Here is a 230412-nt window from a genome sequence, read left to right as displayed (position 1 = left end):
TGACCAGGCTCGCTTGGAGCTGCGTGGGGCGATCCCGAGCGTAAGACTCCCCGGCTTCCTATCTCTTTTCTTGCTTCACTCCCACCTCTCTAAAGGTCCTCTAGCCTCTGTTTATTTCGCTTTCTGACTCTTTTCATGCTTTTTTGCAGCTTTTACCCCCCACTTTTCTCCTCCTCTCTCTTCCTCTCCCCCTCTGCTTCCGGTTTCTTTGTCTGTGAGACGCTTCTTGCAGCCTTCTCTTTTACTGTCTCTTTCCCTCTCTTTCTCTTTTTTCTGTCTGCTTGTTACGGGGAGTTACCTTTTCCATTAGCCTGCCTTCCAGAGGTGCTCTTAATTAACCCTCCATCCCCCCCTCACCCTTTAGTTTTCCTTTTCTTTTTTCTTTTTGCTGTTTTAACCCCCCCCCCCTCCTTCCCCTGCCGCTTTTTTCCCCCCCCACCCTCCTCCCCCTTTGTGGGGAGCTCTCTATTATCATTTGCCGCTTGACGGGGTGCTTTTTTCTTCTTCCCCCCCTCTTTTTTTGTTCTATCCACGCTTTTTTTTTTTCTTCACCCCCCAAATCCCTCCCTCCCTTTCAGTGGCTTATCTTCACTTTCTGTTTTGGCCGCATTCCCGGGAGCTTGGCCTTGAGCTCCTGTGTTTAAGTTTTCTTTTCATTCCCTTAGTTTTTTTTGCTTTGCAGTTTAACCCTGTCCTAGTGAGGATGGCTGCTCCTACACCTGGCAGTTGGCATGAGGATGTCTCTCGGACCTCCCGCTGACGCACGCCTGAGGGTTCATGCCCCTCTCCAGGTGGGGCTTGAGGTTTGCATGGAGGCTCTGGCTGCGCTCCTGGGATGGCGTACGATCCGCTATGCGGGTCGTGTGAACACGGTCCCGATGATTTATTTGAGCACGCCCTGCCTTGGTTGACAGGGTGTGTGCTGAGGGCCTAGACATTGCGGGCATCCACTACCTGTCACGCCCCTAGAGACTCAGGCAGAGAGGGTGGTGATCTCTAACATCCCCACCACATGTTTCTGATCGGGAGCTGGCCAGGGGACTCGAGGCCTATGGAGTTCTTACGAGTCCTTTTCGCCGGCTGCCGATGGGAAGCAAGGACCCTCAGCGGAAGCACGTCCTGTCTTTTCGGAGGCAGGTCTTTATGCTCCTCAAGGGAGGGCCCCCAGTCTCTACCTACTCGCTCCCTGAGCTTCACGCTCGAGGGTCGGAGGTATATTATCTATTTGTCTGTGGGAGAGACTACGTGTTTTAAGTGCGGCGGCTCCTCCCACCTGGCTGCTCAGTGCCCTCAGGGCAAGGCGGCCGGACCATCGCCACCTGCGGCAGAGCCGAGAGACGGCGTGTCGACTTCTGGGACACGCGGCAGGCCCAGGGAAGCAGGGAGCTCTTCCTCCCAGCCTCCTTCCACCCCTACTCCATCTCAGGGGACGGGGGGCTCTGATGTGAAACCATCGTCCAGTGGAGAGGCTGGTGCTACTACCCAGGCCCCGCCGCCGCCTCCCCCGTCTGTGGCGCCCCCCCTGCCCTCAGTGCGGGGGCCCCGCCGGCTGGGGGGGCAGGGCAGTCTGGCCCGTCCCCAGCACAGGGGCAGCTGCCCACCTACCACCAAGAAGAAGAAGAAGGAGGACAAAGAGAGGAAGATGAAGGGGGCCTCTCAGGATGCCCTGCCCTCCTCGGGCCAGTGCCGAGGGACCCCCCACTAGAGAGCCTGGCCCCGCTCTGGCTGCCATACCACCCCACCCCGTTGGATGTAGCTGTCGGCGGGGGCAGACTTAGCGGAGGGGGAGGGGGCTTCAGGGTCCCTCTCCCCTCGCCTGTCCCCCCAGCCTCTGGAGTCCGGGCCGGCGGTGGGGATGGTGGCGAATGCCTCTCTCTGGTGGCCTGGCCTCGGGGGTGGCGGGAGAGTCTGCTACCCCCTTGGTCATGCCCCAGCCTGGTGGATTTAGATGGAGAAGTTGACGAGATGGAGGTCCAGCTCACTGAGTCTCGCAAGAGGCGTCGTGAGCGGGATGGCCTCTCCCCCCCCAGGAAGACAGGGAATGCCCTCGTGGAGCCGGTCCTTGACTCGGATGATGAGAGGCGGCTGATGTGTCTAGACATCGAGGGTGTCGATGCTTGCGGTTGCGGACGAGCTCCCGCCGGGGGTGCGGACCTCGACGCTCTTCCTTAGGCAACATCCACCCCAAGCTGGCGGAGCCCCCCCTGGGTCCCTCCAGGACTATGGGGGACTCCTGTCCTTCTTGAAGTTAACTAAGGGGCAGAGGAACGTAGCAGGACCGCATCACTCAGTGGTGCACAGACCCCAAAGTGTTCGTAAAGGGTGCCAGGGCAGCTGCCAAGCTCATGCAGCGGGATCTGGGCACACCGCCAGATGGCTTACCGTTTGGAGAAGCTTGCCCAGAGGGTGAGAGCTGAGTGGACTTGGGCGGGTCCCCTCGACTAGAGTAGGGCACAGTAGGCCTTCCTTGACCTGTCTGTACTGCCTTGCTCTGCCTCTTGGGTGCTCGTTCTTCCACCCGTACCTTGCTTTGCTCTTCCTCTCCCACACCCACATCCATGGCAGCCACAATCATTGGCACCTTCAACATCAACGGCTGTCGAGACTCGGTGAAGCGCGAAGCCGTCCTGGGAGCTCCTGCGACAGAAGAGGCTGGCCGTCGCCTTCCTTCAAGAGACACACTCTGACAGATTCAACCAGGCGGCCTGGCGGGCTGCCTGGCGAGGACAGGTGTTCCTGAGCCATGGCACCAACCTTAGCGCTGGGGTCGCGGACTCTCTTATCACCACAGCTGCAGCTTGACGCGGCGGTGCCGCGGGAGGTCATCCCCGGCCGCCTGCTGACCGTCCGCGTCACCCCTCGCACAACACCGCCTGCTGCTCATCAACGTCTACGCGCCTTCCGATGGTCAGGAGAGGGTCGTTTTCTTCGAGACCTTTGGCTGCCCTCCTGCGCGACGCTAGCGAGGATGATGACCTGCTCCTCCCTCGGTGGGGATTTCAACTGCACCACTGCCCCGCGCCTCGACCGCACAGGGCCTGATCCCCACCTGCCCTCCGCTCGCAAGCTGCAATCTGCCTTGGAGGGGCAGACCTCGTGGACATCTGGCGAGCCCTGCATCCTGATGCGCGCCAGTACACCTGGGCCAGGATGGGTGCCGGTGGTGTCACCATGCTCGCCTCGACCGCCTTTATGTCACCAGGCACCACCTGCCACTCCTGCGCAGCAGCTGCATCGCTCCCTCGGGTCTGTCAGATCATGACCTAGCCTTCAGTGAACTGAGCCTGCCGGGGAGAGCCTGTGCACGGGCACCTTATTGGTGTCTCAACGTCAGCCTGCTTCACGACTCCTATTTCCAGGGACTGCTTTGCCCGCTTCTGGAGGAGGTGGGAGGCTGTGAGATCGAGCCACTCCTCCTGGAAGCTGTGGTGGGGACGTGGGCAAGGTACAGATCCGAGCCTTTTGCCAGCAGTACACCCAGCTGGCCGCGAATGAGACGCGCCGACGTATCCGGGAATTGGAGGAGGACGTGGCGGAGCTCGAGGCTGCTCTGCTGGCTGCTGGCAGCGACGCGGCACTGAGCGAGAGCCTCCGGTTCCGCAGGAGATGTCTGCGCAACCTGGCGGAGAGCGCGGCCCGCGGCGCGAGGATCCGCGCCCCGTTGCCAGGAACTGGCGGAAACTGACGCCCCGACCCGCTTCTTTTTCAACCTGGAGCGGCGGAGGGCAGCGAGCAAAGTCTTGGACCATCTCAAGACTCCTGAGGGCCGGGTAATTACAAGAGCCCGGCGAAATACGCGAACATGCCGTCGCCTTCTATCGTGACCTGTTTGCGGCCGAGCCGTCGTGTCCGAGGCCACGCGGGAACTCCACGAGGGCCTACCACGTCTCGATGCCCTGGAGGCCGGAGAGCTTGAGCGGGACTTGTCCCTGGAAGAGCTGGCGGCCGCCACGGCCGGCCTCGCCTCCGGCAAAGCCCCGGGCCTCGATGGGTTGCCTGCTGAGTTTTACAAGAACTTCTGGCCTCTCCTCGGCCCCAGCCTCCTGCGCGTTTTCCACGAGAGTCTCGCCGACAAGGTCTTGCCGATCAGCTGCCGCCGAGCGGTGCTGACCCTGCTGCCCAAGAAGGGAGACCTGGGCTACATGAAGAACTGGCGGCCGGTCTCCCTGCTGTGCGTGGACTATAAGATCCTGGCCAAAGCGTTGGCCACCCGCCTCCGCGCGGTCATGGCCTCTCTCACCGGGCCCGAGCAGAGCTACTGCGTGCCGGGCAGGACCATTCAAGACAACCTGTTCCTGCTGCGGGACCTACTCACGGCTAGCGAGCTCTTTGGCCTCGACATCGGCCTCATCTCTCTAGACCAGGAGAAGGCCTTTGACCGGGTGGGCCACGCCTATCTCTTCCAGACTCTGGAGGCCTTTGGTTTTGGGCCCCTCTTCAACCGGGGCCCTCCGGGTCTTGTACCGAGACATTTCCAGCCTGCTCAAGGTGAACGGTGTGCTGTGTGCTCCGTTCCCCGCACGCAGGGGCAATTCGTCAGGGGTGTCCGCTGTCGGGCATGCTCTACTCCCTGGCCATCGAGCCGCTGCTGCACACGCTGCGACGCCGCCTGAGTGGTGTGGCCCTGCCAGTGGCCACCGGCCCGTCCGCTAGGCCTCGTCTCCGGCTGTCGGCATATGCGGATGATGTCACCGTCTTCTCAACACTCAGGAAGACGTGCGGGCCCTGGCGGATTGCCAGCGTGCCTATGAGCGCGCCTCCTCCGCCCGCATCAACTGGGCCAAGAGCGATACTTTGTTGCTTGGCGCATGGACTGGCACGCTCCCCCCGGACTTGCCGGGGGGGGCTCACATGCGCCCGCGAGGGCCTCAAGAGCTTGGGCGTGTTCCTGGGGCCACCGGCCTTCATGGCGCGTAACTGGGACGACCTCGAGGAGGGGGTGGAGGCCCGCCTGCAGCGGTGGCGCTGGCGCCTGCCCAGCCTTTCCTACCGGGGGCGCGTCCCTTGTCATCAACAACCTGGCGGCAGCGACCTTGTGGCACCGGTGCGCCGTGCTCGACCCCCCCACCGGATCTCCTGGAGAGACTCCAGCGCAACCTGGTGGACTTCTTCTGGGATGGGCGCCACTGGCTCCCACGAGCCGTCCTTCACCTGCCTGTTGCCGAGGGGGGCCCTGGTCTGGTTGACCCTGGCCAGCAGGGTGGCGGCCTTCCGCCTGCAGGCCCTTCAGCGACTGCTTTACAGCGAGGAGCAGCTGCCATGGCAACAACTGGCGTGCCGATTCCTACAGAGGGTCGGCGCCCTTGGCTTTGACCGGGAGCTCTTTTTGTTGACACCCACGCTCCTGACTGGGCGGTGCTTCCGGCCTTTTATCGCAGCGTGGTACAAGCCTGGCAGGTCGCCTTCCGCCTCCAGCCTCGAGCCCGGACACTGTGTTTCCCGCAAGCTGCTGAGGGAGCCTTTGGTGCACAACTCAGCCCTGTGGGGCTCCGTGCCGAGCCTGGCCTCTGCCAGCCTCACGGCCCCACCCTCATCCAGGCGCGTGTCCTCCGCCCTGCACCATCTCCTGGACCCCGCTCGGTCCAGCCTGGCTCTCGCCCGAGGCGCTGGCCACACGGCTGGGCGTGCGCTCCATCCGCACCATGGGTCATCTCCTGCGTGACATCCGCGCCGCCCTCTCCGCCGGTGGCGGCGGCCGCCTTGGACGAACATCTCCGTGCGCGCCAGATCCCGCGGGCCGCGGATGCCGCGAGCTGAGGCTTTCCCCTTCGCTGCCGGTCACCCCGGCTGTGGCCGCGGAGTTGGCCGGTGGGCCGGGCACTCTGTTGCGGCTCCCCATGCCTCCCGATAGTGACACGGGTTGTCCCTTTGCTTCTCTATCGCGTAGAAGCTTGTATGCCTGGGTGGTCTGTGTCCGCCATGCTCAGGTGCTGGCGGGACGCCCCGATACATCGTGGCGACGGCGCCTGGGGCCACCGGCTTCCCCACCGGCCCACCCGGCGTGGCGCACATTGTATAAGCCGCCGACCGCCAAGAAGACTGGCGACCTGCAGTGGCGGTTGCTGCACGGCATCCTAGTCACTGGCACGTTTGCGTCCCACTTTGACCCAGCCGCTTCGACGGCCTGCCCCTTCTGCCCCTGGGGGCGTGGAGGAGGATCTCTTTCACGCCTTCCTGGACTGTCCCCGCCTGCGGCCGCTGTTTGCCACCCTCGAGCTGCCGCTGCGGGCGCTGGGCAGGAGCCTCTCAGAGACCACCTACATATGCTCCCTACCCGTACCGGGCGGCCGAGCGGGGCGCCATCTGCCTGGCCAACTTTTTGCTGGGCCAGGCCAAGATGGCCGTCCTCAAGAGCCGCCGTGAACCGGCTTGCCGGCACCGGCTCAGACGATGCCCCGCGGCTCTTTTGGCCTCCTAGTGCGGGCGCGCCTCTCGCTGGAGTTTGAGCACGCTGTGCTCCGGCGGGGGGTGCCCGCCTTCGAGGCACTCTGGGCCCTTGAGGGAGCGCTGTGCCACGTGGAGGACGGCCGTCTCAAATACGCGCTCTGATGTCGTGACCGGTCTGGGCGACCGGGCGGGCGCGGTGGCGGACTGTGGCTTCCGGCTTGTGCCGTGCCCTGGGCCCTCACCAGGCTGCTGTTGTTTATTTTCTCGGGGTGAGAAGAAGAAGGGTTTTGTACGTGTACTATGGGACAGGGAAGGGTGGAATTGTTCGTTTCTCGAGGGCTATATATATAAATAGCATGTTAGACACGATGTGTATTACTGCGAAGGTGTTTGTCACGGTGTGATGTTCTGAACGTCCGGGAATGGTTTCTCTTTGGTGTGGTTTGATGGTTTTTTTGCTTTCTGTACCCGATCTTTTGTGAAATAAAGTTGTCAAAAGTCAAAAGTCAAAGTCCTTCCTTCCTTCCGCTTTGGACGCTTCGGACCAGGCTCGCTTGGTGCTGCGTGGGGCGATCCCGAGCGTAAGACTCCCCGGCTTCCTATCTCTTTTCTTGCTTCACTCCCAACCTCTCTAAAGGTCTCTAGCCTCTGTTTATTTCGCTTTCTGACTCTTTTCTTGCTTTTTTGCAGCTTTTACCCCCACTTTTCTCTCCTCTCTCTTCCCTCCCCCTCTGCTTCCGGTTTCTTGTCTGTGAGACGCTTCTTGCAGCCTTCTCTTTTACTGTCTCTTTCCCTCTCTTTCTCTTTTTTCTGTCTGCTTGTTACGGGGAGTTACCTTTTCCATTAGCCTGCCTTCCAGAGGTGCTCTTAATTAACCCTCCATCCCCCCCTCACCCTTTAGTTTTCCTTTTCTTTTTTCTTTTTGCTGTTTTAACCCCCCCCCCCCTCCTTCCCCTGCCGCTTTTTTCCCCCCCCACCCTCCTCCCCTTTGTGGGAGCTCTCTATTATCATTTGCCGCTTGAGGGGTGCTTTTTTCTTCTTCCCCCCCTCTTTTTTTGTTCTATCCACGCTTTTTTTTTTTCTTCACCCCCCAAATCCCTCCCTCCCTTTCAGTGGCTTATCTTCACTTCTGTTTTGGCCGCATTCCCGGAGCTTGGCCTTGAGCTCCTGTGTTTAAGTTTTCTTTTCATTCCCTTAGTTTTTTTTGCTTTGCAGTTTAACCCTGTCCTAGTGAGGATGGCTGCTCCTACACCTGGCAGTTGGCATGAGGATGTCTCTCGGGACCTCCCGCTGACGCACGGCCTGAGGGTTCATGCCCCTCTCCATGTGGGGCTTGAGGTTTGCATGGAGGCTCTGGCTGCGCTCCTGGGATGGCGTACGATCCGCTATGCGGGTCGTGTGAACACGGTCCCCGATGATTTATTTGAGCACGCCTGCCTTGGTTGACAGGGTGTGTGCTGAGGGCCTAGACATTGCGGGCATCCACTACCCTGTCACGCCCCTAGAGACTCAGGCAGTGAGGGTGGTGATCTCTAACATCCCACCACATGTTTCTGATCGGGAGCTGGCCAGGGGACTCGAGGCCTATGGAGTTTCTTACGAGTCCTTTTCGCCGGCTGCCGATGGGAAGCAAGGACCCTCAGCGGAAGCACGTCCTGTCTTTTCGGAGGCAGGTCTTTATGCTCCTCAAGGAGGGCCCCCAGTCTCTACCTCGCTCCCTGAGCTTCACGCTCGAGGGTCGGAGGTATATTATCTATTTGTCTGTGGGAGAGACTAAACGTGTTTTAAGTGCGGCGGCCTCCTCCCACCTGGCTGCTCAGTGCCCTCAGGGCAAGGCGGCCGGACCATCGCCACCTGCGGCAGAGCCGAGAGACGGTCGTGTCGACTTCTGGGACACGCGGCAGGCCCAGGGAAGCAGGGAGCTCTTCCTCCCAGCCTCCTTCCACCCCTACTCCATCTCAGGGGACGGGGGGCTCTGATTGTGAAACCATCGTCCAGTGGAGAGGCTGGTGCTACTACCCAGGCCCCGCCGCACGCCTCCCCCCGTCTGTGGCGCCCCCTGCCCTCAGTGCGGGGGCCCCGCCGGCTGGGGGGGCAGGGCAGTCTGGCCCGTCCCAGCACAGGGGCAGCTGCCCACTACCACCAAGAAGAAGAAGAAGGAGGACAAAGAGAGGAAGATGAAGGGGGCCTCTCAGGATGCCCTGCCCTCCTCGGCCAGTGCCGAGGGACCCCCCACTAGAGAGCCTGGCCCCGCTCTGGCTGCCATACCACCCACCCCCGTTGGATGTAGCTGTCGGCGGGGCAGACTTAGCGGAGGGGGAGGGGGCTTCAGGGGTCCCTCTCCCCTCGCCTGTCCCCCAGCCTCTGGAGTCGGGCGGCGGTGGGGATGGGTGGCGAATGCCTCTCTTCTGGTGGCCCTGGCCTCGGGGGTGGCGGGAGAGTCTGCTACCCCCTTGGTCATGCCCCAGCCTGGTGGATTAGATGGAGAAGTTGACGAGATGGAGGTCCAGCTCACTGAGTCTCGCAAGAGGCGTCGTGAGCGGGATGGCCTCTCCCCCCCCAGGAAGACAGGGAATGCCCTCGTGGAGCCGGTCCTTGACTCGGATGATGAGAGGCGGCTGATGTGTCTAGACATCGAGGGTGTCGATGCTGCGGTTGCGGACGAGCTCCCGCCGGGGGTGCGGACTCGACGCTCTTCCTTAGGCAACATCCACCCCAAGCTGGCGGAGCCCCCCTGGGTCCCGTCCAGACTATGGGGGACTCCTGTCCTTCTTGAAGTTAACTAAGGGGCAGAGGAACGTAGCAGGACGCATCACTCAGTGGTGCACAGACCCCCAAAGTGTTCGTAAAGGGTGCCAGAGGCAGCTGCCAAGCTCATGCAGCGGGATCTGGGCACACGCCAGATGGCTTACCGTTTGGAGAAGCTTGCCCAGAGGGTGAGAGCTGAGTGGGACTTGGGCGGGGTCCCTCGACTAGAGTAGGGCACAGTAGGCCTTCCTTGACCTGTCTGTACTGCCTTGCTCTGCTCTTGGGTGCTCGTTCTTCCACCCGTACCTTGCTTTGCTCTTCCTCTCCCACACCCACATCCATGGCAGCCACAATCATTGGCACCTTCAACATCAACGGCTGTCGAGACTCGGTGAAGCGCGAAGCCGTCCTGGAGCTCCTGCGACAGAAGAGGCTGGCCGTCGCCTTCCTTCAAGAGACACACTCTGACAGATTCAACCCAGGCGGCCTGGCGGGCTGCCTGGCGAGGACAGGTGTTCCTGAGCCATGGCACCAACCTTAGCGCTGGGGTCGCGACTCTCTTATCACCACAGCTGCAGCTTGACGCGGCGGTGCCGCGGGAGGTCATCCCCGGCGCCTGCTGACCGTCCGCGTCACCCTCAGCACAACACCGCCTGCTGCTCATCAACGTCTACGCGCCTTCCGATGGTCAGGAGAGGGTCGTTTCTTCGAGACCTTGGCTGCCCTCCTGCGCGACGCTAGCGAGGATGATGACCTGCTCCTCCTCGGTGGGGATTTCAACTGCACCACTGCCCCCGCGCCTCGACCGCACAGGGCCTGATCCCCACCTGCCCTCCGCTCGCAAGCTGCAATCTGCCTTGGAGGGGGCAGACCTCGTGGACATCTGGCGAGCCCTGCATCCTGATGCGCGCCAGTACACCTGGGCCAGGATGGGTGCCGGTGGTGTCACCATGGCTCGCCTCGACCGCCTTTATGTCACCAGGCACCACCTGCCACTCCTGCGCAGCAGCTGCATCGCTCCCTCGGGGTCTGTCAGATCATGACCTAGCCTTCAGTGAACTGAGCCCTGCCGGGGAGAGCCTGTGCACGGGCACCTTATTGGTTGTCTCAACGTCAGCCTGCTTCACGACTCCTATTCCGGGACTGCTTTGCCCGCTTCTGGAGGAGGTGGGAGGCTGTGAGATCGAGCCACTCCTCCTGGAAGCTGTGGTGGACGTGGGCAAGGTACAGATCCGAGCCTTTTGCCAGCAGTACACCCAGCTGGCCGCGAATGAGACGCGCCGACGTATCCGGAATTGGAGGAGGACGTGGCGGAGCTCGAGGCTGCTCTGCTGGCTGGCTGGCAGCGACGCGGCACTGAGCGAGAGCCTCCGGTTCCGCAGGAGATGTCTGCGCAACCTGGCGGAGAGCGCGGCCCGCGGCGCGAGGATCCGCGCCCGTTGCCAGGAACTGGCGGAAACTGACGCCCCGACCCGCTTCTTTTTCAACCTGGAGCGGCGGAGGGCAGCGAGCAAAGTCTTGGACCATCTCAAGACTCCTGAGGGCCGGGTAATTACAGAGCCCGGCGAAATACGCGAACATGCCGTCGCCTTCTATCGTGACCTGTTTGCGGCCGAGCCGTCGTGTCCCGAGGCCACGCGGGAACTCCACGAGGGCCTACCACGTCTCGATGCCCTGGAGGCCGGAGAGCTTGAGCGGGACTTGTCCCTGGAAGAGCTGGCGGCCGCCACGGCCGGGCCTCGCCTCCGGCAAAGCCCCGGGCCTCGATGGGTTGCCTGCTGAGTTTTACAAGAACTTCTGGCCTCTCCTCGCCCCAGCCTCCTGCGCGTTTTCCACGAGAGTCTCGCCGACAAGGTCTTGCCGATCAGCTGCCGCCCGAGCGGTTGCTGACCCTGCTGCCCAAGAAGGGAGACCTGGGCTACATGAAGAACTGGCGGCCGGTCTCCCTGCTGTGCGCGGACTATAAGATCCTGGCCAAAGCGTTGGCCACCCGCCTCCGCGCGGTCATGGCCTCTCTCACCGGGCCCGAGCAGAGCTACTGCGTGCCGGGCAGGACCATTCAAGACAACCTGTTCCTGCTGCGGACCTACTCACGGCTAGCGAGCTCTTTGGCCTCGACATCGGCCTCATCTCTCTAGACCAGGAGAAGGCCTTTGACCGGGTGGGCCACGCCTATCTCTTCCAGACTCTGGAGGCCTTTGGTTTTGGGCCCCTCTTCAACCGGGGCCCCTCCGGGTCTTGTACCGAGACATTTCCAGCCTGCTCAAGGTGAACGGTGTGCTGTGTGCTCCGTTCCCCGCACGCAGGGGCATTCGTCAGGGGTGTCCGCTGTCGGGCATGCTCTACTCCCTGGCCATCGAGCCGCTGCTGCACACGCTGCGACGCCGCCTGAGTGGTGTGGCCCTGCCAGTGGCCACCGGCCCGTCCGCTAGGCCTCGTCTCCGGCTGTCGGCATATGCGGATGATGTCACCGTCTTCCTCAACACTCAGGAAGACGTGCGGGCCCTGGCGGATTGCCAGCGTGCCTATGAGCGCGCCTCCTCCGCCCGCATCAACTGGGCCAAGAGCGATACTTTGTTGCTTGGCGCATGGACTGGCACGCTCCCCCCGGACTTGCCGGGGGGGCTCACATGGCGCCGCGAGGGCCTCAAGAGCTTGGGCGTGTTCCTGGGGCCACCGGCCTTCATGGCGCGTAACTGGGACGACCTCGAGGAGGGGGGTGGAGGCCCGCCTGCAGCGGTGGCGCTGGCGCCTGCCCAGCCTTTCCTACCGGGGGCGCGTCCTTGTCATCAACAACCTGGCGGCAGCGACCTTGTGGCACCGGTGCGCCGTGCTCGACCCCCCCACCGGATCTCCTGGAGAGACTCCAGCGCAACCTGGTGGACTTCTTCTGGGATGGGCGCCACTGGCTCCCACGAGCCGTCCTTCACCTGCCTGTTGCCGAGGGGGCCAGGGTCTGGTTGACCTGGCCAGCAGGGTGGCGGCCTTCCGCCTGCAGGCCCTTCAGCGACTGCTTTACAGCGAGGAGCAGCTGCCATGGGCAACAACTGGCGTGCCGATTCCTACAGAGGGTCGGCGCCCTTGGCTTTGACCGGGAGCTCTTTTTGTTGACACCCACGCTCCTGAACTGGGCGGTGCTTCCGGCCTTTTATCGCAGCGTGGTACAAGCCTGGCAGGTCGCCTTCCGCCTCCAGCCTCGAGCCCGGACACTGTGTTTCCCGCAGCTGCTGAGGGAGCCTCTGGTGCACAACTCAGCCCTGTGGGGCTCCGTGCCGAGCCTGGCCCTCTGCCAGCCTCACGGCCCACCCTCATCCAGGCGCGTGTCCTCCGCCTGCACCATCTCCTGGACCCCCGCTCGGTCAGCCTGGCTCTCGCCCGAGGCGCTGGCCACACGGCTGGGCGTGCGCTCCATCCGCACCATGGGTCATCTCCTGCGTGACATCCGCGCCGCCCTCCCGCCGGTGGCGGCGGCCGCCTTGGACGAACATCTCCGTGCGCAGCCAGATCCCGCGGGCCGCGGATGCCGCGAGCGAGGCTTTCCCTTCGCTGCCGGTCACCCCGGCTGTGGCCGCGGAGTTGGCCGGTGGGCCGGGCACTCTGTTGCGGCTCCCCATGCCTCCCGATAGTGACACGGGTTGTCCCTTTGCTTCTCTATCGCGTAGAAGCTTGTATGCCTGGGTGGTCTGTGTCCGCCATGCTCAGGTGCTGGCGGGACGCCCCGATACACCGTGGCGACGGCGCCTGGGGCCACCGGCTTCCCCACCGGCCCACCCGGCGTGGCGCACGTTGTATAAGCCCGCGACCGCCAAGAAGACTGGCGACCTGCAGTGGCGGTTGCTGCACGGCATCCTAGCCACTGGCACGTTTGCGTCCCACTTTGACCCAGCCGCTTCGACGGCCTGCCCCTTCTGCCCTGGGGGCGTGGAGGAGGATCTCTTTCACGCCTTCCTGGACTGTCCCCGCCTGCGGCCGCTCTTTGCCACCCTCGAGCTGCCGCTGCGGGCGCTGGGCAGGAGCCTCTCAGAGACCACCTACATATGCTCCTGCCCGTACCGGGCGGCCGAGCGGGGCGCCATCTGCCTGGCCAACTTTTTGCTGGGCAGGCCAAGATGGCCGTCCTCAAGAGCCGCCGTAACCGGCTTGCCGGCACCGGCTCAGACGATGCCCCGCGGCTCTTTGGCCTCCTAGTGCGGGCGCGCCTCTCGCTGGAGTTTGAGCACGCTGTGCTCCGGCGGGGGGGTGCCCGCCTTCGAGGCACTCTGGGCCCTTGAGGGAGCGCTGTGCCACGTGGAGGACAGCCGTCTCAAATACGCGCTCTGATGTTGTGACCGGTCTGGGCGACCGGGCGGGTGCGGTGGCGGACTGTGGCTTCCGGCTTGTGCCGTGCCCTGGCCCTCACCAGGCTGCTGTTGTTCATTTTCTCGGGGTGAGAAGAAGAAGGGTTTTGTACGTGTACTATGGGACAGGGAAGGGTGGAATTGTTCGTTTCTCGAGGGCTATATATATAAATAGCATGTTAGACACGATGTGTATTACTGCGAAGGTGTTTGTCACGGTGTGATGTTCTGAACGTCCTGGAATGGTTTCTCTTTGGTGTGGTTTGATGGTTTTTTTGCTTTCTGTACCTGATCTTTTGTGAAATAAAGTTGTTAAAAGTCAAAGTCCTTCCTTCCTTCCTTCGCTTTGGACGCTTCGGACCAGGCTCGCTTGGAGCTGCGTGGGGCGATCCCGAGCGTAAGACTCCCCGGCTTCCTATCTCTTTTCTTGCTTCACTCCCACCTGTCTAAAGGTCTCTAGCCTCTGTTTATTTCGCTTTCTGACTCTTTTCTTGCTTTTTTGCAGCTTTTACCCCCACTTTTCTCTCCTCTCTCTTCCCTCCCCCTCTGCTTCCGGCTTCTTTGTCTGTGAGACGCTTCTTGCAGCCTTCTCTTTTACTGTCTCTTTCCCTTTCTTTCTCTTTTTTCTGTCTGCTTGTTACGGGGAGTTACCTTTTCCATTAGCCTGCCTTCCAGAGGTGCTCTTAATTAACACTCCATCCCCCCCTCAACCCCTTAGTTTTCCTTTTCTTTTTTCTTTTTTCAAATGTTTTAACCCCCCCCCCTCCTTCCCCTGCCGCTTTTTTCCCCCCCCACCCTCCTCCCCCTTTGTGGGGAGGTCTCTATTATCATTTGCCGCTTGAGGGGTGCTTTTTTTCTTTTTCCCCCCCTCTTTTTTTGTTCTATCCACGCTTTTTTTTTTTTCACCCCCCAAATCCCTCCTCCCTTTCAGTGGCTTATCTTCACTTTCTGTTTTGGCCGCATTCCCGGGAGCTTGGCCTTGAGCTCCTGTGTTTAAGTTTTCTTTTCATTCCCTTAGTTTTTTTTTTGCTTTGCAGTTTAACCCTGTCCTAGTGAGGATGGCTGCTCCTACACCTGGCAGTTGGCATGAGGATGTCTCTCGGGACCTCCCGCTGACGCATGGCCTGAGGGTTCATGCCCCTCTCCATGTGGGGCTTGAGGTTTGCATGGAGGCTCTGGCTGCGCTCCTGGGATGGCGTACGATCCGCTATGCAGGTCGTGTGAACACGGTCCCGATGATTTATTTGAGCACGCCTGCCTTGGTTGACAGGGTGTGTGCTGAGGGCCTAGACATTGCGGGCATCCACTACCCTGTCACGCCCCTAGAGACTCAGGCAGTGAGGGTGGTGATCTCTAACATCCCACCACATGTTTCTGATCGGGAGCTGGCCAGGGGACTCGAGGCCTATGGAGTTGTTACGAGTCCTTTTCGCCGGCTGCCGATGGGAAGCAAGGACCCTCAGCGGAAGCACGTCCTGTCTTTTCGGAGGCAGGTCTTTATGCTCCTCAAGGAGGGCCCCCAGTCTCTACCTCGCTCCCTGAGCTTCACGCTCGAGGGTCGGAGGTATATTATCTATTTGTCTGTGGGAGAGACTACGTGTTTTAAGTGCGGCGGCTCCTCCCACCTGGCTGCTCAGTGCCCTCAGGGCAAGGCGGCCGGACCATCGCCACCTGCGGCAGAGCCGAGAGACGGCGTGTCGACTTCTGGGACACGCGGAAGGCCCAGGGAGGCAGGGAGCTCTTCCTCCCAGCCTCCTTCCATCCCTACTCCATCTCAGGGGACAGGGGGCTCTGGTGTGAAACCATCGTCCAGTAGAGAGGCTGGTGCTACTACCCAGGCCCCGCCGCCGCCTCCCCCGTCTGTGGCGCCCCCTGCCCTCAGTGCGGGGGCCCCGCCGGCTGGGGGGGCGGGGCAGTCTGGCCCATCCCCAGCACAGGGGCAGCTGCCCACTACCACCAAGAAGAAGAAGAAGGAGGACAAAGAGAGGAAGATGAAGGGGGCCTCTCAGGATGCCCTGCCCTCCTCGGCCAGTGCCGAGGGACCCCCCCACTAGAGAGCCTGGCCCCGCTCTGGCTGCCATACCACCCACCCCGTTGGCCGTCGGCGGGGTAGACTTAGCGGAGGGGGAGGGGGCTTCAGGGGTCCCTCTCCCCTCGCCTGTCCCCCAGCCTCCGGAGTCGGGCGGCGGCGGGGATGGTGGCGAATGCCTCTCTTCTGGTGGCCTGGCCTCGGGGGTGGCGGGAGAGTCTGCTACCCCCTTGGTCATGCCCCAGCCTGGTGGATTAGATGGAGAAGTTGACGAGATGGAGGTCCAGCTCACTGAGTCTCGCAAGAGGCGTCGTGAGCGGGATGGCCTCTCCCCCCCCAGGAAGACAGGGAATGCCCTCGTGGAGCCGGTCCTTGACTCGGACGATGAGAGGCGGCTGATGTGTCTAGACATCGAGGGTGTCGATGCTGCGGTTGCGGACGAGCTCCCACCGGGGGTGCGGACTCGCCGCTCTTCCTTAGGCAACATCCACCCCAAGCTGGCGGAGCCCCCCTGGGTCCCTCCAGACTATGGGGGACTCCTGTCCTTCTTGAAGTTAACTAAGGGGCAGAGGAACATAGCAGGACGCATCACTCAGTGGTGCACAGACCCCAAAGTGTTTGTTAAGGGTGCCAGGGCAGCTGCCAAGCTCATGCAGCGGGATCTGGGCACACGCCAGATGGCTTACCGTTTGGAGAAGCTTGCCCAGAGGGTGAGAGTTGAGTGGGACTTGGGCGGGTCCCTCGACTAGAGTAGGGCACAGTAGGCCTTCCTTGACCTGTCTGTACTGCCTTGCTCTGTTCTTGGGTGCTCGTTCTGCCACCCGTACCTTGCTTTGCTCTTCCTCTCCCACACCCACATCCATGGCAGCCACAATCATTGGCACCTTCAACATCAACGGCTGTCGAGACTCGGTGAAGCGCGAAGCCGTCCTGGAGCTCCTGCGACAGAAGAGGCTGGCCGTCGCCTTCCTTCAAGAGACACACTCTGACAGATTCAACCAGGCGGCCTGGCGGGCTGCCTGGCGAGGACAGGTGTTCCTGAGCCATGGCACCAACCTTAGCGCTGGGGTCGCGACTCTCTTATCACCACAGCTGCAGCTTGACGCGGCGGTGCCACGGGAGGTCATCCCCGGCCGCCTGCTGACCGTCCGCGTCACCCTCGCACAACACCGCCTGCTGCTCATCAACGTCTACGCGCCTTCCGATGGTCAGGAGAGGGTCGTTTTCTTCGAGACCTTGGCTGCCCTCCTGCGCGACGCTAGCGAGGATGATGACCTGCTCCTCCTCGGTGGGGATTTCAACTGCACCACTGCCCCGCGCCTCGACCGCACAGGGCCTGAACCCCACCTGCCCTCCGCTCGCAAGCTGCAATCTGCCTTGGAGGGGGCAGACCTCGTGGACATCTGGCGAGCCCTGCATCCTGATGCGCACCAGTACACCTGGGCCAGGATGGGTGCCGGTGGTGTCACCATGGCTCGCCTCGACCGCCTTTATGTCACCAGGCACCACCTGCCACTCCTGCGCAGCAGCTGCATCGCTCCCTCGGGTCTGTCAGATCATGACCTAGCCTTCAGTGAACTGAGCCTGCCGGGGAGAGCCTGTGCGCGGGCACCTTATTGGTGTCTCAACGTCAGCCTGCTTCAGGACTCCTATTTCTGGGACTGCTTTGCCCGCTTCTGGAGGAGGTGGGAGGCTGCGAGATCGAGCCACTCCTCCTGGAAGCTGTGGTGGGACATGGGCAAGGAAGAGATCCGAGCCTTTTGCCAGCAGTACACCCAGCTGGCCGCGAACGAGACGCGCCGACGTATCTGGGAGTTGGAGGAGGACGTGGCGGAGCTCGAGGCTGCTCTGCTGGCCACTGGCAGCGACGCAGCACTGAGCGAGAGCCTCCGGTTCCGCAGGAAATGTCAGCGCGACTTGGCGGAGAGCGCGGCCCGCGGCGCGAGGATCCGCACCCGTTGCCAGGAACTGGCGGAAACTGACGCCCCGACCCGCTTCTTTTTCAACCTGGAGTGGCGGAGGGCAGCGAGCAAAGTCTTGGACCATCTCAAGACTCCTGAGGGCCGGGTAATTACAGAGCCCGGCGAAATACGTGAACATGCCATCGCTTTCTATCGTGACCTGTTTGCGGCCGAGCCATCGTGCCCCGAGGCCACGCGGGAACTCCACGAGGGCCTACCACGTCTCAACGCCCTGGAGGCCGGAGAGCTTGAGCGGGACTTGTCCCTGGAAGAGCTGGCGGCCGCCACGGCCAGCCTCGCCTCCGGCAAAGCCCCGGGCCTCGATGGGTTGCCTGCTGAGTTTTACAAGACCTTCTGGCCTCTCCTCGGCCCCAGCCTCCTGCACGTTTTCCAGGAGAGCCTCGCCGACAAGGTCTTGCCGATCAGCTGCCGCCGAGCGGTGCTGACCCTGCTGCCCAAGAAGGGAGACCTGGGCTACATGAAGAACTGGCGGCCGGTCTCCCTGCTGTGCGCGGACTATAAGATCCTGGCCAAAGCGTTGGCCACCCGCCTCCGCGCGGTCATGGCCTCTCTCACCGGGCCCGAGCAGAGCTACTGTGTGCCGGGCAGGACCATTCAAGACAACCTGTTCCTGCTGCGGGACCTACTCACGGCTAGCGAGCTCTTTGGCCTCGACATCGGCCTCATCTCTCTAGACCAGGAGAAGGCCTTTGACCGGGTGGGCCACGCCTATCTCTTCCGGACTCTGGAGGCCTTTGGTTTTGGACCCCTCTTCACCGGGGCCTTCCGGGTCTTGTACCGAGACATTTCCAGCCTGCTCAAGGTGAACGGTGTGCTGTGTGCTCCGTTCCCCGCATGCAGGGGCATTCGTCAGGGGTGTCCGCTGTCGGGCATGCTCTACTCCCTGGCCATCGAGCCGCTGCTGCACACGCTGCGACGCCGCCTGAGTGGTGTGGCCCTGCCAGTGGCCACCGGCCCGTCCGCTAGGCCTCCTCTCCGGCTGTCGGCATATGCGGATGATGTCACCGTCTTCCTCAACACTCAGGAAGACGTGCGGGCCCTGGTGGATTGCCAGCATGCCTATGAGCGCGCCTCCTCCGCCCGCATCAACTGGGCCAAGAGCGATACTTTGCTGCTTGGCGCATGGACTGGCACGCCCCCCCCGGACTTGCCGGGGGGGCTCACATGGCGCCGCGAGGGCCTCAAGATCTTGGGCGTGTTCCTGGGGCCACCGACCTTCATGGCGCGCAACTGGGACGACCTCGAGGAGGGGGTGGAGGCCCGCCTGCAGCGGTGGCGCTGGCACCTGCCCAGCCTTTCCTACAGGGGGCGCGTCCTTGTCATCAACAACCTGGCGGCAGCGACCTTGTGGCACCGGTGCGCCGTGCTCGACCTCCCACCGGATCTAATGGACAGACTCCAGCGCAACCTGGTGGACTTCTTCTGGGATGGGCGCCACTGGCTCCCACGAGCCGTCCTTCGCCTGCCTGTTGCCGAGGGAGGCCAGGGTCTGGTTGACCTGGCCAGCAGGGTGGCGGCCTTCCGCCTGCAGGCCCTTCAGCGACTGCTTTACAGTGAGGAGCAGCTGCCATGGCAACAACTGGCGTGCCGGTTCCTACAGAGGGTCGGCGCCCTTGGCTTTGACCGGGAGCTCTTTTTGTTGACACCCACGCTCCTGAACTGGGCGGTGCTTCCGGCCTTTTATTGCAGCGTGGTATGAGCCTGGCAGGCCGTCTTCCGCCTCCAGCCTCGAGCCCGGACACTGTGTTTCCCGCAGCTGCTGAGGGAGCCTCTGGTGCACAACTCAGCCCTGTGGGGCTCCATGCCGAGCCTGGCCTCTGCCAGCCTCACGGCCACCCTCATCCAGGCGCGTGTCCTCCGCCTGCACCATCTCCTGGACCCCGCTCGGTCAGCCTGGCTCTCGCCCTTGGCGCTGGCCGCACGGCTGGGCGTGCGCTCCATCTGCACCATGGGTCATCTCCTGCGTGACATCCGCGCCGCCCTCCCGCCGGTGGCGGCGGCCGCCTTGGACGAACATCTCCGTGCGCGCCAGATCCCGCGGGCCGCGGATGCCGCGAACGAGGCTTTCCTTTCGCTGCCGGTCACCCCGGCTGTGGCCGCGGAGTTGGCCGGTGGGCCGGGCACTCTGTTGCGGCTCCCCATGCCTCCCGATAGTGACACGGGTTGTCCCTTTGCTTCTCTATCGCGTAGAAGCTTGTATGCCTGGGTGGTCTGTGTCCGCCATGCTCAGGTGCTGGCGGGCCGTCCCGATACACCGTGGCAACGGCCCCTGGGGCCACCGGCTTCTCCACCGGCCCACCCGGCGTGGCGCACATTGTATAAGCCGCCGACCGCCAAGAAGACTGGCGACCTGCAGTGGCGGTTGCTGCACGGCATCCTAGCCACTGGCACGTTTGCGTCCCACTTTGACCCAGCCGCTTTGACGGCCTGCCCCTTCTGCCCTGGGCGCGTGGAGGAGGATCTCTTTCACGCCTTCCTGGACTGTCCCCGCCTGCAGCCGCTCTTTGCCACCCTCGAGCTGCCGCTGCGGGCGCTGGGCAGGAGCCTCTCAGAGACCACCTACATATGCTCCTACCCGTACCGGGCGGCCGAGCGGGGCGCCATCTGCCTGGCCAACTTTTTGCTGGGCCAGGCCAAGATGGCCGTCCTCAAGAGCCGCCGTAACCGGCTTGCCGGCACCGGCTCAGACGATGCCCCGCGGCTCTTTGGCCTCCTAGTGCAGGCGCGCCTCTCGCTGGAGTTTGAGCACGCTGTGCTCCGGCGGGGGGTGCCCGCCTTCGAGGCACTCTGGGCCCTTGAGGGAGCGCTGTGCCACGTGGAGGACGGCCGTCTCAAATACGCGCTCTGATGTCATGACCGGTCTGGGCGACCGGGCGGGCGCGGTGGCGGACTGTGGCTTCCGGCTTGTGCCGTGCCCTGGCCCCTCACCAGGCTGCTTTTGTTTATTTTCTCGGGGTGAGAAGTTGAAGGGTTTTGTACGTGTACTATGGGACAGGGAAGGGTGGAATTGTTCGTTTCTCGAGGGCTATATATATAAATAGCATGTTAGACACGATGTGTATTACTGCGAAGGTGTTTGTCACGGTGTGATGTTCTGAATGTCCTGGAATGGTTTCTCTTTGGTGTGGTTTGATGGTTTTTTTGCTTTCTGTACCTGATCTTTTGTGAAATAAAGTTGTTAAAAGTCAAAAAGTCAAAGTCCTTCCTTCCTTCCTTCCCCTGGAGGCTCCTTCCCCTTCAGCTACTGGTAAGGAACTAACTGCCTAGTCCCAGCCCTGGGGTTTATATGGGCCTAGGGCCCTGCCTCCTCCAGCCAGCTGACCAGGTGCAGGTGTGGCCAATTCCCTCATTAACCGGTTGTCCTGGCAGCCTGCACCTGGGTTCTTATCTCTGCTCTAAGAGGAGCAGGCACCTTAGTGCCCTGCTACATCTGGGTTACGATTCTACAAAAAAAAACTGGTATCATATGTCACCCTTTTAGAGCTTAAGCCAAACCTGTAGATGGTGCTGTCTTCCTGTGTTTTCTGCATGTCATTTAAAACCAGAAATAAAGCTAGCAGATTCTATTTTTATCACTCTGGATCCAGAGAACCACTGTCAGGATTCATTTACTGTAATTAAATTTGCTTCATGAGTTTCAGGCACTGAAGCATCTGTTACCATACTTGTGTTCTTACCTGGAGTACAAGTCAAAGGAATAGGGCATGTTCTTTTGTAATTCATGGAGCATTCTTTGTAAAGATGGTCTGCTTATGGATGAATAAAGGAAAATAGAAAGTGCTATTGTGTGCCAGTTATTAATACTTTAGCAAAAACTGGCTGTGGGAAAGTGCAAGCAAGGCAAAACTGCCCTGGGAGAACTAAAATCCCAGCTTGCTTATCTATGGTAGCTCCACATGCATGGCTCTATTCCTGTAATGCCTATGTACATCACAACCCTTGGTATATTTGTCTTCATAGCACTCCTCACTGGTAGGGATTGTCCCTTCTGTTCACATAGGAAACTAATACCTAAGTCTGAGGACAATCATTCCATTCTGAAACCAAGTTCATCAATGTCTGGTTGTGATATACAGGGTGTGAAGTACTGCTTTTCACTTCTGTCCAAGATTGCTGAATCTAGGTCCGTGATCCAACAGGTTTTAAAACAAGGGCCCAGTGCATTTACCATGACTGGAATATGCCACAGAGCACTGTTATAGATTCATAGATGCTAGGGTCGGAAGGGACCTCAACAGATCATTGAGTCCGACCCCCTGCCTAGGCAGGAAAGAGTGCTGGAGTCAGATGACCCCAGCTAGATGCCTATCCAGCATTCTCTTGAAGACCCCCAAGGTAGGGGAGGGCACCACCTCCCTTGGAAGCCCATTCCAAATTTTAGCCACCCTTACCATGAAGAACTTCTTCCTGATGTCTAGCATAAATCTCTCTGTCAGCTTGTGACCATTGTTCCTTGTTACCCCAAGTGGCGCCCTGCTGAACAGAGCATCTCTGGTTCCTTGCTGCACCCCGCTAATGAATTTGTAGGCAGCCACAAGATCACCTCTCAGCCTTCTCTTGCAGAGGCTGAAGAGGTCCAGGTCCCTCAGTCTCCCCACATAGGGCTTGGCCTGCAAACCCTTAACCATATGAGTGGCCCTTCTCTGGACCCTCTCAAGGTTATCCACATCCTTCTTAAAGTACGGCACCCAAAACTGGATGCAGTACTCCAACTGTGGTCTGACCAATGCTGCATAGAGGGGAAGTATCACCTCTTTGGTTCTATTGTCATGCATCTGCTGATAAAGTGCAGTTAGCTTTGCTGATGATTTCATCACACTGACAACTCTTGTTCATCTTGGAGTCCACTATGATTCCAACATCCCTTTCCTCTTCTGTGCTGCTGAGAGGGTCATTTCCCAGCCAGTATGTGTGCTGGATATTTTTGCACCCTAGGTGCAGCACTCTGCACTTGTCCTTGTTGTACTGCATCCTATTGTGTACTACCCACTTTTCCAACCTGTCCAGGTCTGCCTGCAATCGTTTCCTACCCTCCCGAGTGTGCACTTCGCCCCACAATTTAGTATCATCTGCAAACTTGGACAGAGTACACTTCACACCCACATCCGAGTCACTGATGAAGACATTAAAGAGTATCGGTCCAAGGACCGAGCCCTGCAGGATCCCACTGCCCACATCCTTCCAGGTTGATACTGACCTGTCCACTACCACTCTCTGGGTGCGACCCCCCCCAAGCCAATTTGCCACCCACCGGACTGTGTAATCATCTAAGTCACAGCCTTTTAATTTATTTATGAGAATGGGATGAGATACCATATCAAAAGCCTTCCTAAAAATTCCAGTAAATGACATCCACCTCTACTCCTGCGTCTAAGCATTTTGTGACCAGGTCATAAAAGGAAACCAGATTAGTCAGGCATAATCTACCTGCTATGAATCCATGCTGGTTGCCATGTTGCATTATTTTTCCCGCTGGACTCATACAAATATGATCCTTAATAATCTTTTCAAAGACTTTTCCAAGGATAGAGGTGAGACTGACTGTCCTATAATTACTCAGATCCTCTTTCCTCCCCTTCTTGCCAGTTAGCACAATTCCCATACCAGACTGGTATGAGATTGTGAAGAATTGACTGGAATTTCAGTCCCTCCCTTGGCATTGCGAAGTTGTCCCAGTTGGACTGGACTGATCCACAGGGATGATCAAATGATTTTTTAAAGAGCAGTGATTTTTAATTTTGAAATTCAGTTCATTGTAACAATCACTAGAATATTTCCTGGGGTGGAGGGAAAGGGGGAGAATTTAGGCTCCCCTGAAAAAAACTTAATTGCAAGCCACACAGGTTGTGGCAGGGGACACACCTTGAAAGTAACACTGGGGGCCTCTCCTGCCTCACGTCTGGGCTCAGTGGGTGCAGAGAGCAAGTGGGCAAGCCTGCTCTCAGCTGTGGGACAGACAGCTAAACCCAGTCCTCTCCCCGCATAGTAACCACATGCCCTTCAAGAACAAAGAAAGATCTGCAGCAGGCTCCTTTCTTGGTTATGAGTAAGAAAAAATATCTTTCTTTAAAATAGAAAAAAACCCTAGGCAAACACACTGCCCCATCCCCCACCCTTCTCTTAGTGAACATAATCACCCCTCAGTCACTGCAGTTATCGTATGCTACCATGTAGCTGTTTATTCTGGGAGTGCCTGTTATATTGGCAAACACATCAGCACCTAAATTAGCATGCCTCCTAGCAACTTTTTTTTTTACTAGCCCTAACTGGTCAGAAACATCACTCGCAACAAGGGAAAGCAGGCTAGCACTATGTGGCTTATATTTTCCCCTCTGTCATTGAATCCAAAAGCACTAACCAACTTTCCCCCTCCCACACAAATTGAAAAGCTCTCCAAAAGCTCAGACCTACCTGTTGTTATATATAGTTCAGAACACCTGGTAACCAATTATTAGTTGAAAACAATTAGCTGTCAATTATCAGCACACACAAGGTCACCTGTACCATTTACAAATCCCTGAGAGCTCCAGCTTGTCCTGCCCTATTGCCCAAAACAACATGGAATAGGAAAGCAGCTTTTCACCTGGAGAATTAACCATTTACCTGCCACATTAGCTGGCATCAAATGCCAATAGGAAAATGACAAGGTTGCCCCACTGTTGAGTAGTAGCAAATGTCTGGGTGCTGGGCAGTTTTTCTGGGAAAGACAAATTAGTGACAGAGAGTCTGGAGGCATTCTGAATGTAACTTTTATATATATATGGTAACATGTCTTCAAGGGCTAAACTTTTGCTTGCAGACTAGGGCCCCTGGCAGACCTCACACTTAAGTCATGATTGACCAGTTAATAGTAACCTGGATGCATGTTCATACAGTTAGTGGCACGATAAAACAGGAAATAAGCCACAAAGTTATCATACAAAAATGTGTGTAATAACTTAGAGGCTAGTTCCCGTTGCACTATAAACTGAACATGTGGAGAGCATCAATCATCTGACTGGTGCTCCCAGCTATGGGAGTACACCAGGCACCCAGCTTCCTACTTGCCAGTTCAGGGAAGCCTCGGATCAGGATCTCGGGCTCTCCCTGCACCAGGAATAGGGCTTGAATCCCCAATCCAATCATGCCTCCTGTCATGCAGGCGGCATGGCAGGAGGCGGGATTGTTGGGACCATGGATCAGATCCCATTGTGCCTTTAACTGACCATCTCTTCAGCAGCCTAAGGAACAAAATTTTGGAATGTGTATCTGCTTCAGCTGATGACACCTGCCAGAGGAAACCCTGTAAGCATGTTGTTGTGGGTTGAGTGAAACAGCATTGAAGCTAGTGGGATTACCTACTGTCCTCCATCTAAGATGGCTGCTAGAAACAGTGCCATTTCATTATTAAACATTTGCAGATGCAAAGCAAACAATCCAGCAAAGGCACAAGCGGTCAAGGGCATTTGCTAGGCATTGTTTGAGAAGAGGTGTGATTATGCGGGAGAGAAAGCAGCAGCAAAAACAGAACAAGAAGTGGAGACAGGAAAGGATCAGACACACGGCATGAGCAGCTGACCGCACAGTCTGGCATCATTTCCATCAGTTTTGGACACCAATGTAAATTACACCTGGGTATGTAATGGATTAACAAACAGCTTCTCCTGGGGTAGCTCAGATTGTGGGCTGCTATCATTGTGCCATGCTGCTGGGTGGCAGGGGAGCAGGTAGCATTCTGATTGCCTTCAGCAACACTCACCCTGGGATAAGCTACTCATTCAGAGACAAAAAAAAAGAAATCAGAGAGAACTTTGGGAGCAAAAATCCAAGCTTTAGGTCCAGTAAAGCAGGGTGTGGGATGCACAGCTCCTGAGCTGGATCTGGCCCACAGATGGCAGGCCAGGGAATTTTAAGATGGTGCCAGCAAAGGTGGGACCTGCTGTGAAATCCAGTGCTCCTGGACTCTGTAGGATATGACCATCCATGGAAGGGGGTGAGTGAGGGCTGTGCTGACACAACCCCACAGCTGCTTGGGGCTCCTGCCACTTGCCCCACCACAGCTGCCACTTGCTTCTGAGGGTCTGGCCCTTGAAGAGTTAACCCTCTCTGCAACTGCACACTTTGTCCCAGCAAGACTCTGTTTCTGCTGGCTGCTAATGCTGCACCAGGGTAATCAAAATGACCAGGGAGCTGGACTGCAGTTGCCATGCCAAGAGAGACTGGAAAGACTAGCATTCTTAGTTTGGAAAGAAGGCTGAGGAGATATGATAGAGGTCCAGAAAATCATGAAGGGTGTGAACCAAGAGAACAGGGAACTGTTGTTCACCAAGTCCCAGCATACTGAAATTAGTAGGAGGCAGATTTAAAATTAACAAAAGAAATTACTTCTTATACATAACATGTAGTTAACTTGTGGAATTGATTGCCACAGGAGGTGGTGGAGGCACATAGCACAGCCGGGTTTAAAAAGGGACTAGTTAAATACATGGACAATATAATTAATTCTATTAATTCTACTAATGGCTATTAAACAGAGTGGTTGGAGATGTTTCCTCTGGCATCTCTAAACCAATAATGGAGATGGCCAAGGAGGATACTGAATAGGGGATAGAACACTTTAGATATATCCAGTGTAGTGCTCTCCTTCTCTAGCCTCCATTTCTGCTCCATTGGTCTAAGTCAGTGTGGTCTTTCTGTTCTTATGCATCATATGCTGTTTCCACCCAGGCACTGCCAGCCCTGTCACTGCAGCTCTGCTCTCTTTACTGCCAGAGGTAGAGGTGCTGCGTGGAGGGTTCAGGACATGGTGGGGAGGGTGCTGATGGCCAGGAGGGTGAGGTGCTCCATTCTGATACCCACACCCCACTTGCTTAAGCAACACCTGGAGCTGCCTATGTCCCACTTACCTGCCTCTTACTACATTATTGTTATAGACACCTGGCCTCCAGAGTAGAATACAGATCCCAAAGCTGCCATGCTCCCTCTACAGTGTATAGGGAGGGTTCAGTGTTGCAGAGCAGGATTCAAAACACCTTCACACTGAGCAAGAAGCCACCTGGAGCTAGTCAGGAGAGAGCTCGGCAAGGGGGCAGGATGTTTCTGAAATCTCAACTTCCTCAGAGGTTCGGCACCTCTGTCCACTTGGGATTCACAGCCCAGAATCCTCTCTCAAGGGTAGGCATGTGCATCTATTCTTTCAAGGAACTGAAGTGGTCTAATTGCATAAAACCCAATCAGGGAAGAAAGTATTGTCATCTACACTGTATATAGTAACCTATCAGTTAGAGCACTTGCCCGGGAAGTGGCAGACTTTCATTTATTGTCTTCCTCAGGTTGAGGGGGGAGCTCCAATTTTTATTCCCCATATCCCAGGAGGGTGCCTAATCACCAAGCTATAGGCCAGGCTAGGTGGGAGCTTTTTATCCATGGAATTAAACCCAGGTCCCCCATTTCCTGTGGAAGTGCTCTAACTGTAGGGGAATCATATAACAAGTAATTGCCACCAGCAGTTCATAGATTTCATAGCTGTCATAGACATTAGGGCTGGAAGGGACCTCGGAAGATCATCGAGTCCAGCCTCCTGCCCCAAGGGCAGAAAGTCTGCTGGGGTCAAAGGATCCCAGCAAGGAGAGTGTCCAAATGCTTCTTAAAGGAGTCCAGAGCAGGTGCTTGCACCACCTCTTGGGGGAGCCTATTCCAGGCCTTGGGGGCTCGGACTGTAAAGAAGTTTTTCCTTATGTCCAGCCTAAAAGGGTCTTGGAGTTCAAAAGCAAATCTGCACAACTACATTTTGTGAGGGTCCTGTTCCTTCGGACCCTGTATGTGTTAGGCATGCTCTGAGGATCCCAGTTGGCTTGGCCCCTTAGGTGGGGAACACCTAGTTTCACAATTCTGATTAGGGTTAGCTGTAGAGGGACACCAAACAACTCAGACTGGGCATAAACAAAAACAAACTCCTTGGGGAATTTTGAAGTCAAGGAGGGAGCTGTCTAGTGAGATCAGCCACTTCCAGGGTGGGGCAGCAGCTGAGCCAAGATTTTTTTTAATTGCAGGTTTGGACTTAAGTGCCTCCATTCCACTTCAGTTCTCCTTTAGGCATCTCATTCCTTTATTGGCTCTAGGCCCAGAGGTGTCAAGATACTTAAGCATGCAACTCCTATTGAAATCAAAGCACGTAAAAAACTTCAGACCTCTGGGCCTAGGTGCTGACTGACAGAAAGGGGCCTGGGACTGAAGAAAGAGACTACTATCACTATTTCCTTATCCATGAAATGGGGATGGTACTACTGTACCTCCCAGAGGTCCTGTGAGCAAATAATTTGTGTGGTAAATGTAGGCCTTTTTCTGGGAGCATTTTATGGTTTTCTTTCTGAGTATTTGGTTTTAAAACAGCCACATAACATCAGTGAGTAAAAATCACTTTTTCACCTCTTCCTATTGCTATTAATATCACTGGGGCTGGCCCCAGACCCATAATGAGAGCCTGGTTCTCCTCTATCCATTGGCTAGAGCGTAGTCTAACTAATGTTAATATAAAGCAATCCTCTGAGCACTCAGTGTGCCTAAGATTGCAAAAGATGGTTTCATAAAATGCTATCTTACCAATATGCATGCTAAGTGGTTCCTGTTGCTGCATCCTGTAAGAGTAGTGGTTTTTGCGATTAAACACACAACAGTTTGTGCATGTGGAAAAGTTCATGCTGAAGAACACAGACTTCAGAGGAGAAGAAGAAGCACCCTGCAGTCCCTGACTACCTGAAGACAGATGGGCCACTCGACTAAAAGAGGTACTGGTCACTTATGGTAACCATTTAGGTCACTCTTATTCTGGGTCTTTAGATCCAATGCTTGCTCTGCTGGTAAATTCTTTGCTTTAAAAGATGGGTTATAGTCTGACCTCTCTTGAAACTGAAAGGATCTTAAGCCTCTAAGCCAGAAAAATATATTTTACGTCAAGAGTCACTTCCCTGAACAAAATGCAGTAATGTGTGCTCAGTTGGTGTATGTGAAATGACAATTAGGACTAGCGACCATAAGCAGGTTCCCTTTCTAGAAGAGTTTTAATCTTAGTGATTCTTCTTACTGACGTTTCACTGCACACTATTTCAGGGACTAGACTCCATTAAAACTTCTGGGGAAAGGTTTTTCAGACAGGGAATTCCCTGCTTCCTTTTTTTTCCCCTCTTCCTTTCAGGCCCTGATCAGAACCCATCTTAAGTCAATAGGAATTATTCCATGTTGGCCTCTGCTATTCTCATTGGAAGAATTGTCAGTGATATCCCCACCAGAATTAGTTTGCTCACACAAGCTAGTGGCTTGGGGATTGATTGTTTGGGGTGGATTGTCCTTTGCCTCGAGTGCCTGGCCAGAGGCATAAGGAATAGGAACATATCCCACATGATTGTATTGGTTTCCTGGACATTGGGTTTGGATGTGAAGGTGTTAACAAGTGTTGAGCACCCGCTTCTCTTTTCTTTCTTTGATGTTACTTTATACATTAATTAATAATACTGTCACTCCTTTTCAACCCAGGCACTTAGTCAAATTTGGGGTACAGTGGTACCAGTTGCTTCCATTTAGATAAATCAATGATGATATCAGGTGCTTTTGTGATGAAAGCCTGTTTATCTATAAAGAATGTCTAAAGCACTATTTCCCTGAGCACAACAGAAATCAAACAGCAGGAAGCAGATCCTTCTCTCAGTTATCGGTTCCTAGGTATGTCTACATGTGCCATTAGTGCTCAGCAGTAAACAGTTTATTGATCCTAGGAAGGTCCTAGGTGTGCAGTTTACACATACACCCAGACTGTAGCACATTGAACTGGGTTGCAGCAGCCGCAGCTGGTAGGGGGTCTGAGGGGTCAGCCTGCCAGCCTGGGGCTACACTGACCAGGCTAGGTGTGCTGTGGAAGGCCAGGCTGGGGTATGAAGGTGCTTCACCATGGGACTAGCTGGCAGGCAGTCCTGTGCTGAAGGGCTTGTGCCCCAGCCAGCTGGCTCAGCATCTATACATGCTGCACATGAAAAAAACTCTGCAGCAGGCTTGGACTGCTGCATATGAAAAAAACTCTGCAGCAGGCTTGGACTTTTATTTTCAAGTCTGACCCTGCTGCAGAGTTTATTAATTTCATGCACCCTAATAGGGGTGCATGTGTAGACACTGAGATGTTTATTAAGCAGTTAATTAGGCAACTCAAAAAATCCCTAACTCTGGGCTTTTCCCAAGAGTATGCTCTCCATGCCTGGTTAGGCTGTATCTGCTGTTTCCTTTCTAATACACACAACCATTTTCTGTCAGACAGCTTCCCCACTTGTTCTAAGCAGGGAGTCATAGAAAAAGTAGGATCCTAGATCCTCAAATGCAGAACCTGCCAACACATCTCCACCACTCCTACAATAACCACATCCCACAACAGAACCATCACCATTCCCAGATCTTACACCTGCACTTCCAAAAATGTAATACATCTCATCCAGTGCACTAAATGACCTGATGGAAAATATGTAAGAGAAACCAAACAGAAGTGCGCACTAGAATGAAGGCACACCGGAAATCTATCAAAGACAAGAATACTTAATTACCTGTGGGGGCACATTTCTCACAGGACAATCACTCCCTCTCCAACCTCACACTTCTAATCCTCAAAAGGAACTTTACCAAACACCTTTTGTAGATGAGTCTACAAACTTCCCTTCATAAATCTACTGGATACAAAAAATCATGGACTCAGTATAGACAAACATTGGATTTATGACACATTACAACCTACCTAACATCTGATTCACCAGGTACCTGCCATACTTGACCTGTTACTTCCCCCCGTACCTTCCTCCCCTCCTTTTCCGACCTTTGCCTTCCTAATTTCTAGCTATTTACTTTTTCACAGACAGCCTCTTTTCTACCTTGAAAGTCTACTGCTGTAGAATCTCCCTTATTCATCTTTGGCTTTTTCCCCACTCATTTTCCTCCTTCCTTCCCTGCTCTACCTTTTGTTTTCCCAATTTCCACCTATTTACATTCTCACTGACATCCTGTCACACTTTTAGCTTCTTTCATTCCTTGGAGTCTCAGAACAGCAGAGACTTCTTATGCCTTAAGAAGGGTGATTGCACCTGAAAGCTTGCAAAGAACTTTTTTCCAACTACTCAGCTGGTCTAATAAAAGATATCACATCTACTCAAAGAACCTTATCTGGCTAGTTCCTCCATAACGCACTCATCAGTGCAACTGGGCTCACCCAAGGGGAGAGGTAAGTTGTTATTAAGGTAGGTCAGGTGCCAGTTAGAACCTCCCTTTTCTCCTAGGGCTAAAGGAAAGTCAGGAGCGATAAATATCTTCAGAAGACATGATACATTTCACATGCTGCTGTTGGTGTGGTGAAACTTTCCACAGACCTATCTGTAGGGTCTGTGCAAAGCCAATATCTGTCCTATGCAAAAAAAATACTGATGAAAGTTTTTTTTCCTGTATTATAGTTTGCAAGCACAGGAATATTTAGAATCAACAGTGACCATTGTCTGTCCCAGCCTCTATAAACAACTGTGTTTAGAGGCATCCATGAGGAAATTACTTAACTTCCCTCCCCTCCCTTCCCCTGGTGAACTAGGATTTAATTTTGAATCAGTCAATGTTTGAGCTCACGGTATTCATTTTTAACAGACACAAGACCCTTTGAAAAAGGTCTCTTGGAGCCCACTCCCATAAGCACTTGTTAGTTTTATATAGGAGAGCAGTAACGCTGGCTTCATCACTGGCTAAGCACCAGTGCATGGCTTTACAAGATTAAGATCTTTATTCAGTGGAGTAACATTATTCCTTTTGGGCACTACCACAATGCAAATAATTATAATTTCTTTATTTAGCAAATGCGAATCCACAGAGGCAAGCAATAGCCTCCTCCTTAACTGAGTTCAAAGTTGAATACAAATAATGAAGGCACATGTCATTACAATAATTTGCAGTGATAAAAAAGGTTTTTTCTTTTAATGATCCTACTACAGTATAATTTATAAACTCCAATCAGATGCAATACATTTTTTAAAAAGGAAGCTGAATCTTTCAGCAGTTCTGAATGTTATGTGTTGACAAAGCATGGCTGGGATGATCTAATTGGGGATGGTCCTGCTTTGAGCAGAGGGTTGGACTAGATGACGTCCTAAGGTCCCTTCCAACACAAACTTTCTATGATTCTATGATATTGCAGTAACTGTTTGGGTTTGCTTTTACTCAGACAAGGAATTATCTCTATTTTCCACTTCAAATGAATGTGTGAGATAGAGAGAGGTGGAGTACATTCTTGTGTAACTGGAAAGCTGGCTTTACAAAATGTGGTCAGGCAGTGACTGAAAAGCTCACTTTGATCCAGCTTTTATGTATCTTTTTTAATCTGAAGGTCTACTGAGGAATCAAATAAAGAGAAATCTGTCTCTTGTTTGAAATCAACTTGTCTGAGGGATATATGAATATTAAGAAAGGAAAAAACAAAAACTGGTCTCTGATGTCTATTTAAACATGCCTTTCTTGGACTGTGGATGTCTCTATCATTTTAATTGTTTTAGCAGATCATGTGAGTTGAGCTGAGCAAGCATTTTTACTAATGCGTCATTCCATTCTTCCTCCCGTTTGTCAGAATTGTTTCTGGATCTCTGCAGTGTTGTGCTAACACGTATGTCTGTGCAGCTCCTCAGCCAGGTAGGGGGTTTTTTTTCTTCTTTTTTGACAGATAGCCTGGTTATTGCTGGCCGGAATATGTAGGTGAGACAAGATAGAGAATCAGACTGAAGTTTTTGATGGTGACTGATGTCAACCTCAGAAGCAGCAGATAGCAGAGTAGCTAAGAATAAACTGCCACTCTGAGACTTCATTTAATCAATCATAGTACACTAATAGCTTTTTTGAAGGACTGTTACGCTGTTGATTTATATTCATCTTTTGATTTACTATATTCCCCACGGCTTTTCTATAGTACTGCAGTCTAACCAGTATTTTCTCAAATGTAGCATTGGACACGTCTACAGGAGATGCTACATCACTGTAGAGATGAGTTATGGTGATGTCGCACTGGCGGGCACTAACTAGGTTGCCACCACTGCTACTTGTGCAGTAGCAATAAGCAACAAGTAGCAAGTAGCATATTGCTACTGTGCAGTGGGGTTGGAAATGACCCATGTGCCATCAGGACTGCGCAGTACTCGTAGTACTGCACAGTGGGGCACACGTGTAGATGCTCCTACTTTGTACTTGCCCTTATTGACTGTTATCCTATTTCAGATGATTTTTTCCAATGTATTAGGTAAGGGGTTTTCAACCTTTTTTAGTAAGTGTAGCCTCGGTGGCTGGATGTGGAGCAGGGGGAAGTGGGGAGGGAGGCTGGACACAAAGCAGTGGTGGATGGTGGCTGCAACTGCCACTGCATGCAAGTCCCCCCACCCCCAACCCACATCCAGCTGGCTGGGCAGTGCCTGTATGGCCCCTAGAGAGGCACCGCTGCCCTCACCACACCCCAGCCCTACTCCTGGGAGGCAGCAGCACAGGGTCATGAGTGGTGGGGCTCCGTCCCTGCCTGCCCGCGCGTACCCACTAGGGCCTTCCCAAGTACCCCTGGCATACCCCTGGTTGACAACCCCTGTATTAGCTCATTCTGAATCCTAAACTCATCCACTGATCTTATTTACATCCCCACCCGCTTTAGTGTCAACCACAAATTTACTAAGTGTGCACTCCATTCTACACTCAAAATCAAAACCGTTACTAAAGTTACTAAAGAGTACCAGACTCTTTTCAATTTTATAATTTTATTGGATAGGATATTACACTATATAATTTAATTTATATAGGAAGAGAGTTACATTTATATTTTATTTCTATACATTTATACCTTGAGACATAGAAGGCTACACACCTTAGAGAATTTATATAGGAACACAGATACATTTACATATTTGTATAAAAGCAAGACACTATGAAACACACCATGATGGAAGGGCAGGTGGCAAGCCTTCAGGAAGGGGCGGAAGAAGGAGTAAAGGGAGAGGTATAAGTTCCTCCCTCCCTCCCCACAAACTGAGATGCAGCCTTTTTCCTACAATAGCAGGGACAAGGCTTCCACAAGCAGCAAGGAGAGGAGAGCAGTGCCACTGCCTGTGCCTGAGACTGCATCCTCTCCAAGGGCACCAGCGATAAACCCCCCCCACACCACCACCATGACAATAAGCAGCAGCACTAGCACCAGCATGACAGTCTGCTTCATCCCCATTTCACTTTCCATGCTGAGTCTTCCAGTGCCAGAGGAAGAGCTGGAGCTGGATCTGAGTGCCCTAGCAAAGGAAATTATGGGGAAGGAGGGGGGATCATCTGAGTTTGTGATCCACACCCCTCAAGTTTCCCAGGTCTCCTTTCCTAGAAAGCACTTCAGAGGAGGCTGAGGTAGAGGTTGTGGAGGCAAGCTGCTCAGCTGAGTCCGCTCCTCCTGTTACTGTGCCTCTACTTGCTGAGGAAGGGGAAATTGCAGCATCCACACATGCACCTGCACCCCAGAAGCGAGCGGGTAGTGTGGTCTGGGATCATTTTGAGCTGGCAGATGGTCCCACATATGCTATCTGCCTGCAGTGCCAAGCCAAAACCAGTCAGGGCAAGGGAACAAAACACATGAGCACCATGGGGATGCTGATGCATCTCCGCAGGCACCACCCCCTTGCCTTGCTCCTCCTCAGCCTGGCACCAATGGGAGCATGCCCAAAGGGAAGCCCCCCCTCACTCCAAAGTCCCCATTCCCCCACAGCAGAGGTAGGCTATCCTGGAACAGTGGAGGAAAGGTGGACAGAAAGTGGGGTGCATTGCAAGGGCGAGCAAGATCACCCAGAGCATTGGGGAGATTCTTGCTGTTGATGACCAGCCCTTCTCCTTAGTTGAGCAGCCACAGTTCAGGTGGCTCATGGTGCTCATGGCCCCATCCTACCAAGTGCCGGCATGAACCACCTTCAGCAGGACAGTGGTGCCATCCCTGTATGAGGCATGCAGGGAGTACTTCAGGGAGGAGCTGTGCAAGGCAGGTCCACAGGTGGCCTTACACTTCACCTCGGACATCTGGAGTAACCAGGGTGGAGATCACGTCTATCATGTTCTTGGCTGGGGCAAGCCGGTGTCACCAGACAAGCAGGCACTGGTGAGGCAGTTGAAGGAGGGCATCAGGAAATGATCCTTTGTAGTCCAGTATGATCCACATGCTGGCCACCATGTGTGACCCAAGGGTGAAGGGCAGCGTGTGCAGCAGCCAAAGCCTGAAACAGTGGACGGAGGTGCTGGTGTACAGAGTCAGGGAGGCAGAATGGCAGAGGTGGGGGGACGTGGAAGACCCCACCATCAGGCAGGTAGCACTCAGGCCTTGGTGGCTGCCTATCTTGCAAGGACATGGAACCATTGCTGTGCGACCCCTTGGCCTACTGGGCAAGCCACAGCCAGATGTGGCCGGATCTGTCCATGGTTGCCCACGAACATCTGTCCTGTCTACCGACCAGTATTCCAAGCAAGGTGTTCAGCATTGCTGGGGACGTAGTGACACCCCACCACACCTGCTTGGATCCTGGCTTGGTGGAACAGCTGGTGTTCCTCAAGGTGAACCTCCTGTTGCTGGGCTTCCCCAAGCTCCAGGTACAGATGGAGTAAATGCCACTCTCTTCACTCCGTCCATACCTATTTCCTTTCTTCATTTTTAAAAAGCCAGTTAATGCCCCATTCTCAGAGCTGGTGGGAACTCACTGCATCACTATCCAGCAGGAGAAGAACGTGTCCCTGCTGAGCTTCTGTGCCAGGACGAACTTGGAGGTATGGGCTGGGGCTATGGAGGAGAAGGCCCCAGGTCCTGGGCACGACCACTAAAACTGCACTTTGCCAGGGTCGGGGGAGGCCTGGTGGGACTACTGGCAGCACAGCAACCCCAGGAAATGCCAGGACTGAGGATCCCCCTGGTGAAAGGTGGGTAGGTGCCATAACCTCCAGCTACCACATGCATGCAAACATCCTGGCTGGGGAAAGCCCAGACCCATCACATCTTTGACAGGCCTGAGGCTTGCTGGTTGCAGTGGAGTTGTGAAGCTCCAGGTGAGCTCAGCTTAGCTGCCTGGATGCCAGCTTTCAGATTGAAAACACTTTGTCAGGCTGAGGAAGCACCTGCAGTTGGGGTGTGTGTGTGTGTGTGTGTGTGTGTGTGTGTGCTGTTCCTGGATGGAAGGACTAGTAAAGAAAAAGCCAGAGGCTGGCGTGCAATGCAGGCAAGAAAGCCAGTCAGTGAAAATGGAAATGGAGGCATCAGGGGGTGAAGGACAGGCTGGGGGTGGGGGTGGGGAAGGCGGATATAGCAGGTAAAAGTGCAGGCGTACCTGGGGAGTCAAATATCCGGCAGGTTGTAGTGTGTCAGAATTCCAGTGTCTATATTGAGTCCATGAGTTTCTGTACCTACTACCTAGGAGGCTGATGAAGTGAAGTTTATGGGCCTGGCTGTGAAAAGTGGTTTGTAAATTCCCTTTCAGGATCAGGCCTGAGAGACTGGAGACAGAGTGTTTTTTTGTGAGAAATGGGCCCCCACAGGTAGTTGGGTTTTCTGGTCTTTGATAGATTCTGGTGTTCAGTTTGTGGGGGTACTGGAGACTGTTGGCAGGTTTTGTGTGTTGAGCTGTAGGAAGTTGGTTTCTGGTGATGATGTTAGGTTAGCAAGGTTCGGTGCTTGTTTGAATTTACAAACCACTTTTCACAGCTGGGTCTATGAACTTCACTTCATCAGCCGCCTAGGTACAGAAAGTCATGGACTCAATATAGACATTGGATTTAGCAGGACATCTGACTCCCCAGGTACCTCTCCACTTTTACCTGCACTGCTACAACCCTCTTTCCCCAACACTCCCCCTCTACCCCAGCCTGTGCCTCACCCCCATGATGCCTCCATTTCCATTTTCACTGACTGACTTTCTTGCCTGCATTGCATGCCAGCCTCTGGCTTCTTTACTATTCCTTCCATCCAGGACCAGCACACACATACCCCACAACTGCAGGTGCTTCCTCAGCCTGCCAAAGGGTTTTTTCAATCTGAAAGCTTGCTAAGATATATTTTTGTAACTAACTATTCAGTTGGTCTGCTAATACATACCAGATTAGATTGAGCCAAAGGAAAAGACCTTGTCTGCCAGTGTCATGTCCTTAGACCAACACCCCTAACACCTGACCGGAAGAAGGCAGGACGGGGCACATCTAAGCCCCAGGGCTGGAGCTGGCAGGGAGACTTCTCTGGCAGGTGCTGAAGAAGAAGCTCCTGCAGGAAAGGAAAGAAAGGCTCTGGTTTGACTGCCTGAGATGCTGCTGGTGCTACTGTGCTGCTTACTAAGTTATTACCTGTTGTCATTTAAAGTGGTGGACTGAACTGAGGATGTAGGGGAGGAGGAGACCTCACTGGGGCACACTGCCATGTCATGTAGAGGCCCCAGTGCCAGTGAGGGTGCACCTTAACACACACACAGTCACACAGTGAGGGCACACCTTAAGACACATGCTGGAGAAGAAGCTCCTACAAGAAAGGAAAGAAAGGCTGTCTGAGATACAGTTTGGCTGCCTGAGATACTGCTGGTGCTACTGTGCTTGTGCTCACTAAGTTATTTTATTATCTGTTGTCATTTAATATGGTGAACCAGACTGAGGCTGTAGGGGAGGAGGAGACCTCATTGGGGCACACTGCCGTGTTGTGTAGAGGCCCCACTGCCAGTAAGGGCGCGCCTTAACACACACATAGTGTCACCCATGTCACGAGTTTTGCTTGTCAGCAGCTTGAGGTGCAGTTTCCCAGAAACTCCTGCATGCATCTTCTTGAAAGCTGGCAGGCTTCATGGCCTCAGCAGGGGCTAGCATGCCTGCAGTTTTCACCCTGCTGTGCCTTAACATACACGTGACATGAGTTTTGCTTGTCAGCAGTTTGAGGTGCATTTTCCCAGAAACCCGTGTACCTATCTCCTTGAAACTTGGCAGGCTTTGTGGCCTCAGATGGGGCTACCATGCCTGCTGTTTTCACCCTGCTGTGCCTTCATACTTACAAGTGACATGAGTTTTACTTTCAAGACTTTGAGGTGCAGTTTTCCAGAAACCTCTCCACCTATCTTCTTGAAGCTTGGCAGACCTCATGGTGTCAGAAGGAGCTACCATCTCTGCAAATTTTATATAAATCAGGCAAGAAAGGAAAAAGTTATAGGTTGTTTCATGCTTCCCCATTATAGCCTATGGGCGAAATGTCAAAACAGCGCTGAAACAGCGAAACAGTTTCGACGAAACAAAACTGAACAGCAGTTTCAAAATAAAATGAAACTCAAAACAAAACACTGTTCCATCGAAACAGAAGTCGAAACAGAACGGTGCTGTTTTGCACAGCCCTACCATCTGCAGGAAGAGAGGGGGAATAGGGGAGGGGAAGTGAGCTGATGTCTGGGGTTTGCCCCACCTGAGCTGGAGGGGGCACAGATGGATTGGAGCCCCCCTGCCTTGCAGCTTTCCCCAAGCAGGGCAAACCCCAGCCGGCAGATTGCTCCCTTCCTGCAGACAGCCCCAGAGCTGGAGAGGGGTGGGGAGAGGCAGATCCTCAGCTACAGGTAGGATCCTCAGGCTCCTGCAAGCAGGCTCATTCTCCCCCGCCCCCCTTTCCACCATCTGTTGTAGGGGGGAAGTCTACTCATGGTGTTTTATCTAAGTTAGGGCTGGGGCCTGCATGTGTGTCAGCACCTAATAGCCAATGACTGTACAAAAACCTCAGCCAATTCCTTGATTACTGTGAGGATCAAAACAGTTTATCTCAGGATGGATGTCTTGGATTAGTCTGCAATTGTCCTGGGGAAAAAGTGTTATCTCAGATACTTCACAGGTAGTTAAAGTGGGACAATGGGTTTGTAGCCTATAGAATCCCAGAATAAAAAGCTTTGTTCAAGGAAAAATCCAAAATCTGTTTTTAGCCTAAAATTACTTTCTCATCAGGCCCTGCTAATCTGAAAACAGTCTGCTTATTTTATCATAATGTGTAAATAATGTCCTAGCCATGAGGGTCTAGGGGGGCAACCTTTTTGGCAGATGTGACACAAATTAGGCCCACACCCTCCCTGAGTGCCAGCTCCCATTGCCTTCCCCTGCCCAATCTGCTGCTCTGCTTTCTGTTCCCTGATCTGTGTTCTCTGCCTGATTTGTTGCTCTGTTTCCTAAGTACTAGTTAGAACAATTGCTTTAGTTTAACCTTGAGAGGCTGTGGAGTCTTCATCATTAGAAGATTTTAAAAGCAGTTTAAATGAGTACTTGGCTGAGATGGCTTAAACAGGGATGATCCTGACCTGAATAGGGGTTGGACTTGATGACCTCCTGAGGTCCCTTCCAGCCCCATCGTTTTGCAACTATGTTAATGAATTTGAACTTTTACTTAGCTTGTAGTGGGACTGTCTTGTCAGGTCTAAGTTTCAAGAATCCCTAGGTGCCACATCCAAATAGTTCTCATTGGTGCCTTAATTTGGGTGCTTACCCAAGGAGGATGAGACAAGTCACTAGGGTTACAGGCCTAGGATCCTCCCACAGGAAATGGAAGTTGTTAGCCACATCTAAAAGATGATCCAGAGCACCAAGGTATTGGACGGGGAGTGTCTAGAGCTAGGCAATAAGAAATGCATCTGAACTTACCTCCCACCAGACTTATACCCCTGTTTCAGGACTGCACATTAGATGTTTCATCATCTGAGCCCAGAGCATGAGGGCAAGCATCTAACTTAGACTGACAGAAGCATTGTGTTGAATGCAAAGCTCAGCACCATAAGACAATTTTCACTCCCAAGCATGACTGATAAAAGTGGCAGTGGCAGCAGCAGCCATCTTTTACACAATAAACTAGTGATTTGAGCACTCAAAGTGAGACCTGCGTTGTAAGCCATTCTCACAGAAATGGGATTTAAACTCACACTTCCCACTTCTCAGAAGAGTGCCCTAGCCAGCAGGGTATAAGCTAGTATAGGAATGAGGGCACCCTCCACCCCTTTGGTTGAAGTGGGACTATGGGCAGTGAAGAGTACAGGACTCTTGGAGGCAAAAGGAGAACAAAAAGAGGAAACTAAACTTTGTAGGCCATTAAGAATAATAAAAAGTCCCTTTTCAAATATATAGGGAGGATGAAAAAGGCACCAGGAAATGTGGGGTCCTAGCAAGATGCGCTGGGCAATCTGGTGGTTGCACCAGAGGTGGTTGCGCTCTTTAACAAATTCTTCACCTCCGTTTTCTTGTGCAGGGACCGGGACTCCCCCACCGTGTTTCAAGACAGACTCGAGGGGAATGCCTCAAGACCTAAGGTTGAGGAGGACCGGGTTAGAGTGCTTCTGGAGTGGCTGGACGTGTTCAAGCCAGCAGGTCCAGATGCTCTCCACCCCAGGGTGTTGAGGGAGCTAGCAGGGGTTATTGCAGGGCCCTTGGCACAGCTTTACGAGCAGGATGCAGGTGTTGCCGTGGATGTAGTCTTTCTGGACTTCAGCAAGGCATTTGACACTGTCGACCACCCCATCCTCATTAAAAAACTAGGCAACTGTGGCATCGATGTCTACACAGTCAGGTGGATTGCAAGTTGGCTGAAGGGTCGTACTCAGAGGGTGGTGGTGGATGGGTCATATTTGACCTGGGGGGAAGTGGGCAGCGGAGTCCCCCAGGGCTCGGTCCTTGGGCCCGCGCTGTTCAATTTCTTTATCAGCGATTTGGACGATGGGGTGAAAAGCAACCTGTTCAAATTTGCTGATGATACCAAAATTTGGGGTGAGGTGGGCATGCTAGTAGGGAGGGAAAGACTGCAGAAAGACCTGGATAGGTTGCAGGGGTGGGCTAACAAAAACAGGATGCATTTCAATATGGACAAGTGCAGGGTGCTGCACTTGGGCAGTAGTAACCAGCAGCACACTTGTAAGATGGGAAACTCCCTTCTTGAGAGCACGGAGGCAGAAAGGGATCTTGGAGTCATCATTGACTCCAAGATGAACATGGGCCAACAATGCGAGGTCACAGTCGGCAGGGCCAACCGGACCTTATCGTGCATCCACAGGTGCATCTCAAGTAGGGCCAAGGAGGTGATCCTCCCCCTCTATGCAACACTGGTCAGGCCACAGCTGGAGGACTGTGTCCAGTTCTGGGCACCCCACTTCAAGAGGGATGTGGACAACATTGAGAGGGTCCAGAGGAGGGCCACCCACATGATCAGGAGTCAGCAGGGCAGACCCTACAATGAGAGGCTACGGGACCTGAACCTGTTCAGCCTTCACAAGAGAAGGCTGAAGGGGGACCTGGTGACCATCTATAAACTCACTAGAGGGGACCAGAAGGGTTTGGGGGAGACCTTGTTCCCCCTAGTGCCCCCCAGCAAAACAAGGAATAACGGCCGCAAGTTGTTGGAGAGTAGGTTTAGATTAGACATCCGTAAGAACTACTTCAACGTCAGGGCGGCTAGGATCTGGAACCAACTTCCAAGGGAAGTGGTGCTGGCTCCTACCCTGGGGGTCTTTAAGAAGAGGCTTGATGCCTACCTGGCTGGGGTCATATGAGCCCAGTTTTCCTCCTGCCCAGACAGGGGGTCGGACTTAAAGATCTACAAGGTCCCTTCCGACCCTACTTCTATGATTCTATGAAGAAAGATATCTCCCTGCAGGGGAGTGGGTACGGGGGCAGAATGGGAGGGGGAGGCCCTAGATTCTGACCCGTTCTGTTTTTTAATAAATTAGTCTTAGTTACTTCTGTTTTTTAATAAATTGTAAAACACGCACACAGCCCTGGCCTTCCTTTTGTCCTCAGTCCTCTCCTATTTGCTTCAATGGGACTGCACAGGGAAGTAACAGGTAAAGGAGGAGGTGTTCACAGGAAGTCACTAGTATCTAAAATAGCTAAGAATACCAACTGGAAAGCAGGTGATATATTGTCCCTGCCTGCCTAGAAGCATAAAGCGTGCCCTGATTAAAACCATTAGCAAGTCCTTCAGCTCAGCGGTCACTGCACCTGTATTATTTTTATATTTTGGGCCAGGACAATAGGACTTTTTTTTCCAGCTTACATTTTTAAAACTCAAATCACAACCATGCTGTGACATGGCAGCAGTTCTGCATAACTGAGTTCACGCCTCTGTAGGGCAATAATCAACAGCAGCCTGCTTCCTGAAGAACAAGGTTACCCAATGGGTTAATCTGCGCAGAGCCACGCTACAATTTGCCATGGAGTCAGTTAGTTACCATATCCAGCATTGGTGCAGTTCTTATCAACAAGGGGCCCCAGCGCAGGAAAGCATACATAGTCAGGGCGGCTCATTAATGCTTAAATGCTGTTTTGAACGGAGACTATAATGAACCTACAGAGTGGCTCTTATTTTTTCTTTAATGGTCATTTGAAGTGAAATACTGAGGGCCCTGTAATATGAGACTGTCCTATAATACAGTCTCCATTTACCCGCAGAACACTTACAAAACAAGTGGCAGCAACAGAGACTTCTTCCACATTGAAATGAAGCTCCTCTGAACCAGCCCCAGAACAAACGAGCTACTTATGATTCCTTTATGACTCTCCCATTTTAACCCTGCTTGCTCAGTGAAAACTGTTGCAGCTCCAAATGTACTTGTACCAGAAAAAAATACCACTTCTTATTCTGACAGACAGATCTAGGTAGACATGTTAAAAGAGATGCCAGTGAAGGAAGGATTTGAAATGCTTTAATTTTTATTCCATCGATAGCATGCTGCCATATAGCCCCCCCGCCAAAACTGGCTTAGATTTTGCTGAATCTGATGCTATTGTACTGCCACACTGCTGCAGGTGGTCACAGGGATCCTATTGTCCATTTTGGACAGCAGTCCCTAGAGTCTTCTGCAGAGCTTCTGGGGGAAGCTAAGGACTATGGCAAGCCATTGGGCTGGCAAACTCCCTATTCAAGTTGGTAAACCTGCTGAAGCGCCTTCGTGACTCAGCCACTGAAGCACCCTCATGACCCAGCCTGCCCCGTCAGCATCTACATGTGCATTGCTGCAGAATAAGGATAGTACTTGTGTTTACTGAGGAGTTAATGAGTTTACTCCATTCTAGTAGGAATGCAGGTCTAGACACTGAGACATTTACTGCACAACTAATTAGGCTACTCAGCAGTAAATGTCTTGTGTAGACACACCCATTATGTTTGTCTACACTCTTCATTGACATTAGTTTTCAAGGAACCAGGCAAGAGATGATGCAAAGTGCCAGGAGAGCTTCAGGGAATTCTAATTGTCATTAGTGACCAAAACATTTGGCAAACCTTCTGAGATGCTTCTCTTTTTTCTGCCTCTCAGTTTCCAATCCTTCTCTCATCCAATTAGAACTCTTTCCCCTTAACTCGCCCATCTCATCCTCTAAAGCCTCCCTTCTTGGACAACACAAATGTTATGTCTTCATGGCAGAGTTTTCCTGAGTCTGGACACCCAAATATAGACACTTAGGTAAGCCTAGCCCACCTGTAAACGTGTAGAATGGAGCCATGCTCAACTCCCATACAACTAGCCACATCCACTTTTGCACTGCAATAGGCTGGGTTAGGCATTAGGATTTGAAGAGTGCAAGCTACCTTAGGGTTCTTTGCACCTGAATATACTGAGCCACTTGGGGAAGTTTGAAAAAGGCAGTGGAAGAACACCATGTGGAAGAGCTCTTAGCCTGATGATACATTTAACTGAGGCACATTCAGCTCCCGCCATGCTCCTTGCTTCTGTCTGCATCAGCTGCCAACCCATGGATTCAGACTATGGCTAGCAGCTGGATGACAATAGAAGAGTAGGGTAGAGGGCATTGCAGGAATGGTTTTTAGTCCTCAGGGTGTTGTGGTGGGTCACAGGGAGGAGATCAGGCAGGCCAGATGCTGACATAGCAGTGCAGAGACATCTAATAACTGATGTAGATTCTCCATGCACAAACTAGCAATTCTTGTGCAGGCTAACTAACCTAAAACAATGGAGTTATATTAGTACAGAGGGAGCTTGTCTTTACCATCCAGGACCACATAAGGCATGTAAACGTGTCAAATATAAAAGGCACTACTGTACTCAATTGTTATCATGGCTTTAGATCACAAAAGCAAATACATGAGAACACCACCATGGAAAACACTGGCAAAACACATGATACCAGGGTGTTAAGGATATCTCTAGTATTTACCTACTTGTACAAGGGACCGCATTGTCTCTAATAATACACTTATAAAATTAAGCATTATTTCTCACTGCTATTCAAATTACCTTAGCTAACCTTTACCATAACTCATGAAACCATGCCATGAAGTCACAATGTGTGTCAGAAAAAAGTTTTTATAACATAGAACCCTAGCAGAACAGTGGGAAGCGTGCATTTGGTTGGTTTATGATAATCTGGCACTACCCACAAAAGCTATTCAAATATGTGTGGCCAGTGCTGTGTTCTGCACATCTAGACTAATAAGAGTGAGTGTGTTCTTTCAGACTGAGTTAAAGACACTGCTGGTTGGCAGGCCTTATGCAAGCAGTTTGAAAGTGTACCTGTTATCACTGGGGCTGTGTCCAGACAAACCAGGGAGGAGGGGGAGGAAGCTTTGAATGCCTACATACTTGTCTTACAAAGTGACATGCCTGAGAAAAGGTCATCCTGGGTAGTATTGTAACATGCCTTTCAACATATGTGCTAATGCTTTTATGTAATTATAGAAGAGCTTTACATTCCTTTAAAAAACTTTAGTAAACTTCCAGGGTCTGATTAGTCACACATATTGCAAAACTAACCCATTTATTAACAAATAAAAAAGAATTAAAATTACAAATACTGTATGAAAACATTTTCAAGCATCCCTGCTGCTGCTAGTTAGTCAAAAAGCCCCACATGCAGTGTGAAAGGGCACCAGGGAACCACAAAATCTCATCTTGTAGATAGTGAAACTGGAGACTACAGCAGATACAGCTTCATATCAACAGAGACAGAGCAAGAACTAGACAAGCCAAGAGATATGGTGCCTCTGAGGAGGTGTAGAGCATTGAAAAAAACAGTGCTAAGACCAGCAGAATATTATGAAAGAGGAAAGGAGGCATACAAGGAAACAGAGCAAGTGCAAGGACAAAAAAATGGAAACATGCAGGAAGGCTAGATGTTGAAGTTGCTTCCAGGGTAGGAAACCACGCAGCTATTATTAAGCAACTGAACATTTACAGGGGAAATTCCAAAACAAGAGATGAGCCGTTTAAAGCAAGAGCAGGGAAGTGCTCACAGCTGGGGCTGAACAGAAAAGCATTTAAAAAAAAATCCTCAAGAGCCCAAACTTCTCTTCAATGCTACATTTCAGTGAAACATGAGCTGGTGTAACTTGAATTGAATACCAGCCCAACACAGATGTCAGAAGTACAGGCTGCAATCAAGAAACTGAAAAATGAGCAATGATGGAGGGATGGATGGACAAGTAGAGTCATTACTGTGCAGTCATTTAGTATTTGTATAAACAAGGACTAAATGACAGAGCGGTAATCGGAGTTCCTGTGCAGTAGCAGCCCCTAGGCTCATTACCATCATGCTTCCTGCCACGCGATGCTACTGCGCAGTAGTAACCAGCTTCTCATGTAGATGCAGCCAGTGTAAAGGAGACAGCAGATGCAAAGCTTAAAGAAAAACAGGATGAATTCATGCCCCAGAATTCCTTTGTAGACCAGATCCTGCTGATTCCAGAAAGTCATAGAAGAATGCATAGAATGGTAAGCTCCCTCAGATTTCATTTATTTTCAAAAGGCACTTGACAGCTTGAATGGACATACACTATGAAATATCTTTCTGTCCTAAGGAACTCCCACGAAAATTGTCCACTTCAGCAAGGCCATGCACAAAAATGCACAAAAATGCAAGACAAGGTTCTTTGGGTGAATCTGATATCTTTTATCAGACGAACTTAAATAGTTGGAAAACAATTATTAAGCAAGCTTTTGGGTTCAAAAACCCTTCATCAGGCTAAGGAAGTTTCAGCAGTTGGTGTGTGCTCTTCCTGGATGGAATGAAAAGTAAAGAAGCCAGCGGCTGGGCTAGTATGCATACAAGACAGGTAGTCAGTGAAAATGTAGATTGAGGAGTCAATGGGTGAGAGACAGGTGGGGGGGAAAGGGGGGGGATGAAAGTGGAGAGATACCTGGGGAGTCAGATGTCAGGCAGGTTATAACATGTCATAAATCCAATGTCTGTATTTAGTCCATGATTTTTAGTATCCAGGAGGTTGATGAAGTGGAGTTCATAGGCTCGTCTCTGAGAAGTGTTGTGTAAGTTTCCTTTGAGGATCAGGACTGAGAGGTTGGAGAGAGAGTGGTTTTCTTGTGAGAAATGTGCCCCCACCGGTAACCGGGTATTTCTGTCTTTGATAGATTTCCGGTGTGCATTCATTCTGGTGCGCAGTTGTTGTTTGGTCTCTCCCTCTCCTCCGTATTTTCCATCAAGGTATTTGGTGCATTGGATGAGATATGTTACATTTCTGGAGGTACAGCTGTAAGATCCTGGGATGCTGATGGCTCTGTTGTGGGGTGTAGTAATAGTGGGGGTGGTGGAGATGTGTTGGCAGGTTTTGCATTTCTTGTCATGGCACGGTCTGGATCCTTTTGGTGTGCTCTGGGCTTAAGGAAGTTTGCTTCTGGTGATGAGGTTAGTGAGGTTCGGTGCTTGTTTGAAGGCTAGGATGGGTGGCTCTGGGAAGATCTTTTTAAGAATAGGGTCTCTTTCTAGTATGGGTTGCAATTGTTTGAGGATTTTCCATACGGGTTCCAGGGAGGGGTGATACGTCATAACCAGCGGTGTGTGATTTGTGGGGGGTTTTCTTCTGTACCGCAGCAGTTCTTCACGTGGTATCCAGGTGGCTCTTTCAAACGTGCAATCTATCTCTCTGGAGGAGTGTCCTTGTTGGGTGAAAGCCTTTTTAAGACTTTCACTCACAAAGACACTCTCATGGACCCAGAGGGACAGACTTTCATCTTCAGCTCCCTCTGTGCAAAAATGAAGTTTATTTCTGACCTATGGGGGCTTTTTACCATCTTGTACCATCTACACTTTTCCCAAAGCCTGACGAAGAGACTTTGATTCCTGAACGCTTGCAGAAAAGGACAATTTTCTTGCCATTTTCCAGTTGGTCTAATAAAAGGTATAATTTTGGAACCAAGAGTTCTAGTTTTTTGTATGTCTTTTTAAGATTGGTGAGGTGGCAATCCCAGGTGCTCTCTTCAGTACAAATGTGGTGGTATCTGAGGGCTTGGCTGTATATCACGGCTTTTTTGGTGTGTTTAGGGTGATTGCTGGTTCTGTGCAGATATGTATGTTGGTCTGTGGGTTTCTTGTATAATGTGGTCTGTAATTTATCATTCTGGATACTGATCATCGTGTCTAAAAAGGACATGTTGGTGTTGGAGTATTCTAGAGAAAGCTGGATGGAGGGGTGATGATTGTTGAATTTCTGATGAAACTCAATCAGAGATTGTAGTTTTTCAGTCCAAATGATGAAGATGTCATTGATATATCTTAAGTATAACAAGGGTTTGATGGTGCAGTTCTTGAGGAAGTCTTCTTCCAGGTGGCTCATAAATAGGTTGGCATACTGTGGGGCCATTTTAGTGCCCATAGTGTTACCAGATTTGCCCATTACTTTGGGGTGTGCTCATTTATTAGGGATAGTTTCTAGGGTCTTAGTAATTCTGTCAATGTGCTGCTTGTGTTACTATACGGAGCTCTATCTCTCCCTTCTGCAAGCCCTCACCCCCAATGGAGCTATCTTGCAGGACTCAATCTCAGTGGGGCTGGGTTCCTCCAGTCCCCAAATCAGTCATACAAGCAAACACACACAAATTAACGTGACACGCCTGACCCGGCTGGGCTGATCAGCATGGACAGGCTGACACCCTCATATGCCAAGAATCAGTTCATCAGAGCAACAATACACTGCAGTCAGACACAAGCACACGGGTAAACAGAATCCCTCTGAATCTGGCTGGGTGTCCAGCTGATACCCTCATGGGCCAGCATTCAGTTCATAAGGGCACGTCTGAGTCAAACTGGGTCAATCAGCCTGTACAAGCTGATCCCCTTATGTGTTTCAAACTCAGCACATCCCAATCTTTGGCTTCTTGATGAGCAGACCCCACAGTATTTCTGGGCTTCACAGGGATCTTTAGCTTAGGTAAAAGAAGCGTTGCTGCAGAGCACAGAAGGAAAGAGAAGCAGAGAAGGAAAAATATACCCAGTTACTACCAGTTTGACTATAAAAGTTATTTATTGCTAAGCATATGAAAAATATAATGGTACTAGTAGTAATTGACATGCAAAAGAAAAACAAACACAAACAACTACAATACTACCCTGGTTTCACTAAGTATTTGGGGAAACTTAGCTCAAGCTTAACTAATACAGTTCAGGTTCAGAAATTTATGCCTAGAGTGAAAAGAGAGAGAGAGCGAGAGCTGGGATCTCACCAGTCCAGGGTACTCGGGCTGCAAAGCTGACAGGCACAGTCCTTGAAGGGAGATGATCTGTTCTTCCTGCGTCCCAAGAACAACAGGGGATGGTGTCAGCACAGGAGTTTTTCTTCTTTCTTTCTCTCCTTCCTTCTTCTTCTTCTAGAAGCACACACACTTTTTACAGATTTTTATACCCTCAGTTCAGCTGCTTCAAAGCATCCTTAATTGTGTAAATCATTGTCTTTTCTATTGACAAGGGGTTATCTGGTTTGGAACATCTCAAGAAACTGACTGATAATCAGGAAACACTTAAGATTAGGGAGTAACCAAATACTTGGGAGCCAGCTTGAGATTCCTATGGATGGCAGATATACTGATGGGATATCTCATGGTTTCTTCAGAAACAATAGATAGCTTGCAGCATCAGGATTTTGGATTTTTACTTGTTGTGCACAAGGCTCAGCTTAGCATGACTTTTCCAGATCTTACTATAGTCTTTTAACAGACTTAAAGCAATTATTGGGGTGTTCATAACCTTTTGTGGAGAGGACTCCCACCAGTCGTCTTGGGAAAAGTATGACAACACTTGTGATTAGGGTTCCAACGGGCTGGACGTTGTGATGAACCCTTAACCATTGTTCAAATGTTGCCCATACCCACTCTGACTCGGTCTCTTGCCTCAGCATTCCCTAACCCGGAAACTGAGTTTTAGTCAATCAAGTTTAAATAGGCCTCCCATAGTGGGACTGGGGAATGTATGGCCTGAGATGCCTATTAAACTTAGAGGTGCGTGTGTGTCTTGGGGGGGAAAAGTCCTTAGTAAATCCAGATTAAAACTGGTCTGATAAATGCTGAGCTGAGTGTGTGTGAACATGGGTTGATTAACATTTGGAGCACAGATTCCCCATCATGCAGTGCTCCCCTGCTTCTCTGGTCCCAGAATTCACTGCAGTCTCTGCTTCAGGCTTTCTGTTCTCCATCTCTCATGTAAATGAATGGTCATCTGGTTCCGTCTCGGATGCAAATGAGACCTAGAGCAGTTGGTTCACTCTTGTCACCCTTATCTTGAGGGTCTTAGGTGTGTCTCTCACTGCATCTTAATCAGTTTCATTTAGGTAGAGGAGGGGAGGGAGGGGAGGTGAGTCCTTTGTGAGTCAGACAGACTGCATCCTGTGCCAGGGTTGCCCAAGAACACACAGCTGAGACGTAACAATAGCTGTTCCCATCATCTAGAGGAAGTGTTGATTATTAAAAGTGAAATTGTTGTGTGTGAGGATGAGGTGTATAAGGTCAGTAATATCTTTGGGCCTGTATTCTGAGTGGTAATCTTGTTCCTGTAGATATGTAAGGCAGGCTTGGATGCCATCCTGGTGTGGGATGTTGGTATATAGGCTGGTAACGTCCATGGTGGCTAGGACTGTGTTGCTGGGAAGGTGGTCTATGTTTTTAAGTTTCCATAGCAAGTCTGTAGTGTCTTGTACAAAACTTGCTCTGTGGGTGACAAGCGGTTTTAGGATTGATTCAACGAAACCTGATATTTCCTCAGTTAGGGTCCCATGATTGGATATGATAAGTCTGCCAGGGTTCCCTTGTTCGTGGATTTTAGGGAGCATGTAAAAAGTCCCTGGGTTAGGTAGTAGGGAGATCAAGGTCTGTAGTTTTTCTTGTAGTCTTGAGGGAAATGATTTGATGGTATTGTTGAGTTTCTTGGTGAAAAGGGGAGTAGGATCTTCTTGTACTTCTTTGTAGTAGGTGGTGCCAGGGAGCTGTCTGTTGGCTTCTTTTATGTAGTCTTCACAGTTTAGGATGACTATGGCTCCTCCTTTGTCTGCTGGTTTTATTACTATTTGGTGGTTAGATCTTAGAGATTCTATGGCCTTCCTCTCTGGTAGAGAGAGGTTGTTATGGTGGCGTGTGTTGCTGATTATTTCATTGCTCATTCTTACCCTGAAGCAGTCAATGTACAGTCAAGGTTAGGGTTTCGTCCACTGTGAGGTGTCCAATCTGATTTTTGGGGGGTTTTTTGGTGTTGATCTTTTCCTGAATGTTGTCAGAGGATGAGTTGTTGGGAGTGGGTTCAGTTTGGTCATGGAAATATTCCTTGAGGTGGAGGCGTCAGAAGAATTCTTCTAGTTCTCCACATTGAAGTATTTTATTAGGGTATTTTTCTGGACAGAAATTTAAGCCTTTAGAAAGGACAGATTTTTCAGTTTTGGTAAGCGTGTGTGTGGAGAGATTGATAATATTTGTGGGTTGGTCGCTGCTTGCAGTTTTATCAAGTCTGAGGTTGGAATGTTGTAAGGTGTTGGTGTTGTTCCTCTGATGGTTGTTTTGTGTCTGGGGAGCTTGTTCTTGGAGTAATTGTTCCATTTCTTCTTTTTATGTAGGATGAATGTTGTAGAAAGTTTTTTGTAGTCTCTTTGTATCCATTGTATATTGTTAGGGAAGATGATTGGATTTCTGTCTTTTAAGTTGTTGTAGTATGTGGTGATTTCCTTCCTGAGTTGGTCTCTTTTGGAGTACAGTAGGTAAGTAGATGATTTCTAATTTTCTCTGAAGTTCTTCTGCATAGCTGTGAAGTATATTTGGAGTTGTGTGTAGTAGTCAGAGGATTGTAGATGTTTAGTCCTCGGGGAATGAAGCTGTGTTTCTTGCAAAGGCTTAGAAAATATATGTAGCTGTTGAGTTTGGCTTCTTTCTTTTTCATGTTGTTACAAAAATGCAAAATATTCTCTAATGGTGAAAAACAGACAATAGGTTTCAGTATAGATACTGGTGCAAAACAGGGCAGTGTTTTCACTCTGCTGCTGTTTGGGACTGCCATGAATTGACTGATGGAAAAAATATATAAGCAATGCAAGCAGTGGCAAAATACATGTGTATGGCAAATACCTAGAAGGCCTAGATGCTGCTGCTGACATAGTGCTAGTGAGGAACACCTCAGAAAAAGCTACAGAGACAGGCAACGTGGCAGAAGTTCCAGGCCAAGCAGGGCTCAAAGTCAGTTATGCCAGAGTAAAAATCCTTGAAAGGCAAATGCTGAGCAGTAACCACCCACCAAAAGAAAAAATTGTCAAGCGTGGAACAATTACCTTGCCTAGTTAAATCCATTCTAGCCAGTGGAGAACACAGAAAGTGACATCAAGGATGAGATAGGCATCTATAGTATTTTTAATGATGAGACATGTGATGCAGATAACTCAACATTATTTTGGACAGGAGCTTGAAATAAAACACTAGGCATTAATATAACTCTGTAGCAATTGCTCTGGAGCCCACTGATCAGCCCTTGTTCCCATTCAGTCACACCAGGAAATACAAATTGGCTCTGTTGGCTCTGGATTTAGGATCCAGATACCTTGTTGCGGGAGGATGGACCCACCCTCAGACTGACTATGACCTTTCCATTCGATAACAGGCAAATTTATTGATACACATGATAACAAAAAAGAAGCAATACAAACAATCAAGCAATTTTATATATTTACCAAATCCTAGGGCTGTTATCAAAGTCAAAGTACATCTGGCCAGGATGTAGTCTCTACTCTGAGGCTCTTTCTTAGGTGTCAGATGTCAGCACGTTAGCAGTCTGGAGGTGGGACGCTGAGGGCCACACCAGTAGGGTGGATGAGACGGGCTGGTAGTATGCCCTCCATCCATGGTGGCCTCGGGGGCCCTTCCCAGGAGACAGGGATGGGAACCCCTCTCACGGACCTTCTCAGAGAGGAGGATGGGGAGGAGGAGAAACCAGGGATGGGACCCAGGAGGAACCTGGGCAGAGGACGAGGAAAATGAGATGGACCCTTTGTTACTCTCAAGTTCTCTGCTTTTGTATTCTCCTTCCCTCCTGATGACTCCTGATGACTCTTGATCTGTGGCTACCTCTGGTTGGTTGTCTCTGTGTGGTTGTCACAGTCCATGTAGTTTATCACATGCACACATACTAATTTGGTCCTTCCAGGCCTTCTCCTAATTTGGTCTGTTCCCCCAAAACCGGGACTCCGGTACAAAGTCAGTGTACAAAGTCAGTAATATCTTTGGGTCTGTATTCTGAGTTGTAATCTTGTTCCTGTAGATACGTAAGGCAAGCTTGGATGCCATCCTGGTGTGGGATGTTGGCATATAGGCTGGTAACATCCATGGTGGCCAGGAGGGTGTTGCTGGGAAGGTGGTCTATGTTTTTAAGTTTCGGTAGAAAGTCTGTAGTGTCTTGTACAAAACTTGCTCTGTGGGTGACTAGAGGTTTTAGGATTGATTCAACAAAACCTGATATTTCCTCAGTTAGGGTCCCATGGTTGGATATGCTTAATACTTTTGAACAGGTAGTCAAGCATCAACACAATAAACACATCTGAGCATCAACTTAGATAACCCAGGTAAGTTGAGGTAGCAATACCATAGACATACACAGGCAACAATACAGATAAGTTCCGATAATAGGCAATAAACACATATAGTCAATAAAGACAGATAAACCCATATATACTCCCTTAAGGAGTACCCATAACTATATTAATTTGTACTGTACAAAACAGCAACAATCACAAAATATGGGGATGCGCTCAGCACCCCACAGGGTATTCCCTGGAGCCCCTCCCCTTTAGGGCCCCAGGATGTGGACATGCTCCCTCCCACAATGGAGGAGGGTGGAGGCTGCAGACCCTCCTCTCCCAAACCTGCCTCCCCTGTGAGACCCGCTTCCCTAGCAACTCCTGTTCCCGCTCTGAAGCAGCTAAGGCTCATCCCCTGGCGGCCAGTCCTGCAAGGGCCTCTCTCCGGTGGCACCTCTGGCTCCTCTCAATGGCCTGGTGCCCTGTACTGGGCACGCAGAACACTCCTATGGGAGCTAAGCCCTTACTGGCTCCGCCCTTCTCTTTCACGGGCCCTTCTCTGGGCTCTGGGCCTAGAGCTGGGGCTAACTTGAGCAGCCTTGAACTGCTCCCAGGGCCAGCTCTCCGTGCACCAACTTGCGCACTATGTGGGGCCTGCCTTGAGCTGCTCCCAGGGCCGGCTCTCTGTGTACCGGTCTGCACAGTGGGTGGGGACCAAGCAGCCTTGAGCTGCTCCCAAGCCCAGCTCTCCGTGTGCTGATCCATGCACCGCCTACCCAGCTGCTTGCTGGGTTTGCAGTCTCAAGCCACCTTGAGCAGCTCCTAGGGCCTGATCACAATGCGCCGATCCATGCACCACTGAGGTTTAGGCAGGGTGCCAAGGACGATCATCTCTGGAGCTCCTCTCTCCTCACTGTATCTCTCTCTCCCAGCGTGCTGAGCATGCTCTCCTTTTATATGCTTCAGGGGCTCTACCCCAAAGTTCTCTGGGCCGGGCAGGGCGCAGTCTCAAACCAGGTCCAGACTGCTCCTTGCTCCCTCCCTTTGGGAAAAGGACGTGGGCTTGCTTACCCTGGCTTACTTCTGATTGGTGGATGGGCTCCACCAATCAGAATTACAGAATCACGAGTCCAGGACTCATCCAGAGCTCAAAAGGTAAGTCTGCTACACTATATACTGGGCAATGCTTGTTTGTTGTTCCAACCAGATGCTTGGTGCTATTGTAGCACTACCAGTGCCCCTTCATACTGTAAAAAGCTGGAAATATGCCACGGGGTAGGGCTTACCCAGCTGGCCATGGAAACCAGACATGCTGTCTGCACAGGAAGGGCCTGGTCTTCCTGAGGATCCCATAATTTTACTCTGTGTTCCCAATCTCTGCACAAATTCTGGCAATTAATATAACTGCATTGCATTACTATTTCTACTATAAAAAACTAAAATACAAATCAAATACAAGCAAAGCAAGAAAGAAAGGAAGGAAGGGAAAAAACAAAAAGGATAACAAAATGAACAATCAGTCCAGCCTTCTCAATTTTTGGCATGGCTGAACTCTGTGAGACCTTGGAGGCGATGCTCTGCATGATGCACCATTTCTTGTAGCCACTCTGCATGTATTTCATAGCCTATCAAGAAGCTTTGCTTTACATTTCGTAGTCTAGCCCAGTTGATATCATAATTACTTATAGCAATAGCATTTTACAAACACAGAGCACAATCACTACACATAACACAGCCAAGCTCGATTCCTTTCTGTTCCAAGCTTAGGTCATGATACTTCAGTGGTGATTCACACATCCTGCAAAGCACAAAGACAAAAAGAGAGTGGCTCACCCCTCTTGGTTAATTCACTCTCAGCTTGTACAATGTGGCTGACTTTGCTTGACCTATAGTTAGGCTGCACTTAACCAAAAAAATCCCCCTTCTTGCTCCTTGTAGAGGCTGCTTTTACAGCACTGCTCTCTTTCCAAAGTGTCAGGTTTCAAGGTGTATCCTGCCACACATCTCTTTTCCTTGGCCTTCACAAAGGGTTTTTCTGTTGGGGTATGTTCCCCACAGCCTTTTCCCAATACAGGGTAACCCGCAAGGCAGTGGGAGCTAGGTTCCCTATCCTCGCCCCTGCCCTTTCCCCAGGGTGGTTATTATGCGGCATTTTGCAGAGACTACCCCCCTACAAGTAGTTCCACCACCCTAACCACATCCAGGAGGGTGGCAATTTCAGGTCATACCCAGAACCAATCTCTCCACTCTCCTCCTCTGGTCTTTTTCACTCCTCATAGGCACAATCTCTCACTTCGGGGCTTCTTGGCCCCTCCTTGGGCCAGCTGAAATCTCAGGCTCCTGGTTCTGGCAGCTTTAACAGTGGACTTCCCTCTGTGCCCCTTCTCTGAACTACCAGACCATTTGGTCTTCTAGGGCACTGCAGACCCTTCATCAGATCTCTCTCTCTCTCTCTCTCTCTCTCTCTCTCCCCCGGCTCCTCTCAGCCTCTGGACCCATCCCGCTCTATTCTCTCCTAACCTGACCACACCTGGGCTCCAAGTCACTAACTCCTGCTCACACACCTTCCATCCAGACTGTGAGTTTCTGGCTTTCCATGCTCTTACAAATTTTCCCTGAGCTCTGCTCCTTAGCACCCACTCTCAATTCCTCCCTGTGCTCTGTGAGTCTGTTCTCAAACCCCTCTCCATAGATCTTTCACGTTCCAGCAGGTCTCTCTGGAGTCTCTTAACTCTGATGGCAATACTTTCTCCTGCAGACCTTTCTTTCTAGCAGCTTTCTGGAATTCCCACACTTCCCTCTAGGTCTTACCTAACTTCCAGCTTTCCTTTCCTTGACAGATTAATCATATCCTTCCTGAGCTGCAGGCTTCACAATTCATTCTCATCAGTGGCCCCTTCTTGCCTTGCTCTTTGCAAACCAATCCATCCAGAAAATCTTGGTCTCTCTCTTTCTCTCTGTCTGACAGCTGTACAATCTGTGCTGGCCTTGCTTTCTACAAACCAAAAACAATCTCTGTCTATAATAACCCGCCTAATATCTGACTCCCCATGTAAACCCTCCACTTCTTACCAGCTATTCTCATTCCCTTCCTCCCCACTCCTATCTCTCATCCTTTGACTACAACTACTTTCATTCCCCCTTCCCCCTCCCCCCTGCCCCACCTGTCTCACCTATTGACCAACCCAATTTACATTTTAACTGACTGGCTTTCTTGCATACCTCCTGGCCTCTGACAGCACAGACCATCTGCAGATGCGTCCTCAGCCTCACGAAGGGTGTTTCTGCTCAAAAGCTTGCTAAGAAGAATTTTTCCAACTATTTGATTTGGTCTAATAAAAGATATTGGATTTACCCAAAGAACCTTGTCTTCCTATGTCCTTAGACCAACACGGCTACAACCTACACCTCTGAAAACTGTTGCTGCAGTGTCTTCAAGTGGCAGTACTTATGCAAAATTAGTATAGTAGTCCACTAGAATCCTTAGGTGATTGTGTCTTCCTAAATATATGTATGTAATTTCCAATTTTTTGCCCACAGAATTGCAGTTTATGGTGTTATTGGTTCTTATTGCTGGGCATCCTTATGCTTCTGCCATGTTTTACACCCCCTCACCATTTCTTCAATATCACTATTCATCTGTGGCCAGAAAAAAAAACCATCCCCAGGTCTACTTTTTTATTTGGTTATTCCTGAGTGCCTTTCTTGTATCTTTCCAATATTTTTCTTCTTATCACTGTGAGAACCATGATCTGTGTATTTTCATGAATACGTCCAAGAGCTGATGTTTATAATGAGAATATGCTGGTGAGAAATGCTGACTTTTTTCTTGTTTGTGAATAACTTGTATCACTGCTTTCAATATTTCATCTTTAGTTTTCTGTCCCTCCTTCAGCTCATATATCTGGAGATATAGTTCATCATGATTTTATCATTTTCACATGTATGTTTACTGTTTGTTTCAGATCATCAAGCTGTGTACTGTCTGGTAAGCTCTTGAGAGTGTGTCTGCTGTCACCAATTGGGGTCCAAATGGCTGGAACTCCAAAGTCATATTATACTTCTGTAATTTGAGAAGCAGGCACTGTGTTCTTGGGAATGCTTCTCATATTCCTTTTCTGTATATTTGCAGTGGTGGTTTGTGATCTTTTCCTGCTGTGAATCTACACCTATATAATAAGTTGTGAAATGTTGTACACATATAGGCCAAATCTAGTGCCTCATTTTCAATTTGTGCATATCTCTTCTCTGTGTCTGTCTCAGTTCTTGATGTATATGATACTGTCAGCCTATCAGTTCCATGATGCTATGGGCACTGACAGAAGTGACATTTGTCACGTGATTGGCTCCTTGAAAGCACTCTACAGCTGTGCCTGACAAGTTATGGCTGCAGAGCACTTTTAAAGTGTCCAATTGCATGACAGAGTAACCTCCATATAATGAGGGTTCAGATGAAAGTGCCTTCATTAACTTCTGTCTGTTCAAGTGTTCAAGGCTGGGCTGCATTAGCCCAGCCCCACCCCCAGTACTGTCTGTAGGATGGGAGTAGGGAGAAGGGAGGAGAGGGAACTGTAGGCCTGGGTTTACCCAGCCTGTACTAGAGGGGGTGTTAGATTAGAGCTCCCCAGTACCAGAGCTGAGAGCAGGTGGGGGGTGAGGCAGGGGAGAGAGGCTGTAGACACGCAACTCCTCCTGGATCAGCTCCAAGGTAGAGCTTGAGTCCCCACACCCTGACCCAACAGTAAATATCTGTGGGGTTGAGGAGGTCACTGTGACTCCTGGTGCTGTCTGTGAATCACTATGAGTTACAGCGGGGAGCTGCGTGTCTGTCAGTGCCCTGACAGATGACAAGTGAACTGAGTCTGTGACCCCGCAAGCAGGGTGGGGGATGAAAGAAAGGGGTTGTCTGGTCTGAGAGACCAGAGTTTGTTAGCAAGTGTATAGCGCATGAGGCAGATATTGTAAAGGGTCTGAGTGGCCAGTGGGCCTTTGTACAGGTGTACGGGCTGCATGGGTGTGGTTTTTGTAAAGGTTATAGTTTTCTTTGTAGAGTGATACTCAGAGTGTAGATGTATATAACCTTATATATAGATATAGATATAGATATATATTTTTCCAAAAAAATAAAAATGTCTGTCAGTGCCCTATAACAGTATTGCTCCCAGAAGTTCATTTGAGGTATCTAGTAGAGCTTTTAATGTCTTTTAAATGGGTCAAAAAATGTCAACCAGATTGATTTAAGTCAGTTTTAAGTCTTTAAACTCTTTGAATGCTCTCCCTGCCAAACCCATTTTATGCTCTTGTAAAAGACATGTCTTAGGTGTGTCTTGTAGTGTTATATATTATTCTGCTTGCATAATTCAACAGGCCTAGCAATCTTTGAATTCCAGTTTTATCTTCTGGTCTTGGCATATTCAGTATTGCCTGAATCTTTGATCCATCAGGCAAGATTCCCTTTGTAGTCAGTCTCTCCCCCAAACATGTTGTTTCATGTTTGAAGACAACATTTGTCCTCAGTTGATTTGAGGTTGTTAGCTCTTGCAATTTCCAGTGCTTTTCTCAGTCCCTCCTAATGTTCAGTGGTAATATTACCTCAAACAGTTATGTCTTCAATGTATATTCTTCACATCTGCTAAGCCTTCTCATATATGTCTTATTTAGGAGCTGAACATATTCTTAAAAGGAGTCTTTGAAAGCAGTATCTCCCAAATAGTGTGTTGAAGGTGAGGATCTTGGAGCTATCATGGTACAAGGAGATCTGCCAAAATCCTATGAAGCATTCTCATTTAATGTAAAATTTGGCTTCAGCCACTTCTGACAATCATCCCTTTCTTGTAAGTAAATGAAAGTGTTCTCTTTTTATTTCTCTGTTCAGCTCCCTTGAGCTTATTGCCAGCTGTAGTTCTCCCCCTTTTTTCTATAATTATTAAAAAGTAAACTCAATCCATTGGTTGTTCTGTTCTCCAAAGGATACTGTGTATGGTCACATTTTGCAGCTTCTCTTTTGGTCTCTCTCTTAAAGCATGTGGACCTGTTATCTTTGTCCAAGGCATTCATAAATTAATGACAGCAACCGTAAGTGTGGGAAAGAATGCTGCCAAGCTGGCAAGCACAGAATATATTGTAAACTTAAAATAAAAGTATACATTCATTGCTATTAGCAGATTCAACAGAAAGTAACTGTAGATTCACACATACAGATTCAACATATTTCCCATACCCTATAGGAGCATGTGTGTGTCATGTACCACTGGTTTTTCATTTCCTGTTAACTGTATCTTTCATGTTAATGGCAGAATCAAGTTTCCTGTGAATACCACATGTGAATACCAGATGATACTATTAATAGTTTTAAATGTGGTTCCATACTATTTTTCTGCTTCTCTTTGGCAAACATTCTCTCAAGTACACTGAATGCTTCACACGTGTACAGGCCCAAGGCAGACAGTGTACCTTTGCATACCATCACACACTTTTTTTTTGTCACTCTCCTTTTCTATTATAGGGTCGGTGCAGACTCTCCTACTGTTGGGACTGCCACTCCTTTATAATCCGACACAGACACTTTTGATAGTCTCACCTTTATGTGTTCCATACTCCTCTCTGAGTTTCTGTTACTGCATTTACTTATGCCCTATTGTCTATCCTGTAGGTCACATAAGTGCCATTTGCATGTGTTTTAATTAGTTAGTCTTTTAAATCTGGGAATCCAAACTTAAAAAACTTAAGATAGGAGCTTAAGAACAGCTCCTATTCTTCACTGGAGGAGCCAGTTTCTGCACTTACTGCGTGCACTTCCCTCCTTTCTCTGCACAATGTCAGGTTTATTACAGTTTCTGCAGAGCTGTGTGCCAATTATCACATAGTCTGCATTGTTTGCTGCAACCTCTAGTTCTGTCCCTGCCCAGTTTACTTCCTATTAACTTTTCCCATGAACTGTACTTAGCAGTCAAGTTTTGTGTGAAGTATTCTTCTAGGGTTTGTATTTGCTTGTGATTAATCCATCACTAGGCATATATACATTGCCCTTTCTAGTATCAGAACCTGCTCCCTCAGTAATTGCTCACGGATTTTTTTAATCCTTACATCCCAGGACAATATGGTAATCTGCTACGCTATAAGAGAGTTGCTTAGTGTTCCATAGTCACACGATCGATTTTCAGTTTCAGGTCAGTAATAAACTCCTCCGCTTTTTTCCTTTTCTTCTGTGTTCTCATCCTGAGCATTTACCTCTCCTAAATGATATTTTTTCTAGGAGCACAATGATCCTCAAGCATTTTCATTATTCCTGCAAGACTTTTCTCTCTCCCTTTTCACTTCTGCATAGATGGCATTATACACATCCAGTGTTTCATTGCCTCCTCCTCTTAAGAGAAGAGCAATCTTTTCCTTATCCTTTAATTGATCTGCCCCAGCAGCTTTCATAGACAGCTCAAACTGTTGTTTGAACTTTTTTCCAGGCATATGCCACAGTCTCCTTGATGGTCGGAGAGCATGGGAGATATGTCTGTGAGGGAGGGGGAGGGTGGAGAGGGGGAAGTGTCACTTATAGTGTCACAGATCCTGCTGCAACCATTCTGGAAAGAAGCAGACAGAAGTGACAATTTTCACCCAATCTGGCCCCTGAAAGTGCTCTACAGCCATAAGCAAACACAAGTGCATGGCTGAAGAGCACTTTAAAAGGGATCCCACAAAAATATGAACCCTCATTACAGGAGGGTTCAGATGAAGGCACTCACAAGTGGAACATCCTTAGTAACCTTTGTCTTGCTGGAAGCAGGGCTTATCTGGCACAGCCCAGTACTGCTCCCTGCGCTGTTTTCAGAATGGGAGGTAGGGAAGGAGCATCTCTGCATCCTCTTTTGTCGGCTCATATCAAGCATAGCCCTATGCTTGCCTGGCACGATAAATACCATGATCACCATGGTGGCTTCCTAGTCACACCCAGGGAAGACTGCTCTGCTGGCATGGGATAGTACCTGCATAGGTAATGCATAGTTAACCTTGGCTTTTTCTCCATTGTATGGGAATGGGAGACTCCTCCCTAGCTTGCTCCTGGGGCCTTATGGCTAAGGGCAAGCAAAACTCAGGGGCACACAAACCCGACGTCTCTGGGCTTGGGTCTGCAAGTAGGATGCCCACCAAAGGATTTGGGAACATCTAAAGCCCCAGATTGGGGTGGAGGATGTTTGCCGGTAGTAGGGCCACATATGGTTCTGGACTGACTCATGGTTTTGGAATTTGTTTTGGCTAATTTGGCTTGGAATATGGGAAAAAAAAAAATGTTTAAGTCTCTGCTGCCTCTTTCCCCTCTCTCCCAACTCCCATGCTGACTCAGGATGGGAGGGAGGTCTGTTCTAGAGTTTCCCCAGGAGTGCTGAAGTGGGGAGGGGGGTGGATTGGACCCCCCACCTTGGAGGGGCTCCAATCCACTTGCTCCACCCTCTAGCACCGGCTGGGCAACCCTAGAACAGACCGCCCTCCCATCCTGAGCAAGCATGGGAGCTGGGAGAGTGGGCTAGGGGAAGAGGCTGCAGAGATGCAGCCTCTCTTCCTGGATCAGCTACAAGTTGGAGCTCAGTCTCCCACTTTTCCAACCCAACAGCTAATGTCTGTTGGATTGGGAAGATCAATCTAGCTCACAGGTGAGCAATTATTTCACTTCACTTGCTGAGTTTTGGCGAGCTGTCAAAGGCCATACATATAAAATCTTTCAGAAGAAATAATTTTAACAAATTATAGATAGCAAACAAATCATATACTAAAAATCAAACATCTCCTATAATATTTTAATTTTATTTCAAAAAATATTTTTTTCTTGATTTGTGTATTTTTGAGTAGTATATATAGAGGCAATTGCATAAGAGCTCAAAATAAAGTTTTACTCTTGTATATTGTGTGTGGGAGCCATGTGGGGAGGTGGGCATGTGGGTGGTAGATATAAGGAGTGGGTAAAGGGGTACATGTAGGAGGGATGGGAGTGCATGTGTGTGTCGGGGCAGCATGTGTGTGTGGGGATATGTGTCGTGCAGCAGATGCCCAGCCAGGTGAGGGGGAAGCTACAGCCAGACAGCTCCTGCCCCAGCACATGGGGCTCCAGCTTCATCTCCCAGCCACTTTCTACCCACTCCACCCACCCAGTATGATGACCAGTCACCTGCAGGCAGTCAAGTGGATGGAAGATGGCTGGGAGCTGGCATCAGCTGGTCCTGGCTGGGCATCTGTTGCCCAGTGTGTGTCCCCATGGCTTCCCTGCACTACCTGCTGCCCAGAGCAGCACAGTAGGGGCAGGAAGAGAAGAAGGAGCCTCTGGAAGCGCAGGGAGCTGAGCAGTACCCAGACAGCTATGGCACCAGTCCTGCCAGGAAGCTGTGCACACTGTCAGGGGCTGAGGCGGTGCTGCCTAGTGGTCATGGGGAAGATGCAGGCAGGAGTGTGGCACAGGCTGTCAGGTAGAAGCAGGCTGGGGTTAGCCCCATGTGGAGATCCATGAGGCTGGATCCAATCTGTTGCCAGGCTGGAACTGGCCCATGGACTGTATTTTGCCCATCCCTGGTCTAACTCATGACACTTTCTGCAAAGTGCCATGAGTTGGACCCGGAAGCTGCACTTTTGTGTGCACTTTCAGCTCTTGCACTTGGTCACCAGTACATGGTCCCTGCCACTCTTGGTACCATGTGATATTTCTAAAGGTGAACCATGTGGTGCAGATAAGTTTTTATTATGGACAGGAACTTTATATACAGAACTATATACAGAGAGGAGGACACTCCACAGAGCACTCCACAGAGGACCCTGGTGATGAGCCTTTGTTTAACCATACCAGGCAATACAAGCTAGCCCAATCCTAAGACTCCTTCTAGAGATGTTACATTGCCTGGATCCTCTGTATATCCAGCAGGAATATCCAATTACTCAAAAGTACAGCATACATAGCATTCACTACACATAGCACTGTGTGGAAATCAAAGACATGTTCAAGTTAAATTAGTTTAGTTTACCCCAGTGAAGTAATATACAGCTGTGAACACTGGAGACTGACCAAAATGTTATGCACAAAATTATATGTTTTTGAAAATGCATTCCTACAAAAGATGCTGGGAACGGGATAGAAAGACTTCGTCACTAATGAAGTGACCTTACAAATTATCAACCAGCAGTTTGTCTCTGCCAAAACTGAGGGTAAATGCATTTAAAGTGTTCACTCTAGATGTTCATTCCTTTGAAAGAGCTTCCCATCAGTTTAGTCTGTGTTTGTACAGCACCTAGCATGAAGGTGTCCTGTCTCTGAGATATTACTATGGCCATGGCTCTGAGACTATGCAGAGAGATAGTTAGGCATGTAAGTCTGAAGTCAGTCAGAAGTCAGAGTAGATGTGCAGCTTTATAGACTAACTAAATAATTTTATATATAATAATAATATTTATAATATAATGATATATATGGGGAAGTGGGGAGAGAGAGAGAGCATGCACAAGCCTACAGATCTTAACCCCTGACTTAAGTTTTGCATTTTTCCCCTCAAGTATCACAAGCCAAGCATGGGGAAAAATCGGGGTAAACTTTAACTGGATGCTGAAGCAGGACACAATCTTGCCAATGAGAAAATACCTTTCCTTTCCTCACCACCGCCTGCCCTCTTGCCTGTGAACAGGGAACAACAGAGGCCAAAAATCTCCTTCGCCAGATACCCTTTCCCTTTGTATACATTATTAGCCTCTAGAACTAATAATATGAGATGTTTGGGAGAATGCTTAATGCTGGTTCCAGTATAACTGGGTAATAGTGTAGCTGACTAACCCGATTAGAATGAGAACAGTATATGAGGAAATAGGCATGCAAATTTGCTAATGTTGTAATTCCAATGTTAATGTGTTTCTGTTAGTAATCAATATAAAAACAACTAAAATTAAACAGTAGCTACATGTTTAAATCAATGCCTCCTTCCCCCTCCCCCCACAACCCCTTCCTGCTCTCCTGGAATCTTTCTTGGAACAAAAGGAGGCGGGAGAAGAGTGGAAATGAGTATTCTCTCAGTCTGTCTGGCTAAAATGCTTCCATTTGTGTAAAATACTTAAATATTTACTGGGACAGAGACAGAATGAGAATGATCAACTGCTTTGTGGTACAGGTACTCGCCTGTCAGACCAAAGTTCTAGTCTCTGCCTCAATCCTTGAGTATTTAAGTGCTGGCACACCTAACCTAACCTATTCCTGCTAGTGACTTTTGACTCAACGTCATTATATCATGAACAAATCCTTCATAGTTATAAAAGTTACTAATGAGGAACTGAAAAATCTGGATGGGTTAAAAGAAATATCTTCCTGGGATATCAAGTGAAATAACTGCATTGTTTATAGGACATTTTTACAGGCACGTGAGGCATTCTGAACTATCTAACCCTATATTTTCTTTTTCCAACCAGTCACTTGAATGATGTCTCGTTAACTGGAGAGCCCAGTACAACAGCTTTGACCTGTTCACTAGCCACCGTTGATGCCAATTTAGAAAAGATGATGTGCAGCATAAAGAGAACAACCACGTATCAGAATTAGCAGCACTTCTGCAGCAAGCATCAAGAAGCGATGACTCTAAAACAATAAGCCAGCAGAGCAAGTTGTCAGATGACTTTGGGTTTGCAGTAATTTAAGTAGGAAAAACATCTTTAAGGAACAATGCATTCAAAATTGCACTTGTTCTTTGCTGTTCTTGTTCTTACTGTTGCAGTTTCTGTCATTGTTTATATTGTTAATTTACATAAGCACAGATCCCTTAGGAGGTTAGACCTCTCAGAAAGTCCTGTTTTAGCCAGAGCCTGTGATGCCCTTATTGACGAGAAGGCATTTTTTGTACAAAAAAATACTTTAATTACATCATTTGGGAAATCTAACTGCAGTGAGTATTTGATCCAAAATCACTATATAACGCACCCTCTCTCTGCAGAGGAAGCTGTATTTCCTTTAGCTTATATCATGACTTTACATAAAGAATTTGAGACTTTTGAGAGGCTCTTCAGGGCTATTTATATGCCCCAAAATGTGTACTGTATCCATGTGGACAAGAAGGCACCAGCTCAGTTTAAGCAAGATGTGGAGAAGTTAGTGAGCTGTTTCCCTAATGCTTTTCTTGCCTCCCAAATGGAGCTAGTGGTTTATGCTGGCGTATCTCGACTTCAGGCTGATCTGAACTGCATGAAAGACCTCCTGGAATCAAGGGTGCAGTGGAAATATGTTCTCAATGTGTGCGGGCAAGATTTCCCCTTAAAGACCAACAGAGAAATAGTTCAGTATCTGAAAGGATGTAAAGGGAAAAACATCACCCCTGGAAGATTGCCTCCTCCTCACGTTATCAGAAGGACCAAATATGTCTACAGAGAACAAATATACAGTGTCTTTTCTTTTATGCTGTGGACCTTTGTACGGAAAGCACCACCTCCACACAGTCTGACCATTTACTTTGGCTCTGCTTATATCGCTGTCACAAGGGAATTTACTGAGTTTGTTCTGAAAGACCAACAAGCCATTGATTTACTCGCCTGGTCCAAGGACACATACAGCCCAGATGAGCATTTCTGGGTGACACTCAATAGGATACCAGGTATGTCTGCTGTCTCTGCCCTCCTAAGTAAGTGCTTTTTATTAACAGACCTGCCACACAGTGAACAAAATGGCTTATTTTCTTTTCAGTCACTTTAAATACAAATGGGGGATGGGGGATTGGGGATGGCGGGAGAAAGATTTCCTTATACTTTCTGGCAATCATAGAAATTATTCCTGCAAGTTGGGTGCTGAGTATTAAAAAAGAAGAGGTACAAATTGATCCAGTTTACATTACAGATTAAGCTAATATAAACATTTTTAGAAAGTGCATTTCCCAGTTCCTGCAGTTGGATAGGCAGAAGCAGACATTTGCAACTTCATAGCGTCACTTTGATTCAATGGGGCCTTTATGGAGATGTAAAAGTCAGGTCATGCATATACAGTAAGAGCAGATCCAGAAATGTAACATGAAAAGAGTATGCCAAGGGAAGTCCTCTCTCACCCTTCTCCCCCTGCCTCTGGATTTCACACAACACCATGCACAGCAGCAGAAGTAACCAGCAGATGTGGACACTGACAGTGTGTGTCATGGAGTACAAAGTGTTCTCGAAATTGTAGTTTTCTAGAGTGGGAGTGGAGTTCACTACTGCTGGGAGGACACTTTCACCCCATTTTTTGCTGTCAAGACCCATGTTGGGAGGGCAAAGAAATGCTGATTTCAGTGGCAAAATATAGGGTCCATTATTTTCCCACCAACAGCAAACTCTACTGCTGCTCTACAAAACTGAAGATTCTAGAATGCCTTGTGTTCCATGATGCATGCTACCTGTTCCAGCTGTTTCCTACAGCCAAAAAGTGTAGGTAGAGCACGGGACAGGAGGATGAGGCACCACCACCCTGTCCTAATTTAGGCCAGAGGTGGGCAAAATATGGCCTTTGGGCTGAATCCAACCCACAGAGGAACTTTGTCTGGCCCACAGTGGGTTCCTTGATCCCACCTGGGAAACTAAGCCCGCTGGGGGACGGGGGCACGACCGCCACTGCTGGCCCGCTGAGCAAATCTTGCAAAGCCAGCGGATCATGGCACTCAAGGGAGCCCGCCCCAGCCCCAGCCCTGGTAAAATCTGTGGGCAAGGAAGGAGCCCCCCAGGGAGCGCTTGCCTGCCTCTACACAAATGCCAGGAGCTTGGGGAATAAGCAGGAGGAGCTCATCCTCCTGCTCAGTGCAAACAATTACGATGTCATAGGGATCACGGAGACCTGGTGGGACTCCACCCATGACTGGACCACGGGGATAGATGGCTATACCCTGTACAGGAGGGATCGTGTAGAGAAAAGGGGCGGGGGTGTAGCTCTCTATGTTAAGGAAAGCTACGCGTCCCTGCAAGCCAATATTGGCGACCAGGGTGGATGGCTGGAGACCCTCTGGGTTAAAATCCGTGGGGAACACGGCACAGGGGACACAATGGTGGGAGTCTATTACAGACCTCCCACCCAAAGTCCTGAGCTAGACCAGGAGTTTGCCCAGGAACTGGCTGAGGCAGCTTGCTCCAGGACCATGGTTGTCATGGGTGACTTCAATTACCCAGACATCTCGTGGGAGGATCGCTCAGCAAAATCTGAGCGGTCGCAGAGCTTCCTCTCGTGCGTGGATGACCTCTACCTGACTCAAGAAGTCTATGGGCCAACGAGAGGCAAAGCGCTGCTCGACCTGGTGCTGGCTACTGGGGAGGACCTAGTTGGCGACCTAGTGATCGATGGGAAGCTGGGTGACAGCGACCACGAGCTGATCACCTTCACCATCTGCCGAAAAGCTGGCAAGTCAGTCAGCAACACGCAAGTCCTTGACTTCAGGAAAGCCGACTTTGACGAGCTCAGGAGGCTTGTCAGTGAGGCCCTAAGGGACTGTGACCGCAGGGAGAGGGGAGTTCAAGAAGAGTGGTTGCTCCTCAAGGGAGCGATCCTCAATGCACAAACTAAGTCTATTCCATCTCAGAGGAAAGGCAGCAAGAGGGCACAGCAGCCCCCCTGGCTCTCCAGGGACCTAGCAGACCTCCTGAGGCTAAAAAGAAAGGCCTACAAAGGATGGAGGATGGGAGTCACCTCCAAGGAGGATTATTCTGCACTGGTCCGGTCCTGTAGGGAGCAGACCAGGAAAGCCAAGGCTGCAACTGAACTCCAGCTAGCTTTGAGCATCAAGGACAATAAAAAGTCCTTTTTCAGATATGTGGGGAGCCGGAGGAAAAGCAGGGGCAACGTTGGACCCCTGCTGAACCAGATGGGGCAACTGACAACTGACGCCCAGGAAAAAGCCAACCTATTAAATAGGTACTTTGCGTCGGTCTTTCATCAGCCCCATGGGACGCCTGTGCCTGCTACAGGGCCGGGAAGTCCGGGTGAGGGTGATCCCCTGCCCTCCATTAATGCTGACTTTGTGAAGGAACATCTTGAGAAGCTGGACACCTTCAAGTCAGCCGGCCCTGACAATCTTCACCCCAGGGTACTCAAGGAGCTGGCGAGCATCATAGCCCAGCCTCTAGCGCGGATCTTTGAAAACTCTTGGCGCTCTGGTGTAGTGCCCGAAGACTGGAAGAAGGCCAACGTGGTGCCTATCTTCAAGAAAGGGAGGAAAGTGGATCCGGCTAACTATAGGCCCATCAGCCTGACTTCTATCCCGGGGAAGATCTTAGAAAAGTTTATTAAGGAGGCCATCCTTAATGGACTGGTCGACGCCAACATCTTAAGGGATAGCCAGCACGGGTTTGTTGCGGGTAGGTCTTGCTTGACCAATCTCATTTCCTTCTACGACCAGGTGACCTATCACCTGGACAAGGGAGATGAGATTGATGTCATATATCTTGACTTCAAAAAAGCCTTCGATCTGGTGTCCCATGATCGTCTCTTGGAGAAACTGGCCAATTGTCGCCTTGGGTCCCCCACGATCCACTGGCTGGAAAATTGGCTCCGGGGTCGGACCCAGAGGGTAGTAATTGATGGAAGTCACTCATCGTGGTGTCCTGTGACCAGTGGGGTCCCCCAGGGCTCTGTCCTTGGACCCATACTGTTCAACATCTTCATTAACGATGTGGACACTGGAGTCAGAAGCGGACTGGCCAAGTTCGCCGATGACACCAAACTTTGGGGCAAAGCATCCACGCCAGAAGACAGGCGGGTGATCCAGGCTGACCTGGACAGGCTCAGCAAGTGGGCGGATGAAAATCTGATGGTGTTCAATGCCGATAAATGCAAGGTTCTCCACCTTGGGAAGAAAAACCCGCAGCATCCTTATAGGCTCGGCAGTGCTATGTTGGTTAGCACTATGGAAGAAAGAGACTTGGGGGTCATCATTGACCACAAGATGAACATGAGCCTGCAATGCGATGCTGCGGCTAGTAAAGCGACCAAAACGCTGGCTTGCATCCATAGATGCTTCTCAAGCAAATCCCGGGACGTCATTCTCCCCCTGTACTCGGCCTTAGTGAGGCCGCAGCTGGAGTACTGCGTCCAGTTTTGGGCTCCACAATTCAAAAAGGATGTGGAGAAGCTTGAGAGAGTCCAGAGAAGAGCCACGCGCATGATCAGGGGTCAGGGAAGCAGACCCTACGATGACAGGCTGAGAGCCCTGGGGCTCTTTAGCCTGGAAAAGCACAGGCTCAGGGGTGATCTGATGGCCACCTACAAGTTTATCAGGGGTGATCACCAGTATCTGGGGGAACGTTTGTTCACCAGAGCGCCCCAAGGGATGACGAGGACGAATGGTCACAAACTACTACAAGATCGTTTCAGGCTGGACATAAGGAAGAATTTCTTTACTGTCCGAGCCCCCAAGGTCTGGAACGGCCTGCCGCCGGAGGTTGTTCAAGCGCCTTCATTGAACACCTTCAAGATGAAACTGGATGCTTATCTTGCTGGGATCCTATGACCCCAGCTGACGTCCTGCCCTTTGGGCGGGGGGCTGGACTCGATGATCTTCCGAGGTCCCTTCCAGCCCTAATGTCTATGAAATCTATGAAATCTATGAAACCTGGTCAAGCACCATCTGGCCCATGGCACATCCTACTGTCCCCAGGCATGCAGCAGGGCTGGGGCAGCTCTACGGCCAGACTCCATTTCCCAGCAGTGGTGGCTCTTTCCAGCTGCCACCACTGCCACCCCGGCCCAATGGACACCAGTGGGACCTGAGCAAGAAAGGCCCAAGCCCCAGGCTGAGCACACAGCCCTGGCCCTAGCCCCAGATTTGGCCCCAGCTTTGACCCCAGCCCATGTTGGGGGTCAGGGTACCTGCAGCACCTGCTCCAGACCCACCCATCACAGTCACAATGAGTGGCAGTGGCAACAGCTGGGATGAAGCTGCTGCTGGGCGCAAGAAAAAAGTGGGGCCTGGCATGGCCACTTCCCATTTGCTGCTGTTCGGGCCTTCTCACTGTGGCCACTTGCAGCCCATGTCAGGGCTGCCCTGCAGCAGCTACCCGCTGCTACCACTGCCACCCGTGTCACCTCCAGGCCCCCACACCTGGCAGGGTGGTGGTGGCAGCAGTGGCAGGGAGGAGCTGCAGGGCAGCCCCAGCATGGGTTGTGAGCAGCAGCAGCAAGAAGGCCCTGGCAGTGGCAAGGGTGAGGTGACCATGCCCACCACCAGATCCCACTCTTTCTCAGCGCCCAGTAGCAGGTTCTGCGCAGCCGCTGCTGCATCTGTGCCCAAAGCTGGGCAGCGGCTCCAGATCCTTCTCAGGGTAGGAGGGAGACCCAAAGGTGGTGCTGGTGGTGTCCCTGCTGACGTTGGCACCCAACCATGCCCATACCAGCTCCGCACCCACCCCATAAAGGGATGTTTAGTAAGCTGTTATGGGGAAGGGGGTGCTGACCTGGCCCACAACAGCTCCACAAAACTCCCTATGTGGCCCATGGACCCAAATAATTGCCTACCCCTGCCTTAGTCTGTGTCCAGGGCATGTACTCTGCCCACCTACCTTGTGTTACACTACTGAGTAGACCTAATGCTAGGTTATCAGTCTTGCTGAAGAAGTTAAATATATTTTTTTTTATCCATTATGGATTATCATTGCCTGTTACTGTCAGCAGAAACTATTTACCAACACTATTTGGTCATCACAAGCATTGATGAGCTTTATTTGTCTCAAGAAATCTATAGACCAACAAGGGGCAAGGTGCTGCTGGACCTGGTACTGGCCAAAGGGGATGATCTAGTTAGCAACCCAAGAATCAAAGGGAAGCTGGGAGACAGTGACCATGAGTTGATCACTTCCTCTATTAACCACAAAGCTGGCAAGTCAGTCAGCAATATGGAAGTCCTTAACTTTAGGAAGGCTGATTTTCACAAGCTTAGGAGGCTAGTTGTTCAGGCCCTGAGAAACCACAATCTGGCAGGGAGGAATGTCCATGATAAATGGTCGCTCTAAGCACAAGGGAAGTCCATTCCAACCCACAGAAGGGCTGGATAATACCCCTTGGCTCAACAGGGAACTCAAGGACCTCCTGCACCTAAAAAAAGAAGCTTATAAAGGATGGAAGACCACTAAGGAGAAGTACTCAGCACTAGCCTGCACCTGTAGGTAGCAAACTAGGAAAGCCAAGACTGAAATTGAGCTCAAACTGGCCACTCAAATCAAGGACAATAAAAAGTCCTTCTTCAAATATGTGGGAAGTCAGAAACAGAACAAGGGTAACATTGGACCCTTACTAAACCAAGTGGTACAGCTGGTAACTAACACCCAGAAAAAAGGCAATCTGAAGTACCTGAAGATTGGAAGAGGGCCAATATGGTGCCCATCTTCAAGAAAGGGAGGAAAGAAGACCTGGGAAACTACAGGCCAATCAGTTTGACCTCAATCCCTGGGAAGATTTTGGGAAAAAATATCAAAGAAACCATTCCTGAGAGGCTAACAGAAGGCAGCATTCTGAGGGATAGTCAGCACAGGTTTGTTGCGGGTAGGTCTTGCTTGACCAATCTCATTTCCTTCTATAACCAGGTGACGTGTCACCTGGACAAAAGGAAATAGGTTGATGTCATATATTTGGACTTTAAAAAAGCTTTTCACCTGGTGTCCCATGATGTCTTCACGGAAAAATTGGGCAACTGCGGCCTCGACTACTCCACAGTCCGATGGCTGGGGAACTGGCTCTGAGGTCAGACCCAGAGAGTAGCAGTTGATGTAACTGAACCAACATGGCACTTGGTGATTAGTGGTGTCCCCCAAGGCTCTGTTCTGAGACCTGTACTCTTTAATATCTTCATAAATGATCTGGACACTGGAGTCAAAAGCGGACTGGCCAAGTTCGCTGACGACACCAAACTTTGGGGAAGAGTCTCCACACTTGAGGATAGGCTGGTGATCCAGGCTGACCTTGATTGGCTTGCAAGGTGGGTGGATGAAAACTTGGTAGCATTCAATATGGAGAAATGCAAGCTGCCCCACCTTGGGAATAAAAACCCGCATCACACTTACAGGCTCAGCAATGCTACACTTGCTAGCACCATGACGGAAAGAGACTTGGGGGTCATGATTGACCACAAGATGAATATGAGCCACCAGTGCAATACCACAGCTGGCAAAATGAACAAAACTCTGGCTTGCATCTATCACTGCAGTTGAAGCAAGACCCAGGATGTCATCCTCCCATTGTACTCGGCTTTGGTGAGGCCACAGCTGGAGTACTGCATCCAATTCTGGGCTCCAAAATTTAGGAAGCTCATGGAGAAGCTTGAAAGAGTCCAAAAGAGATCCATGTGCATAAAAAGAGGGCAAGAGAATAGGTCTTATGAAGAGAGGCTGCGAGCTATGGGACTCTTCAGTCTGGAGAAGCACAGGCTCAGGGATGACTTGGTGGCAGCCTATAAGGGGTGTGCATCAGGATCTGGGGAAACATCTGCTCACCAGAGCACCCCACGGGATGACAAGGTCCAATGGTCACAAACTCCTGCAAGACTTTTTTAGGCTGGACATAAGGAAAAACTTCTTTACTGTCCAAGCCCCAAAGGCCTGGAACAAACTCCCCCCAGAGGTGGTGCAAGCACCTACTCTGGACACTTTCAAGAAACATTTGTCATTTACTTTGCTGGGATCCTTTGACCCTAGCTGACTTCCTGCCCCTTGGGCAGGGAGCTGGGCCTGATGATCTTATGAGGTCCCTTCCAGCCCTGATGTCTATGAAATCTATGAAATGTCCTTAATGACTACTTCATGTCGGTCTCCCATCAACCCAGTGGGATCACCTTGCCTGATCAGAGGCAGGATCACCAGGGGAAGGGCGAACCTGGACCCACCCTTACCACTGATCTTGTGAGGGAACACCATGAGAGAGCTGGACATCTACAAATGAGGCGGCTCAGATGGAATGTGCCCCAGAGTGCTAAAGGAACTAGCTGACATTATAGCACAACCTATGGTGAGGATATTAAAGAACATGTGGCACTTGGATGAGGTGCCTGATGACTGGAAAAGGGCTAATGTGGTGGCTATCTTCAAGAAAGGGAGAAGGGAAGATCCAGGGAACTACAGGGCAATTAGCTTGACCTCAATCCCTGCAAAGATCGTGGAGAAAATCATCAAGGAAAACATTACGAACAACCTAACAGAAGATAATATTCTGAGGGATAGCCAACACAATGTTGTGGCGGGTAGATCTTGTCTGACCAACCTGATTTCCTTCTATGACCAGGTGACCTATCACCATGACAAAGGAGAAGAGGTGGATATCATATTTTTGGACTTCAAGCAAGCCTTTGACCTGATGTCCCATGATGTCCTCATGAAAAAATTGAGGAATTGTGGCCTAGACAATTTCATCGTCCGATGACTGGGGAACTGGCTCCGTGAATGGACCCAGAGAGTGATAGTCGATGGAACCGAATCAACTTGGTGCACTGTAACCAGTGGCGTCCCCCAGAGCTCCGTTCTCAGACCCATATTCTTCAATGTGTTTATAAATGATCTGGACTCTGGTGTCAAAAGCAGACTAGCTAAATTTGCTTACAACACCAAACTATGGGGAAGTGTGGTCACCCTAGAGGACAGGCTGGCAATCCAGGCTGACCTAGACAGGCTTACAAGGTGGGTGAATCAAAACCTTATGGTATTCAATGCCAAGAAATGCAAAGTGCTCCACCCTGAGAGAAAGAACCCACACCACACTTATAGGTTTAGCGGTGCCATGCTTGCTAGCACCACGTCTGAAAGAGATTTGGGGGTCATGACTGACCACAAAACGAGCATGAGCCACCAGTGCGATGCCACAGCTGGCAAGGCAAACAAAACTCTGGCCTGCATCTTCTGATGCATCTCAAACAGGACCCAAGAAGTCATCCTCCCACTTTACTCAGCCTTGGTGAGACCACAGCTGGAATACTGTATCCAATTCTGGGCTCCACAATTCAGAAAGGATGTGGAGAAGCTTGAGAGAGTCCTGAGGAGAGCCACACAAATGATTAGAGGACAAGAGACCAGGCCTTATGAAGAGAGGCTGAGAGACATGGGACTCTTCAGCCTGGAAGAGTGTAGGCTCAGGGGTGAGTTGGTGGCTGCCTATAAGTACATAAGGGGTGTGCACCAGAAACTGGGAGAATGTCTGTTCACCAGGGCACCCCATGGGAAGACTAGGTTCAACGGTCACAAAGTCTTGCAAGACAACTTTAGGCTGGACATAAGGAAAAACTTCTTTACTGTCCGAGTCCCCAGGGCCTGGAATAGACTCCCCCCAGAGGTGGCGCAGGCACCTACTCTGGATCCCTTTAAGAAACACTTGGATGCCTATCTTGCTGGGGTCATTTTGCCCTTGCTGACTGCCTGCCCTTTGGAAATCTATTACTTTATTTGTAAAGTAATCTATTACTTTATTTGTAGTATGGATGGGACAATGTGATTATAGAACTTTGTGAAGGAATCATATTACAGGTGAGGTCTTGATCCCATGTGCTTCCCTAACAAGTTCCTAGCATAATGTTCTCATGCCCATACTCTAAATCAAAAACTGTGTTGGGATGGAAAAGTAGCAAGTATTTTTTGCTGTTGTATGTTTGCAAAGCATCTGTAAGCCAGTGAGGCCCCTTTCTTGGTTGGCTCTTACATTCTATTATAATAAATATAATAAATAATGCTGCTAAGCAGGCCAGGTACCATGGCATCACCATTAAACTTGTAGAGCAGGGATTTGACTACATCATGACAGCAGAGAGCTTAGTCATGCCATCAAAGCAATAAGTCCCACCCACCCATTCCCACTCCCTGAACTGAGCATCAAACTTCAAAGGATGAGGAGACTCAGGGGGGAACGGAGGATAGTGCCCTTGAGCATGCCAGAAACTCAGGTAATCAGATACCATGAATTAATCTTCCAGTATCCAAGCTATACTTTTTAATGAATCATTCATTAAATTTGTTTATTACATTTCTGATTTATCTTGCTCAGTACCAACACAACCAGACACAGAGAGATAAGCCTTTGATTATTTTAGACAATTCCCAGGCCAGCCTACTGCCAAGCCATCCTGATTTCATCAAGACCTTATCTCTGCTGCCGGGTTCAATAATGTGATGCAGCTATTGTCTAAGGTGTAAGTACTTTCAGAACTGTTAACTGTTTTTACCATCCTAAACTTCTAGTTTAGCCAACTCCTAGCTCCTCATTCAGACTACCCGCCCTCCAGACCAGTGCTTTCTACTATTTTATACTCTCTCAGGTCCAGTCTCATTGCCCTTTTTCGCTTGTTTTCTGGTCTCCTTGCCCAGCTAGTTCCAGACTAACTCAGCTCTTAGTCCTAGCCTCTTTGCCTTGCCAGACCCTGTCTCCATATTTGGCTTTCCATCATCTCACCAGGCAGTCTCCTCTGCCCATCTACTCTCAGCCCCGATTTCCCTCTACCCTGCCAAGTCTCCAGTTCCATTCTCTTAATGCCACTCCATCTCTTCTCCTCTGAACTGGGATCAGGCAATTCTTCCCTCCGTGTGGCCTGGAGCCAGCAGAAGGAGACATTAACGACACAGATGAGAGGTGGTCTCCTTCCTCTCAGTTCTGGCATCCAGACTTGCCTATAGCATTCACAGTGCACTTGCAGATTGTCCTGCTCAACCCAAGCCTGGAGCATGCCCAGCAGGGATGGAATCTTTGTAGATAGTATCATGAAGCTCCACCAAGTTTCTACTGAACATGCATGAACTCCAGTTTTTCAAAAGCTTTTAACTTAGCCAAATGAGAAAAAAAATGGAATCCCTCTGACAAAAAGACCACCCTGCCACCAAATTTGAATCTATGCTGTAAAATGTAGGGGCACTACAGTTTCTCCAAAGAAAAGATTGTCAGAATTGTTAAATGTGGGCAAAATAAAGTATTTTCATTTGAACCATTTCAGCAGAAACTTTCCAAACAGGTTCAGACTGAAGCAGAAATCCAGCAGAGAAAATGCCTGCCCAAATAGTTGAAGTCCGATAAAGTTATAAGCAATGAAAAATAGTTGTGAAGTATCAGACAATCTTTAAAAAAATAGGTGGAGCTACCAGTCCTGCCTATAATAAATCAATGCAGTATACTACTGTACTATGTACAGACTCATCTACCAGCTCTAAAATATGTTCCAGGGCTGGTCATGCACATATTAAAGTTAAATGGGACGATCTTTAGGGTATCTTTCAGGGAACTGACTTAATTTATAAATAGTAATGGCAATGACTCAAGCTTATCTCATCTGTGGTAGTATTATCATCAATGTTGCTTAACCTGGAAACATTCAGCTTGTGTCAACTGGTTTAACAGCTTGAAAAAAGCAAGAAAGGAAGAACTAGGATTTTTTTTTTTTTAATCTAGGTATTGGATAAGATATCCACAAGAAGTTAAAGTTTTAGCAAATTTAGTAGTAATGAAATGAAGTTATGTTTTTCATTCAGCATGGAATATCATGAGAATATTATTATTTATACAGTAGTTTGTTGTTGTTTTTTGTGGGGGGGGGGGGGTGTTGGAGTGGGGGGTTAATTTTCATTGCTTAAATACATGCCTGATCATTTCCTCAGGCAAAATTCTCATTGCAGTCAGCAGAGCATAAGGTCTGTATGATCCGCTGCTTAATTAAAACATACTAATTTGGTGTGATGGGCTGTGCTTGGGCTGTACAAATCTGTTTCTGGGGTGCTTGTCCTCCACTCTCTACAGACTTCTGACCTCAGTCTGTCAGTGTATAGAAGAAACAGTGACACTGACTGCTCACTGTATGGAAAGTACTGCAAAAGACATAAACAAAACGAAATGTTTTCCTGATAACCTCACCAGCCTTTCTAACCACAGTTCAAACTAAACAAAGTCATTTACAAGGCTATATCTACACCTTTGTTTGTTTATCATAATAACCTGCTCCATCTCTTTTTCTTCCTACCCTCCACCCCAGAATTGTCACGTGTTGTTCTTGGATTTGAGAAAGGTATAGCTCTACAGGGATTTCTTTCCTGCACAATGCTTACAAAAATGTGGTTTCTTAAGTAAGGATAGGCTGGGTCGGTCTGCACTGCTTGAATCTCACACACACACACACACACACACACACACACCCCTTATATAGTGCAGTGCAAGTCCTTCACAGGAAATGGTAAAGCAAGCTTTCTTATTCAAATGAACCCGGCTTCCCAGAAGTGTATGTCACAATATGATGACAAAAGTCTGAGTTCAAGAAAATGTAGGCAGAGAGGATGTACTGTAAGGAAATATCATTCTATTACATCAACAGAGAGAGCCTGTGAGTGAATTAACTTGCAACTGGAACTCGGGGAGAGGCAAAAAGGGAGAAATTGATGAAGAAGAGAACAAGGAGGACAGAAGGAATCAATAGACTGTGAACCAGACTATAAATACTGCTGACTTGTTTCTTGGCAGAAAAAAACCCATAGCTGAATATGATTAGGATTTAACCAAGAAGGAAATCCAGGCTGACAGATAGCATTATTCTGTCTTCGTTATATATCTTTGAAAGACAAGGATTTTTTTTAAAGAGCATGTATTTATACTTGCGCTTTCTTTATGTCATTCTGGTTCTTAGCATTGCAGGCTTTCTTATATTTTATCTTCTTAATTTAAAAGAGCAAAACAGCCTTCACAGGCTCAATGTGGCAAACAGTTCTACCTTAGCAAAGGTGTGCAATGGAATTGTAGAAGGAAAGGCATCTTCTCTATGGAAAATATCAGGCTCGTCATTATCATCATCCCTGTGGAGATTTGCTTGCGAAGAATATTTTATTCAGAATCACTATGTAACAAGCTCTCTCTCTGCAGAGGAAGCTGTATTTCCGTTAGCTTACGTCATGACTCTACATAAAGAATTTGAGACCTTTGAGAGACTCTTCAGGGCTATTTATATGCCCCAAAATGTGTACTGCATCCATGTGGATAAGAAGGCACCAGCTCAGTTTAAGCAAGATGTGGAGAAGTTAGTGAGCTGTTTCCCTAACGCTTTTCTTGCCTCCCAAATGGAGCTAGTGGTTTATGCTGGCGTATCTCGACTTCAGGCTGATCTGAACTGCATGAAAGACCTCCTGGAATCAAGGGTGCAGTGGAAGTACCTTCTCAATGTGTGCGGGCAAGATTTCCCCTTAAAGACCAACAGAGAAATAGTTCAGTACCTGAAAGGCTTTAAAGGGAAAAACATCACCCCTGGAGGATTGCCTCCCATTCATGTTATTGGAAGGACCAAATACATCCACAGGGAACACATAGGAAGTGACTCATCATATATGATAAACACCCAAAGCTTGAAAATGCTGCCACCCTACAATCTAACCATCTACTTTGGCTCTGCTTATATTGCTTTGACAAGGAAATTTATCACATTTGTTCTCAAAGATCAACGTGCTACTGACTTGCTTGCTTGGTCCAGAGATACCTACAGTCCAGATGAACATTTTTGGGTGACACTCAATAGGATACCAGGTAGGATGGACTTCACTTCTCTTCAAATATAGATTAGCCTGATTTTAACAGAATGTAGATTTAAAAAGGAACTGTAAATGCCCAATCCTCAGCCTGCACAGGATAAATTTGTTTCAGTGGTTTGAACACAGTTACATTGTCTTAAAACTGTGCCTGCAATGCAAGGCTCCTTGTGCCTGATTTTCAGATGTGCCAAGAGTCCTTAGTTCCTATTGAAATTGGTCAGCATTTTACCTGATCAAAAACTTTAGTCTGCAGAGTTTTGGATTAAGAAGTGCTTAAGAATTCCAATGAACTGTTTTTTACTACAGTGAAAAGCATGCCCTGCTGTTTATGTAGTCTTCATTTTTTTTTTTTTTTATGGGAAGTGATTTTTTTTTTCAGGAATAACAGCCTGTTTGAACTTACTGAGAGAAGTTCAGCTCTAATTATGGCATTAGTATGATCTCATCACCATAGTATTTGAAGCTCAAGTCCTTGAAAGGGATTTCAGGAACTAGGTGCTTAAATGTCTTGAAGGATGCAGGCATGAGAATCTCTAAATATTTTTAGTGTATTTATCTTTGCACTGTACTTGTAAAGTAGAAAGCTAAGGCATTAACATGCTAATACCCCAATTTTTTTAAATATTGAGGTATCCATGTCACATTCATATCAGTGGAAATTTGGCACCTAAATACTTAGAAAAAAGATCCTGGACTAAGGGACTTGTCCAGGGTCACGCTGGAAATCTCCAGCAGAGCAGGGAATTGAAACCTGGAGCATTTATACACATGCTTTTTTTCCAGCGACGTGCTGGAGATTCACCGCTTTTGAGCAGACTCGATTAATTGAGTCTGCCCCGCACATGAGCTGAGGCGAACCGCGCTGCACTGCATGCAGTTGTATAAGTGGTGAAATGCAGGTCAGAGCGCAGAAAATGGCGGCAACATGCTTGTAAACTAAAACACCTCTAAGGTGTTTTAGTTCAAAAGTGTGCCGCCGCCGTTTTCTCAGCACTGACATGCATTTCACCACTTATACAACTGCAAGTGGCGCAGTTTGAAAAGCACCTGGTGCTCTGACGCATGCATGTGTAAAAATGCCCCAGGAGGCTGAGTTCTACTGTAGTGTCACAAGTGCTAAAGCATCCTTCCTCTCCTGATCTGTGATACTAATGTAAAACCTGAATAATTCTATTGCCTTCTTTGGAATTACTAGAGATTTGTACTCACTGAGGGACAGATCCAGAGAGGGTGCAGTGGTGCAGTTGTACTCCACTTTGATTCCAGGTTCACCCAGAGTTGAAAACCAACTACGTAGCAGTGGCAGCAGTATTTCTAGTCAGACAGCAGGGATGGAGTCACTTGGCTTCATGGCTCAATATAAATCTACCTGATTCCTTCTAAACACTTCACTCCAAAGGTATTAATGGCCCTCTCCCCTTTTTAATGGTCTTGATGTTCCATTAATGAAACTATCCTTTCTCCTGCAGTTCTGCTGTCTGTTAGCTGCTCCTGATAACCTAGCTCCTATTTCACAACTCTGCAAACTGTTTTTAACTTTAGCTAAAAACATTATCTCAGGTGCGGAAATGTTAACTCAGGTGAACATTGACTCAGGAGTGGAAATAACTTTCAGTGAATCACTGAAGAGCGCTGTCAAGGTGCTCAAGAAGGCTAGACTTTGTTTTATGAATCTGAAAACGAGATATAATTTTATTCTAATTGTCATAGAGCACTAAGGTGTGCTTGCTCCTTCAAGAGCAGAGGCAGCTTAGCTAGGGAGCCCTGAGAGCTAGGCAGGGCTCCACAGCTTCAGGTTGCCTTGGCAGTAAGCTAATTAGGGTATTAGCTGGCACCTGCACCCGGTCAGCTGACCTGAAGGAAACAGGGACCTGGGCATATATAAGCCCCAGGGCTGGGAGGAGGTTAGTTCTCTATCAGCAGCCAGGAGGAAGGAGCTTTTGCAGAAATGCCACTTTGAGATGCTTGGTTGCCTATTCTGCTGCTGATAAATCTAATAAACTCTAGGAGCTCCTAAAGTATCTGGGGCTAGGAGGCAGATATTGTTGAAGGAGAAGCTTGCCTCCTTAAAGGGGCAGGATGTGACCTCCAACGTTATTGTTGTTGTTATGTTATAGCCCAGGGGCTTGTATTTACATTGTTATTTGAATCCGGTGGACTGGGCTGAGGTTATTCGGGAGGGGAAGGCTTCATTGGGGGCATACTACTGTGTGGAGAGCCCAGCACCAGTGAGGGTGTGCAGACAGGGCACGGAGAGCTCAGCACCAGTGAGGGCACACAGACAGGGCTGCGGAGAGCTCAGCACCAGTGAAGGCACATAGACAGGGGCCAAGGGCCCAGTGATGACAGGAGGCTGAGCTAGATCAAGGCCTCAGAGGGACAACGTTTGAATACCACCTGCAAGGCGTGGGACGTGGTTTGGAGCCACACATCTAGCCATAAGGCTTAGGGTGTCTTGAGAGGTACTGAGTGAGACCCAGCAAGGGATCCAAGATCAGCAGGATCTAGTGGGGTTCAGCAGGACCATGACCACACAAACTCGTGGGCAACCTCCCAACTTATTATTTCAACCAACAAGACATGGCAGAAGAGATTAGAAGGTGCCCACAGGGTGGAGCAGGCACGGTCATGAAGCCCTAGAGTCATCACGGTCATTCCTGGGGACCCCCTACCGTGACACTAATGGGTACAGAACTAATGAAACAACATCTTTGGATTATTTTTGCCTAGTTTCTTGTGGGGTTTTTTAATACCCTGTATATGATATAAAAAATTAATGCACATTCCACTACAGCTATATTTGTTTTTGCTTCAATTTAAAATAGAATAATATAGCCTTAGGTATATTAGTAAAGTCTCTAGTTTCTTTTCAACTGGAGAAAAATGTGTTGTGTTTGTGATGATGTATCACACCATCTCATCTGCACCCCCTGTTTCAGAATCCTAGTTCCCCCCTGCCATTTACTTGCCTCTTGAGTCAGTAAGTCTCAGAGAGTCAGTAAGTCCTCTGACTCTCTGAAACTCAGGCACAAAATGGGCAGCCAAATCCTGAGACATACAAAATTAGTGAAGACTGAAAATTATGGCCCCTTGTCAGAGCACAATACATACATATTTAAAATTATGGCTTCTTTGGGCTGTGTATTTTATGATGCATACCTGTGTAACTGAATGGTTTATTTAAAACTAAAACTAAGCAAGGGGAATTCAATAAATTGTTTTTTTTTTCTTTTTTTTTTTTTTTCATTCCATGGAGTCAAAGCCTAAGAACATTTATATAGGTAAGAGAAAATTAAGCACATCTGGGTTGTGATGCATGGTTTGTGTGGTGTTCTCAAAAGACCAAGGAGTTAAGTTTATAAACTGATAAAGCTTGTTTATTCAGAGAGCAGTACCCTGCCTACAGCTCTGCTGTTCCCTCCTGCAATCCAGGGACCAATGTAACAACTTATACATAACACTCTTAAAGGTATCCACACATCTCCCCCCTTTACATGTAACATATCCTCATATAGTGCTAACATTGAAGTTTAGTTCAACCCATAGTTAAAGTACATTTTAACAGGTCTCTATTAGTCTTTGTGTTAGCTTTTTAGCTCTAAGCGGTCTTCTCAGTTTCTCTTCATTCTCAGTCTTCGTTGGTTCAGCTCTAGTTTCGTTTCCTTGTTCAGATTTCTCTACTTCTGAGTCATTTTCAATCTCCTCTCACATTTCTTGTTGCTTTGATGTCATCTCTGTTTCCTTTGGTGAATCTCCTGATGCTGCTTCTCTCCCCTTTATGAGCTGCAAGTGTTGTCTGTTCCTTCTTAACACCTGTCCTTCCTGTGTAACTACTTTATAGGATCTGGGAGCTACTTGAGAAACGAATGCTTTTTGTTTCCACATTTATCCATCTGAAATTAGCACCGTATCTTTGTTGTGCACTTATGGTAACTCCCTGGAACACCTGTCATAGTACCATTTTTGTTTGAATTTTTTTTAATGTTTTCATTTCTTCCTTTTCGTTCTGATGAGCATCATACACAAGACTGGCTGCCTGGTTTTGAGTTTCCTGTTAAACAGCATTTCTGCTGAGGACAATCCATGTTTCATGGGTGTTGCCCCTGTTATTTAAGAGGGACAGGTAAACATCAGTGTGTGAATCTGTAGCTATTTTCAACAATTTCGTTACTATTTGTACTCCATTTTCCACCAGACCATTGGATTGTGGGTATTTAGGACTTGCAGTGTTGTGACAGAATCCATATTTGTTTGCAAACTCTTTAAAATCAAGACAGTTGAAATGAGGTCCGCTGTCTATTCTTACAATTTGTGGAATCCTTTGTATAGCAAAAATCAATTTGATGTGAGTTATGACATGGTTTGCTGTTGTGCTTCCAAGCAATGCAATTTCAGGATAGTGCGAATAATAATCCAGCACTAATACATATTTTTTCCTGCATGCATGAGTAAGTCAATGCCCACTTGATACCACCGAGTTACCAGCTTCTCCATGATGTGCGGGCCGGGAGCGATCCGGGGCCCTTTTGTGCGCGCGGGCTGTGGCCAGCAGCCCGGGCACGCGGGGTCGGAGAAAACAGGTGGCGAGCTAGAATTAGGCACAGACGCTTAGTGGTTAATTCAAGATTGTTTACTTACACTGAAGATGGTCGCGGTGTAGGCTGGACAGTTTTCCAGGCACAGCTCCACTTAAATCCTCGTTTGAGGACTACGACAAGCTCGATTCTCTCCCACGGAGTTGTTGAAGCTCCGTGGGTCCGTCTCTTTTGCGCGCAGGGAGGGATACGTCTAGGAATCAATCGGCGACGGGGAGAGGCTAGAGGCTGATCAGACCTCTGTTGCCTGCTTGCAATGTGCTGGGTCCGATAGGCTCCGCAGCGATTAGAGATCTTCACACAGCGTGAAGATCCCTCCTCCTGGTGTTCGTGGAGTCCTCCAACTTGGGCGGAAACCACTCAAGCTTTTTATACAGCTAGCAAGCCAATCACTAGCCGCCACGTGTGCATATTTTAGAACTAGCCCATAATGTGGCTCAAATTCTAATACAAATGGCGGGAACTCTTTGCAAAGAGCATTTCTCAGATGCAAAAAGAAATGCACACTGCAAAGAAAGCTACAAATTTGGCGGGAAAATAATTTAGCAGTGCCAAAGCACACACAAAACAAAAATCACAACTTTGGGTTGTGACACATGACTACCATGGGCTCTTTTTCTTTGCATTGATCTGTACTTTAGACACATTGTACAAGCCTTTACAGCATTTTCTATGTCATTATTTATGTTGGGCAATATAGAACACCCCTTGTTCTCCTTTTGCTTTTTTCAGTGCCTAGATGCCCCTCATGTATTCTGTTTAACATGTCTTGCCTTAGCACTGTTGGAACAGGTTGTGAGCCTTTGAACAAAATGCTAGCCAGTACTGACAGCTCTTCTTTGAACTGAGAGTAGGGGCTAGGTATATGTTTTCCAGGCCAACCAGCACAAATAACTCTTACCACGTTTTGCAATGCGGTGCCCTGGAGCAGTAGCTTCTGCAATTAGTGCCCACATTTTATCTGTGACAGGGATCACTCTTTTAATTAGATTTACATATACTATGTCTGCTCTGTTAAATTAGATAGATATTTGCCTACAAAACTGATCATTCCCAGTAATCATTGCACTCCTTTCTTATCTGTATGGAGTGGCATGTTTGTAATGGCTTTAACCCTTGCAGGATCAATTTGCACCATTTTCTCAGAGAGTTTTTCTCTCAGATATGTTATTTCTTTGACCCTGAATTTGCATTTTTGTTTGTTCAGTTTCAAACCTGCTCTGCAAGCCCTTTCTAGTGCCTTTCTTAGCCTCAGGTCATGTTCTTCCATAGTATTTCCCCAAACTAATAAATCATCAGTATAAACCATAATTCCATCAAAACCTTCAAAAATTTGTTGCGCCTTTCTGTGAAAGACGTCAAATGTAGAATGCAACCCAAAAGGAAGCCTATGAACACAATATCTTCTGAAGGCCATACTGAAGGTATTTAATCTAGTGCTATTCTTCTGTAGGGGAACTTGCCAAAACCCAGAAGAGGCATCCAAAGTGGAGAAATACTTAGCTTCTGCCACATTGCCAAAAACCTCTTCCCTGTTGGGATTGGGAAAATGCTCCCTTTTGATGTACCTGTTCATTTGCTTAGGATCCAGACACAATCTCAAGGATCCATCTTTTTTTTCTATTATGACCAGTGAATGAACCCAAGCAGTTGGTTGCTCTACTTTTTCTATTATGTCCGTGTTAATTAATCTATCTAATTTCTTTTTCAGGTTCCCCCTTAGTACAAGGGGAACATTTCTTGGAGCATGTATGGTGTGAGTTGAGTATTTGGTTCTCTTAATTCTATCTTGTACTCAATTTACAGTTTCCCTATGCCTTGAAGCACATCATAAAACTCTTCTTCAATGTTCTTGTTTTCTAGTCCCTCAATGACATCCAATCTCTTAATCAAACCTAGAGTTTTACACATTCTCAACCCAGTAATTGGCACTAGTTTTTCTGGGATTGTTACAAACTGAATGTTGACTTTATTACCCTTGTGTCTAACATGCAGTGCACAAACACCCTTGGGTGCAATCATGTTCCTATTATATGCTCTAAGTCTCACTTTCTTATTCTCATAGTACATACACAGCTTTAGTTTTCATTTTTCCTTTTACAACCAGGTCACAAAGTCCTTGGATACGGGCATTGTGGTAGATGTTATCTACCTGGACTTCAAGAAGGCCTTTGACACTGTTTCTCACCCCATTCTCATAAATAAACTAGGCGACTGCGGCACTGATGCCTACACAGTCAGAGGGGTGGCAAATTGGCTGGATGGTTGTGCCCAGAGAGCGGTGGTGAACGGGTTGTTTTCAACCTGGAGAGATGTGGGCAGTGGAGTTCCCCAGGGCTCAGTCCCCGGCCTGTGCTATTCAACATCTTTATCAGTGACTTGAAAGTGGGCATGGAAAGCACGCTGTCCAAATTCACTGATTACACAAAGATGTGGGGAGACGTGGGGACACTGGAGGGGAGGGACAGAATCCAACTAGATCTAGACAGGTTACAGAGGTGGGCAGATGAGAATAGAATGGAATTCAATACAGACAAGTGCAAGGTACTGCATCTAGGGAGAAGGAACCAGCAACATACCTACAGGCTGGGGAACACCCTTCTCAACAACACAATGGTTGAAAGAGATCTTGGAGTCGTTGTTGACTCCAGGATGGACATGAGCTGCTCAGTAAGGCTAACTGCACCTTGTTGTGCATCTACAGATGCATCACAAACAGATCCAGGGAGGTGATCCTTCCCCTCTATGCGGCGCTGGTCAGGCCACAGTTGGAGTACACAGTTGGAATACTGTGTCCACTGTTGGGCACCACACTTCAAGAGGGATGTGGCTAACCTTGAGAGGGTCCAGAAGAGGGTCACTCACAAGGGGCAGCAGGCCAGGCCCTATAAGGATAAACTAAAGAGCCTGAATCTATTTAGCCTCCACAAGAGAAGACTGAGAGGGGATCTGGTAGCTGTCTATAAACTCACCAGGGGGGACCAGTGGAAAATAGGTGAGGCTCTGTTCCCCCCGGGCACCACCTGGGATAACAAGGAATAACAGCCACAAATTGATTGAGAGCAGGTTCAGGCTAGATATCAGGAAGCATTACTTTACGATTAGGGCTGCCAGGCTCTGGAATGGACTCCCAAGGGAGGTGGTGCTCTCCCCTACCTTGGGTCTTCAAAAGAAGGTTAGATAAATATCTGGCTGGGGTATTATGATCCCAGCACTCGTTCCTGCCCAGGTATTTAAACAGTGGGCATGTCTACACTTGTATTAATGCACTTCTCCTAGTGAGCATTAAATTTAGTACCTCTAATATGAGGTACTAAATAAATGCACATTCGGCTGCACTAATGTGCAGTAGTAGTGCAAGCGCACACTTTTTAGGTGATGCTTAACATGCAATAACCTATTCTACTGCACATTAGTGTATTGGCACTTTTCTTTACACTTTGCTTTAATGTGCAGTGGAATAAGCTACTGCACGTTAAAATGCACATGTAAACATGCCCACTGTCTCCCATAGCCAAGCTATTCTGGTCTCTTATCTTCTTGTTTCTCTCCAGCAGAGCCTAGATACTTCATAGGATTAGATTTCTAACCCCGCACTGGAAGAAGAAGGGTTTGCAGTCTGTCTAGGGGTGTATTTATAGCTGAGCTGGGTTTCTGATGTGCTCCAGCTGTTTGCTTCCGCTTCTGTTTCAAAGGGCACAGCTTCTTGGATCACGTGTACAGGACTGCTGATGAGCTCTATCTGATTGGAGAAGGGTGTCCTACCAAGGAAAAACCACACAGACAGCTGAGAGGCTCATGCTTAGTCAAAAGTGTGCTGCACTAATTAAATGGGCTACAAACTCAAATACAAATTATTTCGGTTTTCCTGTCATTTGAAAGATCTCCATTTCGTTCTGCTACATGACAAAAACAAATTGTGATATGTCATCATTTTTTTCTGAAACAGAAATTTTTTACCTGCTGGTCCTCGAGATAGCAGTGTAGTTCACTTTCTCCATTGTCCCATTCATAAATGAGATGTATGGGTGAAAAGTTGGATTCTCCATTGTTTTGAACCATTTGGAGTCATCTGTGCTTGTGTGACATCAGCATAAAATGCTACAAAATTAAACAGGAAGCCTTTTATTCCCACATCTCATAGATACAAAAAGCTACATCAGGTCACAAATAATGCAGCACAAGGTCCTGTATTTATAGATGTGACTGGCTAAAATTAACATTAAACCAGGGATTAACATTTTGGCCAATAATGTTTATTTGGCTCCATCAGCTGTGAGGTTAAGTATTTACTATTGGTAAACAGTAAATATTTTAAGTGGAAACTAATGAGGGGAAATTTAGTAAAAGGGTGAAACATAGATAATGCATTTCCAGTTAGTTGAATTGCCAAAGCGAATAAATCTATAATATATTTGTATAAAATAAAGGTAGATTAGATTAGATTAGATTAGATTAGATTAGATTAGATTAGATTCACTGCATCATGTGGTTGCCTTAAAAGCATGAATGCAGACCATTTACAAAATACAGATGGGAAAGTGCAAAGCCGGGCCAGCACCTATGTGGAATTACTGCTCAAACATGTGGTGTTATAGCCAACAGAGGACAGTGTTTCTGTGTTTAAATTTGTGTACATACACCTGTATACATATGATTACAAACACATACCAACCCCACTTTATTAGAGTATTGCATGGAGGGTCAAATCCTTAAATGATGCAAACTGGAGTTAATGGAACTATTGTGGTTTCATACCATAATTTTCATACCAGTCACAAGCCCTTTTTGAGACATTACTTTCACCTATGGTATATTAACCCTGTGACTGAAGATACCATTTTATAAATAACTTGCACTTCTCTCTAGGGAGGGTTTTTTGCCACAATGAAACATAAAGGACAACTAAAAGGTGGAGCCAGGAAAGCCTAGCAAAGGGACCAAACAAATCCCACCCCTTACATTCAGAGAGCAAAATGATTATCAAGTTAAAGCCTGTAGGGCAGGGATTGGCAATATGTGGCCTGTGGGCTGGATCCAGCCCATGGAGCCACTGGGCCTGGCCCCTGGAGCTGGAAGTCTTTGCCTTTGCCTATGCTCATGCCTCTGCTGGGGTGGGTAGTGAGGAGCTGCACTGAGGCCAGAGCCAGTTGGGAGCTGTACGCACACTGCTGCTGCAGTTTCTCCCCATCTCCTGCTCCTCCGCTGCAGTGCAAATGCAACCTTCCAGCAGGTAGAGAACTGAGTGAAGACTTAGCAGCTTCCAGTTACACCTGTGCTGCAGCAGAGGGTGGTGCAGGTCACACCTAGTTAGACTCAAGGCATGCCTCTGAAAATGCCATTTCTTAACTTACATTCATTTCTTGACTACAGAAAAATACTAGAGCCGTTCTTCTGTTCCAAAGAACTCAGAAATGCCACAATGAATCAGAATATTTTGACACTTTGGATTCCTGTTGGAAATCTCTTGATTTGTCTTGTGAATTATGGGTAGATGTTCACATCTAACAGTGCTAGTACTGCACGGACCCTCATGGCATCCAAAGGTGCCACAGCAACCTGGCTGAGAGTCACTGCTGTAGGGACAGTACTAAGATAGAAAGTGTGGCAGCAGAATCCTGTTTCCTCTCTCTTCTCCTCCCCTCCCCATCCACTAACTAGCTAGTAGAGCTAACTTCAAACAAAGGCAAAGCTCTGCAGCCTTCTTAAGGAGTGTAGCAATGGCAGTGCTGCCATTGGTCTGCATTCTCAACTTCCTAGAGACCCTTGTGGAGTCTTTTGTGCCTGTGCAAAATGAGGTAAATGAACCCATTGGTTAAAGCAGGTAGTTAAATAGCTGGCCTGATTTTCAGAAACGCTGAGCACTTGTGATATCCACTGAGTTTGATAGGAAGGATGAGTGCTCAGCATCTCTGATAACCAGGTCACAGAACAAAAAAGTAATAGCAAAAAAGTGCTGGAAGCAGCCTCAATAGATCATCTTTCACAACCCCACTTTGTAGCCAGGATCCTTATATTTATGAGCTGATAAGCTTGATTTTGATACCTGAACTTTAATTATATAATTGTGCCACATGCATTTATATTAGCATTAAAAATATAATGATAATTTCCATATAGTTTTCATTTCAGTGCAGCAGAGTAAGTTTATTTGGAAAAATATAACACAGATAAGTTTATTACAACAATCATGGTGGGGTGCTAAAATAATTTTTAAGGCATGCTTTTAGTGTATGAGGAGATGGATGTTGAAATGCCAGTTTTAAAAGCATTACACAGGCAGGCAAGAGTGCCATTTGAATTGTCTCATTTTTGTAGAAGTTTTGATTATTCTAGGTTGTATGTATGGCTCTTAGTGATACTTTTTTTTTTCAAAAAGGAAGCATTCTTATGATATTAATCTTAAAGAGATTAAGTCACTTAAGTTTACACAAGTGATAAATCTTGAAAGACTATATCAAAGAAGTTGTCAAAATACTGAACAAGTTAGAAGGAAGTAAGCATAGAGAATATCCTCAAAGCCAAAAGAGACATGTTAATGGGACACATTTGTATTTGAATCAGTCATGCAAGAAAAAGTAATGCACAGGACAAACATCAGTTGTGGACGACGTGTGCTTTTCCTTTAAGACTGTATTGAAAAGGTGCATTTTTACTTTAGTAACTTTTCTGTCTTTGGTTGCAAACTGCAGGAAAGGGCCAGATTCAGTTCCTCAGAGGTTCCTTCTGGAAAGCTAGCACCAGCCTAAGCAACCACTCAGAAACTTGGGAAACTGAATTACCTCAACTGGGTGCCCTTGTTGATCAATACTTGTTGCAACGATTGAAGTCAAGGTCGTAAAACCAAGAGAGCTTTGTTGGGCACAAGGAAGAAAAGGAAAGGCGGAACAAACTTTGGAAAATCACAATTAATAAATCAATTATGCCTGTTGCACAAAGCTCCCATGACTCAGGGTGTCTTGGCAATAGTGCTAAACCTACTCCTCTCACCATTATGACTAGGGACAGAAGTTACACATAAACTGGTTTAAGTGATCGGAAACTGGTTTAAACCTGTAACAGAACAGAAGTTCAGTGCACATGTTAGCTACCACTCAGTTGCTATCCAGGGCTGCCAGAGTCCAAAAACGTGGGCATGTCTAGGACATGCTGCTGTAGGGGCTCCATCACCTATCTCTGTTGAAGTTTCATAAACTGGTTTGACCTGAATCAGTTAAATCTGATACTATATCCAGCCAGCTTTATCTTAACCCAGTTTTGGCCATTTTGAAAGCAGCTTATGTGTGCTGAACTTCTGTTCTGTTACAGGTTTAAACTAGTTTCCAATCACTTAAGCCAGTTTATGTGTAACTTCCGTCCCTAGTCATAATGGTGAGAGGAGTAGGTTTAGCACTATTGCCAAGACACCCCAGGTCATGGGAGCTTTGTGTAATAGGCATAGTTGATTTATTAATTGCTGATTTTCCAAAGTTTGTTCCGCCTTTCCTTTTCTTCCTTGTGCCCAACAAAGCTTTCTTGGTTTTAAGACCTTGAATTCAATCATTGCAATAAGTATTGATCCAGAAGGGCACACAGCTGAAGTAATTCAGTTTCCCAGGTTTGCTGGAAGCCAGCAAAGTGTTCATCTAGCAGGAAATGCTAGGCTATCTCTATCCCATTTTGATGGCTACAGCTTGGTGATAAATCTGAATGGTACCAAATAAAAATAGAAATGCTAAAGGAATGCAGAATATTTCATCTGATGTCAGACAAGAGAGAGGTTAGATTGTGGTTTAAACTAATACTTTGCCCACAATATAAGCATAAGATTGTTCTGTGAGTGTTCACTGCAACTTCCTCCACGTGACCTCCAAACCTTAGCCACACTGCTGCTACTGGCCATACAGTTATGTCTTGCTCAGGCACTCTCACAGGTGTAGTTACAAGATAGAGAGGAACACTGAAAAATTCTGAGGTGCATTATTATTGTACTACTGAGCCAACTGAATTACTCAGCCAGTTGCACTAGTCAGTCTTTCATTTTCCCCTGGGCATCAGCCCAAGTAGGGAGAGGACTACACCACTTATATAAGCTGTATTTAAGCACTTTCACTGGTCTCCTCTATGCAGCTCCCCTGTATCATTTCTCTGGATATATTTCCCTCCGTTCTTGCTATGAAAGGGAATACAAAAGCTTTGGTAATTGGGCCCAATAATTCAGGAAGGCATTTCAGCATAAGGATAACGTTCAGTGCATGAACAGTCCCCTTGATTTTAATGTATTTACTGATTACTCGTGTTTAAGTACATTGCTGGACTTGAGTGCACATCATTTATTTGTTCTATATCCTTTTCTATCTCATTTCACAGCCAAGTTTTTGTTATCAGCAGCAATCAGCCTACACAGTAACAGTTACCAAGTTTTGCTGCTTATAAAAAATGAATACTATAATTTGATCAGGTTATCCAAGTGATTATTGTATGCAGATGTTTAAGTCTAGGTACACTCAGTCCTAGTCCAGAGCAGCTGGGCTTGATTAGATGATCTCCTGAGGTTCCTGCCACCCCTACATTTCTATGACTGGCTTGAATTAATTTTGCATCAGGGTTGGCATTAAAGGGGTAATGGACCCAGATAGAAATGTTGTAGAAAATACTTGAGGAGTTATATAAGGAGTTCACTGCACTGCGTCAATTCTCCTATAAAACAAGCCCTGCTCACTCCTGCTTTGCATGCTCTAGCTCCTGAAAATGAGGCCTTATATATCTGCCTTACAGCAGCTTTGACCATGTGCCATGTAAAAGAGAGATGGTCAGAGTAGCTCTGAGCACATATTCAGGGCTGTTCTAAAGTGGCTCCATTGCCTTAAGTCTGCATTTGTCTTGGCATCCTTGTCCAGCCTGGCTGGGTCTGCCATACAAGATTTTTTCAGAAGGAACCTGGTTCATGTGTGTAGGGAGCAGAGAGAAATCAAACACCTGTTTTAAAATAGATCTTTACCTTTTAAAATGACAAAGAAGGAAATAAAAAAATAGAAAAATATAAAACCTTGTGTCTAAATCAATTTCTCAAAAGGTATTGGTCTGGATTAAGGCATCAGATGGTGTCACCTTGAGCAGACAGCCATACTGACAAGTTTAATTAGAAGAGATGTGTTGTATCTCATGTTTTAGGTTATTTGTTCACGATACTAAGGAGGTAGTAGACCTGCAGCTCCCTTTCTTAATGCATGAAGAGGGATTTCCTGATAAGGGTGCCTTAACTTTATACTGATTAAGTCAGTAAGTAATCTGTCCCCAAGAGCTTGCCCATGTCTTAAACAGGTAAAAGGTTGTGGTTCTACTGCAAATGTAATGGGGCTTGATTCTAGATTTGTGCAAGGTATACCCAGTGACAGGCAGAACATGGTCATTTCACTCAAGGAACCTCTGTGGAATGACATCAGAAATACACAACTGGCTTAGAGGGAAGAATCCTAGCATTTCCTCATACTCTTTCGTAACTAGTACAGCTACTGGGTGCTGGCTTGATGACTTATCTCTTAAAAGGTAGAGCATACATTGAGGGCAACCGAGCTAAACTGCTCCTATAGCAGTAAGGTAATGACCAATTCTGTGGGCCCAATTCTTTCCTCATTTATATGGAATTTTCTCCTAACGAAAGCAAGAGCTAAAAATAATTCAGCATCTCTTAAGCCCTGACACTACTCTTCACTTAGAAGTTATTCCAATTAATTTGAGGACAGAATCTGACCTAAAACTTTTAAAAATATCATACTGTCACACTGCTATAAATCAGGAGTTGCCTCTAAGTCAGAGTTACACCAGTGGAGAGCCAGAGTAAGTGTGAAGAGTGACAGGCCTGGAACCTAGGCAAAGCACTTCAGTGCAATTCTTCCCTGTGCTCCTTCAAAAAGTCATCCTTAACTCTGTACTGTAGCCACCAGGTCATGTTCACTGTCAGTGGCCACGTCTACATGAGTGGCAGACTGAGCAGTTGTTAAGCACTACGCATACATAAGTAATAAATGACTGCGCAGTATCCAGCATTACTGTGCAGTACTATCGCCACACTTTTTTTCCCAATGCACAGTATGCACAGTAGCAATGACCTACTAAATAATTATTTAAAATTAAAATAAATAAATAAAATAATTTGTTTCCAAATATCTATTTGGAATAATAAAAGATATCACCTCTTCCATGGGTTTTGATTCCTTTTACATTTTAGGGAAACACTTTTATGTCATTAGGACAATTCTAAACAGTCTTTAGATTATTGAACAAAACTGCTTGTACAATTCTAGATAAATTTTGGAAAACAAAAGCTTGGTAAAAGATGTAAAGGAGAAGTTTTAATATAATATAAAAATCATGCAATTATAACAATTTTAAATTCTTGAAAACACTCGTACAGAGTCTTAATGATAGGAGGATTAAAGGAGAGGTTGATATTTATTATTGTGATTTTTAGAGGAAAATATTTTACACAGTTAGCATATTCATAATAATGTCCATTAAAATTGCATAGTGTTATAACTGTAGAAAATACTGTTCTCTAAAATGGGGGAAAACACAACTATATAATAGCTGTAATGACTTCTTTATTTCTGTCATTACAACCTGGTACAACTGTTTAGTGCCTTTATTTAGAATTCACTAACTGCATAAAACACATAGATTTCTCTAAAAGTGCCTAAAATAGATTTAGCTAAGAATCTAAAAATAAGTCTCCTTATATGCATGTACAACATTTTTTTATTTTGGTCATCATGGATTCACTGAAACATATGCTAACTGCATGCAAAGCATATTTTTCTCCTAGAAATGCTTGTTTTCTCCAGGTATTTTGTTATTCTATCATCAAGGCTTTATTTGGAAGGAGATTAATTTCTCAAAGTCCCTTAACATGAAAGGAGGTATGAAATTATATTCATTTTATTTTTAATGCTTCATAATATGAATACATTATTTTAAAGGATTTTTTCCCAAAATAGTCAACTGTATCAAATATAAACATGTCCAAACATGATACCAAGAACTTGTCAGAAAGAGGAGAAAGTGACAGGAAAAAGGCAAAAATGGAATACTACAATGTATCCAAAAATTCATGGGGACCAAATGTTCTGTAGCTTCTCTCCACCTTCTTTACTTGGCTCAAGAGGGAAACACAGCTGAGGATTTGATCCTGAATGTCCAGATGCCCAAGTGGAGACAATGAGGCTGAGAGAACTGTGAGAGGAATGTATTAGAACTGGTTGGACCAGGTCACCTGCTGGTATCTCTAGAAGTAACTTTCCATACCAATTAGAGTTTCACCTCAATGCCCCAGTTGAGAGTGACCCCTCTCAACCTCCTTATGAATTCAAGCAAGAAAATAATGCAAAAAGAGGCGGAAACTAAATAGATTTTGGGAAATGGTAACATAAGAAGTCCAGAGAGGAAATCTATGACACAAATTCTGCACGGGAATTCATTTAGAGCAGTATCTTGCTTGATGACCATGTCATGGCTTGTTGCCTACCCATGGAGTAGGCAGACTCATTTCCAATTCCGGTAGGGTGGCAAAATCTGTTTCAGAGGTTCTTAATTGTTTTAGACACAAGGCACCCTTGGAAAATGCCAGTTCTTTGCTTTCACTTGTTTTTTGCTATGGAAAATGGAGCAATTCTTCTGCTGCAAAGAATTCAGAAAGAACAAAACAGGTCAGAATGCCTTTGACACTAAGGATTCCTTCTTGAAATCTCTGGGTTTCTCTTTGAATCTTTGCAGAGCAAATATTGCGTGGCACCCTTAAAAAGTATTTCCTGGCACCCCAGAGTGCTGCAACACCCTGAGTGTTGGCTCCAGTCTTATGAGTGTCAATTTGCAAACGGTTAAACATCTAATTTCTTATTTTGGTAAGCTTTCTTTTCTGACTGGGACGCGGCCCATGCCAGATGTCATTATATTTCTTTCTGAAGGTGCTCTGCCCTGTGTCAGGGAAAAACCACAGCAAAGATCTCAAATGGAAGAAAGGTCCTGCTGTACTGGATTGAGCCCCAAGGCCATCTGATCTGCCTTTCGGTCTCCCCACTGCTTAACTCACAGGAAACAGATTGGGGAAAAACCATCACTACCTGTGACAATCTGTACCCATGCTTTGCCATAACCTTTTGGACACCTCCTGTTTTGTTTTTACTCCTTTTCTGCCATGAATGTTGGACACTCCTGCCATCCCTATCCCTACTAAACCTGCTAAACTGGTTTAGCAGGGATAGGGATATCCCCCTGTCCTCCTGCCCCCCTTCTCAACCTTTTAAAACTTGGGATTCTCCTCATTAGACTTGGGAACCACCTCAGAAGATGCCATCGCTTAGTTTTCTCTCATTTTTTTGACTACAGAAAAATACTAGAGCCCTACTTTGGTTGCAAAAAGTTCATCAAGCCCACAGGAGGGTGGATGGGTTTTTTAACCCTCTGGGTTTCTATTGGAAATCTCTGGGTTTGTCTGGTGAACCTGCTTGCACACCTAGCCATGCTTACACTGCATGGGACCATGCAGCACCCTTGAAAGGAACTTGAGATGCCCCAGGGTGCCCCAAATACCCTGCCTGAGAACCGCTGCGCTAAAGCCAACGCTTTCAACCTGGCTGGAGTAGCTTACTCCTTGTGGCACCCTTCCCATGGATATATATGTGGGGAGGGGGGTATATGGGTGTGTGTGTGGGAGGGGGTGCGCATATTTGTGAGGGTGTAGGTGTATGTGTGTGTGAGCTGTGTATGTATGGGGGTGTCTGTATATGTGGGAGGGTATGGGTGGGTATATGTGGAGGGGTGTGAGTGTATGTGTGTGTGGGATTAGTGGTGAGGTGGGGGTATGTGTGAGGGGGTGTCAGGGTGTGTATATGTGGGGGGTGGGGGTGTACGTGGGTGGGTGGGTGAGGGTGTGAGTGTATATGTGTGCAGGGGGTGTGTAAGGGAGGGATGTATGTGTGAGGGTGCAAGTGTATCCATGCGGGGGGTGATATGTATGTGGAGGATGTATGTGTGTAGGTGGATGCATGGGGGTGTGAATGTATATCTGTGTGGGGGTGCGTATGTGGTGAGGTGGTGGATGTATGGTGTGGATGGGTGTGGGAGGGTGTGAGTGTATACGTGTGGGAGGCTGCATATGTGTGGGGCGTATGTTTGTGTGGCTGCTTATATGAAGGAGTGGGTATCTTGGAGGGTGTGGGTATCTGTGAGTGCAGGGAGTGCATGTGTGTGTGTGTGAGGGTGTGGGTGTCTGTGAGTTCGGGGCAGTGTGTGTGTGGGTGCATGCGTGTGTGTGAAGGTGTGGGTGTCTGTGAGTGTGGGGCAGTGTGGGTGTGGATGCGTGTGTGTGAGGGTGTGGGTGTCTGAGTGTGGTAGAGTGTGTGTGTGGGTGCATGTGTGTGTCTGAATGCAGAGCAGTGTGTGTGTGAGGGTGTGGGTGTCTGTGAGCTGGTGGGAGTGCGTGTGTGTGTGTGTGTGAGGGTGTGGGTGTCTGAGTGTGGTAGAGTGCATGTGTGAGGGTGTAGGTGTCTGTGAGCCGGTGGGAGTGCGTGTGTGTGAGGGTGTGGGTGTCTGAGTGTGGTAGAGTGTGTGTGGGTGCGTGTGTGAGTGTCTGAATGCAGGGCAGTGCATGTGTGAGGGTGTGGGTGTCTGTGAGCTGGTGGGAGTGTGTGTGTGTGTGAGGGTGTGGGTGTCTGAGTGTGGTAGAGTGCATGTGTGAGGGTGTAGGTGTCTGTGAGCCGGTGGGAGTGCGTGTGTGTGAGGGTGTGGGTGTCTGAGTGTGGTAGAGTGTGTGTGGGTGCGTGTGTGAGTGTCTGAATGCAGGGCAGTGCATGTGTGAGGGTGTGGGTGTCTGTGAGCTGGTGGGTGTGTGTGTGTGTGTGTGTGTGTGAGGGTGTGGGTGTCTGTGAGCTGGTGGGAGTGTGTGTGTGTGAGTGAGGGTGTGGGTGTCTGAGTGTGGTGGAGTGCGTGTGTGAGGGTGTGGGTGTCTGAGTGTGGTAGAGTGCTTGTGTGAGGGTGTAGGTGTCTGTGAGCCGGTGGGAGTGCGTGTGTGTGAGGGTGTGGGTGTCTGAGTGTGGTAGAGTGTGTGTGGGTGCGTGTGTGAGTGTCTGAATGCAGGGCAGTGCATGTGTGAGGGTGTGGGTGTCTGTGAGCTGGTGGGAGTGTGTGTGTGTGTGTGTGAGGGTGTGGGTGTCTGTGAGCTGGTGGGAGTGTGTGTGTGTGAGTGAGGGTGTGGGTGTCTGAGTGTGGTGGAGTGCGTGTGTGAGGGTGTGGGTGTCTGCGAGCCGGTGGGAGTTCGCGTGTGAGGCGGGGAGAGCGGCTGTGGCTGTGTGATAGGCGGGGTCCCGCACGCCCCCGGGCGGGCGCTGGGCGGGCGCAGACACCTGCTGGGGGCGGGGCGAGCGGGGGTCGCTCCCCGCCGCGCAGACACACACTCGCTCAGACACGCAGACGCGCGCCTCAGGCCCCGCCATGCAGGTGCGGCGCCGCCGCCTGCCGCTGCCGCCGGTGCTGGCGCTGTGCGCGCTGTGCGCGGGGCTGGTGCTGATGCTGCGGCCGTGGGGGCCGGGGCCGGGGCGGGCGGCGGGGCCGCGGCGGGAGGGCCGGCGCCTGGCGGCCACGTGCGCGGCGCTGGCGCGGGGCGACCCCGCCTTCGTGTGGGGCCCGGCGCTGCGGCCCGCCGCGCTGCCCGGGGCCGGGGCTGAGGCCGGGGGCAGCTGCGGGGACTACGTGTCCCACAGCCGCTATGTGACCCGGGCGCTGTCGGCTGAGGAGGCCACCTTTCCGCTGGCCTATGCGCTGGCGCTGCACAAGGACTTCGCCACCTTCGAGCGCCTCTTCCGCGCCATCTATGCGCCCCAGAACCTATACTGCCTGCACGTGGACCGCAAGGCGCCCACCGCCTTCCAGCGGGCCGTGGCCAGCCTGGCCGCCTGCTTCCCCAATGTCTTTGTGGCCTCGCGGCCGGAGCGCGTGGTCTACGCCGGTATCTCCCGCCTGCATGCCGACCTGCGCTGCCTGCGGGACCTGGAGGGCTCCTCCGTGCCCTGGCGCTACCTGCTCAACGCCTGCGGGCAGGACTTCCCGCTGCGCACCAACCTGGAGGTGGTGCGCTACCTGCGGAGCTGGCAGGGCCACAGCCTGACCCCCGGCGACCTCCCGCCCGCCCACGCCCAGGCCCGCACCCGCTACGTGTACCAGGAGCACCTGGGCAATGCCACTGACGCTGATGCTGCCTGGGTGGTGGTGCGCACCCCACGCCGCAAGGCCCCGCCACCCCGCAACCTCACCATCTACTTTGGTTCTGCCTACGTGGCCCTGGCACGGCCCTTTGTGGAGTTCGTACTGCGCGACCCGCAGGCCATTGAGCTGCTTTCCTGGTCTCAGGACACCTATAGCCCCGACGAGCATTTCTGGGTGACGCTCAATAGGATCCCAGGTAGGCAGCAGGAAGGAAGGTCAGGGGGAGCCTGAGGTCAAGCAAAGGGCCCCGGCGAGCGGCGCTCCACCTCGTGACTCCGCCAGCTGGATGGGGGCAGGAGTCTGAACCTCCTACACGGGGTCAGTCTGCTGGTCTGAGCCAGCATGGAGTCGGCCTGTGGGTGCAATGCTGGGTGCTGGTCCAGCAGGTCATGTCAGATACATCCACAGAGCAGTCCCACACCCTGATGTACTGCGTGTGAGCCACAGCATCCAGCCTATGGGGCTCCCCTGGGCCTTTGGCAGGAGGGGAGCTGCAGGTAACACTGCCGCTGCTTTCCCCGCTGCCAGATTTTCGGACCAGTGGAGAGAGCCATGAGTCCAATGACACAGCCTTGCAAGTCATATCTGGCCCAGAGGTCAAACACTGCTTTCATAGATTAAATCAGAGATGCTTTAACTTCTGTAAAGTTTTGTAAAGTTAAGTTTTGTAAAGTTCTGTATTGGATGCTGAGATGGTGAAGGGAAAACCAGACCAGAGCCACAAGCTAGGCTGTGTTTAGGCCTTTGTAGTGAGGTGCCTTCCAGGTAAGCTCTTGGCTTCTTTCCTAAGGAAGGAAAGAGCAAAACCAAAGCCAGGGCCACACATTTGCAGGCTGACACATTCTGTACATTGTCAGGTCATACGAAACCCTTACACAGAGGCACAGTGCAAAGGAGATGTCATCATCTCTGCTTTTACAGGCAAGGAAACTGAGTCACAGTTAAGTGATGGCCCGCTGGCCCCCCACCTGGCTGACCAGTGGCAAAGCTCAATAAGACTCAGGTCTCCTGGTTCCAAATCAAGAATTGTTTTACTCAGGAAGCCTCACATTTTACATTTTATTCCCCATGTAAAGTCCCAGAGGAAAAGAAAATGAAGACTCCATGGTAGTGTGGTTTATGCTTACATGGCCACTGTACACTGATGCTGGAAGCCACTGTGGGGATGCCATTGTGCATCTCCTTTTCTGCCCCTCCACCCCCTCAAATCTATCTTGAACAACAGCAAAACAGTTTTGTTGGCATGGATGCTCCAGAGCAAGGTCTGGATTTGTCCTACTGTACAAAGCTCCCCAGATGTGGCTTCACACATACAGAGGCCAGGTCCTGAAGCCAGGCAAAAAGATCTTACTAGGTCTCAGGACAGAAGAATAGATCCCATATTTTGAAATGACTTGAATGCTGTTTGACAATGACATTCTGTTCTCTGTACAGTAAATGAGACAGAGAAGGAAAAAAGCCTAGCTTAGTTGCATTGAGTACATACTCCTTAAGGAATATACACTATACAATATATACTTTTTCCTTATGTGAGGAAATGATCCTGTGAAACACACTAGGCTAATAAAGGGTGGTGCAGACAACTAGTCTGTGGGTAGCTTGCTCTTACACTATGGGAAGTTTTGAATGCAGAACCAAGATACTGATTTGAAACTGAAAAGACATCAGCTTTGCTTGTGCTGCAGCATCTTCACATGATGACATATACCTAGCGTGAGCCTATCCATCACAAGTGCAAACAGGTCAATTTTGGGCACTCAGTGTCTGGCTTGGAGTTGAATAAATGGGCATGAGTAGGAACCCTCTCAGGTCTTGGGAATGCGATCAGGGATCATTGAACTTTAGATGAAGAAAAAACAAGAAAAGAAAAAAAACGGAGTCTGACTAAGCAGAGGCAGGACAACACAGTGCCTTCTAGCATGACCCCAGTCTGTGTCAGAGTCCACTGCCTTCATTTTCAAGTCTCTTTTTTTAGCCAGTCTACCTCCAGGGCTGTGCAGACTAGAAGGAAATGCTTGTAGCCCAGGGGGCAGGGAGGCCTCATACTTCTCAAAGAATGCTCAGCAGCAGACACAGGAATGGAATTTGAGAACCACACTTGAATGGACAGACAGGTTGCTCATCCCCAAGAACTTCGTTTCTTCTCTCAGTTGGTTTCCAAGTTCCCATCCAGTGTCAAGTACTTTCCAAATAAGTCATATCACAAGTAGAAAGAAACCGCCTTAATTTTATAGAGTCAAAGACTATTATAGGATCCCTGTTGGAACAAACTAATCCATTTAAATCAGGGGTGTCAAAGACAAGGCATGCAGGCCAGACCTGGCCCCATCATCCATCACCTGAGTCTTGGAGCTGACTTGCATGCTACATCTGTGCATGCCTGATGAGAACTGAGCACAGGGCCTGAGACATGCACTGCATACAGAGCCCACTCCAGCCAGTCCAGGATTCATGTGCTCTGCTATAAACTGGCAGAGCTCTGCCCAAGTTGATCTGTGTAAATTGTTACTGCAGGGAATTTGGTACAACTTTCTCTTCATAAATAGACCTTTGCATCCTAGTCCAACATTTGTTCCTGTTAAAGTATTCTGTCCCACAGTCTCTGAAGCAGCCTTTGAGTCTACAAAAGCTCTTCATTTTCTCATCCATCCATCATCAGTTTTCTGCTTCCCCAGACATTTGTCATTTCCACTTCCATTCTTTCTCCTCATACCACGTTGGTCGTTTGTGGTTAACATTTTAATTGGGATTCATTGAAAAATGAAAATGCTTAAGCCAAGAAGTCTAAATCATCCACCTGTTTAGTATTAGCAAATCTAAAGATTATCCTTTTTTTCTAGTGCCCTTCCTCTAGGCTTCAGTGACCACAGTATCTCAGTAGATAAACCACAGTTTATGGTGCCCAGATTGCTTAGATTTTTGTTTTAACATGTAAATCATTGATTATTGGAGAAGGGTAGGATAGGAATGGGTGGGGTAGGAGATGTTCTTTAGCATCCTGAATACCTCAATCTGAAGTCCATCCAGGGCTCCTGGGTATGGTCATATGAGAATGGGAGATCAGATAGTTTTTTTATGGAGTGTAGTGCATTCTCTTCTCAGAGCAGACTAACTGCTGGTCAGTGGGACAGGACTGCAAAGCCTTGCCATGAGCCCTTTCCTCTCATATCACACCCTTTTTTCATCTCCCCTCCTTACTCTCCAAAGTAGTATAGGGTCATTAGCAGTGACAGAACAATGCATGTTTTCCTCCCCCAGTTACAGCTGATCTTCTCACAGAGCTACGGGCTTGTTCTGTTCTCTCTGAAGCCAGAGCCACGCTTTTCCATATTATTTGATGAAAGACCCAACACGAGTAGTATTTATGAAATATAACCCATTTTAAGCTCTAACTGCTGTCCTATATAGTTTTATACCGGAGCCCCAGTGAGATTTTGCTGCTGTACCATTCCATCTCTTTGTGCTGTTAAAAGGTCATTGACTACTACTTTTCTCCAAAAATATTCAAAAATCATGTTTTTCAGGAAAAACTTGAAGATTTCTCTCTGATATGCTGCTTTTTCAGTTTGAAAGTGTTAACAGTACAGTTGTTATAATCCGCTGCAAGGAAGGTATATTCCGCCTGTTTCTGCCTAAGGAAGGAAGTGAGACAATAGTACTTTTCTGTTTAGTCCATTTGCTAGTCCATTCATGTTCATGTTTGGCTTTGCGAAAGAAACTCATACTGAGGCTAGTCACAAACAAAACTTTCTTTTAAATGCCAGTTCACTAGTTTGCCACTCAACATCAAAGGCAGTTTAGAATAGCAAAACTCTCATATAATAGATAAAGATTTAAGGGTTGCTGTACAGTATCCAAATTGTCCGATTTATAAAGTTTGACTTAAAATGAAATATGGTCAGTCAGTCACTAGACTAACTTGTCACTATAGTTATACTAATGCGCTGAATTCCTGGCAGGATCTGTTGTTTTGTGTACAAAACACTTTAGCTAATCCATCATCTGTTAGAGTAATGCTTGTGCATACTAAATCACAATGGAATTTGCTTTTGGTAATTAGCTCACCAAACGTACTGACATGCCCTCAATAGCATTCCTCAAGTCCAGGAGGGCTGTGGGTCTGTGCCCGTCACCTAGGGGTTCAGGCCCCTGGATCTGTGCGTGGGATGACAGGAGGCTGCCACTTGGGACCAGTGCTGGGTGCAGCCCACACCCAGCGCTGGAAAAACTGCTGCTGCTGGCCCCAGGCAGCAGTGGCAACCTCCTGTCATCCCCCACGCAGAGCCTGGTGCCACCCCTGCTGCACCCCAGAAGCAGCGGATGCCACCTGCCTCCAGCCGCTGGGCTGCGCTAGGGGGTTCAGGACACAATGCAGCCCAGCAGCTGCAGGCAGGTGGCATCCACTGCTCCTGGGTCTGCAGCAGGGGTGGCACCAGGCTCTTCCTGGCGCTCGGTGGCAGTGCTGGGAGGGCAGGTTGAGCTCTGGGACTGGCAGAGCCGCTTGAAGTGCAGCCCTGGCTCTCCCCGCCTCCTGCAGCTAGGCTGCACTCTGAGCTGCTGGGCTGCACTCCAAGCAGCTCCTCCAGCCCCATAGAGCGGAGCCTGGTGGTGGAAGGTCAGGGAGAGCCACTGGTTAGGGCTGTGTTCAGAGCCAGTGCTGCGCTCCAAGTGGCTCTGCCACTGGCTGTCCCCTGCCTCCTGCCACTGTGCTGCACTTTGAGCAGCTCCGCCAGCCCCACGGAGCTGAGCCTGACAGCAGGAGGCTGGGGAGAGCCTTTAGCCAGGGCTGCACTCAGAGCCAGGGCTGCACTCTGAGGAGCTCTACCACTGGCTCTCCCACTGCCAGGCTCAGCTCCATAGGGAAGATCCCAGCACAGCCCCACAGCCCTCCTGTTGCAGCTGGTGCTGGTGGCTCCCTGGGAAGAGCTGGGGGGAAGCGATCAGAGAGCTGGGAAATCAAACGTGGAGCTAGATGTTAGTATCAGAGAGCAGTCCTTTCCCCCCTCCCTCTCCTTAGTTTCTGTTTAGCTCTAGGCCCAGCTTTGAAACTCGAAATGTTTTGTTTTGAAGCTGTTTCGAAGTCTTTTGTTTCATTTCGATTTCACTGTTTTGAGCTTGAAATGCATCGAAACAGCTTCAAAACGAAACACCTGTCAAAATTTTGCATAGCCCTATCAGCTTCCTGCCTGGCTGCAGCAGTAGAGTCCAGTGAATAACACAAAGCACCCTGGGATACCGGAGGGCTGTACTTTGGCATTTCTCAGAACCTAACGTATACAGGCATTCACTGTCGCAGGAGAAACTCTACCTGTAGTGATTTAACCCTTGTTCCCAAGTTATTTTATTCTCGGAGTAGCCATTTTCACTCTGGGGAAAAACTCCTGAACAGCTGTTCATGCTTTACCTGCTTTACCTGCTGCTACAGAAAAGCAGCCGTCTCTTAAAGCAGGATTTCCTCTGGAAATATTTTCCATGTCACATAATCAGATCACACTATTGATGACAGCAACAGCTTTTTCAGAGGAGCAAGATGGCACCAGGGCACAAGCATTTTGTTAATAGGCTGGAGGGAGGAAGGCTTTAAGAGGTGAAAAATAATCAGTACGGCCTGTGTTTGAAGTTCAGATTTAAATATATAGCATCCTTGTGGAAGAGAAAAAAAAAGGAAATGTTTGTTGTAACTGGTATATCTCAGAGATTAGTCACTGACCAAGCAGATCAGACTGGGAGCAAAGCATCCAAACTAATTATAGTTGTTGTTGCCCGACATTACTACAGTCTATCCTGGACTAATACAAATTTCTCTAAGGCTCAAGGAGATTCAATCGGTGGTGGTCTGCCACTTTCTAATATTAGCTATGCACTAGATCAAAAAATGTTTGTGCTGAGGACAGGGGGATGACCTATGCACAATTAAAAGGCAGAGTCACATAAAACCAAGCTGAAGTTTGTTGTTAGAGCCAAAACACTGGGAGTTCTGAGCCACTGGGCAAAACATTCAGCTAATATGAACTTTTTTGGGTAACTGCAAATCCAGCAACTTTGTTTTATTCTTGAACGTAACAGACACTTCCTCACCCTGACTGTTACTTCCACATCAGGAGGGCAATATAACCCATCTTTCTGGAATGCTTTAAGCACAAATACTGTTGGAATGATGAAAGGCAGTTTCATTCTTTGGGTTTGGACACACTGGTTCTTTCCTTGTTTACATTTTCACTCCAAGATGACAAGTCCTAGTCTGTATATTTTTTGTGACTTTCAGTTTACATATTGGCTCCACACACATTGTTGGTTCTGCCACAGAGTAACTTTGGCTTTAACGTAATAAGTTGCATACTTGGAAAAGACAAGGATTCCTTAGGGTGATATCTTTTATTGGACCAACTATTTAGTACTGTGTAGTAGTAGTCCATAAAAGGCATCACCCTAAGAAATTCTTGCTCCTCGGAGTTTCTGGACCATTATGGCTACAGCAGCACTCTTACACTACCATACTTGGGAAATGCACTGAACATTGCTATTGCCACAAGTTTACTAGTTAGACTAAGAATGTTGGAGGGTTTACAACCACCTCCTATATATGCAAAGAGGTGCTACGCAAGTGTTTTTATTGTATTTCTCATATTCTAAGTGATAATTTTAAATGAAGACAAGTTGATAATAAGCTATTTAGAATGCTGTTGAGCAGTAAATGAGTTAGCTAAAACCTGGCTAAAATTGGACTTCCTTATTAACAGGTGAATAGAAGCTCTTCCACCAACTAGTAGCCTGGACATATTTACCTGTTCATACCATGTAAGGATTTTCTCTGCTGTGCTGCAGTTCCCCATCTCTATGGCTTAAAGATTCTATTTTCTGCTACCTCACAAGGTGGTAGCATAGATCAAATAAGCTAGCATTTGAACAGCGTTTTTGACTATGGTAATTGTTACATAAGCACTAGCTAGTATCTGTTATTGTGATTATTGCAAAAGAAGGTTCTCATTTGTCTTGGGCTGTACACCCAAAAGGAACGATAAACTGGTTCATGCTTTAAACGCTACTTTCTGCTTGGAGATCCAGAGTTTAGTTTCTTGAAAATTAATGACATTTCTGGAATCCATTGATTTCATTCCAGTTCTGTTGGCTCTGCTGAGAAGTCTGCTCAGAGCTCCCAGAGGGAGAGGTGCTGTGCATCAACTTAATGTTGAACTCACAAACTTTAAGACTAACATTTTTTGTTCTCTTATTGAATTGCAGGTGTCCCTGGCTCCATGCCCAATGCATCATGGGAAGGTGACCTGAGAGCTATAAAGTGGAAAGATATGAAAAAGAAACATGGAGGTTGTCATGGTAGTATACATATTTATACTTTTTTCCTGTGCTACCATTGAAAGCTATTTAAAAATGGGTTGAAGGTCTCCACCTTCTAACCCCCAATTCCACCTGGGCTGTGGTCCATTTGTCTCCATTTTAAGAATCTCAAATTATGGCCAGTTGCTAGAGAGGGTTATAGCCCTGGAGCACTAAACAATTCTCTTTGTTAACAGTAGCCACCCCAGAACAGGTGGCTCCATCACAGACCTAAACATTGGGCAACTTGAGGCAACATGATTCTTAGAGCTCTGTACCCCCTCTAAAGTGTGAGTCCAGGTTACCACCCCACAGGCCATAGCTAAAAAGGCAGTCAAGGGATAGTTAGTTAAGCTACATGATTGAGATTCAGGGTATCTAGGCTAAACACCTGATTATACTGCAGATTTCATGGGTGATTTGGGCAAGTCACTCTTCATGTGTTTGTTGCTGACCTGTAAAACAAGGATTATGCTTAATTCCTGAGGGGAGTGAGAAACTAAATTCAAACTGATTTAAGCTGCATTGAGTTGTTCCACTCCACTGAGCTGCAGAGTTGCTATAGTAATTTAGCTTCACATCTCTTCTCCATAGAATGCCTATGTTCTGATGTCGCTATCATCATCTTCCTTTGCAGGCCATTATGTCAGAGACATTTGTATATACGGAACAGGTGACCTCAAGTGGCTATATAACTCGACATGTTTGTTTGCCAATAAGTTTGAGCTCAAAACCTATCCGCTCACTGTTGAATGCCTGGAATTGAGACTGCGAGAGAGAGCCCTCTCACAGAGTGAAATTCAGGTGGACCCAAACTGGTACTTTTAGATTAAAGCCCAGAAATGGAAATAAGTTCAGTTGCTGAAGTTGTGGAAGAAGAACCTCCCTCAAAAGACATCTGATGTTCATCACTGGCAGTTCAAAGAGAAGACTGGACTCCATATCTCACAACTCATCATCACAGGGCCAGAGACCAAAGGAGAAAGATTTGAAGTGAAGGCTGGGGTAAAGAGAGTCTTGGGCCTGCTGTATTTGCACTTTTGCCACTTTTGTGGCTAGCTTGTTTCACGGTGCTGACTTTTGCTTTACTGTGTTACTGTCTTGTTCTATACCCACATAGAATCATGCGTCTCTAGAGTTTTATAGACCTAAACAATATCCAGAACATGCTGCTTAATTCTTACCTTTCTTTGTAAGGTAGAAACAATCAACAAGATCTTAAAAATAATCCAGATACAGAAAGTAAAATATTTGGCCAAATCTCCCACAAGCAAATGGTTGACATGGTGGATAGATGGCACAGTATTGGAAGTTGGAAATAAGAGGACCACTTCCAGATTTCCTCAAACATTTCTAAAATATTCTTGAGAGTCTGGGGAGGAGGAGATGTTTTCTACTGGATGGGTGGTAGCTGAACTTAGGAGATACATCCACAACTACATCCTTTTTGAGATAATGCTGGTAGTCTCCCCAAGTTTTATTACTCTGGACTAATGTACTGCACAGAAAATCCTCTTTAGCTGTTGGTCACACTATCTTGCAGAAATGAGCCACTACAGCATAACACATTTTAGCTGGTCTAATATTCCAGTTATGTAATAAAAATCTTGTTCCAAAGCCCACTGAAGATAAGTCACAATTGATTAGGTCGGGGCATTACCGGGTATGTGACAAAAAAATGTATTTCTGAAAGTTCTGGGCATTAAAGTCTGTCACACATACAGTACATTGGACCCATAGTGTTTACCTTAGAATTCTTCCAAATGGGAATAGGATACTTTTCTTTCTGAAAAAAGAAAAGTGGAGTAAGAGAAGAACAGGTATATGCCATTTCCTTTAGTTCTCCCAGGTGGGATATGGCACAGGATTAGAAAAACTTCATCTGCCAAAGGAAGTCAGGGAAGACACTTGGATAAATTCTTGTTCAAGTTCTCCAGGGGAACATCTCAAGTTCTCTCTGGGCACCAGAGGTACTGCAGCTAGCAAGGTAAGGAGGCCACTAAAGAGAAAGGTATCAAAGGTGACAATTCAGAAAATCACTGGTGATTTCAGAGTCTATTTTATGGAGTATTTTTGAGATAACATGCTAAGGAGTGTAATAGTCAAAAGACGGATGCTTGGCTTTTTCTGAAAAAGAGGCCTCAACATGTCAAGCGAGCATCCAGAAAAGTGAACATGAAGTGAAACGAAGTCTAGACTAAGGCTGCCTAACTAGCAGTGCATGGGCTGCATGTAGTCCCCAAGGGTTCTGTGGTCCCCAGATTCCAGTCTGGGTGCCACCCCCTCCCATTACTCTCCTGCTGCTGCTGCCCCTGGCTTTCAGGTTCCCCCTCCCTTCTTCAGCTTCCACTTGATTCTGCACCTGGGAGTCAGGATGGCAGGGCCTACAAGGCTGAGAGAACCTGTGCCCAGGAGGCTCGGGGACTTGGAGACTGGTGTAGCACAGCAGTGGTTGTCCAAAGTACTGCGGGGGTGGGGGGGCACACAGCATAGTGTGCATCCCATACAACGAGCAGCCCAGGGAGTTTGTGGCACACAAGGCATGTGGCTGGGGAGTCTAGCCCCTGACCATTCAGAAGTTTGACAGCCCTGGTCTAGACCAAGAAATAAAGGAAAAGGAAGGCAGTCCCAGCAATGACCTCAATAGGGAGAACAAAGTGAAGAGACTAACTTTCAACTGTTCCAGGCTCTGAAAGCCAGAAGATACATTAGGGCAGAGGCAACAATTGAGTTATTTAAACAAAAGGATTATTTTGCACTGAAGCTTCCTTCAAGGAACTAGAACAAGTGGAGAACTCTCAGGATTGGATCATGTTTACCCATTTCAGTTAGTCAATACACTGCATAATCTTGAAAAACCTAAAGAAAGCGTTTTACTTATAAATACCACAATCCAAAAAGCTGGCATAGTCCAAACCACTGGGTTTTTTTTGTTTTTGTTTTACTTTGTTATTCAATAAATTGTCCTGGAAATAAATTGTTACATGATACAGATTTCTTTATTGCAACCAGGAGACAGTCATGTTATTCTTTTAAAGAGAAGGTTATTACAGTAAGCATCGCTGCTAAATGGCACAGACAAGGGTGGAAATTAGAGAAGAAATAACATTGGCTTCTAAATGCAAGATTTAGATCAGTAGTTCTCAGCTGTTTTGGTTTGAGGCACCCCTTGTTAGGCTTGAGGTATCCCTCGAAAAATGCTAGGTCCTAAGTTTTCAGTTTGTGACTGGAAAAATAATAGAGAGGCTTTTCTGTTACAGAGGACTCGGAAAGACAACAGGTCAGCATGCATTTAACACTATGGATTCCTATTTGAAGTCTCTGGATTTATCATGTGAATCATTGTTTGCACACCTAAGCGTGCTAACATTGCTCGAGTCCCGTGGCGCTCTTGAAAGGATCTAAAGGCATCCGAGGGTGCTGTGACACATTTGTTGAGAACCACCGATTTAGATTATCAACCCCTCTGGAATTTTGTCACCCTATTTAGTCTTGATTTGTGTTTCAATATCACTAGTAATATTAGGTCCCTTGTATTGCATCACCTCGCATATCCTGTATTTGCTTGCCAGAGAGCTTGTGGACTCTCCATCCTTGGAGGTTGTTAAGAGCTAGCTAGACAGAGCCTTGGTTGGAATGATTTAGCTGGGAATGGTCCTGCTTTGAGCAGGGGATTGGACTAGATGTGACTTCCTGAGGTCTCTTTCAACCCTAATATTCTATGATTCTATGAGCAGAGACAGCAATAGCACCTGCGACTCCCAGCCTCCTCCCTTTCTCCCCACCGGGATCAGCAGGGAGAAGCAGCAAGGGACTAAGTTCTAAAAAAGGTAAGCAATCATATCCCTTCTCCCTTCCCCTCTGTGCTCAGAAGTATGCCCTCTCCTCTCCCCTGGCAGCTGCTGCCAGGATCCCCGCTGTCTGAACTGTTCTGAGGGCAAGGGGAGCTCCTGTCTTGCTTCAGCCTGTTTTTGTTGCAGCTGGGCTCAACCCAGGTCGTCAGGAGGTGGGTGGGTTCCTGTGCCTGCTCCTGGGCTTATAGGGAGCACCCAAGGGGAGCAGGCAGAGAAAGGGAACCTATCTGCCTGATCTTGCCAGTGTCCTGGGCCGAGCCCAGCCCTTGAGAAAGTGAGGACACTGGCAGTGGCAGGAATGTGCCTCTAAGTATGGAGGGAAAGGGAAGGGGGGGGATTCTTACATTTTCAAGGACTTGAAGTCCACAACTGCTGCTTCTGCTACGTGGTCAAAGGGGTGTGTCATATTGCAGCCACACCACTGGATCCATCCCTGGACATAAAGTGTTTTCTAAGCTAGGGAATTTTCCCCTCTCCTTCTCCTGCTACAATCCCAGTGCTGTTTACGATCGACTTTCCTGGGTGTCATCTCTGGGCACAATTTTCAGAAGTACTTGGGTCATTTAGACTCTTGAGTTTCTTTGTCAGAAACACTTTTGTCTACATGTCAATTGTACAACTTTGCACTTCTGCCGAGAGAGATTGAGGTGCTAACAATATGGTTAGAACTCAAATGCCACTGGAGACCTAGACAGTTGTTTAGGCACCTAAATACCTGGGTTAATCTGGCCACAGGAGTATAAGTCCCATTAAAATTCTAGGAGACTTGGTATGTCAAGACTGCAATCCTGATCAGCCATGGCAACATATGAACAGGGCTAAACTAGCTTTAAACTAGACAGATCGTGTAACAAAGCATTCAGTCGCTGGCAGCAAGGGATTCCATGCAGGTTGCAAAATCCACTTGGCTCCTTGGATTACAGGTCCACAAACAGGTTGAGCTTCAGGCTACTGCACCTTATCCATTACCAGCACATGAACTACCTCAAGAATGTCTATACAAGCTATGATCTCATAGTGAGACACACTCACAGGCTTCTAAGTCATACGAGTGCTGAAAGTTATCTACTTCCAAGAATAGCAAGGTGTTATGTACTGTGGGCAACATGCATTCAATTATATGATCTTGGAAAATTGTGCTAGTTTGGATTGGTAAATATCCTCACTGCTTATCTCAGGAATTAAAATATAAAGCAAAATGGTATAATTCTACTCTCCGTAGCTTTTTCTATTCTCCCGTGTTCTAATGGTAGAGATGCAGACAGGTAGCAGTAGTACAGAAATACAAATAGGTCACTGAGGAAAGAGAGAAAGCTTTACATTTTACTATTTGAGGATCATGAGCAACAGTAACCCACTGCTGTTGCTAGATCAGCGGTGTACATTTCTGCATTTTCACCCAGAGCAGAGAAACTTCTTTTTAGAGCTAGGGAATTCCTGGATCTACTGTAATTGCCTGCAGCTAACAGGAAAGTTTTGCCACTCCCCATCTGACTATGAAAGCAGAAAAATGCTTGGGATAGTTCAGAATAAGCGTAGTGAGAGTTACCTAGACGAACACTACCTCTGAGAATTGCACTGTCAAAATGGCTTCTTATAGGTGGCCATTCTCTTACCCTCCTTATCTTGAACTCGCCTTGCTGTAGCCATAGTGTTGGCTGCACAGGTGACTTGACAAAAGCCCAGTGAGGATGCCAGGAACTTTTCCATTGTTTTTAGCTTTTGGGTAACGAACCTGGAGAGCATTAACTTGTCAGATGCTTAGAAAATGTACCTTAAAAAGGCTTACATCAGCTGTGTATGGCATATAGTTGAAGCATTTGAGTTGACAATAAAGAAATGATATGGAAAAGAGTTCCTAACTATGACTTGAACAGGCACTTGAAGCAAATCCCTGGGTGAAATGCCTGCTCCATTTTGAATACTCTTATTTTTAGCAAGAGTCAGAGCTACAAAATTAGGGGGTTACACTGTAAACATATATACCAGCTTATAACACTGAATGGCAGAGTACTGTACTGCTTGTATACTTACCTAGTCAGGGGAGAGGCATAGTAATAAAATCACAAGAACAAAATGACCCCCTTCCATATATATGAAGTCTCCCAGTGAATGCGGAATTGTCCTGGTGGCAAAGTGAGGGCAAAGCCGAGGCTGATGTCATCTTCCTGGAATTTAGGACTTCAACACAGTTTCGCACCCTACCCTCATTGGGAAACTAGCAGACTGTGGAGTGAACGCCTACACGGTCAGGTGGGTGGCCAACTGGCTTAGGGACCACACCCAGAGAGCGGTGGTGGATGGTTGCTTCTCGGCCTGGAGGGAGGTGGGCAGTGGGGTCCCGCAGGGTTCGGTCCTCGGACCAATATTATTCAATATCTTCATCAGCAATTTGGACGAGGGCGTGGAGAGCACCCTCTCCAAGCTCACTGATGATACCAAGTTATGGGGCAAAGTTAGTAAACCAGAGGGCAAGGAGCAGATTCAGGTTGACCTGGACAGGTTGGATCAATGGGCAGAGAGAAATAGGATGCAATTTAATAAAGAAAAATGTAAGGTACTCCACCTGGGAAGGAGGAACCCCCAGCACACCTATAGGTTGGGGAGTGTCCTTCTCAGCAGCTCGGAGGCAGAGAGGGATTTTGGAGTCATAACTGACTCCAAGATGAAAATGAGCCGGCCACTCGCATGATTAGTGGCTTTCGTGATAGACCCTACAGGGGGAGGTTGAGAGAAGGCTGAGACATCTTGTGGCCGCCTATACATTTGTTAGGGGAGGTCAATGGGGAATAGGGGAAGCACTGTTTACTAAGGCGCCCCAGGGAGTGACTAGGAATAACGGGTGTAAACTAGTTGAGAGTGGATTTAGGTTAGATATTAGGAAGAAGTTTTTCACAGAAAGGGTGGCCAGGATCTGGAATGGGCTTCCAAGAGAGGTGGTGCTATCACTTAGCTTGGAGGTCTTCAAGAGGAGGCTAGACAGTCACCTGGCTGGGGTCATCTGACTTTGGTTCTCTTTCCCGCCAAGGGCAGGGGGTCAGACATGATGATCCATTGTGGTCCCTTCCGACTCTGCAATCTATGAATCTATGAACCCTAGGATTCAAGGGAGAAGCCCTGCACGGTATGGTGAAGAACTAGTCAAATATTTCAAAGTAGGCTTTGCTACATTTCAACTGGCTCCCACCTGGCCTTGCTAAGCATTATAGTTAAAAAGCAGGCACAGTTCTCACTGGGTGTAAGCAGTTAAAGTTTGGGTTCCACAAATCACCCCAGAATTAAATGAGTACAAGAGAAGTCAGGCTTGTACAATCAAGGCTTTCCCAATGGGGCCTTTAGCAGAAGCACCCACTCACATCTTTGAGTATGGTTCCCAGTTGTGATATCGATTTAGTACAAGGCACGTTATTCCTGGCATTACATGATGGTTTGTGAAGTTTGAACAAGGCCAGACATTTTCACTAGCAAATCACCTGCAAAGCATGCAACACACTTAGCTTGGAAACATCCTTGTCAAGAAGTTGAGGCCGGAAAAATGTGTTTTACTCACATTTGTCCCCTCAGTGGAGTTATTTTTGTTGTGAAGATCTCTCCCAGGAGCACATTTACATTTTTGTCCAACACTCCAAAAGGTAAATTGTTTATTGTCTGCTCTCTACCAAAATATCCATGATAAAAGCTCTCTCCTCATATAATCAAGCCATGTTCACTAGTGAAGTACTAATTGTGCCATCATTTGTATATACAGTAGACTAATAATTCTCAGCCTTTTTAGACTCAAGGCACCCCTCCATAGCTTTACCAAATTTAGCAGCACTGCATTTCAAACACTAATTTCAATCATTTTGACTGTGGAAAAAATAATAGAAAAATTCTTCTGTTGCAAAGAACTCAGAAACACCACAGCAGGTCAGCATATTTTTGACATTAAGGATGCTGATTTGCAATCTCTGTGTTTATCTCATAAATCATGCATAGTTATTTGCATACCTAAGGGTGCCATACAATATTAGCACTGTTTAAAGGATCTTGTTGTACCCTGGTTGAAAAACAGGATGATAGGAAAGATGGGGCTGGAAAGGAACTTACAGCCATCTAATGTCCAGCCCCTTGCTCAAGGAAGGATCATTCCCACCTAAACCATCCCAGCCAAGTCTAACCTGCTTTTGAAAATTTCTTGAAAAATTCCACAATTTTTCTAAGAAGACTGTTCCAATGTTTAATCACCATCATAGAAAGTTGTTCTAACTCTCCAACCTAAATTTCTTCTGCAATAGACTATGGTCTATGACCAACAGAGAGAGTCAAAGACTCCCTCAAGCCCAAGTCTGCTCATTATCTACACAATAAATCCCAAAGTCAACCCCCTTATCAGCAGTCCAGCCTAGTCCTGGAAGCTCAACTTTATGGTTTCCCCTGCCACAGATTTGGAGCTCACCTAGATTTATAGGTCAAACACAGGAAGTTGCCATCAGCAATCCCAAATGCCCTATTTCTGACTTCTGTATCCAACTTCTAGTCACTAATTTCCCTTAATTGACTGCCAGGCACTCCACAAGCCAGCTCCTAGAAAGCCTCTGCTCTATTTCCGAGGCAATGTAGGCCAGTTTACTAATACCATTTCCAAGAGCAAAACTTAACACTTAAAGATAATTGGCTGGCATTAGGCTATTTTTTTAAAGTACCACCCTCCAAAAGGCTTTATTTCTGAAAAGGATGTTGGATCGCTGTCATGTATGGGAGCCAACAAGTGATAACTGAATTGCTTTATTAAATATAGGCTGAAATTCTAGCAGGGCAACAAGTTAATCCCCATTTTTAAAGAAGGGTTTTATATGAAATGAAGAGCTGATAAATATAGGCACTAACATGGTTAAATACTCTCTGTGCCTTTGCAGGTAGTATTACATGGCTAAGGGTCACAATTGCAGCTGCACTTCAGATGTGATGCAAGAATGTAGGTCAGTTGTTTCTGCAAGTTGTCAGATTCTTGAAAATGTAGTTTATGTTCTCAAAAGCTCAAAGCCACTAGCCACTAAGTGGACTGAAAAGAGATTGGGAAGGAGCCAGGAGGGATGAATGTTGGAGAAATATGGGGACTGAAAAAGAGTGGTGTAAACAGAAACCGAGAAAACAATGTGGGAAGGAGGGAAAAAATAAGAGAATATTAAGGGAAGCACACCAAGAGAAGCATGAGGATAAGGGGCCTGTTCAGGACTGGTCCAACCATTAGGCAAACTAGGCAGTCACCCAGGATGCCAAAATTTGGGGGAAGCTACAATTATGTGCAGAACAAAGTAACAGGAACATCATTCTAAATAACAGCCTTGGCCAGCTACGGCTCCACCTTGGTCTAAGATTTTTGGTTCAGTAAGGGGAGAAAGACGTCTGAAAAGATCTGAGGAAAGATCACTAGAATCGTGACTCCTACCTTTTCAACTCTCAAGCGGACTTATGACAAGAGCATACTGCTGGCAACGTCATCCTAAAAGATGAACCTCTAAGTCCTATATCATCTTACAGCTTATGACACTGATTTCTCACATCTTCCTTCTCCCTTTCAACCACGCCTTTTTTAAATCTAAAGCACCCTAGATTTCATCAGTTGCGTTTAAGATTTCATCAAGAGTAAGACGACCAAAATACGCCGACTCCAGGTACAGATATTTATTGTGCCCATAATTCAGGAAACAGGCTTCAAGGTAGGAATTTCTTGGTTCGATTTTGTAGATCACATTTAACTTAAATGATGTAGAACTGATGTACAAATGTAGTTATTACTGTAGGTACACCTGAGTGGTCATGTTTAATATTCTCAATTTTATAATGTCTAGAAATGGTCGGAGTAGGATTGCTGAATCATTACATTTAATTCTTGTAAGAACAAATTAGATTTTTTAAAGTAATTCGAATTAGGGGTAAGCTTGTGTGTACATATTATGGTTGGATACTCATGTGAGAGAGACGTAGGCATTTAGAATGTGTGTGTTAATGCGGAATGAGTACTAATTAATTGCTAGCAAGCTCAAGAGATATTCTTTAATTAGTTGGTTATATAACACCTGTATCATTGTCGTGTAAGGAAACAGTTGTATGACTGTGTGTACAAACCATGTTTACGCCCTTAGTCATACATCCTAACTAATACCTTCCTGATTGCAGAGGCAGTTTGCCCATTAAGGCACTTTAGGCAGTGCCTAGCCATATTTCTTCCATGATAATCAATTGTCCACATTAATAAGGTCACCACAGTCAGAATTTTCTTTGAAATTGTACTTAGATTGATTGTTCTCTATATTGATAATTCATTTCAAAACAGTTTAAAACTGTTTCAGGGGAATGGTACCATGGCAGACAGAAAAAAACTGTCTGGAGCTCAGTATCATAAATGAAAAGCTGAACAGGCAAAAGAACAAGCAAAGCAAGAGGTTCCTTCCTGAAATACCTTCAATTTCACCCACATCAGGATGGAAGCAGTTCACGACAACATCAAGATGAAGGCAGCTCATGGGAGAGTCAAACTGATGCCTTGAAGCCACTCTGCTATGAGCTTGGCTATATCTATGATGCATCAATCGAAATTTCTGATGATATTACCCTCACAGGACTACCTGGCAATATGACACGTGTTGATGTAGAAGCTCTTGCAAATGGCCTTTCCAAGTTCAAATCTGTGGTTTCATTCATTTTGTGATATAACATCCTTTTTGCGATCAACCTTACTAGTAAGCAACTTCAGGCAAAGGACTTTGACATACACTCTGCTATCCAACACCTGAAACAAACCGAAAAGTTTCTGGAGGAATGCAGGAATGATAAAGGGTTTGAAAAGACACTGGTAGATGCTTGTGAGCTTGCTGAAGAGTTAGAGCTCCCAACAAACTTTGAAGCAGAACCAGTATGCATTCGGAGAAAGAAGAGGCAGTTCGCGTATGAAGCAAAAGATGAGTCAGAATAGTGGCAGGCGGCTTAAGCCTCTGGTGATACAGACTGGTATGAGGGTAGGACACTGCCTTAAGATGAAGCTGCCTCTGCCAAATGCAACCTTATAAAACGGTGAGTTGCTTGGCCAGGGACAGGTTAACCTGGCTTCATGTTGACACCTGATGCCTCTTGCCGCAGCCTCTGTGCTGCCCCACCTCCCCTAAGCTCCATACTACCATCGGCTTCAGCCCCTCTACCTCCATTCCAGCAGTGTGTGGGCACCAAACACACAAGAGCTGCATATGCCACAAGTTAGCCACCCCTGATCTATGCCGTGAGCAAGTGTTCGCCCAGTAAAGCCTTTTGTATGTTGTGTGTGTACAGTAAGAGGTATGACAACACACACATGCATGTTTCATGGTTCTTTGTGTGGAGCTCTTACTGGTAACTGATGGGAGCAATTTTCTGTTCTTTAGGGAAAATGCGGACAGAACATGAGAGGGCTAGCAGCACCAGTGACTTTCCTCATAGCTTCACTGAAGAAGTACTGGGTTCCAGCCCAAACTCGAACCAAGGCAGCTACTTCCAGATCAGAACACCTTCAAACAGGGTTTGCTAAATAATGGGATTCAAGATCAAACGAATGCAAGACCCAGCATTAACCATGAAGTGAAGACATCTCATAGATTTCATGGATTTTTAGGGTCGGAAGGGACCTCAGTAGATCTGCCCTGGGCCTTTGAGCTCTGCAACTTACTGCCACTTATTTTGAGAAATGGGGTTTTTTCCCTCAAAGGAAGGCAGCCTGAGCACCTGTTCAGACAAGCATTTGCTTACTGCATGCTAATAGAAACCATTAATTTACACTATATATAGGTGAAGGATATATTGGTTATGGTTAAGGATTGACTTTTATTAGTAGATGGTAAGGATGGTAAATCCCCCCCCAAAAAGATGACAAAGCCGATAGGGAAATACAGAACGCCCGGGCTAGGGACTAACAATAGAAGGATGGGGGTGAGGTTGGGAATGCAACTAGGTTACATGCGATACAAAGTTAGCCAACTAAGCCTGGGGGGAAGGGGAGAGGGGAGTGGGGAAGGGAAGGGAGGGGGGGGTTTCGCGACGCTGAGAGAAAAAGAGGATAGAAACACAAATACCCGTGACAATGGTCCGCAATGGTGGAAGAAGTGGTCCGAAGATGAAGTGTCTCAGTCTAGATATAGTCTATCGCGGGGGTCCTCTTCGGGTGGCGCTGGGTCGTCGTCCGTTGTTGGTGAGTCCTCTTGAAGCAAAGGTCCGTCTGTTGCAGAGGGGGGCAGTTCAGGTGGTCCCCTCTGGGTCCGGTCCGGCGGCTGTTCTCCTGGTGGGGTCCGTGTACTGGCGGTGGCCCGTGATGTGCTCCACGTAAATGTCGTGGGACCACCGGATGGTGTCGGACACCATGAGGCAGTGCATCAGCTTGGCGTAGCAGTGGGAGACGTGGCAGGCACGCAGGACGCTCTCGTTACTGGGGTCCCAGGCTCCGATGAAATTAACTACATTTTAAACTATACCCGCCATCAGGCTCTGTTTACCTAACAACTTGTGCGAGACTGCCAGGAAATATGGTGGAGAAAGCCCCTTCATGCTTTCCTTCTGCTAATTTGGTAGGCAGGTACTACAATGGGAAAGGGCTCTTCCTCTCCTCACAGTCGTGTCCCAGCCCCCTCGACGTTTTTGTTGCCCTCTGCTGGACTCTCTCCAACTCGTCCACATCCTTTCAGCAGTGCGGGGCCCAAAGCTGGACACAGGACTCCGGATGTGGCCCACCCTGTTCCTGTCACATCACACTAGGGACTGCGTGACCCCTGGCACTAGGCTGGGCCCTCCCTCCGAGGAGATGAGGGGATGCAGGCACAAGCCCCCTGCTCTCTCCTTCCGAGCGGGCAGCAAGGAGGGGGCGGGGAAGCACGCTGCAGCGAGCCCCACGCCATCCCCGCCCCGGGGGCAGGGGAATGCTGGGAAACACGCTGTTCCGCCTGCCTCTGGCTTGGGGCCACTCCGCGCGGAGCCCTGATTGGCCACTTTCCCGGAGCGTTCGATTTCGGAACCCCGGTGGTCGCCACGTTCAGAGCGAGCAAGGTCAGTGCGGGCGCGGCGCGGCGCAGCGATCGCGCCTGGGCCGGGCGGGGCAGTGTGGGGGCTCGGCCTCGCTCGGTGCCTCCGCTTCGGCGGGTCGCTGCTGCCCCCCCCCCCGGTGGTGGCAGCCCCCCGCCGCCCCGGCCGGCCGCGATCTCTGCCCCGTGTGCGGGCTGCTTTCTGGCAGGGGGAGCCGCAGCGGCGTCGCGCCCGCGGAGAGGATGGAGCGTCTGAAGTCGGCCAGGCCTTGGGGAAGTTTGAGGCTGGATTTGCGGCCTGTGGCTGACTCCAGATCCGGGCCCGCTGGAAGTCGGGGAGAGTTGCGATCCAGCTGTGTTGGGACAGCTTGGAGGATCAGCTGTGCCGAGTCCTATTGCAGCATATCTGTTGGGTAGTTAGTCCTAATGGCCTGTCCTGAGTGAACAGCTTCAGAGCAGCCCCCTCAAACACCATTAGTCAAGGAGAGACTTTGAGGGCATGTGGAAGCTACTAAGCACTTGCCCTGGGGGTGGGGTATAGCCACAACCCTGCTTCAGTTCCCATCCTGCCAGTCTGCTTCTGTACAGTCCATTGCCAACGGCTCTACGTGCCCATGGTCTGCGCCCTCTGCCCTCCTATCCTCCCATCCCACCTGGACACCAAGTGTCAAGACACCCTCAATGAGGACAAGCCGCTAGGGACCTCAGCTGGTGGCTCCTCTATGAGCTGTCACCATGGGCATGTATCTGACGTACTTCACGACTCCCTTGACAACTGCCCCTGTGAAGCTGGTTGCTAATTAGTACATATGCACAGCTAATGAAATTCTTTCTCTTTAGGTCGTGTACATTTGTTAACAAGGTTTTATTAAGTATAGATTAGCTTTGAAAAAAGAACTGGGAATAAGCAACCAACTTCAGCCTTATCCTGCCCCTTCTGAGAGCAGAGGGAGATCCTGATGTGCCGACCTGGAGTGTACCAGGCTGCAGCCCCTTCAGTGCCTCCTCCAGAAACTCCTCCTGGGGTGCTGGCTGCATTTCTCCCCACATCTTTTTGTTTATGCACTCCCTATCCATGACCCCACCATGTCCTAGGACCTCCTGGTCAACCTCCTCCTGGCTGTAGCCAAACAAGTAATTTACCTGACCAGGAAGGAGCCTGTGGCCAGGGGGACTCCTAAGGACTGCAGGCCAGTTTTCCTGTCCCTGGTCTATTCATATGTCTAGGCTGAGTTTCACTGGGCAGTGTCCGCTGGCTCCTTGGATGTGTTTGAGAGCCAGTGGATGCTGTGTGGTGTGCTTTGCTCAGAGTCCCTTCATGGCACGCTTATTTTGAACCTGTGATCTTACTTCTGTCCGTTTTCTCTTTAGTTGTCCCCCAGAATCAGTTGCTGTGTCCCCAGTGGCCTCCCTGCTAAGGGAGACTTATAGCTGTTCCTTGAGGGCCCAAACCCATGATCCACAAGGCTCATCTCAGGGCAGAGTTTCACTGTTCGGTGGCCACGCACTCCCTCGACTCATTCAGGGAGCTGTGGGCACTGCCTGGTGTGCTCCACTCAGTGTCCCCTTCTGGATCCCTTGTTAACCTATGACCCTCACTCCCTTCCCTGTTTTATTTGTCCCAAGCCATTCATTGTTGTGTTCCCTCTGGTCTCCCTTTTTAAGAGAGGCTTATAGTTTTTCTTGCTGGACCTAGGCCCATAGTGCCCCTTAGTGCAACAAGTGGGCCTATCTTACTGCAAGTTAGTTCACAGCTAGTCCCTTTCCTTCCACCCATACATGCTGGTAATATGCTATATTCCTTCATGCAGTTGGGATTTCAAGCTTGGAGTGACTGTTCATCTGATTGCATAGTGGCATTGAAGCAACTGTGTCTTTATGGGAATCAAGACAGGGAATTAGATGTGTTAGTCTGAAATCAGACTGGGTAGAGTTGAACCTTGCAGATTAACCAAACCAGAGATGTATAGCATGAGCTTTCATGAAACTGAACTCACTTCATCAGATGCTGTGAAAGGAGGTGCACAGAGTGGTGTATCAAATGGAAAGAGTGGTTTGTATACAGAAGGGGAAGGTGGGGGGACAACGACACACAGGGAGAATAGGGCTGGAAAAGTCAAGCTTGTGGGAGTCAACATTGTTGCTTAACATTTGCATATCTTGGTGCCTCATTGAGAGTTTCCCTAGATCGGTGATTCTCAACCTCACCCTGGGGCACCATTGAGATCCTTTCAAGTGTCCCAGGGTGTTGCAAAGTGTTAGCACTGTTAAGTCTGCAAACAAGATTTACAGGATAAACCCAGAGTTTTCCCACAGGAATCCATAGCGTTAAAATCATTCCTGTTGGGATCTTTCTGAGTTCTTTGCAACAGAAGAATTGCTTTATTATTTTTTGTAGTCAAAAAATGATTAAAAGTGAAGAGCTGGCATTTTCCACAACATTTCCACAGCATGGAGTTGTGCTGTGGTCCCTGAGGTGTCTCTTGTAGCACTCTTCATAAATATTCAAGTAAGCAAATAGAAACATACAGTGGGAATGGAACTAAAACAATGAATTATGCCTAATTTCACTTTATGTTCCTAGGATGAGTTGGGACTGGATTGGCTTTAGCTATGCCGCCCTGATTGCTTCGGGTGGAGTAATTGGTTATACAAAAGCAGGTATAGTATTGGTAAATTCCTATCCTTTTTGTTTTATGACTGGATTAAAGGATGGGGCCTGGGATCATCCATTCTGATTATGAACATGGGCAAACATTGGAACAAGCCGCATCTCCATCCCTGGAAATTTTCAAAAGCAAGTTAGAAAGATGTTTGGCTGGGATGGTTTACTCAAGCATGAACCTGCCTTGAGCAAGGGTCTGAGTAGATGACCCCATTACGTCCTATTTCCAGTCCTATCCTCCTATGAAAATAGGCCAAAATATTACATTTTTTACTAATGAATTGGGTGCAGTGGAGATAGGGTATTTACATTTTCACATTGAGTCCTGAAGTGCATGCATGATTTGTTATGATAGGCAGGGGAGCCACAGACACTGAGTTGGTTGGTGTCACCCCAGGAGTGGGGAGCCTCGATTGTGGGGTAGCCTGCAAAGGAGGTGAGCCTACCTGGGACGCATGTTTAGGGTTGGAAAAATGTAAAACAGCATAAAACCTTGTGGGGCAGCCCAGACCCTTGTTTCCAAAATGAAATACTTTAGTCCCTTTGAGTTCTTAATCTCCAGTCTCAACTTGGAATGGAAAAAAATTGTAATTTCTATCCCATGAAAAAACCTTCAATTATCTATAGGTACATATGTTATATTCATTCTAGCTGTACCATTTGGATTATTAAGAGACAGTAGTCAATCTGTAGTTAAACTTGCAACCGAGTTTCCAGCATAAGCCCAGTCTCCATTATATATCTTCTTTGCCTATACTATAAATGTGAACTCAATATAAAGTCATACCTGTGTGCATTCACCGTTATGTGAATTTCCACTGTAGGAGGTTTAATTCTGAAGTGCTTTAGACATATTGACTCATAGTAGAGACAATATCTTTTAATAAACCAACAAGATTTTTGCAAAAAAATGCCTTTAATTGCAAGGTTTCGGGCACAAAAGCCCTTCATCAGGCGTTGGAGAAAGATTGTATAAGTTCTCCTGGGTAGAAATGAAAGTTCATATTTTATAGGATTTCACAGAGGAGTCAATAGATGGAAAAACTCCTCTGGGCAGTCAGTTCATAGCTGGTATGGAGCCTCTCACCTCCAGTGAGGATCTCTGATAATGCAAATTACCTTGAAACAGGCAGGGGCAGGATCTCGGGTTTCAGGTGGTCACAGTTGCTTCCTGCTTGGGAAAATATGAAAATTTCATTTTAAAAAATCAGCTAAAATTCAATATCTTCCATGTGTCAGGTATCCAGGTTGTAGCCATATTGGACTAGACCAAGACAGCTACAACCTGGATACCTTAGGCATACTGATACACGCCTAAACCTATAGGGGGTGTTAACTAAACTTTTATATGGGACTGTTTCTTATTGATCAATGTCTAATGTTTATATTGCCAGGTAAGTACAACAATATTGGACCGGCAGCTATTCCAAATCTATTTATTTGATAATGGTGCTTTTTTAGGATCTGCCTAATAGCCATGTGAGTGAAAACTGACTAAACCAATGTTTGTTGATGATCTTAAGCACTAATGTCTTCCTCTGTTGCTTAGTGAAAAATGTAATTTTGGGGTTGCTTTGTTTATGGACTGGGTTATCAGCTCTTCTATTCATGAGTGTGTGTCTTTGATTTATTCAAGGTAGTGTCCCATCTCTAGCTGCTGGCCTTCTCTTTGGGGGGTTAGCTGGGCTGGGTGCTTACCAGCAGTCCAAGGACCCAAAGAATGTGTGGCTTTCCCTGAGTAAGTACACTTAAAAATGTCTATTAAATGGACCTGACACATGCATATTCAATGTTTATCATAAACTTGATAATATTCATTACTGACTTGTTTCACACAGCTGGCCTACAGGGTTTTGCTTTATTTATGGATCTCAGCAAGGCTGCTTGCCAGTTCTGCTTCCAAAGGAAGTGTTCCCATAAAAACAGCACCTAATTCTAAAAACCATGTTCATGTGGATAACTCTTATTCACTCCTGGATTTCCAAAGGGGCTGTATTTGGTTAAAAAATCAGTGTCTTGTGCATTACACATATCTGCTCCAACATAGATCTCATGTCAGCTGGAGACAGGGACGCAGAAGAATATATGTGGCTGTGAAAAATGCATCACTATTACATGATGATGGAATAAATATTCACTCCCTCATGATAAGGATTAATATTATTTATGGGGCCTGATAGTGCAAGAGGCTGAGAGCCCTTGTCTGCCAGACTAGAAGTAACTGGCACCATTGAAAATCAGGACCACTTATCAGTATGAGCCCAAACTGGGCACAGTTCACATGCATCCAACTTTGTGAGCCCCTCCATGGCTTGATAGGCAGCAGGAATGTTGTCTCAGAGAGCGGATAGATCATGCAGGGGCTTTCAGACACCTTTGCCTAATGCTTTGTGGTAACACTTGTTATGAGGACCAAAAGGGTGGAGTGTTGAGGATAGTGCCTTGGAGGGTCAGAGTGTAATGTGCAGACACATTTTTCAGTGCAAATATACTGATACATGTGGCACTTTGGGTGCTTTAATTAAAGCGCGCCCCCCCGCGCCTGCCCCCCCCCTCCCCCCCCCGCATTCCTGGAGCATGTGTATAAAGGCCCTTTCAGATTAACTGGTTCAGAGAGGTATAAACTTTCAGAAGTGACAGCCCACTTCATTAGATGCTATGATGAAGATAACGTCTAAAGAACCAGGCTTTTGTCTATGAAACCTTATGCCTCTCTCAATCAGTTAGTCTCTAAGGGCATATGTAGACTAAATGGGGGCCCTAACTTGAAGCAGTGGGCTTTTAAAAACACCGCTTCAATTTAGGGCCAATAAAATTCCCGTGTCACGTACACACCTGGCTTACCTGCCTCTCCGGTGGCAGGGAGAGGGGGGTGAGCTGCCAGCAGGCGGAGCAGTCCCTGGACTGCGGGAGGCATTGGGTGCTTCCCTCTGCGGCAGCCCCCACCCCGCAGGCGGCACCCACCCACAGGCACCTGGCTCAGGCAGTCCTGGGGGGCAGCACAGGTGCAGAGGGAAGCACCGGGCCCCCGCGCAGCTCAGGCAGGCAGGCTGGCTCTGCGGGGTGGGGAAAGGAAGATTGGGCTTGCCACTTTTTTTTTCCCCTCTCTTAGGCGGAGCCTGCTTTCCTGAGCTGCTGCCAGGTTCCCTGTAGGGCTTCCTGTAGAGCCCCTGTGCTGCATGGAGCCCGGTGCTTCGCTCCACAGCTGGTAGGGCACCAAACTAAAACTCCTTAGAGTCATTGAGGATAGTGCCTTGGAGGGTCAGAGTGTAACATGCAGACGCATTTTTCAGTGCAAATATACTGATACATGTGGCACTTTGGGCCCCAAGTCATTGAAGGCGCATTATGCTGCTGAATTTGCTACAGTGGCTGTAATTAATGCACAGTACGCCACTGAAGCGTGCAAATACCGACATCATTAAAGCGGTGCAAAAGCATTTAGCCTGCTTTGAAGTGTCGCGCACACATACCCCTCGTTTCATCTACACACAGCCTAAGATGCCACCCTGCCCTACTTTCTGCTTGGATAATGGAAGGTTACAAAACATATTACTAATACGTAGCCCTTGTATGACATGCTTCAATTTCAAAGCACTTTACAAACTCCCTCACAACACTTCTGGGACGTAGCTAAGGAAATCCATGTTCTACTGATGGGGATAAAATGAGAAATACAGTTTTTATGATATGTCCAAGAACTTAGGGGGACTCAGACTCCAAGTTCTGGTTAGAATGACCTATTTCTGATCAACAGGAGAGAGTACTTGTGGCAGGGGGACTTGAGTTTAAAGAATGTCTGTGCTTTGTAAAATCGAAGGGTAAAATATTGATTTGGAGGCTAGTTTGTATACAGAAGTATATGCAGGTCTGCTGTAGGTTTTTCCCCTTCTGCCTATAGAAGCAGTCCTATCTCAGTTACTTATTGATTACTTTCTGCTAACTCAGTGCTCTCACCTCAGACTCCTTTACAATACTTGACTTGGTTTCTTGTCTTTCTCTTAGTTGCATCTGGAACCTTGACTGCAGTTATGGGGATGAGATTTTACAACTCCAGAAAATTCATGCCTGCAGGGTTAATAGCTGGTGCCAGGTACTACACACCGTGTTTCTGTTCATACCTATATTTTGAATAACCTTTATAATTATGTCTTTATAATAGTTTAATCTACATATATTTGGAGAATATGCTTCATGTATCAGAGTAAATTAAACCAAACCATTTCAATTATTTTCTAGCTCTTGGTTTTATTCTGAATTTGTTATTTGGTTTTATGTTTTACCTTCAGTGAGCTCACAGCATTTTCCTTTCAACAGCATCTTAATGGTTGGGCGCCTTGGACTGAAGATGATGGAGAAGCCTCTTGAGCCATAATTCTGTGACTGGAAGGTGTGTGGATGAGAAGTCTGAAAATGCAGCTGCCTGAATGTACTTTGCAAGAGAAGCAGAAGACACAGCCGTTTTGCTTAATTTTTTTCTTATCCTAACGTGTGTCTTTTTTACAGGAAAGGAAATCAACAGTCTTCATCTTCTAAAATGGCATTTTATCTTCACATTTCCCACATGGTGGAGCAAAAAATGGGGTATACCATTAATTTATGTTCTGATCCTGTAGCTAGTTGTACTTTGATATCTCAGACCCTACGTACAGGCAGTCACAGGATTGAGGTGTTCAGTGCGTCTGGACTTGTTATTCCCTGAAGCGTGTCCGCTTCCAAATTTGGACACACAAAATACTTTATTTTTGGTAACTGGTGTGGTTGCGGGGGAGAAACAGCCAACCTGCTACCAATACTAATTATACAAAATGTGCTCAGTCTGTTGTAACCTTGGGTCTTCACTTCCTGCCATCATTTTTGTCTGCTTCATCCTGTCACAAACCTACAGTATGAGCTAGCTTGAGCAGGGAATTTCTTAATACTTATTTGTATGAAGCCTGACATGGAGATCACAGATCAAGGGTCAGAGCCTCTAGGTGTATTGTATAAGGTAAGAGTATCTATAGCGAGTATCTGGCTACACACCATGAAATTCACTCAGATAATACTTGTTGAGCTTTCAAAAATATGCTTGATCTGAAAATGCTTGAAGCATTGGCATATGCTCTTTTGAAGTCCGAAGAATGTTTCTTTCACTTCTTAAAATTAAGCAAGAGGTCACTCCGATGAAACAAATAGATGACTGTTATGCTCGTGAAGATCAAATAGGGTACAAGTATCACTCTTCTGGATTGAGTCAGTTTCATGCCAGCCTTGTAGTATGCTTGGGTTAATTTGTGAAAATGAGTCAATTTTAAGATGTTAGTATGTATACATAGTCAATGAATTACAGCCTCTTACGTGGAAGGGGCAAAAAGAGTGAACAAATACCAATGACTTATTCTACTGTACTTGCACTGTGTGCCCGACTCCTCTCAAGAAGGTGCTCTCGGGCAACTCTTGCGCGGGCGGCTAACCGGATCTGCCCCGGTCTCACTGGAAGGTCCCTGGAGTGTGCCCCGGGAGCCGGTGGCAGATCCCCGGAACTCGCTGATCGAGGTCTCGGCTGGGTCCGCAGCAGGGGGGTCCCCTCCTATACGGCCTCCAGTGCCAAAGCGCCCCTGGGGGGGTTCTCACGGGGCTCCGACCTCCCCTACACCCCGGCCAACGCCACCTTTGCTCGCGGAATTTCTGTTCCGCGTCCCTGGCCTGAGGACTGCGCGTCGTGGGCCCTCTTGCCCTTGCGGGCTTCTTTCCCAACGCACTCGTAGGCGTCTCTGCCGGCGCTTCCCCGGTTCCCTCACCAGAATTCCTGCCTGCTCTTCCCCGGTTCCCTCACTGGTGGTTCCTGCCGGTCCTTCCCCGGTTCCCTCACCGGTGGTTCCTGCCGGTCCTTCCCCGGTTCCCTCACCGGTGGTTCCTGCCGGTCCTTCCCCGGTTCCCTCACCGGTGGTTCCTGCCGGTCCTTCCCCGGTTCCCTCACCGGTGGTTCCTGCCGGGCCTTCCCTGGTTCCCTCACCGGTGGTTCCTGCCGGTCCTTCCCCGGTTCCCTCACCGGTGGTTCCTGCCGGTCCTTCCCCGGTTCCCTCACCGGTGGTTCCTGCCGGTCCTTCCCCGGTTCCCTCACCGGTGGTTCCTGCCGGCTCTACCCTGGTTCCCTCACCGGTGGTTCCTGCCGGCTCTATCCTGGTTCCCGCACTGCTGGTTCCTGCCGGCTCTTCCCCGGTTCCCTCACCGGTGGTTCCTGCCGGTCCTTCCCCGGTTCCCTCACCGGTGGTTCCTGCCGGTCCTTCCCTGGTTCCCTCACCGGTGGTTCCTGCCGGTCCTTCCCCGGTTCCCTCACCGGTGGTTCCTGCCGGTCCTTCCCCGGTTCCCTCACCGGTGGTTCCTGCCGGTCCTTCCCCGGTTCCCTCACCGGTGGTTCCTGCCGGCTCTACCCTGGTTCCCTCACCGGTGGTTCCTGCCGGCTCTATCCTGGTTCCCGCACTGCTGGTTCCTGCCGGCTCTTCCCCGGTTACCTCACCGGTGGTTCCAGCTGGCCCTCTCTCCGGGTTGTTCCTCGGCGCATCTACCGGCTCCCTCGTCAATTTCGCCGCTCTTCCTCGGCACCGCGGCTCTCCCAGTCTCCGCCGCTCCTGGCGCTGCTGCAGCCTATTCGGCCCACGGCAAAGACCCCGTGAGGGTGTCCAGTTCCAGTCTCGGGCTTCCCTCCGGGCCTCCCGTCCTCCCGCAGTGCGCCCCCTCTGCTTTCGGGGCCGCATTTTATTTCCGCCGAGCAGCGCCTCTCTCTGATGTCACTCCGCTCCAGCTGTATGAAAGCGCGGCTAATGAGCCGCGCGGGTGGTTCCCCGGCCTGCATGCCGCTACCGCTCTCACCTCCTGCGGAGCATAAGCGAGCGTTTCCTCTGGCTCTGGGCCGGGGCTTCCCTCTAGCCCCGTTGCCCCTGGGACATAACCCCTGCCTTAAGATGCCTTGGGGCGCTGCTTTGTCTCCCCTCCAGGTCGTACCTGTGGGGTTGGTCCGTCCTTGCATTGGATCCTTTTGGTCCCCGGTCTGGTCTTCATTCCCACACCTAGATAAGAAGTCCGCCACGGTATTGGTTTTCCCGGGTCGGTATATGACGCGGAATTTATGCGGTTGGAGTGCTAATGCCCACCGGGTGATCTGAGCATTATCAGACTTGGCTGTACTTAGCCACTTCAGCGGGGCGTGGTCCGTCACTAGTGTAAACTCCCTGCCCATCAGGTAGTACCTGAAGTAGTCCACCACCCACCGAACTGCTAGGCACTCACGCTCGATAGCGGCATACCTTTTCTCCGCTGGTAGTAGCTTGCGGCTCGCGTATGCCACGGGTCTCCCCACTCCCCCCCCCCCCCTTTCCTGGGTGAGGACTGCACCCACCGCAGTCTCTGAGGCATCTGTCTGCAAAATAAAGGGTTTTCAGAAGTCAGGGGTATGAATTATGACGTCTTTGCATAATGCCCTCTTCAACTTTTCAAAACTTTGTATCATTTCCTTAGACCACCTGACTACCGTTTTCCGCCCTTTGAGGGCTCCCGACAGGGGTGCTGCCAACTCTGCGAAATGGGGTACAAATCGCCTATAATAGTTGGTTAGTCCTAGGAAGGACCGTAACTGGCGACAATCTTGCGGGGCCGTGAAGTTTCGGATGATTTCCACTTTGTCGGCCAAAGGTTTAATTGTGCCCCTGCCAACCAAGAATCCCAAATATTTGGTTTCTTTCTGCGCTAAGGCACACTTCTGAGGGTTTGCAGTTAGGCCGGCGTGCCTCAATTCTGTGAGGATGGCCCGAAGGGCACTCTTGTGTTGCTCCCAAGTTCGGGTGTATATGATGATATCATCTACATACGCCGCTGCATATTCGGCGTGGGGCGCCAGGATCCGGTCCATCAGACGTTGGAATGTTACAGCGGCGCCGTGCAATCCGAAGGGCATCCTAACAAATTCGTACAGCCCCCACGGGGTGCCGAATGCCGTCTTCAGCCAGTCTCTCTTGGTTACCGGAATCTGCCAATATCCCTTGGCCATGTCAAGGTTCGATATATATCGTGTGTCCCCTATCCTTTCTATCAGCTCTGCCACATGGGGCATGGGGAACGCATCGAAAACTGCCATGGCATTCAAGCACCGGTAGTCCGCACAAAGTCTTAACGATCCATCCGGCTTACGCACTGGTACCAGTGGGCTTCTCCAGGGACTTCTAGAAGGCCGAATAACTCCTAGTCGCAACATGGACTCAACTTCTTTACGGACGGTTTCTAGATGGTGGGGAATGGGTCACCACACAGTTCGCAGGGGGATTGCTTCCCGGTATCGGGTGGCATAGTCCACGATAACTAGGATATATTGGTGACCCGAGCTACTGAGGGGCACTGGGCCTACGACGTCTAAGGCGATCCTTGAGAACGGGGTGGTGATAACAGGCATGGATTGGAGGGGGGCCTGAGGAGGGCGTTCGGTTCTTGTCTTTTGGCAAATGGGGCAGGCCACACACCGGTGGGCTACTTCCTCCCCCATCCCGGGCCAAAAAAACCATCTGCTCACCTTTGCGAGAGTTTTGTCCCGGCCCAGATGCCCCCCTACGGGGCTCGCATGTGCCAACTGCGAAATCGCCTGGCGGAATTGGGCGGGCACCACTAGCTGTGTACCCTCGGCCTCCTCCCCCCTGCCCCCTTGTAGGCGGTACAGGAGTCGGTCCCTTACCTCGAAGTGGGCCCGTCCTTCTGGCAGTGACGTAGAAGCCTCTGGGTACCCTGGGCCTGCTCTCAAAGCGCCTCGATCTCCGGATCCTTCTCTTGGGCGTTGCGGAACAGGAGACTACTCATAAGGTTGTTGAGGTCCAACATATTCGCCTCATCGGCTGACCCTTCGCCTCCTTCTAGCTCGCCCAACCAGCCGTCTTGGCTCTGGATCCTTTTACGGGCCACTTCTGCATCCCTCACCCTGTTTAGGACATCGTATATCGGCGCCCAGTCGCACCCCAGGAGCATTTCCCATGCTAACCGGGGCACCACGCCCACCAGGAGTTCTCCCTCTTGCTCCATTACTCGTAGGCGGACCCATTGGCACTCGGTCTGCTTCACGTCCCCACGGAGGCAGGCTATTCTCACGGGGGGAGCCGTCCCACGATCATGCGGTGGTATCAAATCTTCCCTGACGAGGGATTGAACACACCCCGAATCCAGGGTAGCTCGCACGGGGCGGCCCTCCACCCACGCTGTAACAACTGGGCGCTTCCAAGCCACGTTCTCTCCGCCGACCACATAACTGCAGTCCATAGGCTCGCCGAGCCCTTGGCCTCGCCACCGCTCTGCTGGGGCTTTTGTTCTGTTATCCGGGACCCATCGTTCCGTGGACTGCCGCGGGCATTCCCTGGAAAAATGGCCCTTCTGCCTGCACCGGAAACATACCGTATCAGCCCCTCGGTCGGGCAGACGCCTGCGTTCCGGTTCTCGTGGGGTTGCCACCGAGGGTCCCTGGTTCTTCCTCTCCCTAGGGTAGTACGCCTCTGAGGCAGTGAAAGCCTCGGCCAACCTTAGGGCTTCCTCACAGTTCTGTGGGGTATGCTGTCGGACCCATCGTTACGTCCGCTCTTCTAAATCGTTCTGGAACTGCTCTAGGACGATCTGGTCGGCTAATTCCTCTTGGTCCTGCCCCGCTGGACTCACCCACTTATCCAGCAAGTCGCGCAACAGTTGTAACAGCACTCTCGGCTGTCTTGTCTCGTGGCCCTTCTTAGCTCGGAATCGGCACCGGTAGTGCTCGGGGTTGATCTCCAAACGGTATAAGATGGCTTCCTTTACTGGCTCGTAGTCCAGGGCATCCTCCCTCGATAGGGCCCGGTACGCGGCTTGGGCCTTGCCCACTACTAAGGCCCCCAACTGGCTGGCCCAGTATCTCTTATCCAGCCCCGTCACAAGGGCATGCCGTTCAAAGGCCTCAATGTACGCCTCCGGGTCATCCTCCTTAGTCATCTTAGGCATCTTAAATGATGCCAGGCTATGCTGGCACCAATCTTGTTGTCGGTCCATCATCTGTTGCTGGGAGCTCAGAATCTGGGTCAACAGTTGCAGGTTCTGCCCAAGGACATCAGCGGGGCCAATGGCCGGGGCTTGCATGTTGGCATAGGTCGCCAGATCGGGGTTCTCCATCATCCCACCTCTGCCACCACGTTGTGCCCGACTCCGCTCAAGGCACTCTTGGGCAACTCTTGTGCGGGCGGCTAACCGGATCTGCCCCAGTCTCGCTGGAAGGTCCCCGGAGTGTGCCCCAGGAGCTGGTGGCAGATCCCCGGAACTCGCTGATCGAGGTCTCGGCTGGGCCCACAGCAGGGGGGTCCCCTCCTATACGGCCTCCAGTGCCAAAGCGCCCCTGGGCGGGTTCTCACGGGGCTCCGACCTCCCCTACACCCTGGCCAACGCCACCTTTGGTCGTGGAATTCCTGTTCCGCGTCCCCGGCCTGAGGACTGCGCGTTGTGGGCCCTCTTGCCCTTGCAGGCTTCTTTCCCGACGCACTCGCCGGCATCTCTGCCAGCGCTTCCCCGGTTCCCTCACCGGAATTCCTGCCGGCTCTTCCCCAGTTCCCTCACTGGTGGTTCCTGCCGGCTCTTCCCCGGTTCCCTCACTGGTGGTTCCTGCCGGCTCTTCCCCGGTTCCCTCACTGGTGGTTCCTGCCAGTCCTTCCCCGGTTCCCTCACCAATGGTTCCTGCCGGCTCTATCCCCGGTTCCCTCACCGGTGGTTCCTGTCGGCTCTACCCCGTTTCCCTCACCGGTGGTTCCTGCCGGCTCTATCCCGGTTCCCTCACCGGAGTTCCAGCTGGCTCTTCCCAGTTCCCTCACCGGTGGTTCCTGCCGGCTCTTCCCCGCTTACCTCACCGGTGGTTCCAGCTGGCCCTCTCTCCGGGTTCCTCCCCGGTGGTTCCAGCTGGCCCTCTCTCCGGGTTCCTCCTCGGTGCCTCTACCAGCTCCCTCATCAATTTCGCCGCTCTTCCTCGGCGCCGCGGCTCTCCCAGCCTCCGGCGCTGCTGCAGCCTATTCGGCCCACGGCAAAGACCCTGTGCGGGTGCCCGGTTCCAGTCTTGGGCTTCCCTCTGAGCCTCGCGTCCTCCCGCAGCGTGCCCCCTCTGCCTTCGTGGCCGCGTTTTATTTACGCCGAGCGGCGCCTCTCTCTGACGTCACTCCGCTCCAGCTGTATGAAAGCGTGGCTAACGAGCCACGTGGGTGGTTCCCCGGCCTGCACGCCGCTACCGCTCTCACCTCCTGCGGAGCATAAGCGAGTGTTTCCTCTGGCTCTGGGCCGGGGCTTCCCTCTAGCCCCATTGTCCCTGGGACACACTGCATTAAAGCTTGACAATTTTCAAAGAAAAATGTGTGTTGGAGATTATTTGAACAAGCAACATGTTGGGGGGGGTAAGGCAAGTATAGTTTTTGTACATAGCTCTGCTTAAGGACTGGAGGTGAGATCTAAAAAAGGACTTGGATATTTTCAACAGGAGGTAGTAGATATGAGGGGTTTTAAGTCCATAATTGTAATTTAAAAGCAACAAGCCTATTTACTGTCTACCTAACCCTGAGGCACCTAAACTTGGCAGGCATCTCCCCATGACCTGAAAGTGCTGTAGTCCCTTATTTCACACATACCCAGCACTGCCCAGACGTAAGCAACTGGCAACTGACTTTGTAGTATGGGGTACAGCATCCATTCTTCTGAATACTAAGGATACATAGGAATTACTTAACCTGTTGGTTTGAGTACTTGACAAAGGGAGTGGAAATTGTGGGCTGTTGTCCCTGCTCCCAGGTCCATTTGTGCTTTTTACATTAAACAGTCACTGGATTAAAAAAAACAGAAACAGTCCAGGGAACATGGACCACAGCACAGGACACCCTAAGTGCTTCCCAGCTGAGTACCTTAACTAGACTGCTGTAGTGTCATGCTCCCTCTTGCTGTCTCTACTAGCCTATAAATCTTTGAAGGAGTAGGGATTTCAGAGACACAATTGTATTCAATGCTTCCTATTGGCTAGCTCTAGGTTTGTGGGGTTTTTTGGATTGCCTTTCTGAGATGCTGGACTCCCCAAGCACTGTACAGAGGTTCTAGATTCCACTTCAGGGGCCAGCAGGATGCTGGAGGCACCTAGGTTTTTCAGTGGATCTACCCCTAAAGGGTTAACAAAACTAAATATCCTAGGCAAATGCCCTGCCTCTTTACATTACTGCTGTGGAATTAAAATACAAAGACACATATGTGTCTACAAAAAAACAGACTGGTGAGGTAAGGCAGTTTTCAGATAGTAAAGCATCTATCTCTAACTCCTTAACAAGCCATTAACTACAGTTGTGTGTAATTAGAATCCAGGGAAAACAAGACCTCAGTCAGATGGGGCTTATTCTGACCTGCCTTCTGAAATTTGGTCCAAAGATTATTGTTAAATGTTACTTGTATTAAACATCCCAGTTGTCCCACAGAAGGGGAAAATATATATATATTTTATCTCTGTGAGTTTTACTAACTTCTGTAGTGACCTCTTGTGTCCTGGAGAAGCAGCAGCTACCCAAAGCAAGTGGAAGAAATGTTGCGCTTTTTCCAAATTCTTCAGATTGTTTTTAAACTACTGAGAGCTACTTTTAGAGTTTTTAAATTCAGTAAATGTTAAAAAAAAAAATCTAATGAACTAGATAACAGTATATTTTAACCTCTTCTGACTAAATACGCTGCATCAGGCCTGTAAGCACTGCAAAAACAGATGGTTATGTTTGGGTTATAAGTGATCAGAGGTCAGCTCTTGCTGGATACATGTCTTTACTCTAAATAGAGTAACAGATGGCATATATTCATGTTTACAACACAACAGCTATTTTAGTTTTCTGGAATTTCTTTCCCAAGTGACTTCCTAGTGAGTTATACAGTACACACGCTATTTACCATTAAATAGTTCTTTGACCAGACTGTTTTAAAGGAAAAGACCGTTAAATCAGCAGCATCTTATTGTCCTGAGAAGTGATCTTTTATTATGAAGTCAGTGCCTTTCAATTCACATTGCAGTCATGAATGAACCTCTTTTGTAAAGTCTGAGTCTCTGTCCTCTAATAAGTCACTACTGCTACCCTAAAAACCCCTGCTTTTAAATAATAGAAGGAAGGTACTGTGGAGAACAAAAAATAGAAAAGTTACTTAATAAATGGGGCTTAATTAAAATCTATATGACATTGTTACATGAAGAGTTGCATTCAATATAGACCTTATGACCTTGCCAAAATACTTGATTCTTGGTAAAATCAAGCTCCTTTATATTGCATAGCTACTGGATTGTGGTAGAATATGTCTGCAACACAAATTTAAATATCTTACACAAAAACAAATCGTACCAAATATTCCCACCCTGCCTTTTAAAACACATGGATCCATCTAAGAGCTTTATACCTCTAAATAAGATATAGTACATAGTCACCGTGTACTTTTAAATTGGCAAGTTTAATGTAGCTATCAAGTCTACGATGTCTGCTCTAACTGCAGGTTTTAACAGCAAGTTTCCCAGACTGGAATTCTGAGAAAATTCATTGGAAGGGGTGAAGTGCTTCAATTTATTAAAACATAAAGGAGGAACAAAGCATATTAAAGTACAGTTAATAGATGCTGGGATATTATGTAACCTGTATTGGCATTAATGGAGCCTGTGTTCATGTTAAAGACCAGAAGGTGGTTCCTTATCTACACTCCAAAAGTGTGTTTATATTGCTTTTCTTTTGCCGGTTTCCTGGGTTTTACAGGTTTTTGTTTTTTTAATGGATTTTTGTATGCAGTGGGGATTTCTGTAGTTCAACTTCACCTCTTCTTGGTAATCACAAAAACTGTAATCATACAGCTAATGGGAGATAGCTAAGCCTTTTGCCAATGTACCATGTTGCAGTGATGTTGACTCCCAGTAATGTCACTGTGAGTTCCCCAGGGCAGACTAGGTTCACTGTGGACATAGATTATAGGAGAACAGAATCTATCAAATATTACTTGGCCCTATGACTAATGATCAGTACTTGGTAAGCCATTTTGCAGAACTGCCATTACTACACTTCACTGTTTTAGTCTAGAATATGCAGCCTTTTCTTATGTTGGTAGAAGTGGTCCCAGCAATGGCTATATTTGTTGGAGTAAGTGTTCAAACAGGTTTGCACAGTCCAACCTTAAATAATCACTAAACACGCACAGCTTGATTCTAGGAACTGTTGTTGAACTAGCAGTATAGCATTGGCTTCTGCTCTGAATAGTGCCTGTTTGCCTTGAGCACTGAAACTGCGCAAGAAAGCAACATTGGTACCCTAGTGCTGCTACATCTCAGCTTATCACTTGCTGCTTACCTACATGAAAGCACAGATCACCCACGCAGGATTACTCCCAGAAGAAATTACTCTGTAGTTAAGTTATTTTAGGAATATGCAGGATAGCAATAGGTCTATAGAAAGGGTTCTCCTCCCTGCCCCACCCTAGTGCAACATACCTTTTATTAATTGTTTTAAATACTCAGCAGTTTTGGCAAGATGCTTTATACAATATTTTATAAAATCCTACCTTAATAGCCGATGTGTTAAACAATATTTCTATATAAAACGTATTACATTTTCTACAGCTCATAAAGAAGTCTTTTTTTGTTCTATTTTTGCATAGTCTTCAGAGAGTAAAGGGCAGAGGAGCATTCCTAGCATCCCAGGGTGGAAAGACAGAAAGCCACAAGCACAGCAAGGGCACTCTGAGATAATGCTTCTATCGATGTCCTCCGTACTTAGCTGTCCAGTCTGTTCTGCCATGCACTGGCTGAACTGGGGGAGGGCGGGTTAAGATGCTCATGTTTTTTGCTGCTGGAGTGTAAGTAGGTCCTGATAACTGAGCACGGGCAGCTTTTGTTTTCCAAGAATAATCTAAAAGAAATCAACAAGGAAGGCAGAATTAAAAAAGTGACTAGGTGTTAATCTTGCCAGTTCAGAAAGCAAGAAAATTGAAAGCTTATAACACTTTTGTGGAGATGAATTATGCTAATAGTTCTCTTATGTTCTCAACTGTGTGAGGCTTCACTGCTTCAACATGAAACACTGATTACAGGATCTGTACAGCAGCAGATTAACTGAACTGTGCAGTAGTTTCTGTATCTAAAAAAGTGGAAGTAGTTTATTGATAAGTTTCCCCTGCCAAGCACTTGTTTTGCCATGGTCCTTGCTACAATGCTTTCAGGTAGAAATTTGGTTCAAGGTTGGATTTGTACAGTATTTAACAACTGATTCTCTTAGTCGGTGTGAAAACATTAACTTTGTAGGGGGCTGGTTCTTCATATGCATATTCTGAGATCAGGGAGGCAGGCCCCATCCACCAAGAAGAGATTCAGTTCAGAACTTGAACCTTCACCCACCCTTGGGGATTTTTCACCTCTTTTGCTTTCAAGTAATCTGGATTTTTTGGAAGATGCACCCTTAAAATATTTCCCTGGGAAATATTTCATCTGAACATCTTTGTGGTGGTAGGCTAGTTTTTCTTTACCTTTTTTAGGATCACTGACAGTAGAAAGATCTGATAGGCAGGGAAAAAAACAAAAACAAATGAGTGCCCAACTTATTTCAGAAAACAAAAGGAAGCAAGAACCGAACTCCACATTGTAAGAAAGCAATGGACTACATGAAAGTATGTATTAGCACGCTATTAGAGAAGTGAGTGAGGAAAACTGTTGGGGCATCCTGTTCATTATTACCCTGCCAAGTAAGAACAGTCTCTTGCAATTGTTTTCAATTTTACTTGAAATAGCTGTAGCAGAGGGATTCTGCTACCTCTTCAAGGAAACTATTCCATATCCATATCTTATTCCATATCTTAACTGTTAACTGACATTTTTCTTCATATTTAAAACACATTTTTCGTTAATTAATTTCATTCTATTACTTCTAACAATGTCCCCTTGTATCACCATAAATGACTCCTTTCTATTCTTGATGCTCACAACAGACTCAGCATATTTGAAAGTTATGTGCTCCTGGTAGCAGACTTTTTGAATCCTGTCCATCTGCTGTAGCAAATCAAAACTTACTCTTGTTGTCTGGCTTTATTAATAAGAAATTAACAGTAAGATAATTAAGTTTAGCTCAACCCTGGTCACCAGAAGTCACTGTCTGTAAGACTTCTACCTCAGGACTGATCATCCTGCACCCTATGCCCTCTGTCTATCTAAAAAGCCATTCCCATGTCCCTTATATCTAGGTTCGGTAACAGGCCATCTGCAACAGTTATTTAGTAAAGCACACTTAATGCCAAGCAGCAACATAACTTGCCAGTTGATGGGGTTTTGCAGGCCAGTACTATCTGCCTATGGGGTACGGGGTCAAAGCAGTTCAGGCATCTCGTTACAGGTCCAGAGGCATGAGTTTCAGCCTGCTTTACACTTGTGCCAAAGGCTGTGCCCAGTTGACCCAGTTATGAATGGGTGCCCAGGCACTTGGGCTGGGGAATCAAATGCGCTCAGATGTGATGGTAGCTACCTTACTTCCCTGTGTCCCATTGGCTACAGAAACTCCTATAGGATGCTAGGCACAGGAAGACTTGACTATCAGCTTGTTACAGCTCCTTTAATGATTCATACTTAGTTCATAGATCCTGAGCCAGCTTCCACTGAGATAATTAAGGTCTTTCTGTTAATTTCATTAGGAGCTGGATTAGGGTCTAAATCATTCCTCACAAGCCTGTTACTTCCGCCTCCTGAACCTGAACATTCAGGTCGATTTTTGCTCAGCTCCTTCCAATTTGTCAGCATCTGGCTGGTAATAAGGTGCCCTGAATATGAGGTCTATTACACAGGACAAAAGGGAAGACTTGCATGCAACAGATGTTTTAAAAATACTGTATGATGAAATATAATGGTTCTTATCACATGCTTCAGCACAATCTTTAACTATACTGAGAGTTAGTCACTGGCTTTTATTTTCTGTAAGATAAAATAAGAAAGCCTAGCAGCTTTGACATTTTTTGCTTACAAAGCCACTATGCTTTATAATATTTCACTCATCCAAAAGTATGTTCTTCTTTCAAAGTCTAAGGATTTGCATAGCTAATTACCCACAGAGATGAAAATACAGTGACCAACCATCTTATATGGGGACTAGTTAAAACAGCTTGCCTAGCAAAGTAATTTTTAAATAAAATTAAGTGCAATAGTATTGGAAACCTTGTGATTTGATTACTTTAAAACAGAAGTTGAATATAAATTGGAATTTATTACTGTTAACTGTACTTCTGACCTTGTTGGGGGTTTTAACAGGTCCCTGGTAGAAGACCCATGCCATTATGCTGTGTCAGTTTATTTATCCTAAGCAAGGATCTGTCCCAGCATTTCAACATACAGGGAAAAATAACTCTTAAAATGCCATCTTTGAAAACTGAACATTATTCTCGGTTTATGGTGCTGTCCATTACAGAACTATCAAGACATTTCTTACCTGATGTTGATGCACCCAGAGGGGCTAGCTGTATCCTTTGTCCTGCTGATCCAACTTCTTTTTCCTGAAAGGAAGGGATATATCCTCCAGAGGGACTGCAAGTAGCACCTACAAAGCCAAGATTTTTTGTTGACATGCAGTTTCAGCTGTATTTTGCAGTTATTTCAAGACATAATTATGTTTGTACAACATGCCTGCTAAGTACCATTCGGCTTGATAAGATATTGATGTGTATTTGTTTAGGAAATGTGTGCATTTGCTTCTTTACTTTCTATACTAGCATTGCTTTTCCAAACATACATACAATACCCCTTATACCACAATTTAGTAGGAGCAAAGAAAGCAGGGCAGGGAGACCAAATCATCAGTATTTGGATTAAACTCAGACCTCAAGGAAGGAATTTAAGTCAACCTTAGCAAAGGAAAATCTTACCTTTGGACAGAAAGATTTTTAAAGGGCTTGATTTTTCATCTTTTAAAAGAGTTTGGGGACAGGGGTAGATTAATGCACCGGGCATGGGGCCCTGGCCAACCAGGGGCCCCCTGGGAAAAATCTCTAACACTAGGGGAGGTGAGTAGGGTGCTTGTCCCGGGAGCTGGTGCTAGATGGGGACAGTGAAGTGAGACCAGCATCTGCCAGGTGGGCAGCCCCACCGTGTTGCTCTGGGGGTCCTGCCAGGGGGTCTCTGCCAGCTGACCAGAGCACACAGAAGCTTCTAGGCCATGAGCAAGTGCTTTCCCTACTCAGTGCTGTCCTTTTCAGGGCCCTGCCAGGCTTGTTTGTTGCAGAGCCGGGCTCCCACAACCCCAGTGCAGGCCTCAGCTGAACCCTCTCTGTGGCTCTGCTCCCAGGACCCAGCTCTCTGGGGAAGAAAGAGCCTGGCCTCACCACAGCAAGTCCTTCCCCTAGGCCAAAGCTCCCCAAGCAGCTGCACAAATGGAGGGAGCTGCTGGCAGGTCCTGCCTGGCACCTCCCCTGGGACCCAAACCAGAACTGCCCACAGTCATGAGGCCAGGAGAGGCTGGAGACAGTCTCCAGAATCTGCACCCTCTCCCTGCAGGATTTGCAAGCACAATCATTTAAAAGGTAAGACACATTCTCATGAGATTTTATATGTTTGTATTTTTTCACATTTTGGTTATAATTTAATTACATTAAAACAGGTGTAATGGGTAATAAAAAAGACAGTTTTTAAGTATACGAAGTTTAGCACCTTTTAAACGTTTCAGGAATGATTAAAAAAACCCATTGAGATGTACTGTGCAGGCCTACTGCTTTATTTTAATTGCGAGAATTTCTATTGGTATTCTTAGACTCATACTCAAGGCTATCCGTATGGCCTGTATTTTTCTTGTAGTAGTTTACTGTAGTGTAGGTACAATGTAAAATGTGTATTTAAAAATACAGTCAAACAAGAGTCTACATGACCACTAAACTAAAATATCGTTCCTTTTGTATTATTATACATTTATGGCAATCCCACACATCTGAGTCATTTTCCAAAGGCAGTTTTATTCAATTTTGTGTGGCAGAATTGAGTAGTTAATTTCAATATTGCATGTTGTGCTTTATTTATTAATGCACTGTGTAAACATTTAATGGGTCTATTTTGTAATGCTTTTTGATATATTCATGTTTATAGTGGGGGGTGGGGGGCCTCCAATTTTCTGTTTGCCCAGGTCCCCAATAAATCTTAATCTGCCACTGTTTGGGAAACAGTGTTGTTTGAAGTTTAAGATGAATGAAGACACCGAACAACAGTTGTTGCATAATATTTGGCCTGTTTTTTCTTTTGATGGTTAGTGGTTCAGGGACTGTGGGGTACTGAGATGTAGCTGGGGACACTAAAGATCAGATCTTCAGAAGCACTTAGGTGCATAACTCACAACAACTAAGTTCTCAGACAAGCTCACCTCTCATTCAGGAATCAAAACAAGGCGCCAGTTTTGAAGGAGCTGAGCACTGCCTCAATGGCAACTGCTTGGTGCTGAACACTTTTTAAAACTGACTCTCATTTAGCTGCCTGAATGGGAACTACACTCTTCTAAAAATCTGGCCCCAGTTGTCTAGTCAGGATAAAACTGCTAATCTAGAGCTTTTTTGACATCTGCATACATCAGACTTAAGTGTAGGTGACATAAATTAAAACAGGATTGCATGGTAATGAACGGGGATGTGTGAAAGGGTTAGAATGACTGACTGGAGGAGGGAAAGAGAGAAAGTGAATTCTGGTTTTGCTGAAGTCTTTAATACTTCTGTAGTACTAGGATTCCACTCATGCTTTTAAACCATTCTCATCCCATAGTGCCATGCTGCCCTTTCAGTAGTTTAACTGTTGCCCACCAAGGCTTTTAACTCATGTTTATTCTAAAAGCTAGTTTGGAAATTATAAAATATTGAAAATGTATCCTTATAAATCAAAAGTGGAATTGATCTTAAGCCACAAATTACACGTAGACCCAAATGTCCTCAATGGTTGGAAGTTTGAGAGCTGAGGCTTCTGATTTTGCCCGGTGCAGAATTAACTGCTAGCTATAAGGTTCAGGCTATCATACTCTCTCAAGCTCTAGTCATTGTATCCAGGTTAAGTTCAGGCCTTTCTCTACAGCTCTGTCTATAGTTGAAAAATCCAATTAACCACCATTCAGAGTCCTCAACATATACACAAGACACCATGTATCAACACACCAAACAAGCACAGACATTTGGTACATCATTTGGACTGCTCCAGCTCTGAGCATGATTAACTACTGTGTGGCCTCCACCATGTCAGCCTCCTCTAGTGCTGCATTAGAACAGATAGCAAAGACAATGCCACACATGCTACAGTGAAACTGGTCCTCCCAATGCAATCCCAGAATGTTCCTTTTCCTCTCCTTCCCCCAATCATGTTACAGTTTGAAGTGTTGGATCTATTGGCTGTAAACCTGGCTGCATGCACCCCAGACCAGTCTTGACTGACTTCAGCTCTTCTGAGCCTGCCCACATCTTCCTGCATGGGAACCTCAATGAAGGTAGCACTGAGCCAACCTCAGGTATTCTAGCCTCAAACCTCCATCTGGAGCAGGACTGAAAGCAGATGAGACAGTACTTGGCTTCCCTGACTCTCCATCCTACATCAACAAAACAATAAAGAATGACTAAGAAGTCTAGATGAAAAAAACAGCTTTAATAGAACATTCAGAAAAATAACTCTTCTGGGGTTTTTTTTAATATTTGCTTCTTCCCTTTTAAGGATTTGCCTGAAAATCAAGAAGAACAAAATCAACTGTTGGTTAGTGCAAAAAAACCCACGCTGGATTGGAAGGGATGCACCTTCCATGCTGGATTGCACCTTGATGGGGTTGGTCACCATTTGCTAGCTGACAGCTTAGTAGCATTTCCCATAACTCTGAGTTCTGAAAGAGAGAATATGACAAGGTAATTCATTAACAGATCCACAGCACGACTGCCTTCATACTGCATCATCTATATCCCTTGAAAAAGTCACCTACCTCTTCAGAATGCTCAGTCACCCATTTGACTGCCTCCTGCCCCTAGTTTTCTGATAAGTCCTCTGGTGGTTCTCTGGCAGTAGACTAAGGGGAATGGATAAGAGAAACTGATTGGATCACATGGCGAGGTCTGGAGAAATGGTCTTTTGCTAAACACGAGCCATTTCTGCTGCTGGAAGCTAAAGGGAAACACAAAGAAGAAATAAAAGGTTAGTTCCGCTTCAAATCAAAATACAGAAAACTAAACCTAGAAATATATTGAAAAGATGAACAAACAGAAAGTTAATTCCCTTACCTCTTTGACCACTGCCATATACGGAGGGTTGTGCTCACTACAATACACATCAGGCCTCCAGGCTCACTGGTGGTCTAGTAGCTGGTGATCAGGAAGCTGTTGACTCTGTCACAGTAGCAACAAATGGAAGTGTGCAGCAGGGTATAGCCCATGCCACTCGCAATACATGCCTTGTTCCTCATGTAGGACATAGCCATTGAAGTATTTGAAGCAAGCAATGGATTAATCCCAGAACGTGAACTACTGCAAATTGCTTTTATTATAAATGGTAGGTTATATGCACTTGTTATGTCAGGTACTGTGGGATAGACGGAAGAATCGATACGGTCTGTGATACTGGCAGTGAGTACTAAATAACCGTGCAGTAACCGGAGTTACTGTGTAGCAGCACGGTTGAACGGCTTTTTCATGATGCTGACTGAGCAGCAGTGATGAACTACTGCGCAGAAGCACTGCATCACGCTTCCTACCATGTGACGTTACTGTGCAGTAGTAACAAGCTACTGTGCAGTCAGTGTCTTGTGTAGACACAATTTGTGTGAAGCAGGACGCCTAGGGAACCCCTTCTCCACACTTGAGTGACGGACTCTAGTCAGTTTCAGTTCTTGAGTTTAATGGTTCAGGATAGTAACCAAGCTTGCTTACTTTGGCTTGATAAGGATGCAAAGATATGGTTGAGTTTTTCCAGTCTGAAACACTACAGCAGTGATTTTCAACCAAGGTGCCAGGGTTCCACGAAATCACGAACTGAGTAGACCCCTAGTTATAGGTGAAATTCACTCCGCTCTCTGCCCAAATAAACAGTCATTGACTGACTAGTCCCACCTATATTCCTACTTCCACCTGCCACTAGAAAAGTTTGTGTGGCACCGTTCAGTGGCAAACAAACCCTGTGCCTTGTTTCTTTTCATCCTGGCCCTCAGCCCCTGGAAAGCAGAATCAAAATGATCTTATTGCAGTCAGGATCCCTTATGCTCATAAGGAAGGGAAGAACAGGATTGGGCCCTATGTAGAATAAGAGGAATTGCAACTCAAACAAAATTATATGATTAATTGGAATCCTCTGTACAGGAGCAATTGCAATAAGAAAGGTAAGATCACAAAACGTACAACAGCAAAACATGGAACCTGCAAAGAATAAACTAATCCAGGCTACAATTGCTAAGTTACCTTTTGGCTCCTCTAATTTTTCATTCAACCTTTCTTTGCATGATAGTTTTTCAATTGGTTTAATTATGTTTTCTTCTGTAGAGAAGGGAGATGAAAGAAAAGGGTGAAAAGACAGGCCTTTTAAAACAGTGAGATGAAGAACTGTTTAGGTGACTTAGAAGCAGGGAAAGTATCTGAAAGCAAAGCAAGTCAGAGTGAATGAACAGTATTCTTACTGATATAATAGGTTTGCTAAAGTAACAAATTCTGCTACTTAACTTACTATCAGGTTTCTAATTAGGGGAAGAAGAATATAATTTAGTATCAAAATGCTCATAGGAAATATAGTAAACTTCACTATGGCTAATGCTGTTTATAGCAAACCCCTACTTTTAGCAATCCCAACTACAAAACTGTTTTTCATTATTATGATTCAGTAAAGTAATTAACAGTATTACAGCAGACACCTCCTGTTAAACTTTTCCCCACCTCCTTGGAGATTTTGTTACAGCAAGACTGTGCTGTATAGTATCAGCTGCAGGGCTGACTGGACCTAAACCTGTCATTCTGTCTGAAGAGTGTTTCATAATTATTGAACAGTTAGTTCCTGTATTAGGGTCATACTGGGCACATTTACAAGACACTAACTGCACAATAGCCTAATAACACTGTGCAGTAGTGTGCTGGGCAAAACCCATGCTAATACACTACTGCGCAGTAGTGTCAGGTTACTGCACAGTAAGCATCACTAAAAACTCATGCTCCAGCATTACTGCACAGTAGCGTGAGTTACTATGCATTGATTTAGTACTTGGTTATCCAAGTACTAAACTTAATGTGCAATAACTATGGTGCATTAATGAACATGTAGATGTGCCCACTGAGGGAGAAAACAAATTCAAAGTGAGAAGCTTAACTGATAAAAGGACTAAACTAAAAGGAGAACAGCAGCTTTACACCAAGTCAGCTTGAAAACCCAAGTATAGTTGCTATTTCTGTTTGCCTTTCTGACCTTGTCCCCTTCTCCCTCACCCTTCTCTGCCCACTAGTGTAAGTGCTTAACAATCCTATTTTACTCCATCTTGCTTAAATGTTTTTCTTTCCATTGCTGTTGTGTGACAGACCAACACACAACTTGTAGGAAATGTACAAACTATAAAGAGGAAAGAGTGGAAATAACTATCAGGTGCTGTCAAACACAAACGGTGTATCTAGACATGCACTTTACTATAAAGTAGATTAGCTGCCCAGTAAAGTGTCACCATCCAAACATGCACCGGTATTAGGGTGCAGTAAACTAATTAACTCTGCTGTAAGATAGTAACATCAGGGAAATGCATGTATAGATACACGTGTAGATTAAATCGATTTGTAGATGGTGACAGTGGGTGTAAATTACTCACAGTCAGCCCAGCCAGCTGGGGGCCTGCTCTGCCCCAGCTCAAATTGCTGCTGTCCAGGGTACATGTGTAGACACTGCACCTAGGAGCAGTTAACTCCAGCTCAAACTGCTCCAGAGTTTATTGCTTCACACTAATTGAATGTGTAGATGCACCCAAAGTAAACACACTGAAAATAAATATAATTTTTTCCTTTATACATTTACAGATGCACTAAGCAGAAATAAACTGTTCCACTGAAGTGGGATTTTTAATTTCACTGTGGGCACATCTACATGAAATTTACCGTACAGTTGACTAATTAACTGTGCAGTAAACATCTCAGTGCCTACACATGCATCCCTATTCGGAGTCGCAAAACTAATAAATTGCAGCAGGGTAGGACTTGTAAATACAAGTAGTATTTACAGGCCCTACCCTCCTGCAGAGATTTTTCATGCACAGCAGCACATGTAGACACTGAGTTGGCTGGCTGGGGCAAGAGGGTACTTCAGTGCAGAGGCTGCCAGCCAGCTAGCTCCACACTGAAGCACCCTCGTGACCCAGCCAGCATCTCTGCAGCACACTGAACCTGGTCGACGTAGCCCTGGGCTGGCATGCTGACCCCCCTGGATCCCCTGTCAATCGGGATTGTTGCGACCCAGTTCAATGTGCTCCCAATGCCCCAGAGCTTATTGCTCCACAGTTTATTGCTGCATGTTAATGGCTTGTGTAAGATGCACCCTAGGCACTTATACATATGCTTCGGGGGGGGGGGCGGGCGGTGGCGCGGCTCTTTAATTAGAGCGGCTGTTGGAGCTGCTCTAATTAAAGTGCTGCCATAACTCCTGTGTTGGTGTCCCCGCACTTAACAATGGTGGTGTGGGTGCTTGAACTAAAGCTCGTCAAACGTTTAATGAGCTTTATTTAGTTCAAGCGCCCCAATGCCATTTTTAAGCATGGGGATGTTGATACAAGAGACACAAGAGGCTGCTGGAGTATGGCAACTGCCACTGTCCAGCACGCTCAATTAACTGTGTCTGCTCTGACACACTGTAATTCTATTTTATTTGTTAGCATTACATTTTATATACTGTAGTACATCTTTTTGTAGTTCATTCGAAACAAAATTACTTGATTTCATTTCATGTCATGTTGTCATAACCTAAAACTATGTCTTAGCTTATGATGTCAGACAAGCTCAATCAGGCTGGTCACTATTAGGACTAGCAAGTTCATGTGTGCAAGGAACTGCACTTAAAGAACAGTACAGACATTTTAGGACCTGAAGTTTAGCTGATAAAATCAGTATAGCTCTGTTAAGTCAATGGAGCTACACTGACTTACCCCAGCTGAGAAATCGGTCTTAGGTTGTCCTACTGTGATCTCCTTCCACAGCTGGATTACAAAGATGAGCAGTTAGGAGGTTCTGATCTTTGCCCCTGACTAACTTGCTATGAAATCTCAGGCAAATCAAAAGATACATTAATCCAATGAGCACCTTTACTGAAGAAAACTGGACAACTCAAATACTAGGCACTATTCATTCTGTGTAAAGGCAGGAGGCTCTTAATATTTGAGAAGTGTATTGGAGATTCTTATGCAGAAAGCACTGTTTAAGTATTATACATTATTTTTATTATAAGACCTTGTAGCCACAATCTCCCTCCACACATCCAAGGATAGCTGGTCTTTTACATAATATTCCAGGGTCAGGTTGAGCAAGTTGTAATGAGGTCAAAGTACTTGCGTGAATTAAAACAGTAAATGGGTCTGAGAGGATTAAAATCAAAGATTTTCCTGACAGAGATTTATAATTAGAGTTAGCTTGTATATTTCTTTACACCTTTCAAGGAGAATAGTTACCTCCTAAAGAAGTATATTTTAAGAGTATAGGTATTATAGAGTGAAACTGCTAAAGTAGAAGACCTTACCTAACTTAACTTATTGTAAGAAGAATTAGCATAACATAATATACTTATGATTAATGTTTAATTGCACTTTTCACGAATTACCTGCATTATTTCTGCTGAAAGACACACCCCCTCCAATAGATCCTAGTGGTTTGGAAAGTAATGGATTGTTCCAGGTTCCATGAGATCCTTCTTTATTGGTGGATACTAAGGAGATGTTCTTAGGGTTTACACCTTAGAAAATACATTATTTTACACAGAGTGAATATCAACTTCAAGGAATAGCTTATAAAGCAGTTCAAATCTAGAGACTGGAACACTCCTTTACAGAATGTTAAATGTGTTTAACCTTTAAAACGAATCACAAAGAACTGAAACTTGTTTTACTGTAAATTAAAGAGTAATGTCAACTGCTTTGATCAGGTTATATAAGCAAACCCTGAAGAAGTCCAGCATATAGAGAACTGTAAAGATCAAGTGTTCACCAGTGTTATGATATGTAATAACTACACAGACTACATAGATCTTATCCTTGTATACAATACAGTAATAATGTGCTAACATAATTAATATGGGCTACTACATAAACTAAATGAAAGTCAAAGCATCAGAAATGAGAGATGTTTTTATGGAAATCAAGTGATTATTAGTAATATATGTAGTTAAATTATATGCTGCCAAGTGCAGCAATACCGTGATGAAGTATAACACTGTTAAGTAAAGTTACACCCAGCAAAGTGGTACATCAAATATTAGTTTTCATCCCTAGGAAGGCTAAACAGGTATTTCTTCAAAGGAAAAATTTAAAACTAGAATGGGGAAGTCCCAGTTAGTTCAGCATGATGGGTACACTGAAAGAGTTAGATAAAATTAAACATCATGAAAGCAGCTTCTAATTTATTTGCACAAAGATAATATAGATAAATGCATGGATGTCCAAAGTGTAGGACTAGAAAAAATATTAAGAACATATGAAGTACCATACTAGGTCAGACCAGCATTTCATCTAGACCAGCATACTGTCTCTGACGGCAAAAGAAGTGGTCACTATACAGCGAGAGCATTGAACTGAATATCTCTGGAGTGATCTATTGCCTAATTCAATACCTTTTGTGGCACCCACGATTATTGGTTTAGAGATGCGAGAGGGAACATCTCTAACTATTCTGGTCAAATAGTATGAATAGTGCTAAATAGTATTTAAAAAATACCCCTGAGGTGGTGCTAATATTTTCTTACATGATGCAATCATTACTCTTTGAATGAAGAGAGAAATTCTTCATATCAACAATGTGGCTGTGAACAACAGAATCTTTAGAAAAGTGGTTGGAAAAGCTGAGAAATGAAGAGTGCTTCATATCTTAGTTATTTGTAAGTAAAGAATCGTTTTGTAAAAACTTGACTCTTAGAGTTGCTACCTGATATTAAGGAACTGATTCACCTTTGTGCCCCAAGAGAGGAATTCATTAGGGAGACAGACAGTATATGTTGTCCAAAGTGTATGACTGAATGAATTGTTTGGTAACCAAGAACTCCTTTTCAGGGCAACTCTGTGTGTGTGTGTGTGTGTGTGTGTGTGTGTGTGTGTGTGTGTGTGTGTGTGTGTGTGTGTGTGTGTGTGTGTGGGTGTGTGTTGTGCTAACAGTCTAAATACATTCACAGTTCCTGTTTTAACACACTGGAGTAGTGAGGAAGAGATAGTGTGACATCAAGGAGATGATGGTGATGATTATAATAGAGTAACTTCAGATAACTGCTTATATATAAATATTTTCCCTTTCTAGTCTTCCTCATGACAATTTAAAAAGCTGACGAATTTTCATGTTAATTGTCAGAAGAAAATTTCCAGCATTAAACTTAGCTTTTTCTAGACTTTAGTGGGAGCAAAACAGTGATTTCAGGGGACAAGTACTAAGTTGCCTTCATGTCTGAATTCCAGATAAAGCAAAAATCATTCTCTGAGATTAAGTTGGTACAAAGGTGATTTTGAGAGGCAGCCTACGAATTAGAGGGAGTGGTGCAGGTCAGTGAGGACATAGTGAGTCCACACTAACTGAGACTGTCAATGGCTCTCTACAGAGGAAAGATATTAGTGGTTATTTCAGAAGCCATTGTGAGATCAATGATCAAGAAACTGTCAGCATCCAGAGTCAATCTGACAAGATATCAACAGTTTCTAGAGACTCCAAATTTCTTTAAACTTGGTCACAATTTAGAGATGAGGGAATTTGATAGAAAATGGACTAGTTAACAGATTATCTTCTCTTGCCAATGTACAAAGATGAAATGTCTGTGCTTATTTGGGTCTTTCATCAGGTTTGGACACTAGTGATCACGAGCAGGTACATGGAGTGAACTGCCACAGTACACAAATGGTGCTAGGAGCTCCCCTCCTCCATTCAGCCTGGCTCATCTCTGGGGTTCCTCAGCACTGCATGCCCAAAGAACTGGAACGGTGTTAGAATCCAACTCTGAAAACTTAGTTTAGTTCAGACCTATCCAACTTCTGCATATCACTTTCCCTGGGACACTTGAGTGCTGCTGCGCTCTCTCTCCCCCTACTACAGTGGCAGGCAACCCCCCCTGTTTCCCTCAGCCCCGTGGGCTACAGCTACAGCTCCCTTACAACTGGAGGGTGGAAGGGGAGCCTGGAGACCCAAACAACAGTAGCAGGAGATTGAGGGAGGGAGCGGTGCTAGACTAGAAGCCCAGGGGCCATGGGCTAGCCTCTCAAGGATTAGATGCACCCTACAAGCTGCCAGTTGAACAGCCCTTCTTAGTTGATGAAAAGTAATATTATCCAAACTAAAGACATGCTATCACTTATAGACACTTTACAACTTATATGATATAAACATTCTTCCCCTTACCAGGAAAATACCTTGCTTGTCTCAGGTAGTATTGTTTTGCTGATGTATTAGATATTCCAGAATCATTTCTCATCAGAACCTTGTTTTCCCCTCCTGACTGGATACAACATGAGGCCTTTGGCTCTGGCACACTGAAAATCAAGATAGTCAGATAACTTTATGCTTGGAATGATAGAAATTTACACTAGCAATGACTGAGGGAACCTGATTCTACTCCAATGGAAATAAATGGCAAAATTATCTGACTTAAGTGGGAGCCGCATCAAAGCATGTGTGAGAAAAACATATCCCGCTTCACTTCAAGAGTTGCCAGCACAATGTACCTGGGGATCTGCAAATGCTTAAATCGTGTCTCTGAAGCCCAACAGATACAAACAGGTTGCTAGTGACACAACAAGTGTGACATGCAAATATCTACTGACAAGGTAAAATAAATTGGAAATGGGTATGTTTTTTACAAGAATGGAGGAATACTCTAGATGAAGCCTAACTAGCCCCAAGCACTGGTACTTTTACATTGTAAGAGCTCTCCCCATAGACTCACTGCATACTACATTTTGCCCAATAAAGCACATGAAATAATGAAGACATGATCCCAAAATATACTAATTTGGGGTGAAATCCTGTAGTGGTTCCATGGAGGAGCCATATTATTGCCTTGCATTGATGCAACTCTACAGAAATTAGTAAGACTGGTACCAGTGTAAAGAAGAGACTGTGATTCTACCAATATTTTCATTGTATTCAACCACAAGCTACATTTCAGGTGTCAAACACACACAGGGAGTGTCCAGAGAAGTGCGAACGTGCCTCATGCAGTGTCTCAAACTCCCCCGAGCTGCCAGACAGTGCCTGGCACCGCAGAGCACCCTGCCGAGCCACGCTGCACCCACACAATGCAGCAGCGGCAGCACGGGTTCCAAGTGGCTGGGGCCAAGGCCCGCTGCCCTGTGCGGTGGCCTGTGCTATGAGGCCCTGAGCTCCTCAGTCGCTGCTGCTGGTAAACTGCAGGTGGTGCAGGATGGAGCCAGGTGGGCGAGCAATACGGGGAGGGTGGGGGGAGGCGCAAGAGCTGAGCAGGGGACCAATCAGGAGGCTGGAGCTGAGCAGGGGAATCCCTGAATCCGCTTCAGCTTTCTGCTCATCTCCAGCCTCCTGCTCCTTCCCCAGCTCATCTCCAGCCTCCTGCTTGTTCCCCTACTCGTCTCCAGCCTCCCAAAGCTGGAGAAGAGCAGGGGAATGAGCAGGAGGCTGGAGACGAGTAGAAGAATGAGTGGGGGCCTGAAGACGAGTAGGGAAGCTAGTGGGGGGGAAGAGCTCTGGGACCTGGGGAGGGCTGGGACCCTGTAGGCAGGGCAATCCATATGCTGTGGGGGGGGCTGTACCCTTTGGGAGACAGGGGACCCACCCTTCCTATGCACTCCCCTCCCAAACAGTCCCCCCACACCTACCCACACACTGACCCACATCCCCCCACAAGACTCCACAACCACCCTCACTCCTCCCCCCTGCAAACCCCACATCCCCCCATCACAGACCTACCATGTGATAAGCAGGGATCCCCCCCATCCCTGCTGATGACCCCAGTCATGACCTGCAACCCCCCAGCCCTGCTAGAGGCGGCTTCCAGCCCCCTGCAAGCCCCATTTACTGCACAAGCTCCAGGAGCAAAGAGTGAGAGTGAGCCTGAACCTGAGCCAAACCATGGCTGACAGAGCCTCAGGCCCTACCATTCCTCCTCTCCCTCCCTCTCTGGGCAGGGCTGGGGGTTTCCTGCCCTTTTTGCAATCAGCTCTTGCAGGTTGCAACTCAGCCAGCGTGCAGAGCTCTTTGCAAAAGAGAAATCTGTGGGTTTCTCTGATAAAAATGGGAAATCCGTGCTTTTCTCTGTGTTTCCGTGGGAAATGGAAAATCTGGATCCCTGGTGATAAGGAAACCAAAAGCAAACATTAAAACATACAGATATTTAGGATTTATTTTGTTATGATAACAGAGACACTGGTAGGCTTCCAAATTGCTTTAACATTTTAAATATAGCAATAAAACATTCCCCATCTGATCGATCTCTCTTTCTCTTTTGTTTTAACTGTGGAAGAACATGGATTTGGGGGTATTTTAAAAAATGAATTTGGGATGCTGCTTCAGCAGTCCATTTGGCACAAGGGGTAGTGTCCCCAGATACCAATTGCCCAGGCCCCAGAAGCTCCTGTCTATTTGTATTTTCCAGTTAACATCCCCAGAAGCTCCTGAGGGCAAGTAGCCCTGTCATGGGAGATATGTAAGGGAGGATAGGGGAGCACGCGCCCCCTCTGACAGCGAGCACTTTGGCTGGTAGGGGGGCACGGAGAGCGCTCGTGCCCACCCTGAAATTGGCTCCGTGCCGCTGGGACTCCCCCCCCCTCCACTGATCGCTGGTTGGCCACTGAGCCCCCCGCTCCCCAGTCGTGCCCTGCTGGTGCCCCCCCAGACTCGGATGGCACCAGTAGCCCATACCTGAGCTGCTGGCCAGAGCAGGTTTTTATACAGCAACTGTGCTGGCCCCAGGCTCTAGCTCCCCCTGGCAACTGTTTCATTTCAGTGGTGTTTCGGCTCATTTCAGTGCCCAAAACACCAAATCCAAGGAAGGCTCCGAAACACCTCTGAAACGAAACCAAACCATCTGAATTGTTTCAGATGTTTTGAAGCTGGGCTTAAAGGGAAACAGAAACTAAGAAGAGGGAGGAAGAAAGGGGGGGAAGGAGTGCTCTGATATTGACATCTGTAGCTGGCCAGTGTCTGTGATCTGTCCCTGAGGTCCCTTCTAATCCCAGTGCTCTGGGTTGAGGGATGGCAGCCTGCTGTCATCCCATGCACAGATCCGGGGGCCCACACCCCCCAGGAGGAGTCTGGAACAGACCCACAGCCCTCCTGGGGGGTGTAGGCTTCCAGATCTGCATGTGAGATGACAGCAGGCTGCCACTGCTGGTTGAAGCCAGCGTCAGCACCCAAATCTGTTTGGCACAGCCTGTGCCAAGCACAGCCAGAGGAGCCATGGGAGAAGCCCCCTTGGCTGCCCTGCCCAGCCCTTTCCCCCACCTGGCCCCAGCATAGCAGGGATCGCCCCCCACCACCTAGCACCTGCACAGCAGCTGCCCCATGGCGCAGGTGCAACGTGGCTCGGCAGGGTGCTGCACACTCTCTGGTAGCTGGGGCCACTGTGGCTGAGCAGTGCTGGGCTCTAGCTGACAGGTGGAGCTGTCCCAGCTCCCAGACAGTGCACAGTGCCCTGCCAAGTCACACTGCACCCACACCATGTGACAGCTGCCACGCAGGTGCCAGGCAGGGTGAAGTGGGGGGAATACCTGTTGCCCCCACTTCCCACTGCCCCACACTGCATAGGGGGGCTCTGTCACGAAACCTCAGAGGCCCTGATCACCACTGCCGCAGCCAGTGAATTAAGGGGGTTTTTTTGGGGAGTTTTTTTTTAGGTGCCGGGACTAGGCTGGGGCCAGGCGGGGGTTGGGGCCGAGCAGGGCAGCCATGGGGGCTTCTCCCATGGTGCCCCCCAGTGGGACAGACACAGGCACAACCAGAGGAGTCCCGTCCCTCCCCCTCCCCCCAATTGTGCCCTGCTGGTGTCCCTCCCCCAGACTCGGGAGGCACCAGGTCACCCATGCCTGAGCTGCTGGCCAGGGCAGGTTTTTATACAGCTGGGGCCAGCGCAGTGCTGGCCCTGGGCTCTAGCTCCCCCTGGCTGCAGATACAGGAGGAGCTGGGCAGGGTTATTCTGCCCCAAGTGGCACGATTTGCCCCACACCAAAGTGCATGTCTGGGCACATGCACCGAGGCAAAAAGCCCCGAGTCAAATTTATGCTGCTTCTATTTAAGCTGCTGCAAGCACACATGCTTGTATGTGTGGACACGCCCACAAAAGTTAATTAATGAACTACTCAACCTTACTGAATTACTGAGAATTAAAGTTCATGAAGAATTAGGGGCTATTATAATAGGGAACTATTAAGGGGGTGAGGGGGGAGAAAATGGGAATAATTTTTTATGGGAATTAAAAGCATTCCTGGCAATGCTTATCATTTTGTAACATTTTGTATCATTTTGTTAAGTAGCACCAAAGGAGAAAAGCGTGGCTAGAAAAAGATTTATGAACTGTAAATTATGTCAGACAAATCTGAGTATTAATGGAAAAAATGGTAGAGCCCCATTCTGCCATTCTTCTGATTTCAACAGGATTCCTTTAAGAGTGAGGAAATATTATCATTGAGAAAATTTGTCCCTAATTTAGTGGATAAAGAAAATGCTGTTAAATTTAAATGCCTCTGGATTTTAGTCAAGGCCAGAGGGCCTTAGACAAAACCCTCTTGACACCTGGGCCTCAAACCTGATGCTGTTCTGCATGCTAACACCTGGATAGCCCCACTAACCTTTTTTTCCCCAAGCTTAGCAAGCATGTTCTACTGAACAGTTAAATCAGCTGAAGAAGGTAAACTAAGAAGTGTAGTAAACTACTTGTTTAATACAATGACAGGACTTACATAAAGAGAGAATCCTTTGTTTTCTTTTCCTTTAAGAGTGCAATGCTGGGCTTCTTGGAATATGAAATTTCAAATTCTGAATCATCCAAGTCCTCCCAACTGTCTGTAGTCTTTAACAAAGTTTGCCCCCATCTTCTCCTACAATTTTTAAGACCCACTGCACTGTTTTGAGGGCCACTGGCTCCTTGGTTCTATTTTGAACAGAAAAAAAAGCTTTAAAATCATTCTCTAATTTTATATTTAAACTTCTAGTTAATTTCCTCCCAGAATGTACCAAAAGTGCTTGGAGAGCATTTTTATTCCTTGTGTGAATATAATCTGTGATCTAATCTTGGAATGCTTCTACCAGGCAGTAATGTCAATGTAATTTCTGTATGTGGCTTAATTCTGGGATCAAGCCTTAATTGACCAAATGTGCTTAAAGCAGTCCCATTTAGGAATCATACTGGGACCTTCCTGCTGGGCCCAATTCACTTCTTGGTGCAAGTCTGCATAACCTTATGCCTTAAACCCCTGGGAGATTCAAGTCTGTCAGAAGTGGAGGCAACACTAGTGTAGGTCACTCACAACAATCATAACATGAGGGGTCAAATGCCAAGTGAACAACTCCCAAAAGTAGTGAGGCCCATCTTGGGAAAGATGGTCAGGTCAAAGAATTCTTTCCACAATTCCCTCTACCACTGGATATCCTATGAAGTTCCAACCAGGTTTTAAAGCTACCCTCATTCCCCTGTAGATGAATCATCCCTTTGCTGAATTATGGAAACAACCCTTATCCCCATCCTTTAAAAATAAACCAACAACCAAACAATTGTCTTGCAGTCTTCAAATCATTGAGATATTAAAAGTTCAGGAATTAAGTTATCATTTACAGGTTGAAGAGTCTGACCCTGGGAAGTACTGCATTCAGTGACATTCAAAAGTATTCAAATATTACTTGGACAGTCAGTATAAGGTCTAATAGAAGCTCACAGACCATAGCTGGAATACCATGCCATAAATAACAGGGCTACAATGACCTTCTTAAATCTCTAATCCAGCTTCCCACTTCAACCAAAAAATGCAGAAGTTTACCTTTTCATGTGGTTATTTAACCTTTTCTGAAAACTCTTTATATTCATAGCTCCTTTACAAATAATTTATCAAGGACCAATAAATGATTAATAGATGTTACTGCTCACGTCTGTCACAAGTGCAACAAAAGTTACAAGTTACAAGAGGAGTTATAATGATGATTTATAAGCAACTTACTGTTCTGTCAGATACTATAACAATTAACCATTTATTAAAGTATTAATTACTTGTTAACCCTTGATAATCTATTTATTGATGGACTTAGAAAGTGTCACCCTTTTTTATTTAAAGATGTCTAGTCGTTATAGTATAGCTAACTCATCAATTTCATATGCAATTGCTTACATAGCTTATTCTATCATGTGCTCTGTTGATTGAAAACAACTTACTGGTGATGAGCATTTGTTGATGGTTGGAAGAAATGGCTGTGGCTGTAGGGGCTGCAGCTGTTTGGAGAGCTGTTGGTTGGTTGTATTCTGTTGTAGCTGAATTTGCTGGAGAGGCTGCTGATTAATCTTTGACAGAGGCTGTGGCTGAACACTGTCAGATGCATCAGGTGAAAGCAGAGATTCTGGCTTGGATACAGAATCTAGTTTTGATACAGGTTCTAATTTGGGTGGAATTGGCTTTGGCTCAGTTGACTGAAGTGGTTTAGCAGGACACTGTTTCTGTTCCAAATATTGTGCAGAGGGTCCTAAAACTTGGCCAACTTGAAAATAAGGATACCTTAATGCCTGTAAAAGAATGAAATCTATTGAATACATTGTACAGTAACAGAAATGCGTGCCTTCTTCACTCACTAGAGGCTTCTAAATTTTTATATGCCAAATCTATAGCACAGGTGCGAGGTGGACATAAAAAGTCCATATATGTCTAAAATGGGGTAAATGGAAGGGTATAAATTTGAGATTTGATCCAATGGGGAAAAGGGGTAATACAGGATGGGTCTGATAGTGAATGCTGTGCAAGAAAGGGTGCTGAAATCTAGCTGACAGTTTCTGCAGGGCTGCTGCAGGGGAGTGCATGTGTAGACATGTTCCCAAAGGCTGTGCAGTAAGCCTAAAGTGTATTAATAGCACATGTAGATGTGCCCAGTGCAGTGCAATGCCATGTGGAGATATGCAATCTAGTTGCATCAGTGCAGTACCTGAGCTAATTACTAGTTCTCTGGAGAAGCAAGGTTGATTAGCCTGGGTGGAGTGGAACATAAGTGCAGCTATACTGCTTCTGGTAACTGTACTAACACAATTTAGCTTGGATAATGGTACAAGACATTGCACTGTCCTATGAAGATATAATTTTATGATGATATTATACTCAAAATACTTTGTTAATAGAGTTTAAACTTCTGTGGTGCTAGGAAATACATATACTTAGGGGTTGTATTAATTATACAGTTAATTATACCAAGAAGCTTGTCCCTGGTTGTTTAGTAAGGTTTATTTTGCACTTAATAATGTAAATAAGGCTTAGCTCTGATATACCACTTTGCATTCATAGACCTAAAAGTAGTTTACAAAAGAAGCCTTTATTATTAACCTTTTAAAAATATAATGGAGTGGGAGAAAGGGAGCAAACACAAGGTAACTGACTTGCTCAAAGTTACAGCAACTTGGTGGCTAAAATAACCCATGTTCCCTGAATATGTGAGAACTTGCAAATTCAGCTATAGTATGAGCCACTATATTTGAATATACTGTCCTTGACCCCTCTCTGACTTATGTTTCTCAGATCTACAACATGAGGGGATGATGTTTATGCATATACAGTATTGTGATTATCAACTAGCATCAATATGTAAAATAATTCAAGAATGTAAAGTGCCATAAAAATGATTAGCTCAGTACCTGACTTGCTGTTGGTCGTTTCTTTGGATCCCAGTTCAGCATATCACTCATAAGCTTCAATGCCTCATTGCTAGCGTTTGGAATGAGAGTTTTTAGATGTACAGGGACACACTGTGGGAAGCGGAAATTCATGGTAGATGCAAGCTGGTATCCTTCTGGCCAGTCACTCTGTTAAAGAGAGGGTGGGAGGAATCAATCACAATAAGAAAGGGAGTTAAAACAGTATATTAATTTTTTTTTATATATTTTTTTAAATAATTGGTCTGAATTAAACCTTATCCAATGTGATGCATGCCTTAGGAGAGGTGCATAGCCCAAGTGGCTGAAATTCATCTTGTAGAAGACATTCACAATACTTGAAAATGTCCTAGGGGGAATGCATTAGTGACTACTGTGACACACACAGGCTTGACAGAATTCAATTTTTATTTATTTTTTACTTCTGACATAATATCTATGTTCTTGTTTAAGCATTTATTTAAATTTTTATTGATTTAAATTTTCAGGATTGTGCAAAATTAGGGGCATGGGGCAGAAAATTTATTAACAACACTATACTATTTTTATAGTGCAGTTTAAATGCTTGCCATGACAAATGTTTAACTGTAGGACTGCTGCATATGGCTACACATCTTTGACACATTTAAGCTTTTGCTGGGACAGGCAGCATATAAATCAAATAAATGAATAAATAAATGATTCCAAAAGCTAACTCTGTACAGGAGTCCCACTGAAACGCAGCCTCTCAGCCTGTTCAGTCTGTGCAGGATGCTACAAGCCACTAATCGTAATACTGCAACTGCTTTTAAAAAAATTTAAAAAATGGGAGTTATGACTCACTAATAGGTTAAAGTAAAGAAAAGAAAGGCTAATTAGAAAGGCGACTACTGTTACATGAAAAAATAACGAGTAATAATGCAAAATGGAGTGCATTAAAAAATGTGCATTTTTAAAAATTAAGATTTGTGGCAAACCTTGGCCACATGAGAAAACTGTCTAATGTAACTTTTGTGCCTCTTCATGAAGTAGTACATTTCATTGGTATCAAATATATCATTTACTATGCTAATTATGATAAGATCTAACAATCTCTTCGTTCAGTGCTACCAGCAATCAGATTTCCCACAAGAATATCATAGCATTGTCATAAAGGGACAGCCTCCCAGTTCCACCCAGAGGAAGAGACAGCCACAAAGGAAGGAGCCAATTTACAGTTTCCTAATCCTGGGGCGGGCTTAATAGCAACCTCAGTCCCTGGAGCACTTCAGAACAGCCTAGAAACTGTTCTCAAGAGGCTGGCTAGTAACGGCCCCCAGAAGGGACCACTTTTTAGCTTAGGACTATTGGAGCATAACATATTTTAGATTTGTCCCTACTCAGTCACTTACACTGATGGCTGCATGGAAAGCATGGGACAACTGCATACTAGGGGAATCCCTAAAAAAGGGAGACCACTGTTTCCTCTGGCTTCTTTGTATTGCCAAAGCAGCAGAAAAAACTTGGGATCACAGCTTAGCATCTAATCCCTCACCTGCTTTCACTCAGTACTGAAAATATTGCAAAAGTTAACGTTTGGCTCCATTACTTCTTTCAGCAGGATCTCACTGCATCACATCAAGTCTACCTCAGACATGCCTGTTTGTGTCCATTCCCATTGCTATGTCTGTCATCTTTAGGCTTAGCTACTGGAGTTTCCTTCTCTTTGGCATCCAGGTACTGTACATCATACAGCTGCTCTTCAGTCTATCCAAAATTCTTCAGGTAAAATTGTTTTCCTCCACTTGTCCCTCCCACCATCTCAAAACAATGCCCCAGGAATCCCTTCACTGATTTTTATTACCTTCTATACCAAGTTTTAACTCCTCACTTTCACCCTCAAGATTCCAGACATTTCACGCTGCTCTCTTGTTTAAACCCAGTGTGTTCTCTCATGTCTTACAGTCCTATTCAATTTTTCTTTGTGCTGCTTTGCTTTTCTCATCTTTTCTATTCCAGACTCTCTGTTATACTACCCTCAGTTATTTGTTTCCTATGCACTAAAAATCGTTCACCTTCACCCATTTGTTCAAGCAGTTTCTGGATTTGTGAGTTCATGCATGGGCACATGTGCAAATACCATTACACGTATGCAGATTTTTACAAGCACAACTCTAAACTTTATTTTTCAAATGTTGGTCTTTAAATAGCATCTTTTGCCTGAAGAACAATTTAACTTTATTATGCTGTCAACATTTTTCCTTCTTTGCTAAGAATATTTTATATGAAATCAGAACTTTTATATTTTAAGAATTCATGTGCTCCAGCTGCATTTTCCCCCACTTTATGGCATAATTTCTATGAGATTGAAATAATTTGTATACCAATAATTTGGGTTAACACCATGAGAGAATTATGACCTAAGTGAGAAAAAGGCAGCTGTGATAGATGAAATCTTAGAAAAGAATTTCTGCATGTTAATATTCGTAAAGCCCAGACCAGTCTGAATTTTACAATGATGAAGAGCAGAGGCATGTAGAAGTACACCACAAAGAAGGATGCTAATACATAAAAAAGCAATATTTCATACCCCAACAGAAGCAAACAAAACACTCCAGAAAGAATGAACACTATGGAGAAGCAATCATAAGAACACTCACTTCTACACATTCCTTGAAAGTAAAACGGAATCCAATACAATCCATTTATTTCATTCTCCATAATTCTTACTACTATATAAGTCTGCACAGCAACTTACCTTCTTTGGGGGCCCTAACACTTGGCAAATTTTGAATATTTCATCTACTTCACTTGTGCCTGGGAAGAGAGGTCTTAGTGTGTACAGTTCAGCCATGATGCTGCCAACTGCCCATATATCAATAGGAGAACTATAAACAGAAGATCTCAGCAAGACTTCAGGTGCTCGATACCTATGGAGATGGAAAGAAATAACAGGCCAAACTCAGAAGTAGAGGTATAAGAAAAGGATAAATTAAGATTGTGTTTATGTCACTTACCACCTTGTAGAAACATAGTCTGTGTATGGTGGTTGAGACCTAAGTTCTCTAGCCAAACCAAAATCAGCAATTTTCACAAGGTCTGGCCCCATACACAGAAGGTTTTCAGGCTTCATATCCCGATGGAAAAAACCTGTCAAAATATGTATGGAGGGAGAGGGAAAGGAGGAGGAAAATTATGGCATTGCTTTATTCAGAAACTCTCTAAGGCATGACATTTGCTTTGGGATTCATTAGAACAAAGCTTTTGGTTTCTTTTGTTTGTTTTAATGAACCCTCCTTCAAAATTAATGTGATTATGGAAAAAAAATAAATTACTAAAACTCTTTAAGTACATTTTAGCATTGATATGCTATCATTAAACACTAAAAAAAATGTATAGCTGCTTTCAAAAAATGGCTTTTTAATGTTGAACTCCAGGACTGGCAAAGCTCATTGATGGTAATAAATAGCTTAATGGGTTTCTTGGGATTTAAAAAAAAATATTTTAAAGTGACTGAAACCAATTTAAAAAATGCATCAAAGAGCAATCATATTTCATCTCTAATACAGTAAATTGCAAACAGTTCAGTCTGTAACTCCAGCTGCATAGGGTTTTTTTACAGTTATTGTGCATTGTCTTCGTCCTCAAAGGATAACACAATTAAACTATCAAGAAACCTACCGTGCTTATGTATAAAAGCTAGCCCTTGTAATATCTGATACATAATGTTTCTGATGACTGGCTCAGGGAACAACTTGTTCCTGCAAAGAAACAAATTAATTTCAAGTAATTTTTTAATCAAAGTTTTTATATAAGATAGCACATGCATTTTTGACATTTGGCAAAATATATTATGAAGCAAAAGAACTTCAAGGGCAAAAGAACAAAAGCAAACATGTATATTAACAGTATGGGGCCTAACATGGATCCCATTTTCAAGAAACCTGGTAACGGAGATATGCTTGCACAAGGGCTATAAAATCACATTTTGTGTGTGCATGAGATTCATTTGTGTCGCCATTCTTAAACCAAAATAAAGAGCATATGCAGTATGTGAAATGGTTTAATTTTTTATACAAAAAAATAAGAATTAAGAAAAACTAGTTTGGGTTGCTTTAAAAAAAATCCATCACAACTTAGTACACATTGAATGCATGCAATTACCTCATACTGGCTTATCTGGTTGTGTTATTTCAAATATACCAAAAGATGAACAACACCAAATTGTTCTCTGGGGATGCACAGGTATAACTTACATCCACTTTGATGGAAGCTCAGGAAACCCTAATGACAGCATGCAGTCCCATATTTTTAGCAATCTGAATCCATTATTGATGGAATGATATTTATACATTTACATATGCTCAAGATACCACTACTAGTCATTATTAAAACAGAAAACACCATAGCCTACCGCTTTACCAGACATACCTGTCTTTCATTAACTGATACAGATTTTCCTTCATGTATTCAAACACAAAATAAAGATAGTCATTTTCTCGGATAACTTCTTTCAGTTTTATTACATTGGCATGATTCAGTTTCTTCAAAGACTGCAATACAACAAATATATCATCAAAATATGACAGTGGATTTGGTTCTTTAACAGAACTAAAATGGAGCTATTCCTAAAAGAGAATTTATAAACTTGTATGTATAGCTCAATTTGCTAAATGCAGTGCATATACTTTCTGTGTTTTTTCTCCATGCCTTATTGCACTCCTTTATTTCAGTGTCCTTTATAAGAAAACAAATATTTAGGATCAAAATCAGTGTTCACTGTGTCTAGGAAATTAAATATTACACAAACACTCTCACACACACACACACACACACACTATACATGCACGAATCCAGTGATTCACAGCTAGACCCTCAATTATTCAGTTTGCATATATAAAAGTCAACTCCAATCACCAGAAAACTCTATAGAAAAAGGAGTCAGAATGTAGGGTCATTTTGACCTGAGGGTGAAAATGCTGCACTGAAACACTATATTGAGGTCACTGTTAAATTCATAACCATAATTCAAATCCATTTGTCTGAAGGAGGTGCAAATTACTTGCTTGTAAATATGAAATGTATGAAAACAGTGACCCCCATCTTGTAAGCTGTGACATTTATATGGCATCGAAATTTTCAGTTCTACCACTAATCAGTTCACTATGCTTTTTCATAAAGTATTTAATTTTAAAACATCAGTGCTATACTACTAGATATGAACCCTGAGAAAACAAATTTATCAGGTAAGAGACTAGTATCCCTCTTGCTTGTTGATGGCCTATTATGCAATATGGTATTGCACTGAAGACTAACCAAATGGAACACTTAAGCTAGAAGGTAAAGGTACAATATTCAGTGGTAGTAAATTAAAATAAGACAGTAAACACTATATTTAGTTGCATACCGCAGGCATCTTCCCCCAAAAATTAGCCATCCAAAATTGGGGTGCACGTCTTAAGTGAAGAAGTAGATTTCCATGCCAGAATGAAGGCAGGGGATACTGAAATGGCTGCCAGGGACTGTGCTCAGGGCTGGCCCATCCATGCCTGTGAAACCTGCAGCTGCAAGGACCCGGCAGCCAAGGGGCCCCGTGCAGCAAGCATGCTCCTTGGGCAGTATGGGGCGGTGTGGCCACGCCAGAAGATAGGTTGCAGATACAAGCGGACCTGGACAGGCGAGAGAGTTGGGCAGGCCGGAACCAGATGAAGTTTAACACTTCCAAGTGTAAGGTGCTCCACCCAGGGGCAAATAACCCTCAACATACATACAGGCTCGGAGGTGACAGCCTGACCTGGGGTAATGACTGACCATCGCATGAATATGAGCCATCAGTGCCAGGCGGTGGCCAGTAAGGCAAACAACACACTGGCATGCATCAACTGATACAACTCATGTAAAACTAAGGAGGAAGTGATACTCGCTCTGTACTCAGCACTGGTGAGACTGCAGTTGGAGGAGTGTGTCCAGTTCTGGGTGCCACACTTCAATAAGGACGTGGAAAAACTTGAGAGGGTCCAGAAAAGAGCTACCCGTATGATCAGGGACTTTCAAGGCAAGCCATACGAGGAAAGGCTGAGGGACCTGGGCCTCTTTAGCCTAAAGAGGAGAAGGTTGAGTGGGGACTCGATAGCAGCTTACTGCTATATCAGAGGAGTGCATCAGGAGCTCGGTGAACAACTGTTCACTAGTGCACCCCTGGGGAAGACCAGGACCAACGGATACAAACTCCTGGAAGGCCGCTTCAGGCTTAATACCAGGAAAACCTCCTTCATGGTCAGGGTGTCTAGACTGTGGAATAAACTCCCTCCAGAGGTAGTGGAGTCACTTACCCTAAAGGTGTTCAAGAGGAGACTGGACAGTCACCTTGCTGGGGTCACCTAACCCTAGTTGTCTTCCTGCCTAAAGTAGGGGGGATGGACCCAATGATCCGTGAGGTCCCTTCCAGCCCCTAACGATCGATGAATCCTCCCCAGCAGGGAAGTGAAAGCCACAGTTTTAAACTCGGCACCCATTTTTGGCGCCAAGTTTAAAATTGCAGCTTTCACATTTGCTTCCCTGGCAGCTGGAAGCAGCGCCCCTCCTCCACTGATAGGGCTGGGGGAGAGGGGACAGAGCTGGGGTCTTGCCTGAAAAGCCCCACCGCACCTGCCGGCCTGGTGGTGCTGGGCTGGGAGAGCTCTGCCTTACCTGCTCCCCGCCAGGCCCAACCCAGCCCAGCCCTCCCCTCTGCATCTGCAGGACTGCTCGGGACATGGGGCAGCAGCTCCCTACACGCGAATGTAACGGGTGGGAGGGAGTGAGACTGAGCTGCAGGCAGCTGTGGGGGGCTGTTTGTGTGTGTGTGTGGGGGGGGGGGAGGTCCGCGTGTGTGTGTGATATCTTTTATTAGACCAACTAAATAGTTAGAAACATTTTTCTTAGCAAGCTTTTGGGCTTAAAAGCCCTTGGTCAGGCTGGGGAAGCACCTGCTGTTGGTGTGCACTTTTCCTGGATGGAACAAATAGTAAAGAGGCCAGAGGCTGGGCTGCAGCAAGAAGGGCAGTCAGTGAAGATGTGAATGGAGGAGCCAGTGCATGAGAGACAGGCTGGAGGAGCTGGGAAAGGGGGATGAGTGTAGCAAGGAAAAGTGGACAGGTACCTGGGGAGTCAGATGTCAGGCAGCTTAGAGTACGTCATAAATCCAATGTCTATGTTTAGTCCAGGGATATACTTAGTAGCTGTGTTTTTGAGAATTGTGCTGAGTTGCTCTTTGGTATGTAGATTACGTAAAATTCCTTCCCTGGAGGTGTCAGATGGCAGGCACAAAGGTAAAAAAAAAAAAAATCTTCCTTCTTGTTCTGAAATGAAGTTTAAAATTCAAAATCGGCTAAATTTCAGCATCTTCCATGTTTCAGGGATGTACTTGGTAGCTGAGTTGGTCTAAGACAAGAATAAATACAAAAATGTAGAACTCTTGGTTCCAAAATGATACCTTTTATTAGACCAACTGGGAAATCACAAGAAAAAGCTAGACCCAGAGGGACAGCTTTCCATCTCCAGCTCCCTTGGTGCCAAAATGAAGTTTATTTCCTACCCATGGGGACTTTTTACCACCTATACTTTTCTCAGAGCCTGATGAAGGGGGCCTTTGAACCCAAAAGCTTGCAGAAAAGGACAATTTTCTTGTGATTTCTTAGTTGGTCTAAGAAAAGGCATCATTTTGGAACCAAGAGTTCTACATTTTTGTATTTCTTCTATGTTTAATCCATGATTTTTTGTATCCAGGAGGTTGATGAATTTCATAGGCTTGTCTGTGAAATGTGTTTTGTGAATTCCCTTTGAGGATTAATACTGAGAGATTGGAGAGAAAGCAGTTTTCTTGTGAGAAATGTGCCCCCACCAGTGATTGGGTATTCTGGTCTTTAATAGATTTCTGGTGTATGTTCATTCTGGTGTGCACATGTTGTTTGGTCTCTCCTACATAATTTTCCATCAGGGCATTTGGTGCACAGAGTGAGATATATAACGTTTCTGGAGGTGCAGGTGTAAGAACCAGGAACGGTGATGGTTCTGTTGTGGGCTGTAGCAATTGTGGGGGTGGTGGAGATATGTTGGCAGGTTTTGCATTTCTTTTCATGGCCTGGCCTGGACCCATTCGGTGTGTTTTGGGCCGTAGGAAGTGTGATTCTAGTGATGAGGTTAGCGAGGTTCAGTGCTTGTTTGAAGGCTAGGATGGGTGGATCTGGGAAGATCTGTTTAAGAATTGGGTCTTCTTCTAGTATGGGTTGCAATTGTTTGAGGATTTTCCATATAGGTTCGAGTGAGGGGTGATATTGTCATAACCAGCGGTGTGCGATTCGTGGGGGTTTTCCTTCTGCACTGCAATTCTTCACATGGTATCGGGGTGACTCTTTCAAATGTGCATCTCTCTCTCTCTGGAGGAGCGTCCTTGTTGTGTGAAAGCCTTTTTAAGATTTGTGAGGTAGCACTCGGTATTCTCCTTAGTGCCGATTTGGTGGTATCTGAGGGCTTGGCTGTATATCATAAGTTTCTTGGTGTGTTTAGGGCGATTGCTGGTTCTGCGCAGATATGTATAGTGGTATGCGGGTTTCTCGTACAACATGGTCTGTATTTTACCATTCTGGATGCTGCTCATCATGTCTAAAAAGGAGATGTTGGTGCTGGAGTACTCAAGAGATAGTCGGATGGAGGGGTGATGATGGAGTTCTATCCAGAAACTCAGCAATCAGAGATTGCAGGTTTTCAGTCCAAATGATGAAGATGTCATTGATATATCTTAACTATAGCAAGGGTTTGATGATGCAGTCTTTGAGGAATTCTTCTTCCAGGTGGCTCATAAATAGGTTGGCATACTGTGGGGCCATTTTGGTGCCCATAGCTGAGCCCATGGTCTGGAGGAAGTGTTGGTTATTAAAAGTGAAATTGTTGCATGTGAGGATGAAGCATATCATTTCAGTAATATCTTTGGGTCTGTACTCAGAGTCGTCATCTTGCTCTTGTAGGTATGTAAGGCAGGCTTGGATGCCATCCTGGTGTGGGATGTTGGTATATAAACTGGTATCATCCATGGTGGCTAGGAGGGTATAGCTACGAAGGTGATCTATGTTTTTAAGTTTTCACAGAAAGTCTGTAGTGTCTTGGACAAAACTTGCTCTTTCAGTAACAAGCGGTTTAAGGATTGATTCCACGAAACCCACTGACTCTCACCCACTGACTCCTCAATTTACTTTTCACTGACTAGCTTGAAAGCAGAAAAGCCTCTGGCTTCTATACTACTCATTCCATTCAGAAAGAGCACACACCAACTGCAGATACTTCCTCAGCCTGACAAAGGACTTTTAAACCCAAAAGCTTGCTAGAAAAATGTTTCCAACTACTTAGATGGTCTAATAAGATATCAGATTTACCCAAAGAACCTTGTCTGCCATGTGTATGCGTACGCGGGGGCGGGGAGCAGGGAGAAGTGGCGGGCATGTGTCCCCCAGCCCAGCTGGGTCCACCCAGCCTTCCCTGCCAGCACTAGGAAGGGAAGGGAAGGGAAGGGAAGGGAAGGGAAGGGAAGGGAAGGGAAGGGAAGGGAAGGGAAGGGGCCCCTCCCCCCACCCCCTGAAACCTAGTTAACCATGTGGGGGGGAGGGGGAAAAGCCTCCAGTTTTGTGCTTGCCCAGGGCCCCAGTGCACCTTAATTCACCCCTGCGCTCACCACCCCCACCACCGCCGATGCCTTCTTCATGTCAGGTTATGCCTTGCAGGGGGCCCCAAAAAACTGTGGGCCAGTCCTGGCTGTGTTGGTGTCTATGTTGCAAATAGGCAGGACAGAGTCCACTCTGCAGTGTCACTGCTCTCCCCTGCTGCTCAGTCAAAACCTGATGCCAATGTGGCAGCAACTGCGACAGGGCAAAACTTCTAGCTCTTGGCTGAGCAGCCGGGGGAAGGCAATGACGCTGAAGTATGGACACTGTCCCTGATCCATGTAGGGTGGCCCCTGATCCTGTTTTATACCCAACTTCCCTGCTGTTAACCCTTTTGTCCCCTGTCCATTTCTGAATGAGGAACAGATTGCAAAGTCCTGTTTTTCAGTTCATTGGTGGAAATACATGCCAATCATTTGTCCTCGCGATTCTACTGGCTGTACCTAGAGAAGGGAAGGTACACAGCCTGGAGGAGCAGGGTTCCAGGCCAGCCAGGGAGGAAGGGAGGTGGCGTTTTTGTGGTGGTCCCACCCCTCACTGCTGACTGGCAAAGGAGACAGTGGCTTTACTCCGCACCACTGATTGGCTATGAGGCCGGTTGTCCCGCCCTCACCAAGGGGATGTCCTGTACTCCGGGGATGCCTCAATGACTACCCTAGATCCAGGTGGCCAGCATTCACCCATGACTCTGGAAAGTCTTTGTTTCTTCATTCTGTTTTCCCGAAATAAGGGGCGTCTTATCTAGGAGACTGGTATGCAAAAAAAAATATGGAACTATAAAGAAATATACTTCAGTAGTACAACACAAGCTGAAATAATCTGTTTATACTGTTCATCTAAAATGTTTGCAGTTTAATGAAGCATCTTGCAAATGTGTGGTAATAAAAACCATCTTCATCTCTTAAAAACTAGTTAAGTGGAGAACAGCAGAATAAACCACATATGAAACCTCTCAGTCTAAGCAGCTGATAATGTACTTCCACATTATTTTACATAAACAAAAACAGTAAAGTAATAATTAAACTTAATTTCAAATGAAAAGGAGCAAGGCAATTACAAACAATGATTGTAAAGTTTCTCCCTTAAGAAACACAGCAGGCCTGGAAGGAAGAAGGTGGAAAAAAAGATGCCCAAAGCAAAAAGCTACAAACAAATACTCTGTCCAAGGAAATGCAATGAATTTTCTCTGCTTTAACATATTGTTGCTTAAGCGTTTTCCTGAACACAGATGCTTTCTTAGAGGCTAACTTTTTTTTCCAGAGATGCTGGCAGAGCATGGTGACTGCAGTGCCCTGACATTTAGATTTCCACTATAGGTAGCCCCTGGGCTAGGGCAACTAGGTGGGTCCTTTAGGGCCTCTCCATTCCTTCCACCTCTTGAAAACAACCAGGCTCATAGTATTCTTATCAAAATGGTATTTTCTGAACTTTACCTTGACTTCTCTCAGATTCATACACTCATCCCAAGAATAGAATTTCCTTTTCATTCTATAATAAAAAGAAAATACAGTGTAAGATCTGAGATATGCCATTTTCCAGTTGTTTAGCAGTCAGGCTTCATCTTCAATTTAAGTGTTTAAAAAATGTGTTTGTGTGTATGTATGAACACTGGTCTTGAGTTGAAATGTATTACCCTTTTGAAAGTATAATAGATGATGATTAGCCTCTACAAATGGACTTTTAGAAGAGTCGTTACCCATGCAGATCAGAATGTTCCTGAACACATCAGGGAAGTTATGCAATCTGAACTGTGACCTTACTAATATGGGAAGCAGTATGATTTATTTAGAATCACAGATTACAAACAACCACACTACAGTGAACTGTGTGGCAAGGAACAGGCATGAATATATTATTTACAGTAATCTACTAGAGCATCTAATGAGGCATGAAGTGCATCTGTTCTACCATTTCTAAATTATAATTAATAACTGAGAAAAAAAAAAAAATCAATGGAGTCAGACTTCATTCATCTGCAACAAATTTAACACCTTAAGAGAAAAAGAGACCAATCCATTATTGGCCAGATTAAGGTAATTTCTTCTTACATAGCCATAGGGAAAGCAGCTGCAGCAGTCAGGCTAGGCACAAGCCCTTGAACCTGGTTTGGGGTTTCAAGCCATGGGGAGTTTATACTCCACAGGTCCTCTGTAGCTGAAATGATGAAGAGGCCATGCTGGGGTAGGGGTCCATGGGCATACTCATTGTTTTAGTACACTCCTTCACCAGTCACAAACCTTTCTGACTGAACAATTTGTTTTTGGCCCTGGGTTCCACAATGGATTAGCTATCAAAAAAGCTGTTACCAAACTCTTGCAGGTTGCATTCTTGAAGCTAACTCAAGTACCTATGAGAAGGTGGTTCTTTGAAAGGGAAGGGGCATTTAAAATTTAAATATTTAAAATCAATTTCTCAAGTTCTGAACCTAGCAAAGAAAAACATATCGTGCCAACCTTTAAACTGCTGATATTACTACTACAGCTAATTATAATTACTAAGAAATTCATAACATTATTATAACTAACATTATTGCACGCACTGTAACATAACTGCAAGTACTACACCGCAAATTTTTCCTTAATTATAAACTGCAAATTCACTTCTACTCTATGACTTCCATCAGGCCGATAATGTTACTGCATTCTCCTCATGTTGTTTCAGGAATATGCATAGAAATGACTGAACAAAATGAGTGTGTGATTTAAAAAAAAAAATAAAAAAAATCAAGGACTATAAACTTTGGCTAGTGTAAACCAACGCTGCTCAGCTATGACTGAGAAACAGAGAACCTGGCCCAAGATCATCCAATTAGCATCTAGCAAAACTGCAGTTTCTGTCTTTTAAGGAAGGCTATGAACAGATGTCACATTTGTCCCAGAAGATTCAATTTTCTCCCATAACGAATTATGATAGCTTAGATGTCCTTTGCCACCATCCCAGGACTGACCCCAAAAAGGTTTGTGGGATAAGATCTGCTAATATTTTGTCCTAGGACACTGCAAAGTTCCCACCCATTAATTGCTCTGCATGGCAGCCTGCCAAACATTTCTTGCCCACCACCCACCCAAAAGCAGTATTGAAGCCTGTATGTATCCATCCATCCATATAGCCAACTATGGAGATATCAAACCACTAGGAATGTTCATCTATCGGAGACACCCTCAAATCCACCATCACCTACAATGTCAGACAACCATATCTCCACTCCCATCCATCCTTTCTCTACAATTGCCCCTCATCTCACATCATGAGCAAGCACAGCACCAACAGGGCCAGGTAGGAAGTAGTCAATCTCATCACCATTTGGAAGAGGTCAAGAATTAGTGGAGGCTCCAATAAAGCCAGCAAAAACCAGGCAGTCTTTGAACAGACTGCTGTGGAAACACTGACCTGGGGACATGACTGTGACTAGGCTCAAGGCTGCTCCATATGCAAGGTACTGAAGCTGCAGTTTGCAAGGACATGGAACACCAACCATGTGCCAGCAGACACAGGATCACATGCATCTTCTCTGTGGAACTAACTCAGGTCTTCACAATATCACAAAAAGTGATATTACTCACATTACCAATGTATCAGAGGACTCTGATGCCACTGTGTTTGAGGACATGCTGCCTTAAAGATCAACACAGCCACAACCCATCAGAGGAACCAGATTGAGGACTCCCCGGCTGTCCTGCTAAAAGGCATAGACATGGAAATGGACTTTGACTCAGACAGAAAAAGTGTCCAGAGTTTTGTGGTCACCTGCAGTCAGTAACATTCCAGCTATCCCTGCTTGCCTTATGAGATCCCTCTTTGTTGGTCCCCTCCCAACAGGGATCCAGCATACAGGGATCCCTAATGAAAGGACCCAGGCCACTTCTGGGGATGGCAAGTGGTAGCTCAGTACAAGTGGGGAGTAGGGCAAAGGCAGGGAATGTGGTGGGGTGTGTGAGGAGCTGGGGCACCCCCTGTGAAACTTCAGTGCCTTGCTTGGGGACTGCCCCAGCACCTCCCTCCCCAAGGCCACTATGGTATTACTTTATGGATTTGTGCTGAAACCACATGGTGTCACCTGGGGAACTGCCCCACTCACGTTACCCTCTCCCTCCCTCCTCCCCCATGCGAGTACAGTGTGCTATCAGGTTCTACTTCAGTAAAATTGCATAATTAAAAAAGTCTCACTGCAGTATAACTGATCAAAACCCCACATTTGTGTTGTAGAGTGCAGGTCCTCAATTATCAGTGTGGGTCCTCCTCAGTTTGACAGTGACTGATGCTGGTTAAGATAATGGCTCACTTACAGACTCAACCAGTTCCTCACTTAGCAGTACAATAGAGACCCTCCCTGCTGTACCTGGCTGCACACCCAAAGCTTGAGAGAAAGCACTGCTCCTAGCTTCAAGCCCAGAACTGAACTGGAGACAGTTCAATAATTTCTAACGGCTAGCTAGCTTTTAAGAGCTTAGTCTCTGCTACTGCAGAAACCTAGAGTGCACCACTTGACCAGAGGCTTGTCTGGGGTTGGAAACTTCCAAGCTGCAATGGCAACATGCTTTCCTACCAATAAGGGCACCCTTGTCTCCACAGTCTGACACTGGAGGCAGGGGGCAAGCTTAGCACAGATTTCCATGAAGGTACCCCAAAACATGTGGAAGTTCATACACCACTGCTGGTCATCCCAGGTGCCTGTAATGATCCATTCCTACCAGTTGCTGCTCATCTCCTTGGTCTATAGATGCTGCTCCACTGTTTGAAGGTACTCCCACATCTGCCTGGATACATCATACTCACCTGTGGTCAACACATTTCTGGGTCAGCAGCTGCCACCTCGAAGTAAGAGCTGGATGTAACCACATATCTCCTGCTGGTTGGCAGTGAGCAAATGCATGAGCTTTCCCTTCCCAAGCTGTCTTTCTTTACTCTTTGTGCAAATGGCAGTAGCCAAGTCAGCCATCAGAGTACTCCAACAGTGCCTTTCCCATGCAGTCTCAAGGGCAAGCTCACAACACTGGGACGGCCTGGTCTGTAGGGTGAGGACCACATAAGGATCCATTCTGCAGACTGGTTGATAGTAGCATGGTGGTGGTGGTAGCTGTGGGTCACAATGAGCAGACAGTCCAGGGCATAATTTGCTCAATGAATGCCACCAAAGTCCCTCCCACAACAATTATACCACCCACTGCTACTGGGTAAACACCCAATGGGCACTCTGAGTGGGGCTCAGGAATTCCCAGGAAGCTACAAACACTTAATTAGCTCAAGGCATGTTGGCCTATGTGCTCTCATCAGCTACCTGCTGCCAGAAAAGCAACAGTACATTCAGCCCCTCACTGAACTCCAACTGAAAGGGTGCTGGTATGTATGTGCCAATCCTGTACCTTTTCTGTTCTGGGAGAAACACAAATAAAATTGGTCCTGGGACAAACGAGACATCTGTTCGTACCATAAGATATAGGAGTTTACTTGTAAAAAAGAAAAAAAAGAAAAAAAAGAAAAAAAAATTACTTTCTCCTTGTATCCATAAATCCATAAGACAACTCTTACTCTTTAAACATGTAAAACTGTGTTTACTCAATCACACATACCTTTTGATAGCCACAAGCTCGCCTGACTCATTGCTCTTCCCCATCAGTACATTGCCATAGGTACCATCACCAAGTTGTTTCAAAGTTGTGTACCGTTTCATTTTGTAAGACCAGGCTAGTTGGAAGCCTTGAAAACTTTTAATTTTACCTCTTTTTATAAAGAACTTCTATACTCCTTATGTGTTTTAAAACGATTGTATGTTTTTTTCCACAATGCTGTAGTTATTCAATGATGAGAAACCACCCACTGGCATAAGACACTCAGTTGTCTTCCTCGAGTTTATAGCCAGCTTAGGATTCAGCAGCAAGGTACGGAATAGTGCAGCCATTCTTACAAGCATCCTTAAAAAATAAAATAAACATGGACACATTAAAAGTATTCTGTAGCTCTAATCCAGTATATGAATTGACTAATAGGAATAATAAATTGCCTTTATAGTGATGTGTTCTCTGTATAATAGAACATGCCAAAATGGATAGTTTCTTTATAATGCTGTCATGAGGTACAAGAAACAGATCTAATTTTATCCCATCTACAAGTATTAAGTACCATACTACACCTAAAGGATTTTTTTCCTGTAAAATGGGAGCATACCCTCCATATCACTAAAAAGAGTATTACCATGAATCCAACATACTGAAAGTAGCTGCTGTCCACTAATGAGAAGGTTTATCCAGACCTGCAACTGGCTACCACATATACAGCTGTCAGCAGGTTGTGCCTGCTTGAGCTGGCAGGCTCCTGACAGAAGCAGTAATGTATGCCTTATCGTTCACCGTTGCCTCTGCCTTTGGTGAGAAATCCTGATTGTCAGGCTGCCAGAAGCAAATTACTTCATAGGCAACAAATGTGAATTTTTTTTGGCTCTTGTACATCAACCAGTTTGGCCACAAAGGGAAGTCACTTTACACACTGCTGAAAAGCAACCACCTACATGTTGAAATGAAGTACAGTAATTGTTTAATAGTGAACAGGAATGATACACTGTAGATTTAGGCCACGAGGTAACATGATCTTAGCCAATTAAAAGTACAGCAAGAATTTTAAGTAGGCAAAAACACTAATGATCCCACAGTCTCCCATCTGTTGTCTTATAACAGAGTCTTAAACTCCAATCCTGAGGTCACTTACAAATATTCTTAACCTTACTACCATAAATAATCACATTAATTTCAACAGGACTGCTCACAGTGGTACAGTTAAACAGATACATAAAGGTTTACAAAAGCAGGGCCTTAACTAAGAAATGTACTAATAAGGCAGGTCTTATTACTGAGCTTATTTATCTTTTAAAAAAAAGCTGCAATTAAGTAAATTACGGTATCCTACTTTTGTATTAATGAACAGCATCACAAAACATATACTGACTGCATATTTTATTATGTTTATGTACATATATAATAAAAGAAATGGATTAATTATAGTGAGAATTGAGTGTTCAAATCCTTTAAACAACTTTGAAAATCTTATAAATAATTACATAAACTGTTAAAAATCAAGGCTTAAAAGGTTAATCGAGTATGATCTGTACTAAAGATAGACCTACATACACCTCAGCTTTAGGGATCTTCTGCTGTGTATCTGGGTGCATCTATATGAGAAGTGTACTGTGGAGCTAATTAGCTTTGCAGTAAATGCCTCGGTGTCTACATGCGTGGCCCTATTAGGCCACAGGAAACTAATAAACTCGACAGCAATGCACATGTAGATGCTGACACGGCTGGCCAGGGCACAAGGGTTCTTCAGTGCAAGTACTGCCTGTCAGCTAACCTAGTACTGAAGCAACCTTGTGCCCCAGCCAGCCAAATATACCATCAAATATCATAGTAAACAAAATGAAAAAAAGAGGACACTTCCTTTTCCAATGTCTTATTTCTGAGTCCATATACACATAACTGCATCTCCTTCTTTTAAGACAAAAACCAAAATGGCATAATTTTAACACCTTGCTTGTCCTATGCCCAATACACAGTTTAGTTAAGAGAAGACCCTGCATGATGCTCAGTGCCCTCTCACCATCACTGACATGGGGTTAAGATAAAGCCACTCAGCACTTCAAAATTATTAAGCCCCCCCCATACAAAAAAAATGTTGCATTTATTGGAAGTAATAATAATCCAGAAATTCTTTAGATCATGATAAAAATGCTGTATAGATTTACATTCCACTACAACAGACACTGACAGATAACAATTCATGTGTCAAATCACGTGCCCAGTTCAGATGTGCAAGCTTTTTTCCATAAACTCTGTACTGGCCTCACCCATCTTCAGGAGCAATACCTGGCTACCAACATAAAATTATTCTTGCCAAGCTGAATGTCTACTACACAAAAACAAAGAAATAATGCATGGAGTTCAAATGTGCTAAACCAGCACACCAATTTCTTTCTCCTCTGTAAAAAAATCTGTCTACAAATTTAGGGTCCATCTTCACCACAAATTTGGGGAACCAAAGGAATGCCCATAGAGTCCTCCACAGATCCCCGAGCAAGATCATGGCCATACAGTCTTCTATACACACGTATTTCCAAACGTTATGCAGATCCCCCACCACATGCTGGAGCAACCACTGTAAATACGCTGCTGAAGGGAGAAATCCTATTGCGAGTGACAGGCTGTTCCTTAGTCTAAGTGACATAATCCCATGTAAAGAGATTACTGGCAGTGAAGAAGGATTAAACTAAAGGACAAATAGAAGACATTGCAATTGCTCAAATCAGCCTGAAAGCTGGTAAATATTTACAGAATTTAAATAACCTGTAAACTTTCCAAGCATGTTTTCACATGCATGCAGCATCACAAACTGCATGTGCATATTTTATTCGAGCAACAGTAATGGTCACCACTGATTTTAAAAATACCCATCGGTAACTTTGAAAGAGCAAAACAAGTAACAGCAAATCATGAAAAGATGCATCAGATCTAATCCTGCCAACCTTACCCAGCCACATGAGTGTGAATAAGGGGCTAGTGAACTGACCCATACCGAATATTCACGTTTGGTTGCATTTTATTATAAAGCAATTATTATTATTTGAAATAAAAGTTCAATAGCCTTTTAAAAACTTTTATGTTGGCAATACTCCAGGTGGTGCTAAAGCTGGCCAAGAAACAGGGCTTCCAGTCTGTATGAATCAGATTTAAAAAAAAAACAAGAAACATTTTTGGGGGGAGGTAAAACAGGGGGGGGGGGGGGTTGGTTCCAGCACAAGGGAAGCAACTAAGGCCCTGCAGCTGCTGGGGAAATAATGTCCCTGCTGCTATCAAGGCTTCCTGAGGGCTGGGACGGCCCCACACACTTCCTGAGGCCAGGCGTTCGAAAGGCGAGCCCTGCCAAAGTGCGCACAGGCTCCCAGGCGCGTCTGTCAGCATCCCCAGGGGGCTGCTGGTTCAACGCAAGGCAGCGCCCCAAGAGCCCCTCGCCTCTAGCTTCCCCTCCGCCCTCAGGGCCACCAAAGCAGTACCGCATGCCTGGCATTCACTGCCCTGGCTGTCAGGGGGCCAAAAGCAAATGCCGACCAGGTTCTTTGGGAAAACCCGGTCTTAAATAGCTGCTCTGGGAAAAGAGATCGGATTTCCCCAAAGAGCCCTGTCTGCCTTAGTCCTCAGACCCACACGGCTACCACCTCCACCCCCGAAAGCAAGTGAGCGGCCCTTCTGCAGCAACCAGCCTGGCCACCGAGGGAAGCCGGGTTACAGATTGGAAAGCTGGGGAGCAGCCCCCAGCCCGCCTGCTAGCTTGAGCAGCTGCGGGGCGCCCGGACCCCTCTCCCGCGGCCCCCGTGCCGGACACCCCGCAGCCCGCCCCGCACTCACTGCCGCGCTCCAGGCCGCTGCGGGCGACGCCGCCCCCGCCGGGCCCCGCTCTCTCCCGGCGCATCCCAACGGCCCAGCCCCGCTACCGTAGGGTCTCCTAGGCGACGACGCTGGGAGGGGGGCGGGGCCACTCAGAAGGCGGGCGGGCGGACACGCCCCCTCCGATTCCCCGCCAATGAGACGGAGGGGGGGGGGTCACCGGACCACGTGACTCGGCCGGCGCCGCGTGCCAAGGGTGAGCGCGAAGCAGTTATTGCGTCAGAGCGGGCATAGCGCTGCGCATGCGCGGGAGGGGTGCAAGGGTGGGCCTAGCAAGTGGCGTGTGTACAGAGTGGCCGTTAAGTTGGGGGGCAGCGTTGGTCGGTGGATGATCATTATTGTATTTGTACCATCATTTCAGCCCTAGCACGAGGTACCATCAGTAGTAGTAAAAGCATTCAAAATGTGCATCATGTTTGAGGGAGCTCATTGAAGCAGGCTCTGCAAAGCCCCCAAGTTACGCTCAGGGAATCTTAATTTTCAGAAGTACTTGGGTCATTTAGACTCTTGAGTTTCTTTGTCAGAAACACTTTTGTCTACATGTCAATTGTACAACTTTGCACTTCTGCCGAGAGAGATTGAGGTGCTAACAATATGGTTAGGACTCAAATGCCACTGGAGACCTAGACAGTTGTTTAGGCACCTAAATACCTGGGTTAATCTGGCCACAGGAGTATAAGTCCCATTAAAATTCTAGGAGACTTGGTATGTCAAGACTGCAATCCTGATCAGCCATGGCAACATATGAACAGGGCTAAACTAGCTTTAAACTAGACAGATCGTGTAACAAAGCATTCAGTCGCTGGCAGCAAGGGATTCCATGCAGGTTGCAAAATCCACTTGGCTCCTTGGATTACAGGTCCACAAACAGGTTGAGCTTCAGGCTACTGCACCTTATCCATTACCAGCACATGAACTACCTCAAGAATGTCTATACAAGCTATGATCTCATAGTGAGACACACTCACAGGCTTCTAAGTCATACGAGTGCTGAAAGTTATCTACTTCCAAGAATAGCAAGGTGTTATGTACTGTGGGCAACATGCATTCAATTATATGATCTTGGAAAATTGTGCTAGTTTGGATTGGTAAATATCCTCACTGCTTATCTCAGGAATTAAAATATAAAGCAAAATGGTATAATTCTACTCTCCGTAGCTTTTTCTATTCTCCCGTGTTCTAATGGTAGAGATGCAGACAGGTAGCAGTAGTACAGAGATACAAATAGGTCACTGAGGAAAGAGAGAAAGCTTTACATTTTACTATTTGAGGATCATGAGCAACAGTAACCCACTGCTGTTGCTAGATCAGCGGTGTACATTTCTGCATTTTCACCCAGAGCAGAGAAACTTCTTTTTAGAGCTAGGGAATTCCTGGATCTACTGTAATTGCCTGCAGCTAACAGGAAAGTTTTGCCACTCCCCATCTGACTATGAAAGCAGAAAAATGCTTGGGATAGTTCAGAATAAGCATAGTGAGAGTTACCTAGACGAACACTACCTCTGAGAATTGCACTGTCAAAATGGCTTCTTATAGGTGGCCATTCTCTTACCCTCCTTATCTTGAACTCGCCTTGCTGTAGCCATAGTGTTGGCTGCACAGGTGACTTGACAAAAGCCCAGTGAGGATGCCAGGAACTTTTCCATTGTTTTTAGCTTTTGGGTAACGAACCTGGAGAGCATTAACTTGTCAGATGCTTAGAAAATGTACCTTAAAAAGGCTTACATCAGCTGTGTATGGCATATAGTTGAAGCATTTGAGTTGACAATAAAGAAATGATATGGAAAAGAGTTCCTAACTATGACTTGAACAGGCACTTGAAGCAAATCCCTGGGTGAAATGCCTGCTCCATTTTGAATACTCTTATTTTTAGCAAGAGTCAGAGCTACAAAATTAGGGGGTTACACTGTAAACATATATACCAGCTTATAACACTGAATGGCAGAGTACTGTACTGCTTGTATACTTACCTAGTCAGGGGAGAGGCATAGTAATAAAATCACAAGAACAAAATGACCCCCTTCCATATATATGAAGTCTCCCAGTGAATGCGGAATTGTCCTGGTGGAAAAGTGAGGGCAAAGCCGAGGCTGATGTCATCTTCCTGGAATTTAGGACTTCAACACAGTTTCGCACCCTACCCTCATTGGGAAACTAGCAGACTGTGGAGTGGACGCCTACACGGTCAGGTGGGTGGCCAACTGGCTTAGGGACCACACCCAGAGAGCGGTGGTGGATGGTTGCTTCTCGGCCTGGAGGGAGGTGGGCAGTGGGGTCCCGCAGGGTTCGGTCCTCGGACCAATATTATTCAATATCTTCATCAGCAATTTGGATGAGGGCGTGGAGAGCACCCTCTCCAAGCTCACTGATGATACCAAGTTATGGGGCAAAGTTAGTAAACCAGAGGGCAAGGAGCAGATTCAGGTTGACCTGGACAGGTTGGATCAATGGGCAGAGAGAAATAGGATGCAATTTAATAAAAAAAAATGTAAGGTACTCCACCTGGGAAGGAGGAACCCCCAGCACACCTATAGGTTGGGGAGTGTCCTTCTCAGCAGCTCGGAGACAGAGAGGGATTTTGGAGTCATAACTGACTCCAAGATGAAAATGAGCCGGCAGTGTAACAAAGCCATCAACAAGGCCAATCACACCTTGTTGTGCATTAGCAAGTGCATGACTAATAGATCAAAGGAGGTGATGCTCCCCCTCTATGCCGCCAGTGGCACATGCCCACCCCCATGCTCTCCCTACATGTCGCCTATGCTGAACCAGCTATAAAGTTAGTGCTTGAAAACATGTAACAACTCTATACCTTGTTTCTGTCCAGCTTTAATTAGAATATGTCACAGGGTCCTCAGATTCACCAAGGATTCCTGTTGGAAACCTTAAAGTCTGAACCTGGCCTGGACCTAGTGCATACAAGCTTCATGGCGTCAAGCTGGGTGGGGAGTGTTTAGTATCATTCCTCCATGTGTCTGATTTTCCTCAGGCTCCTGAGTAGTTTATGTAGCTGGGTACACCTGTTTTTAAACTGCAGCTGGTACTGGGGCTACAGATTGCCAAGACTCTTGTTGATGAAGCTGCTATTTTGCGATATAGCTGGGTGCAGCACATTCCAGGGAAAATACACCCCTCCTCTGAGAGATTTTACGTCTACTATTTACCTGTACTGCATCTGTCAACAGCCCAAGACTTCTTTGTGTGTAGAGTACTGAACAAATGACAGTTGTTTGTTTTGCTGGACTTAATCAGTGTTAAATTGAAAATACAGGGTTGCTTTTGGCAGAGAGAAAAAAATGGAATCCAACAGGTACCCACAGTGCTCAGTGTTTCACAGTATTGGGCCCATCATGTTCAAAATTGCTCACACCAGCGCTGTCATACAAGTCAAACAGGATTTGCACCTGAATTTGTAAGATGAGACTGTGGCAGAAGTGAACAATTTCCTTGATAATTTAGAAGGTAAAGTGAATGCTGTCTAGAATTTTCCCTCTGCTTTGTCCAACTAAAAAGTAAGAGGTGAACCATTCAAATCCAAAAGTCCCCCAAAACAAAAGTATGTTCTAAGCTGTCTCTGATTGGTATTAGTGATGCAATAATAAACACGAGCTCCACAAATAGAAAAGGTTCCTTTGGTCCACTTCACACTGCCAGTTGGCCCTAATTAACCACTATCAAAGATGTTTGTTAATAAGATCAGTCAATATTTATGTCTGACTCAGAAATAGCATCACCAGTGCTAAGCCCTATATACACTGGTATAAGTTAACCCTCCAAACACAGCTAAAATAGGTATTGTCATCTCAATTTTACAGGCAGAACAATAAAGATTAAAATTGCATATCTGGTGGGACTCCACTGAACTGCAACATAGATGACTTGGCTGTACTCAGTTTCCCCAGGTGTCTTAAGGAGACCATTTTTGACGAAGCATAGTTCAGGAATGTCTGAATCCTTGTCGTGGGCTGAGAGCACCAGGTTACCTCATTCTGCTTTTTATGTACAGTAATATTTATGCAAATACTACAGAACTATGCAAATAATCCCTTCAAAATTGATTGGATGACTCACATGAATAAGTTCTAAATTACATTTTTTGCTCTATCCTGGCCTCAATTTTTAGATGCTTGTTAATGACTGCAGCACAAATTAATTATTAGAATATTGATATTTGCTTTGAATCCACTCTGCCCTTATGAAAATACAAAGTCTCATCCTGTGGAAATGAATTTGAATAACAATGAAACTATTCACAGAAGTAAAGTCCTTCACATATAGAAGGACTGAGGGCAAAAGTAAAAGGACTAAGCTCATACCATAATATTTTTAAAGGGTTGTACCTGACACTGCCATAAATCCAATGCTTGTTCTTTTATTAAATTCCAAGGTGTTGCAATATATGGATTTAACCACCAGGAGGTGTAGGCTTCCATGTATACCAGCCTGTTGGACAGGAAGCATCAGGGACGTAAACAACAGCTTCATGGTCCATTATAATCTTCCTGATACTAGCTAGCCCCTGTACATCACTGATCATAATGACCCTATTTTACAAGATTGTATTCCATCTGTTATGTCTGCTTCTGTCTCAGAGGCCTGAGGAAAGGTATTGTGATCTCCAAAAGTCTGCCTATGTCTATAATCAATCATGCAGTTGGTCCAATAAAAGATATCACCCACAAGAATCCTTGCCTTTCACATTCAGTAATTATGACATTAAGTAATAAATTTACCCTGCAGATATTCATAGATTCATAGATTCATAGATGTTAGGGTCGGAAGGGACCTCAATAGATCATCAAGTCCGACCCCCTGCATAAGCAGGAAAGAGTGCTGGGTCTAAATGACCCCAGCTAGATACTCGTCTAACCTCCTCTTGAAGACCCCCAGGGTAGGGGAGAGCACCACCTCCCTTGGGAGCCCGTTCCAGACCTTGGCCACTCGAACTGTGAAGAAGTTCTTCCTAAGGTCCAGTCTAAATCTGCTCTCTGCTAGCTTGTGGCCATTGTTTCTTGTAACCCCCGGGGGCGCCTTGGTGAATAAATCCTCACCAATTCCCTTCTGTGCCCCCGTGATGAACTTATAGGCAGCCACAAGGTCACCTCTCAACCTTCTCTTGCGGAGGCTGAAAAGGTCCAGTTTCTCTAGTCTCTCCTCGTAGGGCTTGGTCTGCAGGCCCTTGACCATACGAGTTGCCCTTCGCTGTACCCTCTCCAGGTTATCCGCATCCTTCTTGAAGTGTGGCGCCCAGAATTGCACGCAGTACTCCAACTGCGGTCTGACCAACGCCCTATAGAGGGGAAGTATCACCTCCCTGGACCTATTTGTCATGCATCTGCTGATGCACGATAAAGTGCCATTGGCTTTTCTGATGGCTTCGTCACACTGCCGGCTCATGTTCAACTTGGAGTCCACTAGGACTCCAAGATCCCTTTCTACTTCTGTTCCACCAAGCAGGTCATTTCCTAGGCAGTAGGTATGCTGGACATTTTTCCTCCCTAGGTGCAGCACTTTGCATTTCTCCTTGTTGAACTGCATCCTGTTGTTTTCTGCCCACTTGTCCAGCCTATCCAGGTCTGCCTGCAGCTGTTCCCTGCCCTCCGACGTGTCCACTTCTCCCCATAGCTTTGTGTCATCTGCAAACTTGGACAGAGTACATTTCACTCCCACGTCCAAGTCGCTGATGAAGACATTAAAGAGTATCGGTCCAAGGACCGAACCCTGCGGGACCCCACTGCCCACACCCTTCCAGGTCGAGACCGACCCATCTACCACGACTCTTTGGGTGCGACCCTCTAGCCAATTCGCCACCCACCGGACTGTGCAGTCATCCACATCACAGCCTCTTAATTTGTTCACCAGTATGGGGTGGGATACCGTATCGAAGGCCTTCCTGAAGTCCAGGTATATGACATTCACCCCTCCTCCTGTGTCCAGGCGTTTCGTAACCTGGTCATAGAAAGAGACTAGGTTGGTCAGGCACGATCTGCCCGCCACAAACCCATGCTGGTTTCCCCTCAGCATAATTTGTCCTGCCGGGCTCTCACAAATGTGAGCCTTGATAATTTTTTCAAATACTTTACCAAGGATGGAGGTGAGACTGACCGGCCTATAGTTGCCCGGGTCCTCCTTCCTCCCCTTTTTGAAAATGGGGACCACGTTAGCCCTTTTCCAGTCCTCCGGGACTTGGCCTGTGCGCCACGAGCATTCGAATATTCCCGCCAGTGGCTCTGCAATGACGTCGGCCAGTGCCTTCAGCACCCTGGGATGGAGCCCATCCGGGCCTGCTGACTTAAAGGCATCCAGTTCTTCCAAGTGACTCTGCACCACCTCAGGATCTACGCATGGCAGTCTGGCGCCTTGCTGCTGCCTCTCTACAACCCCAGTGAGAGACTTGTCGTGCCCCTCGCTTAGGAACACTGAGGCAAAGAACTTGTTGAGGAGTTCAGCCTTGTCCCCTCTATCTGTCACCAATTGCTTCTGCCCATTTAGCAGGGGTCCTATTCCTCCCTGGGCCTTCCTTTTACTCCCTATGTATCTAAAAAACAATTTCTTGTTGTCCTTTACTTGGGTTGCCATCCTCAGCTCCATGGTAGCTTTGGCCCGCCTAACTGCCTCCCTACAAGCACGAGCAGAGGAGGTATATTCATCTTTAGTGATCTCACCCTGTTTCCACTTTTTATGTGCTCCCCTTTTGGCCCTTAGGCTGCCCTGGATTTCTCTGGTCAGCCATGGAAGCCTCCTGGCCCCTTTCCCTCTTTTGCCTCGCTCAGGGATCGTCTTGCTTTGTGCCCAAAGGATCGTTTCCTTTAGGCACAGCCACCCTTCTTGGGCACCCATCCCATCAAAACTCCTACTCTGCAGTGCTTCCTTGACTAATCGCCTGAGTGCAATGAGATCAGCTTTCCTAAAGTCTAGCACTTTCACCCTACTAGTTACCTTACCCACTCGCCGTCTTATGTTGAATTCTATCATAAGGTGATCGCTGTCTCCCAGATAGCTACCGATTTGGAGGTCCCCTATCATGTCATCTCCCGTTGCCAATACCAGATCCAGTATGGCATTCCCCCTAGTGGGACCATACACCTCCTGTGTCAGGTGGAGGTCCTGTACACAAGTTAGAAACCTGCGTGAGCGATGGGACCTTGCTGTCTGCGTCTCCCAGCAGATGTCCAGGTAGTTTAGGTCCCCCATATTGCTAAGTAGTTGACATTAAACCATTTTTACTGGGGGATAGCTAATGATTGCCCTCTGTCCCAGCATAAAGGGGTGTTTGAGACTGCCTTGCAACCACAGAAACAAAAACTACAGGACTTCAAAGCTGACCAAAAATCAATCTTACTGACCTTGCCTAGATTTTACAGTAAACACCACAAAGCCTTGGTTTTAAATGTTAAAGTACCACTCCGCGCTGCCTTCTGCTGTGTGTTAGCAAGTTACAGTAAAACTTCAGGAAGGTATGAAAGACTTATCTTGAACAATGCCTGTCTGCCCAAGGGTTTTGACACCATGTCTTCTCAAGGGTTTTGACATGGGTTAGTTAATGCAGGTTACCTTAACATAGGTTATAAATACAACTGCTTTGTCCTTCCTAGAATTTTAGGTTAAGTTAATGAACATAGGTTTGTTTAATACAGATTAAAATACACCTTTTTTCTGAGTAAGGATAAGATAAGGGTGTTGTTACATGTTACCCATAGGCTATACTAAGCATTGGGGATTGTTGAGCAGTGTGAATGTCAGAATGAGTTTAGAGTGACTGTGACCATTAAGGTTTAATGCCATCTCTGACCTGCACAACTGTTGCCACTAGAGGTCTGGCAAGCAGGGGTGTGCCTATGAGCCACATTCTCCTGCTCCTGTTTGGCAGCAAGCACCCACTAGAAGACTACTTCATCATCACCATTGCTGTCTTTTTCATCATTGTCATTGCCCTGTACTGGGCCTTTGAATGTGCAGTGCACAGTTTAGCGGGTAACAATGACGTGGTCCTTCTTGAGGAACTATCTGATCTACAATCTGCTCATAAATTGCCTAGTTCTGTCAGTTGACCTTCATGCCCTTAGCCGCAGTAGTAGCAATGATCCTCCCCTCGCCCCAGTTTGCAATGAGGTCCAGCACTTCACCGTGACTCCAGTTTGAGGTCTGCTTGATGGGGCTCAGGGGGAACATCCTTTGGTTCATTCTCTGCCTCTGGCTGACAAAGGTAGGTAGGTAGGTAGGTAGGTAGGTAGGTAATAACTGGCTTGCACTGCTGGCTGCTTGGGCTGATTGCAGGAGGTCGCACCCCTGAGTGTAAGAAGGCTGCAGCCCCCAGGGTGGAAGGGGAAGTTGGCTTGGTGCCAGTACTACTCCCCTGGGCAGTAGAGTTCCAGGGTTGGAAAGTTTGCCCAAACAAAGCAGGAGGTTGGGAGAGGTGACAGTGTATCCTGGGATTCTGAAGGACTGGCATTTGGTTGTTTTATCTCCACACAATGGTCACAACTTACTGAAATACAAGCTGGGTAACAGCTCAGATAAAGCTCACCCTAAGTTGTGTAACTTTAAGATGCCTAGTGGATGCTTAGCACTAATTTTTACATTTTAATGTGTGGACAATCAAGTATTAAGAGCTCTTAGTACAGCCTCAATTTCTTTAAGTCTCATTGCATGGAATATAAATTTAGGGAACTCAGTACTCCATTGTAGCCATTTCTTTTCAGACTAAACCTTTATTACATGTTTTGTAAAGCATGCTATGAATGAAGGAAGACTCTGTGGAAGGCTCTCTCTCTAATCACCACATCTTGTAAGATGAAATTTGCATATCTCTGAAGGTTCTAGTGTCAAACATTTTCTGCCTCAGACATATATTTTCTGCCTAAACTACACAGAGTTCCTTCCAGTGAAATGTAGGATATATATAGGATTATTTGCAGCTAATAACCTTGCAATATGAAATGTATTTTTCTTGGCTTATTCCCTAAGAAATATGGTGTTTGTGTGAGAAATAGTATATGATTGTGGAATTAGAGACTGTATCATAATTACAGCTGGGAAAATTTTGCAGTGACTATTTTATTCAACAAAAATGCAGTTGAGGGTGGGGGTCAACCAACATTATTTGCAATTTTTTTAATCAGATTCATCGATCAGCTTCAGGTAAAAAGAGTTTAAAATTTAAAAAATTAAAGTTAAAGAAGTAAACATATTTATATTTTTCATTTTGAAATGATGTTTCATTTAGAAATTTGCTTAAATAGACTTTTTAAAAGGTTAAAAGTCCTGAACATGCAACATTTTAGTTCAGGTTACATTTTCTAGTCACTTAAATTGGATTTTTTTTTTTTTTTACTTGACTGAGAAAATAGAAAATTTTAATTTAGACCTACCAGAATCATTGTTTTTATTTTCCCAGCTTGAACAGTAAACCAAAAAAAAATTGCAGTTTAAATCATAATGTATTAAATCCAGAGAATAGAGTTAAGGTTGTATTTGTAACCTTTGCTTTGTCAGTACCATGACTCCGAGTGTTTAATTATGTAGCCTTAGAGCTTTGTTAACATGTATAACATATGTAGTCTAGGTAGATAATGCTTCATGTCACTCTGGTGCTATATTATCTGTGTGAGGTGATATCCAGGCTGTAATGTGACTAAGCAGTTGCAAATTGTATCAGTGTGTAAAAGCCCACATAATACAAAACAAAGCCCAAGATAAAATAACAGAGTTCTGCTGCTCTCTGCTTTTTGGCCACCCTCTCCTAAAACTTAGTGTCAGAGACTCAGTAAGATTAACTGAATGACCCATAAAGTAAGAAAGAACATACTTTGGATATGTAGACTCCTTCCTCCTTTAGTGAAATATTGTATATAGAGAATATTTCAGTATCAAGAAATAGTATTCATAATCTAAAACTCTGAGGGTTCTGATCAGTGATTGGCAGCTCCAATCCTGCTTAGTAGGGGTGTGCAAAACAGGCCCTATTTGATTCGGATTCAGCCCAAATCGGGGACAGTAATTTGATTCATTGAGTTAGAAAACTGTCCCCGATTTGATTTGACTAAATCGAAATTTGAATTTTTGATGCTAATTTGGAGAATCAGCAATTTGACCATAGAAACAGCTTAAAACTTTTTTTTCTATGTACCTCCAGGTACCAGGTGCTGCTTGTGAATGCTGCAATGCTGAGGCAGATGGAGCGCCCCAAAGGGGTGCAGTGGGGTGCCCTGGAGAAAGTTAAAAGCTCCCAGAGAGGATGCTAGAGAAGGATATAAACTGAGAAGAAAAGCAATGCTGAAGCATTGTGGTGAAGCCCTTGCCCTTGGCGGTTTGTATTGATGTTTTGTTATTCTGTTTAGATTGAAATAGGAAAGGGGAAAGGCTTGCTTCTGGTCCTGGCAGAAGGAGTAACAATCTGCTACAAGCATGTAAATTAGAGCAGCTGTGCGTAATTTGAAGTTGATGGAGCTATGCTTATTTACATCAGCTGAGGATCTGATAGTTGTGTGTGAGTTTAGAAGTAGTATTGTTTTTTCTGTAAACACCTACTGTTTAAATATCAAACAAGAAAACCTGGGCTTAGAATATCAAAAATATAATGTTGTTAATGGCTTAGATGTGTGTTGTGCCTTTTTTCTACTTCTGCCTCAAGTGTGTAAAGGCTAGGGTACTACACAGAAACTTTTTTTTAAAGTAACTGCTGTTACACTGTGTATCTCAAGATAGCTCCTCTGAATGAAGAATAAGGTGGCCTTTTGTTTACTTCAATTACTGCTTTTTGTTTGTGAAATGAGGCTTTTAAAAATAGGTATTTAAATAGAAAGAATTTACCAGCAATCCTTTTATCCCATCCTTTGTTTTTCTTTCCTTTGTCTTCCAACTATCAAACTAGGAGCTCAAAGCTCAGCTATTTGTCAGGTGCTTGTTTTAATTTCCGAGACAATGGTGAATATCAACAGCCCACTTCTTTCCTTCAGTTCACTTAGATACTATGGCATGGAAGAGACATTGAATTAAATGTTCTTGCTACATCTCTAAGATGGTTGAGAATAGACCTTTGAAGTCATCTGGCCATTACATTTCCAGCTTTTTTTTTCTCTGTGATTGTAGAGAAGTATGGTTAAGACTTATGCCTAATACTCTAGAGCATGTATGCATGGTAGGCTTTTGTGTGGAAGGGTTGTTCTGTTTGTGTGGGTTTTGGACAGTATGTCAATCATTTTTTATTACATGGGAGGATATGGTGAGAAATGGTCAATTATATAGAAGGTTACTGAAGAGATTATTTCACTTAACCCTAATCTAGTTCATTTACATTTACCATATTTCCAGTTTCAAAAACAGACACCTGTCAGGGAGGTGGGGGGTAATATGATGGGGGGGGCAGTGATATGCCTGTGCCTTGCCTCTCCCCACCTTGCTGACGTCACAACCCAATGTTGTGACTTTCTGTTTGTGTGTGCTTCGGCATCACTAAATTATTTTTCCCGCTGAATTGCAGCTTCCTTGCACGGTGGAGTTCTCTGCTGCAGAAGAGAACCCCGGTGTAACGGAGAATTTCCCGCCAATTTGTAGCTTTCTTTGCATGGTGCATTTCTTTTGCATCTCAGAAATGCATGGTGCAAAGGAGTTACCGCCATTTGTATGAGGATTCGTGCCACATTATTGGCCAATTCTAAATTATGCACACATGGCGGCTAGCGATTGGCCTGCTAGCTGTATAAAGAGCTTGGGTGGTTTCCACCCAAGTTGGAGAGAGAGAAAAATTGGAGAGAAAAGGAGAAATTGGAGAACTCACCAGGAGGAAGATCTTCACGCTGTGTGAAGATCTCTAAGCGCTGCGGATCCTTACGGACCCAACGCATCTCTTAAGAAGGCAACAGAGATCTAAACAGCCTCTGGCCTCTCCCCGTCGCTGAGCACAATCCTAGACGTATCCCTTTTCCTGTATACTAAATATTTGAACCCACGGAGCTTTAACAACTCCGTGAGAGGGAACCGGACTGAGCCCACGGAGCTTCAGCAACTCCAGGGGAAAGAAATTACCGAACCCACGGAGCTTCACAACTCCGGGGCTAGAACGAATTTGTCGTAGTCCTCCAACGAGGATTTAAGCGGAGCTGCGCCTGGATGCTGACCAGCCTACACCACTACCACCACTGGTGTAAGTAAACAATCTTTGAATCAACCACTAAGCGTCCTTAACTAATTCTAGTTCGCCACCCGGTCTTCTCCAGCCCCGCGTGCCCGGGCTGCTGGCCACAGCCCGCGTGCGCAAAGACGGGCCCGGCTCGCCCCCGGCCCGCACAGCTGATACACCTTACTCCTGACCCACGGCCCCCCTGGCACTGCCTGTACCCTGTACTCCTGATGCACAATCCCTGGCCCCCACCCCAATCCACATCACCCCCACTCCCCAGCCTTCCTGGTGCACCTCACTCCTGACCCACAGCCCCCTGCTCCACCCAGCCCTGCAGCATCTCCTGTCTGCCCTGAACCTGAGAGCAAGGGCACTGGCCCAAGTACCACCAGCCTGACCACACAGCTCTCTGCTGCCGCTGAAGGGCCCCCCTGCTGAAGAGGCAGGCACCTCCCCAGGCCTACTGCAACCCCAGTGCCTGGACAGCTTTTCTCAGTGCTGGCAGGCACCTACCCCCATCACACACTCATTCCACACACTCATGCATGTGTGCACAAGTGTACGCACACCCCCAGTTAGTCCCCAAGCCCTGGCCCTCCAGTCCCTGCCCCCCACAGATTTACCTGCATCCAGCTGCTTGGGCTGCTCCCACCACCCTGCCTGGCTGCATGCCAGTCATGTGTGTGTGCCTTGCCATCTCAAGCAACTCTTTTCTAGGGCAAGCTGCAAAATTCTGGGGAAAACTGATGCTGAGCAGAGCAAAATCCCAGACATGTGTTGATTTTTATTTTAAAAACCAAATAATGGAGATGGGAGGATCCAAAAAGAGGACACATCCAGGAAAACCTGGATGTATGGTAACCCTACACTAGATCTGTACCTGGTGAAAGTTAACATAGGTCATTTGAAGCTATGTTAGTCGCTGCATTAATTCATACCTGCTCTGTATCTGGCCTTTTGGGTCTTTCTTATACTCTGATGCTGGTATAGATCTGGAGTAATGCCATAGAAATTAATTCTAGTATATTTGTGAGAGGTGACCAAACTTGTTTAAAACCATCTCGAATCTCTGATTGGCTCAAAGAGTTTTTCTATGTATTTTCTGGGAGGCTTGAGAGATTATTTATTGTAATTTGTTTTGCTTGTGTTTTGTATGTGATGGTTAACAGCCAAATACATAAGAGATTCCTCCAAAGTGTATAATAGGAAAAAAATGGTTTTATCCAATGAAGTTGTCTACCACCATGTTAGCGATGCAGCAAGGGTGCTCAGCCCCTAGCCTGCAGAGTAGATCCAGTTCCCAGCACCATGTCATCCAGCCCATGGGTGTAAGGGAATGGGGTGTAGGTGGTCTGACCTAGACCACTGAGGGAAAGCAGGGGCCTGGGGCTGAGTCAGTAGACTGGTGCCATATTACCAAAACCAGAAGAAAATCCAGGAGCAGAATCTACAACACAGTCCAAGGGTAGGATCCGGGAGTCGGATTACAAGTATCAATCCAAGGAATAATCCACAAGGCAAAGGCTAAGAATCAAATCGGCATCAGGAGCAAGGCAATGGATTCATAGGGAAATCCTAAACCAAAACCAGAGTGCAGGAACCAGGAGGCTTGCCGCTGCAGAACTGTCCACTGGCCTGCAAACCCACAGTCCCAGCTGTTGCTGATAGACCATACTCCCAGCAGCCAATCGGGATGCTTGCTGCTCCTAAACCAGGGTGGAGCTCATTAGTTGAGGCTCACTGCAGGTATGGCTGCTGAGGTATTTGGCCCAGGCTGGCCTGCCTGATCAGAGTCCTTGACAATGGGGCTTCCCATGGTTCTGAAAAATTGGTGGCGGGAGCAGTGACATTGTTCCCCTGCTGCCAAAGCTCCAGACCCATGGGGAACCCTGTGGGCTGGAGAGAGTAGCCCTGTGTGGGGCCTGATCCTGGCGTGCCGGAACAAGGGGAGTGCACGGGCACAATCCCCCATGAGTGCATAGGGCCCAATCCTAGTGTGCAGGTGCAAGGGCAGCACAGGACTCTGATACCCAGATATCAGTACATGAGGCTGGGCAGGGGCAGCACAGTGCCCCAAGACCCAATCCTAGTGTGTGAGGCCCAGTCATGGAACATGGAGCTGGGCAGGGTGGCATGGGGTCCCAGAGCCTAGTCTCAGCATCTGGGGGTGGCAGGGGGCCTGACCCTGGCATGCAGGGTCCAATTCAGCCCATGGACCAGCCCCATGCCATTCATGTGGCCCTTGGGGCCAAAAAATGGCAGGACCATAATGGTGGATGATCCTGCAGTAGAAGCTATCTCTTTTTGGGATGTGTAAGTCTCTTTGCTGCAAATGGTGGGCTACTCATCTCCAGTAGGCTTGATTTATTATGAACACATACCTACTTGGAACTGTATACGATTGAATCCTGTTGGAGAAAGGTGGAGACTTGGTTTTAAGACGCCAGCTTGCAAAGCAGTTAAAATTAAGTAGATACAGAAGTGCTTTGGACAAGAGCCTGAAAATAAAATTATAAACTGTCTCGGACGGCCGGAGCCGACTCGAGGTGATTTAGAAATTGTTCGTTCGTCAGGGTGGGCTGGTGAATGGAGAGGCAGACAAGGTTTAATGGTTGTAAAAAATTTACTTACATCGCTGGTGGTTGCAACGGAAACGGTCCGGTCATCTGAACAACAATGTAAGTTGTTCCAGTTGGCGAGGCCAAAGCCAGCAAATCCGTCCTTAACTTAAGCCGGCGGGAAAAGGGTACGTCCAGGATTGTGCTCGGCGATGGGAAGAAGGATCGATAGGTGATCAGTCTATCAATCAGCTAGCCGCAAGTCAGATCTCTTTAGAGGCACTCTGCAGCAAGCTCAAAGTTCTTCGACTTGGGCGGAAGTCGCGCGAATTTTTAAATGGCCAGCAAGCCAATTAACAGCCGCCATGTGTGAATAATTTAGCACTAGCCAATAGCAGGACACAAATTTGCATTCAAATAGCGGGAACTCTTTGCACCGTGCACTTCTGTGCTGCAAAGGGAAAATGCACCCTGCAAAGACAGCTGCAAATTGGCGGGAACTCTCTCCTGCACGCGGGTTCTTTATGCAGCACAAACCCTCGCTGTGCAAGAGGCTCTCATGTGACAAGAAAATTCCATCCTGCCGAGGCACCAAAATCACTGGGTTGTGACATGCCCCCTTGCCGACAGCACAACTGGAATTTTAGACACATGAGCACATTATACGGCATTTTTGTTAGAGGATTCACTGACTTGGCAAAGCCTTCACAACCAATATCTATCTATCTATCTATCTATCTATCTATCTATCTATCTATCTATCTATAAACACATAAACAAATAACTTGACAGACCGGTCTTTTTAACAAATTATAACATACAATAACTTTGAACACATAACAACAACTGTTGATCATCGTCTGATTGGAGAACATCTGCTTCGGTCCGTCTTCTCCTATAACAGACAATGTAAGTAAACACTTAACAAAATAAGAAAATAGTGTCATAACAGGTCCTGAGCAAATGGGCATTTGCCGTCTCAGTGCCTCCCTCACAACCATCATTCTTTGGCTTTGAATGGACTGCAGTCTCGTCCCATAATCAGGTGGTTGTGGATTACCGCTTTTGCTGGGGTCAAACCTGTGAAGAAAATGAAATAACAAGACAAAACAAAACAAGAAAGAATCATAATTGGTTTCACTGTAAGGATACTGAGTGAACGTCGGAACGGCGAGTCATCCAGTTGTGATGAACGATAATAGAAGGACGATCGGGCTTCTCTTCCAAATGGACAGAATAGGTATTGGGATATTGTCCCGACCGCTGAACGGTTCCTTTGTGAGCTTGTGGATGAGACTGATGAGGGTGAGGTATTGAGATCCATACTAACTCCTCTGGAAAGAACTTGGGTTTCCAAGGTGGGGGTTTCTGGACATTAGCTTCGTCGCACAACGGTTTAGCAGTGTTTAGTGAAATAAGGACATCATGATTAAATTTAGTCCAGTTTTTAAACGTCCCTCCTCCTCTGAGGCGAAGTTGCTCTTTGTATAGACCTATGTGTCTTTCCACAACACCGTTGGACTGCGGGTGGTACGGCAAATGAAGATGCCATGCTACATTGTGAAGACGAGCAAATTTATCCAGAGCATTAATGTTAAACGGAGGTCCTCCATCAGACTGAATTTCATGATGAGGTTGCCAGGTGGCAAATACAGCAGTTAAGGCAGTAATAACAGCAGTGGCATTTACTTTTCCGTAAGGGAATAACCTGCAACTGTCTGGTTCCCAAATCAACAACAACTAGTCCTTTATTTGGTGGTTTAGACCCTGGGAGGGGTCCTAGCAGATCTACCTGCCAAACTTTTCCTGCCTGAAACTGTGAAGAATCGAAAGCTCCGATCTGATGTTTGGTTTTATGACACCTCTCCTTAGCACATATCTCACAAGCCTGAGCTACCTTTTCCCAATCACGCCGAGCTCCATATGAGGCCGGCTCTGTAATGGTTCGGCACCAACGTTGATGACAAGCCCGTGGTCCTGGGTGACCCCAATTTTCGTGAAGCCACGCAAGGAACGGATTTATTTCAGGACCGGAGATAGATGTGATAGGCAAAACCACGTCGGTCCGGAGTGGATCCTCCAAAAGCCTGTCAATAACCTCATGCACTGGATCAGCACCCGGATGGTGGGACTTAGTGTGCCTAACTAATGGAAGGCGTACAAATCTAGTTAACGTCCTCCAGATGTTTTGCCAATCATCCAAGTTTTCGGTGGGAAAAGCTATACCAGTAAGAATTTTATAGATATACTGCGAATCAATGGCGATAATTGGAACGGGGAGTGTATCGTCATGATGTGTCAGACAATGCTCTAGTACCTTTAGGAATCCCAACAATTCACATCTCTGGGACGAATTATCATCTGGGTCGGCTTGGAATATTTCCTTATCGTGACAAGCTTTACAGTAGTATCCACAGCCTCCTTCATGTCAGGAGGTTCTATCTGAGGCCATCCATGCTGGGGCTGAAGTTCCATACAGTGTAAGAACCTTTTCCTCATCTTCTGGTCTTGGATCAGGTACCGTGTCTTCCAACCTCCAACAATGCCAGTTATAATGGTGGGTAAGTACTAGCGTATTCCAGGTCTTAGACTCCCCTTGAAAATGTGGGTCGATTCTTCCCGCATCCAGCAAAGGTAACAATGTGGCACCAGGAGCGCGTAACGTCCCATGCCCCCTTGCTAACGGCTCCACCAGTTGTTCAGCTAAGAGAATCTTTCCTATAGCTCCATATCGATGTTGTGCCGCTTGAAGCGTCTTATGGGCTGTGTATACTAGCTCATCGCGGGGGTTGTGCACGACAGCCCACACGTGGTTGGTGGTGAATCCAAGGGTTACGGTTAGTGACTCACCCAGATCGATGGCATGGAGTTGTGTACCTTTAACCGTGGTTAGCAGGCAAAGCAGATTCTGCTGATCCTTTTCCGTCCAAGGCGTGGACTTTCGGGACTTGTCACGAATCTGTCGCTGTAATTTAGCGAGGAGTGCCAAATTGCTGGGTTCAATATAATGTCGATACCAATTTAAATGACCCAAAAGCTGTTGAAAATGCCTCTTAGTGACAGGGTGGAATGTTTTTAGCGGATCGATGTTAGGACCCTCGTGCAAGACTCTGTGGCGGATGGAACCAGTGTATCGAGTGCCAAGGAACATAATGTCATCTACAGGATGTAGGCTTGACTTTTCCTCGTTGATTGTCCATCCCTCACTTTGAAGGTGAGCAACTAGTTAGTTTACTACACTGGCAGCTACAGAACTATCGCGACCCATGCTGGCAATATCATCAACATAACTCCAAATTTTTAATTCTTTTTCTGGGGGAAGAGAGTGCAAGGCTCGAAAATTCTTCAGGGTGTTATTCATGGCACCAGTGGCTAATGATGGAGCGTTGCGATATCCTTGCGGACAAACTGTCCACCTGTACATGATGCCATCAATACACACATTTAGTATTTCTTCCGGGTCAGTTATTGGGATGGAAAAGAACATATTTTTCAGATCCAATGTGACTCCGACCCACTGACTTTGCTGGAACTGTGCCATCTCAAACATACACTCTGGCAGAGTAGACGGATTAGGTTGTTGAAGTACCTGACACCTTTTGTTGACTTCTTTATAGTCCACAACCAACCGGGCTTCATTAGGCTTCCCAGGTTTCGCAACTCCCCATCCTGATGATAGGTAGGTGCTGGCTGTTACGGTCTTAATACAGCCTCGTCTCTCGAGTCGCTGCAGAAGGTCGGTAAGGGACTGTTTTAGAGAATCCTTAGTTGGGATTGGCCGATATTGCCAGGTGGAAGTGTTACGAAGCATTGGTCAATGCCAGTCCTGTTCTGGGATAATAATGGGTAATGCCTGTAGCACTTGTTCTTTAAGGTCAAGCGCTTTTATCCCCGGGATTCCTAAAATGTTGATGTCCCCTAGAACAGCTTCTAGGGGATATCGGTGATCCTGAACCCAAAACTTGACCTTTGTTGTGACGGCGATAGCGTTAAGCCCTTGTACCTTGATCATCTTGGTGGTCTTTTGATGAGGTATCATTGAGGTAATCACATTGGTCTGAGCTCCAGTATCGAGAAGGAAGAATACCTGTCGTTGGTCATCCGGATCGGTAGGGTTGTAAACAGTGAGTTCAGTGTATGGACGAGAATCAGTAGGATCGGGTTTGAATTGGTGAAGGCCGCCGGCAGAGCCGACGGCCGTCACTCATTTTTTGGCGAGTCCTCAAAATTAAATCCCAATGCTTCAGCCATACTGGCCTGGGCCTTGTCTCCCAAAAGTCTCAATTGAGCCTTTGTTAGTCCGGAGTAAGTGAGAAGAAATCCGAACATAGTTCTTTCCTTCAGAGTTCTTTCCTTTGGGGTCCTTTCTTTTGGGGTCCTTGGAGGTGACCCCCATGGCTCTCGCCGAGGGGTATACCGTTGACGCCTAGGCCTCAATGTTGCAGCTAGGTACGCTGAAGGTCGATCCCTTATATCATTAGAAGCTTCCTCACCTTGCTTCATGAGCGCCTGCAATCATGGGAGATGGCCTAAAAGATTTCCCACTGGTTGACCTGCCATCGGGTTCAAGAAGAGTCGGAGTATAACAGCATTCGCTCCTCCGTGTACCTCTACGCAGGCATCTATAGCTTCCAAGGGTGTTGGAATTGCCCCGGGGTCCGATAGGTGACGATGAGCCCATCTCTCTTTACGCTGGACTGCTGTTAGTCCCGTTGGATTTGTTCTTGGGCTCCATGAGAGATACGACACGCCAACTATAGCCAGGAGAAGTTGTTCTGCAGTAGCCTTCTGCGGGCAACCCTTGTGCCAGGTGTGAAATTTGTGGGTTACCTGTCCTACCACAAGCGCCGGGAGCGGGATGGGCCAGTGGGCACTGTCCGTGACCACATTCAAATCAGTAACGCGCCCTCCGCTCCACGCCGCTTGTCGTGTCAGGGCACTCGCTTCTTCCTTTTCCAGAGTGTCAGATCCAAATTCCACTATCAGTCTTCCTAACCATATGGCCAAGGTTTCTTCCGGCCTTATTTTAGATTCTTTGCAAAGCTCTTGTATCCCTGGTCGGGTGCGTGTGCGAGAGATAACAGTGGTACGCGTGGTACCTTCTTCATCCTCGACATGCTTCGTCACAGCTATCGGGTGAGCTGCGGCAGAGAGAGGGTTAAATTCTGTATCTGGGAGCGTTGGGTATATCCCTCCTCCCATTGCCCCCTCCCTGTGGTAAAGAGGCGTGGCCATTGGGAACGACATCACGTCAGGGGGTGGAGTCGCTAGGCGGATCCCCGCCGGGTCTTCCGAAACTCCGCCCCTCTTTTCCGGGTTCCCCGGATGGCTCGCGCTTCTTTCGGCGCCATTTTCTGCTAACAGCATCATGCGGCTGGCACTGTTAATAAACGCTGCTCCGGAGCCCTTTGCTGTCCGCTCCAGCGACTCCTTACCCGCAGTATGCATCTGAGCCTCCAGGTTCGCATATTCCCTTAGTAGGCCCGTTACTGCACGGAACAGCACATTTATCATCTTTCCCTTTTTCCATTTAATTAGACCCCACTTCGGCTTGTGACGGCCCTTAGTTTCCAAATCCTCCCGTAGCTGAACGAGGAGCTCATGGCCCCGCAACTCAGGCACCAAATCCGGACAGTTGAACCAGTCTGCAGGGGTGGGTTCCCCCCCTCCTTTAAGTATTGAGTGCATTGGGCAAACTCCTGAGCGGGGGTCAGCTTTTCTGCTTTCCGCACCTTCACCCCGGCTAGGGATATGGTTGATGTTTCCTCCGGGGGCCGATAATAAACCCGGTCGCTCCCCGTTATGCATCCGAACTCCCCAAGGGATAGCTTTGTTCTCCATTCTTTCACTATGGCTTCTTCTCTTTTTACAGAGAAGTAGCCATCAATATTTCTTTCATCCCCTTCTACCGCCTGGTGGTAAGCGATATGCGCCCATAGATCGTTAGCATTCTCTACGTGGCGGGTCCCGGTGCGTCGGGGCAGCACCTAATTAGGTTCTTCTCCATCACCGTGCCCTTTAATCCCATCCTCGTCGCCATGTCTCGGACGGCCGGAGCCGACTCAAGGTGATTTAGAAATTGCTCGTTCGTCAGGGCGGGCTGGTGAATGGAGAGGCAGACAAGGTTCAATGGTTGTAAAAAATTTACTTACGTCGCTGGTGGTTGCGACGGAAACGGTCCGGTCGTCTGAACAACAATGTAAGTTGTTCCAGCTGGCGAGGCCAAAGCCAGCAAATCCGTCCTTAACTTAAGCCGGCGGGAAAAGTGTACGTCCGGGATTGCTCTCGGTGACGGGAAGAAGGATCGATAGGTGATCAGCTAGCCGCAAGTCAGATCTCTTTAGAGGCACTCTGCAGCGTGCTCAAAGTTCTTCGACTTGGGCGGAAGTCGCGCGAATTTTTAAATGGCCAGCAAGCCAATTAACAGCCGCCATGTGTGAATAATTTAGCACTAGCCAATAGCGGAACACAAATTTGCATTCGAATAGCGGGAACTCTTTGCACCGTGCACTTCTGTGCTGCAAAGGGAAAATGCACCCTGCAAAGACAGCTGCAAATTGGCGGGAACTCTCTCCTGCACGCGGGTTCTTTATGCAGCACAAACCCTCGCTGTGCAAGAGGCTCTCATGTGACAAGAAAATTCCATCCTGCCGAGGCACCAAAATCACTGGGTTGTGACATAAACAACATACAGGGCTGTGTGAGTGGCTTCTGTTATTGTTGAGATTTGTTTGTTTTGTGGTGTTAGCCACTCCTTGCAACTTGCTTTCTACAGAAAAATACATTTTGGTGAGACAGAACCATAAAGTAAATATTTTAAAATGTCATCATCTTACAGCAATCTCTTAAAATATCCCAGAAGTTAGTGGAAGATAGTTCCTCCTCTTTCTCTGCCCCCCCCCCCCCCCCCGAAGTAGGTGTAAGCAAAGAAAATACATGATATCAGGGGATGTTTTTATTGAGCAATTTGGCTTCAATAGCTTTCTATTCATGGCAAAAAACAATAAATCTGAAAATGAGGGCTGGTTGAGTCTCAGACAAGCTACAGCTTGACTAAACTAAGCAGATAAAGAACTGATTATCCCCACTCTCCAACTTTTTTTTTGTTTTTGTCCTGCCGCCAAGTACAAAAAACCCTTTCCTTATCTGCTATGAGTGACTATATATCCATTAGATAATCAGATACCAGTTACAATGAAAGGGCTTTTAAAGAACTGTTGTTGTACCTTGGGGACGAGAAATTCTGTTTTACTGCAGGATATACCAGGAGCTAAATCCTTCCTTGATCAGCTCAGTGACGGAGCAGAGATGTAATTTTTTTGCACCTTTTGTCTCTTGAATTTTTCAAAGGAGGCCATGTGGAAGGCCTGCACAAGGAGGATCTTGACCTATTGCTGAATCACAACTCCTACTTTATCTTCAGCTATTCCCTTGTTTGTGGACTGTAATGGCAGAGCCGTCTGGAAACATAACCTGCACTGAGTGGTTCCACATAGACCTTCTGCGCATCCACACGAGCATGGATGTTTGTTTCCCTGAGGACAACTAGCAGTAGGACACCTTGTGCTGTTGGTGCTTGTGCCTGGGGAACACCTGTGCCATATGCCCTCTGACATGCAACAAGTTACCCCAGGTGGGGTAAGGGAGGCTGGGGCCAGCAGTAGGCTGGTTCCAGTATCCTTACCTGGGGGCCTCCTGGGGCTGCAACAGCCATGATCCTACTACTCAGAGCCTGGCCAGCAGCCAGAATATGGCTCCAGCCAGCCAGGCTCCAGTTTTGGGTGGCACATGCTGTCCCTGAGTGCGCAGCCCTGCTTTCCTTTTCTTTTCTTTGTTTTTTTCCCTGCACAGGTTTTCTTGACCTTGGGATCTCCCAGAGTCAACCCACCTCTGCTGCACTGCTGCCTTGCAGCACAAAGAACATCTGAATGTGCAATATGTGGCATCGCACGCGTGTCTGCGGCATCACATACCGCACAGCTGCACTCATCTGGATATGGCCTATCAGTTTTAATCGGGATCTATCATAATAGTACATGTACTCTTTTTGGAACATTTGATTTATGTCATTCTCTTCAGAGATGACATCATGAAGTCAGCTGCTTGCAAGAATGGACGTCCCTGTAAATATGCAAGAGGCAAGGATTTTCTTAGGGTGATACCTTTTATTGGACCAGCTTTGGAATTGGGACGAAGTTAGCATTTGAAAGTTTGTTTAACTGTATCCTAACCACATAGCTGATCCAATAAAAGATAGCACCCTAAGAAATCCTTGCCTCATAATTTCTGGACCATAATGGCTACAACATCTGACTTGCACTACCTGTAAAACAGTACATAGAGAGCTCTGAAAGATGAACAATTGATCCTTACTTGCTGTAACCAGGGAAGTTCCTTTTGAAGTCGGTGCTGAAGATTTGACATTTTAGAATTGCCTAGAATTAATGGGATTTTAATAATCCTGTTACTCATGGGAGCTCAAGGTAGTACCTGTCTATTTTAGGGTTTTTTTATGGCACCCATCAGCATATCTAAGCTAGTATCAAAATTGATCCATATCGCTTGAGGATGAAAAAGGTACAGAGGCAGATTGCTTTATAGTAACAATATTATTTTTTCAGGTAAGTTTATGGAGACTGGTGCTTCTCCAACTACAAAGATGAAACTGCAGAAAAGTGATCTTTTCTAATCTAGGTGCAACTTTCCAAGGAAAAGCGTAACATATGTGCGTCTTCACACATGACAACACAATATCTGTACTAATTATAATAAATCAAATCCTACTTGCCTTTCTGAAACAATTAATCAGAATTAATTAACACTTGTGTCCCTCATGTCCTGGAACAAACTTTACAGGCATATTATTAATACCCTGGTCCATGCAATGCCATTTTTTTATTCACTTCTGTTTCCATCATCTGGCTTCACCATCTACTAGGATTGTTCTTTTGTGTAAATTACTCTTTCCAAAATACTGTTTAAAAAAAAATTGGCAGCAGTTGGAAGATTTAGCGGACCCACGCAACATTTCATGTGCCAACGATACTTTTTCACTAACCATTGCTTACCACTTTTGATTTGTGTCGCCAATTCTGATCTCCATAATGTGTTTCTGAATCTAACTGAAAATATCAAAGTCAATGAAGAGTTTCTGGTGTATGGCTGTTTTTGTTTTTGGTAGAACACTTACTTCATAGTTGACGTAATAATGTACTTTTATTAAAATTGGGGTCAGAATGTAGGCCAGGGTGCTGAGTGAACATGACAATGCAGAAAGAGCACCTTTTGATAGTTGCAGCTTTTGGGTCATTCTAACTGTTTAGAATGAAGTCACAGTAATATAACTGTAATTATTATAAAGTCCTCTTCCCATTTTTACAGATGACTATTCCCTTGTGGAGGGTCAGTGGAGAAGCAACACTCCATTCACAGCTCTACTCTTTTCCAGTTTTATAGTTGACTTACCCAGCATCCAAGTGTGAGTTTTTGCAAACAGGAGGGAAAAGTTCTGAAGACGAGAAGGAAGGTTGGGAGAAATCAACTTCAAGCTAAAACCTTATGGGAACTTAGTGATACAGACAGCACATGTGCCTGTAACCAGAAGACAAGATTATGTATAGCATATCCTGAAGTTGACTCCATGATGCATGTGGAGTTCTTATGAATGTTGCTGTTCTTTTTTTTTTTTTTTTCTCCCCCCACCCCCCGAAACAGAAGCCCACCTGTGCTAATGGTTACAGTCTCAGAATTTGCATAGTTTTAATATATTTCTATTACAACATAGGGGCTGGAGTGGCATGAGTGCTAAGGCGCACAGTTGACATCCCAGAGATCACAAGATTGAGGCCCTAGCAGGAGTATTCATGATGCAGCCTGTTGGGTTCCAATGAATCTGAAAAATATCTTGTCACAGGGACATGAGAAAGGGAATTATTACAGCACGCTAAAACTCCCCCCACCACCTCCATCATTTCTATTTTATTATTTATGCAAATTATTTGTTGACTATCCCTGGCCAAAAAGGAAGGGAAAAAAACCCAAATGCTTTTCATCTTAGTGCAGTCATAAACCAAAGATCATAACCTGTACCCTGTGGCCCAGTCTTTTCTAAGATTTTCCTCAGTACAGTATGTGCAGAAGAGGAAGAGGGGTGGAAGGGTCAGAGATGCAGAGTGTGAATCAGAGAATAATTTTGCCAGTAAACAGTCCTAATTTTAAGTTTCTCTGCTAAATGGTACTATCAGCATCATAATATTTTAAGTAGAAATGATCGTGATTAGCAGGCTGCTTTTTGAATGGGTTGGACAAGGGTAAGGAAGGGACCAGGAAACATGATAATCTTGTGATACATATTTAGACATACCAGCATTTGTACTGAGGAGAGAGAGGCAGAACGCTGTTTTAAAACCACAAAGTAAAAAGGGTTCCTGCCCTTTGTCTAAGGCTGACAGATTTGGGACTGGAAAAGTCATTGTTGCTTCACCCATGCAGATAGATTAGCAGACCTCCGTGAGAAGTCACTTTAATTATAAATATTTTTTGTGTTCCCCTATTAACCACACTGGTGACCTTGTAGTAGATTTAAACTGTGTTGACAGATTGATTCTACATGAAGCCAACCATGTAGAACATTAAGTTAAGGAAGTAATTTTTTTCTGAAATCCAAAGGATGGCTTGCTGAAACTACAAGTAAACGACATCACTTTTTTCTGAAATAGGATACACTCATGCCTTCTATTGAATGAAAAAACATCAAGGATGCCCTCCAGGTACAAACAGATTCAGTGAGAGGTAGAATAATGACTTGATCCAAACTGAAATGTAACATTGCTAATACTATTTACCTGGGACAATTTAAGCCCTACACTCTGCAAAGCATACACTTAAATGTGCTCATCTGTAAGCATGTTTGCACCTCATTGACTTGAATGGGATTTAAGCACATGCTTGAAGTTAAGCAGGTGCTTATGTGCTTGCCTGAATAGCAATGAGATCTGAATTTAACTGGGCCAACGTCCTACAACTTATTCCGTTAACCTGTCTCAATACCAGCTCACAGCCAGGTCCTTCAAAAAGGGCAGTCTAGCCTTTTAAGAGGGAGCAGGCAACCCCACTGAAGAAGCCCAGCTGTGGGCATTGAGATAATGAGGGAGCACAGGTGTAACAACTTGGTTGGGTGCCCAGGGCAACTGCCACAGATGGGGGCAGAGGGGATTTATTATTGCTGCTGTGCCATGATTGCATGGCTGCAGTGGCAGCCATAGATTGTTGTTGTTGTTGCTCCCTTGCCTTCCAAATTGGCACCAGGGTTGGCTGCCACAGTCACCCTGCCCCAGTTACACCAATGTGAGGGACTGTTCCCACTAGATATTTAAAATCCCAAAAGACAGAGCAGAGGGAGGCAAAATTGAGTGAAGGAGCAGTTTTGCAAGCAGGAGGGAAATGGTAGCTAACAGGGAGGGACAATGCCACTGTACTGGGGCCAGAGACAGCCCTAGAACAGGGTCAAAAGACCTTGTTTGTTTGGCATCCAAAGACTGCTCTTTTTATTTGAAGAGCTGGCTGAGGAGCTTTCTAGGATGCAAGGCCAGTCTGCAGAAGAAGCTGGCAGGCTAAGCAAATCTCTTACAGATTCTCTCCTTCATATCTTTTTTTTTAATGTGTAAGTTGCCTTTTATACAGCCAAATGCTGCTATGCAATGAAGTTGGGGACTGTTTTTCATGCTAGGAGAATTCTATTTAACTTAGTGGTGTTTTTTTCTGATTTACAGCAGACGGAGAACTACATCAGGCCTTTAAACATGGGGAGATGATTTTTTTTTAATATAAAAAGAAAGGAAAATAAACTAAAAAATTAACAACCAGAAACAGTAATTGACAGATTACTTATCATCAACCGCGTGTAATATCCTGACTGTAAGATTTCTATCGGGTACAGAGGCTGAACCAGCATCTTTATGCTTCTAAGAAGACAGCCCCTTCTCCCCTCCCCTTGGTTTCTCATGGTGATAAGAATGCTCATGGAGAAGTGTAATCAAAATCTTATCTGACCATCTAATTGGGGGTTATTTTGGAACTTGCAGTACATGTAATAGGATGAGTATTTAATGTTCAGGATTTTCCAGGGATAATTTAGAGTATATTTAACCATGTAGTAATTGATTAGATACTGGGCTTGGGTGTTAGAGAACCTGAATTCTACTCTTGACTGTCACTGGCTATGTTGCTGTAGGACAGGACTGTCCAACTTCTAAGACCCCAGGGGCCACATGCCCCTAGGCCACACCAGTGGAAAGCTGCACCAGTTGAGCCACAGGCCACTAGACCACACAGATGCTGCCCCTGCTTTACAAAATGCCCACATGGGCACCCCACCCCCTGTTGCATGACATGAACACACAAATGCAATTCCTCCTGTCTCCCACAGCAGTGCATGCCTCATGAGCAGGGATCCTGGTTTTCTTTGTTTAAAAATCCCAAATTTTCTGATTTAAAAAAATATTTTAAAATGTCTGATTTAAAAAAAAACCCCAACATCTGTGTTTTCCCATGATGAAAATAAAATGCCACACATATAAGTATCAATTGAATGCAATGTTTTATTCATATAGTTACAATTTTAAAGCAATTTGGAAGCCTACCAGTGCCTTAATTACTATAATAAAATAAATTGTAAATACCTATATATTTTGGCATTTGGTTTATTTATTTATTTGGCTTTTTTAACATGGAAAATCGAATCTCCCTCTGTGCACCAAGATGTGGGTCCACGTGCATCCGTCCCTCGCACTGCTTTGTGGCACTGACCAGCCCTCATATGCTGGAGCTGTGCCACTACCCATGCCGTTGCCCCTCACTCCCAAGCCGCAGTCCCTTGGCCCTGCTGGTGATCTTTATATCCAGCCCACCCCTCTCCCCAGCCCTGCTAATGCCCCTCACTCCCAACCCACTAGCCCCAGATCCCCAGTATGTAAGAAAGGGAGTGGGTGTGGGGAAGGGAGATGTGGGCACAGGTGATGCATGGGAAAGGTGGGAGGGGGCACAGGTGACGTGGCCAAGGGAGAGGTATGTGCCCCTCTGGATTTCTGCACCCATCGCAGGAAACAGAGCTGCAGCTGGACCAGACCAGCTCTGGGCAGGAGCTGCCTCCGCGGCCCAGCATGCAGGACCTAGAGATGGATGGAGCACCATGCATCCCTGGCCTCCAAGGTGAAGCATGGCAGCATGAAGTTGTGTCCTCGATGCTGCTGGGCAGACAGGACGCCTTGCCTCACCAGCCATGGTGATGTAGCACTTCCTCCCATGCCAGGTCCCACCTCTGTCCCACCATGGAGGCAGCTCCTGCATGGGGCTGTGGGTATAAAAATCTGGAGGGCACTTTCTTCCCCCTGCTGTGCCACCTGTGTTTCCCACCCCTCCCACTGCCCCCCTAGACTTACCTGGAGGGAGCTGTTCTCCTCTGCCCTGCCTTGCTGTCATGTGCATGTGTGCATGCACACATGCACGTGGTGCCCCCTGTCTCCTGTCCTGCTCCCCCAAGCCCCAAGGAGCCCCTTGCAGACTGGAACTCTCCCATGTTTTTCTCCTTTAAAGTAACGGGAGAAACAGTGGCTCAGGAGAAGCCCAGGGGTCACAACTTAACATCTCGGGCTGCCAGTTGACCAGCTCTGGTTTATGACAAATTGAATGAAAAGTACTTAACAGCACTCTACGTATCCTCTCATTTTGCCTCTTCTACAAGGGCCAAGTTGAATGTATTGTCATGATGGTTACTTTGCCCTGTTTGAACATTACCTAATGGCATCCCTTTTGGTTTTAAATTTAATGTATAAAAACTCTGGATTAAAATTGTGTGTTTGTGTATATATGTATGTGTGTCTAATATATAATTAGCTTCACATTTACTTGTATGAACTATGTAAACTTGGCAAGTTCAGAATTAAAATCTCATTGCCAGTACACTGTATAAGTTATGGTTCATTAGAAAATCATGAGCCATGTTCTTTTTCAGTCAAAGTGCTTAGGAATAGTCTAAAGATGAAACTTAAATTGCAATTTTTACCTACCCATTAAAACCAATAAAATTATTCATAGAATGACGAAAGTTGCTGGAAAAAAACAATGTTTGGAAACAGTTAAATATGAGATTTGGCATCTAACCCACACACTCTTCTCTTATAGGGCCTGTTTTAAGTGAAATCAATAAGGATTTTACTATGAAAACTTATGTTTAAAGGTTTTGCTATGAAAACTTATGGGAACAGAATCAGACTCATAATTTTATCATTGGAAATCCTTACTTTGTTTTAAAAAGTGTTAAGTCTTTTGTAAATTGCAAAGGGGTGGACTTTGATTCTTTAATACACAATAGAGACTAAAAAAAACCAAGAGTGCATTTGTTGTGTTGACATACAGCTGCAGTTCTTGATTTATGATGTATTGCACAGCAGAAATACCAAATAAGTGACCTTGAAATTATTCTGTAGGTATGTGTATGGCAGATATAGGTCACTGATCACCTTTGTTAGTTAGATACCTCAGTTACTATCTCCTGATTCAACAGATTTTGGCATAACATTATTCAGGACCTACACCAATTTATACAGTCTTTTTCCTGACTAGCTGCCATGAGAAGATCCTCAGTTGTTTTGTACCTGAAATGCAATGATCTAATGAAAGATTTAAGAAATGCAAAGGAGTATGTGTATAGTCCAAATTTAGGACCTGATTTTGCAGAAAGCACTATATAAGCGTAAATGGCTGGCTGTGCAGGTCTCTTTGGTTCAGGGTACCAGGTCATGTGCAACTTTTATTGTACATAAAGAAACACTATTGATATTAAGAGGACTGGTGGAGGTAGGTTAGCCTGCCTTCAGCACCACATAGACACAGCTACACTGCTTCCAGTCCAAGAACCGTGCCAAGTATTTGACTGCGGAGTTGCTGGGCATGCTAGACCTGAAGTTTAGGCATGTCCTAAATGGCCTGTGATATTCTCCCTCCTATGCTGACTGGTTTCTTCTCTTTCAGTCTTTTATTTTTTTACCTGCTCCTTCTATCTCTTCTCACCTGTGATCTCTATCACCCTTCTCTTGTCCTCCCATTAGCTTTTTTTGAGCAAAGATAAACCATCCATCCTTGCCCCGTCCCACAAAAGCATAAACATAAGAACTGCCATTTACAGTAAATCCGTCTAGCCCAGTATCTGGTCACACACAGGATTCTGCTCTCTGCTGCTTACTACAGGGGGTCAGAGGTGCTCTGCCCCCCATATCTCTTGTCTGCATCCAACAGGTTCTGTGCAGGGGTAGCCTCCACAGACCCACATCCCTCAGCAGTCTGGAGCTTATCATGGGACCCCTGTCTCGACAGCCTCTGGAGCATTCTGCCACACCATCTTAGCAGGCTGGGGGACATCAAAATGGTCCACTTCAGAACAGCCCATTGCCATCAGCTGTACATACTTGTGCTCCATACCATTCACCAGCACCCCTCATGTTCCTCATGGATACCAAATGGTGTGATGTCTTTGCTGAGGGTGACGAACATCAGGGGACTAGCCTATATTCCACTTTAGCCCACCAGGCATTTAGGATGGTAGCACCTGCATAGAGTTCTGTCTAGTCACTGATGTAGACTTATGCTTCCTCATGGGCCTTGCCTGACCCCACAACTAGGCTTGTCTCACACAGTGGCAGAGATTGGATGCTAATGTGGAGGGTAAACAGGGTATGTCCAGAATTTTCCACCTTCTATTGCTCTCTCATTGCTGCTCAAGAAATTCTGATTCAGGATGTGAATAGGCATTACATGTGAGCAGGGAAAAACATTTTTTTTCCTGGCACAAATGGAGAGTGTTCAGCTGTTCAAGGGCTTTTTCATAGAAGAGAACTGGGTCTTCCATAACAAAAAGAGAGCAGTTCCAACCAGGAAGGTATCTCTTCTCCTGGGCCAAGTTGCACAGCTATATACTTCTCCTGTGTCTTCAACAGAGCAGTGACCTTGTTCTGTGGCAGACATGGAGAACATTTCCCTGTTGTGACAGGGACTGGGATTAGTTAAGCTGCCACTGCCTCTCACGCCTTTCACAGATGCAAGTGACCTCAGTCTGTGGAAGGCATGGGGGCATTTCCCCACCACTCAACTCCTTCCAAGCATCAGGAAGCATCAACCTGCTACTATCCCCTTCACTTTTCACAGACCAAGGTCACCCCACTCTGGGGAAGGCGCAGGGGGCATTTTTCAAGGCTGGAGCTCAGCCCTGGTTTGCCCACAGGGGAGAAGGGGAAGTTGCAGGTTAAAATACCTGTATGTTTGCCCTCTCACCAGTATTTCTAGCACTGCAACATTCCCAGACCTTTTCAGCACTAGAAATGAATGCCTGTCCCTAGCCTCAGAGGCAGAAACTCTTATCTACGTACTGACGGACCTTTCCTCCAAGAATTTGTCCAATCCCGTTTTACACTGGGTTGAATTATAAGCCTCCACAACATCTTGTGAATTCTACAAGTTAATTACAAGCAGTGTATAAAAGGAAATTCCTTTTCTTAGTTTTAAAGGTACTACCTAAATTGCATTTTATATCCACAAGGTCTAGTTTTGTGAAATATAATGAGTTCCTATTTACTTTCTCTGCACCATTCAATCTTTTGACACTAACAGGATATTTGCTAGCATTTTACTACTTATATGTTACACATTTTCCCCTGACCCTGTGTCTGACTTTTATGTTAGGCTAATGTTTTCAAGGCTTGGACTGTGCATTGCAGAGTACCCAGAACAATATGCTTGGTTGGTGCTTAAGTGTTGCTGTAATAAACATGATTAATAATAGTCCAAGCTATGGGTCCAATCTTTAATTTACTTCAATTGTAATTTTGCTGGTGGAGCAAGTGCAAAATGCAGCTCTATTGCCGCCTCCTTATTTGTATTGTTTGTGCTTTTGTCCCAGTCCATAACATCTTACCTGTTTAAAAAAAAAGCCCAAAGGGTCTTGCAAGGCACTCTCTTATTTGTATCAAATGGCAACACATCACAAAGCAGTGGAACTGCAACATGAGCCAATCAATTAGCACTTCATTTTGTACTACAGACATAACAGAGGTAGTGTGCTTTGCTCTTGCTATGAACCAGGAAACACTGAAAGACAGCAGGCTGGAGCAAAGAGATCCAGGAGGAACAATGTGGTTTGTAACCCTTGCAAAAGGACATCAGAGAGCATCTTCCTGCACCTGCTTCCTTACTCATTTTACACAAAAATATGCACCAATCTGACAGTTTTAATTTTCTGTTGGAAGTTGTACGCCAAAATCAATGAGAGTAGATGGGCACAATGGTGAATCCTTTTTTTCTAGTGTTCCTTAAATGTCATGTTCCTTCTCCTCCTCCCACCATTTAACATCAGCCCCTCATCTTAGAATCAAGTGTGGGGGAGGGGGAGGGCAGGCAGGTGCTGTGGTTTGGGCTGCAGCCCCTACCCAGTGCCAGGACCATATCCACAGCTGCTGCTACCTCTTCATCCCACCATCTCTTCCCTGCAGCCTCTGCTCCCCTGCCTTACCCTCTCCCTCCCGCTTGCCCTTGCTCTGCACATGGCAGGCTCCATCCACACTGCAGCTTGGGGCACTGAACATGGTTCCTGTCTGGCCCCATAGCAGTGGTGCGCAGCCTGTACAGCTGCTATGGAGGCTGGGCTCAGTCCATGCTCTGTGCACAAACTAGAACAGGGATGGAGTCTGCCAGCATGGACCAAGGATGGGGTGGGGAGTAGAAGTGGGGAAGGGGGAAGTAGGGTTGGAGGGAGGAATTGGAGGAAATGAGGCTGTCGGGAGGCTAGCAGGGAGCAGGGACAAGCAGGGAGCAAGCTGCTTGACTTCTCCATACCACTTGTCCCCTCTCTGCACCAGTGGAGGGGAGAATTAAAGGCAACCCTCCAAAAATAGATTCTATATATAGAAAATTATAACAAATTTATAAATTTTCCATGCATAGAATTAATTTATTAGGGAGCTGTTTTCCATTCAGGGTCAGCTTAGATTTCAGTAAATATGGTACTCCTCTCTATGGTCCTCTATAGCTACTTGGTAATAATAATTACTACTTCAGTGGAAGCCAAACCTTTCGACTGATGTGCAACAAATTTGCTCCATGCCCCCTCCAAGCACCATTTCAAATGCCCCCCTTCTGCCAAATATGCTACTTTGCTTTCTGCTTCCTGCCCTGTGCCCCCTGCCTAAATTGCTGCTCAGCCTTCTGCTTGCTGCCCTGTGTACTGCTGTGCTGCCTATCCCATCCCTAACCTGCTGTGAGACACAAAGGTGGCTCTTACCACTTGTGGCACTCGTGCTGCAGGTTGGCTACCCTGTACTATTTTATGCAGATAGAAAACCTGTGGTATGTACTTGGGTGTCTGGCATCAGGCTTACAAATGTGTATTCAGGCTCTTAAGATGATGAACATTGCAACTTCCACTGCAATAAAAGTGCACTGAATAAAAGAACAAATACCTTTCTATCCACGTACCTAAACATAGTTATTTATATTTATTTTACTTATTTAATTTCTAGGAGACTAAGAAGCCCACTTCAATTCCATCCTTCCAAAATATTATCCTCTCTTTTTATTTGGAGCTTGAGATGACTCATCTTCAATAAGAGGCTAAGTCAGGTGTCACAAAACTGAATGTACACAGTTGCAGCTCTGTGGAAGATAGCCCATACTCTAAATGGGACTTCCTTCTTTCCAAGATCTGACCAGTGCCAGGTTAGCTACTCTGTTTCTCCCCACACTTCCTCAGAGAAGAAGTGGGAAAACAGCTGACCCACCAACCAGATGGAAACCAGTACAATATAATATTCCTATTGATGCTGCTGCAGATGGAGGAGAATTACATTTCATCCTGACTGTACTGATTAATCTTCCAAAAATAATGCTCCATATTATTCCCTCAAGATATATGCATGATAACCATTGATATTAATGGGAAGCCATGAGGCCAACCAGCTCTTTACAAAACTCTTGCATCCCTGGAAATCCACTATGCATTCTGCTCAAAGGGTAGCTCAATAAAGTACCTATTTTTTTGTGAGCATATGTAACTCTATTGTATTATATTACTTCCACCAAAGAAAAACACAGAAGATAAAAAAGCAGGAAAGCAACTCAAGTTCCACTTGGTTACACCACTGAAATTCAGGAATCGACTCTACCTCCCAAGGCCCCTGGGACATGCTCCCCTGCCCCTCTCCCCTCCCAGGGGTAGGGGCAGAAAGTGGAAATTGGAGGAGGGAGGGGGATCTCAAACACCTGGGCAACAGCCATGGGAGGAGTGGCAGCTGGGAGGGATCCCATGGGCTGGTGTGTAGTTAACCCCTCAGAGGCTGCAAATGGCCCTCAGGCCACCAGTTAAGCAGATATGGTGTAGCTCACAACAGAATTAGGCTCTACATTTTTAAAGAAAATAAGTTATTCTAGGCTCATAACTATGGAGACAGCAACTTGAATCTTCCGCCATACATCACCATACAAGGTACCTATGTGGTCTCCACCACCAGAGTAACAAAACCTCACACAGTGCTTAGAACCAGAAAAAATAGTGTAGAAAGGGACCTTGAGGAGCCATTTAGTCCATCCCTCAGCCCCAAGACAAGAGGATCAATGCCTAAAAAATTCTTGATAATTGTTTATCTGACCAGTTCTTAAAAAGTTCTGCTAGTGGACAATTCCACAACTACAATGAACACTTATCATGGGGCAATGGAGGATAAATACTCAGTTTCACATAGGAAATCTATGACAATGCATGGACTTTAAAAAGGCCTTTGGTATAGTCTGCCATGATGCTCTTCTAAAAAAAAAACTGGGAGATCCCGGGGTGGTAGAGTCCATGGTCAGGTGTGTTGGGAACTGGCTAAGGGGTTGAACTCAGAGAGTATTTGTGGATGGGTCTGTATCATCTTGGCAGGAGGTGGCCAGTGACATCCTGCAGGGTTTGGTTATTGGCCCTATGCTGTTCAACATCTTTATTAACAATTTAGATGAGGATGTGGAAAGTACACTGTCCAGGTCTGCAGACAATACTAAGTTATGGGGAAAAGCGGTCGTACTAGGGTATAGTGGATCCAAGTGGACCTGGACAAGCTGGAAAGGTGGGCGGAGTGGAACCAAATGTAGTTCAATAAGGATAAATGCAGATTGCTTCATCAGGGGAAGAAGTAACCGGCAACATGAATATAGGTTAGGAGGAGGTGTCCTGGGCAGCCCGATGGCTGAAAGGGCTGTGGTTGATCACAGGATGAACATGAGCCACCAGTGTGACTCTGTAGTCAACAGAGCTAATAGCATACTGGGGTGCCGATGCATCACAAGCAGGGCTAAGGAAGTGACACTTCCTCTCTACTTGGCATTAGTGAGACCCCAGCTGAAGTAGTATATCCAGTTCTGGGTGCTGCACTTCAAAAAAGCCATGGAGAATTTTGAAAAGATCCAGAGAAGGGCCACAAGAATAATTAAGGGCCTGGAGGACAAACCTTATGAGGAAAGACTAGGGTATCTGGGACTGTTCAGCCAGAACAGAAAACTAGGGGGGACTTGGTGGCTATCTATAAGTATGTAAGGGATGAATGTTGGCAGCTTGGAAGAAAACTGTTCACTAGGGTGCCCCAGGGGAGGACAAACAGCAATGGCCATAAACTGTTAGAGGACAGTTTCAGGTTGGATGTAAGGAAGAACTTATTTATGGTAAGGATGACCAGAACCTGGAATAGACTTCCCAAGAAGGTGGTGCAGTCCCCAAGCTTGGAAGTCTTCACGAGGAGACTGGGCAGACACCTTGCTGGTATCATTTGATCTCAGCAGTATTTTGCCCAGAGGAGGGAGGTTGCTCTCAATGATCTTCCAAGGTCCCTTCCAGCCCTTAACTTCTATGATTCTATGACTTGAACACATCTGTCCCCAAAACCTAGGCTGGCAGGCCTACCACTGGACTGTTCTTTCCCTCTGTGCCCTGACCTCTGTGGGAATTCCTCACTGAAGATGGCAATAGGACTAGATGGATCAAAAGTCAACACTGAAGCTCCTGGTTTCTAGAGCTTTGCCACAATAACAGGAATTTGCTAGACAAAGATGTATGAAATAAATTGTAATGGGGGCTAATGAAGCAGTTATCTTATTGGCTTGAAGCAGAACCAGAAACTGAGCTTTAATTGGATGATTAATAGAACAGGAGAGGCTCACATAGGAACTGAAGGGGAACATTATTGCTCCCTCCTTGATGCTGCTGTGCCTGAGAGAGATGCTTTTAAAGCTAATTCTGCAAATATATAAACAAGTAGGTAGATATTTGATTTCAGGTTTCTGCAGTAGGGGCAGCAATGCTTCTTTCGTTGTTTATTTTGGAAAGAAAAACACATAGGGGAGCATGTTTTATCTTTCCCATGTTCTTTGATCCAAAGAGTTGACATTCAGATATTTTGTCCCTGATATTGTACATGAAAAGGACCACAAAGGAGAATGACTGCAATATCTCCAGTATGTCTTTATTGGGTCTATCACAAGGGACGATACCATGAGGCAAACACCAACTTATTATATTCAACCTAAACAAGTCTTGAATTTATTACTAATAAGTGAGTCCCATGCAAAAAAGTAAATAGAGAAACAACAAAATTTACATGTTTATTTGTTTAAGATAATCTTGGCAAGATTGGGCTTTTTGTGAGTTCGGGTTTTATTGGCAGAAATAGTTTGCCCCTTCTGGCTGGACCTAATAGTGCCTTTACTTTATGGTTACTTACTGTGTATGTCACAACAGAGGAAAAATTAAGCTGACAAATTCTGCAATAACTCATCCTTGAGGCATAGCTTATTTTTACTACTTCAAACGTTATGGTTGGATTTAAGTGGAATGATTTTGAAGAAGAGAAAAAAAGTAGACAGGCTGGCCTTTCCAGACAGAAAACCCCTCCTCTCATTTAAGTAGTGACAGTATTTTTAAACTTTGGTGATAATCATGTTAAGTACAATAATAAATATCAGTTTTTCAAATATCTTTTCAAATTGAAAGAATATCTGTTCAAAATAGAGTGTGGCTACCCAGCTACAAATGACCAATTCCTCCAATAAAACTGAAACAGGCTAGTCTATCCCTTTAAGAGGGAACAGTTAGCTCTGTTGAGATAGCCTAACTGCAGGACATTTGGATAGGCAGGGAATGTCCTTCTAGGACAGTGGCTTTCAACCTGTGGTCTGTGCATCCCTGGGGATCTACGGACTATGTCTAAGGAGTCTACAAAAGATGACTATGATCAATCAAAAGTATGTGATTTCATTTACAATTCAAAGTACACAGCACCTCCATTCAAAATTTATTAGGGGTCCACAAATGAAAAGATACTGAAAGCCACTGTTCTAGGAGGTTAAAAAAACTCCCAGAAGAGTAAACAAGAAAGGAAGAAGTATGCTGTGAATGTAACTGCTTGCTACAAGAAGGGGGCCAGAGCCAAAAGGCTCATCCTTCTGTGCCTGGGACAGGGCAGGGGGATTTTCTTTTGTTTGCTAATTTGGTGGTTTGTTTGTCACCTAAGGACTGTGTTACTTGAGGACTAGCCGAGGGACTCCTTGAGAAGCAAAGCCTGCCTGCAAAAAGCAGAAGGCTAGGTAACCTCATAAAAAATGCTGCAGGAACCAAAATAAAATTGTAACCTCTTTATTCATGTTACTAAAACCCTCTATACACTTCAAGGCAAAATTTCATCCCTGAAACAGAATTCTTGAGGCTGTTTAAAAACATCCCATTGGCAGGCTTTTGCTCTCTATAACAGTCCATGTGTTTGTGGATAATTTCTAGGTGATCCTGTTTTATTTTTTCTAAAAAAGATGGAGAAAGAAGGATCCACTTCCTTCTTCAGAGGATGTGAGTGGGGAGTCTGTCCTGCCTAAGAAACCCCACTGAAGGACAGAGAGAGCATTAGTGCTGGGAGAATCTTTCCCCAGCTGATCCTCTGCTGCAGATGTTCTCTTCCAGCAACACACCCAGTTCCTCTCTGGAGTGTATTGGATTCTTGAGACTCTTTTTAGCTGCCAATGGTTAGCTGGGAAGCTGGAAGGTTGATTCTTTTTTTTCTGGTATTAAGTTAATTCAAAGTGTCACCCTCTGGTTTAATTCCAAATCTCAAATGATTCCATGTCTATGAGTTGTGGAAGTGAGAAGCCCCACACTAGTAAAGCAAATTCATTGTTGTATATTCCAATAGTACAATACTTTGGAACAAGTCTTTCTGTGAGAGTGACACATTTATTTCATTTGACTGGGATATATATTGGTATCCAAACCAGGTTTTTTGCCTGATGGAAGGACATCAAATGTACAATGGCCAAGAATTTTTAAAGCAAGTGCCTAAAGTCAAGCTCCTAAATCCATGTGGCTTAGTCTGCAATTTTCAAAGAACGAAGTTAGATCAACACCTCTCACTTAGATCTAGTAGAAGTTGGGTACTAATTCCTTTAGTTGCTTTTGAACATCATGGATATAATTTAATGTTATGATGTTCAGAGTGTTCACATCCAGCATTGAAACCAGTGGAAGCTGCTGGGTAATCAAAGTGCCCAAATATTGATTTAGAAACTTAATTTTGATGCTTCATTTGGAAAACCTCAGATTTTATTAAAAATACAACACAAAATAGACTTAAGAAAAATGGATACTTTAAGAAACTAGTATACAGTGCATCCCATTTTCTAACTAAGGTTTCTGATTACTTGTTTGATTGCAGAATTTGCAACATATATTTTTATACATGATGAAGCCAGTAAGGCAACTGGTCAAACCAGTTTCCATATTTTTTTGTTATACCCACCTCCTTGCATTTGTTTATAGCACAGAATATTTCTGAATATCTAGACATAATGTACACAAAAATAGCAAAATGTACACAAAAAAGGATTTTTCAAAATACTTCTCTCTTAAAAAATTGCCCTTTGAGAGACACTTGGTAAGAGGTGTAAATTAATGACCTGTGTCTGTATTAGAATTCAAATTGGGTTCAACCAAACTATGTTAAGATTCTTTGTGTTAAGATTATGCTTAACTCTCTCAGTACTGGTGGATCCCACATTACATTAGTAAATTATTCCTAAAATATTTAAGAACAGAATTTGTAGTAACAAATGTATAGGAGAAATTGTTTGATTAATTTATAGGATCTGGGGCTTGGAGTCAATCCCTTATTTCATTCTCAATCCTGTGAAAGTTGTGCTACCTGCCCTCACATGACTTCCCTGGTTGGTTGACTTACTTCACTCTGCAGTAGAACATAGCTGTCATGTGAGGCTATGATCCCAAAGAGAGAAGTGATCTCTCAGGGAGTAGATGTGCCATGGAAAAAAGGAAGTTTCAATCAACTGCATTTTTGAGGAACCGAGTGCAGGGAAAGTGTGGGTGGGGATAACATGTTTATGATGATATGTATTGTTATTCTTAAATGTAATGATTGATTATAATGTTACCTGGAGGTCATGTATTTGTGGTGCCTTGCCCAGGCCAGTCTAGACTGGGATGAGTCTCATTGTAAATGGTTTTTCAAAATCATTTGTGCAGATATTACAAGAGCACAGTGCTAGCTGGCCCCAGCAGAAGTCAGGAAGAAAGACACATTTGTGGGATCCATTGGGAAAACCATATTTAACTCAAAATAATAAAGTCTTCCTGTCCTATGTAAAGTATCAACCTGTGGATCAACTGTTGATCCCAGTTACCATGGCTGTAGCTAAATTGTTCTTCCCTACGGGAAGATCAGAGGCAGCCTGTAGGCTTGACACAGGAAAGAAGGCAAGAATAAATTTTAGAGAACCTGCTTTCCTTTTCTTGCTTCAGAGAAACCTAACTAGTGTTTCCTACTTACTAAATGCACAAAGATACTGAAGAGTGACTCTAGCCACCAGCTGCTTTCCAGGCCTTATCCACTTATATTTTAATTACCTGAAGATTATTAATTACAGGTGGTGCACCCCACCTTGAAAATTATTTAGTAGTTGGGAAGAGAGACTGATTAAGCCCCTCTATTCAGGGAGATCACAAACTAGTGGTTCTCAACCTTCTTAGATCTGAGGCACCCTTAGGAAAATACCAGCTCTTGATTTTCCCTCATTTTCTTAATAACAGAAAAGCAGTAGAGCAATTCTTCTGTTACAAAGAAGTAAAAAAGATCACAAGTCAGAATGTTTTTAATACTCTGGATTTCTATGTGAAAACTTTAGCTTTATCTTGTGAATCATGCTTGCACCCCTAACAGTGCTAACATTGTGCAGCACCCCATGGCACCCTTGAAAGGATCTTAAGACTCCGAAGGATGCCATAACACCCTGGTTGAGAATCACTGCCATAACCCCTGCCCTACCCCTATTCAGTGTGGGCCTATGTTATGTATTGTATTATGCTGTATTAGATAAGGACTGCTTTGAACTTTGTATAGAGAGGACTTGAGACAGTCACCAGATTCCTGCAAAAGCATCATCAGGGAATAAGTAAATAGTCTTAATGCACTGCTTGCTCTCTGCTCCTCAAACTCCTATTCAAGAGGGTTCAGCATGCCAAAGGTTTGTGTTAGAATATGTGGGTTTAGTTAGTATTCACCACCTTCAAATCTTAATAGCTGTCCTTCATGCTCAGGGTAATTGTTTGCCAGGGTTGGCCCATACCGATAGGTATCCATAGTCTCCGCTCTTTCTGGCTTTGTGGGAATCGTATCGTGCTGGCAAAGCAAAGCCGATTTGAGACCACCACAGTCTTCTTGTATCTTTATCCCTGGGTAAACAGTTCCTGAAAGGTTCTCTGCCACGTGGCTGCAATTCTGAAGATTTTTTACATCACACATGTTATCACTGTACTTCACTACTGAGGGCTTGTAGGCCTGGTAGGATACTTTTGTGGTTGTAGTGATAACAGTTTGTAAAGCTGGGGTTGATGGAGTGGAATTGCTACCATATCTGCAAGGATACTCCCCGCTATAATAAGGATGATTAGTGTTTGCTTGAATCTGTCCGTAGTCACTCCTGTCTCCGTAACCAGTTTTCCCCATCATCTGTTTCAGTCCGTGATGTCTGTCAGTGTTATCAAAATTTTTGTCATGCGTGGTCAAAGAATAACCAGTATGTTGAGATCCATTCAAGTTCACGTGGTCAGTATCATCTGGGGTATTTGTCAAATCTTTGTAAAGTGTTGGATAGGAGCTAGAACTTATGTAGGCAGGAACTCCAAATTCATAGCCACAAGGCCGAGGCACAAAGATCCTTGGGTTAGGACACTTTTGGTAGGGTGACACCACATCCCCTTGAAAGCTAATTGAGTCATGAGTAACTTTGTAAGGGTCTGTATTTTGAAATGAAGAGTAAGACTGAGTTGCAATAGGGAAGCTGGTATCTGTAACGATACTGAATCTCTCTGGGCCTTCCTTACATGGCAAATGATGGATATTGTTGAAATGGCCACTGCTGTCATGGTACCATCCTGCCTGAAAAGAATATGAAAACAGACCTTTAAGATCTGGAAGAAAATGCTGCAAGTGTATGTGCTAGTGCACGTATCCCCAACACTGATATATACATACTTGTGATATGCCTTCTCTCCTGCTTTAACCTCCCCTACCCATGACAGCTAGCTGAAGAGGTGCAGTGTCTCATGACATGCACAATATCCTGTGATTCCCTGTTCATGGTTCATCTTTTCCAACCCGCCTAGATTTACCTCGGAGTCCAGAAGCCTCTTTTTCTGGGGAAGGTGGGAGGAGGATGTTTGTTTTTTCACAGCACTTCTCCTTACTTCTGCCTCTGATTTACTCTCTGGCCGAGAGTGGTCATGGAATCCTTTGGCCTGAAGTAGTGTTAACACATGTGAAACTTGGTTATTTAACGACACGAATAATCATGTAACTTGCTGTGTTGTTATTTTATATCACCCACGAGGCTGCTAAGTGTTGTGCACCAGCCTGCACCAAACAGCTTAGTGTAAATGACAGACCTTGCAGACCAGAAAGAGCAAAGAAACGGAAGAACCTTGATTATGGAGATGTGATGACATGTTCACTCTGGCAAGCACACAAATGCGTCATAGGTCATGTGTTTTGAGTGGGTGTGTATTTCTTTTTTTTTAATTAGTGGATAAACACAGTAATTTTTTTAAGCTGTGCCATATAGGGATATCAGCCCTGGACACTGCTTTTACAGGGAGGCCCAAAAATAGCCACTTCCACAGCTGACAGCTGGCCATGCCAACATCACTGGCAGAAAGGTGGCTGCCGCTACCCTGTGCCACTACTGTCCAAGGTGCAAAGCTACCCTGTTATGCTTTTGTAACTACATTTGTAGATGTGAACCAGGTGAGGTAGGGATGAAGACTGTAGCACAGGTTTTGAAAGGGCAGTACAGAAGAAAGCACGACAATGTTTGGAGAAGGAGGAGGTGACACAGGGCTTACCCAGGCTGGCATTTTTAGCTCAGAGGGGCAGCTGGAAAGGAACACAAAAAGTGATGAGCTCAGCAACACAGTAGACAGGAGCTATGTGATGAAGGGGAGTGGAGTTTGTACTTGATGGGCAACACCATGGGGAGCCAATGAGATAACTATAAAAAGGGAGTAACCTGGCTGCAGTGATAGGGACATTAATGATTTTGGCAACCACATTATAAGAGAATTGGAAAGAAAGTTAGTAACCATAAGGTTGAAGAGAAAGCTGAAGTGTCAAGGGAGGAGATGACCATAGCATGGACCAGTGATTTACCTGTTTGGATGAAGACAAGAGGTCAAAGATTACAGATACAGTGAAGGGTGAAGTAACAGGAGTTGCACATGGATAAGAATGCAAAGGCAGAGAGGAGTCAAAGAAGACCCCAAAGCTGTGGGCTGAGTTGTCAGGGAGAATAAAGAGTGCAGACAGGGTGGATTTGAGAGGAAAAAGTAAAAGCTTCCTTTTAGTTGGTATTCTGAAATTCAGGATCTTAGCTTAGCCTTAGTATAACAACCATTAAAATGGCATAAAAGGGCTTCAAATAGATTGCACAGTTCTGAATGACAAACATTCTTTACTTTTTAAAGCAGCTCTTCCTAACCAAACTGAAATGCATTCTGTGGGAAGTCATTTAGGGATGCTCATCTCTTTAAAGTACTCTGGTTGTATTCAAAACCCTCATCACTTATTCCTACCTGTTTGTGATTTGTCTCCTTTTTAGACTCCATCCTTTTTAAAGTCAGTAGGACTACTAGCATACATAAATGCTTATAAGACATAAAGAAGAATGCTTCAAAAGCTTTTGAAAGCATTTGAAAGCTTTTCTAAACTTTATCCCAGCAATACAGTTTGTCCAATAAAAGATATCATGCAAAAAGATTCTTGCCACTTGTATGACTTGTAGAAACTTATACAGCCCCAACGTGCCCTGGCATCCTAGCTATAAAAAAGAAATCTTGTCTGCTAAAATGACAGGTTCTTGTATAGGACAAAATAATTCTACTGTGTTAATGTTCATAGTTTTCAAATTAAAAATATCCACTTTGTTGGTAGACACTGTACATTTTGATTTTGTGTTAGAATTTTATTGTTCAAAGTTTATTTCTTGTTATAAGGAAACATTTTGACATTGAGCAAGAAAATAAGATTAATATTTACTATTAAAGTAGCTTTTGTTCTAATAAGTTAAGAATACTATATGACTATAAATGAAATAATTGGCCATATTATGATATGACAAGTTAGTATCAGTAGTTAGTCCATAATATGATGCAATATTCAGTCAGTACATCACATTTTGCATTGATATGTAATAAAATAATGTAAATAAAATAATATTAAAATAAAATATTTTTTGAAAAACAAGAAGTTCAAAATGGATTTTAAAAAATTGCTTCATAAGAATTTCCAAAAATGTTTCAAATTTCAAAATGTCAGAATTTCCCACACAACTTGGAAATTTCTCTGATATTTCAGATCTCTGATATTTATTTCTTCATAGGATCAATTCAAAGAAAGTTGTTTTAAAAGGCTTAGATCAAACCACAGGGTATACACTTAATCCTAATCATGGTTCTTGTGAAGGCAGTTCTCCCTTTTTTTAATTTCATACTTATATAAGAAAAACACTCATCAAATTCAGCTGGAGAATTTCTTTTGTAAAGAATATTGGGTTGGTGCCATTAAAAGCACAGGAAGTTATACAAGTGCAAGGACTACAGAGTTAGCCCTTAAATTAAGTTAATTTGTGAGAAATGCAACAGTGTACTGAGCATGCTTAGCATTTACAATTGTATATCATAATCAACAAAACTGTTTTATGCTTCCATAGTCATAATAATAATATTGGTACTTTGCCCTTAAATAGTGCTTTTCATCCATAGAGCTCAAAGCATTTGACCAAGAAAGGTAGATATTATTTTAGTTAATATTTGCATTATGGTAATATTTAGGAGCCAGAAAAGGACCCGAAAAGGTGGTTCTTCCCCCAAAGTAAATTTATGTTTTACCTGGAAAAATATTGCCATGCCATCTAGCCTCCAGAAGTTAGTGACTGGATAGCCACTGTGTCCTCGGCAAGGAATCAGTTCTAGAGCTGCATTACAGTTTGGACAGACTTTCTCTGCAAAATCGAATGAGGAGATTATTGAAGAAACCCACTTAGAACCTAATTGGATTAATAAATAAATCCTAACTTCATGTATTTTGCACCAAAAAGATAATGTAAGATAAAAAGCATAGCTGAATAATATAGTATGTGTGGACCAGATAGCAACACCTGATATGAATGATATGACTTGATATGACTTCATGGTTGTTTATATCTAGAACTAAAATCTATTATGTCAGCCCATCTCTATGGACTACCTGGAAGCACAAACATTTCTGACATTTGGAACTACCTATACTGTACACTGTCTTTACTGCTGCTCTAATCACTAGTAGTAAGAGTAGGATGAAGCAACTGTGCCTGTGTTGGGGATGTGAGATTCACCTGGACTTGAACTCAAGGCCAGTTAAGAAGACCTGTGTAGGGTTTTGCCCCTCAAACTTCTCTTACTTTGTTGCTTCTGGCGAGCTTTGTCACAGATGGCAGGACGAAGTTGAAGTCTGGTGCCGCTCGGCGGGGTGCAGCTTCTGGAACAAACCACCACACCAAGACAGGACTTCTTGAGGATCTGACAGTTGTGGTTGTTGGTGTTGCGCATGGCCCAACCACTGAGATGTCTCTGTGCATTCTTCTCCTCACTGGAGTAGATGAACCGCACATATCCATCTGGCCATTCCTGGAAACTGTCAAAGTGCTTGGGCTCCTGCACAGAAATCACAGAAGTGGGGTTGCCAGGGAGGGACAACAGCAAGAAAGGGGGACACAGGAGAGTGGTAAGAAGTGAGAATATAATTAACAGAGCATCTCTATGTACACTAATCAGGACAGCCTTTGCAGCCTGTGGCATGAAACAATAGAGAACAGCTGTAAACTTAGAACCACCAAGAACTACTACAGTAGTTAAAGTATAGGTCTATTCTGAAATGCTCCTCTCTCAAAATGCTAGAGGCAAGGATTTCCTAGGGAAATATCTTTTACTGGACCAACTCTGTAGTTGGGATAAAGTTAGATAAGTCTTTGAATGCAAGCTTTTCAAATGCAGGTCTCACCTGATGAAGAATGGCTTGCATTCGAATGCTTATCTAACTTTACCCCAACTATGGAGCTGGTCTAAGAAATCTTTGCCTCCCGCATAATTTCTGGACCATCACAGCCAAATTACTCTTGTACTACCTCTGTAAAAATGCCATTCTGACCTTCTACATTGTATGTCTTCATGATTGCAGATCAAATGTGTTCCATTCCCATACAAGAAGCCTTTTTTTGTGTCAATCCTGTAAGTTGAACCTTAGATGTGAGAATCAGGTGGGCTCCTTTCCTCCTATGCATCATCCCCCGTAATAAATATTTCTTTGGTCACTGATACCTATGCAATAATGCTATAGAGTTGTAACAGACTGTCCCTACACCTAGACGTTAATGACAATTCTGTTGTTGATGCACAAGTGTCAATAGAATCCATCTCTCCGCCTTTTACTCTGTCTTAATTGCAGGAATGTGGATTTATAGATTGAGTAGATGCCTTAATTTTGTGACTATCTCTTAAAATGATTTCTTGACGCTGGATATTATTATTTTTTATAACAAGTCTTGAACAGACCTTCCATCAAAACTATATTGACTGGTTGAAATGTGTACATCCTGTGTAACGCAAGAATATACTCAAAGTCATTTAAAAGAGGGATATTTTATAATTGGAATGTTATCACCTACTTTAAAAATTTGTCTACCATAGTATAAGTACAAAAAAGGTTGAGATTTTTAAATCATTTGATTTATATCATTAACAAAGAGAAATAAAATACTAATCAAGCTGTCATGCATATGAGTTCTCAGTGAAACCAAGCTACTGGCATACATAAAATTGAGCCTATCTATTAGGATTTACAGGAGGAAAGTCCAAATAATTACAGAATAATTATGAGTAAAAAAAAAGTTAAGTAAAAACAAAACAACCTTTCTGGGTTAAACTAACAAAAATATCTATTTGGTGATCTAGTCAATATTAAAATCTATTTAACAAGACATTAAACCATTTTAAATGTGTTGAATTCTAGCAGCACCTGCCAAAAGCAGCTTATCGTTAGGAAGGGGGAAAATGTTCAAACACTGGACTTGACACATGATTCATCAGAGCTGTTCAGATTATCTCTCTTGTCTGCTTTTTGGTTACTAACTGTTCCATAAACCATGTTAGATTTCAGCCAGATCCTTGCCATTACATTTGAGAGTGGAACAGTGTCTTACTTAACATAACTGCTCACATTTACAGAAACCAATGCTGAAACAGTCATTCCAAACCATAAGGAAGTCAATGGAATTTGTGGGTGGCTGGGGGATGTCTAAGTATCTTTGAGCGTCTGAGCACTAGCTCTTCAATACATGACCTTTCTTCCTGCAGTTATTGTGCTTTAGCAAAGTTGAGAAATATGGATTTCGTCTGCTTACACCAAAGTGCTAAGACTGCCTGAGTAACTCGAAAGTCAAGCCAGGTAGTTAGAGACCGAGTCCTGAACACACTAGGGATCTGGAGAGGAGGTTAGAACTAGCTTTGCACTGTAAGTGCCATTGGAGAACATTGGAGAACATCAATGTTTGCACTTCCAAGTAAACCCAGACCACAATACTGTAAGCCTGAGCATTGTTCTCTTCTATCTTACATCACACCCCCAGTCCCACTGAAGTCTTCTAGGTGGGAGGTTTGCCTCTGATTTCAGTGAACCCAGGATTTCACCCCTTCTCCTCCATAACAAATTACTGAGGTTATTACCAGGCACCACCTTGCTCTTCGACTCCCATCCACCTGGCGTGTGTTTAGCTCAGCGTCCAGGGTCCAAGTAATAATCCCAGCAATTTGTTAGAGAGGAGGTGTTAGCCCAATCTTCAACCTTGCTCTTGGAGCCTGATTACCGCAGTAATTTGTTATCAGGTGGTGTTAGAGTAATTTGTTAGAGGAGGAGTTAGACTGATCTTTAAGGCGATCACCAAACTGGTCAAACATATCGCATCAGCCCTTGGGAGGCAGACACATGTTCCATCTACTGTGAATGAAACTGCAGCACACTACGCACCACTACACAGCTGTCTCCCAGTCTCAGATGAGCCCTGGCTTGTTTGTGGGATTTTTTGTGAGTGTGTTTTTTTTTTTAATCTCCCTTTGCTCGCTTCCCCCTTTGCTACAAGTCTGCTATAAGACTGGGAAGCACAGATCTACCCACCCCTCTTTGGTTCAGGGCTGGCTGGGGATAAATGCAGCCTTCCCCCCACCCGCTTTCAGTTCCTACCTGCGGCAGCTTGGGGTCATTGATGTCCCAGGTTAACTTCATGCCATAGGAGCAGACACAGTCCAGGTCCTTGAAGGGCTCGGTCAGGGCTTTGGCCATGCTGGCCCTGGGCCCCAAAGGGGAGGGGGAAGCAGAGGGCAAGCGATGCTCAGGCACAGCGCGGGGCCCTTGCCCCTGTCCGGCACGGCGGTGCTGAAGGGCTCGGCGCTGCCCGAGAAAGCCGGGCTCTCGGCTTTGCCCGTCCTGATCCCTCCCCCCTGGCCCTGATCTCAGGCCTGTTAAACGCAGGTGGACGGGGAGGGCTGGGGGCGTGGGCTGGGGTGGAGGGGAAGCTTCAGGCCGGCTCCTCCCTTCCCTGCACCAAGTACAAGGAGCGCGGGGAGCAGGGACAGCAGGGCGCTTGGATGCCGTCCGTAGGGCCCTAAGGGTCGGGGGCCCTGCAGTAGGGCAGGGATCTCTCAGCGAGTCTCTGGGACTTTGGAGGGCCGGTGGCTGCTGCCCTTCCCTGAAGCTAGATGCTCATTTCTGCCTTCCCCTCCTTGCCCCCGCTTGTGACTGCTGGGAGCAGGGCTGGGGACGATCCCGGTCAGAGCAGCCTCTTCCCCACGTCTCCTGGTGGAAGCCCTAATCGTGCATTTCTCACGGGGAGTCGATGACACTTCGCCAGCCTTGTGGCCCCAGGAAGAGCATCTCCTCCCCGGTCCTTTTCAATCCGCTCCAGTGCCCAGCGAGACTGGGTAAGAAACACCCCCAGCGCCCTGCACCCCCTTGTGCTGGGCCCGCTCGAAAGGCACGGGGACATCGCAGAGGTGCCAGCTCCACGGAGCTGCATGGGATAGATCCGCAAGCGAGGGCTGCCTGAGTCCTAGCCAGCCACGTGGCTGCGGGGTGCCACGGGCCAGCTCTGCCCCTGCCCTGGCCGGCCACACACACGGCTGCCCGGAGCAATCGTTGCCTTCACCGCCCCTTCCCCGCTTGCATTCAACAGCATCCCGAGCCTTTGGGGGGAGTAGGAGGCTGTGCTCGGTGCTGCACAGACTTCCCCTTCTTTTTCCCTTGCGAGTTAGTAAAATACCTGCTGCTTTTCCCACCCCTCCGGAAACCTATTCAGCTCAAGGGCTTTCCTCTCCGCTGGCCGCCGCTCCACCTGGCTGTGTTTAGCCCAGCCTGCAGCAAGTCGGTGAAAGCCCGCAGTAGCATGGACACAGGCGAAATGTGCGGCTGTTTGGGTCCACCCACCCATCCCAGCAGCGGATGAGTTCAAACCAGTTGTGTCAGGGTTGAGGGCAGTCTCATGTAGAGTTTAGATCAGTGTTTCTCCGCCCGTGGGTCGTGACCCAAAAGTGGGTGGCAAGAATATATGAAAGCAAAGTTTAAACATGGGACAACAAACTTTTAAAAATGGATTCTCCTTAAAAGGAGAAAACTGTGGGAAACCTGGCTTTTCCCTTGCAGGCGGGCAGAGGTCCAGTCTGCAAGGGGCTGCTTGCCCACCTACCCAACACACTGGGTGGCTGGGACCTGGGGGGCAGTAAGTCAGAAGCAAAGGGCACTGGGTTGGACTGGCCATCTATGTTTACAAATGAGTCCTGGCACAAAAAACATTAATAACCACTGGTTTAGATGATGGTTATATGGGATAGTTTTGCTAGAGATGATCCTGCCTCAGGCAGAGGGTTGGACTAGGTGACCTCTGGAGGTCCCTTCCAGCCCAACATCTCTGATGGCATCTGTTCATCAGTGACTGTGGTGTGGATATTGCAGCTGTTCTATTGACTGGAGGTGCATTTTCTCTCATGGCTGTAAAGACTGGTGTTAGACTTGCAGGTCCTGCTACTTCCCTGTGACTATGATAACCCTGGTTTGACAAAGCAGCCACTGATGACACATCACATTCAGTGCAATATTCTTCCCCCTCTCCTCCTCATCCAGTTGATAGATTTTGTAGCTGCTGCACCTCAAGGTTGCTGGGAGGAATCAAGCCCTGATGTCTTGCTTCTGTGTGGCTAGTGCCCCCTGCAGTCTTTACTCAGGCAAAATTCTCCTGCCAGCCCAGGAGGCTTGTTTTTGAAGCCCTTAATTGGGGAACTGAATCTCTCTGTTTTCCTGACCTCTGATCATGCGTGTGGCTCTTCTCTGGACTCTCTCAAGCTTCTCTGCATCCTTTTTGAATTGTGGGGCCCAAAACTGGACGCAGTACTCCAGCTGCGGCCTCACCAAGGTCAAGTACAACAGGAGAATGACGTCCCGGGATTTGCTTGAGAAGCATCTATGGATGCAAGCCAGTGTTTTGGTCACTTTACTAGCTGCAACATTGCATTGCAGGCTCATTTTCATCTTGTGGTCAATCATGACCCCCAAGTCTCTTTCTTCCATAGTACTAACCAGCATAGCACTGCCAAGCTATAAGGATGCTGCAGGTTTTTCCTCCCAAGGTGGAGAACCTTGCATTTTTCAGTGTTAAACACCATCAGGTTCTCATCCGCCCATTTTCTGAGCCTGTCCAGGTCAGCCTGGATCTCCCTCCTGTCTTCAGGTGTGGCTGCTTTGCCCCAAAGTTTGGTGTCATCGGCAAACTTGGCCAGTCCACTTCTGACTCCAATGTCCACATCATTAATGAAGATGTTGAACAATATGGGTCCAAGGACAGAGCCTTGGGGGACCCCACTGGTCACAGGGCACCATGACGATTGACTTCCCTCAATTACCACCCTCTGGGTCCGACCACGGAGCCAATTCCCTAGCCAGCGGATCATGGTGGACCCAAGGCCACAATTGGCCAGTTTTGCCAAGAGGTGATCATGGGATACCAGATTGAAGGCTTTTTTGAAGTCAAGATAGATGACATCAATCTCTTCTCCTTTGTCCAGGTGATAGGTCACCTGGTCATAAAAGGAAATGAGATTGGTCAAGCAAGACCTACCCTCAACAAACCCGTGCTGGCTATCCTTCACGATGTTGGTGTCGGCCAGTCCATTAAGGATGGCCTCTTTAATAAACTTTTCTAAGATCTTCCCCAGAATAGAAGTCAGGCTGATGGGCCTGTAGTTTGCCAGATCCACTTTCCTCCCTTTCTTGAAGATAGGCACCACATCGGCCTTCTTCCAGTCTTCAGGCACTTCACCAGAGTGCAAGGAGTTCTCAAAGATCCATGCCAGGGGCTGGGCTATGATGCTTGCCAGCTCCTTGAGTACCCTGGGGTGTAGATTGTCAGGGCCGGCTGACTTGAAGGTATCCAGCCTCTTAAGATGTTCCTTCACGAGGTCAGCATTGACAGAGGGCAGGGGATCTCCCTCACCCGGACCTCCCTGTCCTGTAGTGGGCATGGGCATCCCATGGGACTGATGAAAGACCGACGCAAAGTACCCATTTAATAGGTTGGCTTTTTCCTGGGTGTCAGTTGTCAGTTGTCCCATCTGGTTCAGCAACAGTCCAATGTTGCCCTTGCTTTTCCTCCAGCTCCCCACTTTTTATTGTCCTTGATGCTCGAAGCTAGTTGGAGTTCAGTTGTAGCCTTGGCTTTCCTGGTTTGCTCCCTGCAGGACTGGACCAGTGCAGTGCATTCCTTCTTGGAGGTGAATCCCATCCTCCATCCTTTGTAGGCCTTTCTTTTTAGCTTCAGGAGGCCTGCTAGATCCCTGGAGAGCAAGGGGGTGGGGGGTGGGGGGGAGTGAGACTGCTGTGCCCTCTTGCTGCCTTTCCTCCAAGATGGAATAGAATTAGCTTGTGCATTGAGGATCGCTCCCTTGAGGAGCAACCACTCATCCTGAACTCCCCTCCCCCTGGGGTCGTGGTCCCTTAGGGCCTCACTGACAAGCCTCCTGAGCTTGTCAAAATCAGCTTTCCTGAAGTCAAGGACTTCCGTGTTGCTGACTGACTTGCCAGCTTTCTGGTAGATGGTGAAGGTGATCAGCTCGTGGCCGCTGTCACCCAGCTTCCCATCAATCACTAGGTCACCAGTTAGGTCATCCCCAGCAGCCAGTACCAGGTCGAGCAGCGCTTTAGCTCTCATTGGCCCGTAGACTTCTTGAGTCAGATAGAGGTCATCCACACACGATAGGAAGCTTCATGATCGCTCAGATTTTGCTGAGTGCTCCTCCCACAAGATGTCTGGGTAATTGAAGTCACCCATGACAACCGTGGTCCTGGAGCATATGGCCTCAGCCAGTTCCCGGGTGAATTCCAGGTCAAACTCTTGACTTTGGGTGAGAGGTCTGTAGTAGACTCCCACCGTTGTGTCCCCTGTGCCGTGTTCCCCACGGATTTTAACCCAGAGGGTCTCCAGTTGCCCACCCTGGTCGCCAATATCAGCTTGCAGGGACGCATAGCTTCCCTTAACATAGAGAGCTACACCCCCGCCCCTTTTATCTACTTGATCTCTCCTGTACAGGGTATAGCCATCTATTCCCATGGTCCAGTCATGGGTGGAGTCCCACCAGGTCTCCGTTATCCCTATGACGTTGTAATTATTTGTGTTAAGCAGGAGGACGAGTTCCTCCTGCTTATTCCCCAAGCTCCTGGCATTTGTGTACAGGCAGGCAAGGCTCTTGCCTTGCCCACAGATTGTACCAGGGCTGAGGCAGGGGTGGGCTCCCTTAAGTGCCTTGGCCTGTTGGCTTTGCAAGGGTTGTTCAGTGGGCCAGCAGTGGCGGTAGTCCCCCCATCCCCCAGCGGGCTTAGTTTAAAGCCCGGTGGAGCAGGTCAGCCAGTTTGGCTGAGAAGAGCCTCCTCCCCAGGGGTATCTTTGTGACTGGAACTGATACTCTCCCTCTAGAATTGTTCCACAAATCAGGGACTGGATTGGACTTTTTGCTAGTTTTAACAAAATAACATAAAAAATGAGTTCTTGTAAGAGCTGGATTTAATGAGAAACCTGGGCCTGTTTGGATGATATAAGCATTCCAAATCTCATTTTTTAAATACTTATTGCTACTATCAGATCATTTTCCCGGCACAAATGATTTCTTATTTTACTTTTTAGCCCAGTCAAGTGTGAGAAACTGGTTTCACACAAATATGTTGAGGCAAATGGGAGAAGCTGTGTGAGAGCCACGTTCCTTAGGTGTGGATATTCCCATTTCATTTTCTGCCAAAATGCAGGGATGTTACCCAGTCCCATGCTTTGCATCCTCTGCAACATACCGTCCATTGAAAGCCGAAAAAGTTTTTCCTTCATGCTTTCCAGAATCCCTGCTTGTTCAATAGCGCTGTCATTAAATGGATTCAAAATCCACAGTTTCTGTGGATCTTCATACTCTTAAACATTAGGGAAATAATGTTCAAAGTTTGACTCCAAATTTACCAAGTGTTCTTTAATATTTTCTTTCACACTTTCATTTAGAGGGATTTCATTTTCTTCAAAGAAATCTGAGAGCTGTGGAAATTAAACAAAATTTCCAGGTAAAGCTCGATTTTTCTAGAACCTCAACTTTTTTCTAAAAGCTCTTACTTTTATATTTTAAGTATACATATATATACTTTCTTGCAAGGTAAATATATTTGTGTTGTATCCTTGTAGCTGAAGGTTCAAGTAATTGATTTTATCACTAACATCACAAAGATAGGGTAATATGCAAATCCATACTTCATCTTCAAAATGCTGTAAGAATTCAGATTTCATATCTCTGAGAGAGACCGTAACTTCATATCTCAACTTGAACAGGTGATTCAACAACCTTCCACGTGACAACCACCAAACTTCAGTGTGAAGAAGAGCAGTAGTATGTTCAGATCCCATGTCATGGCACAGCGATCGGAAAAGATGTGAATTCAGAGCCTCCACTTTTATGAAGTTTACTGTTTTCACGGCTGTTCCTAGCACCCAGTTTAAATCTTCATTCAGTTGCTTTCCAGCCAATGCCTGTCTATGGATAATACAATGGTTCCACTTGATTGAAGGATTTATAGCTTTTAAGCAAGCAACAAGACCACTTCATTGACCTACCATTGCTGCTGCTGTCTGTGCCCACAGACATACACCAGTCCCATGACAATCCATTTTTTACAATGTGCTCATTTAAGATCTTAAAAATGTCCTCTCCTATTGTTTTTGTGTCCAATTGTTTGCAGACATATATTTGTTCCTGTATTCCTTGCTTGTCTTCATCATCAGTGTAGCTGACAAACATAATCAATTGTGCGTAGTTGGACACATCTGTAGATTCATCAATCTGTAAAGCAAACTTTTTTTCTGGATGATTTTTTCTGAAATTTGTTTAATTATGTCTTCTGCCACATCATCAGTTCTTCTTGTCATGGTGTTATTTGAATGTGGGATGGTTTTAATTTTATCTCCTTCTGTTTTGCCAAACATGATTTCAGCAATTTTAATAGCAGCAGGAACGACAAGGTTCTCAGCAATGGTATGTGGTTTCTTTGTTTTTGCCACCATGTGTACGATTTCAAATGAAGCTTGTAGAGCCCATTTAGGGAGCGCAGAGTACAATTTCATAGCAGCACTTGATTTTTTCAAACTTTCACATTTTCTTGTGAAAAAATCTATTTTTGCTCTTATGCAATGACCCTTTTTACCCCCCAAATTCGTTATACGCGAGGTAAATTCACTGTTATGCAATCAGCTCCGAGGCTCCTCTTGTCCCCATTCACCCCAGCCCCTGGGCTGCACTGTGCTGTGGTGCAGGCAGGTGGTGACGGCTGCTTCCAGGGCCACTGCAGCAGTGGCTGGGGTCATTGGGGAGAAGTGGAGACCCGCAGCATGGCGAAGTAAGTCTGTAGGGCAAGGGTTGGCAACCCCTGGCATGCGTGCCAAGCATGGCATGCGAGGCCATTTTGCTTGGCACTGCCAGCCTGGGCTCTAGGCAGCTGATGCCAGCCATGGAACCTGAGCTGTTCCCTGCAGGCGGCTGGGAGGCTGCAAAGAGCTGCTCAGACTGGACGGTGGAGTGGGGCCTGAGGTAGTGCAGCCCAGAAAAGCCCGGTGCTGCCGCTGGCCCCTACCTGTAGCCAGCCTGAGCTCTGGGCAGCTGCAGCAGGCAGGCTGCGAACAACTGCACCAGGCTCCGCAGCCCTGGCATCCGCTCCATACCAGCAGGTGCATGCGCACCTCAGAGCAAAGAGCGGGGGAGGGTTGCGCTGCCTTGGGCCCTATCCCCGCTATCCACTCTGAGGCATGCGTGTAGTTGCTGCCGGCACAGAGCTGATGCTGGGCTCCAGAGCTTGGTGCAGCTGTTTGTAGCCAGCCTGGGCTCTGGCTGCAAACAGCACCTGCTGCAGCTGCCCAGAGCCAAGGCTGGCT

General features: G+C 46.5%; 4 protein-coding genes across 12 annotated transcripts; 2 read left to right on the top strand and 2 right to left on the bottom strand.

The window, feature by feature from the left end:
* The first annotated feature begins 32066 nt into the window (after positions 1-32066).
* GCNT2 (glucosaminyl (N-acetyl) transferase 2 (I blood group)) lies at positions 32067-107898 on the top strand. Of its 3 annotated transcripts, XM_059724437.1 has the most exons (4): positions 32067-32156; positions 63709-64880; positions 104829-104921; positions 105559-107898. In XM_059724437.1, exons 2-4 carry the CDS (start codon positions 63959-63961, stop codon positions 105747-105749), a joined length of 1206 nt encoding a protein of 401 aa, XP_059580420.1. In that variant the 5' UTR covers positions 32067-32156; positions 63709-63958; the 3' UTR covers positions 105750-107898. The 3 variants fall into 3 exon arrangements, with proteins under 3 accessions (XP_059580420.1, XP_059580419.1, XP_019350389.2); XM_059724436.1 differs by lacking the exons at positions 32067-32156; positions 63709-64880 and adding an exon at positions 76558-77749; XM_019494844.2 differs by lacking the exons at positions 32067-32156; positions 63709-64880 and adding an exon at positions 96739-97782.
* A 9450-nt stretch (positions 107899-117348) lies between these two features.
* LOC102575106 (transmembrane protein 14C) lies at positions 117349-137994 on the top strand. 2 transcript variants are annotated; one of them, XM_014611585.3, is made up of 6 exons: positions 117349-117823; positions 120383-120459; positions 122100-122201; positions 124469-124556; positions 124781-124853; positions 137914-137994. In XM_014611585.3, exons 2-5 carry the CDS (start codon positions 120384-120386, stop codon positions 124836-124838), a joined length of 324 nt encoding a protein of 107 aa, XP_014467071.1. In that variant the 5' UTR covers positions 117349-117823; position 120383; the 3' UTR covers positions 124839-124853; positions 137914-137994. The 2 variants fall into 2 exon arrangements, with proteins under 2 accessions (XP_014467071.1, XP_006276916.1); XM_006276854.4 differs by lacking the exon at positions 137914-137994 and having other exon boundaries at positions 117350-117823; positions 124781-125853.
* MAK (male germ cell associated kinase) lies at positions 134031-175662 on the bottom strand. Of its 6 annotated transcripts, none has more exons than XM_019494845.2 (15): positions 175546-175660; positions 171727-172068; positions 167590-167644; positions 160893-161014; positions 160143-160222; positions 159479-159611; positions 159220-159391; positions 156486-156653; positions 155028-155372; positions 153565-153755; positions 149036-149166; positions 146268-146399; positions 142895-142969; positions 137935-138042; positions 134031-135378 (listed from the first exon to the last, which is right to left on the bottom strand). In XM_019494845.2, the coding sequence occupies exons 2-15, from the start codon at positions 171825-171827 to the stop codon at positions 135224-135226; spliced, it is 1968 nt and encodes a 655-aa protein (XP_019350390.1). In that variant the 5' UTR covers positions 171828-172068; positions 175546-175660; the 3' UTR covers positions 134031-135223. The 6 variants fall into 6 exon arrangements, with proteins under 6 accessions (XP_019350390.1, XP_019350391.1, XP_014467067.1 ...); XM_019494846.2 differs by having other exon boundaries at positions 171875-172068; XM_014611581.3 differs by lacking the exon at positions 142895-142969 and having other exon boundaries at positions 175546-175658.
* Positions 175663-215882: 40220 nt separating this feature from the next.
* Positions 215883-223256, bottom strand: GCM2 (glial cells missing transcription factor 2). Its single transcript, XM_006277462.1, has 5 exons — positions 223158-223256; positions 220324-220576; positions 219773-219885; positions 217004-217129; positions 215883-216770 (listed from the first exon to the last, which is right to left on the bottom strand). The coding sequence occupies exons 1-5, from the start codon at positions 223254-223256 to the stop codon at positions 215883-215885; spliced, it is 1479 nt and encodes a 492-aa protein (XP_006277524.1).
* Positions 223257-230412: the final 7156 nt, after the last annotated feature.

This window comes from Alligator mississippiensis, chromosome 3 (assembly GCF_030867095.1).
Source record: "Alligator mississippiensis isolate rAllMis1 chromosome 3, rAllMis1, whole genome shotgun sequence".
Taxonomy (NCBI): domain Eukaryota; kingdom Metazoa; phylum Chordata; order Crocodylia; family Alligatoridae; genus Alligator; species Alligator mississippiensis.
This window is presented reverse-complemented; position numbering and strand designations above follow the sequence as displayed.

Bases quoted from the DNA above. Each gene is read 5' to 3' on its own strand.
- GCNT2 (XM_019494844.2), top strand. From the start codon at position 96,816: ATGCAGGTGCGGCGCCGCCGCCTGCCGCTGCCGCCGGTGCTGGCGCTG. The intron at 97,783-104,828 runs GTAGGCAGCAGG...ATTGAATTGCAG, and splicing joins GACGCTCAATAGGATCCCAG to GTGTCCCTGGCTCCATGCCC. The intron at 104,922-105,558 runs GTAGTATACATA...CTTCCTTTGCAG, and splicing joins GAAACATGGAGGTTGTCATG to GCCATTATGTCAGAGACATT.
- LOC102575106 (XM_014611585.3), top strand. From the start codon at position 120,384: ATGAGTTGGGACTGGATTGGCTTTAGCTATGCCGCCCTGATTGCTTCG. The intron at 120,460-122,099 runs GTATAGTATTGG...GATTTATTCAAG, and splicing joins AATTGGTTATACAAAAGCAG to GTAGTGTCCCATCTCTAGCT. The intron at 124,557-124,780 runs GTACTACACACC...TCCTTTCAACAG, and splicing joins GGGTTAATAGCTGGTGCCAG to CATCTTAATGGTTGGGCGCC.
- MAK (XM_019494845.2), bottom strand. From the start codon at position 171,827: ATGAAACGGTACACAACTTTGAAACAACTTGGTGATGGTACCTATGGC. The intron at 167,645-171,726 runs GTATGTGTGATT...TTTTTATTATAG, and splicing joins GAGCTTGTGGCTATCAAAAG to AATGAAAAGGAAATTCTATT. The intron at 159,612-160,142 runs GTAGGTTTCTTG...ATATTTTGACAG, and splicing joins AGCTTTTATACATAAGCACG to GTTTTTTCCATCGGGATATG.
- GCM2 (XM_006277462.1), bottom strand. From the start codon at position 223,256: ATGGCCAAAGCCCTGACCGAGCCCTTCAAGGACCTGGACTGTGTCTGC. The intron at 220,577-223,157 runs GTAGGAACTGAA...ATTTCTGTGCAG, and splicing joins ATGACCCCAAGCTGCCGCAG to GAGCCCAAGCACTTTGACAG. The intron at 219,886-220,323 runs GTAAGAGAAGTT...TCGATTTTGCAG, and splicing joins AGCTCGCCAGAAGCAACAAA to AGAAAGTCTGTCCAAACTGT.